General features: G+C 48.3%; 1 protein-coding gene and 1 non-coding gene across 2 annotated transcripts; one reads left to right on the forward strand and one right to left on the reverse strand.

Annotated features, from left to right (window-relative positions):
- Window positions 1-11,279: 11,279 nt before the first annotated feature.
- Window positions 11,280-11,652, reverse strand: LOC147693595 (small Cajal body-specific RNA 2). The gene has a single exon (XR_015299665.1).
- A 1,508-nt stretch (window positions 11,653-13,160) lies between these two features.
- Window positions 13,161-230,577, forward strand: RNF169 (ring finger protein 169). The gene is made up of 5 exons (XM_086933814.1): window positions 13,161-13,688; window positions 99,680-99,756; window positions 142,343-142,455; window positions 183,092-183,188; window positions 228,776-230,577. The coding sequence occupies exons 1-5, from the start codon at window positions 13,310-13,312 to the stop codon at window positions 229,928-229,930; spliced, it is 1,821 nt and encodes a 606-aa protein (XP_086789940.1). The 5' UTR covers window positions 13,161-13,309; the 3' UTR covers window positions 229,931-230,577.
- The last annotated feature ends 17,191 nt before the right edge of the window (window positions 230,578-247,768 follow it).

The raw sequence follows: 247,768 nt of genomic DNA on the forward strand, positions 1-247,768 counted from the left end.
TGTACCTGCTCATTTGTATTGTGCACGTTAGCGCTGCATTGTTGTGAATAGAATTGCCGTAGCCTGCTATTATTATTCATTGCCGGTCCTTCGGCTGTACCCCGTTTCTCTTTCGGTTTAAGCAGCCATTTTGTTGTTGTGTCCACTCCTGGCCCGTGTCTCCTCCCCGCTCCCGCCTCCCAGCTGACCCTCCCTCGCCCCCGCCACCATCCATATATGACAGGTGCTCTCGCGCGCAGCGGTCGCGCCCCATGCGCGCCGAAGGTGCGCCAAAGGTAAGCCCGTCTACGCCCGTCCGTGCCTGGACCGCGCCCAGCGCCAGACCCCCTGGCCCTCGCAAAACCCACCTCACTCACTTAACATATGACGCCGCTACTCTCCTTGCCCTTAACCCCGGACGCACCCCACAATGCTGCGTAGCTACCCCAGGACACACCCACGGACCATTCGCCTGCCACTCCTGCAAGTTCGCCTGCATCAGTACCCATGCCAACTCCTCCCCCTCCAAACAAAAGTCAGTCTCTAACCACCTGAAGTGTATCCTGCTGAACACCCGATCGATCCACAAACATGCCACTGAACTCTGGGACCTACTCGACACTACTTCACTGGACGTCGCCTTCCTTACAGAAACCTGGATGAACACCTCATCAGCGCCCGACATCGCCATAGCCATCCCGGACGGCTACAAAATCATCCGAAAGGACCGCACCAACCAAACAGGAGGAGGCATCGCCATCGTCCATAAGAACAACATCCGAATCACGACCAGCTCCGACGATAACCTCGTGACCGCCGAACACCTTCACTTCCAGTTCCACACCGACCCCAGGACCACACTTAGAGGCACCCTCATCTACAGACCACCAGGAACCCGCACACAATTCAATGAAGACATCACTAACTTCATCAGCCCACATGCCCTCACCTCCGAGAACTACATTCTACTGTGAGACCTCAACTTCCACCTGGAAAAGAAAAACGACAACACCACCACCACCCTTCTGGACAACCTGGCCAATCTCGGACTCAAACAACTTGTTGACACCCCCACCCACCTCGCCGGACACACGCTCGACCCTATCTTCACCTCCAGCAAACACATCTCCTTCAATCACACCACAGCGCTCCATTGGACGGACCACAGATGCGTTCACTTCAGCTACAAAAAGACCACGACCCACATCCCATCACAACCTATTCCTCGAAGAAACTGGAACAAAATCACCACCGACCAACTCTTCACAACGCTTAACCAAAACCCCCCATCGGACCCAAACCAAGCTGCCACCAAACTCACACAATGTATCACCCACAGCGCTGACGAATTCGCACCCTTGAAAAACCATCAGATCAAACAAGGTAACAAAAAGGCCCCCTGGTTCAACGATGACCTTAAGAAATCCAAGAAGTTATGTCGTACCCTCGAGAAAACCTGGAGAAAAAAACCCAACCACTAACAACCTGACCACCTTCAAGGACGCCGCCCGCAAACACCACCAATTGATCAGATCCACCAAAAAATCAGCATTCAAGGATCTACTCGACAACAACGCCCAAAACAGCAAGGAACTATTCAACATCGTCAAAAGAATTTACCAACCCCACCGCCGGCACCAACGACATCACTCCCTCCCAAGACCTCTGTGACTCTCTATCCTCTTTCTTCCACAACAAAATCATCGACAATCATAACAGCTTTGAAAACCTGTCCGAAGAACAACCCACTCCACCCACCTCCGATCCAAAACAGCACTCTCACAACCTTTGCGCCTGGAACCCAATCACTACTGAAGACACCATCCGTCTGATGAACTCCATCCACTCAGGTTCACCAACTGACCCATGCCCACACCACATCTTCAACAAAGCAGACTCCATCATCGCACCCCATCTCTGCGATGTCATCAACTGCTCCCTCAACTCCGCTACCTTCCCAGAAAGCTGGAAACATGCCGAACTCAGCGCCCTTCTGAAGAAACCCACAGCGGACCCCTCTGAACTCAAGAACTACCGCCCCATCTTACTCCTCCCCTTCCAGGCCAAAGTCATCGAGAAAGCCGTCAATAGCCAGCTCGCCGCCTTCCTTGAATCCAATAACTCACTTGACCCCTCACAGTCCGGCTTTCGAGCCAAACACAGCACCGAAACCGCCCTCATCGCTGCTACGGATGACATCCGAACGCTACTGGACAACGGAGAATCAGTTGCCCTCATCCTACTTGACCTCTCCACCGCCTTCGACACAGTCTGTCATAACACCCTCATACAACGCCTCAACAACGTCGGAATACAAGGAAAAGCGTTGGACTGGATCATCTCGTTCCTCGCCGGAAAGACACAAAGAGTCCGCCTCCCCCCATTCAAATCAGAGGCCACCGAAGTCATCTGCGGCGTACCACAAGGATCATCACTCAGTCCCACCCTCCTCAACGTGTACATGAGTCCCCTCGCAACCATCGCGCAACACAACCTCAACATCATCTCATACGCTGACGACACCCAGCTAATCCTCTCCCTCACCAAAGACCCCAACTCCGCCAAAACCAATCTACACGAAGGAGTGAAAGAAGTAGCCGAATGGATGAAGAACAGCCATTTAAAACTAAACTCAGACAAAACGGAAGTCCTCATCTTAGGATCGTCCCCCTCTGCTTGGGACGACTCATGGTGGCCACCGGCTCTGGGTACAGCACCCATACCTACAGATCACGCACGGAACCTGGGTTTCATCCTAGACTCCTCCCTCTTGATGACCAGACAAGTCAACGCCGTTACATCATCATGCTTCAATATCCTACGCATGCTCAAAAAAATCTTCCGCTGGATCCCCACCGAAACAAGAAAAACAGTCACCCACGCATTAGTCACTAGCCGACTAGATTATGGAAACACCCTTTACGCCGGAACGACAGCCAAACTACAACGCATCCAAAACGCCTCAGCCAGACTCATACTCGACATCCCCCGTCAAGCCCACATTTCCGGTCACCTGAAAGATCTCCACTGGCTTCCCGTCAACAAGAGAGTAACGTTCCGTCTCCTCACCCACGCACACAAGGCCCTCTACGACCTAGGACCCGAATGCCTCAACAAACGACTGTCCTTCTACACACCCACCCGCCAACTACGTTTATCCAATCAAGCCCTCGCGGCAATTCCGCGCATCAATAGATCCACCATGGGAGGAAGATCTTTCTCCTACTTAGCGGCCAAAACCTGGAATTCTCTCCCCACTCACCCCCGCCTTACACAGAACCACCTCTCCTTTAGAAAGCAGCTAAAAACCTGGCTATTCGATAAGTAATGCACCCACCCTCCCCCAAGCAACTTGAGACCCTCTGGGTGAGTAGTGCGCTATACTAATTTCTGAACTTGAACTTGAACTATGCCCTGGGTACCTTAGTACCACATACTGGGGGCTTGCATGGGTACACCAGTAGCCACTTGGGAAGATGTCAAGCCAACTGGGAAGATATCAAAATACTTACTGCTGTCAACTTAAGGGAGAAAGCAGTGACTCTGGTCATGATTAGCAGGATCCCAGTCAGACTAGTCCAAAACAGACTGACACCAGGCAAATAGTAGGGGTAACCATGCCAGAAGGATCCTACCATGATACACACCTTCCACTTGAATAGTATGACCCAAAATTCAATATGCGTTCCTAAATACTAGCAAGTAATCCATGCATTCCAACTACAATCTCAATACAAGAGAGGTCATATTGCATGTGAGGTGATCAACAGCAACAAGAATTTGCAATGCAATAGGTCTCGCATTAGGAAAGTTTGAGCTATTGGTATTGTAAATTACACATTTTTAGGTTTCGACCTGGCGAGGGGCACGCAGTGCCCCTCCCAGATCGAAAACTTTTGTCTTCAGTAGGGATGTTCCGACCGCCTCTGTTTCCCATTGGCTAGCTCCATAAATGGAGGCTAGCCATTGGGAGACAGAGGCTGTCAATCACGCTTTCTGGTGAAAACGCGATTCGGGGGCGTTTCTGGGTCTTTTTTTAAGCCCCGCCCTCTCCTCTTCCCATTGGCTGGAATTTTACCTTCCAGCCAATGGGAAGGGGAGAGCACTCAAACACGCCCCCGAATCCCGAAACGGCCTGTTGCTCCGTTCTAGACTTGTTATTCTATGCACTGCAGTGCATAAGTTGTAAAAACTACACACAGCCCCAAATGCTCCTCTTAATGCTTATATCTGTTTATTTTACTTGAGGGATTATTAAAACCTAGACTGAGCCAAATAACGTTATACGTTTTTCTTGCCTCTGCCAAACTACAAGGCTCCTTAATGGCCAATTGAAATCTGTCTCTACCCCTCGGCGTCCCCCATTGGTTACATCGGCGGCAGGAGGCAGGCCCAGTGACGTGTGCCCCGCTGCTAGGGCTGGGCTTCCCGGCGGCTGTAGTAGCGAAGGAGGCGGCTGCTGGCTAGGAGCGAGCCCGGCACCCGGTACACATCTCTGACATGTCCTTGATGGTGGGTGGAGTGAGGCTGCATTCGTGACACGCGCAATGTTGGGACTGGCAACATTTATGCGCCCTTTTTGGCTTCACATCACACTTCAACCACTTCAACCTTTCCATTGGTTTCATATGCTTTTCCTCTCCTTTTCTTTACACTCAAGTCTCGATCGTTTTCTATCACTAGTTCTCATGCATTTGGGCACTCATTGCAACTCATAAGCATCACACCAGTTCGTATTTTGTCACATGTTTTCTTTTATTTTGTTCCGCATCTGGAGCACATTTATAACTCACTCCAGTCAGATCATTTCTCGATCTCGATCTGATCATAGATACCCGCACTTGCTTTACTCGCACATCGTATCTCATCAGCTTCCGCGGTATCAACAATATTGCTTCTATCCCTTTAAAGCCGCCTAGCATTCTGGGTAGGTTTGAACACTACGCGTCCTTGGCGTTCGAACATTTCGGCGAGACCGGCTACCTTCTGCCTCCCCACTTCGGGTACGTTTAAAACATGTGCCAATCTTATATTTTTAGAACCGCATTACCCAAAAACGCACCAGTTTACTAACGGTGCTTCACTTATGTCTTTATAGATTTTTTCGAAGCTCTCGTCCCGAGCATTGACGGACGAGAACTCCTTCATGTTTGGGGTAAGCCCGCTGCATTTACCGTTTGTCTTTAACTCCGCCACTTAACTTGTACTTTAATATCGGTTATGGTATTTTCTGCAGAAAATCTCACGTTTCCAGCAATTTCCATAGATTGCATCTTATGGCAGTTCTCTAGAATTTTTCCCGCCCCCCTCCCGCTGTCTGTGTGCCCGTTCCCGCCCCACTCCCGCTGTTGATTGAGTGTTGCTCACGCCGTGTTTGGTTGCGGCCTGCTATTATTTCATCCAGGGTGCTTGTTTTTAAAGTGTGACCAATACAGATAAACCCTGTAATGCAGGCGGAGCCGTTTAATGCGTCAGAGATTTTTATTTATGTGCAATATTTGGTAACAAGCAAGCGCATCTGTTGAATAACGAGATGCAGTGTTTTATTTGGAAGCAATGTGATACCGATGTTGTCAATCAAATGTTTCGTTAGGCTGTACTAAACTGGGGTTGTAGATCGCTATTGTTTGGTTATTGTCACTTTACTACTCTAAAAAGAATTTACAATATGGTGCTACTGTGTTGAGCGTGTCTGTGGCTTGAATGGGCAGCAAAGCACACCTGTAAAGACACACTGTAGATCGGGCAATGGTTTAAGTATGAAATCGCTTTAAATTCTTGCTTTTGTAAGGGAGCCCGTCATGAAAGCTCCCGTACAACCTTTTCTTTCACCCATATGCAAACTAGTTTATTTTTTTAACCTCTATTTGCAGCTTGTCAGTCAGGTGTTTTCAACTGTTTGCTTCTAGAAAGTCTTTTTTAGCCAACAAACGTCTTTAGTGTGCCACACAATACAGACGTTTCTGCTTTCCTTAAGTATTGAGCAGCTCCGTGTTGTCATTGTGCACGTCTCATCAGCTCCATTCGGTCCTTTTGGTTACTTTAAATTATTCGCAGAGGCCGAGAGCTGTTAGACCCGCAGCTGGGCCGCCGCTGTGAGAAGACATTTGCATGACAATGTGGGCGGCCCCATCTGCGCCTGGCCTTCTGCTCTGCTACGCGGATGCCCCACTGACTGTGAGTTGGGGGAGGCACGCTTTGGGACATTGTCTTCCCTTGAGAGAGCACAAGTCTTTTGTGGGCCCCACAAAGAGACATCCCTACCTTACCTTCTGTGTGGCAAGTGGCCTGGGGTTGATCGGCAGGCGATGTGCAACGAGGCCCATTGGTATGCACACTTTGTCTTCAAGCTAGGCTTTGTCTGGGGAGTTTATTAAAAGTTTAAACTTGTGGACTTTCATCTTTACCAGCCAAGGAGGTAGCACAAGTAAAGTTTGTGCTTACTGATCATCAGATGTGTTAAAAGGTAGAATACTGAAATTCAGTATGCAGAAGAGCCCATCATGTTTTGCCTCTTTTCTTGTGTTACATATCACAAAGGATATAAATGAGGGATGGTTTCGCAGCAGTCTTGGACCTACGGACTCTTGACATGAGGACAGCCATTTGCTTTAAGAATGCAATGCACATGCTGTAAAGGCTAGGCTTATGAAACGCTGAAGGAATGGTGTCGCTTGTAATGGGTGCCCGGGATCCGAAAGCGCTTAAAGGCATTCAGATGATGGGAATGTACTGTTGTTATATTGTTGTAAAAAATTTCTACAGCGCGCGTACAACGGATGGTTGCATGGCACTAACTCGAAAGTCTGTCGGACCATAGGATAAAGTTACTCATGAGCCTGCTCAAACAACCATGTCTTTAGCATTTTACTGAAGGTCAGAATGTTGTTACAAGACCGAATCTCCAGTGGAAAGAAGTTCCACAATTTGGGGGCCAAGGAGGCAAACCTGCGTCCACCCTGGCGTTGTAACTTGAAGGCAGGGGAAGTTAACGGCTGTTGGTGGGCTGAGCGCAGGTTTCGGGAGGGGGTGTACCTAGATAATAGGCAATTAAGGAATTTAGGGCTCCGGCAGTATAGAGAGTATAGATTGAAAATTAAGCAGCCCATCTTGAAGGCTGTTCGTTGGGAAATGGGGAGCCAGTGGAGTTTTCGTAGTAAGGGTCTGGCAGATTGCCATCTTGGTTGCTGGTGAATCAGTCTCGCTGCTTGCTTATGTACTACAGTACATTTGCCTGTTTGGACCCAAAAGAGTCATGGTCCAGAACATCTGCTTTTTTGTCGTGCCCTGTCTTTCCATCTCTTACTACCGATCTGCTTTCCCCTAATCAAACTGCTTCCTTCTACAGGTGTTCTTAGTTTGACCACAGTGTTTTACCAACATTCCTAGTGTACCTCAGCAGACTGACGTTTATTTTAGTAATAGTTCTGTTTTAGTTATTTGTTCATTTGTATAGCAGAGCTTTTGTATGAGGGTTCTTTACAACTGCAACATAGGATAAACCTTTGGGATTACATTAACAACAATTCAAAATAACAAACATTTTTAACAGAGCTAAGACTTATAAAAGCAGTTTCTAGAAACAGTACGATGTTTAGTCTTACGCATTGTCTGGACATTTGAGATGCTTATGGAAGGTAGAGCTTGGTTGGAGTTAGTGTCTTGAGGTTAGGATGTAGTGAGTTCCAGGCTGCAGTGGCTTCCCTATATAAGGATTTGTTTCTGGTCTGTAACTTCTGAATTTGTGGTTTGGAAGAAAAGTGTTTTTTAAAAATTTGTTTACACGGCACCAACACCTTTGTTTGCACCTCACCAGTTCTGTGTGTGCGTGCGGGTGCAAATGCAATAGGTCTCGCTTTGCGAGAGATTAAGCTATTGGCATTGTAAATGGCAATGCCATTTATTTATCTGTTTTCAAAACCAACACATAAATACAAAATTTGTCATTTACAATGCCTATAGGTCTAACTTTTACAAAGGCGAAACCGTTGCATTGTAAATGCTTGTTTATTTATGTGTTGGTTTTGAAAATAGCGAAATTAATAGCTTTGTCATTTACAATGCCAATAGTTTTAACTTTGGCAAATGTGACACCTATAGCATTTGTAATGCAATATGTGTTGTATTTAGGTGACTTAGAAGTATTGAAATTACAAATAACAATGGCTTTTATTTTTTTAATAATTAATACTTAAATAAAAGTTATTGTCATTATAATGGCAATAGCTTAAATTTTTGTAAGTACCTTTTGTGAAGATTATGTTCAGTGTATTTTATTGTGACGAAAATCCAAGAACAGAAGTGAAATATTAACATCTTTTTGTGACATTTGTAATAAAGCTTGAAACATTGAGAGAACATATTTGAACCAGTTGTTGTTGAATGGTTGCACATATTGATGCTGTGGTGGCGCTGAGTGATGTTGTGGTGGCAACGAGTGATGCTGTGGTAGCGCATAGTGATGTTGTGGTTCCCCTGGGTGATGCTATGGTGGTTCTGAGTGATGCTGTGGTGGTGCGATAGAGTGAGTGCGATAGATAGAGGGAGGGCGATAGATAGAGGGAGGGCGATAGATAGAGGGAGGGCGATAGATAGAGTGAGGCGATAGATAGAGTGAGGGCAATAGATAGATACAGTGAGGGCAATAGATAGAGTGAGGGCTATAGGTAGACAGACTGAGGGAAATAGAGTGAGGGCGATAGAGGGCAATAGATAGAGTGAGGGAGATAGATAGGTAGATAGATAGTGAGGGCGATAGTGTGGGCAATAGATAGAGTGAGGGCAATAGGTAGAGTGAAGGCAATAGATAGATAGAGTGAGGGCGATAGAGTGTGGGCGATAGGTAGGTAGACAGACTGAGCGCAATAGATAGAGTGAGAGCGATAGATAGATAGAGGGCGATAGATAGAGTGAGGGAGATAGATAGGTAGATAAAGTGAGGGCGATAGGGCAAGTGTCACCATGGTTAAGGTCATGTGACAGCACTTACTGGGATGTTTGGGGGTCAAAGGTCACACCACGTCACTTCTTGTGATGAAATTAAGTTTGATGGGTGTGTCGATGTCATTTCACTACCCTGGCATACTGGTGAATTGACATCCATACAGCGGTTGGAGGTGGGGGGAGGGTCATTGTTTTGCGTTTCCGCACTGATGTAGATTCTCTCCATCATACAACAGCAACCCTAAGCATGTATAAAGCTCTTTTCCTGCTTCTTAGGTCATTCGCAAAAGTTTTTCTGTGTTAACACGATGATGCTACTCGCAGATTGCCCACAGCAGATGAGCATCCCAGATTCCGACAATGCACAAATTGCTTCCCAGGTCCCAAGCAGCTTTCCTGAAATCAGGAAGAGTCTCTGGAGTTAAAATATGGCCACGCAGGGCAGAGGGCTGCCAGGGAAGACCAGGAGAGGAGGGATAGGATTAATTCCCACAGAGGTCAAGCTGCCATTCACGAGTCTCTAGCGCACAGTTGTGCACCTAAAAAAATAGTCAAAAGGGTTTTATTTCTTCAGCTGCATCCCAAGGAGGCGCTCTTGCATGAGGTTTATCATGGGTCTGGGAAAGGGGTCTCTGTATGTGTGAGGAAGCCTGAAGAGAAGGAGGGAGGGAACTAGGGTGAGAGGTGACTGAGGAGAAAACGTCAGTACGGGGAAGCTAGTTAGATAAGGGGGAGGAGGTAAGGAGAGAGGAGGCCGGGAGAGAGTGTGAAGGAGTGGGCGAGAGCCCGGAGCTGCCAGAAGTGTATGAGCGGACGGCAGCATGCTGATCGGGGCTCTGAGAAATAAGGCACCCGGGCCGGTGGGTGCTGGGGGAGGGGAGAGGAGGGGCGGAAGCTGATAGGGAAGACCAGGAGAGGAGGGATAAGATTAATTCCCGCAGAGGTCAAGCTGCCATTCACGAGTGTCTAACGCACAGTTGTGCACCTAAAAAAAATAGTCAGGAGGAGGCGCTTGCACACATGGTCATTAGTCTCGATATGGGTTTTCTTTTAAAGAAAGCCTATTGTAAGATAACTGCATTTTGTGCACGAAGGCTTTGTGATGGATGCTCATGTCTATTTTTTGATGTGTGCTTGTGCATGTGTCATGGCGCGTTACGTACACTTGCCATTGAAACATGGTGGACAGTACATTAAATTGTGAAAAAAGGGGAAAGCGCACACAATGCACAAAGAAAAGAAACACGTCGACCAGTAAAAAATTGCAGCTGCTGGGCCCTCCTAAATAAATAACAAAAAATTAAGCTCAGCTAATGAGATGCAGTTAGGGCCAGAAGCATCAGGGAAAAATGTAGCATGCAGAAGGGCGGGGCTGGGGCAAAGAGGAACAAGAATGATGCAAAGTAATCTGCGTGAAGAAATAAGGCGGGGAGAAGAGGATAAGCACTAAAAGGGTGATGAGTAGCAGGCAGAGGAAAGGCATCCCGATTCACGAGCAGATGGTCCTGTTTATGTCCTGCGGAGTGCATGAAGTGGATGGTGGCAAATGGACTCAAAGCGGCCGGTCGCTTTGATGTTCTTGGCTTGCTTTGTGGGATGGCGGGGGAGCAGCTTGGGAGGCATTCCTTTGAAGTCTGGTGCGAGACTGATGGGTTTGACCTTGCGCGCGTCTCATGAACTGCACGTAATCTGCGCTTGGTCAAGAGTTTGTTTTGCCTACTATATACTCGTTATTAAAAGCGAAACCTAAAAGGGAGTTTTTTTATTTCACGGGAAAAATGGTGTTGAAACAGCTAATTCACACCCTTTGATCAACAAGAAAAGGCTTAACCTGCGTATGGAAATCACTATTGACTTACGATGCACAAAAAGGACACTTTTAAGGTGGATAAGGTTAAAAAAATTGTTAAAGAAACCTATGAAAGCCTGTTCTAGTGTGCATGTACACTCGTAACTTATGTCCCTCTCTCACTAAATCCACTGATAATTTGAAACTATTGTAGTGACTTCTTGAGCATATTACCTGTAAAACATTTGCATTCACCGGGGACAATTTTATTGACATAACAAATACAACATTTTCATTTGAACGTATCCATTCAGTCTCTTCCGTTCCACCACTCGTTTTATTAGCATTACACATTCAGTAGCCACTCACTGCTTGTGGACAAAACCACTTACAAGTGTCGTCATGAAAAGTATGCCGACATTACTTTCTCAACCGACAATGCCTACAAGGACAACCTTCACACTGCCACATTAAAGATCCTGTAACAACAAGTCCTCTCAAATGCTAACGTCACCATCAAACTCCCCAAAAGAAACATCTAGGAAGCAGGTCCGCTTTTCCTCGGAGCTCAGATCAGGATCGCTGAATACTCATGGGCGGGTTCGGTGCTCTGGGCCGAAACCTCGCACCCCCAGCCTAGTATATCTGATCGAAACATCATGTCTGAGCCCCGGAGGACGGGATCCGCTGCCTGATTTGAAAGCCTCTGCGCACCGGGCCCAACAACGGGGCTAGCGACCGAGGCAGTCTTCTCATCCCAGCCCGAGGCCGGCAGCGGAGAACCCCGGGCCGGTCAAATAAGATCAATGTGTAATGAGTGCTGAGCGGGAGCTCAAACACACGGTTCTCCCACACACAGAATCACCTCTCATGCACAGACACACATTCAACCATCTCACCGCTCAGCACACGGCCGCCGCGCCAATTTCTCGTGGTTTTATACACATAAAATGCGCCCAGTGCATTCTGGGAATCATTTGCCGGGTGATCATTACCGAAACATAGAAGATGGACAACAAAACTAGGGCCCAATTGCCCGAGATAAGGCAAAATATATAGCACCTAACACCCATTATTTGTCGAAGAAATTAAATAATCTATAGTGAAAAAATCTTTATTTTTGTCTTAAGAGTGATTATTAAGGGAAAAAGGTGCAATGTTATGATGTTAATTATTCATATATACTAGACATATAAAGATAAGTGTTTTTGATATAATGGTTGACTGCTCAGATGTGCGCAATACGAGCGTACGGTATCGCGCTCTATTGATAGCTGAACAATTTTTCCTTTCAATCCGAGGGCTCGGTTTCATTTATAAAGATGGCGGCTGATCGTGCCAGGCCTCTGTCGGTTTTCACTGTTAGTATCTTTGAAATTATCCCTCACCTCTGCGATTGGCTGAAGCTCAGCAACCAATCAAAGGAGTTTTCGTCGGGCCAGGGAGGCCAATCGAGAAAAAAAGCATTTCAACTTTTCTTAGAAAAGGGTGTAGTAGGTTGTAAACCAGAATATTTTTAGCAGTATGCTCGGTTGATATTGGATACGTACCTGATATGAAGATCACGTTTACTTTCGAGGGGAATACACACAAGAAAAGGAAAACCCTGTATTTTTATGAAAATTGGAACCCTTGTGTTCAATCCTATATTGACAGAACGTTTAGAACACCGACCTGTGTCTACGAAGTGGGGGACTGGGCAGTTTCTCGGTTTTAAGAACGCAATAATAAAACAATTTCCGTTGGGATTAATAATGTACCACGAGTGTGTCAATTACATAAAAGAAATTCTCTAATTTAAAAAATAATCGTTTCTATCACCATTGCTTACTAAACGACTCAACCGAACTTAAAAAGCAAGAACGTATTCGTATTTGTATCGCTGCATGTATTATTTGTGGATTGTGCAATCAACAGCCTGTGATTCTAGGCAAATCAATCTACCAAAATAAAATAAATGTGGCCGTGTGTAACATAACTGTTGCTCATGCATAGCGCTCTAACACCTTCGGGTCGAGTTCGCGCTATATAAAACCGCAATAAAATACATAAATGTATTTATTTTAACCGGCAGCGGTCCGGAAGTCACTAGTCTGAAGTCAGACGTGTCCCAAAACGTGGCATCCAGCCGGTGCAGGAACGAGACAGCCACGATACAACGTGAAGTGCTGCCTGCAAACTGAGCATCGTCAGCCACATTCCGCACAAAATATGGTTACTTTTATAATTACTTCTTCTAAAAAAAATCAGCAACTCTTAAATTTAGCATTAAATATATAGTTGCCAGTTAAAATGGGCAAAAAATAACGTCCATTTGAGTATCACCAACGACAGTTGTATTAAACGGATGAAAATTGCATTTACTTTTTCCCCATGTTGTTACAGGGAATATTCCTATCACTACGGCGGGTGAGTGTTTACCGGTCAGCTGCTTCGGGCTGGCTCGCGTGCAGCGGGGGTGACCTGCGGGTCACGAGCTGTGCTTTCTGTTTCCTATTCAGAGGGCCAGGTGTCGCCTCCCGCGCGTTTAACGACGGGGGCGGAGCCGGGCGCGCTGAAGCCCTGCTGATGTCTGCCGGTCGTTGAGCGGGGCGTAAAATGGCGGCGGTGAGTCGCGCCCGTGGGGACCCAGGCAGCGTCGCAGCTGGCTGCGGGGAAGCCTCGGAGAGCGGGCTGGAGCCCCTCTCCCGAGAGAAGGCCATGTGCCCGGTGTGCCTGGAAATCCTGCTGCGGCCGGTGACCATGCCGTGCCGCCACTCCTTGTGCCTGCTGTGCTTCCAGCGCACCGTGGAGCTGGCCAGCCTGTGCTGCCCACTTTGCCGCACACGCATTTCCAACTGGGCTCGGCAGCGCAGCCGGGACAAGACCCTGGTGGACCGGGAGCTGTGGGAGCGGGTGCGCCGGAGCTTCCCGGAACGCTGCCGCCAGAGGGAGCAGGAGGAGGAGGGCGGCGCCCCGCCGCAGGCAGCGCTAGAAGGTGCGGAGGGGGGCTGAGCTGTCATCCTGGGTGCCCTGGTTGAGGGACGCCGCCGCAGAGTGGCCTGCTGTGCTTGCTGGCACCCGTCACTGCCCTGTGACTACTACCACCAACCACTGGTCGGTGAGCGGCTCAACACGTGAGCTGTCACTGCACTGACATGCTTATTCAGCGGCTGCCCGTGCAGTCTAGGCGCACAGTAGCATGCCTCGATGTTGTTCACGCTTAAGATATGTTTTGTAAGTGCTGCCCCATTATCTCCTCACAAAGGTGCTGGTCACTCCTACACCTGTAAAAGTGGCACAGCGAACAGAGTTACATCCTAACGAAACAAGCCTTGATGCTGGTCATTTACGTTCACTTGTGTATTAACATATTCTTCTTCAAAACTTTATCTCTTATGTTAACGTCGCCAGTTAGCAGGGGCGTAGCTTCGGGGAGTTGGGAGAGTTACACCCCTAATAAATACATTTTCTGGAAAATGGTTGGGAACAGAGGTTTTCAGTCTAGTATGCTTAGGTGAATGTCGGCTTTTACAAGGCATTGTTACAAAAACACAAAAGCACACTCTCCCTCTGCTTTGAAAATCTGAAACCCCATCACCCTAATCTTACTTACCAAGCTACGCCCCTGCCAGTTATTCCAAAACACTCCTGCGTGTACTTTGCCCACATGTCGTGAACTTGTTAACAAATGGAAATTCTTTCTTTCTTGATATTTCGCTTTTACAAACCTGCTTCCTACATACCACTGATGTTGGTGTATACACATTCAGTTCATACTTTTGCAAAACTCCGGTTTAAAACTGATACTCCAATAATAGCGCTCTGAAATGTGACTCAGGTTATAGCATCTTATTTACTTTTATTCTTGGTTTGTTCTGACAACCTCTCCCTTTAATCAAGTTCCTTTTTTGTTATTTAGAGCTTAATTAAATATGGACGCATGGTTGCCGCATTTTTGGAAGAAAATACTGGTCATCTGTACTACTTTGCTAATCTGATAGAATCGGTAGCTGTTACTTTAACAAGAGTGCGGAAACTCTTTTGCATTCTCTTTTATTATTGCATTTCTGCCTCAATGCCTGCTTGAATAGTGGGTAGGAGTCTTATGCACCAGGTTATAAGGACTTGTCTGGCTTTGACCCCACCAGTAATTTATTGGAATTGCCCAAGGGTTGGGCCAGGCCCTTTCATGTGTACTGGACGAACGAGTGCACAGTTCATGTACTGACTTTACTTTCTTTCAAAAAGAAAAGGGCCAGATTTACTTTTTGCGTTAGTGGAGGTTGTATGGTTGCATTTTGTACATTGGACAACGAGAAAATATCTTAAATAATGAATTTTTAACAATATTTATGTATAGAAAATTGATTTGGTTGATTCGGTATTAATTATTTCCACTGTTATTTGTATGGAATTAAAATTATTACGCATGAGTGGCATAATTGATTTTCATACGGTATTTAATGTAGTGTTCTTGCCGCAGCAATTTGCTTGTTCAGCAGGCAGTGTTTCTTGTTGTCTGACATTTGACTGGATGTATGGTAGCATGCCAGCACAGTATCGTTGACTCTGCAGCTGGGCTCGAACAGCATTCTTATTTCCAAGAGATACAGTAGTGCTTTGTTAATCACATTTGCTGTTTTCTTTGAATGCCAGTTGTTATCTAGTTGCTTCTACAAAGATTAGATTGAATAAAGTTTAGTGTAATCTATGATGAGCAAAAATGGCCTAAGGTTAGGGCTTCATTGTTCCCCCACGCTCTTTTAATATAGGTGGATGAGGCCGGTGAGCTGTAGACCTAAGCGCACACATTCACTTGAAACCTACACCACTCCTGATATTCTCACTTTGCCTTTGGTAATTCTGTTTAGCCAGGAGATATCACTATTTGAACACGATTTTTTTTTAAGATTTGAAATTGGACTATTTGCCTGATCCTTTAGTTAATTTTGAAAAATACTCTTATAGTAGCCTAAAAGCTGCATATCAAGAATACGATTGGGGTGCAGGTAAAATAGCTTGAAGTGGTAAACAATAATTGCAGAAATATGTAGATGTGCACGTCATAGGTTTGAATCCTGGCTGTGTAGAATCAACCTTCATCTTTCAGAGCTTCTTAAATTGAGTATGTCACAGTAACACCTGTTGATTACAGGCAAAACCAGAAGCAAACCCTGTATTAAAAAAGTTGTCAAGGGTGAATTGGTTCATATGGTGACAGGTTTTGCATTGTAGCAAACATGAACCATGTTATTTAAATATAATGCTTACTACTGGTTTCCAAGAATTTAAATATTTTCCACGACCTCCATAGAAAACAAGCATTTGCAATGCAATAGGTCTCGCATTAGGAAAGTTTGAGCTATTGGTATTGTAAATGGCACATTTTTTTATTTGTTTTGTTTTTGAAAATAGCAAAATTGATAGCTTTGTCATTTACAATGCTAATTGTTTATAACTTTAGCAAATGTGACACCTCTATAGCATTTGTAATGCAATATTTGGTATTTACGTGACTTACATGAATGCGCGCAACACCCATTGGACTCACCGGGCTTCAGCTCCCCCCGTCGTGTGTGGCAGCCTGGGATGAGACGGATCCCGGGCACACACAGCCCCACCAGAACGTTTTACAGGTCTTTAAAAGACCATTTGAATGTTAATTAGGCCTTGCTGTTGTTTCACCCCTTGTTGGAGGCCCTGCGGCTCCACTCTGCCTACTGATTAAAGGTTCAGCCCCCCCCCCCCCCCTAAAAAATTTTCTTAGCCCCCCCCCCCCCGAAATTTGGCTCTAGTTGCGCCTCTGCTTACATGTATTGATATTACAAATAACAATGGCTTTTAATTTTTTTTTCAATAATACTTAAATAAAAGTTATTGTAATTTATAATGGCAATAGCTTAAACTTTTGTCAATAACTTTTGTAAAGATTATGTTCAGTGTATTTTATTGTGTCGAAAATCCCAAAACAAGTGAAATATTAACATATTTTTGTTACATTTGTAATAAAGCTTGAAACATTGAGAGAACATATTTGAACCAGGTGTTGAATGGTTGCACAGATTGATGCTGTAGTGGCGCTGAGTGATGTTGTGATGGCAAACAAGTGATGCTTTTTGTTATGCTGTGTTAGTGGGTGTGGGTGAGAATGGGGTGTGTGGGTGAGAATGGGGTGTGTGGGTGAGAATGGGGTGTGTGGGTGAGAATGGGGTGTGTGGGTGAGAATGGGGTGTGTGGGTGAGAGGGGGGTGTGTGGGTGAGAGGGGGGGTGGGGATGACTGGGGTGTGAGGGGGTGGGTGGGTGTGGGTGTGGTGGTGTGAGGGGGTGTGTGGGGGTGAAGGGGTCTGTGGAGGTGGGTGTGAGGTGGTGTGTGGGGGTCTGTGGGTGTGAGGGGGTGTGTGTTAGACGGTGTGTGTTAGACGGGGACCTGGAGGGTCGGCCGAGTACAGGGGGAGAGGCCTCCGGTGAGGGCCCTCTCGTCAATCGTACAGACAAGTAACTTCCCCCCCACAGATGGACACCACACAGAGATGAGTTCTGCACACTTTTATATATATCTTAAGGCAAGGTGAGAAGCGATACAGCAGGACCAGGATACGAGGACCCTGTCAATTCTAGTCTCTTTGGGGAAAAGGGCAGCGGGACAGTCTGAGTACCGGTCTGGTACAGAAGCAGCAAGAGATGGAGCTCACAATCCTCGAGCTGTAGGGTTCGCAAGGAGGGGCCGCGGCAGCGCCAGCAGGCTTTGTAGATGGTTCACGATGAGGAGCCGCGGCAGCGCCAGCAGGCTTTGAAGATGGTTCACGAGGAGGATGAGCCGCGGCAGCGCCAGCAGGCTTGGAAGATGGTTCACAAGGAGGATGAGCTGCGGCAGCGCCAGCAGGCTTGGAAGATGGTTCACGACGAGATGGGCCGCGGCAGCGCCAGCAGGCTTCGAAGATGGTTTACGATGAGGAACCGCGGCAGCGCCAGCAGGCTTCGAAGATGGTTTACGATGAGGAGCCGCGGCAGCGCCAGCAGGCCTTGAAGATGGTTCACGATGAGATGGGCCGCGGCAGCGCCAGCAGGCTTCGAAGATGGTTTACGATGAGGAGGGCCGCGGCAGCGCCAGCAGGCCTTGAAGACGGGTTACGACGAGGATGAGCCGCGGCAGCGCCAGCAGGCCTTCGAAGGTGGTTTCACGAAGAGGAGCCGCAGCAGCGCCAGCAGGCCTCCAAGGATGAGTTTGTCTCGGTGTCTCTCGACTCCAGGATACAACTGACTTCCTGCTCTGGAGCTGCCCCAGTTATAGGTCTGGCGCCCTTTGATGTCCGGACCCTCGCACTTGGAGGTCGGGAGGTCCGGGATGAGTGAGTCCAGACACCCAGCAGGGGGGTGGAGCCAGCGCTCAGGGAGGCTGGGGGCGATCAACGCCTGGCGGAGGAGAGCCATCGACACTCCTGCTCCCATTGACCTGCCAAGTGGTCTCTTCACCCCCTGGGCGGATGGTGGTGCCTCGATGTCGGGGCTTGGCTGGGCCAGGGGCTGAGGTCGACCCGAGGCCACAAGGCCTGGCTGTGGAGGGTCCAAGATGGCGGCTGGGCCGGAGACCGGGGGTCTGGAAGGGACCCGGGCCAGCCGATACGGTGGGGTTCAGAAGCCACTGTTCCGTCGGGGAAGGGCTGGTGGATTGCCCCGGCGGGTTTGCACGGGTGGTTCTTGTCCGGGGGACAGGGGAAACAGGGGTCCGCGACCCGCCATGTGGGGGGGGGAGGACGGCCGGCCACGAGGCCTGTCCAACAGTGTGTGTGGTTGAGTGTGAGGGTGGTTCAATCAATCAATCACGGCATTTATAAAGCGCGCTACTCACCCGGGAGGGTCTCAAGGCGCTGGGTGGGGGTATGTTACTGCTCGAACAGCCAGGTCTTGAGCTGTTTCCTGAAGGAGAGATGGTCCTGGGTTCGCCGAAGGTGGGTGGGGAGGGAGTTCCAGGTCTTGGCTGCCAGGTATGAGAAGGATCTTCCTCCGGCGGTGGCTCTGCAGATGCGTGGTATGGTGGCGAGGGCGTGGCTAGTTGATCGTAGCTGGCGGGTGGGCATGTAGAAGGTCATGCGATCGTTGAGGTACTTGGGGCCCAGGTCGTGGAGAGCCTTGTGTGCGTGGGTCAGGAGTCTGAACATGATTCTCTTGCTGACGGGGAGCCAGTGCAGGTCTCTCAGGTGTCTGGTGATGTGGCTGTGTCGGGGGATGTCCAGGATAAGTCGTGCGGAGGCGTTCTGGATGCACTGGAGTCTTTTTTGAAGTTTGGCTGTGGTTCCGGCGTAGAGGGTATTCCCGTAGTCCAGTCGGCTGGTGACGAGTGCCTGGGTGACGGTCTTCCTGGTTTCGGTGGGGATCCATCTGAAGATCTTGCGGAGCATGCGCAGGGTGTTGAAGCATGAAGATGAGACGGCGTTGACTTGTCTGGTCATCGACAGGGAGGAGTCCAGGATGAAGCCCAATTTGCGTGCCCTGGTTGAGGGACGCCGCCGCAGAGTGGCCTGCTGTGCTTGCTGGCACCCGTCACTGCCCTGTGACTACTACCACCAACCACTGGTCGGTGAGCGGCTCAACACGTGAGCTGTCACTGCACTGACATGCTTATTCAGCGGCTGCCCGTGCAGTCTAGGCGCACAGTAGCATGCCTCGATGTTGTTCACGCTTAAGATATGTTTTGTAAGTGCTGCCCCATTATCTCCTCACAAAGGTGCTGGTCACTCCTACACCTGTAAAAGTGGCACAGCGAACAGAGTTACATCCTAACGAAACAAGCCTTGATGCTGGTCATTTACGTTCACTTGTGTATTAACATATTCTTCTTCAAAACTTTATCTCTTATGTTAACGTCGCCAGTTAGCAGGGGCGTAGCTTCGGGGAGTTGGGAGAGTTACACCCCTAATAAATACATTTTCTGGAAAATGGTTGGGAACAGAGGTTTTCAGTCTAGTATGCTTAGGTGAATGTCGGCTTTTACAAGGCATTGTTACAAAAACACAAAAGCACACTCTCCCTCTGCTTTGAAAATCTGAAACCCCATCACCCTAATCTTACTTACCAAGCTACGCCCCTGCCAGTTATTCCAAAACACTCCTGCGTGTACTTTGCCCACATGTCGTGAACTTGTTAACAAATGGAAATTCTTTCTTTCTTGATATTTCGCTTTTACAAACCTGCTTCCTACATACCACTGATGTTGGTGTATACACATTCAGTTCATACTTTTGCAAAACTCCGGTTTAAAACTGATACTCCAATAATAGCGCTCTGAAATGTGACTCAGGTTATAGCATCTTATTTACTTTTATTCTTGGTTTGTTCTGACAACCTCTCCCTTTAATCAAGTTCCTTTTTTGTTATTTAGAGCTTAATTAAATATGGACGCATGGTTGCCGCATTTTTGGAAGAAAATACTGGTCATCTGTACTACTTTGCTAATCTGATAGAATCGGTAGCTGTTACTTTAACAAGAGTGCGGAAACTCTTTTGCATTCTCTTTTATTATTGCATTTCTGCCTCAATGCCTGCTTGAATAGTGGGTAGGAGTCTTATGCACCAGGTTATAAGGACTTGTCTGGCTTTGACCCCACCAGTAATTTATTGGAATTGCCCAAGGGTTGGGCCAGGCCCTTTCATGTGTACTGGACGAACGAGTGCACAGTTCATGTACTGACTTTACTTTCTTTCAAAAAGAAAAGGGCCAGATTTACTTTTTGCGTTAGTGGAGGTTGTATGGTTGCATTTTGTACATTGGACAACGAGAAAATATCTTAAATAATGAATTTTTAACAATATTTATGTATAGAAAATTGATTTGGTTGATTCGGTATTAATTATTTCCACTGTTATTTGTATGGAATTAAAATTATTACGCATGAGTGGCATAATTGATTTTCATACGGTATTTAATGTAGTGTTCTTGCCGCAGCAATTTGCTTGTTCAGCAGGCAGTGTTTCTTGTTGTCTGACATTTGACTGGATGTATGGTAGCATGCCAGCACAGTATCGTTGACTCTGCAGCTGGGCTCGAACAGCATTCTTATTTCCAAGAGATACAGTAGTGCTTTGTTAATCACATTTGCTGTTTTCTTTGAATGCCAGTTGTTATCTAGTTGCTTCTACAAAGATTAGATTGAATAAAGTTTAGTGTAATCTATGATGAGCAAAAATGGCCTAAGGTTAGGGCTTCATTGTTCCCCCACGCTCTTTTAATATAGGTGGATGAGGCCGGTGAGCTGTAGACCTAAGCGCACACATTCACTTGAAACCTACACCACTCCTGATATTCTCACTTTGCCTTTGGTAATTCTGTTTAGCCAGGAGATATCACTATTTGAACACGATTTTTTTTTAAGATTTGAAATTGGACTATTTGCCTGATCCTTTAGTTAATTTTGAAAAATACTCTTATAGTAGCCTAAAAGCTGCATATCAAGAATACGATTGGGGTGCAGGTAAAATAGCTTGAAGTGGTAAACAATAATTGCAGAAATATGTAAATGTGCACGTCATAGGTTTGAATCCTGGCTGTGTAGAATCAACCTTCATCTTTCAGAGCTTCTTAAATTGAGTATGTCACAGTAACACCTGTTGATTACAGGCAAAACCAGAAGCAAACCCTGTATTAAAAAAGTTGTCAAGGGTGAATTGGTTCATATGGTGACAGGTTTTGCATTGTAGCAAACATGAACCATGTTATTTAAATATAATGCTTACTACTGGTTTCCAAGAATTTAAATATTTTCCACGACCTCCATAGAAAACAAGCATTTGCAATGCAATAGGTCTCGCATTAGGAAAGTTTGAGCTATTGGTATTGTAAATGGCACATTTTTTTATTTGTTTTGTTTTTGAAAATAGCAAAATTGATAGCTTTGTCATTTACAATGCTAATTGTTTATAACTTTAGCAAATGTGACACCTCTATAGCATTTGTAATGCAATATTTGGTATTTACGTGACTTACATGAATGCGCGCAACACCCATTGGACTCACCGGGCTTCAGCTCCCCCCGTCGTGTGTGGCAGCCTGGGATGAGACGGATCCCGGGCACACACAGCCACACCAGAACGTTTTACAGGTCTTTAAAAGACCATTTGAATGTTAATTAGGCCTTGCTGTTGTTTCACCCCTTGTTGGAGGCCCTGCGGCTCCACTCTGCCTACTGATTAAAGGTTCAGCCCCCCCCCCCCCTAAAAAAATTTCTTAGCCCCCCCCCCCCCCCCCCCGAAATTTGGCTCTAGTTGCGCCTCTGCTTACATGTATTGATATTACAAATAACAATGGCTTTTAATTTTTTTTTCAATAATACTTAAATAAAAGTTATTGTAATTTATAATGGCAATAGCTTAAACTTTTGTCAATAACTTTTGTAAAGATTATGTTCAGTGTATTTTATTGTGTCAAATCCAAAAACAAGTGAAATATTAACATATTTTTGTTACATTTGTAATAAAGCTTGAAACATTGAGAGAACATATTTGAACCAGGTGTTGAATGGTTGCACAGATTGATGCTGTAGTGGCGCTGAGTGATGTTGTGATGGCAAACAAGTGATGCTTTTTGTTATGCTGTGTTAGTGGGTGTGGGTGAGAATGGGGTGTGTGGGTGAGAATGGGGTGTGTGGGTGAGAATGGGGTGTGTGGGTGAGAATGGGGTGTGTGGGTGAGAATGGGGTGTGTGGGTGAGAATGGGGTGTGTGGGTGAGAATGGGGTGTGTGGGTGAGAATGGGGTGTGTGGGTGAGAATGGGGTGTGTGGGTGAGAGGGGGGTGTGTGGGTGAGAGGGGGGGTGGGGATGACTGGGGTGTGAGGGGGTGGGTGGGTGTGGGTGTGGTGGTGTGAGGGGGTGTGTGGGGGTGAAGGGGTCTGTGGAGGTGGGTGTGAGGTGGTGTGTGGGGGTCTGTGGGTGTGAGGGGGTGTGTGTTAGACGGTGTGTGTTAGACGGGGACCTGGAGGGTCGGCCGAGTACAGGGGGAGAGGCCTCCGGTGAGGGCCCTCTCGTCAATCGTACAGACAAGTAACTTCCCCCCCACAGATGGACACCACACAGAGATGAGTTCTGCACACTTTTATATATATCTTAAGGCAAGGTGAGAAGCGATACAGCAGGACCAGGATACGAGGACCCTGTCAATTCTAGTCTCTTTGGGGAAAAGGGCAGCGGGACAGTCTGAGTACCGGTCTGGTACAGAAGCAGCAAGAGATGGAGCTCACAATCCTCGAGCTGTAGGGTTCGCAAGGAGGGGCCGCGGCAGCGCCAGCAGGCTTTGTAGATGGTTCACGATGAGGAGCCGCGGCAGCGCCAGCAGGCTTTGAAGATGGTTCACGAGGAGGATGAGCCGCGGCAGCGCCAGCAGGCTTGGAAGATGGTTCACAAGGAGGATGAGCTGCGGCAGCGCCAGCAGGCTTGGAAGATGGTTCACGACGAGATGGGCCGCGGCAGCGCCAGCAGGCTTCGAAGATGGTTTACGATGAGGAACCGCGGCAGCGCCAGCAGGCTTCGAAGATGGTTTACGATGAGGAGCCGCGGCAGCGCCAGCAGGCCTTGAAGATGGTTCACGATGAGATGGGCCGCGGCAGCGCCAGCAGGCTTCGAAGATGGTTTACGATGAGGAGGGCCGCGGCAGCGCCAGCAGGCCTTGAAGACGGGTTACGACGAGGATGAGCCGCGGCAGCGCCAGCAGGCCTTCGAAGGTGGTTTCACGAAGAGGAGCCGCAGCAGCGCCAGCAGGCCTCCAAGGATGAGTTTGTCTCGGTGTCTCTCGACTCCAGGATACAACTGACTTCCTGCTCTGGAGCTGCCCCAGTTATAGGTCTGGCGCCCTTTGATGTCCGGACCCTCGCACTTGGAGGTCGGGAGGTCCGGGATGAGTGAGTCCAGACACCCAGCAGGGGGGTGGAGCCAGCGCTCAGGGAGGCTGGGGGCGATCAACGCCTGGCGGAGGAGAGCCATCGACACTCCTGCTCCCATTGACCTGCCAAGTGGTCTCTTCACCCCCTGGGCGGATGGTGGTGCCTCGATGTCGGGGCTTGGCTGGGCCAGGGGCTGAGGTCGACCCGAGGCCACAAGGCCTGGCTGTGGAGGGTCCAAGATGGCGGCTGGGCCGGAGACCGGGGGTCTGGAAGGGACCCGGGCCAGCCGATACGGTGGGGTTCAGAAGCCACTGTTCCGTCGGGGAAGGGCTGGTGGATTGCCCCGGCGGGTTTGCACGGGTGGTTCTTGTCCGGGGGACAGGGGAAACAGGGGTCCGCGACCCGCCATGTGGGGGGGGGGAGGACGGCCGGCCACGAGGCCTGTCCAACAGTGTGTGTGGTTGAGTGTGAGGGTGGTTCAATCAATCAATCACGGCATTTATAAAGCGCGCTACTCACCCGGGAGGGTCTCAAGGCGCTGGGTGGGGGTATGTTACTGCTCGAACAGCCAGGTCTTGAGCTGTTTCCTGAAGGAGAGATGGTCCTGGGTTCGCCGAAGGTGGGTGGGGAGGGAGTTCCAGGTCTTGGCTGCCAGGTATGAGAAGGATCTTCCTCCGGCGGTGGCTCTGCAGATGCGTGGTATGGTGGCGAGGGCGTGGCTAGTTGATCGTAGCTGGCGGGTGGGCATGTAGAAGGTCATGCGGTCGTTGAGGTACTTGGGGCCCAGGTCGTGGAGAGCCTTGTGTGCGTGGGTCAGGAGTCTGAACATGATTCTCTTGCTGACGGGGAGCCAGTGCAGGTCTCTCAGGTGTCTGGTGATGTGGCTGTGTCGGGGGATGTCCAGGATAAGTCGTGCGGAGGCGTTCTGGATGCACTGGAGTCTTTTTTGAAGTTTGGCTGTGGTTCCGGCGTAGAGGGTATTCCCGTAGTCCAGTCGGCTGGTGACGAGTGCCTGGGTGACGGTCTTCCTGGTTTCGGTGGGGATCCATCTGAAGATCTTGCGGAGCATGCGCAGGGTGTTGAAGCATGAAGATGAGACGGCGTTGACTTGTCTGGTCATCGACAGGGAGGAGTCCAGGATGAAGCCCAATTTGCGTGCGTAGTCCGTTGGTTTGGGAGCGGTGCCCAGGGCCGCCAGGAGTCGTCCCAGGCGGAGGGGGATGATCCCAGGATGAGGACTTCTTGTCAGAGTTCAGTTTAGGGCGGCTGCTCCTCATCCAGTCGGCGACGTCTTTCATCCCTTCGTGTAGGTTGGCTCTGGCGGTGGTGGGGTCGTTAGTGAGGGAGAGGATCAGCTGGGTGTCGTCGTGGTTGAGTGTGAGGGGGTGAGGGTGGGAGGGGGTCAGGGTGAGGGTGTGTGAGGGGGTGTGTGGGGGTAGGTGTGAGGGGCTGTGTGAGGGGGGTGGGTGAGGGGGTCTGTGGGGGTGGGTGTGAGGGGGTCTGTGGGGGTGGGTGTGAGGGGGTCTGTGGGGGTGGGTGTGTGTGGGTGAGAGGGGGAGTGTGTGTGGGTGAGAGGGGGAGTGTGTGTGGGTGAGAGGGGGAGTGTGTGTGGGTGAGAGGGGGAGTGTGTGTGGGTGGGAGGGGGGAGTGTGTGTGTGGGTGAGAGGGGGGAGTGTGTGTGTGGGTGAGAGGGGTGTGTGGGTGAGAGGGTGTGTGTGTGTGGGTGAGAGGGTGTGTGTGTGTGTGGGGGAGAGGGTGTGTGTGTGTGGGGGAGAGGGTGTGTGTGTGTGTGGGGGAGAGGGTGTGTGTGTGTGTGGGGGAGAGGGTGTGTGTGTGTGTGGGGGAGAGGGTGTGTGTGTGTGGGGGAGAGGGGGTGTGTGTGTGGGGGAGAGGGTGGGGGTAGGTGTGGGGGAGAGGGTGGGGGTAGGTGTGAGGGGCTGTGTGAGGGTGAGGGTCTGTGGGGGTGGGTGTGAGGGGGTGTGTGTGGGTGAGAGGGGGAGTGTGTGTGGGTGAGAGGGGGAGTGTGTGTGGGTGAGAGGGGGAGTGTGTGTGGGTGAGAGGGGGAGTGTGTGTGGGTGGGAGGGGGAGTGTGTGTGGGTGGGAGGGGGAGTGTGTGGGTGAGAGGGGGAGTGTGTGTGTGGGTGAGAGGGGTGTGTGGGTGAGAGGGTGTGTGTGGGTGGGTGAGAGGGTGTGTGTGGGTGGGTGAGAGGGTGTGTGTGGGTGGGTGAGAGGGTGTGGGTGGGTGAGAGGGTGTGTGTGTGTGGGTGGGTGAGAGGGTGTGTGTGGGTGGGTGAGAGGGTGTGTGTGGGTGGGTGAGAGGGTGGGTGGGTGAGAGGGTGTGTGTGGGTGGGTGAGAGGGTGTGTGTGAGAGGGGGTGTGAGGGTGGTTGAGGGTGAGGTGTTGTGTGTGGGGTGAGGGTGAGGGGGTCTGTGAGGGTGAGGGTGTATGTGAGGGTGAGGGAGTAGGTGTGAGGGGGTGGGTGTGGGGGAGAGGGGGTGGGTGTGGGGGGGGTGAGGGGAGTGAGGGGGTGGGAGTGAGGGGGTGGGTGTGGGGGGTGAGGGGGTGGGTGTGGGGGGTGAGGGGGTGGGGTGTGGGGGGGGGTGTGGGGGGGGTGAGGGGGTGGGTGTGAGGGGTGGTGAGGGGGTGGGTGTGGGGCTGTGAGGGGGTGGGTGAGGGTGAGGGGGTGTGAGGGTGTGTGTGGGGGTGAGGGTGTGAGAGGGTGAGGGGGTGTGTGAGTGAGGGGTGTGTGAGGGTGAGGGGGTGTGTGAGGGGTGGGTGAGGGGGTGTGTGAGGGGGTGTGTGAGGGTGAGGGGGTGGGTGAGGGGGTGTGTGAGGGTGAGGGGGTGTGTGAGGGGGTGTGTGAGGGTGAGGGGATGTGTGAGGATGAGGGTGTGTGGGGTGAGGGGGTCTGTGTCAGGGGGTGTGTGTGTGGGGGTTGTGTGTGTGTGTGTGTGTGTGTGTGAGGGGGTTGTGTGTGTGTGTGAGGGGTGTGTGTGTGAGTATGGCCCATTGTCATTCTGTGTGAGAGTGTGTAATTTATTCAACGAACATAAGCTGTATCGACGTCACTTCTATCAACGGACCACACGAAGGTCCTGCTTAGGTATTCAAATACCGTCGGTGCGGATGCAGCACGCGCATACCATTCACAAGGGGATGGGGGTGTAAAATGACCGACTGCTTTAGTGGTTACCTGGGCACGGCGGTTAGCAAGGTCCCTTGCGGTGCATTCTGAGTTACGCTCTATGTTGAGTGCTCACAGCAGGTTTCGTTTTCCCACGTAAGCGGCATTCCTGAGAGGCCCCTGTCTGAATCTCTATCTGATTTCGGAAGCCCTGCGGTGCCTGGCATTTCCCGAACCCGATTGAGCTAGAGGCTCTATACTCGTTGTATGGGAAAAATACCAAAACAAAGGAAGGATTATGAGTTTCATACGACATAACCTAGTCTTACGGAAAAAATACAGGGATAAATAAGTAAATGAAAACGAAGGAGGGACTAGCGAGGTTGTAATTAGGGCTCACAGGTTTAGGGTATTTATTTAAACATTTCCGTCGGCATTTATCCGTCTATATTCTCTGTCCATCTTATTGCTAGTTCTCAATATTTATTTAGTGTTTTGAGAAGGAATAGTCGTAACATTTTATACATATTTAGTGTTTTGAGAAGGAATGGAGTCGTAACATTTTATATTTCCTTATTTATTTAAGTGATAAACATGCATGAGGCCTGCCACATGTTAGCAAATTAAGCAGCCAAACTCGTGCTGCCAGTCACCATCTACACCCGTTTACAACCATGCTTCTTGTACATTCATAAAAAAAAATTCTTTACACATCACTCTGGGTCACCACCACATCGTTCTGGGACACCACCACATCGTTCTGGGACACCACCACATCGTTCTGGGACACCACCACATCGTTCTGGGACACCACCACTCATCACTCTGGGGCACCACCACTCATCACTCTGGGGCACCACCACTCATCACTCGGGGGCACCACCACTCATCACTCGGGGGCACCACCACTCATCACTCGGGGGCACCACCACTCATCACTCGGACACCACCGAATTACTCTGGGACACCACGAATAAAACAATTACAGTTAATTGCGTTTGTGCCTGGGTGTTAATGGATTTTATGGTCGATGGCCTGGCAGCCCCATTCCTACAAGGAGATGGTGAATGGTCTTTTCTTTTTTCACGTTATGGTCTGGTGGACGTGGTACAGGCAGGCTTTTTTAAATTTATTTATTAGTTTTCACTTTTATATGGCGCAAACTTTACCCGCAGGTATCAGAGTGCTTTAAATCAGCATGCTTATAACACGCAAGACTAGCACTCTATATTACTGCCAACTTTGCTTAGCATAAGCAACAGCTAACCATTCACAAACAATGATTGTATACCAATTGCAAATTAAAGAAAAAAATGTATGCAAAGCATTGTCATTTACAATGCCAGTAATTCAAACTTTAATGCTGCGAGACCTATTGCATTGCAAATGCTTGTTTAGTTGTGATACTACTAACAAAATAAATGTTTAAGGCCATTTATAAACTGCTGGGAATTCGTCGGATTGTGGTTTTTGACACATCATGTATTGCTTATACATCTGTAACCTATTGGGGCAAAATTTTTGCAGCAGCGATTGAACCTTCTGTGCAACTTTACTAACATGAGGCACACTGTAATCGCTTTGAAAAGGTTTTAACCCCTTCCATGCTCATGACGAGCTCAGCTCGTCATGAGGCACAGTTGAGCTGTGCTGATGACGAGCTGAGCTCGTCATAAAAGCAGCAGAATAACAATTTCCAGCACAGGGGAAAAATAACCACAGCAGCGATGTGGTTAAATGCATGTGCACCACGTGATCCCAAACTTGGTGCTGCCCTTGCACGCCTCAGCTTGGTACTGCTTGGACAGCTGTCACAAAAACATTAAAAATGCAATAGGTCGCGCCTTCGATGAAGTTAAAGCCATTTGCTTTGCTAATGGTATTGTATAGCAAAATAAATGGCTTTAACTTATAAAAGGCGAGACCTATTGCATTTTTAATGCTTGTTATTTACTGTCTACTACCCATGAGAAAGTCCAGGGTTGGACGAAACACGTGTGGGGTGAATCATCTGTATGGCTGAAGAATCTATACTCTTTATGATGGCATGTGACTAATAAAAGGAACCACTCAACTTCTTATGAATTTTGGACTTTTGTTTTGAAGAAGAGAAAATGAGGACTATTTTTGACTGCGGGCAAAAAATGTATGTTAACAAGCCATAATACTAGAAGTCTGTACATGTATGAGAGTGCTGCAATATTTACTAACTATGTAAGTATCATTGATTTTCAAGCAGCTTAAACTGGGTTCATAAAGCGCTCCAACACCCAGAGATTTCTTGGGACAAGAATTGAGACAGTGCAAAGAGAAGAAAGTAAAGTGCCATGTTTTAATGACCTTTCTCAGCATTTTGAGATTTGGCAAAGATTTAATCTAAACCGGGGGAATTCTCTGATGCTAACGCCAAAAATGGATGGAAGTGAAGTACCGTTTGTTTTTCACAGTTCATCACAATAAATGTTCATCAAGCTGTTCAGCGTGAACAAAATTAACTCTGGTACGCATGTTTTTCCAGAGGAAACTAAAATGTTAGAATGAGGTCGTCAGTGTTGTAATCTGCATTGCTCACTGTGTTCTCGTGGAATTTAGGAGGTTGTAGTTGCTCACTGTTTTTCAGGTTAGAAGTATTCCAGTGTTATTCAGAAGAGAGCAATCCCGGTGAACTATGATTCGGTTATATACGCAGGTCTGAACCTGATGGTCTGCTTGTGAGCCAAGTCTGTTCCTGGTACATTCTTCTTAAATTGTTGAGCGTGTGTGTATGTATACGATAGCATTTTTATTTTTGTTTTAAAGCAGGACCAACCCCTCGTGCACGCCCACGCCAAGCTCTGAGTCAATCGAGGATTATGTTTCCGGTGATTACTATTAGAACGCGGTCGATCGGGTTTTACAATAAATGTAGTAATGCCCTGATGAGTAGCCTTGTTTGGCTATGGGGCACGTGACTATGCTCTCTTATGCCTAGAAGTAAACCGAACGTCCATAAACAGTTTTGTGAATCTACAAGGAACATCTCTCAAGTTTAAGTCCAGTATGGATTTTGCTAGTTTTCAGCTTTGGCTCACAGAGGTCACGTTGTATGGAGGTAGGGCTTGTTGTCTAATTGATATACCCAATTATTGTAACTTCGTGTGTTTCTTGAACTTTCTAGATAAATACTTTACTGCTTTGGAATCTGCCCAACCGTAACAACTTTGATTGGAACATTTTTAAAGTTAGTGTGATTGTCTTGGAAAAAGAAATGTGATGTTATCGATGTAGCTTTTCTAATGTAGTGCTGTGCCCTTTATTTACATTTATGTCTTTCCCGTGCACTTGTAGACTAAGTTGTGGTCTCAGTTTCTTTTTTACAGTTCATTGATAAGGTGTCTTCCATCGTGTGATACGGCAGGTTATTGATTCTAGCTCTGTCAATAGACTTGATCGATCAATGTACTTTCGGCAAGCTAGTTTTCTCCATGTGCATATCGTGTCTGTTTCCATATGGTTTCCATTTTATGAACTAGTTGGATTCCTTTATTTTTCCTTGCAGAAGGGCACGTTTTGGTTCATATCACTTTTCAAGGCTGGCACATCTAGAATGTAAAGTTGATGGCTTGTAGTTCTTCATGATTGAGGGACCCTTGCCCTGCTCATTCTAGGAGATCATGCTACCTTAAAATTGACTTTCAATGTCAGACCCTACAAGAATTTCAGAAGAGGCATCCTTAGTGAAAGTCCACAACTATAGCTGTAGTCGTGAATGCAGTGCCCATCTACATAGAGGAAGTTTAGTTTCTCACCAGATGCATCAGTATGTTGGTTTCAGAGCATTTTAACGACCACAAATGAAACACAGCTTTGTTTCTTAAAATCAGTTTAATGAAATTTAAAGAAACAACAATTTAGGCACTTTTGAAGGGAGGTACGGCATTTGAAAAATTGTGATTATTTTGTGGTGTTTATTTTATTTCTACTTTAATATTTGAAGCATTGTAATGCTACCTAACTTTTTAAAACTTATTTTGGCAAGTACATTTGAAGAATATTATTGTTTTTCAGAGACACCTGAAGTGACAGTTTGTTTTGTTGCAGTTTAACCCCTTCCATGCTGGTGACGAACCCCAGCCGTCACGCTCTGCGGCGCTCGTGTGCTGATGACGGCTGGGGTTCGTCACGGCCCCGCCCTGTTCTTTTGTTTACCGCACAGCGGCGGAAACGGCCCAGCATGGAAGGGGTTAAGCTCTTGAATCATTACGACAGCTCGCATTACAATTGGAAATACTGTCCTGGATTGGTATCAAAATTGTGGTTGTAATTGATAGCATTCGGCAAGGGATACACTTACCATTGGGGTGTAATTAACAACTGACTTGTAATACTTTGGATAAATATAAAGGGCCTGTAGTGTGGTAAGTGGTTTTATTCTGATTATCACAAAATATATTATGTATTTCAGCATGCCCTTTAAGTGTAAGACATTCGTGTTGCTGCTATTTTGGATTCTACTTATTAAAGCATCTGTCCATGACTGCAGTGCAAGCAGTACTTGGTGCGAGTCGCTTTATAAATTTGGCTCCCCATCGCACCCTGTTGTGTTTGGGTAGACTGGCATATCGGCTTGTGACAGAACTGCAATTGCAGCCATGGCTCCTATGAAGACAGCATAGTCATTGTTGGTGAATAAGGGGGTTGTCTTGCTCAATGTTTAGTTTGGGGGGAGAGGATAGTTGCTGTAGGAGATGCCTACAAAGCAATACTGGGCGAGTGAACAACTTTTGACTCCCGAGACCATATTTCAACTTTTATCATAGTTGAATAACAGTTCATCTGTTTTCTTTTCCTGGGGCTTTCAGTCTCAAATCCAAAAATCAAGAGCTTTCCTTGCCATTATTGCTGTGTAGGGGACATTTTGGAACAAAATAGTAACTTTTATGATACATCGTGGAATTACATGTTTGTTTGTGGCTTTATGTACGAACTTGTGCTCTGGCTTCACCTGGGGGAGAGAGAAGGGAGGAAGAACCATTTGTAGGTGCTAAACATGTTTCATATTTTAACCCTGTTGATTTGCATAGCGCACTAATCACTTGGAGGGTATCCAGGTGCTTGTGTAGGTGTGTGGTCCCCTAGGTGCATATACAAAGAGCCAGGTCTTCAGCTTCTTTCAGAACTCAAGAAGTGAGGAGGAAGCTCTGATGTGTTGAGGGAGGTCATTCCATGTCTTGGTTGCGATGTAGGAGGATGAGCAGCATCTAGTTTTGCTTTTGCATATGTGGGGAATGAGTGAGAGGCAGAACGTAGGTGTCGGGTTGCTGCTAAAAGTGTACGCGGTTGTTCAGGTATTCTGGTCCTGTGTTGTGTAGGGCTCTGCATGTGTGCGTAAAGTTAGAATTGGCTGAGCTTGTGAATGGGGAGCCAGTGAAGCTGCTTCTTCTTTGCGATGTGGGTGCGGCATGGGAGATGGAGTAGGAGTCTTGAAGCAGTATTCTGGATGGGTTGGAGTCTGTGAAGGAGTTGTTTGGTAATTCCAGCGTAGAGAGTTTTGCTGTAGTCCAGCCTGCTGGTGATAAGTTCTCGCCCGACGGTCCATCTGCTATTCTGAGGCAACCATCTGAAGAGATAGGATGTGGAAGTGGGAGTGCACACTGCGTTGACTTGAGTCGTCAAGTTGAGCTTCTTGTCTAGGATGATCCCTAGATTTCTTGCGTGGACTGTTGGAGTTGGTCCTAGCTCCAACAGCCACCAGGTGGAGTCCCATGGCGTGATATTGTTGCCAAAGACCAGAACCTTCGTCTTGTCGGAGTGGTGCTGCAGGCAGTTGAATCGCATCCAGTCTGCTACTATGGTCATGCAGTTGGTGAAGTTGGTCTTGGTGGTGGTTGTCTTGTCCATCAGGCAGAGAATGAGTTGGGTGTCATCAGCATAGAAGATATGCAAGTTGCCATGTATATGTTGAAAAGTGTGGGGCCAAGAGACCATTCCTGTGGGAATCCGCGTATTAGTCTCTTGGTCTCTGATGTGAAGGGGTGGCAGCCTGACCCTTTGAGCTCTTCCAGGGAGGAAGGAACTGATCCATTTGAGAGCAGATCCTTGTATGTCAATCTCGTGGAGTCTTCTAACGAGGGTGTTATGGGAGACCGTGTCTAAGGCCTCAGAGGTCGAGCAGGATGGGGGCCGCTTGTTTCTCCTTGGTCTAGGATGATTCTAATGTAGTCGGTGGCCGCAATGAGTGATGTTTTGATGCTGTGGTCATTTCTGAATCCTGATTGAGTGTTGTCTAGAAGATGGTGAAGTTTGAAGTGGGTTAAGAGTTGCTTGTTGAGGGCCTCAATCACTTTTGATGGATCGGAGAGCAGAGAAAAGGGTCGGTGATTGCTCAGTTGATTTGGGTCAGCTCTGGGCTTCTAGAGGAGGGCGTTTATTTCTGCAAGTTTCCTTTCTTCCAGAAAAGTGGCTGATGTGATGGAGGTTGTGATGTGGATCAGAGTGGTGCTGATTGTTGATGTTCCCTGGTTGTACATTTAAGGGGGGTATGGGTCAGTTGGGGGCCCTAAGTGGATGGTCTGCATGATAGCAGCTGTGTCGTTTCTGGTGAGGGTTGTCCATTCAGTCAGGTGGCCGTCTTGGTTGGAAGTAGGTACGTCAGGAGCGAATAGTCTGTTCGGTTGGTGTGCAAAGTTGCTTTAGATATTTATGATTTTGCAATGGAAGAAGTTGGATAGGTTATTGCAGAGTTGTTAGAGGCAGCAATAATGTTTACAGTGGCTAAGGGTGAGGTCCAATCCTGAACAATTAGGAAAATCTCCTTGCAGCTTTAGGAGCTTCCTTCAATGCGATCCACTAGGGCTATTTTCTTGGTGTCTCTTATTTGCTGGTGACAGTGTCTGAGTGCAGCCTATTAGGTAGGTCTGTCTGTGGTATCGTGGCTGGCTCTCAATTTCCTTTGTAGTGGTTTACAGTGTTCGGTGTCTCTGAGGTTTTCTGTGTACCAGCTGGACTGCTTGCTTGATGCACAACGTTTGTTGGGCTTTATGGGTGTATGGGAGTCCACGCAGTTCTTGATCCTGTTGTCCTTGTCTAGGTTGTGTGTGGGGCTATGTTGATCTGTGCTGAGGGCACTGAGCCAGTCTGATTTTGTGAATTTACCCAGCTGAGGCTTCAAATTCTGAACCTTGTAGGGGTGCTGACTTGAGTTGTGTGGATTTGAAAATAGATGATGGAGTTGTTGGCCCATGTGAGTGGTGTGGTGGAGTTTATTTGATATTGCTTGTAGTGAAGAAAGGGTCCAGTGTGTCCCCTGCTGTGTGTGTTGGTTCTGGGATGGACTAGGTGAGTCGAGTGTTGCTCAAGCTTTCAAGGATTGATGTGGAGCAGGGGTGGTTTCATTGTTTGAGGTGAAAGATGAGGTAATTGAGGAGAGTGGAAACTCTGCAGTCAATGGTGAGCAGAGGGACGAAGTCAGTGATGAGGTTGGTAAATTGTCTGACGGCCATGTGGCCGGTAGGCGAGGGTTCCATTCGGGGGTAAGTTTCAGAGATTAGCAGCTTGAAGTGCAGTTGTTCTATGAATCGGGTGGTGGTCTTTGTGTATGTCGTGCATTTGATGGATTCCTTGTAGGTGATAGTGAGTCTTCCTCCTGGCTTGTGAAGTGAGTCCTGTTAAGTTAGCAAGCTTGTAGCCCACTGGGATTGCCATGGCAGTGTCGGGAGCCGTTTGGGGTTGAGCCATGTCTGTGTGATGAAGAGGATGTCGGGTGCGTCGCTACTCTGCAGGTCCCATAATTCTGTTGTGTGATTGCTGAGTGATCGTGTGTTTGAGAAGCATGCCTGTGAGTGGATGTTGACGTGCTGGTTTGCTGTGGCTTGTGGTGTTGGTTGGGCGTGTAGATGATGTTGGTGCTTGTGTGTTGGGATAGAGTGGTTAAGGGTGTTTTTAGGGCTCGCCTGCTGATGCGCTTGCGCATAGCTGGCGAGCTATATTGTGGCTTAAACAGAGCTTGACCATCTCGGCGATTTTGTTGCAGTGCCCGAGAGCGTGTGCACATCAAAGCCACCAGCCTCCTCGGGCATCTCAAGCTTCCCCCAGCCGGCATTTCTCCTCCCCTAATTATTCACTGCACGGCCAGCCGGCACATCAAAGGCTGCTGCTCCCGGCCCCTATTCTTCTCTTCTTGCCTCTCCCCGCCCCCCCTTCCCACCACAGCAATGCCGAGGGCTTGTTTATATTGCAGCCTAACCATCTCGCACGCTGCTCTTGAAACAATAACCGTTGTTGGTCATGATATCATTAAACGCTCTAATTATTTTATCAGGGCCACACAGAATTTTATAAAGTCTTTTGCTGGCATTTTCGTTTTATGCTGATTGCTATTTTACACCTTTCACATGCTGGCGATTTGCTTCAAAGGAATACATTCATCCTGAATCCCGTTACTAGAGCTTTCTCCTCTTCTGCTATATATGAGTTTTAGTTGAATTTCATTGATCTTTTACTAATGATTTATAAAAAGTGCCACCCACCACACAGCTCCACCTACACAGCTCCACCGATGCACCCACCACACAGCTCCACCAATGCACCCACTAAGCTCCACCGAGTCACCCACCACACAGCTCCACCGAGTCACCCACCACACAGCTCCGCTGATGCGCCCACCACACAGCTCTGCCGATGCACCCCCACACAGCTCTGCCGATGCATCCCCCCACACAGCTCTGCCGATGCACCCCCCCACACAGCTCTGCCGATGCACCCCCCCACACAGCTCTGCCGATGCACCCCCCCACACAGCTCTGCCGATGCACCCCCCCACACAGCTCTGCCGATGCACCCCCCCACACAGCTCTGCCGATGCACCCCCCACACAGCTCTGCCGATGCACCCCCCACACAGCTCTGCCGATGCACCCCCCCACACAGCTCTGCCGATGCACCCCCCCACACAGCTCTGCCGATGCACCCCCCCCACACAGCTCTGCCGATGCACCCCCCCCACACAGCTCTGCCGATGCACCCCCCCACACAGCTCTGCCGATGCACCCACAGCTCTGCCGATGCACCCCCCACACAGCTCTGCCGATGCACCCCCCCACAAACAGCTCTGCCGATGCACCCCCGCACACCTCTGCCGATGCACCCCCCCACAAACAGCTCTGCCGATGCACCCCCCGCACACCTCTGCCGATGCACCCACCGCACAGCTCTGCCGATGCACACAGCTCTGCCGAGGCACCCACCACACAGCTCTGCCGAGGCACCCACCACACAGCTCTGCCGAGGCACCCACCACACAGCTCTGCCGAGGCACCCCCCACACAGCTCTGCCGAGGCACCCCCCACACAGCTCTGCCGAGGCACCCCCCACACAGCTTTGCCGAGGCACCCCCCACACAGCTTTGCCGAGGCACCCCCACACAGCTTTGCCGAGGCACCCCCCCACACAGCTCTGCCGAGGCACCCCCCCACACAGCTCTGCCGAGGCACCCCCCACACAGCTCTGCCGAGGCACCCCCACACACAGCTCTGCCGAGGCACCCCCACACACAGCTCTGCCGAGGCACCCCCACACACAGCTCTGCCGAGGCACCCCCCACACAGCTTTGCCGAGGCACCCCCCCCACACAGCTCTGCCGAGGCACCCCCCCACACAGCTCTGCCGAGGCACCCCCCCACACAGCTCTGCCGAGGCACCCCCCCACACAGCTCTGCCGAGGCACCCCCCCACACAGCTCTGCCGAGGCACCCCCCACTCAGCGCAACCACAGCACCACTCAGCTCAACCACAGCATCACTGGTTCAAATATGTTCTTTCAATGTTTCAAGCTGTCTTCAAGCTCTCGCGCTTTATTACAAATCACAAAAAGATGTTAATATTTTACTTCTGTTCTTGGATTTTCGTCACAATACAAAACACTGAACATAATCTTCACAAAAGTTATTTACAAATGTTTAAGCTATTGCCATTACAAATTAAACAAATTATTTAAGTATTTATTTAAAAAAATTAAAAGCCATTGTTATTTGTAATATCAATACATCTAAGTCACGTAAATACAAAACATGTTGCATTACAAATGCTATAGGTGTCACATTTGCGAAAGTTATAAATATTGGCATTGTAAATGACAAAGCTAATAATTTAGCTATTTTAAAAAAACATAAATAAAAAAAATCATTTATAAGACCAATAGTTCAAACTTTCCTAATGCGAGCCCTATTGCATTTCCATTGCTTGTTGGTATTTGTGTCGGGTGGGTTGCTGCTGGAGAACTTGAAGTGGGTGTAAGCTCCCACCGAGTTGTCAGGTGCAGCATGACAGCAGTTGGGGGGACAGCGTCTAGGAACTAGTTCCCCAAAGAGTGCTGCATATTATCGTGGTGCTGGGTTGCTGACGAGCGCAGATAGACTCGCCTTCGTTGCAAGACAGTGTTGGGCCCGCTGTGCATCCGTTTTGCAGCTGTCATTAAGTAAATCCTGGGAGGTGGGCGGAACGCAGGGTGCTGTGATGTCATTTCTTGTGCTGATGGGGGATGGAAAATGAAGTCCTCTTGCTTGGCTTCTCTTCTTAAAGACTGTTTTGATGGTAAAACCAGTAATATCACTTCCTGTTAAGAGAGATAATGGGAAATTCAGTGATGTCACTTCCTGTGCTAATAGGTGATGGAAAATAAAATCCTCTTCCTTGACTACTTCTTTTAAAGAAGCTTTGTGCAGTAGCTGTTTAAAAAATATATATTAGGTTGCTTAAACATAGTTAATCCTTTGGTCCTTATGTGCACACATTCAGGTCTATGTATTGTAGCCTATCCCACCTCAGTATCTCATTGCCTCATTAACACCTAACTAAAACTTTTGAGGTCTTCATTTTAGTTTTGAATTAATTGCCTAATATTCTTATTGCATGTGTTAAATAGACACACAAAAACTCGTATGATAACCAAGCAAGTGTTGCCCCGAATGTCTGGAGTTCAGTGATGCTAAATATGTTCGGTTTTTCTTAGGGAATATAGGCTGCAAATCTATTATGTAATATTAGCACAGATAAAGAAACTGTAAAAATCAATGTTTATGGTACACTTTTCATTAGATTGCAGATATTAAACTCTGGACTATTTGGAAAGCATGAAAACAAAAAAATCTTAACAACCGAAAGAGTATTGGTGCTCTCTTGCACTGACTAGCAGGCTGATAGTTGACAGACCTTTTTATTTTGATTCCGAAAGCATGGTGATTGGTAACTCTAGTCAGTCTTTATTGCCCAGGAACATATCATTGCGAAGGCTTGCCTCTTCCCTCCCAACACTCCCCAAGCTTTGCTCCTCTGGGTCTTCTGACTGTAGAAGTACCAGACATAGGCAATAAAAAGTGTATGCGGCATATTTGAGAACTTTTGAGAGCTGAAAGCGAAATGCTGTTTAGGCTACGTGTCTTATGGTTTCAATGATCACATCTGGGCTAGATATAAGCCTACCAAAACCATATATTTTTAGCACCATTTAGTTTGTGTCTGGGTGCCAAACTGCCCTAACACTATTTGGCTCACTGCAACAACATGCTGTACAAGAACTTATTAGATTTTCAGACCATTCCCAAAACCATGGTTGTTTCTTTGAGGCTTCGTTTGCTGGAACAAATCTCTGCCAGGGCTCTGTGTTCCACTGGGTCATCTTCTGAGTGTTACAAGTCCTGTGTGTTTTTTTCCTTCTTTCCTTTCTTCATGGATTGCACAGGTATTTACACACTGGACATCTGAAGATTTTGATGAGGCAGGTTATATAGGGATAAGTACAGTATTTGGTTTACACACACATTTTTAGGTCTCGCCTAGACGAAGCAAAAGCGAAGCTTTTGCGTCTAGGGCGAGACAACTTATGCAATCTCTATCAGGGGAATGTAGATAGCAGACTGTCACGAGCTTCTCCTGCCGGAGATTGTAGCTCGTGAGCGCGCACTTCGCCGTCCCTGATATTCCCATGCACAGAAAGGCTCCCGCACGCATGCGCACATACACACACTGCATACACACACACGCACCCCCCCTTAAAGGCTCATGCACGCATGCGCACATACACACACTGCATACACACATACACACACTGCATACACACACACGCGCATCCCCCCTTAAACAGACACACGTGCAGACAGACACACGCACGCACAGACAGACACACTACAACAGACACACGCGCACACCCCACCCCCACTCACCCCTCCTCCTCCTCAACACACTCACCTGTTCTGGCGGTGCCCGGCGGCGGTTCTGCCTCTCGGGCGGCGGTTGCGCTTTGCGGAGCTCTCTCACCACATGAGAGCCCCGCCTTCCCCATGCGCCCGGCCGCTCTTCACCCGGTCCCCCATCTCGGGACCGGGACTCGATCAGGAGCCCTCGGGGCCTCTCGGACAGTGGCTTCTCTCTCGCGCCCCGATGGGGGCGGGACTTCGATTGGCCGGCTGCCCAACCGCTTCCGGGTCGTCGCAGGCAGCGCGGCGGCCCGGCGGGAACTTGAAGAAACTCCTGGGCTGCGGTGGTGAATTAAAGGCACACTAGGGTCAGCCTGGAGTGCTGCATATTAAGTGTGTATAGCATACATGCCAACATTTCAGAAGAGCAAAGAGGGAGATTTTTTTTTAAAATATCGGGAGAATGGGGCCTTGAATCGGGTTACTGGCATTTATGGGCTTTGGAAGTGTGCTGCTGCAGGATCGGACATTTAAAACACAAATGCATGTTTTATTTTTTACCTTTCAGAAGCACATGGAGTGCAATGTTAGGCAGAGAGAGGGTGATGAAAGTGTTGTGTTGTGCACTGGCCTGGCAGGTTTCTGGCAGTGCATGCTCCCCCCCCCCCCCCACCCCCCTGTGTGACAGCCCGGGCTGAAACAGCTTTCTGTGCACACACACAGCCGCCCCCCCCCCCCTACTTCACAGGTCTTTAAAAGACCATTCCCTCGTTAATGACGCTTTGTTAGTTTGCCACCCCTTCGAGAGCCCCTGCATCACCACTCTTTGCTGGAAGAATTGGCACTTTACACAATACCAAGCCCTGTCAGCTGAAGCCCCGAGGAATCAGGTTTTTGTTTGCAGGAATCGGGAGGCGGGAGACTAGCCTTCCAATCGGTAGTCTCACGCCTGAATCGGGAGGGTTGGCATGTCTGGTATAGGTGTTCCAAGTTTGGTAAAGTAGTGAGCAGGTTTCTAAATTTGGCCTTTGTCAACTTTAGTGACTCAGCTTCTGTCAGCAAACCACTTTGTCATGCCTTTAATACATCTACGAGGTGATGCTGCCCGGTGAGCAGCTGTTCGGCGACTACGTGGGCAGCCTGGGCGGGAGCAACGTGGTGGTCTACGACGGCGACCATTTGGGCTCCTTCTACGCCCCGCGGGCCTGGTGGATGTTCCGGGCCTTCGGGTGTCGGTGCTCAACGGCGGCTTCCGGAACTGGGTGCGGGAGGGCCGCCCCGTGACTGCGGAGGCCAGCCCTGTGACTGCGGAGGCCAGCAGGCCCGAGCCCGCCCAGTTCAAGGCCACGCTGGACGGTCGGCTGGTGAAGAGCTTCGAGGAGATGCTGGAGAACCTGCGTACCAAAAGCTTCCAGGTGGTGGACTCCAGGTACGAGGGCCGGTACCGTGGCACCGAGCCGGAGCCCGGGCAAGGTGAGAGTAGGACCAGTGGTCCGTCAGCAGGAAGCACTGCCAGGAAAGGGGGCAGTGACTTACTCACCTAGATTGCATACAAACATCTTCACTGTGATGATTGTCCATCCACACACGCCCAGGGCTGTACAATTAGCCATCTGTGTATAGTCCCCTTCTGACGTGCGGGTATACACGCACTAGCAGGCCGTGGCATGCATTGACATCCACATACACAGACTATTAAACACTGATATATATTCACTTCACTCGGGGGCACCACCACATCACTCGGGGGCGCCACCACATCACTTGGGGGCGCCACCACATCACTTGGGGGCGCCACCACATCACTTGGGGACACCACCACATCACTCGGGGACACCGCCACATCACTCGGGGACACCGCCACATCACTCGGGGACACCGCCACATCACTCGGGGACACCGCCACATCACTCGGGGACACCGCCACATCACTCGGGGACACCGCCACATCACTCGGGGACACCGCCACATCACTCGGGGACACCGCCACATCACTCGGGGACACCACCACATCACTCTGGGGCACCACCACATCACTCTGGGGCACCACCACATCACTCTGGGGCACCACCACATCACTCTGGGGCACCACCACATCACTCTGGGACACCACCACATCACTCTGGGACACCACCACATCACTCGGCCAAATCACCACATCACTCGGCCACATCACCACATCACTCGGCCACATCACCACATCACTCGGCCACATCACCACATCACTCGGGGACATTACCACATCACTCAGGGACATTACCACATCACTCAGGGACATTACCACATCACTCAGGGACATTACCACATCACTCAGGGACATTACCACATCACTCAGGGACATTACCACATCACTCAGGGACATTACCACATCACTCAGGGACATTACCACATCACTCAGGGACATTACCACATAACTCAGGGGCACCACCACATAACTCAGGGGCACCACCACATCACTCAGGGGCACCACCACATCACTCAGGGGCACCACCACATCACTCAGGGGCACCACCACATCACTCAGGGGCACCACCACATCACTCAGGGGCACCACCACATCACTCGGGGGCACCACCACATCACTCGGGGGCACCACCACATCACTCGGGGGCACCACCACATCACTCGGGGACATTACCACATCACTCGGGGACATTACCACATCACTCGGGGACATTACCACATCACTCGGGGACATTACCACATCACTCGGGGACATTACCACATCACTCGGGGACATTACCACATCACTCGGGGACATTACCACATCACTCGGGGACATTACCACATCACTCGGGGACATTACCACATCACTCGGGGACATTACCACATCACTCGGGGACATTACCACATCACTCGGGGACATTACCACATCACTCAGGGACATTACCACATCACTCAGTGACACTACCACATCACTCAGTGACATTACCACATCACTCAGTGACATTACCACATCACTCAGGGACATTACCACATCACTCAGGGACATTACCACATCACTCAGTGACACTACCACATCACTCAGTGACACTACCACATCACTCAGTGACACTACCACATCACTCAGTGACATTACCACATCACTCAGGGACATTACCACATCACTCAGGGGCACCACCACATCACTCAGGGACACTACCACATCACTCATGGGCACCACCACATCACGCTGGGACACCACCAACACATCACTCTGGGACACCACCAACACATCACTCTGGGGCACCACCAACACATCACTCTGGGGCACCACCAACACTAAAGCCATGTCAGAAATTAAATCTGGCTCACCATGGGATGTGTGCCCACACTTTATTTTTTCTCAACTGACTCCCATAATTGGCCCCCGCAGTTACAAAAGTTCTTAACCAGTCTCTGGAGCAAGCTGTTTTTCCCGAAGTTTGGAAAAAATCAGCAGTAATTCCATTACTAAAAAAGGCGGGCGCGGATATAAATGACCCAACCAACTACCGCCCCATCTCACAGCTCCCCTTTCTATCGAAGGTTTTAGAAAGATTGGTAACAAAACAACTGTCAAGTTATTTAGAAACCAACAAACTCCTCGACGTCTCCCAAACAGGTTTCAGATCTAATAACAGCACAGAAACAACGCTACTGGCCGTAATGGACGACATTCGTATGCAGGTCGATAAAGGCAAAACGGTTGCCCTGATACTTCTCGATTTATCAGCGGCATTCGATACCGTGTCCCATAAACTGTTAATTCACATACTTGCCGCAAAAGGAATTCAAGGTAAAGCCCTAAACTGGCTGGAGTCCTTTCTATCAAACAGATCCCAGTCTATTTGTTTAGGCAACTTTACCTCCACCCCCCGTAAGATTAAATATGGAGTCCCCCAAGGAGCTACATTGAGCCCAACATTATTCAATGTATATGTCTCCTCTTTGGCGTCGATTGGCAAGAAATGGGGCATTAATATCTGCTCCTACGCTGACGATACTCAGCTGATGGTTACCCTAAATGGAGATAACGATGCCAAAAGTAGGCTACACAACTGCCTGTCAGAGCTATCCAACTGGATGCATGGCCATTATTTAAAACTGAACGCTGACAAATCAGAAATTCTACTCTTTGGTGGGGCCAAACAGCTCTGGGATAACACCTGGTGGCCAACTACCTTAGGTTCTCCACCAATCCCTACATCATCTGCTAGAAATTTAGGAATTCAGATGGACACCACTCTATCAATGAAAAGCCATGTCTCCCTAATATGTGGCAAAGGATTTGCCATACTAAAAAGGTTGAAAAGGGTCTTCCCCTGGATCCCACTTGAATGTAGACAGATCCTAGTCCAGTCGTTACTAGTGAGCAGGCTGGATTATGGCAACTCACTATTTGTAGGTATGTCGGACTACTTATTTAGAAGACTACAGCTGGTCCAGAATGCCGCAGCAAAAGCTGTCTGCAATAAGAAAAAGTACGATTCAGCCACAAGTTGTCTGAGAGCTTTACACTGGCTGCCCATGAGACAAAGAGCCACGTTCAAAATGCTATGTATTGCCTATAAAACAATTCACAATACTGGCCCCTACATTTTACGAAATAGAATTAAGTTCTATGCCCCAGCGCAGAACTTACGTTCACAAGCCTCAGCCAAAGCAGCCACCACTCGGATTAAGCTATCCAGAATGGGCGGAAGTGCTTTCTCTCACATTGCTGCGAAATGTTGGAATGAATTACCCATCAACCTCAGACTCACGGATTCCTACCCCACCTTCAAGAAAAAACTAAAAACCGCACTATTCCCCACATCAGAATAAACAATATGCTTCCTGGCTACTGCCTTGGTTTTACTGTTATTTCTTTCCAGCGCCGTGATATCCTTGCAGGATGAATGTTGCGCTTTACAAATACGCCTAACAATAACAATAACAATAACACATCACTCTGGGGCACCACCAACACATCACTCTGGGGCACCACCAACACATCACTCTGGGGCACCACCAACACATCACTCTGGGGCACCTCCAACACATCACTCTGGGACACCTCCAACACATCACTCTGGGACACCTCCAACACATCACTCTGGGACACCTCCAACACATCACGCTGGGACACCTCCAACACATCACTGTGGGACACCTCCAACACATCACTCTGGGACACCACCAACACATCACTCTGGGACACCACTCAGGTGCACCATCACTTCACTTGGGGGCACCACCACTGCACTCGGGGACACCACCACTGGACTCGGGGACATCACCACATCATTAGCCAGGCACACACCACCAGCTGTCAGTGCACTCGCAACAACTGCATCACTCAGCGCAACCACTGCATCACTCAGCACCACCACAGCATCACTGGTTCAAATATGTTCTCTCAATGTTTCATGCTTTATTACAAATGTCACAAAAAGATGTTAATATTTCACTTCTGTTTTTGGATTTTCGTCACAATAAAATTCACTAAACATAGTGTTCACAAAAGTTATTTACAAAAGTTTAAGCTATTGCCATTATAAATTAGAATCACTTTTAAGTATTAATTATTCAAAAGGAATAAAAGCCTTTTTTTTTTGTAATATCAACACATGTAAGTCACGTAAATACAAAACATGTTGCATTACCAATGCTATAGATGTCACATTTGTGAAAGTTATAACTATTGGCATTGTAAATGATAAAGCTATTAATTACGTTATTTAAAAAAAAACACATAAATAAAAAATTTGTCATTTACCATACCAATAGCTCCAACTTTCCTAAGGCGAGACCTATTGCATTGCAAATGCTTGTTTAGATTTGTGTTTAAAAAACACAAAGTGAGTAAATTCTGTTTTTTTAACAATGTTTGCCCTGTGCTGGGCATTCTGGGTGAGAATAAGTGGTTGATACCGGTGCAAGCCATACCACAGAGGACTGTCCTCCAGGGAACTAGTGGTAAATGTCCGGGAGTAATAGATTTCCATTGGGGCTGTAGACCCAAATACCACAAATAAACACATCCCAAAAATCAGCTATGAATCGAAGGCTTTCTTGCACTTTTCAGGATCATATTCTTGGGCTTTTCATGTCACAGAAATGCGCTGGTGGGATACTGCTTTACACCAGACAGTGTGGGGAATGCTAATGGTAGGACATTTACTTTTATATATTGACTGGTTTTGGCTCCCTACACTAAGTTAATATCCACAGAAACATTTTTTTCAAAACTTACCTCGGAATAGCCCAGTGTGAAGTAATGCAAAGTGAACCGAAGTTAAAATTAGTCAACCAGGAGATAATCTTAGATCAGTTCAATTGAACATATGCTATTTCATAATGACCTCAATTACTTCATAAGCAACGTGAATCCTTAGCACTTATATCTTGCAGGTAATTAGGTCTGAGGATAGTACTTTATCAAGAACGACCTCCTTTTCTGATAGATACATCTGGCGTGTGATTCCTCACCTTGTGAATATCCCCCATGCGTCAGCAAAATTCGGAAATTCTTTTCGTAGCCTCGCGCCGACTGGACTTAAACGTCATAGAGACACGGCATCGCACGCGACTCCGCTGACGTCACCGACGCCTACAGTTGGCCCACGCCGGCGTGATGACATCAGTTCCCTTTTTTCCGTGTCGTCGACGCTAACGGTTATCGGGAATCTCTGTAGCCAACTGGTATTTTGTTGCCTTTTTTTGCCATTTTCTGCGTCTTTGTATCTTGTCTTTTTGACAATGTCATCTAAGAAGACCGGCTTCAAGCCCTGCAGGGAGTGCGGTAAAATGTTGTCTATTACCGACCCGCATGATGACTGCATCTGGTGTTTGAGTTCCGACCATGATGTGGATGGTTGTTCATGTCGGAAGATGAACCCGAAGGCCCTGAGGGAAAGAGAGGCCAAGCTCCTGGTTGCGAAGCTGAAGGCTGGGAAAGAGAAATCGTCGAGGTCTCGTTCTCGAAGGACGAGGACGAAGTAGAGGTCTGGATCTCGAGAGGGGTCGGCTTCGGATCAAGCATTGAAGTCGAAGAAGAAACATAAGAAGAGGAGACATGAGTCCCAACGTTGTTCCGGTAAGGAGTCGGGCTCGAGGTCGAGGTCACCGAAGAATGTACGTTCAAAGGTGGTTACTCTGGATGTCTCTAAACCTGAAGGTGAGGCCTCACCTTCGGAGTCGCATGGGCGGTCTCCTACTCCGGCTCCGAATCCGTCCCCGGCCCGAGAAGAGGAAGAGGCCCAGGAGGATGTGGATTCCGCACCTGTCGAAGAACCGAATCCGATCCCTCCTCAGGACCGGCCTGAGGGTTTTCAGCCGCCCTTTCCTGCCCCAGGCCAGGACCCTTCGGCGTTTCTTAACGCTATGTATGGCGTCTTCTCAAGGGCGTGGTACCCTTCTGGTGCACCTTCGGGTCCCATGGGTCCTTTGGCTTTCAGTTTGGGAGTTCCTCACTCCTATTTTCCAGCTCCGTTTATGCCTTATATGCCGGCTCCGACGCCGCATTGGCAATTCCCGGCTCCGCCGAAGTAGTCGACACCGATTCCGGCATCGCCCGCTCCAGATCGCCCTCGAGGGCATTCCACTGTGCCATCGGATTCGATACCGGCGTCGATCCCGAATCAGTCGGAGCCGCTGGTGGATCCGGCTGCGAGGCGTGTGAAGGAGAGGTCCAGAAGGGAAGCTCAACGCCTTTTGGTAGAGCAAAGGTACTTGGATTTACATTCTGATGTTGAGGAAGGTGAATTGGAGAACTGTTTTGAGGAGTTGGCTGATTCAGGAAGCCTTGATTTCTCTCCAGAGTGGGAGTTGCCCTCAGGCTCTGGTGCTCCTTCTAAGGATGTCCAACCTTACCATTTGGTTATGAGGAAGGCTGCTGAGCTTCTTCAATTAACTTTGCCAATGGTGGAGTTTAAATCCAATATCCTCACGGAGGTTTTGCATTCTCCGAATTCCGTGGTGGAACCTTTGCTTCCATTTAATGATGCCTTGAGGGATCACATTTTGGAGGTGTGGAAGAAACCATTGTCAGCTCCTGCGGTTTCTAAGAGTGTGGCGAGAAGGTACAGGGTTGCTCCTGAAGACCCTGCTTTTTTGTCTTCTCATCCTTCGCCTGAGAGCCTGGTCATTCAAGCAGCCTGTTCTATGAAGAGTGTTAGTGCCTTCCCCCAGGTTCCTTGTGAAAAGGAAGCAAAGAAACAAGATCAGGTTGCTAAAAAGACCTTTTCATCGGCAAGTATGGCGTTTAAGTCGACTAATGCCACTTGTCGGATGGGGAGATATGTGCATGCCCTTATGGATTCTTTGCGTGTCCTGGTTCCTAAGGTTCCTGATGCCAGCAGGAAGGATTTTGAGGAAGTGATCTCTGCTACTCAGGCGGTGGCTCGCCAGGTTATACAAAGTGGTCTGGACACTGCGGACTCTGTGGCGCGTATCATGGGCACTGCTGTCGCCACTAGAAGGCCAGCTTGGCTGAAATCCTCGGACTTTTCGGCTGATGTTCAGGCGACCTTGCTGAATCTTCCTTTTGATGGTTCTGGTCTCTTTGGGAAGAAAGCTGATGCGGCCCTGGAGAGATTTAAGGACTGCAGAGCGACAGCTAAGTCTTTAGGTCTCCAGATCAGGGGCTCTTCGACCAACAGGAGGTTCAGGGGCTTTGGTCGCTCTTCCTTTCGGAATTACCGACCAGGTCAGCAGCAACAACAGCAGCAGCAGCAAAATTCTATGTACAGGTCGTACAGGGGAAAGCAAAGAGCGCGTCCTCGTGGACGTCAGGCCTCTTCCTCCTCCTCTTCTTCCAACCCCCCTGCCTCAGAAAAGCAGCCTTAGATCTGCTATTCAGGATCATGTGGGTCCGGTGGGGGGCCGGCTTAACCATTTTCTACAGGATTGGGAATCGGTTACATCAGATCTTTGGGTTCTCAATCTTGTAGAAATGGGTATGCCCTTCCCTTTTGGGAATTCCCTCCGAATTACCCTCCTTGCCAAGGCTTTTGCACCGAGGAACATCTGTCTCTTCTGCAGGAGGAGGTGCTAACTCTGCTATGAAAGGGTGCGATAGGTGGTCCCAGGGCAGGAAAGGGGTCAGGGATGCTACTCCCGGTATTTCCTGATTCCCAAGAAGGATGGCAGACTTCGTCCAATCCTGGATCTCAAGATCTTGAATCATGAGAAATTCAAGATGCTCACCCTTGCTCAGGTTCTTCAAGCGCTGCTAGAAGTAGACTGGAGGGTGTCGCTCGACTTGCAGGATGCGTATTTCCACATCCCAATTATGAAGTCGCACAGGAAGTATCTCCGTTTTACGGTGGGATCGCAACACTACCAGTTTGCGGTCCTTCCGTTTGGTCTTACTACTGCGCCTCGAGTCTTCACCAAGGTGATGGCGGTGGTGGCAGCACATCTCAGAAGGTCGGGGATACCGGAATTCCCTTATTTGGACGACTGGCTGATCAAAGCAGTCTCGTCAGAGAAGGTAATCCATCATCTGCAAGAGACAACTCATTTGCTGTACAGGTTGGGTTTTTCAATAAATTTACCCAAGTCTCACCTGGTGCCCTCCCAGCGCAACCTGTTCATAAGTGCTGTACTAGACACAACTGTATGTCGTGCATTCCCTCCTCCTCAAAGGATTCGCGACATACAGGAAATGATTCCTTTATTTTGCAATGGAGCGGTCGTTCCAGTCCTGAAGGTCCTTCGCCTGCTCGGTATGATGGCTTCTTGCATTCTATTGGTCAACCATGCACGCTGGCACATGAGGGCACTCCAGTGGTGCCTCCGCAGGCAGTGGTATCAGCACAACGGGGATCTCAGGGAGTCAGTGAGGATCTCCAGAGAAGCTGCTGCGGATCTATCTTGGTGGGGTGTGGAAGGCAACCTGTCTCAAGGGAAGCCTTTTCAGCTGCCTCCTCCGGTGGCCACAGTAATAACGGATGCATCCACTCTAGGGTGGGGTGCTCATCTGGGGGATCTGGAGGTCAAGGGTCTTTGGTCTCCAGAGGAAAGGTTGCTTCACATCAACCTTCTGGAATTGTGGGCGATACGTCTGGCGCTCAAGGCCTTCCTCCCTTCCCTTCACGGTCGGTCGATCCAGGTCCTGACGGACAACACGACCGCTATGTGGTATATCAACAAGCAGGGAGGAGTGGGGTCGCAGTGTCTCTGCATAGAGGCTCTGCGACTCTGGTTCAGGACCACCAGATTTGTCTGATGGCAAATCATCTGACCGGAGTTCTGAACGTGCGAGCAGACAGTCTCAGTCGGCAGTTCTCTGCCGACCACTAGTGGAGGCTTCACCCGGAGGTGGTTCGTCACGTTTTTCGGACGTGGGGGACTCCTCAGGTGGACCTTTTCGCTCCTCGCGAGAATGCTCACTGCGCGTCCTTCTGCAGTCTCCAGTATCCGTTGCGAGGAGCCTTGGGGGACGCGTTTCAGTTGAGTTGGGAAAGACGGCTCCTTTACGCGTTTCCTCCCATACCTTTTGATTCCTCGGGTTCTGAGGAAGATTCGCCAAGACCGGGCCCATGTCATATTGGTCGCCCCGGACTGGCCAAGAAGGGTGTGGTATACAGATCTTCTCCACCTCTCCTCTCACCCGCCGCTCCGTCTCCCTCTCAGGGCAGACCTCCTCTCTCAGATGGAGGGGCAGGTTCTACACCCCCACCTCCAGACATTGCACCTTCATGCCTGGAGATTGAACGGGGCAACCTGATTACCTTTTCTCTCCCACCTGATGTGGTGGATGTCATCTTGTCAGCCAGGCGTGACTCCACGAAGTCTGTCTATTCATATAGATTGTCAAAATTTGTCACTTAGTGTGGTGGGAGTTCTATTGACCCTTTGAGAGCCCGTTTGTCTGATGTTCTCCAGTTTGCCCTTTCTCTGGTGTAGCAAGGGCTTGCTGTTGCCACGGTTAAGGGCTATCTTTCTGCGCTGTCGGCTTTTCTCTGTTTGCCTGACCAGCCATCTCTTTTTAAGTCTCCTGTAGTTTTAAGGTTTTTGAAGGGCCTCACAAATAAGTTCCCTCCTACTCCTTTTATTGTGCCTCAGTGGGACTTAAATCTTGTCTTGACCTTTCTGATGGGTGCTCCCTTTGAGCCTCTTCATAAATGTCCTATGAGGCTTTTGACTCTTAAGCCAGTCTTCCTCGTTGCAATAACCTCTGCAAGGAGGGTTAGTGAGCTTCAAGCTCTTAGTTCGAAGCCCCCTTTCGTGACCATTCATGCTGATCGAATGGTTCTTAGGACCAGGGCTGCTTTTCTTCCTAAGGTGGTTACTCCTTTCCACCTTGGTCAATCTATTACCCTCCCTACCTTTTATCCTCCCCCACATCCTTCCAAGGAGGAGGAGAGGTTACACCGTCTGGACCCTAAGAGGGCGGTGTCTTTTTACCTGGACAGAACTAAAGACTGTCGTTTGGATGATCAGCTCTTCGTTGGGTTTGCTGGCTGCAAAAGAGGAAGAGCGGTCCATAAAAGAACATTGTCAAGATGGATTGTACTTTGTATAAAGATCTGCTACTCTTTGGCTGGTAAGGAACCTCCAGAGGGTATAAGGGCTCATTCTACTAGAGCTAAGTAGTCTACCTCAGTATTGGCTAGAGGTGTTCCTGTAGAGGACATTTGTAGGGCGGCAACTTGGTCTTCCCTCCACACGTTCGCGAAGCATTACTGCTTGGATTCTGAGGTGAGGAAGGACTGCCACTTTGCGCGCTCTGTTCTTCAGGATTTCCTGGTTTAGAAGAGTGGACACCCTCCTCCGGGAGTGGGGACTGCTGTGGGACTCTATTCACAAGGTGAGGAATCCACAAGGCAGATGCATCTATCAGAAGAACAAGTTGCTTACCTTCGGTAACGCTTTTTCTGGTAGATACTATATCTGCCTGTGGATTCCTCACTGACCCACCCGCCTCACCGTTGTCCACTCTTCTATGCCAGAGTTACTGTAATGTATTGTATATATATTGCGATGTTAAGGAGATGTTTCCATTGCTTTCTTGCACTTGTTTCACACTGTGTTTCTCCTTGGCTATTGTGTGCTGTGTATACTATGTATATTTCTACTGTCATTTGGTCCGTCCGTGTGCCTCGATGGCACAGAAAAAAGGGCGGAACTGATATCATCACGCCGGCGTGGGCCTATTGTAGGCGTCGGTGACGTCAGCGGAGTCGCGTGCGATGCCGTGTCTCTATGACGTCCACGTCGGCGCGAGGCTACGAAAAAAATGTCCGAATGTTGCTGACGCAAGGGGGATATTCACAAGGTGAGGAATCCACAGGCAGATATAGTATCTACCAGAAAAAGCGTTACCGAAGGTAAGTAACTTGTTCTTTTGTTCCTTTAATCCCTTTGATGCCCGTAGGATGTATAAATTGTATCAAAAATGCTCTAAAATATCTAGGAACCCTGGCAGTGAAAAAGTTTATTATCCAGAATCATTTTCACTATGAGAAGTGCTTCTCATCTCTAGGTAAGGCGATTACTTAAGGGCAAAATCCTGGGTTCAAGTGCTTCCCTTATGCTCCCCCTATCAATAGGATGTTGGACCTCTTCCCTGCAATTACACCATCCTGGCTACAGCATCTCCCCTCAATCCGAATGATGCATTTGGTGTGCCAGTTATGGTTTGCAGATCTGTTGTGCGAGTTATACACTGTGGCCATACCCATAACATGAATGTGTAACCATATCTGTACTTTAGCTGTGGTGTTTTTGTGTGAATTTAACGTCTACCATTTGGTTTCTTTGTGAATTTCTGGGATTTTGCTATTCCACTTTAAAGAGTTGCCTGCACGCTACTGCCTGCATGCATTCGACTCTCTCAGTGGACACACAGCCTATGACCGTGTACAGCAGGGGTAGGCTGCAGGGCCAAACCCTGTGCCCAGTACTCTCCAGGTATCTAACCTCTAAATGCACAAAGCTTTGTTGGTGTTGGCTGCAAGGCCTGGCAGCAGCCGAACCCTGCGGCCATCCCACTGTGCCAGCCCCTTCTTGGGTGGCTATTGACACCCAGTGCACTTCTTGTCCTACCTTAGGCATTCCTCCTACGCTCGCAATGGGCCTGGGGGTGCATTGTTGCGCTTACAGTGCCTCCCTAAAGTGTCCTTTCTAACAAGTGCTGTAATGGTGACTGTAATATTTTTTCATGTTGTGGCCAGCAAATCGCATCCTTTTGGATCCGTGGATCGATCTTTGGATCTGCTGTTTCAAAAATGGCCAAAAGGAGAATTTGCTCCTCCAGCCAATAACATTTTTAATTTTTAAAAATTAATACTTAGATTAATGTATAGGCATGTATTCTTAATGGTTGTTATATCACAAAAATGTTGTTTTTGCCCAATCCGAGCGCCTTTTTAAACTAGTTTCTCAAATACTGTACATATTTAAGCAACAAAAGGCAGTTCCTTGAGTAAAATTCTAACTTTTTGTGAATTCTGGTGTAATTCTGTTCAGCCATGTTTTTCATTAGAGAAGCACATCCTACTATGAGAAATAAATGGGAAATGTCAATCTTAGGCCCACTTGTTCTTGTTCCCCAGTTAGATGGTTCTGATCAATACCTGCCATGAAGTACCAAAAATGACCAGTTTATTTTTTGGGTGGAGGATTTGTACAGATTCATCAAACTGCACCAGAGTGATCAAGAAAACAAACGACGACTTGCCTATGGAAACTGACTCAACCATAACTAATCACTTTTACCACCTATTACATGCAGTATATATAAGTAGGATTACAACATATATAACTTGTGTATGCATATTCTCTGGAAGAAAAAAAGTTTAAATCTGAGTTGTAGTTCTGGCTCAAACACGTAAAAATGCTGAAATGTGCTAGGTATGGTTAATTCACACAATATGTGCCATAACTTGTGGCACCAGCCATTTTTCTTTTCTGTGTACTTTTTATTTTTAGTTTGTTTCTGTCCCACTGGCAAATAGGGGTTTCTGCACTGTTGATACGTTGAGTTATGGCATTTGTTAAGAGTTCATAACCGCAAGTGTAGAATTCCAGTGGTTTTATGTGTTTGAGCTAGAACCAAACTCTGTTTTAACAGTTTTTTTCATTGAATGTAAAAGATATTTTTGGGATGTACTTAATTTCAAACGCTCTCCTGCCAATTTGTGAGTAGCACAAAATAGCGGTCAAAATTTAGAACCTAAAATGACTTGTGTCGACTCAGACGTGCGAGTAAGCGGCGTGCCGTTTTTAAGCTTTTTTTTTTTCTCTTCTGGTATAATTAAATTTAATTGTCTGGGTTCTGAGTGAGGGTCAGCTGTAGCTATGAGTAACATTTTCTATGGGATTTAAAATGAGAAGTCACTTGTTTTTGCACCAGCATCAAATCCAATCATTCCCCTCAACCCATTTTTTTAGGTCTCGCCTCTCTGCGCATGCGCATTGAGCGGAGCGAGACTATAGGGGCTTAAACAGACTTTAACTAACTGGCAATTTGATGCTGTGCCCGTGCGCTTTTAGGTCAATGCGCAAACGCATTGACCTAAAATGCGCGTGCACAGCATCAAATCGTCAGCCATCTGTTGCCCAGCTTGGTGCCGCTCCACCCCCTGCGGCATCAGAGGCTTTCACGACCGGCCGGCCGGCCGGCCGTGCTTTCAGTTTCACGGCCTGCCGGCCGTGTCTCCTTATCTTGCTTTGGTGTGAAGCCGCGGGGTCCCTCTGCTGCACTGAGCCAATCCAATCGTGTCACAACTCCGACTGGAGCTGCTTTGCTTTCCACCCGTCACTGCCTTCAGCTGCCATGTATTGCACCTAATTATCTCACTTTAGTTCGAGGCAGCGGGATCCCTCTGCTATACTGAGCCTGTCCAGCCGGCTGGAAGGCTATTGCATGCACACGTTATTTTTTTCGTAGGCTCAGCATTACCCTTTCAGAGCTTTCTTTTAAGCTTAACAAGTATTACATGTGCAGGTGACCGTGTATTACATGGTGGGGTAATATACCTTAACAGCTCCCTCAGGACGCCGAGGTATATATAACTCAGTATTCATTTAAGAATCACAGTTTTGTTGGAGAAACCGTGACCAGCACTGTCAGGATTGGGCACCATTAAAAGTAGCAACTGGTGCCGTGCCTTCTCCCAGGTGCTCCGTTTCCCTAGAGATGTTTTCAGCACTCTGCTTCACTCTTCCCAGTACATTTTGCACACACACTTTAAGTACCACTGCTGGTGCCACTGCATTCCCCCGAATTCCAGACTTGTTCCAGGCAGAACTCTTTGTTTTGCTTCCACGGAAACAGCGGTGGAAGAACCGGGAGTGCATCTAAAGACAGAACTGACATTAACATTATCTGCCCATCTTTAGAAATCTTCTACTATTGTGCCGCTTTCCCCTGGGTCTGTCTGGAGAAAAATCCTGTTTCAGCTTGCCGAAAACAAGATAAGGAATCAACACACCTTTTCCAAGTGATTGCGTGCAGAGGGTGTCCGCGGCAGTGCTTTCAACATTATAATGTTATCTTCTTAGAATTCTAAATGCTTGGCTATCTTCTTACAGAGATGCTCTTCTTTCAATGTTAGTATTATTCAGTTTGAATTCTTCCTTTTCGGTCAGCACTTTGTGGCAGGCTGTGCCGTAATAAATCACGACGACTCTGAATAAGGTTACACTTGCTCGCCCCTCCAATATCCTAGCTATTTAGTGGTAAAAGTCTTTGCCCGTCATCCTGATGGAATGGTAGAAACGTAATGCTTCTTAACAGGCTGGTATACTTCTCCACAGCAGCTTGTTTTCTATGCGGCTGTCTCTTGCTGTGTGGCTGCCTCTCTCTGAGTCTCTGTGCTGGTGGCTGTATCGATGCCTCGTCAAGTATCCGTCTCTCTCTTGCTGTTTGGCATTTTGCTAAATGGATATTACGACAAATAAACAGATGGAGCGATTTAAAAAAAAAAAAAAAATGAGCACAACCCCCTCAGCTGTCGATGACTGTGTGAAGGGAAAGGGGAGGGAGGATTCTCCATTCTCCATTCTTCTTCTCTACCTCTGTAATCCCTTCTCTCCTGTCTTTTCTCTCACTCTCTTCCCTTCTCTTCTTTTCCCTCTTTCAGTCTCGCCCCATTCTCTCACTCTCCTTCTTTCTCTTCCTCATCTGCCCTTGCCCATTTCCCAGCTCCACAACACAAAATACCATACCACACAATTACACTTAATAAAACACAATCCCACTCCAGATAATTCCAATACACTCAATACCACATAATTACTACCCACATAATTCACAGCACACCATGCCACATAATTCCACTACACAAATCCACTTCATTCCACACAATTCCACGCCACAAAATACAACAACTAACAATTCCAATCCAACTCAAAATACATTCACATTTCAACAACCGTTTTGCCAGGCACGTTAAGCTTAACCAAATACACTCTTCATACATCAACTTGCTGTAAGATTAACAGTGACAGGGCTGCTCCAATTCGCACTAAACTGCAAACGGAATACAGTGTAGCAATCCTGAATCCCTCACCCTCACACCCCCTCACCCCCCTCACCCTCTCACCCTCACACACCACCCCTCACACCCCCTCACCCTCTCACCCTCACACCCCCCTCACCCTCACACCCCCCTCACCCCCACTCACCCCCACACCCCCTCACACCCCCTCACCCTCACACCCCCTCACTCCCCCTCACCCTCACACCCTCTCACCCTCACACCCCATCAGTCACACCCCCTCACACACCATCACTCACCCTCACACACCCTTACCAGCATAGCATACCAAAACACAGCATAGCATACCAAAACACAGCATAGCATACCAAAACATAGCATAGCATACCAAAGCATAGCATAGCATAGCAAAACAAAACATAGCATAGCATAACAAAACATAGCATAGCATAACAAAACATAGCATAGCATAACAAAAAAAAGCATAGGATAGCAAAACAAAGCATAGGATAGCAAAACAAAACCTAGCATAACAAAACACAACACAACATAGCATAGCAAAACAAAACAAAGCATAGCATAGCAAAACAGCATAGTATAACAAAACATAGTATAGCATAACAAAACTCAACAAAAGATAGCATAACAAAGCATAGCAAAACATAGCATAACAAAACACAATACAACATAGCTTAGCATAACACAACAAAGCTTAGCATAACAAAACAAAGCTTAGCATAGCATAACAATACAAAGCTTAGCATAGCATAACAAAACAAAGCTTAGCATAACAAAACAAAGCTTAGCATAACAAAGCCTAGGATAGCATAACAAAGCCTAGGATAGCATAACAAAGCCTAGTATAGCATAACAAAGCCTAGTATAGCATAACAAAGCCTAGGATAGCATAACAAAGCCTAGGATAGCATAACAAAGCATAACATAGCATAACAAAACATAGCATAGCATAACAAAACATAGCATAGCATAACAAAACTAAACCTAGTATAGCAAAACAAAACATAGCAAACTACAGCAAAACATAGCATAGCAAAACACAGCATAGCATAATAAAACACACCTAAATATAGCACAGCGTAACAAAACATAGTATCGCATAACAAAGCATTGCATAGCCTAACAAAACACCGCATAGCATAACAAATGAAAGCATAGGGTAGCAAAACATAGCATAACTAAACAAAACATAAGATAGCAAAACAAAACATAGCATAGCATACAGCATCATTCAGCACCACCACAGCATCACTCATTCAAATATGTTCTCTCAATGTTTCAAGCTTTATTACAAATGTCACAAAAAAATGTTAATATTTCACTTCTGTTTTTGAATTTTCATCACAATAAAATACACAAAAGTAATTTCCAAATGTTTAAGCTATTGCCATTATAAATTACAATCACTTTTATTTAAGTATTAATTATTTGAAAAAATTAAAAGCCATTGTTATTTGTAATATCAATACATCTAAGTCACGTAAATACAAAACATGTTGCATTACAAATGCAATAGGTGTCACATTCGCGAAAGTTATAACTATTGGCATTGTAAATGACAAAGCTATCAATTTAGATATTTTAAAAACCAACACATAAATAAAATAATTGTCATTTACAAGACCAATAGCTCCACTTTTCTAATGCGAGACCTATTGCATTTCCAATGCTTGTTTCCCTTAGCGAAGATTTACCTGCAAAATCTAAGGTGGTAGCCAAGTTTCATGCAGATCTGTCCATGAGGTCAAAAGTTAAAAGCAACTAAAATTGGCTTTTCAATGAAGGCCCCTTCTGAACCATAACTACACAGTGGCAAGTGCCATGGTGCAATTATATAATAATGGGAGTTGTTTACCCTTTATATATTTTTCTCAAATACAATATATATATATATATATATATATATATATATATATATATATATATATATATATATGTATATGTGTATGTATGTGTATATGTGTATATATGTATATGTGTATATATATATATGTATATGTGTATATATATATATCAAGTCTTGCCAAACTTATCCAATAAGAAGGCGCTGACACCATCAATCTGAATCCAAACTCGATTTATTCACTCAGAATCTGCTTAGACGCGTTTCGGCGTTGCCGCCTTGTGTGTGTGTGTCTCTGAGTGTGTGTGTGTGTGTCTCTCTCTCTCTCTGTGTGTGTGTGTGTCTCTCTCTCTCTCTGTGTGTGTGTGTGTGTCTCTCTGTGTGTGTGTGTGTGTGTGCGTCTCTCTCTCTATGTGTGTGTGTGTGTCTCTGTGTGTGTGTGTCTCTATCCCATTGAAAACAGGAAAAGGCACTCACAGGGCTTACTGCAAAAAATGGGCTTATTTTCAAAAGTCAGTGGACGCAAACATGAAAGAGACGCGTTTCGCCTATGGCTTAGTCTCGTATTTCATAAAAGCCGCCATTGAAACATTCTCTTTTAAGCTATTGGTTGTTATACAAGTCTCATGATGTTGATGTGTCAACAAAGTCAAGGAGGGACTCAGGCGTTTGTTTTTGGCCGCTATCTTCACATTGTAAAAACAAGCCTTAACATTGCTTAACAGTTCCACAGATACACATTAATAGTGTTATTTCTGGTGATTGTTAATTACTAAATAACCTTAACAATCATTAACCTATGATGGTAGTTATCATGCCGTGTATCGGCAAAGTTTGTGCTGCGAAACCATAGTTGAGCCGTGTATTGGCTTATCCCTCCTGTATGAGACAACAGTAATTATACAATTCATATGACAGACAAACATTTAATAGCTTTAAACATGCAGCACTAAGATTCTGTTTTTTAATCTCCTAAATGGACCAACATTTCCTCACACATGTTGAGTCCATTCTGTGTTTTTGTTCCCAAATCCATTATATACCTAGATTCCAGCCTTCTGAGCTTCCTGACTCTGTCTCCACCTCTGATTTGTGCTGGTACATGATCAAGACCAAAATAACGCAATAGGTCCCTATTGCTGTTATGCTTCTCAACAAAATGCCTCGCTACCGGGTAATTCACATCACCTTCAGCAATTGCCCTCATGTGTTCTAATATTCTTAGTTTCACAGCGTTAATAGTACTGCCTATGTAGCAAAGGCCACACGGGCACTGTAGACAATACACCACATAGTTGGTCTGACATGTGAGATATTTGGAAATAGGTCTAGGTCTAGATAGTCCAGCTACTTCATAAGTCCATGTTCGTTTGCTGTTTACACATGTTAAAAAGGGTTCCAAAGACAACCGGTAACCAAAGACCCTTTTATGTTGCCCGGCGGTATCGCCTCTATGACCCACCAATATTAATCAAATGAAGAAGCAGGCGCTGGAGACTGGAAGGCAGGAAACGAGGATTTTATTCTCTCCGGAGGAGAACACATCAATTCAGACAGCAAGTATCGTCACGAGGTGCTCTAACCACATCTCTGAGGCCTGGCCTCTTATACTAGGGTTTATGACCTTTATTGCACATAACACATTCTCGCAATACTTTAGTACTTGAAAGAACATCCTCGGAGTCTCCCCTTCAGACCCGTTCCCACATACATTTACAGTTGGATTCCCCACCCCGGTCACAACAGGTGATGGTTGTCGCACAGCAGGGCATTCCGCCGATTCACGGAATGCATGGGGTTGGTCGGATCTCATGGGGTGGGGGCTTTGATCGATTCGGGGGTCTTTTGATGGGGAGGGGAAGCTTCCTACTGTACGGGGTAATAAACAGTATCCGCAGAGCCAGGTGGCGGCCTGGGAACAGGGAAGACAAACGGGGACACAGGAAAAGGGGGTTTGCATCAAAAGGGTTTGAGGCCATGAAAGGAATGAAGGGAGGTGTCGCGCTGGGAACAGGATGGGATTCCGTGGTGAAGCTGCGCTGAAGAGGGGTTTATGACCCAAGGCATGAGAGAGCGGGGGTTGTCAGCGTGCGGGGGAATGCTTGCGAGGTTAAGAGAGAGAGAGACGCGCTGGCTATCAGCGAGGGGCAGGGAGGCCATGGTGCTCAAAATGGCTGCCGCTTACGCGCACGAATGGGCTTGGAAAGGGGCAAGATGGCGCCGATAATGTTGACGTTTTGCAGTCTAATCTTTAACAGTCCTCCCTTTTCAACATATCTTAGCCAACTTGCTTACTCAATGTCAATCTTCATCAAATTCCTAACCTCGGCATCATATATTGCTCTCATACGTTCATTTTCAAAGTCCACAGTCTTAGGACAAATACAATTTACACATAATGTACACAGGGGTGGTAGACATTGAATTCCTAAACATAAACCGCATAGTACAACCACAGGAATCAGGATAATGGTGAATAGTCTCCAGCCCCAGTTTTTAACGGTGCTCCAGAACCACCCACCCAGCGACCATTCTTCTTGTTCTTGGTGGACTTCTGAAGAGAGTCTATGAAGATGTTCGATGGCCTTGTACACTGAGGGTGAGTTGTCCGGTATGTACGTACAGCAGCTGGACCCAATAATGCGGCATGCCCCACCACGATCCGCAAGAACCACATCCAGGACAAGGCGGTTCTGGAGGGCCACCAAGCGGACCGCTTGAAGTTCAGCGGTGTTGTTAGCAAGGATACCCGCCGTGATGTTCATTGTTGTCTCAACTGCTTGAGTCAGATGTCGGATGGCACGGCTGTTTGCCATCGGGCCCCAGAGGGGGACAAGTCCTTTCATAGCATCGATGAATTGCGCTCCTGTTGAATCGGCTTGTTCGATGTCCTTGGCTCGTTTTTGTCTGTGATGATTTGCTGGTGCCACATAAGTCGGAGGAAGGATGAAGGAAATGAAACAAGTGCCCCCCCAGCCTTTGGGGAGCCAGGTGTAAGCCTTCGTGCCGCAGACGAAATACGTGTTTGGAGATGCCACAAAGGAAGGTGGGTCGATGGAGTCCAGAGTTCTGGAAAACCGGCAGGCACTGTGGCCTACCAGCTGAGTCCCAAGCCCTTCCATGCACATGTGGCCGGTGACGTTGATGACTGACAGGGCCACAGTCAGAGTGGCAGCCGTTCGTTTTCGCAGGTAGGAGAAGGTGGTTCTGGTTGGATTATTGAACACTTGCATTTCAACTTGTTCTTTAGCAGGGATGTCCAAGTGGACTGTGTTGTTGTTGGTCTGCGGGCAGAAGTGTGTCTTTGTTCTGTTCCGCCAGACCCCGTGGTAGAAATGCGTTACGGTTTTGCTGGAGGTGGCATTGTCTTTAAAGCTTTCTTGCAGAAGCATCAGCCAGGCAAGACAGGAGCCGTGAACTGAGAAAGGTGAAGGGATGAATGGTATCGAGTGTCCAGTGGCGTGGGGTAGCAACCCACAGATCCAACAGTTGGTGGCATTGGTGGCAAGGTTGTGCTGGTGAAGTAGTTGCACGAAGGAGTTATTCCAAAATTCCTTTCGCCTCTCTCTGAGTTGGGGAGAGAGCGAAATCAGATAATGTTCCTTCATGGTGGTAGGCTGGACAGTGGTCAAGAAGGTTTCGTGAGCAGGTGCATTTTCTTCCACAATCCAGAGTGTGGTCATGAGGAGAAAGCAGAAGAGGATTGTGATGAAGAGCGCAATAGTCTTTGGGCTATGGAGTCTGTCTGCTTTTGGGTTTCTGCGGTGGGTATTTCCTGTTACCTTCATCATCTTCTTATTTGGCGCTTCCATCATCTTCTTATCTGGTGCTTCCATCATCTTCAAGGGGCTCGGTAGCGGGCAGAACCACAGACTTTGTTTTGCTTCTCTCCAGGTAACCCTTGGTAGTGTTTAGGTCACCGTTCTGAGATTTAACTCGGTCCGCGGTCTACTTAGCCGAGACTCCCCCCTTTCGACGCAGGAAATACCCTTCTTTTGATGGCACTGTGGGATCAGAGAATTTTGAAAGTTCAAGTGTGTCGGTATCAGGATAGCAGGTTAGTGACGGTCGGTCCTTGTTCAGGAGCTCTTCTTGGCTGTCGATGTTTTCAGTCGAGGTCAGGGTCGAGGAGATCTTCTTACAGTGGTGTGCATGCAGCCAGTTGCGTTTTCCCTCCACCCGTAGTGCTGTTCGGGTGGTGATGAGGACTTGCCAGGGGCCCGTCCACCGGGGTTCCAGACTCTTGGCACGCTGGAAATTCCGGATCAGGATAAAATCCCCAGGCTGAATGGTGTGTCCGGGACCCCTGGAAGTGTCAGGGATGGCATGCAGCACCTGTTGATGGATAACAGACAGCGTTTTAGTCAACTGACATAAGTAATCAGACATTAGGACGTCCGGGACGTCATGAATGGAAGTTGGTTTCGGTGCAGACCAGACATTCATAGGCCGGCCGAAAACAACCTCGTATGGCGTCAAGTGGTGTTTGGTGGGGGTGGAACGCATTGAAAGCAACGCCAGGGGGAGGGCGTCTGGCCATTTCAGTCCTGTGGTAGCTACTATTTTGGCCAATTTTAGTTTCAGTGTGGCGTTATGTCGTTCAACTAGTCCAGCAGATTGGGGGTGGAAGACTGCGTGGAACTTTTGTTTTACACCCAACCCCTTCAAAATGAGTTGGATAACTTCGGCTACGAAGTGGGGGCCATTGTCGCTCCACAAAATTCGACAAAGGCCGTAACGGGGGAAAAACTCCTTTAACAGTACTTTTGCTGTGGCCATAGCAGTGTTGTCACGGGTTGGGTATGCTTCCACCCATTTGCTAAATGCGCATACCACCACAAGTACATATTTCAGGCCTTGACATCTGTCTAGTTGGATGTAGTCCATCTGCAGGACCTCAAATGGGTGATTCGGGACCCCGAACCCTCCCCGGGGTACTACAGTTCCTTTCCCGGGATTGTGTTGCAGGCATATCAAACTTTGTTGGACCAGGCGTTTGGCGGACTCTGTGATCTTATCATTGTGCCAAACTCTGGAGACAAGTTCAATCATGGGGGCTGATCCTATGTGGGCAGGGGAATGTGCCATAGTCAGTATGGGAATCAGATATGAGTCAGGTAACAACCATTTGTTTGTGTCTTTTGTCCGCCAGCAGCCTTCGTCATCTTTCAATCCCACCCGTGTCCATTCAGTCAGTTCGTGTTGTGTGCTAGCCATTTGAATGTCTCTGATAGTGTCCCTAGCGTCAGACCATTTTTCTGCTTGTGACCTGGTCACGTACATGCGTGTTGTCGTCCTATTTTCAGCTGTCGTTCGGGCAGTGATGTCGGCTAGTGCATTCCCCTGTCCAATAATGTCTGTCACCTTTTTGTGTGCCTGACATTTGATGACTGCAAGCTTTTTGGGGAGAAGGACGGCTTCGATCAAGGCGGAGACTAGATCCCCGTGCAAAATGGGGGTGCCGTGTGAGGTCAAGAATCCCCTCTCCCTCCAAAGGAGCCCAAAATGGTGAACCACCCCAAAGGCATACTGGCTGTCGGTGTAAATGTTTGCTGTGGTTCCTGCTGCTAGAATACAGGCTCGTGTCAGGGCAATCAGTTCCGCTGCCTGGGCAGATCGTTGCGTTATGCGGGCCGTCTCGACTACAGTTCGAGCCGTGGTGACTGCATAGGCAGCTGAAGTGGTGCCATCGGGGAGTTTGATGCAAGAACCGTCCACCCACAGCTCTCCGTCGGGGTCGGGGAAAGCCGTGTCTCTGAGGTCAACCCTACTTCTGGTCTGTTCGTCTGTGAGGGTCACACAGTCGTGTACAGGGTGCGCATTGGGATCGTTTTCTGGTAAGGGCAGCAGGGTTGCTGGGTTCAGTGTGGTGCATCTCTTCAGAGTGATGTGGGGTGCGAGCAGAGTCAGTTCGTATCCTGTCAGTCGTGCACTCGTCAGGTGTTGCGTTTTGGTTTGGTTTAGGAGGGTGTCAACTGCATGGGGTACCAGTACTGTGAGGGAATTCGAGAGCACGATCCCCTCACTCTGTCGGATAGAGATCGCAGCAGCAGCTACGGCTCGAAGGCAAGCAGGCAGGGCTCTGGCTACAGGGTCAAGAGTGGCTGAGAAGTAAGCGCATGGTCGTTGCTTTGGGCCGATGGACTGGGTCAGGACAGATAAAGCGCACCCCTCCCTTTCATGGGTGTAAAGGGAGAAGGGCTTTGTGTAATCGGGGGTACCCAACACAGGGGCCGAGCAGAGGGCATCTCGTAGTTGCATGAAAGAAGCCTGACACTCAGGGGTCCAAGGGAGTGGGAGAGGGATGTCCTTTGCTAACAATGAAAGCAGTGGTTTTACTACAAGGCTAAAGTTGGGCAACCACTGTCGGCAGAAGGAGGTGAGGCCTAGTAGGGAGCGGACCTGTTTCTGGGTCTTAGGGACGGGGGTGTCGAGAATGGTTTGGATCCGGTCAGGAGTCAGTTTCCTTCCGTCTTTGGACAAAAGGTGGCCTAGGTAAGTGACCTGGGGTTGGCAGAATTGCAACTTCTTCTTAGAGACCTTGTGGCCATTTTCTGCAAGGAAATGCAGGAGTTGAATGGTGGCTGTGACAGCTAGTGGAGTGGTGTCGGCTGCCAAGAGGATGTCATCGACATATTGTACTAATACCACTCCATCGGGTAACTGGACTTGATCCAGTTGTCTCTTGAGGGCCTGGCTGTAGATGCTAGGGCTTTCTGTGTAGCCCTGGGGTGCTCGGCAGAACCTATATGAGCGGGCTTTTAGGGTGAAACCGAAGAGATATCGGCTGTCTGGGTGGATGGGGATGGAAAAGAATGCGTTTTTGAGGTCAATGACAGTGAAGGTGGTGGCAGTGGAGGGAATCAAAGTCAGGATGGTGGTAATGTCCGAGACCACAGGGTACTGGGGTACCACCACTTTGTTGATCTCTCGAAGGTCAATGATGAAGCGGTATGCTTTCTCATCTCCTTCTCCCTGTTTCTTAATGATGGGCAAGATTGGGCTGTTGCAAACGTTGCTAACTACTTCCTCTACCACTCCTGCGTCTATCAGTGATTGGATGATTTCTACCAATGCCTTCTCGCCCTCGGGCGATATCCGATATTGTGGAAGTTTTGGGAGTGTTGCATCTGGTCGAACAGTGATGTGCACTGGGTCAATCATCATGCGCCCTACATCCGAATCCGTTTTGGCCCACAGATACGGAGGCAGAGTGTCAAGCAGGGAAGTGTCAGCGTCGGTGATGGAAAACATGTGTCTGGGGGGGCAATGTCTAAGCAGAACAGGATTGTCGTAAAGGAAAACTCGGACTCCATCTTGAGAACATCTAATCGTTGCTCGGAAGTGTTTCAATAAGTCGAGTCCCATAATTGCGTCAGGGCTATTGGAGGAGAGCAAAAACGTGGTGTCAGTGGTGTTGTTTTCTAAGTCAAAGAGGATTGGGGCGGACAAAGGGTTAGTGGAGGGCGTCCCATCGAAACCTGTCGATGTTATTAGTAAGCCAGACAAGGGTGCCCTTGGAATCAGTCGTTTAGATAATGCACTACGTGTTGCGCCAGTGTCTACCAGGAATGGTGACTTTGTACCCAAGACCTTAGCAGTGACATAAGGGCCTTGCTGGTCAACATGGAGCTCGACTGGATCCCTCCCCTGCCCTAGGCAGTCCTATGCAAAGTCATGAACGTCATCGTAGTCAGATTGCTGGCATTGGTTCTGTCGGGGTCGATCAAATGTGTTTGGTCTACTGGATCTATCATTAGTTGCGTTGTTTGGGGGCCCTCGCTGTGGTCCCCTATTTCTTGGTTCGTTTGCTGAATCTCTAGGATCTCTATTTCTGGTGAGTTCCAAAAGAACCGGGCACTGAGATTTCCAGTGGCCCGATCCTTTACAGAAGGCACACTGGTCCTCCCTAATGTCTGTACGTCCAATGTGGGGAGTTGAAGCACGGTCTTTGGGAGGTGCCGTTTTAGGGACGTTCATCTGATGGTTTCCCCGGTATTGGTCTCGTCCCAGAGTCACCCCTTGCAGTTGTGCTATCATCACCCTCTCCTTTAATTCTTTCTTCTTCCTCTCTGTTGTTCTATCGTTTTCGTTTTTCTGATGTTCATAATATTGGGCCATCTGGAGGATAGCCGTAGGTTTGGAGGCTGCCCAACTACTTTCACTGGCCTGCAGTTTCTGCGAGACCTCCGGTGATAAGCCCTTAACGTAATTCTGGACAAACAGATGGTGTCCGGTTGCAGTGGTCAGGTCCTGGCCGCTGTAATCGGAGAACACCGTTTCAAACCGGGAGAAGTATTCCGATACATCCTCCTGAGGTTTCTGGCGACAAGCCGTTACTATCGACCAGTCCACTTTCTTTTCTGGGATCAGGGTTTTTAATTTCTGCACGATTTTATCCGGGAGGTCTAAAATGGCTTTTAAAGGCTTTTGTCCGGGTTCTCGTTGTCTGTCTATGCCATCAAGTTGTGACCAGTTATGTCCAAACAGCTCAGAGTGGTCGACTTTCCGGATTTGCTTCCACACATCAGCTGGTAGACATAACCCGAAAAACAAGTCGATGTCAGCTAGAGTCATAATCGTCGAACCTAGGGCCGTACCCAACTCAGTATAGAAGGCAGTGGGGTTTTTACGTAGGTCAGGCAGAGATTTCCGGAAGGTCAGAATCTCTTGCCGGTCCCATGGTTGGTAGACCCAATTGTATACTACCCTTCCCTTTGCATCTTTGTTGTTTGCGTCATCGTGAGTCCCTTCACCTCGTGGAGGAACCCAGTAAGGGGCAGCCTCTCGTATCGGCATCATAGTGTTAGGTCGTTCAGTTTGTGGGTCGGTTGCTACGGAGGTAGTGGATTCGGTTTTCGGCTTTTGTTCAGTGAGGTGGCGGAAAACCTCAAGCGTACGCGTAAGGAGGTCCGTCACATCACTCTCACTCTCATCCCCGATATCAACCTTCCGGTACAGAGTCGTTAGGCTCTGTGGACCTTTTTCTTGATATCGGTCCTCGTATGCATTTAAGACGTGGTAACACAGTTGTACAGTAAAGTGTCGTCTGTGACTCCCAGTATAAGAATTAAACACATCCATGACGGACTCTTCATCCTCTCTCTTCTCTACCAGTATCTTTGCTATCTTGTCGACCCCTGCTCGTTCATGTTTGCTTAGTCTATATGCTCTAACAGGACCAACCCTTCGGGCTTCTGGGTCGCCCGGCGTTGTTGTTTGTGTAACATCTAATACGAGGAGTTCAGCCGGCACGGAGGCCATGGGGGCTGAAGCCGTGGTGCTACTCCCGCTGGAACCTGGGGATAGTGGGTGCTGGGCTAAGGGTTGGGAAGGGGCATATGGAGGGGGCATGTGGATGATCGGAGGACCTAGCAGCAGATCATCGTTGGTTCGCTGTTTTGGGTGTAAATCAGGGTAGAGCGTGGAGGGAGTTCTAACCAGGCACTGGCTTGATGTTTCTATTTCTAGCTTCTGTTTGGTATCCTCTCTTTCTTTTATCTCTTTCTCTAGTTTCTGGGCTGCTAGGTGGGCTGCTTTCCGCAGCTCTTTTCCCAACCTACTCTCAGTTCTCTTTTTGCGTTGTTCGGCTTCTTTTCGCCACATGCCGAAGCTGTCAAGCATAGTGGACGTCGTCTTGTTTTTACCAAGGGCTGTTTCTAGTGCGATTATTCTATCATTTTCGAAGGATCCTATCAGTGGCCACTGACTTTCTCGATCCTTTTTCGTATATTTATGCCACAGCTGGCTATAGGCTATAGCGACTAATCCATGCTTTGTGAACATGTCCTTATTAGGGGTGCCTTCCAGCGGAGCTGGATGGTTCATCTCTAATAAGCGGTCCGGGCTAAACAGGCTACTGACCAGTGGGGAGAAGACAGGCATGACGGATCACAATGGGATAATAGTCAGCACTACCTATCTTATCACTGCGCGCAAAGACTAGACAGAATATTTCTATTCTACGTTGTTTGCACGTAGTGAATACCTCATGAACCAATTCTGAGCGATCAATGTTAGGTCAAAAATAAAAAATCAATATGGTCAATGGGAAGAATAAGTAGGCTCGCAAAGGTTCGCGTCACCTACCCTTTCACTATCTGCAAAGAGGGGACCTATTTTTCCCTGTTTGCAGACAGAGAATCTCCAGAAAACAATCTATAACAGTTAATCAATGGGGGGGAAGGGGCAATTGTTCAGTGGGGGAGAAAGATAGGTCCGACGGGTGCGTACCTATCCTTCGCTGTTTATAAAGGGAGAGCCTGTTGTTTCTCCGTTTGTAGACAGTGAATCTCCAATAAATTAACAAAAAGTAATACTAGTATTTTCTCATCAATTATCAATCACTTTCGCAATTCGTCGTGTTTACACGACCTTACCCGGACCGCATGGACAGTTTCTCGTCTTCCGAATCCAGCGCCCGATCGTCCTCTTCTCTTCGTACTTCTCGTGGCACTCCTGATGGTTCCCAGTCAGGACCGTAGATCACTCGAGAGAGGTCTGTTCGGAACCAGTGAAGTTCGGATGATCGGCTGTCAGACGAGGGTCTATCGGACAGGGTACCTTCCGATCGTTGCAGTCGTTCACTCTGTCGTCGGGACCTCTCCCACTGGATCCACGAGTCGCTGATGGGCCCCACGTTTGGGACGCCAATTGTTAAAAAGGGTTCCAAAGACAACCGGTAACCAAAGACCCTTTTATGTTGCCCGGCGGTATCGCCTCTATGACCCACCAATATTAATCAAATGAAGAAGCAGGCGCTGGAGACTGGAAGGCAGGAAACGAGGATTTTATTCTCTCCGGAGGAGAACACATCAATTCAGACAGCAAGTATCGTCACGAGGTGCTCTAACCACATCTCTGAGGCCTGGCCTCTTATACTAGGGTTTATGACCTTTATTGCACATAACACATTCTCGCAATACTTTAGTACTTGAAAGAACATCCTCGGAGTCTCCCCTTCAGACCCGTTCCCACATACATTTACAGTTGGATTCCCCACCCCGGTCACAACAGGTGATGGTTGTCGCACAGCAGGGCATTCCGCCGATTCACGGAATGCATGGGGTTGGTCGGATCTCATGGGGTGGGGGCTTTGATCGATTCGGGGGTCTTTTGATGGGGAGGGGAAGCTTCCTACTGTACGGGGTAATAAACAGTATCCGCAGAGCCAGGTGGCGGCCTGGGAACAGGGAAGACAAACGGGGACACAGGAAAAGGGGGTTTGCATCAAAAGGGTTTGAGGCCATGAAAGGAATGAAGGGAGGTGTCGCGCTGGGAACAGGATGGGATTCCGTGGTGAAGCTGCGCTGAAGAGGGGTTTATGACCCAAGGCATGAGAGAGCGGGGGTTGTCAGCGTGCGGGGGAATGCTTGCGAGGTTAAGAGAGAGAGAGACGCGCTGGCTATCAGCGAGGGGCAGGGAGGCCATGGTGCTCAAAATGGCTGCCGCTTACGCGCACGAATGGGCTTGGAAAGGGGCAAGATGGCGCCGATAATGTTGACGTTTTGCAGTCTAATCTTTAACACACAAGCCTTGCATTTGCTGCAGGGAGAGAAACCCCTAAGCTCCCTTAGGGTCCCAGATTTCTTACTCTCTGCATGCAAATGGCTCTGCACCAAATCATCTTTTATTGATCGTGCCCTTCTGAAAGTAATGAGAGGAGCAGGTGGAATATCACCTCCAATCACACTATCAGTCTTTAGGATATGCCAATTGCGCTTCAGTATAGTTCATAAACCATTAGCATTATCAGAAAAGGTAGTAATCATTCTGAAACTGTTGATACTCACTCTCCTTAACCTTTTCTTGTTTTTTCTGATTAGTCAGGATGTTTTTCCTAGCTAATTTTCTCACTCTGTTAAGAGTATCTGATAGAAATTTACCATTGTAACCTCTTTTGAGGAATCTATCAATACTTTCACTAGCAGCCATCTCAAAATCTTCCTCCGTTGTACTATTACGCTTCATTCTGAGCAACTCCCCATATGGGATGCTCCTCACCAGACCTGGTGGATGATTGTTTGAGGCGTGGAGGGTTGAGTTACCCTCTGTGGGTTTGCGAAAGAGAGATACATGTATGGAGTTATTAACTATCTTGATCTGGAGATCTAAGTAGTTAACTGTGTCTGAACTGATGTCACCACTGAATTCCAAATTGATCACATTCTTATTCATGCATCTAATGAAATTGGATGCCTCCTCACTTGATCCATCCCACACAATGCACAAACCGTCAATATACCTATACCAGGCAATGACCTTATTCATTTCCATCTCTCCTGGCGACCTGAACACCTGCTCCTCCCACCAGCCTACGAACAAGTTCGCGTAGCTGGGGGCAAAGCAGGTGCCCATCGCCGTCCCGGATACCTGGTGGTAATAATTGTCATCAAACAATTTTTTTTTGTTTTTTAACCAAACTTCAGTGAATTTTAACAACATTTGATTATGTTCAGCAAATTTCATCGGTTTCTTTTTCAAAAAATGTGACACTGCCTCCAAACCATGTTCATGCTGTATCACTGTATATAAACTGGTGATGCTGGCTTGCTGTTAATTTGATTAAATAAAGCATCCAAATCTGCGAAACGTGTGGTGTAATTCAAGAATCCCGAGAGTGCATGAAGAAATAACTCCCCGTTAGGGGGAAACAGAACTAATTTTAAACGCGGCTGGGTCCTGCCGCGCTTCGCCTGCACCGCCTCAGAGCACCGGGAAGCCTGCAATTTGGATCAGACGGGAGACGAGATATATATATATATATATATATATATATATATATATATATATATATATATATATATATATATATATATATATATATATATATATATATATATATATATATATATATATATATATTATGTATGTGGGTATATTTAGCACCATGATGAACGTATCTGCGATAGAAAGCTGCTCCCATTGTAGTGGCTATGTTGACTCCAGATTTTCTTAACAGGTATGTAATGACCTACGTCTGAAATGAAAGAGCTGTGTTAAATCTAATCAAGGAGTGGAGTTGGTGAGGGGATACTAGGAACAATCCTACTCCACTTCCTTCCAATTCCCCTTCCTGGTTCAGATTTTCTGTTAGCGGTGTGGGAGGAAGTAGTTGCTCCTCCTGTCTTCCCTCCTATCTACCTCCCACCAACGGAAAAAAAGTGGATTTTGCTGATGGGCATAGCAAGGGGACAGCAATAGCTGCCCTTAACTCCTTGTGTTACCTATCCTCCTCCTGCAATCCTCGGATGGAACTGGGAGGGGTTAGGAAAGCATTCCAGGGCAGTTTGTTGGGACATAACTGGTGATGTTGCAATCATGTAAATCGAGCAGCCAGAAACGAGTGGTCATCAGGGAGCTTGTTGGTTCCCTCAAAGTTTTGGGGCACCTGCAAACTCTTCTCCCACTCCTTTCAGCACCCAGTCAGAGGACAAAAAATAGTGCATGCAGGAGAGCTTTAAGAAAATCCTATTTTGTACATTGAAGGCGTTCTGTTTTTATGATGTATATATGCACGATAAGTGCAGCCAAGGGGTTGACCATTCACCCTATTGCTTACAATATACATAGTGGCCTTATACCAGCTTCCTTCATCCATTGGTTTATTTAGATCAACCTCTTTAAGGCATTGGCTCAAGACAGTCAATCACTACTTGGATTAGGACAGATGAGTATTTCTTACTCGCTGTAATGCTTTTGGCCACTTGGTGTATTTGTTTTATTCAGGGTTTGATTATTTGCTTTACAACACGATTAAACATTTTACATCTAAACCGTGCTCGCCAGCATAATACTTTTTTGCCACATACATTTTTCATACATGGATTGTATTCAACTTTTCTTTCTTTAATAATGCAGCTGGGATGTGTTTTTTTTTTTCTTTTACGACTGGAGTGCTAACCAATCACGAACATGGCCTACTTGTTGCTTTTTGTTTATCATGTACCCAATAGCACATATTGCCACAAATGCAATCAATAACTCAATTAATACCACACTACACCAAGCATTTGCAATGCCAATATGGCCGGTAATGTGCTATCACATGAACACCACCTTCTCCATCCCTATGTTATCACATTAACTATCACCTGTTGCCTTTGCCCGTGCTCATGTTCAACAGTCTTTTTGCTCCTCCACGATAAGGTGTTCGTTCGGTTTATAATAAACTGGACAGCACACAAGTAATTAAGTGTTTTAGGCAGATTGGCACAGCATCTCAGTTGTTAGTCTCTGGATACTTTAGGAATCTTAGGCATTTAAGTGAATGCAAAAGATCTTTGTTTATAGGTGTCTTTTGAATGTCGGTAGCATGAGTTTCGTTGGTAGATCCAAGGCACAGCTGAGTGCAAAATAATTGCCTTGGTGGAGATGCAGACCTGGAAATCTGCGATCGAGATCCCAGATACCCAGTAAGCAAAATGGCGCCTGCAGAAAGTGAAACCATCGCTGACAATACCGGGACTGGAACAGCCTTGTAGAACTGATCCAGAGGCCAAAAAACACCCCCAGAATCGACTGGGTGAGAGGCACCTACCTCCGCTTTCCGGATTCCATTCCTCCAAGTGGATTGTGGCAACCAGCAACACAGCGGGGACCCAGCGAAATTCAAGCCGGTGGTAATGGCCCTGTGCAGCTGCGCCGCTCAGAGCTTCGGGACGACGCGGCCACACTGGCCGCATGAGCAACCACAGATCCGAGGATTCAATTGCTCAGGGAACCGTTAAGGGTCATTGCAAAAGCTGATCTGACCGGAGCCGCGACCTCCTTGATAAAGCACACACACTGTTTCCCATGTGAAGTAGACCAACTACGAAGACGTGAGTCCCCCTCCCTGCGATGTCGTGTGGGGTGAAGGGAGCATGCAGGGGCACCCGGACGCACACCAGACAAGCGTTCCAGAGGTGGGCTGCCCCGTTGCACAATGGGAATGCCTGAATTAGCCAGGGGGCCACCAGCCAATGAAGCAGCCATTTTGGGTAACTCTGCAGCCACTCACTTTAGACCAGATAGCGCAGAAGCCTGCCAATCATCTCCCCACCTAATTTATGAACCGCACTGGAGTACAGGAACTTCTGAAGGAGGCATGGAACGTGCTGCAGCACGGTCGGAGAAACCAGCCGGACAAGCGCCAAGGAGCAAGCACTGCCTTGATGTTTGAACTACGCTCATGGTTACCCAGTAACACCGGGACTGGTTCTGCAGCTGAAACTATGATGATGCCCCCGGGCGGAAACCATGAATGTTGTACTTACCGTGGAGACCGAGCAACTCTGGCTCTGGTTCACCCCCTCAACCTTCACCTACCCAGCCGGACATTGGACATAGTTTTTCCTCGTCTCCCAGTTTGTTTCCTTCCCTCCCCCTCCTCCTTCCTCCATGATCCAGTGGCTACTTCCCCTTTCCTGCCCTGCGTGGAGTCAGCTACCTTTATGGTTTTTCGATTGATTCTTGTATATCCTGCCATTTTGGGATTATCCGCTACCTTGGGTCCGGCATTTTTTTTTTTTTTTTTTTTTTGAAAACCTTTATTGCAGCGTTCATAAGGTACAAGTATGGACCTACAACCACAGGGGCCGGCCACTAAACAGCAGTGAAACCTGATGTATCAAAATATAACACAGCTCCTCAGCCGACAACCCTGAGGTCCGGCAGCGTTTCAGGATGAAACTTGTACTAGAACGCATTGATAAATTACAGGATATAATAAAGGTTTAATTTTATATTGTTTAAATAGGCGGATCAGGTGCCATACAATCCAACAATAAGATACGGGGGACAGGCCAAGAAAACAGGATATGCAGATAAGAACAACCATTCATGGGAATCTGGCGTTGACTTACGATTCGGAGTAAACAATAGAGCAATGTACATTTTCGTGAATGCCAGTTCTCAGGGCCTGCCCACCCAGAAGTACGACTTAACGTAGAAAGCAAGGGCACTAAATACCAGGTCTCAATGAGTCAAAATGGAGCACAAACCATACTGATCCTAAAGGAATAAAGGGAAGGGAGAAAAGAAAGGCCATAGAAATTAAAGGCAAAATAACCCCCCCCCCTCCAACCCCCCACCCTGCACCCTGCACCCCTGCCGATGGCTATAGCCTAACCTCACTAGCAGCGTGCCTGTCGCCCCATTAACCTAAACCCTAAAGGAAGGGGAAAAAAGAAGAATGGAGGAGGGCATAATCGTACGATGTTCCCGACCCCTTAGTCCCCTCGCCTAACACAGATCCCCCCTGTCGCAAAGGACAGATGTAGAGCTACTCTTACAAAGGACCACAGGGGGTACCGTGATACATAGCCCAGCCTCTTTAATCAAACAATTGCAGTTCAAGCATCAATAACAGTAGTTCCAAATCGTCCCAATGCAATGGACCTAACCCTGACCCTTCCGAAGCAGCACACAAACCCTTCCCAGAGAGACCCATGAGCAAAACATAAGTCATAAATGAGAAGGAAGCCATCGAAAGTCAATCCATTACCACTTGTAGCTGATAACTCTACGAAGAGTTCAAGCACAGAAAGTTGCATTTCCCTCGCCGAACCGTCACGATGTTTCTCACCCAGGGATCGTAGAATCTCCAAAGAAGGGAGTGACCACCACACGATGAGGGGAGAGTCTGCAGCACAGGTCTCCGGGAGGGGGGGGGGGGGGAACGCCACACGATACTTCCAAAGTCGATGGTGATGCAAGGTACAGTGACACACTCACGGCCTCGGGGACCCAATCTTCCAGAGCACCATCCGTTGGTTCCGATATTCGCTTCCCTACTCGTTCTCTCACGGGGTCCTCACACAAAGTCAAAATGGCCGCTGCTGGAATGGCTGTAGATTGCTGATTCAACCGTAGGGCAGGGTCCGGTACCTCGAGCAGAATCCCAGTTAGGCATGCATCCATTTTAGTCAAAGACACATCCATTTGCGAGTGAAACGCCCAAAGTTCTGACAGTATTGACCTTAACGTTAGCCCTGATGTCGTGCGGTCCATATTAACAAGTTCGGTACCAGTCACGATCAGCTCCCCGGGTGAAACTGGCATGTTCGGGGGGAGCGAACAGGATCACGAGAGGGCAAGCGTGGACGGTGACCCGTCGTTATCCACAGCCGCTGTAACCCGGCGGAACACCGCAGGTCGGGGTCCCGACCCGCCGAGCCCCGGCAGGAATCGGTCGGGTCCGCGGGACGGGGATCCCCACCCTCAGTCAACAAGCAGGTCACCTCTCTCTCGATGCTGGGAAAGGAAAACAATCGCCACCAAATTCAGGCATAAATGAAGTCTCCACTGCGATCGACCGGACCGTGCCAAGGTCCCCAGCCGATGTTGTTGCACTGCAGCCCAGCCTTGCAGATACTAGAGGCCCCGGCTTCACCGCTGGAACAGGCCACGGTTTTCAACTCTGCGTAAGTTCGTCAAATCAGCAGATAAAAACGTCAGGATTTCGCCATCAGAGTGAGGAACACTTCATACAAGCAGAGGCTGGGCGTAAGGTCAGGATATTGTACAGGATCTTGCGGCGGAATACGGAGATCGGCGGAGCCAGGAACGTAAACAGCCATCTTGTTTGCCATCGTAGGTCCTCTATCTTGGCGATTTCGACCGATCCTCATTGCTGCGGGACTGCTCCATGTTCGCCCAACTGACCTTTTTCCTTTGGTTCCCCCCTCCCAAGCCTCCCACACCCCTCTCATCGTATACTTTCACAGATACACGGAATGTCTTGGATCGTTGGTCCCCAGCCGGTTTGTTCGTCTCTCACTTTGACTGCTTTGCTCCTCTGAAGTACTTTTCCCGCTTGCCGGTCTGCCTGACACTATCTGCATTCCTTACCCCTTTTACCATTCCCCCTCTACCCTCCATTCCCCATTAGATGTGTGTCTGCTACGCTATGCGTTATTATCTCTTGTTGTGTAATCACTGTTTTTCTCCTATGTTTATTCTTGGCTCCTGTAACTGATATAATTTTGTAACCTGTAACTCGCTGATCCTCGTGTTAAGCGCTCTGACAAATCCGGGTCTAGCCAGCGCTATATAAAACTCTGCAAATAAATAAATAGATCCACTGGTTCCAGAAAAATATTGCAGCTCTTGAAAAAGAATAGTCCGTTGCTTGGGAATTCAATTTTGATTAAAGAGTTTTTGCTCCTGAGGTTTCTTAGGTGGCCAGAGATTTCACAAAGGTTTGGCTGGTATTGGTGGGTTGATGAAGTAGGATTTTGTAAGCCTGCCAATTAAAAAAATTATTCTCACTATAATGGAAGCCAATATAGTTCCATGACGATGGGGTGAAATGTGAACAGATTTTTCCGGAGGATGCTGGAGGTCCTGCTGTAGAATGTCGAACAGCCTTAATAGTCCAAGAAATGAATGAGGAACCTCATCCCAGACAATGTTCCCAAAGTCGAGTCACAAGATAACTAGCTCATGAGTAGCAGATTTCAACTTCGCAGGTCAGATAAGATGTTTGAGCATTTGAGGTCCTCTAGATGAAAATTTGTTGATTTCACCATTGTTCTACCTGGTATAGTTGTTTCAGTCGCCTTCCAATTGCAACTGGGATGTCCTTAACCAGACTTGGTAGGAGAAAGATGTTTCAAAGCTCACTAACAACAAAGGGAAGGCTATGGCATTACCAGCATAATCATTCTCAGCACTTTCTCATTTCACTTTTCACCGGAGACAATTGGACTGGCTATGCAGGTCTCTTGCTAAAAGAAACCAAAAATGGAATACTGTGACTGTTTTGCTTTTCACTAGCTTTGAAGATTGCGTAATGAGGTACAGTTGTGTATGAATTTGAAGGATGTAGTTAATCCTGAGGTCAACTTTGTTTGTGACCCACAGACGACGACTTCGCTATTTTGTCTGAATTGCGCATTCCCTAATGTTCTATTTTTGATTTACATATTGGGTAATACTCGGATGGACAGCTTTCAGGGGTGGCTGCTCTGTTGTTGCAGGGGAGCATCATCTTGCCTGCTGCAGGCGCACACATTAATAAAATGGTAATAAATGCCATTTTATTTTGGTCGCAGGCTTGCACTTTTACAGCGCTTGGGCAGGGTGCTGGCTGATTTGTGCAATTGCACTATTACTGCACCCCTGCCAGTGCAGATGTCAGATGGCCGGCTGCCTAAAGCAAGCCAATCTTACATGCGCACTTAAGCCTGCATAATCCCATTGCTGACGAACAGCCAAGGATTGCAGCCATAGGCCTCAAGCTGCAAAATGAGCGGTGGCCTGCTCCAACCAATACTGGAGCTGCCATACAGCTCTAGGATTGGTCGGAATCACATTGCACAAGAAAGGAACTCCTTTCCTGCTGAAGTCCCCACCGAGGAGACCGACGCAGGACGAGGCTCCGTGCAACATTTATGGTGAGGTTTTTTGAGCATTGCGCCATTATATTTTATGTTGTCGGCCGCCCCTGACCGCTTTGTTTGCCTGCGTAATTGCATGTTGATGAGAAGAACAAGGTTTAGTTTGTTCAATAAGCTGCTAAACGTGCACAGTATTAAAGAACTGAACCCCCAGCCTGGAAGAAACCATGTTGAGTGGAAAATCAAGGATAAAGCAAAACATCTGGTAGTTGTAGATTTGTGCATGGGTGATGCTATGCTTCTAATGTACGTCCTTACCTTTAGTTTAAGAGCTCTGCTAATGCAATATATAAAGCATGAGGCGCAGCAGTTTTAAAAAACTAGTTATCTTTCAAGTTTCAGTTCCTTGTGCATATTTTATTTTGAAAGCACTCCAACAACAATCATGCTTCTGTATGTAGCTGAATGTATTCAGGAAATTTCTGGGAGCATTATAAATGGCCTAAAATTGTTACATTTTGCAACTGAGCATGCTTTTTAGGTCTCGCCTAGCGAATGCAGCGCATGCACCGCTTCACCTTGGCGAGAATATTGTTGTCTGTTTGGTGCGGAAGGGAGACAAACCATGAGCGCCCAGACAGGGCATGTGCATGCTCACGGCATCCGTTTCAGACAGCCAATGTGCGCGCTCATGTTAAGTGTGCGCGTGGCTGGCTCGTGTTTGAGTACAACACGCTTGATTCCGGTCCAGGAAAGACATGGCTTGGCAGTTCGGGCTGGACTGTTGCCATGAGGCACAGGGTCAAGGCTGATTTGCATATGGCCATGTCTGAACTGGGGTGGTGTGGAGTGCAAAAAAAGATGGATTTAGGTCCAGATCTCTGTACTGGGGTGAATGTATGACATTGTTCTGCATTCTGTCCATCAACTGTTGTTTTTGCATGGTGGTAAAGAGGGCAGCTGAGGTACTTGGACTGAAGCTGCCCGCAGTGCAGGTCGGGACTAATCTCCTGACTGAGGACCTTCAACCTGGGGCTTCCACTTCTTAACCCCTTTTGCCCTTTAAAGAGGCAATTATGGATGACCTTCTAGGTACATGGTCCAAACCTGGCACAGGGGCTCCTTTGAGTTGGACGATTGCACGCAGCTATTGCTCTGCGCCGGGCGACCCAAAATGCCTCAGCCAACATCCCACCCCAGAAAGTTGTGGTGCAGGCCTCTACGTCTCAAGGTGCATTCTCTTCTGCCGCTCCGGATATGGAATCAAAGGGCTGAGTTCCTTCAGGAAGAAGTTGTTTTCGTCCTCCAGCCTGGCATCGCAGTCGGGAAATAAGGCACGCATATTGGGCTGGCTCTCCCATTCCTTTTGGGAGACTGTTACGCAAGTGCTGCCATAAGTCCTGGAGTAGGCCTGGGCTGTCCTCTCCCTAGCTGTCAAAGATGGGAGAGTTGCAGCAAAATGTACCAGACTGTATGGCCTAGATACAACCGATTCGCTGGGCAGATCAATTTTAATGACAGTTGTTCTGAGGCGCCACCACTGGCTTCTTACATCTGTCTTCGCGGGCGATGCCCAAGCCAATTTGATGGACCTGCCCTTTGATGGAACCTGAGTTTTTGGGGAAAGCGCAGACTCCAACCCCAGCGCCGGAACCAACGACATCACCCCCTCGCAAGAACTCTGTGACTCACTCGCCTCGTTCTTCCACAACAAGATCGCCGACATACACAACAGCTTCGGCACACAGCCCACGCACCCAACCATCGAACCAATGCCCCCTACCACCACCCTCCGAGCCTGGACCCCACTCTGCATCGAAGACACCATCCACACCATGAACACCATCCGCGCCGGATCACCAACTGACCCATGCCCCCACCACGTCTTCAACAAGGCCGCCTCAGTCATCGCACCCCATCTCCGAGACGTCATCAACTGCTCCTTCAACACCGCAACCTTCCCGGAGAGCTGGAAGCATGCCGAACTCAGCGCACTCCTGAAAAAACAATCAGCAGACCCAACTGACCTCAAGAACTACCGCCCCATCTCGCTCCTCCCGTTCCCCGCCAAAGTCATCGAGAAGACCGTCAACCGACAGCTTGCCGCCTTCCTCGAGACGAACGGATTCCTCGAGACGAACGGAACCCTTGACCACTCGCAGTCCGGCTTCCGAGCCAACCACAGCACAGAGACCGCCCTCATCGCAGCCACTGACGACATCCGAGCCCTGCTCGACAACTGGGAAACAGCTGACCTCATCCTCCTGGACCTCTCCGCAGCGTTCGACACTGTCTGCCACCGCACCCTAGTACAACGCCTCAGCAACATCGGAATCCAAGAGAGGGCTCTGGAGTGCATCATCTCGTTCCTCGCCGGAAGAACCCAGAGAGTCCGCCTCCCCCTTTCAGATCCGAGGCCACCGAAGTGCCCTGCGGCGTACCACAAAGATCATCACTCAGTTCCACCCTCTTCAACATCTACATGAGCCCCCTTGCTGCCATCGCATGCCAACACAACCTCAACATCATCTCCTACGCCACTTAGCTGATCCTCTCCCTCACCAACGACCCAGCCACCACCAGAACCAACCTACGCGAAGGGATGAAAGAAGTAGCCGAGTGGATGAAGAGCAGCCGCCTGAAACTCAACTCAGACAAGACGGAAGTCCTCATCCTGGGAACATCTTCCTCCGCCTGGGACGACTCCTGGTGGCCCCCTGCCCTGGGCAGCGCACCAATACCTACGGACCATGCACACAACCTGGGCTTCATCCTGGACTCCTCCCTTTCGATGACCAGACAAGTCAACGCCGTCTCGTCCTCATGCTTCAACATCCTTCGCATGCTTCAAAAGATCTTCCGATGGATCCCCACCGAAACCAGGAAGACGGTCACCCAGGCTCTCGTCACCAGCAGACTGGACTACAGTAACACCGCCTACACCGGAACCACAGCCAAACTACAGAAGCGACTCCAACGCATCCAAAACGCCTCCGCCCGACTCATCCTGGACATCCCCCTTCGCAGCCACATCTCCGGACACCTGAGAGATCTGCACTGGCTCCCCGTCAACAAGAGAATCACGTTCCGTCTCCTCACCCACGCACACAAGGCCCTCCACGACCTGGGCCCCAAGTTCCTCAACAACCGCCTGACCTTCTACACTCCCACCCGCCAGCTTCGTTCGACCAGCCACGCCCTCGCCGCCATTCCACGCATCCGAAGGACGACCATGGGAGGAAGTTCTGTAGTAGGGGATCTCTGTGTATAGTCATAATCTAGTGAATAGTCCCGCCCATGTGCGTGGACCCCGGCAATCAAAAATAATCTCTTAAGTTGTCAAAATAATGCAGAAACTGCAAAGACACTTAAGAGAGAATTTAAAGACAAATAATGCAGCCTATATCCACAGGCTACACTGTCCAGTACTTCAACTAGAAATTCCACCAAAATTCACCACACACAGTACAGCCTGCTAGTTTCTACCATAGAGAAACCTGCCTCCCCCAGTCAAAGACTCAGGAATGATAGAGAGGAAGGCAGGGACAGACAAGCCCCATAGGCTGCCATTATGTGGCTTAAATAGGATACAGTGCCTTTAAGAGAACTTTCCAGAACTTCTCCCAGTATCCCAGAATGCATAGCAGGTCCCTCTTACTTCAGTTCTTTTTTCCGGCTCCTGCTTACAGGACCCTGGCATTGAGCTCTCCCTTTCTCAAGGGTTTATTGGAATTGTTTTTGCACTTTTGTCTTTTAAAAGTGTTACCAGTTTATTTCTTGGTGCTCTCCTCTCCCTTTTGTGCTGTTTATTAGGTGTTTTGGGGCTCCAAAATGCCTGGCCTTTTTGTGAAGTGCCCAGCATGTGAGAGGAAGAAGGCCAAGGGCGATCCCCATGAGGTCTGCATCGTGTGCCTTCCGGAAGATCATGTCCCTGAGGAGTGTGTAATCTGCCAGCAGCTTTCTGCTCGGACCTTGAGGGACAGATTGAAGATCAGGCTGGCTGGCCTGGAGGATAGGCGACTGCGGGCTGCAGGTGGGTCTGGGCAGCCTGGGAAGGTTCCCTCTGCCTCTGCTGAGGCCCCTGGGGGGCTCCCCGGGGGCAGGAAGTCCAGCAATCGGTCCCATTCTCCGTCGGCGTCGATGGCATCGACGATGACGTCGAGAGGGATGACGGCGGCGTGCTCCCCTTCTCCCCGGGGCTCCGGGTCGAGACGGCGGGATGGCTCGACGGCGAAGGAGAAGCCGACGTCGAAGCCGCCGTCGACGTCATCATCGTCGTCGACGTCGAGATCTTCCTACCGTCGACGAAGACACAGTGACGTGTATCGACGCTCGCCGTCGAAGCGGCGCCGACGCTCGCCGTCGAGGCGACGCCGTCTGTCGTCGTCGAGGCGACACCGTCGATCGCCGTCGAGGCGGCATCGACGTCGAGGGGCTCCTCGACGTCGGGACCATCAAGACGACGGCGGCGCTCGTCGTCGAGAGGACGGCGGGAGATGTCGCGGAAGAGGAGGTCGACGTCGAGGAGTCGGCGTTCGCCGCCGAGGAGAAGAGGGTCGACGCCGAGGAGACGGCGTTCGACGCCGGAGTCCAGGAGACGTCATTTGACGCCGGAGAAGCGTCGCTCTGCGTCCAGCAGACAGCGGTCAGCGTCGAGGAGTAGGTCACCCTCTCCTAAACGGCGGAAGAGGGACTCTAGTCCCAGGAGTCACGCTGCTTCCAGTGGAGGTCGCAAACGGAAGAGGTCGCCGGCTGATGGGGATGGCTCTCCGCACCCCTCGCCTAAGGGGTCACAGGGCTCGGTGTACGAGGAAGTGTACACTCCGTCTCGGCCCAGGACTCCTACTCCTCCCCCCGTGCCTAAGGAGGACCCTCCACCCAAACCACCGCTGCCTTCGGGAGATCCCTCTCCACCTCCGATCCCTCCGCATGGGCCCACACCGCAGCCGAAGGTTCCTCCGCCGAGGTCCACTTCCCTGCCGTCCCTGCCTGTTCCTCCTAAGGGGACTCCGAAACCAAAACCCCGGGAGGAGCCGAAGAAACCCCGTGATGAACCACGGAAGACCCCCCCCACGTAAACCAAAGGAGCGCCCACGAGCTGGCAGGTCACGCTCTCGCTCTGGGCGGAAGGAGAGATCGCGGCACAGATCATCCACGCGATCGCGGCACCGCCATAGGAGGCGCAAATCGCGCTCACACACGAGGTCCCCTGGGACCAGGGATTATTCACCTACCCTATCGGGGTCACCGGACACCAGAGTGTCCCCGATAGATGACCTGGTTGCCTTTCAGGACGTCCTGTTGAGGGGAGCGGCGAAGCTAGGCATATCCCTGACAGTGCCTACGCCGAAGACATCGGTCATTTTCGAGACTCTACATCAGAAGCATCTGTCTCGTCCCCTCCTGCCCCTGGTGCCGGGCCTGGAAGAACCGGCTATGGCTCTGTTTCTCACCCCGGCGGTGACGAGGGCGGCTCCGTCGAGATTACTAAAGAAGTACCGGGCTCCCGACTCGGATCCGGCCTTTTTGAGAGCTGAGCCCCCGCCTGACTCCGTCATCGTCACGGCGGCCCGCAAGCAGCATGCCACCACTCCGACCTCCACGGTTCCCCCGGACAAGGAATCTCGGTGGATGGATTCGGCGGGGAGGAAAGGTGGCCCGCTACCTCCATGAAGGCGGCAAGTGCCACGGCTTTGTTGGGACGCTACGACCGCGCCCTCTGGGACTCCCTTGAGCGCTTTGCGGAGCATTTGCCCCGGGAGCAGCGTGAAGACTTCGTGGAAGTCCTGAGTGAGGGGATGCTGGTGGCCAACCAGATAATCAGCGCGGCTGCGGACTCTTCCCTGTTGGCGGCTCACGGATTTTGCCACGGGATCAACCAGCGGCGCCACGCTTGGCTCCGGCTTACGTCCCTGAAACCGGACGCACAGCAGAGGGTGGCCAATCTGCCGTTCTCCGGTGAGACCCTCTTCGGGAAGCATGCGGATGATGAAATGGCCCGCATGAAGGCGGAGGCAGAAACGCTGACGGCTGTGGGCCTGGAGAAGCCCAAAGAGACCAAGAAGCAGTACCGCCCCTTCCAACGGCGGTTCGGCGGACAAGGCTGTGGACGAGGACAGGCTTCGGGGCACTCACAGCAGCAGCAGCCGTTCCGTAAGCCGTTCCAGAAGCGGCAGAAGGGCAGGGGAGGCCAACAGTCGGCTCCAGCGCCCAAGGGCCAGGCGGGGTCTAGGCCCTAGGAACTTACTTCCCCCGGATCCGTTACCCACTCCGGTAGGGGGAAGCATACAACTTTTTCTGGCAGAGTGGAGAAAAATTATTCAGGACAAGTGGGTGCTGAATATTGTTTGCAATGGATACAGTCTTCGGTTCACCAGCCCTCCTCCGGCTATTCCCCCGGTCGGCTCGCAGTTTCAGCTGCGCGAGCTTCAGGCGGAAGCGGATGTCCTGTTAAGGAAAAGGGAGATAGAAGATGTACCTCTGTCTCAGAGAGGAAGAGGTCTGTACTCCCGGTTCTTTCTGGTTCGCAAGAAGGACAAGAACGAGTTCAGGCCCATTCTGGATTTGCGACAGGCAAACAAATGGATTCGCAGGGAAAAGTTCCGCATGCTGTCGTTGCATCAGATTTATCCTCAGTTGCAACAGGGAGACTGGCTTTGCGCTATAGACCTACAGGATGCTTACTTCCATGTGCCCATTGCACACAAACACAGGAAGTTCATGCGGTTCCAAGTCGGCACCAATCATTATCAATACACAGTACTCCCATTCGGACTGAAGTCTGCGCCGAGAACATTCTCGAAGTGCATGGTGGTGGTAGCAGCACACCTGAGGAAGAACAAGGTGTTTGTCTACCCTTACCTGGACAATTGGTTGATCAAGGCATCCTCCTTCTCGGAAGCGCGAGCGCACTTCCAGAAGACGTGCGTTCTCCTGAACAAGCTGGGGCTGCATATCAACATGGCCAAGTCTGTCCCGACTCCGGTCCAATGCATACAGTACTTGGGAGCCTCCATCAATACGCTGTCAGCAAGCGTGTCTCCTTCGGAAGAGCGACGATTATCACTCCTTCGGAAGGCTCAGGCTCTTATGACGACTCCATCTACAACAGTGAGGACGGTGTCTTCTCTACTGGGATCGATGGCCTCTTGTATCTTCCTGACGCCACACGCACGGCTGCACATGAGACCGTTGCAGGAGTGCTTGGAGGACCAGTGGGATCAGAGGAAAGGATCTTGGGACGACAAGATTCGACTGTCGCTGCATGCTCTTCAGTCTCTGAAGTGGTGGTGTTCGGCGGAGAATCTCCTCAGAGGGGTTCCCTTTCACAAGGACATTCCCACGCAGACTGTTGTGACGGATGCGTCTCTTCTGGGATGGGGAGCGCACTCCGGGACTCTACAGATTCAGGGCACGTGGTCACCGACGGAGACCACGTATCACATCAATTTCCTGGAACTCAGGGCTGTTCACTTGGCGCTGAAGGCCTTTCTTCCGTCCTTCCAGACCAACTCTCTGCTTGTACAGACGGACAATACCACCACGATGTATTACCTCAACAAGCAGGGGGGCTCGAGATCGCGCACCCTGTCGCAGGAGGCGCAGACGATCTGGCACTGGCTCCTGGCCAGAGGACTGACGATAACGGCCACCCATCTACCAGGTGTGCAGAATGTTCAGGCAGACGCACTGAGCAGACAGCTGCAGGAAAACCACGAATGGGTCATAAACGACGAAGTACTAGGAGAAGTCTTCGCAAGGTGGGGAACTCCAGACGTAGATTTGTTCGCCACCGCCGAAAACAGCAAGTGCAGAGACTTCGCCTCCAGATACTTCCAACGAGGGACTCTGGGGAATGCGTTATGGATCAACTGGACGAACAACTTTCTGTACGCCTTTCCTCCCATTCCCCTGATTCCGGCGGTGCTCATCAAGCTGGCCCGGTCCAGAGCTCGGATGATACTCATCGCCCCGGAGTGGCCCAGGCAGTGGTGGTTCACGGACCTACTTCACCGGTCTCTCCTTCCTCACATTCGGTTGCCGTGCAGGCCGGACCTTCTCACGAAGTTCGGGGGACGGATGTTACACCCCAACCTCTCGTCTTTGAGTTTGTCGGCATGGCTCCTGAGATAGTGCAATATGGCCATCTGAATCTTCCCGATGATTGCATGGACATACTGAAGGAGTCTAAGAGACCTTCCACTCGGGCTTCATATGCTTACAAGTGGAAGAGGTTTTGTATCTGGTGCCAGTCTAAGAACCATGACCCTACGACATGCAAGGAAGATGTCATCCTTCCTTACCTTTTACATTTGGCGCAGTCTGGCCTTAATGTCCATTCCATTAAGGTTCATCTTGCTGCATTGACTGCCTACAGAAAATGCCCTTCACAGACTTCCTTTTTCCAGATCCCTGTGATCAAAGACTTTCTGGAAGGCTTGAAGAAAGTATTCCCTCCTGTCAGGCTTCCCTCGCCTTCATGGGAATTGAATGTGGTGCTGTCCAGATTGATGAAGGAGCCTTTTGAACCTATTCATAAGGCTTCGTTGCAGCACCTGTCCTGGAAGGCGGCGTTCCTCGTGGCCATTACATCGGCCCGCAGGGTGAGTGAAATTCAGGCGTTGTGTTGTAATGAACCTTATACTGTATTTCATGCTGCTAAGGTTGTTATGCGTACTCACCCTAAATTTCTTCCCAAGGTTATTTCTGATTTTCATGTCAACCAGACTATAACTTTGCCTACGTTTTTTCAGAACCCTTCATCCCCAGCGGAGAGGTCTCTCCATTCCCTGGATGTTAGGAGGGTGTTGAAATTTTATCTGGATAAAACCAAGGATATTCGTAGGTCTGACCAGTTGTTTATCAATTATGGGTCGGTCAGGACGGGTCTTGCGACCTCGAAGCAGTCCATCTCTAGGTGGATTGTGTCCTGCATACAATTGTGTTACCAGAAGGCTAATAAGACCTTAGGAGGTAAGCCTAAGGCTCATTCCACCAGGGGCAAAGCTGCCACGACGGCTCTTCTCCGTAACGTGCCGATTGCTGAAATCTGCAAGGCAGCCACTTGGAAGTCGGTTCATACCTTTGCTAAGCATTACTGCCTGGACACTGACGCCAGGGCAGACGCTCAGGTTGGCCAGGCTTCGCTGCGGAATTTGTTCGCACAGTAGTGGCGTTATGTATTTATTCTCCACCGCCGCTTTGGTGTGGGGATGGGCTTGCCATTCTATTCTCTAGATTATGACTATACACAGAGATCCCCTACTACAGAAGGAGTAGTTTCTGTCCTGTAACTCCAGTTCTGTAGTAGGGGTATCTCTGTTATAGTCATAAGCGCCCGCCCTCCTCCCCGGTGGAGACTTTTTCATCATACAAGAATGCGACAGGTCTGGCGTGCTTCGCCTTCAAAAAGAACTGAAGTAAGAGGGACCTGCTATGCATTCTGGGATACTGGGAGAAGTTCTGGAAAGTTCTCTTAAAGGCACAGTATCCTATTTAAGCCACATAATGGCAGCCTATGGGGCTTGTCTGTCCCTGCCTTCCTCTCTATCATTCCTGAGTCTTTGACTGGGGGAGGCAGGTTTCTCTATGGTAGAAACTAGCAGGCTGTACTGTGTGTGGTGAATTTTGGTGGAATTTCTAGTTGAAGTACTGGACAGTGTAGCCTGTGGATATAGGCTGCATTATTTGTCTTTAAATTCTCTCTTAAGTGTCTTTGCAGTTTCTGCATTATTTTGACAACTTAAGAGATTATTTTTGATTGCCGGGGTCCACGCACATGGGCGGGACTATTCACTAGATTATGACTATAACAGAGATACCCCTACTACAGAACTGGAGTTACAGGACAGAAACTACTCCATCCTTCTCATACCTGGCAGCCAAGACGTGGAACTCTCTCCCCATCCACCTCCGTCAGACCCAAGACCACCTCTCCTTCAGGGAGCAACTCAAGACCTGGCTGTTCGAGCAGTAGTAGACCCCCCTCCCCTAAGCGCCTTGAGACCCTCCGGGTGAGTAGCGCGCTATATAAATTTACTGATTGATTGATTTACTCTGCCCTTGTCAGGTTCAATGACTTTTGAGCTAAGGCCAGATTCTTGGGCCTCTCCTCCACCCCTCATGGCCAGTCTTCCTTTTGCCCCTTTCGTGGCAACGGAAGGGATTTCCAGCCATGCCAGCCCTATCCCAACCACCGTCCCGCCCAAGTTGTGCGAGAACGCAGTGCATTCCGATCTCGAAATAAAGGCCAGAAGTAATCAACCACAATGCACCCAGCAGCCGCAGCCTCCAAGCAATCCTAGGCTGATTCTGCAGGACCACACTACCCCTGTTGGTGGAAGAATTTGTCATCTCCCCCACTGGAGATCCAAAACATTGGACAAGTGGGTCTTGCAGTTAGTCCAGGAGGGCTATTCCCTACCTTTTCTTTCTCCTCTTATTCTGCCAAATTAGGAACGGCTGATGGAGGTTCATTTAAAGTTGCTCCAGAAGGAAGTTACAGCTCTTGGGGACTCAAGTTCTTCCTCAAAAAGGGGAAATTCAAAATGCTCACTCTGGCTCAGGTATTGTCTGTGTTCGGCCAGGAGGACTGGATGGTAGTGTTGGATCTGCAGGACGCGTATTTTCATATTCCCATCCTGCCGGGCCACAGGCGGTACCTGCGGTTCAAGGTAGATCGCAAGCACTTTGTTTACCATACTCCCCTTCGGCTTTACCAGTGCTCCTTGGGTGTTCACCAAGGTGGTGTTGGTGGTTGCAGCTCATCTGCACAGTTTTTAGGGGTGTCAGTCTTCCCTTACCTCGACAACTGACTGTTGAAGGTGTCCTTGTCCCAGGCTGTCGTCTCCCACCTTAAGACTACTGCGACCCTTCTGCATTCACTGGGGTTATCTATAAACATGCCAAAGTCGCATCAGACTCCTTCTCAGACGCTCCCTTTCATTGGAGTTGTTCTGGACACAGTGCAGTTTCAGGCTTATCCTCCCGAGCAGCGAGTCCAGGATATTCAGGCTATGATTCAGATATTTCAGCCTCTATCCTGACTCTTACCTCGGACCATTAATCAGCAGTCCCGTCTTTGGATAACTCAAGAGGCTAGGACTGTTCATCGGCTCCCACGAAGCACAGTCCATTGCGTTGTTTCGCGTGGAATGTCACAGGGCCAAACTCCAAGAGTTGTTGATGCCACTCTGTTATCATTCGGTGCCAGCTAAACACCCCGATCATGCACTTTGCGCAACAAGCTGCGTGGTATAAACTCTAGACCCTTTGTTTCTGTTATTGTGATCTAGAGGGGTTGGGGTGGTCACAGGCGTTATTTGTAGGGCCAGTGAACACAGCGGGTCGGCAGCCCGAGTAAAGCCTTCCGGCGAGAGAACAGTGCCGGCCTTCCCTTAACCCCACCTCGCAGTCTTTTTTGGAAGCCTGACTCCGGGCCTCACCCTCGTTGGTGCGCTACTGAGGCGGGCACTATTGTCCAGCGGGTTGAGGCGGTATAGGCTGTGTCCAGGTTACCGAGGGGACTTCAGTCAATCCCCTGGTCATCCTGCTCAAAGGCATGCATCTGTGAGAGATCAGTCCTGGTACGCACTCTGTACGGGCATGCATTACGTTCTCCCCTTTGCCCTCCGCTCCCTCGCAGCTAATCCGGCTGAGTAGCGCAGGCGTTCCCTGTGCTTACCGCAGTAGCAGCAGGTTCCTCCACTCCGCCCACACACCGCAGCAAGACGGTAGGTGGGCACAGCGGCAGCAAGCGAGAGTCCCGGCAGTCACTGCTGTCGGCCATAGGTCGGGTCACAGCCGGGTCGCAAGGCTTCAAGGCCCCAGCTCTCCGCAACCAGGGGCCCTCGCAGGTCTCAGTCTGCCAAATCTTGCCTCCTGCCACAGTACCCTCCGGTCCTGGAAGGTAGCACAACTCCCCGCAGGATGCGCAGAGTGGTCAGAGCAAGGGGCTCTTCTCGGATCAATCGCTCGCCGATGAGGATAAGCACGGTACCGCTCACCAGCAGCCGAGTACTCAAGGCCCGGGCCACAACCAGCCAGTCACCGCTGTACAGGGCCGTCACTTAATCATCGTGTCCAACAGGCTGTGGTGCTGACAGTTTCGACTACCGGTGGACGCTGCGCTGATTGGAGGTGCCGTACAGCAGTTTATCGCTGTGTGTGGCACACTGTTTTGAGTATTCTGCAGGACTCTGGGCTGGCCTGATGGGGAGCTAATTACAGCGCGTTTGCACTTGCTGCCATCTTGGCCACGCCCCAAGGGGGATCCAAGTTAGCACCCAAAGGTCACCCACAGGGGCAGCTGGGTGCAGGGTGCTGTCTTGGGGTCAGATGCCTTGTTGTGTTTAATGGGACTTCTGGGGTTGCAACAAAGACTGCAGGCTCGGGACGAATATCTTCTGGAGGTGAGCACTGGTTGTAGAGGTAAGTTGAGATGCTGGCACACCGTCGGTTGGCCCATCCAAGGTCGTGGGTCATCGGTTGTCTTTAGGCATTGGGTTTTCTTACCAGCTCTGGTTGTGGTCTGGGGGATCCTCCAGAAAGGGACTGCAGGCGTTGACTGGAGATTCGAGGCAGGTCAGAGATCACCAGATCTCAGGGCGGGATTGCCTGGGAGACCACCTCTTGGTGTTGGGCCACTCGGGCCGAGGGCATCTGGTACAGAGTGGTGCAGATTTGCGGATTTGGCTGGGGCCTGAGTCTGTTGGTGAGCAAATCTTTCGGGCTGTGGATGTGTTCATAATAGGTACACAAGCGGGCTGTCGCCTAGAAAAAAATACTCTGGGCGTGAAGGTTTCCCCTGCCACGAGCCCTTGTTGTATCCTCTACGTAATCGCACAATGGGATACCCCTCTAATGTTTGAGGGCCTGCACACGGTACTTCCTGTGTTGCGGAGTATAGTAGTTTGTTTCCCCTCCCTGAAGTTGGCGCCTTAGCGTACGTCGGTTGGGGTATGTATGGTCCTGACGAATGGTGAGCCGACGGGTAGCTCATGAAAGCAGAAACATGTTGACCTTTGTATAATTATTTTAGGACATATTCGGTTCAAATTAACTCAACCGTTTTATGTCCGTCCTTTCACACTTGTTTTTAACGGAGTTTAAACGTTCCCTTTATTAAAAGGAATTCTCGAGGTTTGGGAATAGTTATAACTCCTTTTAATCATCACTTTTTCACCATATGGAACTAATTGACATACCCACATCAAGGACCCAACGAAGATGACTGGTTACTGACTTCTGTTGGTACCTGAGGGTTCTCTTTTCACAGTGTTTACTAACTCCCCTTTTATTGTGTTTTTTGAAACAAATTTTGGTTGTGGTTACTGATTCTGTTTATCCACTTCCTATTTTGTGCTTTCAGAATACTCTTTTGCTGTTTATTCTACTTGACTCTAAGGGGTAAAAGAGTGGCTTATTGACCCTTTCTCTCCTGTTGATTATCTATGAGCAAATCTGGCACTCACGGGAGACAAAGTCTTGGGATTGGAAGGCAGGGCAGGTCCTTCGGGTTCTTGATGGCTGCTGGCTGTAGGACACACTGGTGTTTTACCTGGAGAAGGTTCGAGGTGCGGACAGGCCAGTAGGGCTGAGGGCAAGTCAGAGGGCGTCTTAGTTCAGCGCGGCTTCTTCGGTCCTTCTTCTGGTCGGTACTTGTCTGAGGAGGCAACGTTTGGGGTTGCCGCTAAATACTAGATTTAGGGGCATTACAGGTAAGTGAAGGTCGGGACCATGGGTCCCTTCCTTGGGGTGGGTACACCCACTATTATGCCACCCTCCAGAGGGAGGAGGGGCAAACGCCTCTCTGGTTGGCTGGGTTCCCAATGGCTGGGATAGCTCACAAAGACGGCAAGCCTTTGAAGCTTCCCCTTCGTGAGCCCTGTCCATCCTTGGGGAAGAGGCTTGGCACCTCATCCCAGGATGTGCATTGTTTAAGACCCCAGAGAGCAGCAGGCTCTTGACCCCGGCGTCCAGATGCATGACTGGTGGGGGCTACTGGCGAACAGCCACTCAGCCAGCACACTTGTGTTAAGTCGTTAATCAGGGGGCATCTTTAAGATGCCCCCTGAAAAGGACATAGACCCCGGGTACCTGGTTGGCAGGAACCCAGGGCACACTCAAAGTACATAATCAGTTTGGCAAATTGTGGTGGCAACCATGCAGAAAGAGGGCACTTTCTTACAGCTCCCACTTAAAAGAATGTCATAAATTAACAGAAGGTGGCTGCACAGTGAAAAGTCAGTGCCCACCATAATCCCAAGAATAAACCAACAAGGCAGCAAGAGGACTGAAACAGGTTTCTGGTGCATGTGCACCCTTACTAGTCCTGCCGAGGAAGTTGTAGTCTGAACGATTAAGCTGCACCAAAAATGAATAATCCGCAGCTGCTTTGGTGTTTTTTATAGGCCGACCCTCAAGACATCGGATTGTCGCCATTTCCCTTGCGTACAATTTGAATCTGGCTACGCCTCATGGGCAATGTAGTTTCTTGACGGACTTTCTTCCCTGCACACAAGATCATGCAACAGTCTCCCCGCATGAACCAGCCCAGGCTCCTTAGGCACACTACTGGCACTGATCTTTGCACCAGGCACCCAACTTCTCTAAAGCACCTGCGTATTGTGTAAGCACCCCCCTTTGTGCATGAAGTGCTTTTCTGACAGCGTTCACTGCTCTGTTTCTCTCTACGTGTTGGCTGTGTGTAACAGTATGTCCCTTCTCTGGACAACACTGACAAGGACGTGGATTCTAAGGGTAGCGTTTATGAAAAGCCTTAATGAAGCAAGGTGCATGAACCCTTGATGCTGATTCCCAAGAGTTCTCTTCTGGTCCAAAATCTTTCCAAGCTAATAAATACCAGAGAGAAGAACCTCTCTTCCTGGAATCAAGGTAGTCTTTCACTTCATATTCCGGTTCATCATTAACCCAGATAGGAGAGGCTTTCTTTTTTTACTGGTTTGTGTGAGAAATTTTACAAAGACGTGTGAAATACTGGATGTATTTTCATGTTCTGGGGTAATGCCAATTTCACACTGACTGGGGTGATGCAATTGGTTATCTTGTATTGACCTGTATGTCGTGGATTGAACACACTATACCTTCTGAATTGTATGTTCTTTGTAGACCACCACACCGCATCTCCGTTTTAATACCCGGGAATGGGTCTTCAATGCTTGTCAGCTTGTTGTTTGTATTGAACTTTTGCGTCTTGTAAATATTTTTGAGACCATGTAAGGTGTGTATATACCTTACTCTTTCTTGGATATCGGGTACTTTCTCAGATACTGCAGGATGTAGCAGAGGTAAGAATCTGGGATGTAAACCCGAAGTACTGTAGTAAGGAGCCATCTTGGTCGAGTTATGTTTGGCACTATTATATGCCCTTTCTGCCAACCAGAGTTGATCGACCCGTGAGTCTGTTGTGTAATCCACCTAACGCAAATACTGTTTCAATGTTTCATTCAGATGTACTGTCAGAGTGTGAGAACTGTTAGATGTGTTGAAAGTTATCTGAAGAGTGGAACACCATACCTTCTAAAACTGAGCTTTAAACTGTGTGCCTTGGTCTGATACAGTGACTGTAGGTAACCATGTTATCGAACAATGTGAATGAGCAGAAGCTGAGCTAATTGTCCTCATGTTTGAAGCTGTGGACCGGCAATGAAGTGCCCTAACTTAGTAAGATTATCTACTACTACGAGGATGGTAGTACACCCTTGATCCTAGAGTGACCCTGCTGTGTAGTTCAACAAGATTTAGTCCCTATGTCTCTGGAGTTGCCAAGGGTTGAAGTAACCCTTGAGGCTTCCTATGTTCCTTCTTGGCTTGTATACATTCCTCACTTCTCTGTAGCATATATTGGACATACGTGCATACTGTGGGCCCCCAAAATTGTCGTAACACTTTCAGGAGTCTTCTCCATTCCATTGTGACCAACACTGGGTGCTACATGGCACCAATTCAAGACTTTTCCTTAGTTCTGTGTGAGGCACTAACAGTTGTTCTCTTAAACAGAAGGCCCTTTTTATCTTCCATTCAGGGAGTTTTCGTAGCCGTTTTCAGCATATAGGTTTCTTTATGGTTTATGCTTTTTGTTCCAGAAAATGATTGCTCTGCAAACAACATATTGCTTTGGACAGCGGTATAATGGTCTGCGTCTTCAGTTCTTCATGTTCGGTTGTGGAGTTCAAATCTTTCAACCATGGCAGCAACTACTGTCCGAGCGGCTAATTCACTTGCTATTCTAGCCGCTATGATAGGCAAATGTGGTCGGACATTTCTCCTTTTATCAATCTGTTGCCTGAGGAAACAAAGGCCGAAGCTTTAAAGATTCTCCAGGAGGGTATGAATATCTCTGCCGAGGTCATGGATTGCTCAGTGGTTGTCTCTTCTACAGGTTTTCGTCAATTGGCAGGGGCAGCAGTTCTCCGAAGGCAGGGTTTGTTAAGAGCTACCTCTTTTCGCCAAGAAGTGCAAACAAAAATTATTGATTTGACTTTTGACTGAGAATCACATATTGGGCAGCACGTAGATGATGCCCTACAAGCAATTAAAAAAGATACTGACACTGCACGTGCTCTGTGCACTTTACAATTTAAGAAGCAGCCTTTTCGTGGTGCCAGGGGTCATGGTTCCTCCTATTCCTTTCGAGGATGTAACAATCAGAACAGACAATATCAGGGACAGCAGCTTTACTCTTCATCACAGCAAACATATCGTCAACCACCAGCTGCCTCCTATAAGCAGTACAGAGGAAAATCTTCCTGCAGAGATTCCTCAAAAAAGCAGTAACAGCCGGCACCTGCCTACCACTCTGCTCAACACCCCAGCCAAATTTGGAGTACGAATCTCCCATTTCTTTTCAAACTGGTCTGCCATCACTACACATCAATGGGTTTTGGACACAGTGTTCAGAGGACACACCCTGTAATTTGTAACATTTCCCCCAAATTCTCCTCCCAGAGGTCCTCCTCCTACACACCTGAATCAACTGTTATGCCAAAACAAAGTCATGTTACGTAAAAGGAGCGATCAAAGTGGTTCCAAACTTACAAAGGGGTGCAGGTTTCTATTGGCGATTCTTCCTCATCAAGAAAAAAATCCGGGCATTGGCGCCCCATCCTGTATCTTCGTTCCCTCAACAAATTTCTCAAGAAGCAATCATTTCGGATGATGTCTCTCCAAGAAGTTCTTCAATTTTAGCTCAAGGAGATTACATGACAACACTGGACTTTCAAGATGCCTACTTTCATATCCCCATCCTACCCAGACACAGAAAATTCCTGCGCTTCAGAGTGGCTGGCAGAGACTTCCAATTCAAAGTCCTACCCTTCGTCCTCCGCTCTGCGCCCAGAGTGTTCATCAAGGTTTTGGCACAGGTGGCAGCATATCTTCGTCAAGCGGGCGTCTATATTTTTCCCTTCCTTGATGACTGCCTTATCAAGGCAGTCATTTACAGTGGCAACAAGACACACTCATATGCCGCTCTCTATTTCAGTCGCTGGGCCTATCCATAAACCTGGAGAAGTCACACTTCACTCCCTCTCGGGTTCGGACTTTCTTAGGAGCCATAATAAATACTCAGACAGCAAAGGCTTGTGCCTCAAACGAAAGACAACCGTGGATTTCCAAGCTGGCTTCTCTTCTACGGGCCAGAAAGTCAGTTTTTGTTTGACAATTCAAGTCGCTTCTAGGAATGCTGTCTTCCTGTATTCCCCTAACATTCTCAACTTCCGTCTCAAAATGAGACAATTACAAGAGGAAATGGACAAACAATGGCATCAGGTCTCAGGGTCTTTGATTTTGTGATCGCCAACACTTCTCGGATGCACAATTCTTTGGTATGGTGGACTCATAAAACATACATGTCAGCAGGCCGCTCCTTTGTAGTAGACGATCCAAGTTTCAACCTTACAACAGATGCTTAGCTCGAGGGATGGGAGGCGTATTTTCAGGGTCTCACAGTCGGGGACAAGTGGAATGCTCAGCAACAAACCTGGCACATAAACCTTCTGTAATTACTGGCGATATTCCTGGCGCTACGATCTTTTTGCACCCTTTAAGGCGCTTCAGTTTTGATCCGGACGGACAACACTACAAGCATGCAATATGTGAATAAACAAGGAGGCACAAGGTCCACTTTGCTGTCCCTTCAAGCACAGCAGATCTGGAAGTGGGTGAATCAACATCCCCTAACTTTATCAGCAGTTCTTGTTCCGGGAATGTCCGATGCTCTGGTGGACTCCCTGAGCAGGTAAATTTCGTCCAACCACGAGTGGGAACTTAATCTGCCAATGTTCGACAACATTTTTTGCGGTGTGGACGGCCCAATCTAAATTTATTTTTGACCAGTCGAACCGCAAATGCCAAATTTACGCAAGCTGGCTTCCCCAACCAGGGTTGTGCGGGAATGTTTTTTTGATAAATTGGTCAAAACTGTATGCTTACGCTTTTCCGCCGATTCCTCTAGTCCCAAAGGTGCTTAGGAAGATGTGCAGGGAGCCATGTCGAATCCTTCTCATAGCCCCAAGGTGGCCTTGCCAGATTTCGTTTTCAGAGCTACTCCTTCTGTCGCAGGGCGATCCGATAGTACTTCGTCCAATTCCGGATCTTCTGACAACGGACCAAGGGCAAGTCTGCCATCCGGATCCAGCATCTCTTAAATTGGCGGCCTGGCGCCTGAACACTATGCGTTTGACACCTTAGTGATTCCTTCCGACTGCAGAGAGGTCCTTGCTAATGCCAGGGCACCTTCCATTATCAAGACCTACAAACTTAAGGGAAAACGGTTTTGCCTTTGGTGTGAAGCTTCAAATGGTCACCCGGTTCATTCTTCGCCATAGCAACTTTTTTTTTTCTTACAATTAGCAAAATCTGGGTTATCTCATGCTAACCTTAAAGCTTTTCTGGCTGCAAATGATTTCCAGGTTTCGACAAGATTGTTCCAATTCTGTTTATTCTTCTAGAATACAATTCTTCAAGGGTTTATTTCGATGTTCCCGCCAATATGACTTCCTTCTCCGTCTTGGCATTTAAACGTTGTGTTGGCTGAACTCATGAAGTCCCTGTTTGAACCCATTCATAGGGCTGATCTCAAATTTATCTCTTGGAAGACTTCATTTCTCTTCGCTCTTACTTCGGCTCGACGAGTCATCGACATACAGGCTTTTACTATTAAACCTCCTTTTCTGCAATTCATCAAAGACTCAGTAGTGCTCTGCACTAACCCAGCATTTATCTCAAAGGTGCCTTCTGATTTCCACTTAAATGAGCCTGTTATCTGTTCGAAAAACTGATCAACTATTTGTTGCTTATGGCATCCAATAACCAAAAGGACTATCTCTAAATGGATATCTAGTACAATTTCTTTGTCATCAACAAGCGGGGAAGACACTTCAAGGAACGGTCAAGGCACACACTACCAGAACAGTCTCCTCTTCAACTGCTCTTTTTGCCGGTGTGCATCTTCATCAAATTTGTAGAGCTACGACATGGTCTAGCAGACACACCTTTACCAAGCATTACTGTCTGGAAGCTGCAGACGATGCTGACACAGCCGTGGGGCAAGCAGTGCTACGTAATCTTTTCAAATAAGGTGAGCCTCCGTTACTTCCCTCCTGCACAGAATGTACATTGTGATGTATGTTTTATATATGTATATTATCTTGCAATGATATATATTTATATATTACTGACTATGTACAGTTTTGGAATTACTGCTATTTTTTCTGATTCAAGCATGTGAATCTTTGAAAGACACACCAATACTGGAGAAGAACATAAGTTAATTACCTGTAAATTGTGGTTCTCCAGTATTGGCGTCTTTCATGGATTCATATACGACCCGCCCAACTCCCCTCAGAGGCTCCCCTCGTTAATTGACTTTGTCACTCTCCTGCTAGAAAATCTGAGGTTCTGAGCCTCTGGGGAGCAGGTTCTAGGTGGTGCTGACGCCTGATTGGCTGGAGTTTGGACTATATTTAATGAATTGGACGAGCTAATAGTGACAACTTTTTTCCTATTGAGTGCTATGTTGCAATACTTCCTATAGTATTTTTTAGCTATGCTATTGTTATACTATGTATATATGTATGCTTGTATTGCTATTTTATGTACCATGGGACTCGCACTTCGACAGGGATTCAAGCATGTGAATCTATGAAAGACACCAATGCTGGAGAATCACAGTTTACAGGTAAGTAACTTCTGTTCTACTCCATTACTGCAGTCTACCCTGCACCACTCTACTTAACTCTATTCTGAAAAAGTCTACTGTGCCACTGCGCTCTATGCTGTGCCACTCAACACCACTGTACTCTACGCTGCACCACTCTACTCTAAACCACTGCACTCTACACCACTTTACTCAAAATTAGTGCACCTTACGCCACAGTACCTATACCAACTACTTTCTACAACTGCACTTTACGCCACTATACTCTACGACATTCTACTCTATGCCACTGCATTTTACGTCACTGTACACCATTGTGCTTTATGCACACGTCACTGTTCTATTCTGCACCACTGTACTGCCATTGCTCTCCACCATTCTGACACTGCACTCTACACCACTGCACCACCCTATGCCAATGCATTAGTCTACTCTACATCAGTCCTTTCTTATGCCACTGCACTCTACCCTGCTCCACTCCACTCTACTTCACTCTAAGTCACTTTACTCTGCAGCACTGCTTTCACTGCCTCTAAACTCCCCTCCACTGTACACCAGTCCACTCTGACACTTAAATCTACTTTGCACTAATGCACTCTTGACACTACTCTATTCCGTTGCACTGTACTCTGAAACAATATACTCTATGCCACTGCAGTCTATGCCACTCTATTCAGCTCTGCACCAATCCACTCTGACCCTCCACACCCCTCAATTTTCTACTGCTGCACTCTACATCTATGCTCTCCACACCGCTTTACTCAAAACCAATACTCTACACCACTGCACTCTATACCAGTATACACTGCACGGTACGCTACTACACTGACATCTATGCCACTCTTCACCATTGCACGGTCACTTTACTCCTCAGAACTCTACACCACTACACTCTACGACTATTCAACAGCACTTAACTCTTTGCCACTCTACTCTATGCCACTCTACTCTGCACCAATGCACGTCACTCTAATCTGCTGTGCACCACGGCACTCTACACCACTCCAGCCTACGCCACTCCACTGTGCACAACTCCATTCTACACCAATGTACTTTACACCACTGCACTATACCACTCAGGAGCCTGCACTGCTCCTTACTAGCTGCACCACTTCACTCTAATCTAGAAAATCAACTCTAAGCGTACTGCAGTCTACACTATGCCACTCTACTCTAAACCACTGCACTCTACACCGCTTTACTCCGAAACAGTGCACCCTATGCCACTGCACCTACACGAACTACATTGCACCACTGCACTTCACGCCATTCTACTCTACAACATTCAACTCTATGCCACTACATGCTATGCCACCCTACACTACTGCACTCTACATCACTGCACTCTATACCACTCTATTCTACTCTGCACTTTCTATGACCCTGCAGTCTAGACTACTCGGCATTCTACGCAACTCTACCCTTTATGCCACGCTACCCTTCACCACTCCGCTCTGCGCCAGTCCACTCTACACCACTGTAATGTACTCTACACCAGTCTACTCTATTCCACTGCACTCTACGCCAGTGCACTTTACACCACTTTTATTAAAACCAAGGCTCCCTATGCCACTGCACTCTAATCTTCTCTGCTTCACTGTACCTTACGCCACTCTACTGACACTCCACGATAATACACTCTATGATGCTCTACTCCATTAAAACTTTCACCGACTACTCCACGCTGCCATTCCACGACACTACTCCACACTACAAATCTCTATGCAACTCCCTCTATGCCTCTCCATGCCACATTACTTCACTATTCTGACACACTACTCCATTCTATTCCACTCTGATAGTCTACTCCACCGTACACCACTCTACAACACTCCACTCAACACCCTCTACACCACTCTACACCACTCCACGCCACTCTACACTCCGACACTCTACTGGCACTGTACTCCATTCGGACACTCCACTCTATGCCCTACCACTCTACAACATCTACTCAGTCCATGACATTCCACAATCCTGTACGACACTCCATAACCCTCCACTTTATGACATTCTCCTTTACCCTACTAACCTTTATCCGCACACTCTGTTGTACATCGCTAAAACAGATTGGCTTTGCCAATAGCGCTTGCAGAGGCAGGACCTATTGCTTGTTGGTATTTATGTTCATAGTACACTTAGATTAGCTGGTTATTGCACTGGGTTGTCCATTCTGAGATTTTGTTTGTTGTCCTGAACTGGCGTAGGTTAAAGGGAGAAGTGTTGGAGTGATCTGCTTGGATGCACTTTGTTAACATCATCCCAGATAGGTTTGTCATTGTGAGATGCCAAGAAGTGGCCTTAAAATGCGGCTAGAATTGACCTGTGGTGTTGGACTAAATTAGAGTCCTCCATTGGCCACCCCTCTAGGTATTCTGTGCCTGTTTAGTTGGTGATTGGTGATTTATTGCTATGTACTGGTACAGTACTGGGTGATGAGTAGGATGACCCGTAACAGTTTTCTTACGTGAGTGTATGAGTGTCAAGCAGTAAAAGGGAATTAAGAAGCTTGTTTGAACTATACTCGTTTGTCTTAGTGCGGAGTGGTGTGGTATTCGTTTTACTTGTATATCGCATTGTATGACACTTACTACTACTAAGGAGGTATTGTCGTACTTTTACGCTGGACAACAAGCTGCTCAACTTCCCAGGGTTAGTGTTTTTGTTGGTTATTGGTATTATTATTAGCTCTAAAGGAACCATTCCGTGCCTTTCCTCCGGTTTCTGTGTGGTAGAATACATCTGTGTGTTTTTCATTCCCAAACGCCTATTATGAGCGGAGTTAGTGTGAAATGAGAATCCACTGTGCTACCACTAAGATTATGAGCCAGAGGCATGCCAGAGACGGGTGAATCTGAAAACCTACATTTTTTTGTCAAAGTGCTCTAGGTTCCTGTAGTAAATGGGACTTGTGCGACTTGCCCGGGCATGCGGTGTTGCAGCAGGGGAGGTTCTGTAGACTGGGAGGGGCGCCTGTGAGTAAGCGGTCATTCTCGCACAGCTCTTTAACGCTTTTTTCCTTTAGTTGATTCTTGACCCTGCAATCTCCTCTCCGTTTCCTGCAGAATTTGTATTCCGAGCGCCAGTCCATGTAAGCAAACCAGGAGATCTGAGAGAAGAATATGAAGGCCAACTGAAAAAGGTATGGTGCAGTTTAATCCGCCAGTATATTATTTTTTTCTGCCAAGAGTGTATTTGGAAGTAAGTTGAGCACCTTATGTTACTGTACATGTTATAAGTTGATGGTGGGACTTATAGTCTGCACTGAATGTACATTTGTGGCAACGTTTATTCCTTTCCTTAAAAACTGGAATTTATTTCAAGTCAAGGTTATTTTTGTTTTTAAACAAACATTTACAGTATATACTAATCAAAAGCAAATCATGAAAGCCAGTGTTAGTTTTTTCTGCACACATCTACATGATCGTCGGAGTCCGCATAGAAAACCTGCTTTTGTGCACTGAGCTAATGCCGTTTTAAATGATAACTGAGAGAATTAATTTCCGGTCCTTCTAAAGCAAAATCAGTAGAAAGTGAAAGATGACCCGTTACCCCATACTTTGACTAGAACATGGCACTGAGCTGGCAAAATGGTGCCAACCTAATATGGGCATAATTATTGTGACTTCAGGAAGCAGAATGTTAGATTGAGTAGTCTGTCAGTAGTGGTGGTATTTACTCCTGTCTCAACGTAAGTCCATCCATAATTTACAATCTCCAGTGAATTTAATTTGCTTGGAACAGAGTGAACAAGCATTGGAAATGCAATAGGTTTCGTAATTGCTTGATTTAGAGCTGTTGGCATTGTAAATGGCAATGTCCTTTACCTATGTGTTATGGAGTGTATTTGTGTTGGGTGAAGTGAATGGATTTAGATTGTAGTGCATTCGAAGGACACCTACGGAACCACACAGGAAAGGAAATCTATTATTAATATAGTTACTGGGTAAAGTAAGAGGTGTAGAAATATAATAGAAAATGTAATTTGTGTGCAGGCAAATTTACAAACAAAACAAGGACGAGAAGAAAAGAAATGGAACACCTGTTTAAAACAAGAAGAATCTCTCTTAGACACAGAAACTCCTTAATGCAACACAGATGTGGGGAGGCTCAGAAGGAGCAAACACATATCACCAGTACTTGGATTTCCCTAGGCAACGCCCATAAACATTAGATGTTTTGAACCTGGCCCCATAAATCCACCATTAGAATAAAAAAATGCTGAAAAGGTAAACAAGGCAATTGGGGGCTGCGAACGATGTGCTGGAGAAACCGACTTTAACACACACAATCACTAGCTACGACTCTAAAATAAGAATGGTAATGGCAAGAAAGAGAATGAAGGCAGCACAGAATAGCAGAAGAAGGACAAAAGCATTGAACCAATGCCAATCAATCCACTGTAGAAGCCAAAGTGTGGATGCCCTGACAAAATTAGGAGTGCTTAAATGTACACCGCTTCACTCCCAGCTCCATTTCCTACCCTGCATACTCGTACACCCCTGGGGAGGGCTCTCCCAATCTTTCCATTGAAAAAACTGTCTGGAGGATACACAAATTGTGGAAGGACTTTGAAAAAAGGATAATTTTGGAGCAGCACTGAAGTTGTTTGAGGTAACTAATTTTGCAGATATGAAAAAGGTTTCAGAAATATGTAGGTTTTTAGGTCTCGCCTATCCCATTCCGCAAGGAATGGATGGGGAGAATTATAGGGTTGGATCAGGAAAGCTAAACCAGGCGGCGGATTTCGACGAGTGCATGTGTCCGTGCACGCGCTTCCATCTGCCTGCCTCTCATCATTGCCACCAGCAGCATTTCTCCTCCCCTAATTATTCACTGCCCACGGCCGGCCGGTGGTACTTTCACGGCCGCCAGGCAGTGTCTCGCATTTCTCCTCACCACATTTACAGTTCTCTCTTCTTAGATGCATCTTAACACTGTTGTCCTTAACTCATCCATAACCAAATTTGTGAAGATTACTTGTTTTCATTCACTTCTTTCACGGCGGCGAGGCCGTTCTTCAAAGGGATCCGCTCCCCCGCCCCCTGCTTTAAGTAAAAGCTTCTTTTGGCACTTTTTTTTGTTAGTTTGTTCTGTTGCATCTGTGGATTCACTCCCGCAATGCCAAAGCTTGTTTAGAAATGAACGCTTGAAATCACCCATCTGTGTGATGTCGGCATACTTATTTACGGTGTGGTTTGTATGCAGGGCCACATAATTCCGGCTTCACGCTCCCATCACAGCCCCAAGCCATTGAGGTTTATTTTACAGAAACGTGAGCTCCTTTCCGATTTGAGCAGTGGATTCTTCAAAAACACGGGCTGTACTACTTTATCCCACCTCTTGCGTGGTAATTAATTCGTGGGGCAGTGCTGTGAAATGGATTTTTGAAAGAAGTCACCAGCGGAAAGACAATGGTTACTTGATGTTGCTTTTTGTCGGACGAACAATCGTTAAGGTGTAATACCACCGCTCTTAACAATTCCACATATTAGAGCATCCCAGGTCAATCAATAAAGTTAGCATTCCTCCGTTCATTTTAGTGGTTTCGCAAATGTGACACCTATAGCATTTGTAATGCAACATGTTTTGTATTTACGTGACTTGGATGTATTGATATTACAAATAACAATGGCTTTTAATTTTTTTAAAATAATGAATACTTAAATAAAAGTGATTGTAATTTGTAATGGCAATAGCTTAAACTTTTGTAAATCACTTTTGTGAAGATTATGTTCAGTATATTTTGTGACGAAAATCCAAGAACAGAAGTGAAATAGTAATATCTTTTTGTGACATTTGTAATAAAGCTTGAAACATTGAGAACATATTTGAACCAGTGATGCTGTGGTTGCGTAGAGTGATGCTGTGGTTGCGTAGAGTGATGCTGTGGTTGCGTTGAGTGAGTGATGCTGTGGTTGCGTTGAGTGAGTGATGCTGTGGTTGCGTTGAGTGAGTGATGCTGTGGTTGCGTTGAGTGAGTGATGCTGTGGTTGCGTTGAGTGAGTGAGGTTGCGTTGAGTGAGTGATGCTGTGGTTGCGTTGAGTGAGTGATGCTGTGGTTGCGTTGAGTGAGTGATGCTGTGGTTGCGTTGAGTAATACTGTGGTGGTGCTGTGGATAGAGGGAGGTCGATAGATAGAGGGAGTGGGAAAGATAGACGCAGGGCGAAATCACTTTTGCTGCCATTTTCCACTATAAACCTCATTGCTGTTACTGGAGTCTATTTTGGCCTTAACTTTCATTGCTGCTATTTCAGGGGTTATTTATATTCAGTTTTAATTGTAATATGTTTTTAGGTGGGGGACACTTCATGCCTTTTTTGGCAGTGTGTCTGCAGTGTTATCTTAATAACTCGCTGGCCCTGCCTTACAGTGTTTAAAGTGTTTTTTTCTGCCATTTTGGTGATTAAAAGGGAGAGGCTAGCGGTCTAATCGTTAGACCGGCAATATGCATTTAAACGCCGGTGCAGCAGGGCTGTGCCTCCGGCATGCCAAAGCCTGTCTCACTTCAGGTAAGCAGACCAGGCTTGTTTCCACACTTGGGGCCCTATTAGCAATGGGTCAGAATAACTTGATTAGAGAGAAATGCGCTTTAGGGGCCCTGTGTCATCTATAAATAGGGAGGCTTGCTGAATGAGGAACCATACTACTACTACAGCAATTCTCTCTTTTTGGGCCAGGACTTAGGCTTTTTGAGGGAGTTGTAGGGGGGCCAAAACGGAGCAGCTAGACTAGCCCTCAGTCTCTTCCCCCTGCCTCAGAAGCCTTAAAAACACTATTGCATTCCACCAGCAAAAATGATTGAGTTAAAGTTCTTGTGACTGCTTTTTAAAGTGGTGATAAGGAGGAGTTTGATCTAACTAGGGCCAGGCAGGACCCGAAATACTTTATTAAGGAAAGTAAGCCTGGCCTGCTATTCAAGTGGCTGTTTCAATGAATAAACAGACTTCAGACCATTTATCTTTTTTGCATGGTCTGGGTAATTTAATTACCGTTTTTTTTTTAAAAAAAAAAGAAGAAACTTTCACAAATTCAAGTTTGTTTTCAAGAAATGGAAAGACACACCACCTAATTCCGTAGTTTCAAAGTAACATATATATAGCGTATATTGGGAACAAAATAAATTGCATGTATTAAGACAAAACAATATGAAACAACAACGGCAGTCAAAGATTTCAACCATAAGCAACAACCACTATTCCTAGTGCATCAAATTAAGTACAAAATACAGGTGTTGTTGCACTCCTAGGTTAACATTTTTAGATCCAATGTGCATAAGATTCAACCAATATGCTACATTTGGACAATTATTATTTAAATAACCCAGCAGTAAGGAGAACGCCGACGCGTTTCGAATCCCCTATTTCTTTATGGGATTCTCATCAGGGCTGTAGACTGAACAGGACATTTTCTGGAAAGACCAGAAAGAAATTAAATTAAAATATAAATCAGTATGACCTTTAAAAGCACTATGAGCGAAAGGGGTGAAGTTAAGAAAATGAAGCATAACTTTTACCTTCGCTTTGAATTTTAAGTCCAGGAATAACTCTGAAAAATCTAAGGACAGATGTTTGTTTAGTTAAAGGTTCTGTCTTTTTAGGGTCGAACTCTAGATTCAAGTATTACAAACTGTGACTTACATTTGGGCAGAGGTTTGGTGTGAGAATGACTAACCACCACATAAAACCTGGCTAGAGGTACAGCATTTTATAGCTTCCTTAAAGAGCATGAAACAAGCGTACTCGTAATGTTGATTGGGTTCATATATACTTCTGGTGGAGGAAAGTGGAGTACTGTTATGGGGTTAGACCTCACCATGTAATTCTATCACGATACAAAGATGGTCCTCGGATCCACACTAATAAATTCGTAGCTCAGTCCTCGTAGTGTTGCAAAGAGTAGTCTGGCTTTACTGGAGGAAAATGTGTTCAGTATTTCTGAGTACCAACATGGACGATAAATAATTGACATGACTCGAGGAATTCGACACAGATTTATAAAAAGAAAGTGTATTTTTATCTTACTTAGGCCCAAAACAAACCTAAGTGCATACATACAACCGGTGTGCAAAATTGCGATCCATGGGAAAACCCACTAGTGACAATCTGTCACTTGCAGATAGTTACTTCATACCCTTGCAGGGTACAGGGGAAGCGGGTCCCAAGAACAAGCTACAACAGTCAGTTCTATTTTACCCGGCCAGTAGGGCAAAGGTGCAGAGTTGTCCTGGTTGACCCTGGTGCTGAACGGGAGCTGCGGAAGAGCTGCTTTAATCGCTGAAACGGTGCAGCGGGGAGATAAAGATGCAAAAAGACAATAACAAAGTGCTTGCTGGCATCAGTTGAAGATTGGATGGAGTTCCCTCTTAGTGCAGCGTTGAGTGAAGGAGTCAGTTGCCGGACTGGCAACCAACAAGCCTTGGCAGCAGTAAGTGGAGCAGAAAGTAACTTCAACATCTGGTGGTCCAGGGGAACACCATAGCTGCCTGTAACTTTAAGGAAGACAGGACTACAATTCTCACAAGTGCACTAAAACATAAGAATTTGGGCAATCCCTCGGTAGGCTTGATGGCCAGCGTTTCTACGGTTCCAGGGCAATTATTTAACTTCAGTTTGCAAGGAACTAATTCCACTAGTCCTAGTCCAGGGGAGTCTGAGAGTGCTTCAGGCTTCCACAGGAGTCCTTCTTTCTATGAATCCTTTTGTCTAGGGTAGCCAAGAGATACCATGGCATGAGCCTCGATCAGGCTGTTCCAAGAGTTGCCACAGGTGCAGGGTATACCACTTTTGCTTTTTGCCAGTCTTGTCACTGGTATGGGTCTCTTCTCTTTGATGCAGGTTGTACAGAAGTGAGATACTGGTATGGGGGGAGCGGGGGTCCTTAAAACCTACATTTTTGGGGGGTTTGAGGTTTGGGAGCTAGTAGCCAGTGGGCAGCTAGTCCCTGTAGCCCATCTGCCCCTAAGGTGACCACATCCAGGGGTGTTACTTTACTACTCAGAGCCCTCTATTCTGTCACTTCCAAAGATGGTATAAATCTAATTTTAGTGTACAGACCAGGTTGCTTACCCTGGAAATGTGGCTAGCCTTCTGGGAGTGTACATCTCCTTGACTAACAAATTTCCCGCCTGTCAGGGAGCAAATGTGCTGTTTCCTCCACTGGGAGTCAGCCCTGGGGCATATCTGAGGCGGTTTAGCCTTTGAAGCGCACTGCCTTGATGTGCCACTTCACTATCCTGCTTGGGAGGAGGGAGGTGTGACATCCTTCCTGCCTAAGCCTTTGTTCCTCCTGGGAGTGATCACACTGCCTGGCAGGTTGGAATCTTGTCTTGGCATTAGCAAATGTGGAAAGCAGTCTTGCCAGCCAGAGCACAGAGAAGCTGGGGCAAGGGCAACCAGGTTGGTAACTTCTAAGGTAGCCACCTGGGTGCATGCCAAATCACCCAAGGTATGAGATTCATGTCAGGGGTGAGAAGGCATGTTGCTTGATACCATGCATGACTTATTTCTGCTGTACCATAATGGAGCTGCCAACCTCGAATGCCTGGGTGGCAGCCCATGTTATCCTATTGTCCTCTAACACTTATAGTAGTTTCCAATGGGGAAACAGTGTGGTGACATATAGGCTTGCACTTATATGTACCCACCCTTAATATAATGCACCTTGCCAGCCCGCTGGGATTTGGGAGACCTTCCTTAGGGGTGCCTGACCTACATTAAAGATATTGTATTGACTCTGTCACACATGGTGAGGGCACAGTCTAGTTTGGGTAGTTTGCACTGTTCATGCAGTCTGCAATGGCAGGCTTTCGGTCAGTAGTTTACTTTGGTCACTCAAGGTGGCACCAAACCGTGCTGAAGCCCTGGGGACCACTTTACCACCTATGCCCTGGGTATTTCTGCTACCATATACTAGGGACTTGTAAGGGGGTACAGCCTTTGTCAATTTGGGATTACCAAGTCGAACAAAACCGTTTTAGGAGAGAGCAGAGGCCCTGGGGTCTTGGCAGTAGACTCCAATGCACTAGCAGTCATAACAATCGGCATTTGGAGCAAGAAGTGAGGGGTGGGCAGGAGGGAGGTGGCATCTAAAAATGGCACTTTCCTACATATGGTATTTGTTTGATAAAACTAGTCTATGGTAGTTTGTCAGCTCTGTGAAACGCAATGAAGAAATATAGAGAAGATGGTGGTCGCGGCTATACCTAGAATTGGTTACCTTGAAATGGGCCAACACAAAGGTGGACTCTTTCATAATCCCTAATATCTGAAAGAAACCGTTATAGATTTCTTCCCTTGGAATTACCCCGAGGCATCAGACTGGATCTGGAAATTTTTTCATCAGCAATACCTCTGCGCGCCAAAAGGTGGTGTCGGTTGGATCTGCGTCAGTCGTTGGCGTCGTGGTTGTCTGAATGATGTCGCAGGAGCTACTTAGACGCTCCCCTCGTGCGCTGACGTCTGTTCTTTTTTCAGCACCAGCCAACACAGATCTAGAGAGCAGTACCTCCAGTCACTTTTTGACTGAATTTTTTGAGCAACTTTTGTTGGTCTTTTTGAGTCCTACCGACTCCTGGTGAATGTAGAAATGCCCGGCTTCAAGGCTTGGGGTTCGTGTACCCTACTGATGTCTGTGACTGATCCGCACCACGTGTGCCTCTTTTGCCTGGAACGCGACCACGACCCCAAGTCGTGCTCCGACTGCCGGATCATTTGCGGGAGCGGTAACGAAAGCTTCTTGAGCTCTGGCAGTCAGCAATGCGCCGCTCGATGTCCCAGTCGTTAGGGGGCTTGAGGGACCGGTCACGGAGCAGTCTCCACTCATCATCCAAGTCTTTGCACTTGGCGTCAGGTAAGTCGAAGCACAAGAAGAAGTTGAAGAAGCATTGTCGCTTTTCGACTACTCCCCGTTGGTCGGCTGACACGACGAGGGATGCAGACTGTGTCCCTCCCGTGGCTCCGCCTGCGGAGCCTTAAGGGTCAACTCAAGTTTCCCTCCTTTCCCGGGACTTGTAGTGACACCTGCCCAGCTTTGTCAGTTTTACGAGGCGATGCATGCCATCTTTGGGCAGCCCGACTCTGTTGGCGTGCCTTCGGGACCCGCAGACTCAGTTGGTGGTCCTAGACCTTCCCTGCCGGCGGCTCCAGCCCGGCGCTGCAGGGCCCCCATGGATCCAGGTCTGGATCCGGATTGGCGCTGGTTGACCTCATTACATCTCCACTGGCGCTGCTTACTTAGGCACCGCACCCACACTCGAAGCCGGTTGTGCTCCCAGCCGGCATCGACCCCAGCCTCCATCCTGCTGGACCAGCATTGCCCGATGCCGGATCCGGCACAGAGTGGTGTGTTTGTGCCTCTTTTCACTTCTAGGGTCCCTTTCAGGCCAGATTAGCACCCAGAGGAGGACTGGGAGGGGATGACCCTTCGCTTGATCAGTTGGATTATGATCCGGACTGGATAGAGGACCTGGGGGATGCCAGTGGTCTTGATACTTCCCCAGACCGTGGCATGTTGTCGTCTTCTAACGTGGCGGGATCTTCCTATGCAGTGGCTTTGCGTAGGGTGGCCGAGGCTCTCCACCTCGAGCTCACTACTGTGGCGGTCAGGGTTAACCTCCTGACAGATGTGCTTGAACCGCAAGCAAGCTCTTCGGAGCTCCAGCTGCCGTTTAATGAAGCCCTAACGGACATCCTTTTGGGCACCTGGTCCAGGCCCAACATCCCGTGGATAGGATGATTGTCCAATGCCACCGCAGCCGCAACCTCACTTTCCTTTCCCAACACCCCAGCCCTGAGAGCTTGGTGGTCCAAGCCTTTACTTTCAAGAGCGCATTCCCCAACGGTCCACCAGATAGGGAATCCAAGAAGCTAGATCATCTTGGGAAGAATATTGTTTCTTCCTCCAGCTTGGGACTGCGGTCGGTTAACACCACATGTCTTTTGGGCCGTTATTCCCACTCTGTGTGGGACCCGGTTGCGCAAGTTCTGCCTCTGTGTCCGTAGGAGGACCAGACCGGACTCTCCCAGACTATTGCCGCGGGGAGAGACGCAGCAAAGTTTACCTAGATACCGCTGACTCTCTAGGCAGGATGATTTCCATGTCGGTAGCCCTTAAATGCTACACCTGGATAAGATAGACTGGCTTTTCTGGGGATGTTCTGAGCACCCTTATGAACATGCCCTTTGATGCCAGTCGCCTTTTTGGTGACAAAGCAGACGGCGCTCTAGAGCGTTTCAAGGACTCGCGGGCTATGGCCAAGTCCTTGGGCCTCTCCAACCGCCCTTTGTAGCCCCTTTCATGGCTACGGAAGGGGTGCTCCACTACGTCCCGCCTGGAGCCACAGGCCGACGCAAGCTGCACAACTTTCGCATGGCCGGGACTTGGGAACCACTGCTGTGGTTCTGGGTGCCCCCCCCCACCCCTCTGCTTCAGCCTCCAAACCTTCCTAGTCTGAATTTTTAGGCCCATCAGTCGCCAGTGGGGGGGCAGGATCCGCCATCACCTTCTCCATTGGCGGACCATCACGTCAGACAGGTGGGGTTTGGAGATAGTCTGAAGGGGCTACTCTCTCTCCTGAGAGGCTACCCCCCCGCCCCCAGCCGTGCCACCTCAGTACCATCACATGTCGGAGGATCATCTGGGCCTTGTCCAGCAGGAAGTCCTGTCTCTCTTGGCCAAGGGAGCCATTTAGCGTGTTCCTGCCCCAGAAGTAGGTCATGGTTGCTAATCCCACTACTTTCTGGTACCCAAGAAGGACAAGGGCCTGCGTCCTATCTTGGACCTCAGGAACATCAACCGCTTCTTCCGGAAGGAGAAGTTTAAAATGTTGAAGCTAGCTCAGGTCTGGTTTGCCCTTGACCCAGGAGACTGGATGGTAGCGTTGGACTTGCAGGATGCCTATTTTCACATTCCGGTCCTGCTGGCCCACCGGCGCTACTTGCAGTTCATGGTAGGCCACGAGCATTTTCAATTTACAGTGCTCCCCTTTGGCCTTACCAGCACCCCTCGGTGTTCACAAAAGTGATGGCGGTGGTTACAGCTCATCTGCGCAGATCAGGGGTCCCAGTCTTCCCCTACCTCGATGACTGGTTGTTTAAGGTGGGCTCGCCCCAGACGTCCTCTTACACCTCCAGACTATGGCTGACCTCCTGCATTCGCTGGGGTTCTCCATCAACGTGCAGTAGTCACACCTGATTCCCTCTCAGAAGCTCCTTTTTATCGGAGAGGTTTTGGACATTACGCTGTTTCAGGTCTATCCTCCCAAGCAGCGAGTCCGGGATATTCAGGCTATAATTCCGATCTTTCAGCCCTTATCCCGGGTTTTGGTCAGGACGACCCTCTGGCTACTGGGCCTGAATGCCTCCTGCTTCCTGTTAGTGGATCATGCCAGGTGGCATATGTGGGCTCTGCAGTGGGACGTGAAGTTCAGTGGGCGCACCATCAGAGCAATCTGTCCGCTTGCGTCCAGATCTCGGAGAGCAGTGCACACCAATTGCAGTAGTAGCTCAGGAACCAGCATTGGGTCAATGGCAGATCCCTCTCCCTTCCTCAACTAGAGGTCACATGGTTGGTAGATGCATCACTGCTGGGATGGGCCAGACACATGGTAGAGGCGGAGATCCGAGCCCTCTGATCTCTGGCGGAGTCCCGGCTCCACATCAACCTTCTGGAGCTACGGGTGATCCGTCTTGCACTAAAAGCATTCCTTCCCTCTGTACGGGGAAGAGTTGTGCAGGTATTAACGGACAACACTACCACCATGTGGTACTGCAACAAACAAGGTGGGGTGGGATTGGGGACCCTATGTCAAGAGGCCCGCCTCTGGACATGACTGGAACATCGGGGCATATCCCTGGTGGTTCAATACCAGGCAGGTTTTCTGAATGCCAGGGCGGACAAACTCAGCTGCATGATGGATCACGAATGGCGTCTTCACTCTGAGGTCGCGCAAGGTCTCATTCGTCAATGGGGAGAGCCTTGGTTAGATCTATTTACCACAGAAGAGAACTCTGTGTCAGCAGTTCTGTGCATTGGAATTTCCAAGGCGGCACTCGCTAGGCGACTCTTTTCATTGCAAGTGGAGTTGCGGTCTGTTGTACGCCTTTCCTCCTATACCACTTCTGCCCTGAGTGCTGAAGATCAAGCGCGACTGGGCCCAAGTCATTCTTGTGGCTCCGGATTGGGAACAAAGAGCCTAGTATCCCGAGCTACTGCATCTGCCACGATCCTTCGATCAGCCTGCCTCTTCGGGAGGATCTTCTATCGCAGCAGCAGAGGACGGTCCTCCCCCCTGAACCTGTCCTCCCCTCCTTGCATGGAGATTGAGTGGCGGCCGTTTACGTCATTCGACTTGCCTCCCTAAGTCTGTGATGTAATTTTGGCAGCCAGGTGTCCCGGTATACGCCTGCCGATGGAACAAATTTGCGGCATGGTGTACAGCAAAGGCTGAGGTTCTCTTGTTCCTCCTTTCTTTGGCCCAGCAGGGCTCTGGTCTGGGCACTATCAAGGGCTATTTTTCGGCCATTTCTGCCATTCTTCGGCTTCTTTATCAGCCTTCTCTTTTCAAGTCCCCGGTTGTAAATAGTTTCTTAAAAGGCATTACTAATCTCTTTCCTCCTATCCCCTTCGTAATGTTTTGTTCTCCAGGACTTTCTGGTGTGAATTTAGTTTACAGACCCACCTCTGGGGTTGGTATTGCTGGGGTATCTATGCTAAGGTAAGGAATCTATAACTAAGTGATTGATTAACAAGTTACTTACCTTCTGTAATGACATATCTGTAAGAAACATAGGTTAGATATAAATTCCTTACTGGCCCACCCAGCCTCCCCGTTCTGCGAACTGACTTCTAGGGTTAAGGCCATCCTTTCAGGGCCCTAGTTTAGTGCACCACTGGTAAATGTCTTGCGTGGCTCTGCGTTTCTGCCAAGGAAAGTCGTGTACAGAACTGACGTCAGCGTGCAAGGGTGGTGTCTAAGTAGCCACCGCGACATCATTCCGGCGACCCCGCTGCCAGCAACTGACACTGAGCCGACTGACGCCACCTTTCGACGTGCAGAGGTACTGCTGACGAAAAACTTTCTGGATCCAGTCTGACACCTGGGGGTAATTCTAAGGTAAGGAATCTATAACTAACCTATGTTTCTTACAGATATATCGTTACAGAAGGTAAGTAACTTATTCTATTCAAATCAGGTGTTTAAGCGTGACTACTCACCCGTAAGGGTCTCAAGGCGCAGGGGGTGGTTGGGGTCCACAGGTTCCAGTCCATCAAGGGAGGGAGGGAGTCTGTCGAAGAGCCAGGTTTTGAGCTTTCTTGCGAAGATGGGGAGCGATGTTATCTGTCTCAGGTGGAGCGGAAGGTCGTTCCAGCCGCGCGGAAGGAGAATAAGCGGCCTCCCGAACTGGCCTTTCTGGTGCGTGGGACCATGGCTTAAGAGAGCTGGGCTGATCGTAGGGTCCTTTGGGGTGCGTGGAATTTGAGTCGGCTGGTCTGGTGTCGTGGAGAGCCTTGTGAGCGTAGGTTAGCATCTTGAAGGCGACTCTAGCTTCAATGGGGAGCCAATGGAGTGTGCACAGGTGCTGGGAGATGTGGCAGGTTGAGGACCAGTCTTGCAGCAGCGTTTTGAATGTTCTGTAGCTTACTTGTGAGGTTTTTGTTTATTCCGGCATAGTGCGTTACCGTAGTCGAGCCTGCTGGTGACCAGGGCGTGAGTGACTTTCTGTGTTCGAGGGGATCCATTTGAAGGTCTTACGTAGGAGGCGGAGGGTGTGGAAGCAGGAGGAAGAGACTGAGTTGATCTGGCGGTCCATTTTGAGCTCGGAGTCCAGGATGATTCCCAGGTTGCGTGCCTGGTCCGTGGGGGTGGGCGGGCTTCCGAGGTCGGGGGACCACCAGGTGTCGTTCAAGGCGTCTGGGTTTGGGCCCATGATGAGTACTTCCGTTTTGTTGGTGTTTAGTTGTAGGCAGCTGTTTTTCATCCATTTGGCGACGGCTGCCATGCCTTCTCGAAAGTTGTCTGGTGGTGCTGGGTTTTTTGGATAGGGAGAGGATGAGCTGGGTGTCATCTGCATGTGACACAATGTTGAGTCTGTAGGTTCTGACGATGGGGGTGAGCGGAGCCATGTAGACGTTGAAGAGTGTAGGGCTGAGGGAGGACCCCTGGGGGACTCGGTAGGTGTAGGGTCCAAGAGGAAAGGGGGGAGTCTGACATGCAGCGTTCTGCTGGAATAAACGTCAAAGAGGGTCCAGGGTGAACAGGCAGCTTTTGCCAAGTTGTTTGTTCTTTGATCCACCCATATGTTCAAACCTGTACCAGTATAGTAAATGTCAATATTTTGGAGGTTAAGGAACATATTTATTGTAATGTTGCCAAGAAAACTAGGCGAATCCATGGGAAATTTATTTATTTATAAGGTTGTATATAGCGCAAACGAAATGTGGTTGAACACTGCACTTGGTGGCCAGTGACTTTAAATTCATCAGGGATATATTCCCTATACTTACTCCGGGCTGAGAGTATTATCAAAGTGCCGAAGTTCTTTATCTTCTTAACTTCATTTATTCTCTTTCAATATGAACATTCAATTGGCAAGATCATGGCAGAAGCCATGATTGCGTGTTAAGTCTTTTGTTGTAGAGTTACTGTCAATCAAAACAAACATTGGCATAGCCAATAGGTCTCGCTTTTGGGATTTAGTTATAAATAAGTATTTAGTTATGCAGCACAATATCCTTGGTGCAACAACTTGGACTGTTGCATGGCTAAACACTTATAAGGTCCCAAAGGCGAGACCTATTGACTATGCCAATGCTAGTTTTATTTTAAGACCCATTTTACTTTTAGCAAATGTATTTTTGTTCTCGACTTAAAAGCATTACTTTTAGCAATGCTTGTTGCAATGCTTGTTGTCGATAATTATAGTAGGCAATCCAAGGCCTGAAACCATCGCGGATTTTGAACAGTTCCTGAGAAATAGTGGAGCGGAAAGCGCGTCCACATCAAAGCCATCTGTTGCTTCCCCAGCGCGCTCAGCCTCACTTCTCCTCCCCCCCCCTGAATTAACATCCCTGTCGTTTCACACTTCTTTCACGGCCGCGCTTCAAAGGGATCCGCTCCCCGCCCCTAAAAGCTTCTTTCGCCGATGTTCTTGTTCACAACTTGGTTTCTTTCCTTTCTCATCAGACCCTGCGTGCACAGGTGTTTTAAAATTAACTTTGTCTTTCTATGCTTGCAGCTCCACCTAGTGGCTTTTTTAAAAATATACGCTTTGTGATAATTATTTAAATATACGCTTTGTGATAATTAAAACCCCCGTAAATGAAACGCCCACTATGTTCTGAGCGGCTGAGTTCAATCTGCATAGAAATGATATGATTGCGGACACTACACAAATGCTTAAACTGCCAGGAATACAGGGATGCAATAAGGCAATATCTACCCAGTGGATTAGACTCGTTTTTTGTGCCCTTCTGCCCTCAGTTAGACTCGTTTTTCCCCCTTGCGACCCCAGCATCACCTTTCTGCCCCTATTAGACTAGTTTTTTTTCCTTGTTTTTTTGCCCTTCTGCCCCTATTAGACTCATTTTTTCCCATTTCAACCCCTGCATCACTCAGCGCAACCCCTGCATCACTCAGCGCAACCCCTGCATCACTCAGCGCAACCCCTGCATCACTCAACGCAACCCCTGCATCACTCAGCGCAACCCCTGCATCACTCAGCGCAACCCCTGCATCACTCAGCGGCATCACAGCATCACTCAGCGCCATCACAGCATCACTCAGCGCCATCACAGCATCACTCAGCGCCATCACAGCATCACTCAGCGCCATCACAGCGTCACTCAGCGCCATCACAGCGTCACTCAGCGCCATCACAGCGTCACTCAGCGCCACCATTCAACAACTGGTTCAAATATATTCTCTCAATGTTTCAAACTTTATTACAAATGTCACAAAAAGATGTTAATATTTCACTTTTGTTTTTGGATTTTCATCACAATAAAATACACTGAACATAATCTTCACAAGTTATTTACAAAAGTTTAAGCTATTGCCATTATGAATTAGAATCACTTTTATTTAAGTATTAAATATTTTAAAAAAATTAAAAGCCATTGTTATTGGTAATATCAATACATCGAAGTCACGTAAATACAAAACATGTTGCATTACAAATGCTATAGGTGTCACATTTGCGAAAGTTAAAACTATTGGCATTGTCAATGACAAAGCTATTAATTTAGCTATTTTCAAAACCAACACATAAATAAAAAAATTGTCATTTACTAGACCAATAGCTCAAACTTTCATAATGCAAGACCTATTGCATTGCAAATGATTGTTTTCTTAAATTGCTGGTCCAGCAGATTCTCCAACGTTTTGAAAAAATCATGGCAAAACAACCATTGGTCAACACCAGACCTATTGGCTTTGCCAATACTTGTTTTTATTGTGGTCTGTAGACCGCATTAGAATTTTAGCCTTCCTTGTGTAATGTACACAAACAAAAGTCCTACATCTGCAGAACGAGCCTTTGGTAGGCCATCTTCATCCTTTGGTCTGCTGAGCTGCCGTTCATATTTGGCTTCCACCCATTAGAGTGTAAGGCATGGGGCTGTGAATCAGTCTTATTAAGCGATTGGCATTCTTTCACTGAGAGCGTATGCATAAGAACCTGATCACATGCACTTCCGCTTAAACAAGTGCACTTTAGACATCACACATTGGACTTTTTTAAAAGCATTCTTGTGTGATTAGACTATGTTTTCAAGTTAGTCATTTAAAGCCAGTAGTACCGCCTATGCATTAAAACAGAAAGGGTGTCTAAACTTTGTTGTAACACAATTCTCATATGGTTTGCATCCTTCCTCACTAGCAGACCTAAATCGCATCCAGCTGAACTCACCTAAATTCTACCTTTCCCAATAAAATAACTTAAGAACCTCAAGGCTCCATTTGGGCTCCAATGTTAAATAACCTATACTGCAGCCCTTTAAGTGAACCTTTTTGCTTATCATTACGTCTTCCCGTCAAAGATAACATGAAAAAGAAAGCCAAAATAGCTCCTAATCAAATCCGTCTCCTGCATAAAATGTGTTGCTCCTGTTATCCATCACTCTACGCAATTGTACATACTCTCACTCTGAGAAACCACAGTTGAAGGGACATTTAATCGCATTGCTTCCACTCTCCAAAACCTTCATTGCCTTCCACTGTCAGCATGCATGGGTTTAATCCCTGCTAGTCTATAAAGCCATCCACATCACAAAATGAGATGCCAATAGGGAAAGCACTCTTCCATAGGTATCTTACACCACTTGCAACACTAACCATATGCTTCTGGCTAGTTTCTTTTTATTTTATTTATTTATTATTGAATTTTTCAAACAGATACAAAGTATTCGTACATGTGTCATCATACAATGCATTTTTCTACAAAGTAGTGGTCCTGTACATCGCCCTGATTATCTATAATTCATACATCTGTCATATGCGCATCCAGCATTGCCCTGGAGTCTCGTACAGGGAGCAATGATATTTGCACCCGAGGGTAAGCCTTAACAATACATTTTTATCCCATGGTGCATTCAGCAGCTTTGGTTCATGCGTGTGGTGGGTGAAGTGTGATAGGGGGGCCTTGTTACGCCAGTGTGGGTGCATCTGGCCTCTCGCTTGCCCCTGCGTTTGACTGGTGTCAAAGAGTAGCGCTCTTCCCATGAGAGAAATCGAGCTGAGTGTGTTCCCAAATAGGACAGAAGAGGATCCCATGTTTGAGGCATGTGGGCTGCTGAATTCATATCTGTGCATAGATCGCCGCCTAGTGTTGGGTCCGGATGATCACACATTGTTGTCCTGGAAGAGTCTTCGAAGTATCACGAGATAGGTGGCTCCTCCCCTGGACTACGGTGCGCATGGGCATCGACTCCATCCTCAGATTGTTTTTTTTCCGCCATTGGGTTCGGATGTATATTGGTTCACTCTAGTCGGAATCGATAAAAAACTTCTTACGGCCAAAAGGTCTTTAGTTTTCTTCGTCGGTATAGTCTTGCGTTCAGTGCCTGATTCTTCCAGCTCTCTTCCGAGCCGGATTCCAGAGAACCGCGTGCTTTCGACGCGGAAGGCCCAGTCGACGCCACAAACCTTATCGACTGATCATCATGGAACGGAGTCCGTTCAAGAGATGTCCCGTGTGCAACTCCAAGTATCCCCACATCGACGTCCACCCGGTGTGCAACAAGTGTTTGTCGCCGGATCATGATGAAGCCAGTTGCATGGCTTGTTCCCGTTTCAGATCCAAGAAGACGCTTAAGCATCGACGCGCTGCGCGCCAGGAGGCCCAGCAAACTGCACCGGCGCCTGTGGACATCTTCGATGCAGGGGATGATGAGGGAGCTGACCGGGAAGTTGGTGAAAACCTGTCGAATCCCGCGTCGGAGGTAGACTATAACTACGACGCGGAAATGTTCGAACCCGAAGAAGTCGTCGACTAGGTAGGAGACGGCGACTGGGCCTTTGGGGCCATAGAAGATAGCTCGAGCGAAGAGCTAACTCAAACCGACATTGGGGCCGTAACGCTTCAAAAGGCTCAGGTCGAGGGATCGCCACTAGGCCTTACCCAAGATCTTACAATAGGTTCTACTGCCCGCCTTCGGGCTCGGCTACGGACATTACTATTGAGCCGCACCCTGCAAAATCGAAACCGAAAGTGAAACAAACTGTCTCGACGCAAGCGAAAGCACTGGTGCCCCCCTCGATGCCGAAAGTGCGCATTACTTTGGTCGGATCGAAGGCCTTGGAGCCGTCGGCACCGACGAAGCAGAAGGGTGTTGTTGATCCGAAGACACAGGCCAAGGGCGTCGAGACAGTCTGCCACGTCGAAGACAAAGGTCAAGGTGGTCGAGCCGAGTAAATCGGCACCGAAGACGGTTGACGCCAACAAAGGACTCAGTGATCCAAAGGTTCTCGAGACTCCGCGTCAACAAGACAAGGCCAAGAGCGGCGCAACCCACGAGTCCACATCTAGTGGTGCCTCGAAGGATCCAGTCGACTCGGCGCGGCCGGCCGCCGCTTTCTCCAAGCAGGTGGCGGACTCCCTAAAGCGCATCAAGGAGAATGCCTCGACTGTCGGCCCGAAAGAAACTCCACCTTCGAAGCCTGTCGAGAAACCTCACAAGGCGTCGACGCCAATTCACTTCACGGTGGCGCCGAAGGCTTTTACCCCTAGGATGGGCGCCTGCGTGCCCGAGAAGGTGCCCTCGGTGCCGAAGTCGACAACAGTGGTCCCAACCTTAAAGCATCGACAATCTTTGTTGGAAGAGCAACAAGAACACTTTATCGATGCCGAAACGGGCAGACTTTCCCTCCATAAACGGAAAATTGCCCCGGAACAGCCAATGGAGTCCTACAAAATTCCTTTAAAGAAAAAAAGGATTCCACTTCAACTCCTGTTCTTGTGGAACCCCTTTCTCCACATGGCCATGATGTCTCGCCCACTTACTCTGACGTGGACGCTGGGGAAGGTGATGAGGATGAGTACAGCCATCCTGTCTACACAGACCCTGAAGATACCAATGAACCCTGGGCAGCTGGTGCTGACCCAGGTGATCCTCACTCTGCCCCAGACACTCAACTCTATGCTGTAAAAACGTCACCTACTGAGGATTCAGCGGCGTTTAATGCCCTCATTGAACGGGCGGCTAAAAATCATGACGTCCAGCTCCATGCTGACCCCATTGAAGTGGATTTTCTTTATTTTTTATTTTTTTATTTTTGGAAAACCTTTATTTGTAGAAAAAGTACACCGCTATTCAGCCATACATCCTGGAGGCTAGGCAGCATCGAGGTAGCAGGTAAGGTTGTGTACAATACTGTATGCAGAAGCAATCCGGTTTAATTTTCAAATAATGTCGAACCTAGAAATGAATAAACCAAGGAATAAGAAGGCCTCAAAGGCCAGGAGAAAGAAGTGTGCATTAAGCACGAAAGAAAGTTAAAGAGAAAGAAGGTAGGCTGAGGACGGTACAGAGACAGCGGACTTGTGTAGCGGGCGGGGGTCGAGGGCCGCACACCCAAGACAGCACACAATAATAATGACAACAATAAGGCATGTGGGAGGTTGCACACCAGGATAACCTATCTGGAACCACGGGTAAGGGGCACTACGGGGAAAGCTGGACATCGGAGTCAATCTCCACAGGGGGGTCGCAAATATCACCTCTATAGGAGTTCCAAGCACCCCACACAGACCTCCACATTCTAGGCTTGCCCCTGGCCACATACACCGTCTTCTCACGCAGCATGCACCAGTCCATATTGGTTTCCCATAAGCTGAGCGAGGGAGGAGCAGGCGCACCCCATTTCTGGGCGATATCTCTCTTGGCCACCATGTTGCCCAAGGTGACCCAACGGGTCTGGGCAACGCTGTAATCATTCGGGCACCAAATATTGAGGAGGCATCGCCGGGCCTCAGCCGGTAGGGCCACACCAGTCACCTCTTCCATCACCTCATGCACTCGTGCCCAATACCGGGCAACTCCAGGACATTCCCATATGATGTGCATGAAGGTCGCAAGCATACCACATCCCCGCCGGCACAGACCATCCGTCGAGAGCCCCATATGTATGAGTCTGGGGCCGGTGACATACACCCTGTGTAGTATCTTCAACTGAACCAGGCGGAGCCGTGCTGATATGGCCACCTCTCTAGGGGAGGAGACCGCCGACTGCCACTCCTCGTCGTCCACCTCTATGCCATCATTCACCCAGTGCTCTCTCAATCGCTCAAGCAAATCAACTCTCACATTAATTAGCTTCTTGTACGTTAGGGAGATAGCGCTGTCCGGCATGTGACCGTCCAGCACCCGATCTTCCAGGGGCGACGATTCAGGGATCGCCTCCCCCTCCGATATATGAGGGGAGAGGGCATGGCTAAGCTGGGCGTGTCGGAAATATTCCGTCGCCGCCAGTTGGAACTCAGATTGTAGCACCTCAAACGTCTTGACCCTTCCCCTTGCCACCATGTCCCCAACTTTGGATATCCCAATGGTGTCCCATCTGTCGAAGCCCTTAGTATGCCACAGCTTTCCCAGTATGTCTGAGTCATATAGTGGGGTGGCCATGGTAACCCTATCTTTCCAGCCCAAGGTGTCAGTGACTGCACGCCATATATGCACCATCGTCTTAGTGGGGCCCGTCAGCTTCCGATCCAGAGACCTGGAGTATAATGCTCTATAATAGTTCCCGTCACCCACGAGCCACCGATCCATGGCGTAGCCCGGGTTGGTGGCCGGGCCATAGAGGCCATGGTTGATTGCCGCGAGCTGGGACGCCCAGTAGTAGCGTCGCACATCAGGCAGGGCGATACCCCCATCATAGCATGGTATGGTCAGCTTGACCAACGAGATTCGTGGTCTGCCATCCCACAACAGCGCTCGCTGCAGGGATTCGATCTCCCCGAAGTATTTAGCTGGCACGGGATCCTGGGTATTCTGCAGAGCGTAAAGGAAGCGGGGCAGCGCCATCATTTTAAATAACGCTGCTCTGCCCATCAGGGAGATCGGTAGCTTCTTCCAACCCTCGACGTCCCGGCGCAGCCGCACCAGTGGTGGAAGTAGATTGTGCAAATATCGGGCTCTGGAGTCCCGCGACACGTAAATGCCCAAGTACCGAAAGCCCTGCTGGGCTATCTGCATTGAGCACCCACGGGGGAGGCGCGGAGTGTCTCCACACAACGTATACAAAGAGGACTTGGACCAGTTGATCACCAGGCCCGAGTGGGCCCCAAAGGTCCCCAACAGGTCAAAAACTACAATGAGCGAGCGGCAGGGAGAGGTAAGATACAAAAGGATGTCGTCCGCGTAAAGCGACACCCGGTCCTCGAAGCCTGGGGACCACGTTATCCCGGAGACATCGGGGTGCGTCCTGATCCAAGCCGCCAGAGGCTCAAGCGCCAGGGCGAACAGGAGCGGCAAGAGCGGGCATCCTTGTCTAGTGCCCCTGTGCAACGCAAAGGAGGCCGACAACCGACCATTAACAGCCACATTGGCCAGCGGAGCAGAGTACAGCAGCCGGACCCAACCGATGTAAGCGGGTCCAAACCCCAACTTGGTCAGGACTGCCCATAGGTAATTCCACTCCAGCGAGTCGAAGGCCATAGTGGCATCAAGGGAGGCGAGAACTGCGGGTTCACGAAGCAGATGAGCACGTGCCATGACCGCGTGGAGCCGTCTCAAGTTGAGCGCCGTATTCCGGTGCGGTATGAAGCCAGACTGGTCCGGATGAACCAGGTCCGAGATCACTCCCACTAGCCGGTTGGCCAACAATTTGGCCAGGATCTTGGGTTCTGCGTTCAAAAGTGAGATGGGTCTGTAGGACCGGCATAAATCACGCGGTTTTCCCTCCTTGTGTATCACCACAATGGTGGCAAGTCGTTGGTCGAGGGGGAGTTCTCCTGCCTCGCGGGCTTCAAGGAACATATTCAACAAGGGTGTGGCAAGTGTGTCGGCCTTGAGTTTATAAAGCTCAACCGGGATGCCATTGGGTCCCGGCGCCTTGCCGGAGCGCAACGACCGGATCGCCAAGGCCACCTCATCCGCGGTCAGGTCCCGATCCATGTCGTCTAGTTCGAGATCTGAGAGGCAGGGAAGTTCGATGTCTTCCAGAAGGGAAGCCGAAACAGACTCCGGGAGGGGATTCGCGGAGGTATAGACCCCTTCAAAATATTCTGCGAAGGACCCAACTATAGCCGCCGGGTCCGTCAGGGACAGGCCATCCGCACCCACCAACTCTGGGACCACCCGGGACGCGAGTTCCCGTCTATCCAGCCACGCCAAGAGCTTGCCCGCCTTGTCTCCCGAGTCATATATCCTGCCCTGTTGCTCCCTGCTCAAGGCTTTCGCCGCGTCAGTGGCAGTCGCCCGGAGTTCGGACTGTTTGAGGGAGAGAGCGTGAAGTAGGTCGGGAGACGGGCCCAGCGCCAGTTGGGAGTTTAAGTCAGCGAGATCAGATTCCAGCCGCACCACATCCTCATCCCGTCGACGGCGGGCCTCCGCAATCAGGGAGAAGGCCTCGCCACGAAGCACGGTTTTAAAGGCCTCCCAAAGGGAGACGGCAGAGTCAACGGAGCCAGTATTCTCGGCAAAGTACCGATCCATAGCTTTAGCCAGGAGCGCCCTGGTCTTCGGGTCGCGGAAGTACCATGGGTTGATGGGTGCCACCCGCGAGGACGCGGGTATCTGGAAGTCAAAAGAGACCCAAACCGGGGAATGATCCGAAATGCCCCTAGCCAAGAGACGCGCGGTGGACACAGACTGCGCCTGGGCAGCCGGGGTGAGGACGTAATCTATTCTAGAAAGGCTACCGTGGGCACCCGAGAAGAAAGTGTACTGCCGCTGGGTGGGGTGTAACAATCGCCAGCAATCAACCATCCCCATGGTGCTCAGAAAATCAGGTAGCCAGGACTGAGAAGGACGCAGGTCTCTGGATGGGAAGCGGTCCAAGTCTCCCGAGACTACGGAGTTGAAGTCACCACCCACGAGCAACAATCCCTCGGGGAGACCTAAAATGGCGCCACCCAGATCCCTGAAAGTAGTCTCCTGCAGCCCCGGGGGAACATAAACCGAAACCAAAACTAGCGTGCGGCCCTCCCATTTGCCCACCACAGCCACATATCTGCCTCTCTCATCAGCAAGCACAGACTCCACCTCCAACGGGAGGGACATGCGCACCATAATACCCACTCCTCTGGATCCCGAGGAGAACCCCGAATGTGCCACCATTTTGAATCCACGTTGTTGGACTTGGCCCGCAGGGCAGGTTCACCCCTAGACTTTTTGCCTTCTTTGTGACCCTGTGTTAGTGATTTTTGGGTCTCTGCGCACTTTCCCCTGAGTCCCAGAGTGAAAGTGCGTGCGTGTAGTATGGCTGGCCTGCCCTCCCATAGGAATGCATGGGGAATGTGTGTATCCCTGGTAGTTCCTGATGCGTGGGGAGTGCAGGCTCGAGTTTGGTACGCCTGAACTCGTGAGAGTGAATGCTGCAAGATGGTGTCTGTGGCATGTATGTGTCTAGTTGGGAAGTGCTACTTCTGGACATTGAGATATGTGTACAGTGAGGGTGCTGGAGCGTGATTGGCTGGAGCTGGCTGGCATGCCAGGCTCCAGGAAGTCTGGATGGGTCTGCCCGGTGGTGAGTGGGAGATTAGCATGAGTGATGTGTGGGAGGAGTGTACCTGGGTCCTGGATGGGCTGGGTTTTCCCCACACAATGCTGGCTCCGCCCCCCTGTGGTGTGTCTAATGACCCTAGCCTCCCCAGTGAATGAAATGGGTGGTTGGGCCATCAAGAGTGCTCCAGAACCAGCTGCGACTGGTTTTCCCCCCACCCTGCACATTGTAATAAAGGAATTTACAGTATAAGAAGGGGCTGTGTCCCCTTGGAAAATGTTCTACTTTGGAATCCTGCCAGAGGGGGCTTTTGCCGCTGCTGGGGCCAGAAGGACCGCCACTTGGGGAGTCTCCCTGCCTGGAGACCCAGTGTGCTGGCTCTGGCCCAGCCTTGCCCCCCTGCCTGCCTCCAGCCCTGCTGGAGCCCTGTCCTGTCCTCCAGTGCTGGGGAGCACTGAGGACTTCGTTGTCTACAGCCTGAGAGCGCTGCTCTCTGCCCTTCAGCGCTGGGAGCGCTGAGATCGCCTGCCTAGCGCTTGGAGAGCGCTGGATTGTGCCCGAGCGCTGTGAGCGCTACATTTTGCCCGCCCTGTGTGGTGGTTTGACGGCGCGGGTGCCACCCCGCTCATTGCCGTATTGTTTGGCCCGGTTTTGAGTGATCTACGAGGGAGCCCACTCCTCGGATCATCTGGGAGCCCGCCTGCCTGCCTAAAGCGAGCCGCCGCGCTGCCCGCGGCGACCCGGAAGTGAAGGGATTGCCGGCCAATCACAGCGCGGCCCAGGAAAGGCCGACCGGAAGTCCCGCCTCCCTCGCCGAGCCGCGAGAGAGCCTGCCGAGGCTCCCCGAGAGGAAAGGAGAGCCCCAGGACCAGCGGGAGAGACCCGCCGCCGCTGGAAAGCCCAGCGCTAGACCGGTGAGTGCCTGCCTGCAGAGGAGGGGGGGAGCGTCGGGACACATTGCCGGTGTCCGCCCCGCCCCCTCTCTGTAGCGCGACCTCGCGCCTGTAGTTATTGAGAGCCAGAGAGGCTCTTAGGGGGCATTTGTGAGCGATCTGAGTCCCCAAGAGGGGGACTCCCACCCGAGCCTAAGAGAGGCTCCAACGAGAGAAAGCACCTCCGCGTTTTGGAGCCACGAGGTGCCCCGGGGGCACCAGTTGATTTAGAGCCCAGCGTGGCTCTTGGCGAACATCATTGCTTTGGGTCCCCAGAGCGAGGGACCCCCCAGCCCAGCGAGGCTGCACCTGTTCGCTGCTGGAGCCCTGAGAGGCTCAGCAGCCCCCCTTACTGGGGAGAGAGCCTAAGAGAGGCTCACCAGTGCCACAGTGGTGGTTCTTTGAGCCCGGAGAGGCTCCAACTTTGCGCTAACTTTCCCTGCTCCAGTTGCCCAGCACTTTGTGGGCAACTGCCACGTTTAGGCCCTGACATTGGGACACCGGGACAGTCACAGGTGGTGACTTGTGAGTATGGGGTAATGGTTATTGATTCTGCACCTCTGAATGTATTGCTTATGCGTCATGTGCCTTTACACCTCTGAATGTTGATACATCATGTGTTTTATCCTTGCACCCCTATAGGTATTGTGACATGTAGGTGGTTGTTTTCTCCCTAGTACAGGTGGTGCTAGAGAGGTCCTGTTACCAGTGATGACTGGTTGTATGCTCTACTGTTATATTTTTGTGCTACAGTAATTATTTCTAAAAGTGCTGATACCCTTGACAGTGGTCCAAGTGGCCCTGTCCTGTACAAATATCCCTTGTAAATTCCGCCCGTGCCTGTGGGCACAGTGTAACAAGATGTGTGTTTTATCTGATGTATATTTATTATAATACAAAGGCTATTTTTACATAACCTTGTGTGGAGTGTTTCTTTGTGGTGGGCCTTGGGTGTTGTTGCTGGGGTGCGTGCGCAAATACTTAACTTACATCGCCTCCAAGTTTAGCCTTGACTGCTCGCGCCACGTTACCTAGAGGGCGAGTAGGGGTTGCCTTGGTGTGTGACTCCCTTGCCCTGACACCTAGAACTGGCGATCCCTGACTGACCTCGACGCGAGTCTTGGCCGGCCAGGGTCCCGGTTCTAACACACGTCTATTCAATGCTTTACAGGCGTGACCCACTAGATGGGTCTCTTTCAGAAAAACCACATCCGGCGAACATCGCTTGAGCATCTGCAACACGACACCCCTTTTAATGCGGTCCCCCAACCCGTTCACATTCCAGCTCAACAAGTTAAGAGATTTACCCCCCATCATCAAGGACGTTCCGCCCCTCCCCCCCCACCCGCAATGGCGCCCACAATGAGAACATATCAGTCCAATAGTTCCTCAGCCAGAACAAAGAGTAAAACATGGAAAGAAGTTGAAAAAACACACCCCAACTACCCACCACAGGGCTCGACAAATCTAAAAAATCTCACTTGACCTGCAGGTCGAGTAAGTAGACTTTTCTACTCGACCTAACAGCAATGCACTCGACCCACAATTGATCGCATAATGGACTTTTTTCAAAACATTTGCAGCGCCAACAGCCCAGGAAAACGTTGGCCAACCAACCCCAATTTGGAATGCGCTCTAATCAATGGTACAACACCAGTGCAGCTTCTGAAATAACTCACTATCGAGACTAGTCTGCTCTTGAGTATTGCGGGTTCCAATATGGGGGAGGGAGGGTTATACCTGTTCAGTAAAACTGAAAGGTCTGCCTGACGCGTCCCCCTCCCAAATCCTAACTCTGGGCCTAAACTTACTTTTGGGAAACTGGGTGGTAATTAGTGGTCACACAATCTGCACAATCCGCACCTTAGAGGTGATGGTGACACTGTCTTGCGAGCAAAATCAAGCAATGAAGGTGAGGAAACATACACATATTCACAAACTACACCCAGAATAGTAAACATGTTCTAGTAATGTAACTTGCATAGCAGTATAAACTCTGGGAAGACATTTAATTTCCTTTGTACCTTCAGATAATAACTGACAGAAGTTCGGACGTTTATAAAAGTGCAAGTAGAAACCCTATGGTGCAACACAGCCAAATCAAACTCTCCACATGCGCTTCATCCGGGAAAAGGCAAGCAAACTTTTTTTAAACAGTGAGTTTATATAGGCACAGCACAGACAGTCCTGTAAACAAATTGCACATGGTCTGGCTTGACAACGTAGCTGTCACCAGGCAATTAGAGTGAGCATTACTAGAGAGGGACCTTGGCTCTGCCCACATGTTGGGAGCCATTTGAGTACGTTTTCAGAACAAGTGCATCCACAAAAAAGTGCTTTCTTTGCTCTACAGTGATCATTTTGTTTTCTTATGCAGCAGCCTGAGATTGCATTTTCAAGGGCACAGTTAGGACTTGCTTGACAGTGCAACTGTCATTTCTACTTAGTACAGCACCAATGTCATTCTAATTTGTTGCTTCCACAATAATGCAGCATATAATGCTAATTTGCACGTAACGCTTTACTGAATATTACAACATTGACATTAACTTTCAACTGACATGCACAATATATCGAATCTTATTAAGACCAAGCGATAAAAATTCAGTGCAGCGTAAGCTAATTACACAGATTACCAAATCAAATGTGGACGGGGCAATGCCTCGGTTAAGCACTAGCATAATCCAAAACCAGAGAGGTAACATAACATAAATAATTTAGACAACGAAACGAGCCAAGGAAAAACCGCAAAATAAAGGAAGTTGCTACCCATTCAGTTCAGAAAGTGGCAACACCAAAAACCCGTTTGAAAGAGTAGTTTACATCGTGTAAATGTCAACGTTTTAAATTTCACTCGTTTCACTGCTAATCGAGTGGCCCTGTCTTTCCACAATGACCGTGCTGCCATCCTAAGTGGAAATACAAGCTCCTTTATGTCTGTGAAGCTAGCAGCCTAAATACTTTTACAAAACAAGTGAAACATTTTCAGCATGAGTTTTCCAATCGACCTCACAAATAGGGCTGCAACATGTCACACCGAAGAACAAAGCAAATGTTTAAACATATCACATGACAGCCCGCTCCTTGTGAGCAAGGGGTATCTGGAACTGCAGCAGTTGCAAGTGAGGCTGGAGACAATACATATGTTTTCAACACGAACATCATTGCTTTCTCGAATTTTCACATTATACCACCAGTGGCATGAGCCGTTCCTTCTAATGACGACGGCTCACACGTGTGCACATGAACATGCTACCAACTGCCCGGCACGCACACCAGTCCCTAAGGCGGCACCAAGTGCACCCTCACTTGGCGCTAAATACCCAGAGGAAAACAGTGAACAAAGCATTTTATAAGCTTATATTTTTCTATTCACGGTTCTCACTCTCAAGCTAAGGTGTCCACGTCTTCGAAAGAAAATCTATAAAACCAATGTAATATTATGCCTCTTTTATTATTCTACGACTTGTATGGCACAAGGGCTGTGGCGCGCCGTTCACCTTCAGCAAAGGCCGTCACACCAACTGCAGCTTTCCCGCCCCCACAAGATGGCCCTTAAATTTATCTTTATTACCCCGAATTACAGTGGGAGGGGAAGTCGTGGCATTATTAATGGACAGGATGCCTATAGCGACCAGCCTCAAATTATTCACAGGCAGCGTCGAGGAGCAGACCATTCTTGTAGGCCTTGGGGAGTGGTAATTACAGGAGGGATGGAGCCGGGGCTAGGCCGGGGAAAGGGTGAGACATGACGGATCAGTCAGCTCAGCTCAGCCTCGTTAGATGAAAAGAAATTTAACCGCAAGTTGTCAAAACTGACTCACCTCTGCCAAATCGCCCTGCACTCTGTCCCGAGTCCCGACTCCACCGAGGAGAGCGCGTGGTGGCGTGCTACGTCACTGCAGTACTTAAGGCAGCACAGTGCGGGGGTAGGCCAGGGCCGTCATTGGTAGCGCTTTCGCGCGCTACAATATTGACGGCCCTGGCACCCAAACAATAGGCAGTGCGTGCATGATGCATGATGCTCATCGTGCGTGCGTGCATGATACATGCTGCCCCCTAAAGCCTTTCACCGCGCACCGCATCGCAATGCTGCCACCTAAAGCCTTCCACATGCTACTGCACCTACCAGATAGCACTCGCCAGGCCGGTCAAGTAGGCCTTGAAACTGACTCGACCTGCACAAAATTCACTCGCATTTGCGAGCGGGCGAGTACATTTGTCGAGCCCTGCACCACCCTGCACCCCTGCATTAGACTATAATCCACCCCAACTAGCAGTGTGCCTGTCGCCCCTTAACTAATCTACAAGAAGCCCACAGAGGAGAAAGGAGGCATCCCATCCCCCCCCCGTCATCCCCCACATTATTTACAAAACGAGTCAAACCAATAGCAGCAGTGTCTGAAGTCGATGCCCCTTACGGCCACCCAGCTCTCAAAGTCAAGTGATTAAACAATTATTCCTGTGCTTCCGCGCCTCCGGTGGTCTCCTCCGTCTGGTCAGCCGATTCATGTCGCTCCTGGGGCAGGGTATCAAGCCAGTGTCCCACCTCATCTGGGAAGTAAAAAAAGAAGGTCCGGTGGTCACGCTCGATGCGGAGTTTGGCAGGATAAAGCATGGAGTAACGCAGGCCCATCTCCCTCAGTCTCCGTTTCACTCCCGTAAAGCTCTGGCGCTTTTTCTGGACAGCCTGAGTGAAATCCGGGAAGAAGTTCACCTCAGAGTTCTGGAAGCGTAGAGGGCCCGCGGTCCTCGACGCCTGCAGGATAGCGTCTCTATCCCTATAGTTAAAGAGCCTTGCGATGATAGGGCGAGGGGAGGCGCCCGACTTCCGCGGCCCACCCGGTACCCTGTGGGCCCTTTCCACCGAAAAGAACTTACTCAGGCCCCCCGGTGCCAAGTTCTTAACCACCAGGTCCTCCACAAAGAGTTCAGTCGAGTCCTCTTCGGCCTTCTCCGGCACCCCGGTGATGCGAACGTTTTGGCGCCGCGCGCGACCTTCGAACTCGTCTAATCGACGCGCCAGCAATCCATTCGCCATCTTCAGGTCACGCACCTCCGTCTGGATATCGGACACATCAGTGACCAGGCTAGAAGTCTTGAGATCCAGCGATTTCACCCGGTCGTTAGTCTTCCCGAGGTCGGTCCTGATGAGGTTTAACTCAATCTTCAGGGAGTCAACCTTGCTGGACAGTTCCTCGCAGAGAGTGTGCATCTCCGTCTTCACCCCCGTTATCGCACCCATGACGTCCCGAAGTGTTATTTCAGAGTCGTCCGGCGATTCATCCCTTCTCGAGTCTTTAGTGCGGCCCGATAGTCCCGGTGATCCCTTAGACTGGGAAAATCGCTCCGGAATGGTGGATTGGGACTGGGATGGTTTTCTGTTGAGCCGCTGAGACTTGCCTTTGTCCGGGTCACCTCTGCCCGCCATGTTGGCACTCACGGGCCGGGCGGTCAACAGGGGCGAAGAAGCTTCGTACAATATGCACAATGCACACAACGGTGTTACCAAGGTCCGGTGTCGAGGCCGTGCAGCAAGGCGCTCAAAGATCAGAGGCACCCATTAGGGGGACGAAGCGCAGGCAGGGAGGCACCATGTGAGGACACCGCTGTACCCCTCGACGGTCGCCAATGACGCGGGCGGAGCCTCCGGGGTCCGTCGAGCTAACTGAGTCCAGGAATGTCAGATTTTCATTCCGAAAGCGGGTGCCGCATCAGGACCGGCTTAGCAGTCGATTCCCACAATCGTGGGACAGGATGGGGAGCAGGATTATTGCGGAGGATCGGGAGGTCTTCGGAGCTCCGAGCTCACGCGGCCATCTTGGTCGCCGGCGAAGCTCCTCCCGTGGATTTTCTTTTTGACACCTTTTCGTTTTAGAAAAAACTGTCAAGACTCTGCCTATGTTGAAGGGTGTCTTAAAACGTGCTGGGGAGACCTTTAAAGAGCCTACCAGAGCCAGGGTGATAAACCCTAGGATTGAGAAGAAGTATAAACCAGCGCCTACTGACCCTACTTGCATCAAGGGACAGTTACCTTTGGACTCTCTTGTTGTTTCAAATGCCCGGAAGAGGGCTAATTCTCAAACAACGGGTGAGGCTCCTCCCCCAGATTAAGAATCAAAGGTGTTTGAGGCCTCAGGGAAAAGTGTGGCAGCTCAAGCGGCCAATATCTGGCGCATATCAAATACACAAGCACTTCTAGCGAGGTATGACGGGGCACACTATGACACACTGGAGACCCTGTTGCAGCACCTGCCAGATGAATACAAAGAGGCAGCTGAGATGCTCATCCAAGAGGGGAAGCTAATATCCAATGCTTCTATTAAATGTGCACTGGACGCGGCTGACATCGCGGCCAGAGCTGTCAACACTAGCGTCATGCTGAGACGACATGCCGGGCTTAGAATCTCAGGATTTAAGCCAGGGGTACAGACCACCATTCTTAATCAGACAGTAAACCCTGATCATCTGTTTGGCCCAGAGGTGGACACCACCTTGGAAAAGATAAAGGAGGACACTGACACTGCTAAGTCCATGGGGGCCTTGCAGTCCCAGCAATTCAGGGGTGGTTCTTTTCGTCGCTCAAGCACTAGAGGGGTTTCCAGAGGCCAGCTCTCCCAAACCACGCAGTACTATAAAGGCAACACACAGTCCACATACACCAAACAAAGTCGAGGTGGATATCGTGGAAACGGCGCCAAAGGCAGGGGTCGTGGAAACAACAACTCCAGATCCTCTGCCAACAACAACAAACAGTGACGCCTTGTCACTGCCCCCCGTCCACGCAACACCGGTCGGGGGGAGACTTCAACAGTTCTTGCCAGTCTGGAAATCCATCACCACAGACAGGTGGGGGGTCACACAGCTCATACAGTACGGTTATTGTCTGGAGTTAACATCCACTCCACCCAACATGCCCTCAAGACACCGTCCTATGTCCAAAGAGCACTTGCACTTATTGCAGCAGGAGGTCATCGTCATGCTGCAAAAAGGGGCAATCGAGCTCGTGCCTGTGGAAGTAAGAGGCACAGGAGTTTACTCACTGTATACTTCTTGATACCAAAAAAGGACGGGTCCCTCAGACCCATACTGGACCTCAGACCCCTCAATCAGTACATTTTATCGGAGCACTTTCACATGCTGACCCTGCAGCAAGTACTCCCGTTGCTCAGTCGGGGGGATTGTCTCGCAACTTTAGATCTAAAGGATGCGTATTTTCATATTCCGCTGCACCCGTCACACAAAAAATACCTCCGGTTTACCATCCAAAACCAACATTACCAGTTCAAGGTTTTGCCTTTCGGGGTCACCACGGCACCCAGGGTGTTTACGAAGTGCCTGGCGACTGTGGCGGCGCACCTAAGGAGACAAAACATTCACGTCTACCCTTATCTGGATGACTGGCTAATCCAGGCAAAGTCGGCCCAGCAGTGTGCCGCCCACATGTCCCGCACCATTCACCTTCTTCACAATCTGGGATTCTCACTGAATTACCCAAAGTCCCACCTGCAACCCGCCCACATACGGCAGTATCTTGGTGCGACGATAAACACTCTGGCAGCCACAGCACAGCCAAATTCAGTGAGGGTCAGCAGCATTCAATCGCTGATACAAAAATTCAAGCCTCAACACTCGCTTCCAGCACGAGTGTTCATGCAGTTGATAGGCATGATGGCCTCCTGCATCTCCATAGTCCCGCACGCGAGACTACATATGCGTCCGCTTCAGGAGTGTCTAGCACGTCAGTGGACTCAGGCTCACGGACAGTTAAAGGACCTAGTGTTGGTGAGCGGTCGGGCATACAACTCTCTGCATTGGTGGAATCCACAAAACCTTTGCAAGGGACGACCGTTCCAAGAGCCTGTGCCACAGATCATCCTGACAACGGACGCTTCTCTCCAGGGATGGGGAGCTCATGTACTCCACTACACTGTGCAGGGACTATGGACACCACAGCAAAGGAAGATGCACATCAATGTTCTGGAACTGATGGCGATCTTCATGGCACTAAAAGCCTTCAAAGTACTTCTGTGCAACAAGGTTGTGTTGATCCGGACGGACAACATGACGGCCATGTACTACATTCAGAAGCAGGGAGGAACACACACTCCACAGCTGTCTCATCTGGCTCAGAGCATGTGGAAGTGGGCCATTCAGAGGAACATCTTCCTCATGGCAGAACACCTCCCTGGCAAAGACCATCAGATGGCGGACCTGCTCAGCAGGTACAGCCACCAAATGCACGAGTGGGAGATACATCCATCGGTACTCCACCCGTACTTCCAAAGGTGGGGTCATCCAGAGATAGACCTGTTCGCCACAAAGGAGAACGCAAAATGCTGAAGCTTTGCCGCCAGGTTTCCACACCCACAGTCGCAAGGCAATGCGATATGGATGAACTGGTCAGGCAAATTTGCGTACGCTTTTCCCCCAGCACCTCTAATACCGCTGGTGGCACGCAAGCTGAAGCAGCACTCGATGACTCTCATCCTGGTTGCTCCAACGTGGGCTCGCCAACCATGGTACACCACGTTTCTGGAACTGTCTGTGGTACCGCATCAAAGGCTGCGCCTCACACCCAGACTTTTGACGCAGAGCAATGGCGACATTCAGCATCCAGATTCGCAACCGCTCAACCTGGCGATCTGGCTCCTGAGGTTTTAGAGTTTGGCTACCTCAACTTACCTCCTGACTGTATGGACATCATCCGGGAGGCAAGGATGCCCACCACCAGAGCATGCTATGCGGCGAAGTGGAAGCGGTTTGTCATTTATTGTGCAGGCCACAACATTAACCCGCTGGATGCATCTATTCAGAACATCATTTGTTATCTCTTACATTTGTACAAATGTAATCTGGCCTATGCTTCCATTCGCATACATTTATCCGCAATGGCTGCTTACCTCCAAAACAGACAGCACCTCTCACTTTTCAGGGTGCCTGCCATCAAAGCCTTTCTGGAAGGACTCAAACGAGTCATTCCTCCGCGGACGCCACCAGCTCCGGAGTGGAACCTCCATGTGGTGCTCACCAGGCTGATGGGTCCCCCTTTTGAACCACTGCATTCCTGCGAGCTTCAATTCTTGACATGGAAAGTGGCTTTCCTTATAGCAATTACGTCGCTACGACGAGTTAGTGAACTCCAGGCACTAACCATCCAAGAGCCATTTATTCAAATTCATTCTAACAGGGTGGTGCTTCGAACTAACCCTGAATTCCTTCCTAAGGTACTGTCTCAGTTCCATATCAACCAGACTATAGAACTACCTGTGTTCTTCCAAAATCCAGAGTCCCTGGCGGAGAGAATGCTCCACACACTTGACGTCAAAAGGGCCCTAATGTATTACATTGATAGGACCAAAGATTTTAGGAAGACTAATCAGCTCTTTGTTGCCTTTGCGCCACAACACAAAGGTAACCCCATTTCCAAGGCTGGTATGGCCAGGTGGATCGTTAAATGTATTCAGATCTGCTATCTGAAAGCCAAGCGCACTCTCACTATTCCACCACGGGCCCACTCCACTCGAAAGTTGGGGGCCTCCATGGCTTTCCTTGGAAATATTCCTTTGGAAGACCTATGCAGAGCGGCCACATGGTCTACCACACACACATTTACAAAACATTACTGTGTTGATGTGCACTCCAAACAGCAGGCAGCTGTAGGGCAGGCTGTTCTAAAATAAAAACACTTTTCCAAGCTGCTGCAGCTGGCACGGGCGGCCGCCGTTAATGGAGGGACTCCTATGTATTCTATGCACAGATATGAATTCAGCAGCCCACATGCCTCGAACCGAATATGCTACTTACCAGCATGCATCTGTTCTTGGCATGTAGGGCTGCTGACATTCATATCGCCCGCCCTCCTCCCCGGCGCCTGTAGCAGCTGCGGCATTCACACATACTTCTAGCATGGTCATCATTCACTAAGTTTCACTCCATCTTGGCCACAATGGCTAAAAACAATCTGAGGATGGAGTCGATGCCCATGCACACTGTAGTCCAGGGGAGGAGCCACCGATCTCGTTATACTTCGAAGACTCTTCCAGGACAACAATGTGCGATCATCCGGACCCAACACTAGGCGGCGATCTATGCACAGATATGAATGTCAGCAGCCCTACATGCCAAGAACAGATGCATACTGGTAAGTAGAATATTCGATATCTTTAGGGCGAGATGACCCTGGTAATAATTCTGCATATGTTGTCAGTTGATCCTTGCAATGTATAAGATCGTTGAGCCATTCCTCGAATTTGGGTGCCTGACCTCTTCCCCACCTGCAGGCCACGCTACGTTTTGCTAGGAGAAATCCCAGTGCCAGGAATTCTGTGCTTGTGTGGCAGTTCCTCAGTGTAGCCTAAAAGTGTGATAATTGCGGATAGGGGGACCGTAGTGCTTATCATTTGAGCAAGGGAGGGCGGACGTCACTTCAGACTGCTCCTCGCCGGTCAGCAGACCAAGTAGCAGCAGGTAAGGGGGTCTTGTGTGGACCCTGACAGCGGTCCAACACCCGGGCAACCCTGCCCCCCCTTCCACGCAGGCACCAATGTCACTTGTTCCTCTCCCCACTGCCAGTGTTAATCTCTGGTTTCCGCCATCGTGTCCAGGCCTCTCTACTCCCAGCGTCTCAGCGTTTTATTGTCTGTCCGCGCTCGTGCCAGATCCTTTTAAGTTGGATCGCTGCCACTATCTACTCCTCACTGATGTTTTGGAGCAGCTAGGGCCGTGCCCAAAGTAGGATTATGACAGATTTAGGCCCCGGGTAGCTGGAGCTTCGCGGAGATGTGGCCATCTTGACTGCCAGCTCTCCAGACCCCACCTGCTTCTGGCTAGTATCTAAACCAGGAAAGAGAAGACCGAAAGTAACGTCTTGTTGTTCCTTCCTAATCTATACTACTATATCTGTGGAACAGTTGTTGCACCTAAAAGTTGCACCTTGTCTACTCGGCTCTAGAAAACTAGAAAAACCTCTAACAGTCGTTCTCATTATCTCTTTCCAAACTAATATTTGCCTTTGGGGATCTTGAATGAAACATGTGAATCTTGGACATTTATCTATCTTATGTGTGCAACATTTTTAAGAACTATCCATCCATGTAAGTCATTTAATCCTACATTAATGCTGTTTACCTTTCTTAATGTTGTACACACCCCTTCTATGGTTTTATTAATGTTCACCCATGCCTCTGTAATTTTATGGGCTAACACTTAACTCTGATCTCTGTAAAGCACTTTATTCCCTTAGTACAAAATCAGTGCTCCATTTTCGACAGCTAGGTTATATAATTCTTGTGGCTCCTAGGTTTCTCAATTCAGCTAGCTGAGCTCCAGATGGGCCTTCTGTCATTTGGGCCTTGTGGGTCTAACGCTCAGTCGGGGCATGCTCCTTTCTTTTGCTGGGCAGTTCTGCTCTCCCGTCTTTTGGTCTGATAATAGTAATAACGTTTCTACAGGTTTCATCACCAGCTGGTAAAGAAGACAGCCTCTGGTAGTATTCTGGGTCTGAAAGTCCTCTCAGCACTGACATGTAGTATCTGTACAGGCTCAAATAAACGTCCTAAATTATTGATTTAAAATGAAAGATTTATTGTACTTGGAGGGCAGAGGTGTAAAAGCACAGCCAGACAAAATACTGGTTTGGTATACATTTTTAAATGTTCTTCCTGTAAAGAAGTACCTTAACAGTCATGCAATAAATAAATGGCATGACCAGGTAAGGTAGATTTCAACATCGTTCCTTGGATAACAGTGCTCTAGTTTCTAGGTAATGGCTTCCATAATCCAAAATAGAGGAACTGCAGGCAGATGTGGAATATTCCCAGTTGGTGCATCACCGATCGCATTCGGAGGATGTACTGATCAAATTACAGACAGGATGTTATATCTACAGAGACTGAAATATCCTGCAAAGGAACCAACATCTTGAGCAACTGTCACGTGATGGTCTCCTCCACAGTATGCAGGACAAATTTAAGGAAAGGGAAAAGGCCCTGATTTTAGGTGATTGATCGGATTTTATAGAGGAGTCGCTAGGAAGTCTTTTCAGAAGGATGCATTTAAGAGCCTATAGTCTTGAAAGTAATCGCCCTCACCAAATATTGTGGGTACTCTTTAGTGCTCTATATTTTCTTTAGGCACATCCACCATTCTGCAGTGGAAGGTCTGTGAATATGTAGGGGGAATGGAACATCTTTGTCAAGCCTTGAGTAACACTATTGTACCACGACTGGTTTTAATCACATATCTTCGGGGGTGCTGGAGAATATGAACCAGGATTGACTCGATGGAAGAAGGAAAGATATGGTGCTTATTATAGAAATTCATATATGTTAAATCAGCTGGCCATTAAGACAATGGCCATATATTTCTCTTACGAGTCAAGGTCACAATCTGATACTGCAGCATTGCTTATTAGAGGGAGTGTTAATTATTGAAGGAAGTCGCTGGGAAGCTTTGGGCTTTAAAAGTTTGAAATGACTAATGTATAGGGTAGAAAATGCAAGACCCGTTTGTACAGGCCAAGAAATATATACAGGATACGATTCATAGATACGTCCCCACGTGTTTCTTCGGTGTGAAATAAAGCAGATTACAAAAGTACAATTTCCTCTAGTGTATTGGAACTGAACTCTTATGTTTGGCAAAGAAGTTCCGATCTGCCTTGAACTCTTTTTTTTTTTTCTGACATGCTAAAGTTGTACCCTTCAGCAATTGAAGAAAGGGGTGAAACATGGATGTTCGTGGAGGCAACCCTGTAAAATGTGGTAAACCTCTGCAAACCAGTTAATTAGTGGTTGGCGTGAAACAGTTACACATTGTTGCAGCCCTGGAATCGCACAGATTTCCTCAGCTCAAAAAAAATAGAAGTGCCTTTCCAGGTAGTCAAAAGTTAAAATAATAAAATAAAAAAATATCCCGGTCTTTAATGGAGCAGAAGGCAGAGCGGTGCCTCAATAGAAGCAAGAACCATCCATTTGGCATGGGTTTTTCACCCCTTTGCCCGTTAGCATGAACCGGATGACCACACCAGTTCAAAATACTGGGTGCCGCGATTATAGCAAATGTAGAGAAATAGCAAAAACATCTATTTCTTTACTTTTGCTATAATCGCGGCACCCGTGCTTTACTTTAAACATTAAAAGTGAAGCACGGGTGCTGCGATTATAGCAAAAGTAAAGAAATTGATTTTTTTTCTATTTCTTGCGGCGCCAAAAGTGAAAGCAGAGGCGGACCAAGGCGCGCGCTTGTGCACGTAATCGCAAGCTGGTGGCCGCTTTACCGCTTTGATAGCACTTCCAAAAGCTGCTGTTACTAAATGTCTCGCTAGACAGCGCATGCGCTGGCTCAGGCGAGACCTAAAAACCATTATTGGAGATTACTGTCCCCATAACTAAAGGCATAAGAATGGCAAGGGAATTACTTAAACAATCGGAAGAGAAGAATGTCTGTGTTGTGTGCAGAGAAGTGTCCCAAACAAGAAAAACTTAGGTTACAGGGATTGAGGAAGAAATGGTGGGAGAGAAGTAAGCCATAACAAAGTCTTTAAACTGTAGATTGTGTTTCAGGTGTGAGTATCCAATAAACACTAATGACTGCTGTCCGAAGTCTGTTACATGTAGGTCATGTGGGGACATAGAGCACTTCAGTACAGTATGTTGATCTTGAAAAATAAGATAGCTGTGGTGAACAGCATAGATGTCAGAGAAGATTAACCAGTTATGATAGCACAGCATGGGTTGTTGAACTGTGTGGATTTGTATGTTGACACTCCGGTAGAAGACCAGAAACTGCATTTACTGGTAGACCTGGGTGCAGGAGTTATTCACACGTCTGGACAGACAAACTGTTGGTTACACACAGGACTGCAGTAAACTATGATTGAGGAAGGCTAGAACTAGGTGGTAGGTTGAAGCGGAAATGAGGTTTGAAGAGGAAAAAAATTGGTGGGTAAATATGTGGCTGTGAAGGAGTGAACATTTTAGGCTTGCCTCAACAGGTTTATTTAACATTGTGCTGGGGCCTAGCTACCATGAGCAAGGTTTGGCTATCAGAGATAGTTCGCAACTTGATTACTCTGTATTACCGATTAACATATCTACATATTTGGGTAAAATAAAGGGATGCAAATAACGTACTTGTGTCAAAGAGGATGTCATACCCTTGAAACATAAATGAACCCCTTCCGTGCTCCCGTTGGCCGTTGTGAGCACTACCTCGCTGGTGCTGCCAATGGCCAACGCGGCCCGCCAGCTCCGCGGAACCGCTGCACTGCGGCGAAATAACTGCTGCGGTTATGGAGTTAAGGAGTGTACCTTTTATTGTGAAAGATGATTTGGAAGAAGAGATGAGAAAAATGTGGCCCAAAAGGGATGATTAAGCCTGTGAAGTCCACCTCCCCTTAGGCAGTGGCTAGAAGCAAAACTGTGGACCTTAGTGTGAATAGATGTAAGCAGACTATGTAGGGAGTTTGGTTGACACCAACTCATTACCAAGAATTGATGACACTACCAAAGTAGGTGAATCAGAGTTATACAGTACATTGGAATTGGCTGCAGCTTACCACAAGTTTGAACTGGAATAGGATTTGATAACTTACACCTTGTAACTTACAGTGCTACCTCCTATTTCAACAGGATGCCATTTAGACTCCTGTCCATGTTCTATAGACCACATGTTTAAAGAGATTGCCAGGGTAAATGTTTTCCAGGATGACCTTCTGGTTTATGTAATGACAGACGGAAATGACAACACTTTACAGTGTGCTGAGAGTTTTGTGGGAGAGGTGTGTTGTATGAGTAAGTGGGAAATCCAAAATCCGTATTTAATATCTTGGTTATGCACTGTGTTAAAGGAGTGTTGAACTAAGACTTGGGTTGGTGGAAGCATTTACTGAAGCATAGATACCAACTAACAATCAGCAGCTGAAGTCATTCCTGGGCCTTAGCAAATTGCATTCAAAAGTTTAGCAGGACTTCGCCTTGCACCCCGATTGTAATCTATAAATTTTGTAAGTGATGAAGAGTGAAAAAGTTTTCAGTTTCGTCAGATATTTGATTTCTTCAGATAAGGAATTGATAATGTACATCCCAGGACAAGTGTTAGCTGATAGTACATGCCAGTACTTATTGTCTTAAAGTAGTGTTGTCCCAGTTTGAAACATTTTTGCATCTAGGATGATTGAGCCAGAAAGACACGCTTAGTAATAGAATTTCGACCTGGAGGATGATGTCATGAACTGAATGCTAGTGTACATTATAAAGGGGCGTCCTAGAGATAGGTATGTTAATGAGACAAATGCATAACATAAAGGTAAGTTTGTTCCTCTGGTCCAAGGGCTCGCCTTGTGGAAACATTCATAATTTATTCATGCAAAATTACTTGATCAACGTATTAATTGATCACATTTGAAAAAATCAAAACTAAATTACTAATAGACAAAATACATAATTTACAACCAGAATGCAGTTAAGGGCGCCAAGAAAAAGAAGGAACAATAACAAAAACTCTCCCAGCAACATGAATAAATCAAGACATATTGAAGACCTCTGTCTGTACTCCATTTATGGCCAAGTAAAGTAGGCAATTCAAAACATTGAAGTTCGTTTTGGTGGAAAGTACTAATATTTCTTTCACCTTCATCAGGACCAAAACTTTCTACAGAAGGGATAGGGAGGATATCTTCAGTCTCTTGTCTTAATCGAATGTTCGCGCCTCAACTGTGAGGGAGTATATCAAATCGCCTAACAGATCAAACCCAAATAAAAGGACATAGATGGGTTCTACAAATCATCGAACATTGATATGCCATTCAGTTTAAATCTCCTCACCCACGATTTCACCAAAAGGTGCACTGAAACAGAAGAGGCACTGAAACACCAGCTGCACCTATTAAGAAAGGAGATTTCATCCCTAGCACAAAAACAAGTAATAGAACCTGTTCTCTTCCAGGGGATACTCATTAAAGTCATAAGCACTGAATTATCTCCGCCCATGAGCGGGGACCCGGAACACATAAACAAAATACATATATATGTGTAAATATAACCAAAAGTACTAAGTCATTATACACATATACATGTATAATAACCATAATATGCAGCCTAACATTAACACTTAGGCTAATCAAACCAAACCTTACACGTTCTGAAGCATGAAAATATGCTGTATATAAATGCAATAAACAGGCATGAGCCTAAAATGCATTTCATAGACATGAAAAACCTTTTATTTTCATCAAAGAACCTGTTGTAAACCGTTATTAGCCTAAAAAGGCTGCATATGAAAAAATGTCTGTGTACAGAAAATCAGACTGGCACCCTGCATATTATGGTTATGTGTTCCGAGTCCCCGCTCATGGGCGGAGATAATTCAGTGCTTATGACTTTAATGAGTATACCCCTGGAAGAGAACTAGGATTACAGGTAAGTAACTAATCCTTCCTCCTTCTCAAAGAGGAAGAGGTATCTAAGATAATTTTGATCCCTAAAAAGAGCCCCAAAAAGAATATCGTCCAAGCCTGATAGACTTCTAGCCACAGATTCCTAACCTTTGAATTTTCCCCAGGCATCAGACTGTATCTGGAAATTTTTCTTGAGCAGAAGTATCCCAGCATGCCGGTAGGACATGCCATTTGATGGCATCCATGTTTTCAGAGACAAGGCGTACTTAGCGCTGGAGCGCTTCAAGGATGAGAGGGCTACAGCCAGATCCTTGGTCTCTCCACGGCCCCTCGCCTCTTCCTTTCTCTTTTGCACCTACTACTATGGTATTTTTTATTACCGAGACTCCCATTCCGACGACGGGGAATGATACAAAAGCATGGGAACCTATGAAAGTTACCAATACTGGGGAACCAAAGTTACAGGTAAGTAACTTGTTTTCTTCACCCTGCTTCCCTTTGGCCTTACCAGCACCCCTCGGGCATTCACCAAGGTGAAGACAGTGATTTCAGCTCATCTGCGGAGAACAGTGGTGCCAGTCTTTCCCTATGACGACTCGCTGTTGGGAGAAGGGCTCACCTCAGGGTGTCCTCTCCCACCTCCTGGCTCTGGTGGACTTCTGCACTCGCTGGGGTTCCCGATCACTGTGCCAAAGTTACACCTAACTCCTTCTCAGATGCTCCCTTTTATCAGAGCTATTCTGGAAATGGTACAGTTTCAGTCTTACTCTTAACCTTCCGAGTGACAAGTCCAGGATATTCAGGCTATGATGCCAATGTTTCAGCCTCTATCCTGGATTTCGGTGAGACAGACTGAGGCTGCTGGGCCTCATGCCCTCCTGCATCCTGCTTATGAATCATGCCCATGGGCATATGGGGGCTCTACATTGGAACCTGAAGTTTCAGTGGGCGCATCTCTCTGACATGGTCCAGATCTTGGAGGGAACTTCAAAAGACCTGCAGTTGGTGTTAACGAACCGCCTCTGAGGGTGCAGACAGCATAGAAAGCAACTGATGTACGATTGCAGGGTTGGTGCTTATATGCAGCTCAGTTAATTACTTCCTGAGCGGAATGACTGTGCTGCAGACCTGCGCAGAACTGTTTTGAAAGTTACTGAATCCAGTTGACGCCTGGGATTATTTACATAGTGAGGAATCTGCTGTTAGAGTATCCACCAGAAAGATTGTTAATGAATGCAAGTACGTTCTTTGGGAGTAATATCCTTAATTCCATATTCCGATGGTGAGGTCTAAAGGTTGTATTATGACGCTGTTTCACTAATGTCTTATACACTTCCCTAGGTTTCACTAGTATATAATTGCAGTGTTTATGGTCAATTGAGAAATTAGCGAATTTGAGCCATCCTGAACCCATCGTTTTAACTGCTATCCCCTAACAGTCAGAGGCGAAGACCCACCAAGATATACATTTCTCAGCAAACATTCTATTTTTACTGGCTTTTGTCGCAAAACTTAACTTTCAGGTAAAGTAGAGTCGTATGCAGATGTTTTGAGGGTTACAGACCAGCGTCAAGCATATGCTTTAAGATTGCACCTTGCCTTGCTTGAATCAAACAAATATTTCCTCTAAAAGAGTGATTCAAACTACCTTAAAGCAACAAACCTTACTTCATTTTTAAGAGCAACAAACAAATGAGCCATTATGGATGCTGTTTTGGGAATGTGCTCAGGGCATCATTCCAAATGAATGTTCATTTTCTGCAGTGTTAAAGAAGTGCGTCCATTGCTCTTTTGCCGGTAAATTCAATGTCTTTATACTTTATACACAGTGGATTAAATCCACTCTTACCTGTTCTGGGGAAGAAACGCTATGTACGGAGTCCTTTCACCCTCGGGTTCCCCAGCGCTAAAACTGCTAGAAGTCCAGGTTAAATCTAAATATTCACATGGGTGAAGCGCGAGCAACAGTTCTTGTGCCGGCTGAGACTGCGCAAATCTGATACTGGGCTGCTGGTTTACAGTTGTGTAGGTAGCCTACTTTGAAAATCTAATTCCCATGCTTCTCAAGCCCTGCTTTCCCTATGGGCCCACTTTATTCTTCTGCTGTGTGCATCCTGCTGCTTTTAAGTAGTCTAAATGCTCTCTTATCTGTTATGCACTTAGAAAGTTTCAGCATTCTAGAACCATTCAGTGGTTTTAATTCATAAATGTATTACCATGTTCTGCTTGCAGTTTTCGGATAACCTTTCTGACTCTGAAAATGAGGAGCCATTCAGAGGCCGGGCTGCGCATCGATCTGCTTTCATCTCCAAAAGTAGCAGTTACACTAGTGCTTCGCTGGCAGGGTAAGGCACTGGAGATATTGTTGCAATACTTCATTTATAGAGTGTGCACTTGATATCACACGCTGATTATAATTTAATTGGTATTTGTGGACGTTTAATTGTGATTATAGGTAATCAAAGGTTCTAACATGTAAGAATGTTCAATGTACTTGGGCTGTAGCTGCCTCCATCAGTACTTAAGACACAGAAATGGGTCAAAGAGTTTGCAACGGAGCCAAAGGCTCATGTGCTCCTGAGAACGCCACAGACACTTTTTCAAGACCTGTCTGTCCATAATGCAGCCTGGAGAAAACCATTGGGCCAACAGATTGGCTGACATTTGCAGACCGTCAGAGGTGTGGCACTGGCATGCCCAGGTGAATATCGACACACCTGCCACCTTTCCTATTGATTGAAGTGTCATTTTCCTAGCCCACAAAATCCTGTGTTCAACGCTTGGCATAGGAAGCATGGGGTTTGTGCTAAGATTTTTCTTTTGTCTGCTGATTTTTCTAGCATATGTGAACTGTCACCATTCACAGATTCTCAGAACCACGAGAATTTCTCAGTCATGGCCTTTTCATGAAGACCTAGAGTCTCCACTTACACGGGTGATTGCTGCCTATGTTGGAGAACGAGAATTACAAGTAACCTTTTCCATCTTGCCTAATTCTCGGTAAATACTGTTTTTAATGGATACTCTATCAGATTCCGCACTATGTGAATCTCCTCAGGCTTGGGTCTGTCTGTAAGCTCTTGCAATGTTGTGTGACTGTGTGCATCTTTGGAATCCATGCTGCCTGAGACATGACTTTACAGTGCCACATATCAGCACAACTCCTATACAGAGTCCGTTCCTCTTTTCTTCATGCCCTTTGTGGATCTGGAGTTCCGCAGCTAGCAATTTCGGTTGTTGCCCAAGCTTTTTTAAGTTCGAGTTATTTTGTAGTGTGGAGAAATGTCACCCTCATAAGGCTAGGAGCTTCAAACTAGGTTTCATGTGCCAGAAGCCAATATTTGTAATGAACCTGCACAACGTGTATTGTCTTGTGTTACCTCTAGTTACAAGTATTTCTTGATGCATCCAAGAACCAAATAGAATAGAATTGATTCAGTGGGCAAGAAGTTATTTTTCTTAGTGCAGTTATGAACTACACTAACTGAATTCTGTCCTCCTTTTGGTGCGCTATGTAGTGTTATTTTCTGAGACTTGGCGCGTGAGGTTTACCTATGCTGTTTGAAGACCTGCACAGTGCCTTTACACATTCGTTATAAGCTGGGCAAGATACAGTTGAGCAGATTTGAAGATCTGATCTAGAAACAAGCGACTCAGTTGCTTGTACAATGGGCACAAGTGTTTTTATCATGTGACACACTTGGATGCAGTCTTCTGGATTTTCCAGAAACGTCTTAGCGTCTTCCCTTAATGTGCCCTCTGATAGATCAAGCCTTTTTAACGCCTTAACCACGGCCGTTATTTCGGTGCAGTGCGGGCGTTCTAAAAGGTGGGCAGGGCCAACGGCAGACGGCAGCACACAACGGGTTAAAGAAAAAAAATCCATAAAACTCTGGAGTTTAGGCAAACAGCAGCACTAGGCTCTGCTCTTTGTGACTGTGGTTCCCAGACTGTCAATACCACCAGCAGTCAGAAAGTTCAGAATTTACGCTAGGGGTCTCTCCTTTTGCCAGCCATCTTAGCCCATCCAACCATCTGTGCAGAATTTTCATGGCACAGGTGGCAGAGACAGCGTCAAAGGACAATGTCATAGCTGCAACATCAGTCCTGTTCCTCTCCTCCAGGCAGCAATTCCAACAAGTTAGATTGCCTTTCAAGGGGCATGTTGCATGTTCTAGTTGGTTATGTTCTCTCCTTTTGGACACTCACCTTCACGTTCCCCCTGTTTATACATAAATGTCTACAAACCTAGCCAGTATCCTCCCCAAAGACATGTTGATGTAGCTCTCCAAAGGGCAAATTGAAGTTTTGCTCCAGTTGGAACTGAGATTGGGTTGTTGCTATTGGTACTTCCCAGTCCCTGAAGAACACCAGAGTTTTATAATTGACCTTAGACCTTTGATTAACCACATGGCTGCTGGGCGTTTTCCCCCCCCTGTGCTGGAAAATGCCATTTTAGTGGCACCATGACGAGCTCAGCTCGTCATCAGCACACGACACCCGTGGGTGATGACGAGCTGAGCTAGTCATCAGCATCGAAAGGGTTAAGTAACTGGTTCCGTAATAAAGAGAAGTTCAAGATGATGACTCTTGTTCAAGTTCTGCAGCTTTTAGGCCATGGGGATTTCATGGTGACCATATACCAGTCTTGCAGTTCCCCCATTAAAGTATCTCCATTTTATAATGTGGTCAGACCTTTTCCATTTCGCTGCCCTGCCTTTCAGCCTTATATTGGAAGTGCAGGTCTTTACAAAGATCATGTTGATTGCTGCCCATCTTTGCATGTTGGAGTTATCTATTACTGTACCTCGATGGCGGGCTCGCCTCTGGTTGCCTTTGACCACCTACAAAAAACAATGTTGCTTTTGTCTTCCTTCCATCAACTAGCCCAAATCTCATTTTGAACATTCAGAAAGGTTGCCCTTAGTAGGGCCATTTTAGCCATGGTAGCCTTAAGCCTTTACATCTCCTCAGCAAAACCTGGCCATTCAATCTATTATCACACTGTATTGGGTGAAAATTATTGTTCCATCCCTGATGGTCCCAACATGCTTTGGTCTGTCAGCAGCATGCATCATGCTGTACCCACTCTTGGTGTCATATGCAAGCCAATCAGTGGAAAGTGCATCTCCAGGAGCCCAACATGGGGAACGCCTCTCGGGCAAGATCCATGTCTCTCAAGACACTTCCATTGATGGATGACTGACATCAGTCTGACCAGTAGCTTACCATTATGCTTACTACCTCTGGCAGGTACAGCGGTAACTGAAGCATCCTTTCGCAGATTGAAAGTATAATTGACAGTGTGGTGATTAGAGGTATATAGTCTACAATTAACTATCTAGTGGCTGACTAGCTTAGTAGTTTTCACTATGGGGCGCTCTTGTTAGATCCTTTTGCCACCACTGAAAACACTGTTCAGCGTTCTGCACTCAAGTGTGTTCTTCGGAAGTGTCTCTAGGTGATCGGTTAGACCTGTCCATACCTTCACCCTTCTCCCTCTGATACCATGGTTACTAAAACAAGCATTTGCAATGCGTCTCGCATTTACAAGAGTTTGAACTATTGGCATTGTGGTAAATAAAGTATTACCCTGTCATAATTTCTATACTTGAACAAAGGGTCATTAAATGTGAGGCAGAGTCCGTGGTGTCCGATTCAAAAGGGCTTTATTTCAGTAACTCGAGTTAAGGGAGAATCGGTTCCATCACCACTAAGGTTCAGGAAGGGTCTTCTGAACTTTATTCACAGAGTACAATATTTATACATTCAATCTTGTACATAGGGAGGAGCGCTCCAGGCAGAGCAAGAGAGAGATAAGAGCATGTGGGCGTGTATGAGGGCGTACATGTGGGCGTTCACTTGAGTCATAGGTGGGTGGATACATGGAGGGGGTCTGCATTGCCAGCTGGAACCTTTGCCCTACTTGTGTGCGCATCTTGGTCATGACGTGCAACTAACGTGTAACTGGGGGGAAGCTGGGGGGAGCTGACTTTCGATCTAGTAGAGAGGCCTTCAGTGTCAGGACGACCTGCACGTCTGGTATTATCTGATATCTTAGGTCCAGGGATGTATTATCTGAAGTAAAGGTCGCTCAAGCAAAAGTTGCTCATCACCCTGAGCCAGTGTGGGCATATATTTCATATATTTCTTCGTTCATTGCGTGGGGGCCGTGGGCTTTCTATGGATGCGAGCACTGCAAATCACTTAAACGGAGACAGAAAGGCTAGGCCCGATCTCTGCAGACGGGTTTTGTTTACCTTCTTCACTAGGCAAGAATGTGATTCTGTAGAGCAAGCAGATAACTGTGTGAAAAATACTGTCTTGGCACCCCGTGCTGGGCCCCTCTCAGCTGAGCCAAAAGTATGCGAGTTCAGGGACATGTAGCTGAGCTTTCAGAGTGTCTGGAGGCATGAAAACCTTAATTCAGGTCCTGGCTCAGGCTGAGCCACAAAATGGGTTCCTCTCGATATATTAAATGTGCACAATGCAAACACATGGCAACATGGGCCTCAGTGCAGAATTAACGTTTCTTTCATGGGAGACTTGGTAACTGACATTAACTGACACCCTAATGTGGGACGGAAATGCAGAGGCATCATTATTACAGGCATGAGAGGGAAAATGCATGGACGACATCCAAGTACACTAAACGTGGGGTACACGCAGGGGACACATTGGCCATGTAAATTTCTATTTCCTCAGCATTGTAAATGACAATAGCTTAAATTCTTGCAAATGCAAGACCTATTACTTTGCAAATATTTGTTGTCCACAAGCACCCCGTGCAGTGTTTGCACGTTAATAGAGGCCGCGCCCCTTTCTTTAGACGAGCTGCGTCTAAATAAAAAAAATTAAAAGGGCCCGGCCGCCATTTAAGTGAGAGTGCGGTATGGGGCGCTTTTACAAAAAAAACCATTTGCATTGTTTGTCAAGCAAATGTGCTTTTTTAGGACGAGCAGACCTTACTCTCAATGCGTGAGCATTGAGAGTTTCTGCTCAGACCCTTTTGTCGCCCGTTATTGGGAATGAGGACACCAATCTGTTACGAGCGTTTTTCCTCGCAGTTTTCACCGCGGGAGCGCGCGTCTGACCCGCGCATGCGCAGAGTCCCCGCGCATGCGCAGAGTAACTCACAGCCCTTGCTCACACAGACGCAGGCAGGCAGCCCCCACCCCTCTGCATGCACGCACACACAGGCGAGCGCATGCACACGCAGGCACACACATACAGGCACACAGACACTCGCTCACACACACACACCCCCCTCCCCCACAGTCACACACACGCACGCACACATACAAAGCCCACCTGCTCGCGCACATGCTTTCCCCCCCCTCCCCCGCTCAGCAACCCACTCACCGGCTTCCTTCGTGCGGCGGCTCTCCTCAGCTGCAGGGCCCGGCAGCAGGACTCTTCTTCCCTCCTTCGGCACCGGGGCGCAGGGTAGGCTCCTGCCTGCTCCGGTGCTCCAAACACGGCGGCTCCGTCCAATCGCGGCTCTTCCGTGGGAGGCGGGGTAGGCTCTCGCCCTCCTACTTCCTGTTTCCTGTTGTCGCGCCGGCCTGACTTCCTGGTCGCAGGCCGGCAGTGATTTGCGGTATTTATTTTTTAAGCACGAAATCAACACAAAGGTATTGGAGCGTTTTACACTAGCACCAGCTACATTACCCTCGCCGCAGCTGCTCCGTCATTATTTACACGAGCACTACTTACATTCCCAACCCCTCGCCAAAACTGCTCTTTTTGACCTGCCCTGAACTCCACGCAAAGAGGCTGTACATATCAGAGACTAACTGCCACCTCACTCGGTTCTTGTCCACAACACCTCAGGTTTGGGCACTTTTCGCTGCTCTGGGGCTATCCCAGTAATTTAGTTTCCTTCTGTTTTTACGTCCGGTTTCATGTGTTGTTGTAGCCTTGGCTCACTTTCTACGTCTTCATGGACTTGCACCATGAGCACACAGTGTGCGCCACAGGTCCTCGTGTATACATGCACTATTGTGACTCTCAGAGCTGCACTCCCATCACATCGTGGCGCATGCTCCACTTTTTTTTTTTATGACTTCCCCTCAGGTCCAAAGTCGGCAGTCTGGCTGTGAGACTACATCCTCTCCCCAAGGCATGGTTCTAATGTGAGCATGGAGCCCGTGTGGCTTTCATTTTAACACAACATCCCTGTAGCTTAGATTTCATAAGCACGGCGCCCGCTTCATGGATGCCGCGCATTATCTTTCGGCTTTTTTCTAATCAAGAAGGTAGCGTGTGTGATTTGGCCGGTTGCACAGTATTTATTTTAGCGAAACTGCATCTGTGTAACTTTTATTAGCATAGCGCTGCTGCACAGACGCCTTGTGTTAGGTTTCTGTTAATTTTTTTTAATAAATCAAAAAGGTATACATACGGATCCAATCGTGCTAAGGTTTTCTTTGAAGCAAAACACCCCCTTCGCCTCCCCCCTTTCTGATTATACCCATAGGTTTTTGTGGTGCCAGTCAGCCTGCCATTGAGATCGTGATCCCTACCTGTTTACAGTGGAAAAGAGTGGCCTCTGCACTGTGGTCTTATGTTGCGAACTAGGTGCCGTTCAGTGAACAGTTTCTCCCCTGCATGCAGCCCTTAGTGACTTGTTTTTATTTTTTATTTACATCTTAAATAATGGCGGTCAAGCATCTAGTCCTGTGCGGCTTGTTTTAAATTTCTCACAATCTGTTTGTGATCTCCCTCCTCCCTCTCTCCCCCCCCCCCCTGCTCTGCCCTCCTAGTATTAACCCCCCAGGACGAATGTTATCTCCATCTCTGATGGTGCCAGAGACTCTCGAGCAGACTGTAACATCTGGGCCGAGCATGCAGTAGCCCTCCCTCGGGAAACTGAGCCCCTTCTCCGAGCCACAGGCCCGACCCTTCACAACCCCCCACACACACACAACCCCCCCCCACACACAACTAACCACACACACACAAGTCCTCAGCAGATGCACGCAACCCCCCACGCACACAACCTCCCACACACACTCAACCCCCCACACACACAACCCCACACATACGCACACAGACAACCCCCCCACACACAACCCCACAAACCCGCTACAGCAATGCCGAGAGCTTGTGCTATGTGCGGGGTCATGACATTCCCTTTAAAGTTCCAGTTTCACGAGTCACTAGAAGGCTTTAGTTTTCCATGTGACCTATGAGCTGGCTGTGACTTCTCAGAATTTCTTGCATGAGTGCCACCACATGAGTATTTGGCGGCTTTCAGCTGCTCATGTAATTCTCAGAGTAGACATGCACTCTTACGCAGCGACCCTCATGCTCTCTCCTTTTAAAATGAAGCAATCTTCCCCGGCTGCATTTGGCTTCCACAGGACATGGGAGTACTTCATTTGGAAAGAAAGCTGTCTTTAGCGAGTCGATGTGCGCCATGTCTCACCTGTTTTACACATTTTTTAGGTTAATACACATTCATTTTTTATTTCAAACATTTTTTCTAACACGGAGCGTAGACACTGCTGACTTCGACTTCCAGAAAGTAATGGGTGATTTTTAAACAAGTGGATAAGATAAGAGGTTCTTGGCAGATCAATGCGATTTTTTTTTTTTCCTGCAGCCTTCCTTTTGCTATGTGCGGGGTCATGACATTCCCACACACACAACCCCCCCCCACACACACACCCCCCCACACACACAAACACACAACCACACACACGCAAAACCCCACACACAACCACACACTCACAACCCAACACACACAGCCACACACACACACAACCACACACATACCCACACACACCACACACACACAACCACACACACCCACACACAACCCCACACACACACACAACCCCACACCCACACACAACCCCACACCCACACAGCCCCACACACACACAACCCCACACACAACCGCACACACACACAACCACACACACATACCCACACCAACACAACCCCCACCCACAACCCCACTCACACACAACCCCACACACACAACCGCACACAACCCCACACACAAACACAACCCCACACACAAACACAACCCCACACACAAACACAACCCCACAGACACATAACCCCCCCCATACACACAACCACACCCCAGAATAGCAAAACATAGCACAGCAACACAACATAGCATAACAAAACAAAGCATAGCATGGCATATCATAACAAAACACAACACAGGATAGTATAACAAAACATAGCATAGCATAACAAAATAAAGCATAGCATAACTCAACAAAACATAGCATAGCATAACAAAACATAACATAACAAAACACAACGAAACATACCATAATAAAGCACAGCATAACAAAAACAAAACATAGAATAACATAAAACATAGCATAACAAAACATAGCATAACCAAACATAGCATAGCATAACAAAATAAAGCAAAGCATAGCATAATACAACAAAGCATAGCATAACAAATCATAGCACAGCATAACAAAACAGCATAGCATAACAAAACACAACAAAACCTAGTATAACAAAACATAGATTAGCAAAACAAAACATAGCGTAGCATAACAAAGCACAGCATAACAAAACAAAACAGCATAGCATAACAAAACACAACAAAACCTAGCATAACAAAACATAGCATGGCATAACAAAACAAAGCATGGCATATCATAACAAAACACAACAAAACATAGCATAACAACTTTTGCACTCACTCTATCTATCGCCATCACTCTATCTATCTATCTATCTATCTATCTATCGCCCTCCCTCACTCTATCTATCGCCCTCACTCTATCTATCGCCCTCACTCTATCTATCGCATCACCACAGCATCACTCAGGGGCACCACAACATCACTATGCGCTACCACCGCATCAGTCTGTGCAACCATTCAACAACAACTGATTCAAATATGTTCTCTCAATCTTTCAAGCTTTATTACAAATGTCACAAAAATAAGTTAATATTTCACTTCTGTTGTTGGAATTTCATCACAATAAAATACACTGAACATAATCTTCACAAAAGTTATTTACAAAAGTTTAAGCTATTGCCATTATAAATTACAATAACTTTTATTTAAGTATTCATTCTTAAATTTTTTTTTAAAGCCATTGTTATTTGTCATATCAATACATCTAAGTCGCGTAATTACAACACATATTGCATTACAAATGCTATAGGTGTCACATTTGCGAAAGTTATAACTATTGGCATTGTAAATGACAAAGCTATTAATTTCGCTATTTTCAAAACCAACACATAAATAAAAAAATTGTCATTTACAATACCAATAGCTAAAACTTTCCTAATGCGAGACCTATTGCATTGCAAATGCTTGTTTGTAAAAGCGCCCCATACCACACTTTCACTTTAATGGCGACCGGGCCCCTTTCTTTAGACGCGGCTTGCCTAAAGACAGGGGCATACTCTATTAACATACATGCGCGGCCTGGTACACTTTGAACAACAACAAAACTGATTAAATAAAAAGAAAAAAAATGTGACCGCGTTCGGCAGCGCAAATAAACCAAAGGCGCGATTACCACTGTGGCATGCCCTAAAAATAATTAAGCGTTAGAGAGCGTGTCCTGCCTGCAACAGCAGGCAGGTGAAAACAATTTAAATGAAATAGTGCTCGGAGGCTGTAATTCAAGCCTACTGAGTAGCAACACATCTAAGAGGGCCAGTCTTTAAGGGAGGTTCCAAAATGAGAAAAGGGGGTACATAGGCGGAACTACTAAGCCTATTGACAAATGAAAAGCCAGGGTTTACAAAGGACAGTGACACAAGCCAATGAAAAAGAGGAGTGGATAGTGAGCGGAACTTCAAGGTCATACCTGAATACAGCATACCTTGCAGAGCCGCTCCTGTGCTGCCCAGGCTCGACCTAAAAAGTCTGACAAGATCGAGCACTGCTTGTTCTGATGGCTCTAGACTGTGCTTAGAAAGTTTGGTACTCTGAAAGCTTGACTCAGCTTATCCACTCCACTTTTTGGTGCCTTTTCAGGAGGACCTGCTGTCCTAGCAACAGTACATAGTTTTACACCCGAACATCCACAACCTAATTTTCTGTGCATAGAGAATGAACAGAACCAACTAAGAGATTTCAATCACCCGTCCACCATGGTGAATGTCATTTTGGCTTCTGGCTAACCTTCCTCCTAGAATATATATTCAGGTTGTTGGGGTAAATTTGTGATTTTCTGTGAATTAAAGCAAATTGACCCCCTATGGCATACAGTTACATCAATGTTTTTATTGTCTCTAACCAGCAAGACTTTGAAGTGTGCACAATTGCGGGATACTTATCAGACCTTAAAGTAGGCTAAACTGGTTGGACCTCTAGAATGCCATTTGTTTCTATAATTCTAGTAATCCGGAGTACTGTGCGGACTATAAACTATTTGTTTTGTTGGAGGGAAATGACCCTGTTATACAGTGGCTTGCCTTCAACATGAATCTGTTATCCCTTGGCCAAAAAGAATCCTCCCGGGGCCTTGGGGCTCATTCCACCTGCTCAAAGGCTGCTGTTGCATCCTATCTTAGACATCTGCCGTGCAGCATTTTGGGCATCCGTCCAAACACCCACCAGATAGCACTGTATTCACTCTGAGTTCCACAGAGGTAATATTGCGTACCTGTCAGCCTGTCAAGAGTGTAAATCGGCTCCTCAGCTTCACTTACCTGGAGGGGGCATTGTGTTGCTACTGATTTACGAGGTGAATAATCTACATTTAGAAGCATCAACAAGAAGGGTAACTTACTTCCTGTCAGTAGTGTGCCTTCTGATAGATGCTCTCACCGCAGAATCCTCACCACCTGCCTACCACCTTGTTCTGTGGAGTGAACATCGAGAGTAATAAAACCCAAGTTAGCTTTTGCACACGACCAGTAGAAGTTCAATCTTGCCATTCATGCTTAGTCTGAAGGCGTGGAAAAATACGAGACAACTGTTATCAGTTTGCATGGTTGAGGACTACATGCATGTCTGTTTCATTATATCCTCAGGCAGGACAGACTTGTGACTGAGGCTGCTGGCACTACCTGAATGTGCAGGAGCTTTTGCAAGAGTTTTCAGATACATGCAGAAGGTGAGAAATCAGCAGTTAGATTATCTAACAGAAGGAGCGTTGTTGAAATGGAGTCATTTATTAGACTTTCCTCTGCCATTGTCCACTCCCTTCCAATTTCACAAAAATGTGTTATCTGCTCAAAAGGAAAATTCCCACTGCATGTTGATGCCATTTAGTGCTGCTTACTAGTTAATTTGTTAGATGAGAAGGAGCGTTTAAATTAATGCCGTGAAGTGCATCACTGCACTAACATACTTACAATGAAGTAGTGTTTAATTCGTTAAGTCTTTTTCCACCCTTTCTAAGCCTAGGCAGGTTTAGAGCCCTGGTTCACCAAGGGCATTAGTAAAGGTTCACTACAACTCCTATAGGTGGGTTTGTATATCCTAGTGGGAAAGGATATCTGCATTTTATGAAGATGTATAAGATGGGGACGTTTTCCAGAGCGACACACTATCTTAGATAGGTAACCATTAGGCTTTAGATTGACAGGCTGTAAAAATTACAAGCGCATCTGATCTTGGTCTCAATCCTTATATGGTAGCTGTTCCTAAATTTAGATAACATATTGTTCGCACACTAACGCAATTGATCAATCTTAAACGCCTAAGCAGCAATGCTGACAAGGGCCCATATTATATAATGAGCGAGCTGTCCCTGTTTGCGTCACAGTGCACCTTTAAACAGGTCAGCAGAGGCAAAGTGCTTGCTTAATTTGCATAACACCATATTTAAATGCAAATGAGGGAACACCCCTTTACGGTAGCACTAGCGTTATCTGTATTAAAGACATGTCTGTGGACTCTTCTGTAATACTACAGCGCATACAATTGTTGCACCTCTTGGGCACTGTACATGACACAGCTCCATGTCTTGAAATGCTGTCAATGTAGATAATGAAATATTTCCCTGTTGATCATGAGCAAGTGCCCTGCGATACTGAGGACATGACATCTGCACAAAGTGTATCTAAGCAGACCATCAAAAAACATTGGGAGATCCTCAGGATAGAACCCGACTTCAACAAGATTTTTGATAACGATCCAATCTTTGCTTACACTAGAGCTAAAAATCTAGGAGAACTTCTAAAAACTTCTAACCGCACTATCACTGAATTTAAAGGAACAATTCCATGCAGAAATTGCAATCACTGCAACAGTGTAATTCAGGGAACTACCATCAACCACCCTATGAAGGGTAATAAAATCCAGGTCAGAGCCACAGCGACTTGTAATACCTCCAATGCCATCTACATGCTGAAATGCCCTTGTGGCAAAATTTATGTTGGACAAACGGAGAGGAAATTAAAAATACGACTTAATGAACAGAAGTCCAACATTAGAACCAAACAAACCAAATCCTCTGTCGCGCAGCATTTCTTAGAAGCAGGTCACGGCATCAGCCAAATAAGATATTGCGTTTTGGAAACAGTCACCAAACAAGAAGGCAAAGACAACCACATTGAACTGCTTAGAAGAGAGAATTATTGGATTTTCACATTGTCCAGCATGAAACCACATGGTCTTAATGATCGTGTGGAATACTTAAGTTATCTGTAATACGCTGTCCTTCAGCCAACAGCTCCCAGAATGCGAATAGTGACTAGCTCAGTCACTTTATGGTCACACCTTATTGTGCTAGTATTGATGAGATTTATCTTCATGACATTTTCTTAATATTCATTTATTTGCTTTAATTCAATATACCATGTGACTAGCTCTTTTCACTTTATGGTTACACCTTATTGTGTTAGTATTGGAGATGAGATCAAGATTTACCCTATTGATATTTTCTTAATTATTGTTTGTTTAGTTTAATTCAATATACCTTGTGGCCACTCCTGCAAATGCATCCGATTTGTTACATTTTTACAGAATTACTTTGATGAACGACACCACGTCTACTTTTTCACGTCTATTTTTTCACGTTTCTTTTGTTGATCGTTTTTTATTTTTACACTGACCGAGATCTGGTCGTTTTTAACTAGCGTCACTTAATAGACACACTGCACCTTTAACAACGCGCCCAATGTTGCTTCGTAACCTCCTGGTTTTAAATACATCCGGGGTCTAGCCACGCCCAAACCCGGTCGAGAACCATTGCACCTACGGTTAATACCTTCCCTGCACGTCACGGTAAGCTGCGTACTATTTCGAATAACCTTCTCTCTCTCGCGTTTAGTACCCAGCATGTACTTGAAACCTATTTTGTTTATACTCTCACTAAAGCACCTCGTATTTCGAATCACTGCATTCTTATTCAACCGCGGGTTTTTGCCGCGCACCACCCCTCTCTCTCGTTAAGCAACCAGCATGTGCCTGAAACCTTGTCTGTTCACTATTTCACAGGAGCACCTTGTACTTTGATTTACCGTACTTTGTTCAACCACAGGGTTTTCACTCCACACAGTTACTTCTGAACGCGTAATACACGCCGTTTCATAATAAATCACGCGGTAATGTACCTTAACGAATCACACTTTTCCTACCATCGTTCATCTGCACGATTTCTACATCACGCAGTTTTCAATACCTTGAGTACAACCATATTTCTCTTTGTTGACAGAACATGTCCCCAGAAGAAGGCATGATCTAAATGCCGAAATGCATTGGGATAGTTTGAGTGCATTTATTGAACTGAGATGTTATCACTGAATGTATACTTGTGAATACAACGAGATGCATTAAGAACATAAGATTAAAAATTTGAGCATCATCAACATTTGAACTTTGCTATTTATTCTATATGAACTGTAAAGGAAACCTTTTATATAAGGACATTTGAGGAGCCGGGAGGACATTTCTCAAGTTTGAGAGTGCTACCCCCCCCTTATTTACCACGCCCCCAGCCAGAAGGCGATTCTCCGGAGCACCTTACAGAGAGGAAACTTTATTAAACAGCTGTGCGTCTAGTAACAACCCTTCCCAAAGTGTATCTAACTCAGCACTTGGCATTTCCTAAACTACATATACCAGTACCTACTGTTATCTATTTTGTTTAAAAAAAATACTTGTCTATTTAATTTTTCATTTGTCCTTTAAGTTTGCTGCTTTTTAGGGCTCGGGCCTGCCGTACACTGCGCATGCATGTCGCGCAGCGAGAGTCCTTTTCCGAGGGGATTTGAAAATGGACCTGGTAATTCCACGCAGTTTGTGTGTTATTTCCAAGCTCCATTTTCATTGGCCTTCGCGTGCGTGCTGTTTTTTTAACAGAACACGCAGTAGGCCATGGGCAGTCGCATAGCTCCGCCTATGGCCTATTGGTGTCTGTTACGCGCACCAGAGGCCATATATCTTGAATTATCGCGGCCGTCAGGTGCGATAATTGAAGGCCTATCCTTGCACTGGCGCGCACGCACCACTTGCGAGCTTCTTTCTTTATTTTATTTGTTGCATCCATTTCAGGGCGAAGCAAGTAAACGCTGACGTCTTGTTTTCTTTGTCACAAATATGGTGGGGTAAAGGGTGTTTTCAGTCTCGCTCAATTGACATATGGTATCGTACTGATGTTGAAGTATTGCTTAATTTCTCACCAATAACAATAATACTTGTGAAAATTACTGATTTCTGTGAGTGTATTTTTGTCATTTCATTTTTCTGCCAAGTAAAGACGTATGAATTGATGTCTATCAGTCTGGAAAATCGGGCACACATCAGCGATTAAAAACAGAGGACTGGTGGATTGGGGCACCTCTCATTGTGTTAGTAACCTCTTTTTAAAACCGTTTCGCTCAGATTGACCATGAGATGACGTCGGGGGAGCTTTAAATTGCCTAGTAGTGCCCCACCTTGGATAGAATGGCTTGCATGGCTCGGCATGTGAATCATCATGCTAGAGAGGCCTAGCCTGTCATTGTTGCCTTGTGTGCCAAAAGCTCTGCCACGATGTAACAATCCCAGACAAGACAGCCCATGATAGAAAGCATTACCGCTAAGCACTGCGAGTGGATTGGGGTGAGCACGAGACGTCTGTGAATGTTGCAGACCCTTGCACAGCCTGGGCAGATGTGTTCAGCGTCGATTTGCTGGACTTATTTGGTGAGCACATTGAGAAATACTTTGCAGGTCGTCTGGAACAAGTGAAGCTTAAGCAGGTGGATTGTCTCAGAATGCTATTTCCGTTCCACGTCGCAGCACCTGCAACCACAGACCCTCAAGCAGCGATTTGGAATTGAGTCAGGTAGCGCGCGCCTCTCCCACCAACAACACATTGCCCCTCATGTGAGGAAGCCCAGTGGATGGGGAGGGTGTTCACAGAAGATTAAAAGCATTGGCCATTTCACCCTACAGGCTTGCGGAGAGAATGTAACCTAACTAGCACATATCAAAATCCGCCTGTCAAACCTTAGCTTGATTTTGAAAAAAAGTCTGTAGCACTGTTGAGGAAAATGTGAGGCCTTAAAAAACGCAGCTTGAATGGACTCTGAGAAGAACGGAAGATACAGACAGCACATCCTGCTGCATGTTGCACGCCTCACACGGCTGCACGCCTCACACGGCTGCACGCCTCACACGGCTGCACGCCTCACACGGCTGCACGCCTCACACGGCCGCACGCCTCACGCGGCCGCACGCCTCACACGGCCGCACGCCTCACACGGCCGCACGCCTCACACTGCCGCATGCTGTCCACACCTGCATTACTCACACTGCTGCACGCCACACACTGCTGCACGCCACACACCACCACCACATCGCTCTGGGACACCACCACATCGCTCTGGGACACCACCACATCGCTCTGGGACACCACCACATCGCTCTGGGACACCACCACATCGCTCTGGGACACCACCACATCGCTCTGGGACACCACCACATCGCTCTGGGACACCACCACATCGCTCTGGGGCACCACCACATCGCTCTGGGGCACCACCACATCGCTCTGGGGCACCACCACATCGCTCTGGGGCACCACCACATCGCTCTGGGGCACCACCACATCGCTCTGGGGCACCACCACATCGCCCTGGGGCACCACCACATCGCCCTGGGGCACCACCACATCACTCACGGAACACCACCACATCACTCACGGAACACCACCACATCACTCTAGGGCATCACTCGGCTGCTGTTCGTAGTGCACGTGTAGCATAAATCCCACCCACAGGCAGGCAACTTAGACTGGTGTGACCTGAAAGTTTTACCACTTGCTCCTGTTGACCCCTGTCCAAGTGCACAATCTACGTGTATTGTTATGAACTGACAAGGTAATTAAGCACAAACTGACAGGTTCTAAAAAAAAAAAAAAAGTTTTTCTTGGTTGTCAGGGCAACTTGTGCTTTACTTTACATTACAGTGTGCTGCGTAGCCGCAAATATATTTTCATATGTTGAATTGACTCGTTCTTACTTTTAGACTTTTTTTTTTTACGGACATCTCATAACTGCGCTTTTCATGCTTATGTGCACATTAATATACTCAGTTTGCAACAATGTGATTTAATCGCTTCGTGGTGCTGCTACATTGAAGCAATACCCAAACAACATTTTGTGGACATCAAACAATTCTAAATGTCCTTCTGCATGACCAGGCGAGGTGAGTTTGTGTGCTACAGTAAAGGCAGCGGCGCGAGGAAAACTTATCTCGCTCCCATCTAAACACTAGATAAGATGGATTAAAACACATTAACTCCATATGATAAATGAGTACTTTTCTCTTGGTGACTGGCCGTCTTCATATCCGCACGAGGGCATTATGGGGTGATAATATGCTGCTACCTGTTATGGATACTTTCGTGTATTAAAATTATAAAAACAAAGCTGCGTTTCCCGCAGAATTTCTGCCGGTCTCCGGAAATTTCTGTTTTGCTATTGCCGCCGTGCTCTCACAACGTGACAGGTCCTCTGAAGACTCACGCTGTTTTTTTCTTTATTGCTGTAGCTGGGCAGGCAGTGTGAGCGTGCAGGGTGAGCAGTGTGTGAGCGTGCAGGGCGAGCAGTGTGTGAGCGTGCAGGGCGAGCAGTGTGTGAGTGTGCATGGCGAGCAGTGTGTGTGTGCAGGGCGAGCAGTGTGTGTGTGTGCAGGGCGAGCAGTGTGTGAGTGTGCAGGGCGAGCAGTGTGTGGGTGTGCAGGGCCAGCAGTGTGTGGGTGTGCAGGGCCAGCAGTGTGTAGGGTGTGCAGGGCCAGCAGTGTGTAGGGTGTGCAGGGCCAGCAGTGTGTAGGGTGTGCAGGGCCAGCAGTGTGTAGGGTGTGCAGGGCCAGCAGTGTGTAGGGTGTGCAGGGCCAGCAGTGTGTAGGGTGAGCAGGGCCAGCAGTGTGTAGGGTGAGCAGGGCCAGCAGTGTGTAGGGTGAGCAGGGCCAGCAGTGTGTAGGGTGAGCAGGGCCAGCAGTGTGTAGGGTGAGCAGGGCCAGCAGTGTGTAGGGTGAGCAGGGCCAGCAGTGTGTAGGGTGAGCAGGGCCAGCAGTGTGTATGGTGGTCAGGGCCAGCAGTGTGTATGGTGGTCAGGGCCAGCAGTGTGTATGGTGGTCAGGGCCAGCAGTGTGTAGGGTGGTCAGTGTGCAGGGTGAGCAGTGTGTGGGTGTCCTGGGCCAGCAGTGTGTGTGTGTGCAGGGTGAGCACAAATGACGTGCTTTGGTGCCAGTGAAGTCCAGTGCTTTCACTGGGACGTTGTTCTAGGCACCTAGAAGACCTGGCACCTATTACTTGAGGCACATTGGTGTGGTGGTGTTAAAGACAGGGGCACTGCTTTCAGTGTCTTTGGCTCCTAAGGGGGACCCCAATCACCTGCCAGCTCTTTCACAGGAGCGCAACATTTCCATGCTCCCCATCTGACCAAAGCTTCCATTCCACATGACAGACCCCGGTATCTTACAGAGGAACACACACACACACACAACACACACACCACACACAACACACACACCACACACACACACACAACACACACACACACACCACACACACACACACCACACACATAAGACCACATACACACACAACACTACATACATAAGACCACATACACACACACACCCCACACACACCCACCCCACACACACACCCCACACACACACACCCCACACACACACACCCCACTCACACACACCCCACACACACACACACACCCCACACACACACCCCACACACACACACACACCCCACACACACACACACCACCGCACACTCACCACCACCGCACACTCACCACCACCGCACACTCACCACCACCGCACACCATCCACCACCGCACCCTCTCCACCACCAGCCGTCGGTGCACACTTTCACCAGGCACACACACCTCCAGCCGGCAGTGCACGCTTCCACCAGGCACACACACCACCAGCCATCAGTGCACACATCAAACACATCCACAATTAACTATTGTAGCAATCTCAGTATGGCACACTTTACTTTTAAACATATTCATCTAAAACGCAGCATGACACCATTGCTACAATTCAAATCCAACCCACATAATTCCACTACACACCACATGCATACACTCCATAACACATGGCGAAAGGACATTCCCATTTACAATGCCATTAGCTCAAACTCAAATAAATCCGAGACCTATCGCATTTCCAATGCTTGTTCCTATTTGGCCGAGTTGACAGATGTCACACTAACTGCATAGTTAGTGCACCTCCCACAGATACACTTGGTGTACCTTTTGGTGGGGAGGACATTTTAGGGGGTCCCCTGGCCTGAGGTTTAGAGGTGGTACCACCTATTGAGTGTTACTTAAGTCTTACTTTCTGGCAGTATTTATTGGTGTGTAGTGCCTCACGGGCATCTTATGTAAATTGCTTAAATTAATCTTTGGTAAATTGCCTACCCTTCTCTGCTTCTCCCTCTTGCTGCTTAATCCTCCAAATTTCAGTGGGTTTCTACCACACCAACCTCTAGCGTATGAATCTATCTAAAAAAGACCATAGTTATAGATTCCTTACCTTAGAATTACCCATCATACTGGATCCGGAGAAACTTTTTCGTAGCCGTACCCCTGCTTGTCGGTAGGTGGCGTCATTTGACTCCGCGTTTGTCGCCGGTATGACATTGCGGTGTTTATCGAGACGCCACCCCGCGGCCCGCGCGCTGACGTATTTTTTTTTCCTTCACACCAGCCAGCGCAGATCCGGAGAGAGCGTTCCCCTTATTTCTTTTTTTTTACGAACACTTTTTTCAAAGTTTTTTCAGCGTCTTTTGAGTCTTGCGCCTCCTGGTACACGAGGGATGTCCAGCTGTCGGCCTGGTTTCAAGCTTGTGACCCCTGTCATTAGTTGATGTCGGTCACCGATCTGCACCTTGTGTGTCTTTGATGCCTGGAGCACAACCAGAACCCAAAGTTGTGCTCTGACTGCTGGGCCCTGAATCTGAAGTCTTTGTGGGAGCGCTCCCAAAAGCTTTTGAAGACCCGTCAATCTGCTCTGTGCTGCTCGAGGTCCCGGTCGAGGGGAAGGTCGCAGGACCGGTTGCCGAGCCATCACCACTAGTCATCGAAGTCTTCGCACTCCTTGGGTAAGTCTAAGCACAAGAAGAAGGCAGAGAAGCATAGTCTGTCTTCGCCTTCCCCCGCATTGGCCGACGTGACGCAGGACCTTGTTCGTCGTTGCTCTCTGGCTCCTTCCTCAGAGCCTGCTGTGACTGCTCCATGCTTTCCTCCCTTTCCAGGAGCCGGAGCGTCTCCTGCCCAGCTTCGGCAGTTTTACAAATCGCTTCATAGCATCTTTGAGCAACACGTCTCTGCTGGCGCGCCTTCGGGCCCCCCGTACTTGGCTGTGGGCCTTTGATGCCGGCGGCTCCGGTGCAGCAGGGCCCCTTTGGATCCAGGCCTGAATCCGGATTGGTGCCGGTTGCCCTCACAGTACGTCCATGGCGCTGATCCCGGTGTCTATGCCCCAGACACCGGTTGTACCGGCAAACTCAGCCGGCAGGATCCGCCATCACCTCCCCCACTGGCACATCACCAGGTCAGAGAGATGGGTTTCGCAGATAGTCCGAAGGGGCTACTCCCTCCCCTTCAAGACTAACCCTCCCTCCATGCCACCAACACTTCATCGTATGTTGGAGGATCATTTGGCCCTTCTCCCGAATGTACGGCTCACTTGGCAAAGGTAGCTATCAAATTCGTCCCTGTGTCTGCAGTAGGTTCTCTCCGCTTTCGTCCAGATCTCGTAGGGGACTGCAAGTCTGTTGCAGTAGCTGCTCACGGACCAGGATTGGGTCAGTGGCAGATTCCTCTCCCTTCCCCAAACTGAGTTTACAGTCGTGACGGATGCGTCACGTCTGGAATGGGGCGGCCACGTGGGGAAGGCGGAGAGGTAGTCTGGGCTTCACATCAACTTCCTGGAGCTCTGGGGGATTCGTATTGCTCTGAGGCATTCCTTCGCGCTGTCACAGGAAGTGTCAGAAGTCTCCAACTCTCCGCAGGGGCAGTATAGATGCTGATCCAATCTCCCACCCTCCAGTGCCACCGCTAGCTTAGCAGTTTCACCAAAAGAAGGGAAAAGGGGAAGTGGATAAAAGAAGAGACACCTTGACACTGCTGACACCCTCTTGGCTGCTGGACTTCTGAGGAAGATATTCTGCAGTCTATTCTTCAGGGGGTGCCTAATGCACAGATGGAAGGAAACATAAGACAACAACCCACCTTACTATACTGACTCTATGTAATAATCAAAGCTTGTCCTACCAGTAGCTCTTTAGGTATTAGCTGCTCTTCTATGTTTAATTTTGGCTTTTGCAGGTAGTCTTTTAATCTGTAGAATAGAAGACTTGTATTACCAAATATTCAAGTTATTAACTAAGGCTCTATTAGATTCTACTGCTTTCTCTCTTGTACCTGAAGATCTACGTGCAGGTGCTGGAATTGATTTCTTCTAAATAGAGTTCCAAAAAATGCTTTGCAAGCGTCTTAAGCCAAGAAGATGGAATCCTTCCGTAGCGCGCAAAAAGGTGCAAGGTAGGGAAAAAAGGGAAAGGAAAGAAATAGGGAAAGCGCAATTGCCACAGGAAGGTAAGGGAGATTTCAGTACAATAACTTGTCTGTCTTACTTCTTTCCAAACTCCTCCGAAGAACTCTCCAAATTGTCGCAGTTCCAAACTGTTCTGCTGCTCAAATGATCTCTTCCTGACGTTGTTCTGTGGGGGCTCAGTCAGATACTATGCAGCTGAAGAAGAGTTTCTAAACATGAAACCCAACTGCACTGACTGACGGAGAAATGTTGCAGAGCAAAACTAGTCCCCCATTCATCCGGACAGTGACCGTTCTTAAACAACTAATTTCTCTCTCAGAATGACTTGGACTAAGGAAACTACAATTAAATAACTCAAAACTACTTGCCGACTCCTGTCTTGAATTACTGACGCGGAGCGGCGAAAACGAGCTGTCTCTCCTCACGCAAATAAGTTGAAGTGCGCAGTTGTAAATCTGCGCGACTGCCTCATTTCCTAGACAGACTCTACTTGAGCGCTAAACGGCCAACGCGGCGGCCATCTTGAGTGAGTGGAGCTTTCTTGATTACAGGATACCAAATGCATCCCAGACTAGATTTAACCCCAATTCGAGTCTTGAACCTTCTTTTACAGTTAATCACGGTGGCAAGACAGCGGTTCCAGACAGTACCCCCTCTCAAAGACCGATTTATCGTTCCGGGTTTGAATGGTTTCTGTGCATGAAATCTTTTTATCAATTGGGGTGCATGAATGTTGGACACTGGTTCCCATGATCTCTCTTCTGGACCATAACCCTTCCAATCAATCAAATACTGAAGTTTACCCCTCCTGTATTTAGAATCCAAAATGTCCCGACGGTGTCAGTCTGCATCTCTCTTATAAATTTCCTTTGCTGCAATTAAGTTCTGTTCTGCTGATTTATGAAGGGCAGTTATATTTGTGATCAAGGTTTTTGCTGCCGGGACTTCTAAATCTTCTTGAGTGTGAAAGGGATTAGGATGGCGCCCAAAATTCAAGTAAAATGGAGAGTAACCAGTGGAGGCACTCTTTGCATTATTACAAGCAAATTCCGCCATCCACAATCTGTCTGACCATTCTCCACCCTGATCGATAAGGAACAAACGGAGGTACTGTTCCAATTCTTGGTTGAGTCTCTCCGTCTGACCATCAGACTCTGGATGGTAGCTTGTGGATAATCTGCTCTCAATTCCCAACCCTTTAAGGTAAGCCTGCCAGAAATGAGAAATAAACTGAGGACCTCGATCTGATACAATTACCTTGGGTACCCCATGAATCCTGACAATACTCTCTCCAAACACTCGGGCTAATTCTGGGGCCGAAGGAACACCAAATAGAGGAATAAAATGACTCATTTTAGTGAAAGTATCCACTATCACCAAAATGGTATCAAATCCCTTACTCAAGGGCAGATCTACAATTAGATCCAAAGAGATAGTATGCCACGGGTGGGTAGGAGTAGGAAGAGGCTGCAACAATCCCTGGGGAGCTTGTCTGTTAGGTTTACCCCTAGCACATAATTCACAAGATTGAACGTACTGTTTGACATGAGAGAATAACCCAGGCCACCAGAAATATCGCTGCACCAGATCCAGAGTCTTGGAAATTCCTTTATGACCGGCTAACGGATGATCGTGACAACATTGCAAAGCCTTCTGTTGAAGTGTTTCCGTAGGAAGATACAATGCCTCTTTAAAATAAGGTAACTGCTGATGAATTCGCCTTTCATTACCTTGAAGAGCCCACTCTTGAATCTCTTTTAAAGACAGGCTCTTGCGAACTTCTTCTTGAAAGTTATCCAGAAAAACAGTACACACAATCTGGGCTTCAGGAATGATCGGATGCGGTTCCACTGGATGCTCACAATCTTCAGTGTTCAAACGGGATAAGGCATCCGCCTTACCATTCTTTGGACCAGGTCGATAGGTAATCACAAAATCGAAATCTGCAAAATAAAGAGACCAGCGTAACTGTCTAGGAGTGAGAGTCTTAGCCGTCTTAAGGAACTGAAGATTCTAGTGATCGGAATGAACTGTGACAGTATGCTTGGCTCCCAACAAATAGTGTTGCCAGTCTTCGAAGGCATCTTTCACGGCCAAAAGTTCCTTTTCCGCAATTGTATACTCTACAAAGAAAGGTTCTTCTGGATCTGCATGTAGTAAGATGGGGGCAGTAACAAATCTGTTCTTAAGATCCTGAAAGGCCTTTTCCGCTTCTTTCGACCACTCGAACTTGGCTCCTTTACGTAAGAGACGAGTAATTGGTGCAATTAATTGGGAAAAACCTTGAATGAATCGTCTGTAAAAATTGGCAAACCCAAAAAACCTCTGAATGTCTTTAATGTTTTGAGGGGCTGGCCAGTCCTCCACTGCTTGCACCTTTCCCTGATCCATGGTAATTCCTTGGGAGGAAATGACAAATCCCAAAAATTCGACTTTTGTAGCATTAAAGACCCATTTCTCCAGTTTCTCAAACAAACTATGCATCCTCAAATGCCCCAACACCATTCTGACATGTCTGGAATGATCTTATGAGTAAATCAAAATGTTGTCCAAATAAATGATTGCTATCTTGTCAATCAAATCGCCCATCACATCGTTGATGAAGTGTTGAAATACTGCAGGCGCATTACACAATCCGAAGGGCATCACGCAATATTCAAAAAGGCCAAACTTAGTTCTAAATGCCGTCTTCCATTCGTGCCCCTCTTTCATGCGAACCAGGTGGTAAGCGCCACGCAAATCAAGTTTTGTGAAGATCTGCGCCTCCTTGATTTGATCAAGGAGAACCGAAATCCGTGGCAGCGGATAACGATTCTTGATCGTCACCTGGTTAAGCGTGCGGTAATCAATACAAGTCCTCAAACTCCCTTCCTGCTTCTTTGGTATAAAGAATAAAGGGGAGGATACTGGAGACTGAGAAGGTCTAATAAAACCATTAGCCAGGTAGCGATCCAAATATTCCTTCAAATGATTGTTCTCTGCTTCCGTCAAGGCATAAATCCGACTGCATGGAAGAACTGCCCCAGGCTCAAGATCTATGGTACAGTCGTAAACACGATGAGGTGGTAAATTCTCAACCTCTTGTTTACTGAAGACTGATGCCAAATCTTGGAATTCCACAGGAATTTCTCCAGAATGGATGACTCCAATTGATTGACCCCCAAAGGAGAGTAAGGCCGCTAAAGAAGGTTCCTCCAAACTTGCTTTAGAACCAAAACAGTGTTCCTCACAATAACTGGACTGCATACAGACTGTGCGACTTTCCCAAGCAATTGTTGGATTATGGGTGGTTAACCAAGGAAGCCCCAAAATTAACCGGAACTGTGGGGCATCTATGAGATTGAACTGTAAAAGTTCCCGATGACCGTCTGATTTAATCAATTCAAGTTCTTCAGTATGGCTGGTGATGGGCCCTGAAGACAAGTTCGTTCCATCAACGGCGCAAACAGGTTCTTTCTTTTCCTTAGGTATGGCAAGAATTCCCATTCGACAAGCATACTTAATATCACAAAAATTGCCTGTAGCTCCCGAATCCAGCATGATAGCCACTCCCGGAATCTGGTGTTCTCTAAACCTTATTGTCATGTGTAAGATCACATGTGGAATCATCGACTGTAAGGTGTTCAAAATGAAGTGAGCTTCAGGAGCCGTCTTATCTTCTTTTACCACCAGAGCGACTCCGTCTACTGATGGCTGGAACCGTTTCCCTTCACTGGGAACTTGGGTCGCTTGGGGCATTCTCTAACAGTGGCCAGAGCCTCCACAATACAGACATAACTTCTTTAACCGTCTCTGTTCCTTTTCTTCCTGACTCAAGGGACCCCTTACTGCCCCAATCTGCATTGGTTCTGGGTCATTATTTCCTACTAATCCTTTCTCTGTCTTCATGCGATCAAAACGTGGAAACGACAACTTCCAGTCTTTCCTCCGCTCACCTCTACGTTCAGAGTTTCGAAAATCCATCTCTAACACCAAATCAACCAAGTCTGTTAAATTGGTAGGACGGTTAGGGATCTGAGCTAAGGTATCCTTCAACTCATCTCGTAATCCACGATAAAAAAGAGCGGTTCTTTTTTCTTCAGGCCAATTGGTTTCTATGATGAGTTTGTTAAATTGAGTAAGATACGTAATTAGGTCCTTAGATCCTTGGCGGAGTTCTAGTAACTCATTGTCTGTGGCCTGAGATATCCGTCTCCTGTCAAAGATTCTAAGAAATTCAACCTTAAACTTAGCGAAATCAGAAAGAATAGGATTATCTTCACTGACCAAAGGCATGGCCCAATTAGCTGCATCCCCAGACAAATAAGATAAAATAAAGGCCACCCTGGACTGAGCATCTGGAAAGAGCGTTGGGAGGCACATGAAGTGCAAGGAACACTGTGTCAAGAAAAGCTGTGCTTTTTGCGGATCTCCTGAGAATCTTTCAGGGGCAGCCAACGGAATTAATGGGGAGACTGAATGAATTACCTGAGCTACGGACTTAGGATCAGTGCTGGGAAGACTGGTACTAGAAGTGGGGACACTCTGTACTGGGTTACCCATAGCTAAACCGTCTAACTTCTGAGCTAATACTCTAGTTTCCTGACGGGAGGCCACTAGTTCTTGTTTCAAATTTTTATTCTCCTCCCTCACCGCACCTATCTCTCTCTGAATCCCCTCTAATAAGCTTCCCAGGACCTGGAGATCTAATCCCTCTGCCATACTGCCCAGGCGAAGAATATTCGTGGGCACTTCAATCTGTCAGAAGTCTCCAACTCTCCGCAGGGGCAGTATAGATGCTGATCCCAATCTCCCATCCTCCAGTGCCACCGCTAGCTTAGCAGTTTCACCAGAAGAAGGGAAAAGGGGAAGTGGATAAAAGAAGAGACACCTTGACACTGCTGACACCCTCTTGGCTGCTGGACTTCTGAGGAAGATATTCTGCAGTCTATTCTTCAGGGGGTGCCTAATGCACAGATGGAAGGAAACATAAGACAACAACCCACCTTACTATACTGATTCTAAGTAATAATCAAAGCTTGTCCTACCAGTAGCTCTTTAGGTATTAGCTGCTCTTCTATATTTAATTTTGGCTTTTGCAGGTAGTCTTTTAATCTGTAGAATAAAAGACTTGTATTACCAAATATTCAAGTTATTAACTAAGGTTCTATTAGATTCTACTGCTTTCTCTCTTGTACCTGAAGATCTACTTGCAGGTGCTGGAATTGATTTCTTCTAAATAGAGTTCCAGAAAATGCTTTGCAAGCGTCTTAAGCCAAGAAGATGGAATCCTTCCGTAGCGCGCAAAAAGGTGCAAGGTAGGGAAAAAAGGTAAAGGAAAGAAATAGGGAAAGAGCAATTGCCACAGGAAGGTAAGGGAGATTTCAGTACAATAACTTGTCTGTCTTACTTCTTTCCAAACTCCTCCGAAGAACTCTCCAAATTGTCGCAGTTCCAAACTGTTCTGCTGCTCAAATGATCTCTTCCTGACGTTGTTCTGTGGGGGGCTCAGTCAGATACTATGCAGCTGAAGAAGAGTTTCTTAACATGAAACCCAACTGCACTGACTGACGGAGAAATGTTGCAGAGCAAAACTAGTCACCTATTCATCCGGACAGTGACCGTTCTTAAACAACTAATTTCTCTCAGAATGACTCGGACTGAGGAAACTACAATTAAATAACTCAAAACTACTTGCCGACTCCCGTCTTGAATTACTGACGCGGAGCGGCGAAAACGAGCTGTCTCGCCTCACGCAAATAAGTTGAAGTGCGCAGTTGTAAATCTGCGCGACTGCCTCATTACCTAGACTGACTCTACTTGAGCGCTAAACGGCCAACGCGTCGGCCATCTTGAGTGAGTGGAGCTTTCTTGATTACAGGATACCAAATGCATCCCAGACTAGATTTAACCCCAATTCGAGTCTTGAACCTTCTTTTACAGTTAATCACGGTGGCAAGACAGCGGTTCCTGACAGGAAGAGTAGTGCAGGTGTTCATGGACCACACCACCTCCATGTGGTACTGCAACAAACAGGGCGGGGTAGGGTCATAGACCCTATGTCAAGAGGCTCTTCGCCTTTGGACGTGGCTGGAACATCGGGGCATATCCCAAATGGTTCAACACCTGGCAGGTTCCCTGAATGCCAGGGCGGACGAACTCTGCCACTGGTGCATGATGGATCACGAATAGCATTTTCACTCAAAGGGGGTGCACGGTCTCTTTTAGCAGTGGGGGAGCCTTGGTTAGATCTATTCGCCATCGAAGAGTACACGCAATGTCAGCAGTTCTGCACGTTGGAGTTTCCAAGGCGGCACTCGCTCAGCGGTGCCTTTCGTCGTGCTGAAAATCAAGCGCAACCGGGCCCAAGTAATTCTTGTGGCTCCGTACTGGGCACGAAGAGTCTAGTACCTGTAGCTCTTGAGCATAGCTATCGATCCTCCAATCAGACTGCCTGTTCGGGAGGATAGTCTGTCGCAGCAGCAGGGGACAGTCCTCCACCTGAACCTGTCCAGTCTCCACCTCCTTGCGTGGAGATTGAGCTGCAACAGTTGACAGCACTGAATCATTCCCCGTCGTTGGAGTGGGAGTCCCACGGTACATAAAAAGCAATAATATGCCTATAGGGAACCAATACCATTGGTAGTAGCAAACCAGGAAGTAAAGTAGCCCAAGCTACAGTAGACAAAACTTCCACACTCGTGACTATCCTAGTCATTTTGTATAGACCAAACTGCAGCCAATCAGGCGACAGCACCCACCAGAATGTTCTCCCTAGAGGCTCAGGCTCTCAGATTTTCTACCGCACGTCGTGTGAAGGGAGTCTCTCTGAGCTCTGCTCAGTTTCTTCTTACTTTGGTTGGTTTTTTAACCTTCAAATGATGTCTACTTCAAAATCCCTTTTTAGGGCTTGTGATTCCTTTGGAAAGCTAAGGCTGTTCAAGGAGGATCCTCACAAAAAATGCATATACTGTCTGTATCCGGATCATGAGGTGAAGTAATGTAAGATCTGCAGAACATTCCCTCAAAAGACCCTCGGGGACAGAGAGGGTAGCCTTCTCCTGTGGCTTCAGAGGATAAAGGACAAGGATAACCCTGTTTCTGAGGTAGGGAGCATTGCCTCGGGGTCTTCTATGTCCTCTAGGAAGAGGAAAACTGAGGTTGAGGTAGTTTCTCCGAAGGCGAATGTGTCGAAGAAAGCCCAATCCTCTCAGGATTCTGGCAAGCCTACTACTTTCAAGAAGGTGTCTCCACCTGTTAAATCTGGTTCTGGTGCGCCCTCAGGGAAAACTGGAAAATCTACAGTTTCCAAAACAGCTACTCAAAAAATGTCACCTCAGACTACACCTCTGGCCATGGCAGAGTCAAATACAGCCTCATCGTCGCCATCTCTTCATGTGGCCACCTCTTCCAATATTAGTGACTTTCTCCTCACCAAGATCAGCTATGGTGATGTCTTCAGCCTCCTCACCGTCGAAGATGGTTCAGGTTCAAATTAGACCCATCTCGGTGACGAAAATAGTTCCATCGATAGTCGACGCTCCGTCGACTGGAATCCTGAAGGTACCGTCGACTAGTACTTTGTCGTTGATTCAAGCATCGACTAATATCTTCCTCGGCGACGAAGTTACCGTCAACAAAGAAAATGATCCCGTCGACTACCTCCTCGTCGACGAAGCAGACACTTCTGTCAACACCGTCGACTAAGAAGACAACCCCGTCTACAAGTTCATCGTCGATGAAGCCGCTACCGTCGACAGACGCTCCGTCGACGACGGATCTGGCGACACAGATGGAATCCGGCGGAATGGGAGCCTCGGTAAATAGAAAATACCATAGTAGTAAGCCCAAAGTGAAAAAATAGGCCTAGGCCTCATCTCATTTTGTAGCTTATCCACCTCTTTTTGTAAAAGAGACCAAAATTCTGCAGTAGCCAATCAGAGCAGCCTCACCCCATAGAACCTTCCTGAGAGAAGCTCAGAGCCTCAGATTTTCGTAGCCGTTGTGAACAGCTATCCACCAAGACCAGAAGACTGAGCTTTCCCAGGGGAGGTGGGTGGGCGCATGGGAATCTATGAAAGTTACCAATACTGGGGAACCAAAGTTACAGGTAAGTAACTTGTTTTCTTGCCCCAGTATTGGAACTATCATAGATTCCCATGCTTTGTATCAGAGTAACCAGCAGTAAACAGAAGAAAGCATATTTTGCCACATATGAACCTGAAAATGTGATACATCTCTGATCAGAAAAACAGAAACACATTAGGATCATAAAAATACGACAAGAACATAGCAATACAAAATATGCGAATAGGAAGGCGGGATAGAAAGGAAAGCTCACCGACTTATTGGAAAAGATTCCTCAGAACTGCTTGGCCCACTGCCGCATCCTCCTTCACAGAAGAATCCAAACAGTAGTGGCGGGTGAAGGTGTGGACACTGCTCCACGTTGCTGCTCTGCAAATGTCCTTGATAGGGACTCCTGCGAATAGAGCCGCAGATGAAGCCATTGATCTGGTAGAGTGAGCACGGACTGCTCGCTGCAGAGGTTTCCCAGCCGCCTGGTGGCAAAATTGTATAGCACTGGAAATCCAACAGGAAATACAAGCTTTAGAAACTGGACAACCCTTGCGCGGAGCACTGAAGGAAACAAAGAGCTGTGAAGATTTCCTGAAATGTTTCGTTCGTTCCAGGTAGAATTTCAGGCATCTGTGAATGTCCAGAGTGCAAAGTTCTTTCCGCGGGTGTAGAAGGCTGTGGAAAGAATGGTTTCAAGACTACCGGCTCATTTAGGTGGAATTCCGAAGGTACCTTCGGGATACACTTAGGATTCGTCCGTAGAATCAGAACATTATTCTTAAACTGGAGAAATGGTTCCTCAATCGTGAAAGCTTGGAGCTCACTTACTCTTCGAGCCGATGTCAGGGCCAAGAGAAGAGCCAGTTTCCAGGAAAGAAACTTGGTATTTTCTATTTACCGAGGCTCCCATTCCGACGACGGGGAATGATACAAAGCATGGGAATCTATGAAAGTTACCAATACTGGGGAACCAAAGTTACAGGTAAGTAACTTGTTTTCTTCATCAGCGACGGTGGCTCCGTCGACGCTCCCACTGTCAACCTGTACGGCAATGCAAGTGTGGTCAGCTAAAACATCCACAATACTTCTGCCATCACCGGCTACCACTGCTTCACTCCTACAAAAGCGTGGTTCATCCTCCACAACTTTGTCTCCATTAAAGCTGCCAGACGACACATTCCGTGCAGCCAGGAGCCCTTCTGACTTGCTGATAAAAAAATCAGGATGTGGATCAGGAGGAGGAGGAACATTTCCTGGAACCCTCTAGTCAGGAGCCTGTGTCTGCACCTAGCATTCAAATGCCTATAGATTTTTTCCATAATCTCCAATATATGTTAAGCGATTATTATTGCCGGTTTCCACCATCAGAATCGGGTGATTCTCATGTCTCTACGCCTAGGCCAAGAACATCTTTGGCAACTCTAAGACCTCAAGAATCAGTTTCTCAAATGACAACTGAGGAAGCACGGCCCGCAATACCTTATTCAGCAGTACCGTCTCTTCAGACAGGGGTGAGAATACTTCGGAAGAACAAGATTGTGAATTGGACGACAAGTCAGTATCATCCGAGTGGGACGACTATCAGGCACAAACCCCTTCTCCAGCGGGCCCGCCTACTGCGGATTCTCCGCCGGTGGACATTGCCAATTTCCACAAGATTATGGATAGAGCTACGAAAAGGTTCCTCATCACAAGGGAAGCTAAACAAGACAAATGCTTCCTATATGATTTTAAGGATTTGCCGCAAAGACAGAGCTGGTCTATTCCAATCATTGACTTTATATGGAAAGAAGGTCTGAAAGTAATGGCTACACCAAATTCTCTACCTGCAGTACTACCTCGGGTAGAAAATAAGTATAGAGCGCCTAGTTCGTCACAGGCATGCCTTATTGGTCAGGCTAAAACGGATTCCGTAGTTACGCAAGCAGCTCCGAGGAGGGCCAAGAATCCATCTTCACAGGGCAAATACCCTTGCAATACTTGGGAGATATGACAGGCAGATGTGGTCGGACATATCGCCTTACATCGAAAAGCTTGCAGAACCAGATGGATCTGAAGCAAAAAAGATCCTACTAGAGGGAGAGTGTGTTTTATCTGAAGTAATTGATGCTGCAGTGGACGTGGCAGCCACAGGTTTCAGACAGCTGGCGGGAGCAGCTGTTCTCAGGAGGCAAGGATTGTTAAAATCTACATCCTTTCGTCTAGCGGTCCAGACAAAAATCATGGACATGGCCTATGATGGGGAGTTTCCTTTTGGACAACATGTTGAGGCATTACAAGCCATAAAGAAAGACACCGACGGCACGGTCGCAGGGCTCTCTCCAATTTCGCAAGTCTTCCTTTAGTAGCGCAAGAGGAAGAGGCAATTTCTCTAACAGAGGAGGTTATTCACAGCAACGTTCCTACAATAACTCCCAAGGAAATCAAAGATACCAGCCATACCGTCAACAAACGTATGGTCAAAGGAGAAATAATTACTCTCAATCAAGAGGAAAAACCTCTTATCGAGGAAGAGACCACAACAAGAGCAAGTGAGAAGCACATCCTGCCACCACTTTGTCCCAGCCTGAAGCAAATTGGAGGAAAAATATCCCGATACTACTCAAATTGGTCCAAGATTACCACGGGCAGATGGGTCCTGGACGTGGTTTCCGGAGGTCACATTCTCGAATTCGTCAAAGCCCCTCCAAATTCTCCCCCTAAAGGACCACCTCCAGCTCATCTCAAAGAGCTGTTTTCCCAAATACATTGAATGATTCGTAAAGGAGCAATCGAAAAGGTGCCTTATCAGAGGGGAACAGGATTTTATTCAAGATTTTTCCTGATCCGCAAAAAGTCGGGGGAATGGCGCCCCATCCTCGACCTGCGTGCCCTCAACAAGTACCTCAAGAAATTATCTTCCAGAATGTTGACTCTTAAAGAAATCCTCCAGTTTCTCTCAGTAGGGGATCACATGGCAACACTCGACCTTCAGGACGCATACTTCCATGTGCCCATTTTTCCCAGACACAGGAAGTTCTTACGGTTCAGAGTGGCTGGATGGGACTTCCAGTTCAAAGTACTCCTCTTTGGACTACGTTCAGCCCCCAGAGTTTTTACAAAGATATTAGCTCCGGTGGCCGCCCACCTGAGATTGGAGGGAGTTCAAATGTATCCATATTTGGACGACTGCCTTATCAAGGCCAGCTCCATCGACTTGGCAAAAACTCATGTTCAGAGATGTCTATCGCTATTTCAGAGCCTGGGTTTTTCGGTGAATTTCAAAAAGTCTCATCTGACTCCATCACAGAGAAAGTCTTTCTTGGGAGCCACGCTGGACACAAGACTCGCCCAAGTTTTCATATCAAGAGAAAGGCAGGTGAAGATTCACAGGATGGCCTCAGCACTAACAAGAAAGTGCGTTTCTGTTCGCAAGTTCAAGTCTTTCCTCTGGATGATCTCGTCCTGTATTCCTCTCACCCCCAACTGTCGCCTGCAAATGAGACCCTTGCAGGAGGAACTCAGTCGCCAGTGGGTGCAGATAACAGGCTCATTCGAGGACGTCCTCAACATAACTCCTCGGATGAGAAGCTCCATCCAGTGGTGGAGGCAAGATTGCAACCGTCAGGTGGGATGTACATTCCTGACAGAAGGGCCCAGATTCATCGTGACCACAGATGCTCCTCTAGAGGGCTGGGGCGCCCATCTGCAAGAATGACAGTCAGTGGCAAATGGGACATGCAACAGAAAAAGTGGCACATAAATCTGCTGGAGTTAAAGCCATTTTTCTCGCCATGAAATCCTTTCAATCGATCTTTGAGGGCTCTACAGTGTTAATTCGAACGGACAACACAACCAGCACCCATTACCTGAACAAGCAGGGAGGCACAAGATCGGCCCGATTGTCCCATCAGGCGCAGGAGATTTGGAATTGGTCCCTGGATCACAAAATCAATCTGTTGGTGCTCCATGTCCCAGGGGTTGCCAATGTTCTAGCGGACTCCCTCAGCAGGTCCGCTAGATGCAATCACGAATGGGAGCTACATCAACCATCCCTTGATCAGATATTCCGAGAGTGGGGTCATCCCAACCTGGATTTGTTTGCAACAGATCAGAACCGGAAATGCCCACGCTTTGTGTAGTAAAGGAAAGATGCAGAGTCCGCTTAGTAAGTTAAGATCCTTTATTGCAGGTTCCTTCCAGGTTAGATAGACAGGTTAAGATAGTAAGGAAAACCCCACCAGGAGCCAGCTGTTAGCAGCTCAGCCTAAGATGACCAACTGCCACAGTAAGTAATAGAAAGGCACAGTGAGCTAGAGGGACACCCTGGCATTCTATGATGTCATAGATAACATAGTACAGTCTAGCCAGAGAAGAACAGTGGAGAGGACATTTACTACACTTTGCAAGCTGGATTCCCCACAAAGGCTCGTGCGGGATGCCCTTTCGATGAATTGGTGTCGGATATTTGCATACGCTTTTCCGCCGATTCTGTTAATTCCCAGGATCATCAGGAAGATGAGTCAACCATGTCGTCTAATCCTAGTTGCTCCAAGGTGGGCCAGGCAATATTGGTTCACCGAGCTTCTCCTCCTCTCGGAGTGCAGGCCAATATAACTGCCTCTAATACCGAATCTCCTGACAGTTCAGAGGGGCAAAGTGTACCATCCGGACCCAGTTTCTCTGAAATTATCAGCTTGGCTCCTCAACACAATGAATTCGCCCACTTAGCTAGAATCTCTTGACAATTGTGAGGAATGTCTAACACTAGAGCACAGTCAACGATTAAGACCTACTAACTCAAGTGGAAGCGTTTCTGTTCCTGGTGCCAGGCTGTTGATCTGCATCCCATTCATGCTAGACCAGAACACATTTTGCCTTTCTTCCTGCAGCTGGCTAGATCGGGTTTGGCGCATTCAACCCTAAAAGTATTTCTGGCAGCCATTTCCCGATTCCGTCAGGACGGATCGAACTCTGTTTTCTTCAAGAATAATCCAGCAATTTTTCAAAGGTCTATTTCGTATGTTTCCTCTGATTCGATGACCACCTCCTGCTTGGCATTTGAATGTGGTGCTAGCCCAGCTTATGCGTCACCCCTTTGAGCCTATCCATAAGGTTGACCTTAAGTTTATTACTTGGAAAGTCTCCTTGCTATTGGCTTTAACCTCTACCAGAAGGGTCAGTGACATTCAAGCATTCATGTCTAAACCGCCTTTTTTACAATTTACCTCTGATTCGGTGGTGCTGCGTACCAATCCAAGGTACATGCGCATAGTCCCATCGGACTTTCATTTAAATGAGCCGGTAATCCTCAAGACATTTTTTCCAAATCCACAATCACCGGCTGAGCGAGCTTTACACTCTTTGGACATCAGGAGATGCCTCAGGTTCTATCTTTCAAGAACAGCAGCCATTCGCAAGACAGACCAGTTGTTTGTGGCCTATGGCAGACTGCGCCAAGGCTGTGCAGTATCCAAACAGACTATCGCCAGATGGGTCTCGTCAACAATTGGACTCTGTGATCAGCAGGCAGGAAGACCCTTACAGGCCTTACCAAGAACGCATTCTACAAGGGCAGTTTCCTCTTCCACTGCTCTGTTCACTGGTGTGCCTCTTCTACAAATCTGAAGAGCTGCAACGTGGTCCAGCATGCACACTTTTACGAGGCAATACTGTCTGGACTCAGCAAGTGATGCAGATGCTTCGGTGGGAAGAGCAGTTCTTCGAAATCTTTTCCAATAAGGCGAGCCTCTGTTCTCCCTCCTCCTCTATGCTCTTTTTTAGACACTTTACCATGTCTTTTGCATTTTATTATTATGCATGTATACTATGATACAATTAGCGTCTATGAGCATTATGTTATGAGTGCTGCTATTTATTGTGATTCAGGCATGTGAATCTATGAAAGGCACCCCAAATACTGGAGAAGAACAATAGTTACTTACCTGTAATCTGTGGTTCTCCAGTATTGGTGTCTTTCATAGATTCACATGCACCCGCCCGCCTCCCCCCAGAGGCTCCCTCAGGCATTATGTTGGTTTCACTCCTGTGCGAGAAAATCTGAGAGCCTGAGCCTCTGGGGAGAACATTCTGGTGGGTGCTGTCGCCTGATTGGCTGCAGTTTGATCTATACAAAATGACTAGGATAGTCACGAGTTTGGAAGTTTTTTCTACTGTAGCTTGGGCTTCTTTACTTCCTGGTTTGCTACTACCAATGGTATTGGTTCCCTATAGGCATATTATTGCTTTTTATGTACAGTGGGATTCCCACTCCGACGACGGGGAATGTTTAGGCATGTGAATCTATGAAAGACACCAATACTGGAGAACCACAGATTACAGGTAAGTAACTATTGTTCATAATTGTCATCTTTGTCTCCTTATGTTGAAGACTGCTTTCTTGCTTGCCATCACCTCTGCTCGCAGCGTGAGTGAGCTTCAAGCCTCATCTTCCAGACCTCCCTTTCTTCCTGTCCATCCGGACAAAGTAGTCCTCCGTATTAGGCCCTCTTTTTCTTCCCAAAGTGGTTACCTCTTTCCACATAGGTCAGACATCACACTGCCCACCTTCTTCCGGCATCCACACCCCTTCAAAGAGGAGGAGAGACTCCACCGTCTGGACACAAACGTGTGCTGTCTTTCTACCTTGACCGAGCAGACTTCCGGGTGGACAATCAACTTTGTGGGTTATGTGGGTGCCAAGAAAGGTCGGGCAGTGCACAAATGTACCATCTCTCGATGGGTTATCCTATGCATTAAGATCTGTTATTCTTGTGCTAAAAAGGAACCTCCAATAGGACTGCGTGCCCACTCGGATGATGGCAGCTACTACTGCTTTGGGACTTGGAGTTCGGCTGGTTGACATCTGCCAGGCAGCCACATGGGCATCCCTGCACACATTTACTAATCATTACTAACTGGACAGCCAAGTACAGAGAGACTGCTTTTTCGGCCGTTCTGTTCTCCAGGATTTCATGGTGTGAACTTAGTTGGCAGACCTATTGCTGCGGTATCTATTCTAAGGTAAGGAATCTATAACTACTGTCTCTTTCACATGAATAAGTTATTTCTCTTCAGTAACAATGTGTCAGTGAGAGACATTAGTAAGTATAGATTCCTTACCACCCCACCCATCCTCCCCTTTCTGTAAACTGACTTCCAGGGATAGGAATAGGGACTGCCTTCCGGGGCCCTAGTTATATGCACCCGTGGTCAGTGTCTTACATGGCTCTGCGCTTCTGGCGTGGAAAGTCATGCCAGAACTGACAGCGCGCCAGGGGCGGTGTCTGAGTAGACACCGCAACATGATCCCGATGACCACGTCGCAGAAGACGAACGCAGAGTCTACCGACGCGCAGGGGTACTGCTATGAAAAAGTTTCTCCAGATCCAGTCTGATGCCTGGGGGTAATTCGAAGGTAAGGAATCTATAACTACTAATGTCTCTCACAGATGCATTGTTACCGAAGTGAAGTAACTTGTTCGTCGGGTTCATGTAGGCACCAGTCTCCACTATGAACTAGGAAAGACCACTTCGCCTAGCTTCCTCTCTGAGGATGGAAAACGTGCAACAGTCCTTACTGGGTGATTGATTGTGCAGCCTGAAGCATTGCACATAGCTCATTGTCAGTAAGCTAGTGCCCTGGACTGAACATGAAACTTGGAGATGCCACTACCGTAAAGAAAACAATCCCCATCAGTCTTGCATGAGCTAAGCTGAAATGCTTCCCAAATGCATGCCTTATGTCTTAGTGCAATAAGGGTATATGCTGTTGACTCCCACTGCCCATGGTTTTCTTAGTGCCTTCAGGGAAGGGATCAGGTTATGTTGTGTTGTGGTGTGGTGTGGTGTGTGTGTTTTGTGGTGTGTGGTGTGTGTGTTTTGTGGTGTGTGGTGTGTGTGTTTTGTGGTGTGTGGTGTGTGTGTTTTGTTGTGTGTTGTGTGTTTTGTTGTGTGTTGTGTGTTTTGTTGTGTGTTGTGTGTTGTTTTATGTTTTATGTTATGTTTTATGTTATGTTACTGTTTGCACCCACTATATACTTTGACTAAGAAGGCGACTCCCACTCATAACACCTTAGTCTGTTGGATCAGGACATCTCCCCCATTAATCACTCCGCTGTTTGCTACTGATACATTAAGTGAATCTTGCAACCATGGGGGTCTCTCAACCGTTTCATCATAGTTGACCTCTCCACCACGTTTTCCGCTACCTTCTCATGCTTAGAGGCGCTGATGCGGCTTTCCTCTGCTAATGCCTTCAGTCGGGTCTTTCTCCAAGGCCTGAATAGTTTGGCCCCTGGGCTTCAGTCTATTCAGAACAATGTGGCGTTTCACTAACACGAAACCCAGGATCGTAAACTTGTATATCAGCTTCCCCATTTTAGGTTTGGGAGCTGTGCCTTTTTGCCGGAGTGTTAGTTTTGGCAACGTATCCGTTACGGGGTGCAATTTGGATCCTACCCTAGCCCAATAATCTACCATTACACTGGATGTTCCGACCATATGCATAACTGGTGTGCCAAGACATGAGTCTTGTACTCACTGCTGCAGGAACCCAAGGTGCAACAGACTGAAGCGACCAAACTAGTTCGAGACTAATCTCAGGTTGCTTGTGTTCCTGTTTAGACAGAACCTAGCTTGGCAGTTCAGGCTTGACTGGTCTGTTAGTGCAGAACCAAAGCTGATATGCACATGGCTGAAGTTACAAGGTTGGCAAAATAATGAGGGACCGGGATTGTGGTCCGAGTAATTACCAGTGGCTCCGATGAATTCATGCGTCTGATAGACTTCTAGCTGCAGATACATTACCTCAGAATCATCTCCAGGCATCAGACTGAATCCATACATTTTTTTCATGAGCAGTACCCCTGCACGTGGGTAGGTAGCGTTGATCGGCTCCTCGTGGCATATTTTGTACCAGAAGTGACGTGTGTGAGGCATTTATAGGTGCCACCCCAGCGCACTGACGTCAGTTATTTTCTTTCCTCGCCACTCAGTGGAGATTCCCAGTCTTTTTTTGACTAACCTTTTTTGACATTTTGTCTGTCTCTTTTGAGGTTTTTGGCCTATCCTCCAGAACGGCGAATCCAGGATATTCAGACTGATTCCGATGTTCCAGCCTCTATCCTAGATTTCGGTGAGACTGTCTCTGAGGCTGCTGGAACTCAAGGTCTCCTGCATCCTGCTTGTGACTCATGCCTGCTGGCATATGCGGGCTCTGCAGTGGGACCCGCTGATCTAGTGGGCGCAGCATCAGAGTAATCTTTCCAACGTGGTCCAGATCTCGGAGGGAACTGCAAGTGGTCTGCAGGGGTGATTAATGAACCACGATTGAGTCCGGGCCGGCCCCTCACCCTTCCCCAACCGTATCTCAAAGTAGTGACGGATGAGTCACTCCTGAGATGGGACGGCCACCTGTGAGAGGTGGAGATCAGAGGCCTCAGGTCTCTGGTGTAATCTGAACTCCACATCAACCTTCTGAAGCTCCAGCGATCCTGCTGGCATCAAACGCATTTCTTCAAGGTACGGCTAGTACAAGTGTTCACGGACAACACAACCGCCATGTGTTTCTGCAACAAACAGGGTGCAGAGGGGTCATGGACCCTTTGTCAAGAGGCCTTGTGTCTCTGGTCATGACTGGAACGTCAGGGCATATCTCTGGTGGTACAGCACCTGGCGGGGCTCTCTGTACGCCAGGGTGAACAAACTGACCCCAAGTTACCTGTGGATCACGAGTGCAGTGTCCATCCTGAGGTGGTGCAAGGTCTGTTTCAGAAGTGGGGTAGCCTTGGTTAGATCTGTTCCCTACCTCAAAGAAAGCGAAATGTCAGCAGATCTTAGCCCTGTGGTTTTCATAGCGGCTCTCGCTTGTGATGCTTTCTGTCTTGAGTAGAGCTCAGGCCTCCTGTACGCTTTTCTGCCCAAACTACTCCTGCCCAGAGGTCTCAAGATCAGAAACAACAAGACCGAAGTCATCCTTTTGGCTCCGGACTGGGCTCTTAGAGTTTGGTATCTGAGCTGTTCAGGATTGCCATCGGTCGTCCGATCAGACTGCCCCTTTGGAAGGACCTTCTGTCGCAGCAGCAGGAGAGGGTTCTCCACCGGAAACTGTCAACGCTTCGCCTTCATGTGTGGAGATTGAGCGGTGATAGTTGACAGCTTTCAACCTTCTGCTCAATGTCGGCAATGTTATCTTTGGAAGCCAGGCATCCCTTCACCAAAACAGTATACACCTGATTTTGGGGCAAGTTTATGGCATGGTGTGCAGAGAAATGGGTTGACCCTATTTCTACTACCCTCTCTCAGGTCCTTCTCTTTATACTTTTCCTTGCACAGCAAAGGCTCTGCCCTGGGAACCTAAAAGGACTATCTTTCAGCCATCTCGGCCTTTCTGCAGTTGTTTGACCAGCCATCCCTCTTCAAATCCCATATTGGACATAGGTTTTTGAAAGGCGTGCAACTAGTTTCCTCCTTCACCCTACATCATGCCTCGTGAGACCTTAATTTAGTCCTAACGTTTCTGATGTGCGCTCCTTTTGAACTGTTGCACAACTGTCATCTCATGTTCCTTACCATCAAGGTGGCCTTCCTGGTGACGATAACATCTGCCTGGAGAGTCAGTAATCTTGAGGTTTTGTCATCCAAACCTCCATACCTGAACATCTACCCGGACAAGCTGGTTCTACGGTCTAGAGTCCTCTTTCTTCCAAAAGTAGTCACTCCATTTCATGTAGTCCAGTCCAACACCCTGCCTAATTTTTACGCTCTGCCACATTCCTCCAAGGGAGATGAGCAACTTCCCCTTTTGGACCCAAAAAGAGCGTTGTCGTTCTATCTTGACCGCACAAGAGTTCCATGTGGAGGACCAACTCTTTGTGGGGTATGTCAGAGCGAAGAAGGGAAAGGCTGTGCTGAAGCGGACCATATCCTAATGGAGCGTGCTCTGCTTTAGTTCCTGCTACCCATTGGCCAAGAAGCGAACCTCTGAGGGTTTTCGTGCTCATTCCACCAGAGCGTAGGCTGCGACCACTGCATTGGTACGAGGAGTTCCGGTCTTTGATAAATGCCCGGCAGCAGAATGGTCCAATTTTCACCTCATCTGGTAGAGAGACTATGTAGCCAGATTCCTTAGTGACCCACCCATCGTTTTTGCTACGCAAATTGATTTCTAGGGCCAGGGCTATTTATCTTTCAGGGCCCTAGTTTTCCACGCCAGTTGTCAGTGTTCCTGGCTCCCTTCTCCTGGCATGGAAAGTTGCGTAAAGAAACTGACGTCATTATGCAGGGGTGGTACCTATATAGGCACCGCACGCGTGTACCTTCCGGCACAGGCGACGATGCCACACTGAGCCGAGGGATGCTACCTACCGGTATGCAGAGGGACTGTTCACGAAAATATTTCCAAATCCTCTCTGACGCCTGGAGATAATTCTATGTTAAGGAAGATGCGGCTAGATAGTCTCTATCAGAAAAAGGCATTACTGAAGGTAAGTCACTTGTTCCTCCTTCCCGCCACTTTTTTATTTACTTCAAGTATCTGAAGCATTCCAGGTCCCACTGTATTCCCAGCTCAGGACATAGCTCTTATGCCAAATCCTTAAGTCTGATCCAGTCCCAAAATGCTCCTGTTGGACCCACACCGAGCTCTATTTCTGTCTGAAGTAAGAGAGCCTATCATCTGCATACATCACAACAAAGTGGGTAGTGGATCTACTCTTTAACCCTCAGACCTGCATTGTCGGTATACCCAAATTCCTAGCGGATCTATGGCCGGGCAAACCGCAGCGGAACAAGGAGGCAACCCGGTTTCATATAGCCTTACCTTTACAATAGGTATGGGTGCTTTGTTGTAATTCTGTTGTAGGGATGATGGTGCAATCTGGGACAGTGTGTGATACGAGGTCAAGGGTAGTTTTTGGAAAATTAACTATTTTCACACACATAATGTTTTTTCATTTTACATATCTTTGAAGGGATGAAAACCAGACGGAGAGAAGTCAAAGCTGCGATGATGCTGTGAATGACCGATCAAGAAGCCGGCGGAAGTCCTTGCAGGGCAGTAAATCAAAGGTAATGGTGCCTACCCACAGTAGTCATACACTAAATTCCAGTGCATCAGGATTGCAGCTGTAGACCTAACTATTGTGCTGCACCTCTAACTTGTGGGCCTGTATGAGGTAAATAAACAGTTTGAAATGCTGATGATCTACACAGTACTGTTCATACTAAATTTAAATTATTGCACATATATTCCAATTGCCTCAAAGAATATCAGTAAGCAGTTCCTGTTTTAATTCATGTTTAAATCCAACTACTGAGGTCATTTTTTTTTTTTTATTAATCATCAGTGAATCTTAGGAGTAAAATAACCACAACCCCTTTTTTGCTGTCAATAGAAAAGTAGCCTAGTTTATTAAATGGTTGTAATCGCCCAGGTTCCCATAAGGCTACATTCCATCATAAATAGTTGCTATTCCTCTCTGTGGAGAGAACGAGAACAAAACCCCTCCACGGTATCCACTAAATATTAAGGCAATACGTACGACAATTACATCAACGTTATCCCAACACAGAAATATTATTTAGAAAATTATATTCAAATTTACTTTTTTTATCACAAAATTCATCAAAAGAAGATCATTATATACATTGCATTTTCAAAGGAAGCTCATCATTATATACATTGCATTTCATTCTATACAACACTATTCACAAACGCCCCAAACACACACTAGCATAAAAAAATCAATTATTCATTCAATTTCATACCAAACAACCAACAAGTTCAATCAAACCTCTCAGGCAAAACTCAACTACCATACACAACAATAAACCGAGAACATACATAAATTTATATACATAGCAGAAACAAAAGAAACAACAAAAGGACCGCGCCGACGCGCGTTTCGGAAAAGGACCATCTGTCCACAGTTCCTTCGTCAGTGTGCAATTGATGCCACTCTTGATCAGCATGGATTCTTAATACAGCAATTCCTTTTTTTCTCCTTTGAATATAGTATAGTGGTCCATCAATCAGCAAATGTATGTATGCAGGGGCTTAATTTTGAGGTAACTTCCAAAGTCGTACTATCATCTTAAACTGCGCTGTTCTCACATATAAAGGTGTAAGGCAATCTTTGATCCCGAAGAATATTGCTTGAAGAGTAATCCTATATAGCTAGCAGTAAGGCATATGCAGCAGGCGTGCCGATGTCTGAAAATACATGGGCACCCAGTTAATAGATTTCAAGACGGGCTGTAAATAAAGTATGTTTAAACGCCTCGAGGTAGATTTCCAGAGAATACCAAAGTGGGAGTCCTCTCAGACGATTATAGTAACAGAGTAGAAACGGCGGGGAAGGGAGGGAGGCATCGGTTTTAAACCACCCTCACAATATCAGCCCGTCCGGGGAAAGTAGAGACCATTTCTCTAGCGAGGCACGGTGTCCACGAAATAAGCAGGAATAAAGCTTTGTTACTATAATAGTCTGAGAGGACTCCGACTTTGGTATTCGCTGGAAATCTACCTCGAGGCGTTTAGCCATACTTTATTTACAGCCCGTCTTGAAATCTATTAACTGGGGGCCCCTGTATTTTCGTACATCGGCACGCCTGCTGCATGTTATGTTATGTTATGTTATTTTATTTTATATAGCGCGCAGATGCCGCAGCCAAGAGGCGTCCCGGCGCTTTAGGAGATGGTGGAACACAACACAACACAGCAGAGGTACCTTACTGCTAGCTATATATGATTACCCTTCAAGCAATATTCTTCGGGATCGAAGATGATAGTACGACTTTGGAAGTTACCTCAAAATTAAGCCCCTGCATACATACATTTGTTGATTGATGGACCACTAAACTATATTCAAAGGAGAAAAAAGGAATTGCTGTATCAAGAATCCATACTGATCAAGAGTGGTATCATTTGCGCCCTGACGAAGGAACTGTGGACACATGGCCTTTTCCGAAACGCGAGTCAGCGCTGTCCTTTTGTTGTTGTTTCTGCTATGTATATAAATTTGTGTATGTTCTGTTTATTGTTGTGTATGGTAGTTGAGTTTTGCCTGAGAGGTTTGATTGAACTTGTTGGTTGTTTGGTATGAAATTGTTTGAATGAATAATGAAAATTTTCCTAGCCGTAGGTGCTAGTAAGTTTCAATTCTATTAAGGACTCGAAGGCGAGGATTATGCCTTCTTCCTTCGCTCTTTATTATTTTTACAGCAGCAAGAAAGACCAAATAAACATCATTTCCCATGAACATTAGGGAAAGAACAACAAAAACGAGTCAGTCCTTTGTTAGTCTCTGCACTCCTGACAACTCCCATCATGCTCTGCAGCCTGTTCCCCTTCCTCTTTTTTCGCGCGAAGCATCCAGTTCAGCACCATTAAGCATAAGCATCCGTCTTGCCAGCCTCATTTCCTGCAACAAACCACCATGTCAGAACTGAACCTTAACCAGCACTAAACCAAGCAATTAGGTGTGAGAAGTTGGCCTGATATGCAGTGCTCACTATTTTAGTGATCACTATGTCTCAGTCCAAACGACCCTTATTGATGATTGGTAAGTCAACCTTATAGACCATCTATCCTAGTAGCATGGACAAGAGCAGTCTTTAGGCTAAACTCTAGAGGGCGTGTTAAGCCAGCTGTTATACCATCACATATACCCCTCGAACACCAGGTGAAAGGACACCACACAAGTTGTTATGAAAATAAAAGGATATTTATTTATAACACAACAACCCTGGACTCTTTATGAGGACAGGGCGCTAAGCACAATACAAAACTCTTAAAGAAATACTGAAAGTCGCACAATTTACACAAATGCCCGAGGGGCACGAAAAACCATATACTACAAAAGTGGAATGCAAAATTACTAGCAGGTAAGTACTACTCTCAGAGGCTTTAGAACCGCTGGGCCTACAATGCTGAACCCTTCGATTAGAAGCAGGAGGCCTAGGGACGTCGTGTGCAGAGTGGAAACTCTCACGCGTAATGCGGGACAAAGTCTATAGATACTAGTAAATGCAAAGTTAGTGTTCTCGGGCGAACCCGACTAGGTAGGTCAAAAAAGAGTGGATCTAGACACTTAGAGAGTGGATCTACGCTGGAGCACCGTGGTACTCTGTTTACCTAGCCCAGGGGCTGCGGCTGCATAGGGTTCAAGTGTCGTCGGGAATCCTCCTTGACGAACCAGGAGCCTGAAGTGGAAGTTGCTGGCATGCGACCAGTGAAGATGTTCCGGGCTGATCCAAGGACTGGATCAGTGAAGGGTACCTGTAAGCAGAGGGGACCGAGTTCTGAATCACTAGCCAGTGATTAGGTGGGCACCAGGATGGCACCGGACAAGGTCACTCAGCCAGGTGAAGAGGTGACACTGGATTCTGCTGCTGCAAGGACCAGGGCGCTGATGTCGACCAGGCTGGAGGTCTGCGAGCTGTCGGATGTCTGCTGCTGGCGATGCTGGATCCGGTGAAGGAGGCAACAAGCCTTGGCTACGGCAAGCCCACGTGGCGACACAAAATGGCGTCTGGAGTGGACCAGGAGGGTCCCCTTCAGGAGGAGACTGGGGCTAGTCTAGAGGAGCTAGACCAGCGGTGAAACAAACGTAGGACGTCGTCTGGAGGGTCACTAGCCAACGGGCAAGTGACCGGACAACGTAGCAGCAACCCAGGAGCAAAAGGGCCCCACGCAGATCTGTTGGATGCTGGGGGGCTGGACTTAGGTGCTCGTGCTGCTTGGGGTTGGGGCTTCTCTTAACCCAGTGCACCCACTCGAGGGTCCCTCGGTGGTCGTGCTGGTTCAGTGTCGTGCTGGTTCTGATGGTCGCCGGGTCCTCTGGTCTCGTCGCACCCACGGTTCTCAGCTGTGCTGTAGAGGCAGGTTGAGGTCAGAGAGGGCAGGGAGTCCGGGTCTCGTCGTGCTGGTCGGTCTGGTTCCTGAGGAAGGACGTTTCAGCAAACCGCAAGATACTTAGTTGGTGCCTGCTGCTGCAGGGTGACTACTCCTTAGTCACAAGGGAGAAATCTTGAGAAGAAGTTGAGAGTTCCTTTCGTAGAAAGTAGTTTCAGGATTCAAAGATGATCTAAATTGGAAGGGTCCCCGCTCCTACCTTTATTCTAAAGAAAGGGGCTGGCACGCGACTAGGTCCTGCCCATGGGTGGGACCAGGAAGGGGGGTGGTTACACCCCTCTCCCCTGTCCGGACTTTCCCCAGCTCAGGGGATGGTGTGCCCCTGGAACTGGTTCAAGCCGGCATATGCACAGTGAGCACCGGGGTGCCACTTGCAGTCACCTTCCTCTAAAGCCCTGCCTACCTGGGATACACAAAACCCTGTCTGGGATGGTGCTAGCACCGCCCCTGACAGGAAACCCTTTGTCCAAGCTCTCCTCGCTGGAAGGACTCCCAGCAGCAGGAGGTCAGACTTGTGTCTGTGGTGGCAGCATCCATTTTGTGATGCTGAGGCTCGAGTTAACTTTAACCGGGGTTCACAGTTACATACATGTCGTGTCCCTCTAGAAGGGTGGAATGCTAACCCCGTCGCCAGAATTGGCGAGGGGTTAGTATTCCAATTCGTATGACACCTTACTCGACATGTTTTGATAAAGCGATACCAAAGTTGGCAAATAACCGCGAGGATTATAATGCACTTAAGAGTATATGGTACGCGTTATCATGGAACAGCTATTAGGACTTGGTTCCGCAAGCTGCAGACGGGCTCAGCTCATGCCAGAGCACCATCTCACATAATTCCAAGCACTCTGCCTTCAGGATTGTCAAGGCCTGCCGTAGGACTGACTGATAGGAATATATGTGTCCATTTTAGGGTTAGATATAGGTATACTATATCTAAAGCAAAGGGTGATTACACCACCTTGCCCCAGCTGTCGTGCAGCCAGTTGTGTCAGATTTAGATGGCCAGCCAGGGGTGGCACAAAACATGCTGCAGCCCCTGGTAGGCCCTGGGTACACCTATGCCCTGAGTACAGGGACTGATAAGGTGGCCCAGTACCAATTGGTATATGCACCTAAGGTACACGTGTCGATTTAGTGAGAGAACAGCTAGGCTGTGGGTCTGATTAGCAGGCCCACAGCCAGGGAAGTCGTAAACCAGTGAAGCAAAAAGCAAAAATCTGGGGTGATCATAGGATTGCAGACCCTACTCTCCTACATTAGGCAACAGTGCAAGCAACCACAGTTGAACCCAAGGATAATCAATGCATGAAAAAGGATTACTTACAGTCAGTACGGGGAAGGGTCCACTTCTTGGAAGTCATTGGGAGGGATAATCCTCGCCTCCGAGTCCTTAATAGAATTGAAACTTAATAGCACCTACGGCTAGGAAAATTTTCATTCTATGTCAGGAATGGAGGCTTCGGATTATGTCAGTTCAAAGCTTGCTGCCAACCAAACTAGCCACCTCCAGCACTGGTTTGAAATAAAACCGTTTAAAAGTGGAATCTAACGACCAATCAGCCGCCCGCATCAGATCCTCTTAACGTGCCCCAAGGGTGAATGCCTTAGAGGCCATAGCACCTCTCGATGAATGAGCACCAAACCGCTTAGTATCAATCCCCACCTCCTGCATAACCCAACGCACCCAACGGGCGATAGTCTGGGAAGAAACAGCCTTGTACGGCTTGCGTAGAGCAATCCGAAGTTGTCTTTCGCCCGGAGGGCGGGTATCCTCAGTGGCATCTTCATAAGCACGGAGGCACTGCACAACACACAGCTTCGGAGAGTCTGGAAAGGCCGGGTACGAGAACTCTCGTGTTAGTTTTAGTCCCCCTACTGAGCGTGAAACACACTCCCTCAGGAGAAAAGACTCTGGCCGAGATATCCAATGCTCGTACATCCGAGACTCGCCTACACGAAACCAGGCACAACAACATGGCCAACTTAGCTGATAACTCCTTCCTAGACAAAAACCTATTCGGTTGCCATGACAAAAACAGGTTTAGAACTCTGTTCACATCCCAAAGGGCCGAGCAACGTGGTTCCGGGGGCCGCGAGAGCCGAATTCCCCTTAGGAGCCTACACACCAGGGGGTGTTCGCCCACTGGAGAACCCTGGACCGGTGCATGACCTGCAGAAATCGCAGACCGAACAGCATTGATAGACCGATAAGACAGGCCATCTTCTGCCAGACCTGCCAGAAAATTTAGGACATGAACTAAATCAGACCCCACGGGATCCACACTCCGTCGCACTCACCAACGGAGCCATCGCTGCCAGGCCGACCGATATCTCTTGGTCGTGTTCGTTGCCCAAGCTCTGACGAGCAAGTCCTCAGATTTTCCCGAAAGTCCCGGGAGCACCCAGGGACACCGGAGATCCTCCATGCCATCAAGCGGAGAGACCCCTCTTGGACTAACCAGTGGGGAACCCCGTCCGGATTGAGCAGAATTTGCGGATGATGGGGGGAGTAGGATTGGAGAATCCCAGGAAAGTTCCAGAAGAACCGGAAACCAAATTTGTGATCTCCACCATGGCGTGACTATCACCACCTCCGTCAACTGGCGGCGCAGCAGAGCAGACACCCGCATGATCATCGAACGGAGGAAACACGTACCCCTGCTCGCTCGACCAATCCTGTAGGAACGCGTCCGTCGCTACCGCAAGCGGATCCGGACGCCACCTGAAAAACCTTGGAAGCTGATGGTCCAGGCGGGACGCAAACAGATCTATCGTGAAGGGACCCCACCTTTCTGTCAGTAAGGAGAACAATAGAGGGTCCAGCTTCCACACACTGGCGTCGAGGAGATGGTAGTGCCAATCGGCCACCTCAATCTGACGGCCCGGCAGATACTCCGCCGTAACCGACACCTGATGGTCCAGGCAAAAGTGCCAGATGTCCCGCGCGAGATCTGCTAGCATCTTGGATCTGGTACCCCCCAGATGATTTATGTACCGGACCGCCGACACGTTGTCCATCCGCAGGAGGACACAGGACTGTACTCGGTCCTTCGTCCAGCACTGGACCGCAAAGGAACCGGCCAGTAACTCCAAACAGTTGATGTGAAACGACTGTTCTAGAGTGGACCAGGCGCCACCCGTGGAGAACTCTCCGCACCGGGCCCCCCAGCCGGCACGACTCTCGTCCGACTCTATGACAATGTCCGGCGCTGAGCCGACAATCGCGCGGCCATTCCAGGCTTCCATGTGCGTCAGCCACCACTGCTTTTCGCCCCGCACCTTGTCCGACAAAGGAATCAGCTGAGAGTAAGTCAAGCCCTTCCTGAGGTGGGAGGCCTTCAACCGTTGCATGGCACGATAATGCAAAGGCCCCGGAAAGATGGCCTGGATGGAGGATGAAAGAAGACCCACCAGCCTGGCCAACTGACCTAGGGACGTTTGACGCTTCGCCAAAGTCTGGCGCAACTCGTGGCGAATCTTCGCTATCTTCCTGGCCGGGAGGCTGAGGGTTGCAGCCACCGAGTCTATTGTGAAATTCAAGAAGGTTATTGACTGAACGGGAACCAAAAGAGATTTTTTCTCGTTGATAACCAATCCCAGTCCTTGAAGGAGATCTACCGCCGCCTGAAGCTGGGAGGACAGACTCCTTGGACACTGGTCCATGAACAGCATATCGTCCAGGTAGACAATCATACGCATGCCCTGGGCTCGCAACGCCTCTACCGCCGGGCGAAGCACCTTTGTGAAACACCACGGAGCCGAGGAGAGCCCAAAAGGAAGCGTGGTAACTTCGTACACCTGACCGTCCCACCTGAACTGGAGGAAACGACGATAAGGAGGAAAAACCGTTACTGTCAGATAGGCGTCTTTTAAATCTAGCCTGACCAGCCAGTCGGATGGCCGCAAGATATCCCTTAGGAGGTGGATGCCCTCCATTTTGAAATGTCGGTACACCAGCCATTCGTTGAACTGTTTCAAATTGATGACTGGCCGACTGCCTCCGTCGACCTTGTCGACTAAAAAGAGGTTGCTGAGGAAACCGTCGGGATGCTCGGCAGTGCAACAAATCGCCCCTTTTGAAAGGAGGGTGGAAACCTCGTCGCGCACTAAGTCGGCGTCGCGCTGCGAAAACACAATGTCGCGGACGCTGGAGCGGACGGGGACGACCATGGAACTCCAGCTGGAAGCCCTGGACCGTCTGCAGCACCCAGGCGTGGCTCGTGAGGGAAGCACATGCATGATGAAATCGCGCCAAGCGCCCCCCTACTTGCAAGCTCGCTAATGGCAGTACACTCACCTCTTCCAGCACCTCGATGCTGGTCTCTCTGATCTCCACGTCCCCCAAAACGCTGTCCTTGTGTGGGGTAGAAGTTGTTGTAGCGGTTGGTGCCCTGCGGCTGACCGCGGCTGGAGCCTTGCCCCCTGTCGGAGCTACCCGAACGAGCGGCCCCGGCCACGTCCGGTCTTGTCAAAAACCCGAGGGGCAAACACCTTTTTAATGTTTGATTGGGCCCTATCTAAGGAAGTAAAGGTGGCCACGAATTTCCCTAATTCTTTTATGAACGGGTCACCAAACAGACCACCCTGCGCCACCGCTCCGGCTTCAGAAGAAGCGAGGTCCCCCAGTTGCGGGTCGATCTTAATGAGCAAGGACCTCCTCCTCTCGGTATAGAGAGCACAGTTAGCATTACAGAGAAACACAATGGCACGCTGAGCCCAATTGGAAAGCACCTCTGGAGAGATAGGGGCCCCCGAAACTTTAGCTTCTTCAGCCATATCGAAGATCTTGGTAAGGGGTCCCACAGCATCCAACAGCTTGTCTTGGTACGTACGCCAGGACCTATCAATACCCTTCCGAGGGTCCTTCACAAACTTAGCCAGGAAAGTGGCCATCTTCGGGTCAATATCGGGGGTCATGGCCACCTTGCCCTCCAAGGAAGGCTGGGGACACTCTGCACGAAGCCGGCTACGGGCATCCTTGTCTACCGGCTTGCGCAGTCGGTGAGCCACGTACTGGGCCACTTTAGCTCCAGGCACCCACTCGGAGGACATGGGATGGACAATATCGTCCGGGTCCAGCATATCCGAGGGACCTGCCGAAGAGGAAACCTGGGATGGAAGCCACGAGCAGGAAGAACATGCCTCCTCGTCCGTGTCCGGAGAATCGTCGTCATCCTGCGGGACCGGGGACACCGTTCCAGGGGTCAGCGGTGGGACCTCCGCCGGGACCGCAGTGGACGGGAGGGAACCCTTGTGCGCCATAAAGGCGCTCCTAATCCTTGCAAGGGCCTCAGGATCAACTCCGTCAGAACAAGGCTTCTTTGGTGGAGGGGGGGGGAGGCGTGGACCCCGGGTCTTGGGCCAGCGCGGGTATAAGGGACGCCAATTTGGCATACGCCTCGTCCAGTTTGGCCGTAAGGCGTTGTTCCAGAGGGACCATAGCCTGGTCCACAGCCTTATAAACAGTCATCAACCGCCTGGTAGAAGTCCTCATCCCAGGTGGCGTAACTCAGAGGATCCTCCTCCGCGTACTGGTCCTGCCCGCGCTGCATAGCGAGTTAAATTAGGCTCCGCAGACTAGCGTGACAGCACCACTACAACTGAACCCTCTCTGGTACAAATTTGGTGCTGGGAAGTAGCCCAGACAGATATGGCGGCGCCAGGCGCACAATTTATGGGCCAAACCCAGGGACGCTTGCAGCCCACTAAATCACTGGGCACCACCAGGCCAGAAGCGTCCGGAGCACCTCACAGGTGCCAATTACGACCCCGCAGGATGTTTAAGGTGAAATACAGACCCAACCAGGCGTTCAAAATTACAGGGATGTTTACGACCCCTCAGGGTGTAAGCCAGGTGGTTGGGGGACCCCACGGGCAGGCTGCGCCAACGCGCGCTTAAACGCTCTGAAAAAGGCGCAAAAAAACGCCCTCACAAAGCGCCCTTCACACGCACCAGCGCAGACCGACAGCGCGCGCCCCCTAGCGGCAAGAGGACACCACCGCACCAAAAACAGGCAAGATCGCGTGAGGATCTCGTAAAAGCGTCCCGCGATCGCAACAAGGGCTCTGAAATGTAAATACAGGCAGCGCTACAGGAAAAAACCATCAACACTGCCCCACACCAAATGAACATAGAGTAAAGAAAACACCACTTAACTTGCTGCTGAGCAGCAAAGCAAGAGGAAGGGGAACAGGCTGCAGAGCATGATGGAAGTTGTCAGGAGTGCCGAAACTAACAAAGGACTGACTCGTTTTTGTTGTTCTTTCCCTAATGTTCATGGGAAATTATGTTCATTTAGTCTTTCTTGCTGCTGTAAAAATAATAAAGAGCTAAGGACCAAGGCATAATCCGAAGCCTCCGGTCCTGACATAGAATTGATTTTTTTATGCTAGTGTGTGTGTGGGGCGTTTGTGAATAGTGTTGTATAGAATGAAATGCAATGTATATAATGATGATGATCTTCCTTTGAAAATGCAATGTATATAATGATTATCTTCTTTGGATGAATTTTGTGATTAAAAAATTATAAATTTGAATATGATTTTCTAAATAATATTTGTGTTGGGACAATGTTGATGTAATTGTCGAACGTATTGTCTTAATATTTAGTGGATACCGTGGAGGGGTTTTGTTCTTGTTCTGTTTTTCCCTGCCTCCCTCTCCCGGTAATTTTCCAGGGACCCTCTATTCTTCGAAATTCCTCTCTGTGGAAACATATTGCTTAATTTTGTCCATCACACGACTGCAATTTTAGTATTGTATCAAAGTAATGGGATCTTCTTGTTTTAACCTGCAAGTATCTTTAACTCCGCTTTCATGTGATGTGTTCCCCGTCCCACATTTGTCTTTAGGACACAATTAGACACCTAGCCTTTGTGTTGGAGTTCTCTCTAGCTAGCATGAAGCCTAGCACCGAAACGCCACGACAGTAATTTGCCTGCTTCATAACCTATTCAATAAAAAAATTACTGTTGGGGCTTTATTTCTTAAATGTACACAAATACTATAGGACAGGCTATGAAATATTGTAGAGCTAAAGTCCTATTCTGTGTGGAATACCTTTTAAGAGTCATAACCATTTTATTGCCCCTCCATGTGCTAAATCCTGGAGTACTCTAAAAAATAAGAAATACAGGCACAAACTCCTTCCCCCCTCCTTTTCCGTAGAAAATCCCAATAAAAAAATTCAGTAAACAGTTAATTTAAAAGTCTAGATTTATCAAACTGTTTATTTTCTTTTTTTAAATAATTCAAATTTAGTTTGAAAAGGACGGTGAAATAAAGACTGTGACCAGGAAAATCTTTAACAAACCTTTTTCGGAAGCAAATTAGAAAAGGCAACCAGAGCAATGTGGACAGGTTGCAGAAAACAGACAGAAGCGCTTACATTGCACCTTTAAGGGAATCTGTCTTCCGTATCCCTTCGGCACTTCGGTTTTATTTTTAGGTCGCGCATGCGCTGCTTGGAAAAAGACCTTTAGACATCGATGCAGCTTTTGCCCTAAAAACGTGCACGCGTTCCATTGCCTTCAATAGCAACGCGTGCACATCGGGTGTTTCCCTTGCGGGAGCGAGCTTACAAACACATGGTGCTCCTGCAAGGGAAACGCTGTGTGCGCTCTGGCACCCCCCCCCCCACCCCTCTTACTTGTAGCGCTCGCTTGTTTTTTTAGCCACCAGACCCTCCGCTCCGGTCTTACTTTTCATCCGTAGGCCGGGCCTCTCATGAAGCGAGCACCTTAACGTTCCCCACGCGCAGCGGTCACCGCCTAGGCAGAAGAAAGTCCGCGCTCAAACTCCCTCCCTGAACCGAACCCAAACCTACGCTATTGCGCCAACGCAAACTGCCCAAAGTAGAGAATGCACAACGGGCCCAGACTGCTGCAGTCAGCAGGAGAGAGAGGAGGGGATGTTGCTTTACCTTCATCGGCTGCAGCTTTCTCCTGCGGAGACAGGATCGTACCAGGAACGGGGCAGAGGTAGATCGTGGGTTGTCCTGGAAAGCAGGCCTTGGTGTGGGGGGCTGCACTAGACCTGCCCGGGACAGCACAGACGGCTCTCTCCTCTGGGTCCCCGATGTCTTCAGTCGGTTCAGGTCGCAGAAGCCCTCCGTGGGGCTCTATCCTAAAATATGTCCCTGTGAATCAGTCTATCTCTGTGCCTAAGCGCTGGCTGCAGTCCCCGCCGAGCCCTTGTCACCAGTCTGCGTTAATGCCCTCCGCTGTCCCAGCAGGCTGTTAATGGCCCGCCACAGCTGCGATCAAGATGTGAATTACTTTTGCTGTCCATTGCCCAACGCATCGGGCCTGCACTTCCAAACACCCTTCACAAACACCCGGAAGCCAATCAGAACGTGGGAACCAAACCCCGCTGGCCAATCCGGCTGGTATTGTTTGATTGACTCCCCCTGCACGTGAAGTTGGGCAGAAGCTGGTGTGTGCTCTATTCTGGTGTAAGTGCCTACATACTCATGCGTGCTGTATGGAGCGTAGCAACACGTCTCGCAGTGCGGTTAATGGCAGATGTATCACATACTAAGCGAATGTACTCTCAAAATAATTAGCTAAAGGCGTACACGCTTAGGAAGTGTATAGAACATGTGGGCTATGTATGTGGTATTTTATAGCACTAAAGCTGCCGAGCGGCAGCGGAGCACAGAAAGGGTGAAATACAAGCATATACTCAAGGAGTGATAGGAGAGTTAGCTAGTTTATGAACTAGAACATTTCTGATGTAGTTTTTTTAAAGAAGCCGGGCTTTAGTTCTCTGTAATGCAACTGCTGCTCCTGTAAAGCGCTCCAATGCCTTAGAGTCGAGTTCACGCTATATAAAACGGCTAAAAAATGACATGTGTAAGCTCCGGTGGCTATTGGCGGTGTTCATTACTGACCTTCAATCGGAGAGCACACTAAGCAAAATCAAATTTGTCACCCCAACCCACTCCTCTTTATTTATAAATATATTTAACATTTGGAACGAGCAGGAGGAAAGTCAGGGAGCAAGGTAAGGAATGCCACGACGAGGAAAATAAAATTCAGAAAAAGTGTTTAAACACTACCTTTGATCTGAGTCGTAGGGAGACTGCTAGTGGTCGGTGCCCTGGACCCAGTTTGCACATGCTTAAGGCTGGTCTTGAAGGCGTTCTAGATTAATCTGAAACATTATGTTCTTCCCTATGACTTGTGAGTCCTCTATGCAGTATTACTCATTTTGTTGAGTTGACGGTTTAGGAGAATGTTCTGTAAAGTTAGACTGCATGTCCAGTTTATGCAGTTTAAAGCCCAATTTTGAAGTACTGTGCTCAAAACCAATGTTTATGAAGCTCTGGGTATTACCCAGATATGACATTTTAACTGAAGTAGTGATGCAACCAGGGAGCCATTAAGGCAACATTTGCACGGTGGCTGTAGAGAAGCAGAATAACAACAAGCAGAGGCATAGCCAATACGTTTCGCCTTTTGTGACCTTGTAAGTGTTTAGCCATGCAACGGTTAATGTTGTTGCACCAAGGATATTGTGCTGCATAACTAAATACTTATAAGTTTCCAAAAGCGAGACCTATTGGCTATGCCAATGCTTGTTCTCGATCCTGGTGACAGAATATTGGGGCATTGAACTCGGACTAATCATTGGGGGGGGGTTCTGCTTTTGACACCTTTCCAAACCTTTCAGCAAATATTTCAGTGTAAGGTTTTTGCTCTTAGTTTTTTTGTGAGAAATTCATGACCGAAATTGTTTTTATTTTTCCTCAGAGTGCCATCTTTTTGAGCAAATACTCTTCCTGTGCCTGGGAAAAAAAAGCATCCTCTGTTCCTCACAACCTGTGCATAGTTTTGATTACCTGAGATCATTGACCGGACGCTTGCCAGCACTGCCAGAAAATGTCCACAAAAACTCTTTAAGGACAGGCAGAGAATTCTGCCTCATGACTTGCTGTAAGACTAACCACAGGTGCCTGATCAGGGAGGTCTGAAGGGCATGGAGAAGGAGCCCCTTCAGTCATTCCTCGGTCTACTGTCATCAAAGACTCCCAGAAGCAAGGTTGAGGAATAGAAATGCACGAGGGAAATCCCACCTGGGAAAAGAGAAATCTTTCCTGTTTGCCCAAGATCACACATTATTGGCATGCTCACCGTTCAATCAGGTGCGCCATTGAGTTGCTCCTCTCCATACCATAGTTCTATGTTCATTGCTGTCAAAAATGGCATCACTGTTGAAGCACCAGTATGTTCTCAGGTCTAGCATAATGCACCTCTTTGCTTAGTGGGGGTAATATACGAAATGGAGCCTCCTTGAGATGTTGGAGAAATGTTCTAAATGGGCTATTCGCCATCTCTGAAAGTATCTCCTGTTGTACATCTTTCGGTGACTTCTTCCCCAAGAGATCCAGGGTCTCCACATTGCTTCTTTTACTCTTCAGTTTCACTGCAACTGTCTTTACCAATGACATTTCCACCCATTTCCACCAGCTACACTAGCACATCCTCTGCCTGCTACACAGCCTGCTTCTGCATTACCTACTGGGTGCCAAAGGAGTCCTTTTAGAAGAACTAGATTTCCTTAAGCAGCATGATCATTCTCATCATTCCAGACAGAGGTCCAGAACTCCTAGTCAATCTTGTTCTGTTCGAACAATTTATTCCTACTTTATCAGAGGCTACTTAGCTGCTGCTAGGGACTGTCCTTCCCAGATGCCACCAGTGGATGACATCACAACCTTCACTGAGGTTCTAGAATGAGAATCGGCAAAGCCTTATGTCCCTATGCCTGCTCAAGTCCTCAACTAAAGAGATATTCAAGACTTCTTTCATCAGTCTGCATCTAGACCCTTTGTTCCTTTTGGACCTGGTCTCCTTAAACCAGTGATGCAATTATTTTAACAAATGCTGGCTGCATCATTTCTTGGTCCTGTTTTAAACAAAATATAAGCCTTCTGACCAGGATCCACATTTTCTTACAGAAGATCCACTGCCATGCTGTTATTTTGCCAGTCGTAAGGTTGGGCGAAATCTCTTAATTCTATCAGAATTTTAAGAAATAGTTTTTGTAGCAAAATGTCACTTACCTGTATATAGCGCCACTTTTTTATACCAGAGCGTGGACCTCGAATTAAAGTCTCGCAATATCGTCAGGAGACTGGTTGTGATAGAAAATGTCACTCAGCAAGACGCCCGCTGTTATCTCGCAAGATTCATGAGCTGATTAAAAACAATGTAATCAGAATGGTGTAAAGCGCAATTTTGAGAGTTGCTAATTTCACCTGCATACTTAGCATTTCACCTTGGCCTAGTCAGCAGCAAGAAAAAAATCTCACAGCTGCACCCTCATCCACTGTCCTACCAGAGAAGGAAAGCTAGCACATGGGTTCATTGGCAGGTAGATGTACAGGACTTCAGCAACTGCCATGAAAATGACTTGCGCTATTGCCTTGCTAGCCATTTTTAAATGGTGTATGCAAAAATTTTCATGGCCGCTATCTTAAGTAATATTTTTTATTTTATTTTTTGTTTGAGGGCATTTCATTTTTTTACATTGTTTTTTAGTGAAAGAAAATAATTTAACCTTTTTGGTTATAGTGCATTGACCACTTACAAATTCAATGAGGAGTCTTCTGGAGGAGAACTATGATTACAGGCAAGTAGCCCTGAATGCCTTTCCCCTTGTTTTGCACTGCACCAGGGTGTTCACTGTTAGCAGTACTGATATTCTGAAGCCTGAGAGCATATATTTTCCTTGACCCTGTCTGCCGAATACTTTTGCACTGGTTCCAGAATTTGAATAGCCAGATGCTCAGTCTGAAATCCGTCCCAAAGACCTCTGAAAACTGTGCCAAAGACGTGCTATCCTGCTTCTTATATCCGTACTGCTGTCCGTGAACACCAGGCTTGCTGACATCTCGGCTGCAAATCAGCCTCTCATCGTGTTGACCTAGGACGCTTCTGAAGGTGTCCTTCCTGGGGAAGCCAGTTTCAAACCTGAGGCGTAGTGTAGGAGAGTAGGGTCTGCAATCCTATGATCACCCAGATTTTTTGCTTTTGTTTCACTGGTTTACGACTTTCTCTGGCTGTGGGCCTGCCAATCAGACCCACAGCCTGGCTGTTCTCTTTCTAAATTACCTCATGTACCCTAGGTGCATCTACCAATTGGTACTGGGCCACCTTATCAGACCCTGTAACTCAGGGCATAGGTGTACCCAGGGCTGCCAGGGGCTGCAGCATGTATTATGCCACCCCTGGCTGGCCTCCTAAATCTGACACAACTGGCTGCATGACAGCTGGGGCAAAGTCGTGTAATCACCCTTTGCTGTAGGTGTAGTATACCTATACCTAACCCTAAAATGGACACACAGATTCCTATCAGTCACTCCTATGGCAGGCCTTGACAATCCTGAAGGCAGAGTGCTTGGAATCGTGTGAGATGGTGCTCTGGCATGAGCTGAGCCTGTCTGCAGCTTGCGGAATCAAGTCCCAATAGCTGTTCCATGATATCGCATACCATATACTCTTAAGTGCATTATAATCCTCGCGGTTAAATGCTATCTTTGGTATTGCTTTATCAAAACATGTCGAGTAAGGTGTCATACGAATTGGAATACTAACCCCTCGCCAATTCTGGCGACGGGGTTAGCATTCCACCCTTCTAGAGGGACACGACATGTATGTAACTGTGAACCCCGGTTAAAGTTAACTGAAGCCTCAGCTCCACAAAATGGATGCTGCCACCACAGACACGAGTCTGACCCCCTGCAGCTGGGAGTCCTTCCAGCGAGGGGAGCCTGGACAAAGGGTTTCCTGTCAGGGGCGGTGCTAGCACCGTCCCAGACATGGTTTTGTGTATCCTGGGTAGGCAGGGCTTTACAGGAAGGTGACTGCTGAGTGGCACCCCGGTGCTCACTACGCATAGGCCGGTCTGAACCAGTTCCAGGGGCACACCAGCCCCTGGCCTGGGGAAGTCCGGCATGGCTGAGGGGTGTAACCACCCCCCACCTAGTCCCACCCATAGGCAGGACCTAGTCACCGGGTCAGCCCCCTTTTTTAGTATAAAGATGGGAGCGGGCCCCCTGTTAAAATTAGATCATCTTTGGAATCAAGATACCACTTTCTTCGAAAGGACTTCACGATTTCTTCTTCAAGATTCTCCCTTGTGGCTAAGGAGTAGTCACCCTGCATCAAGCGGGCACCATCCTAAAGAACACTGCGGTCTGCTGCAAGTCCTTCATCACGAATCCGACGACCCAGCTCGACGAGACCCGGCTTCCCTGGCACCTCTGACCTCTACTCACCTCTACAGCCAAGCTGAGAACCGTGAGTGCGACGAGACCTCAAGGGACCGACGATCGCCAAGACTGCACGACATCTTTACTGCAAGCCCACCGTGTCCTCCACTGGTGAGTGCTTTGGGGTCCGAGAAGCCCCGACCCTGCGCAGCTCCAGCACCCAAGATCAGCCTCCCTGCATCTCCACGATCGGCGTGGGGCCCTTCTGCTGTTTGCTGTGCACCGCGTTGTTTGGCTACTAGCCGGCTGGCTGGTGGCCTTCTGAACGACGCCCAACGACTTCACGACTGCTGGTCTGGTTGCTCCAGGCTGGCCCTTGCTTCCTTTTTCAAGAGAGGCACCCCGGACCCTCCTGGTCCACTCCAGACGCCATTTTAGGTCCACCGCGTGGGCTTGAATTTGCCAAGGCTTTGTTGCCCAATCCTGGGTCCAGCGACGCCGACAGCTTCCATCTTCGTGGGACAGCTCGATCCTCCATCCTGGTCGCCGACAACGCCTCCTGGTCCGTGAGATCTTCGAGTCAAGCGTCACCCACTCACCTTGTCGAGGTGGCTACCATCCGGTGCCCTCCTGGTGCCCACTGACTACTGGCTAGTAGTCTCGAACTTGGTCCCCTCTGCTTTCAGGTGTCATCTATCTTCGAGATCCAGGCTTGGATCCAACTGAACTTTCTTCACTGGTCACCGGCCAGCACCTTTTCTTCCGGCTCCTGGTCCGTCTACGAGGATTCCCGACGTCTTTTCAGACCTATGCAGCTGCAGCCCCTGGGCTAGGTAACTTCGGCATTTCGGTGCCCCAGCATAGCCTCACTATCCAAGGGTCAGAATCTACTTTCGTTTTCTCCCTACCAGGTCGGGTTCGCCCGAGAACACTAACTTTCTAATTCCTAGCTACCATAGACTTTCGTCCCGCATCTCGCGTGAGAGTGCACACACTGCACCCGAGTCCCCTAGGCCTCCTAGAAGTAATCTAACGATTCCCTAGTCAAGTCCTAGCGATTCCAAAAGCTATTAGTACTGTACTTACCTGCTAGTAATTTCGCATTCCACTTTCAGAGTATATGGTTTTCCGTGCCCCTCGGGCATTTGTATATACTGTGCTAACTTAAGAATTTTTGTAAGAGTTTTGGTTGGTGCTTAGTACCCTGTCCTCATAAAGAGTACAGGGCTGTTGTGATCTTTAAATAAATAACTGTTTATTTTCATAACACTTGTGTGGTGTCCTTTCACTTGGTATTCAAGGGGTATATGTGTGGTAAACAGCTGGCTTAACACGCCCTCTCGAGTCTTTAGCCTTAGACTGCTCGTATCCACGCTACTAGGATAGCTGGTCTATAAGGTTGACTTACAACCAATCATCAATAAGGGTTGCTGGACTGATACATAGTGTTCACTAGAATAGTGAGCACTGCATATCAGGCCACCTTCTCACATTGGTGAGCAGCGGTTGGGATTTGAGCTTGCTGTTGTTTTACCACACGTATCCTAAGAATATCTTGCTGAAAGATCACATAAGTACTGTCAGGTACATATAACTAAAGCTTAGAATACTCTGAGTTCTACTGAACCAGCTGTTGTAGCTCCTCAAGGCTTAGCACACCTTGGCTACAACTCTAGCAAGGGACCAGTAGGTAACACATAGTGTAGGTAGGTGCATCACTTACACCACACTAGAAGCAGTATGTCGGTCACAGGAGGAAACATTGAGTCTCCCCTTGTGTCAGTTGACCCTCCACAGGTCATCCCTTCAAGATATACTGTGCTTAGCTTCCAGGAGTTACGACAAGTATGTACCTCTAGGAAGATTAAGCAGGGGTCTAACCCCACAACTGCTTTTCTGATTGGTCTCTTAGAGACTCATGATGCAAGGAGGGCTGGTAACCCAGACCCTTCTACTTCAGAAGGCAATATGCCCTCCCTACAGGGACCCTTTGATGACCAGGACCATCCACATCAGGAAGCAGATGATGCTGATGATGAGGATGATGACTTGGAATCTAAAGGTGAGGCAGAGCAGGACCAGGTAGAAGTCGTCAGACTAACCAGGACCAACTTAAGCAGACATGAGAGGGACTCTAGGGGAGCCCTGGGGCCACTCTCAGGTCAGCTTAACGTGGGGAATGGACGAGATAGATCTCTATCAAGAGGCTCTATCAGATCCCTTCATACCAATGGCTCTCAACGTTCCTCTCAAAGGGGAATGACATCTCCCCAGCGGAGAATGTATGAGGCTAAGGAAAAGGCAGCCAATCTGAGGATTGAAAGGGAAGAACTTGCCCTGGCCAAAGAAAGGCTTGCCTTTGCTAGAGAGCAACAATTGGGTGGGACAGTCCCCACTGGTGGCAGCATTGTACCTAGCAATAGGGAAAGGAGTTTTGATACAAAACACCTTGGTAAGATAGTGCCCCCCTTTAAACAAGGGGATGACATCCACAAATGGATTACTGCTTTGGAGAGGGCCTGCACTGTGCAAGGTGTTCCCCCAAGTCAGTGGGCAGCTATCTTGTGGCTCTCCTTTGAGGGTAAAGGAAGAGACAAGCTCCTCACCACAAGGGTGGAGGATGCTAATGATTACCAAGTCTTGAAAAGTGCACTGGTTGATGGGTTTGGCCTAACCACTGAGCAGTACAGGGTGCTGTTCAGGGATACCCAGAAAACTCAGTCTCAAGATTGGGCTGACTTTGTAGATTGTGCCACTAAGGCTTTTGAGGGCTGGTTGCTGGGCAGTAAGGTTACTGATTATAAAGGATTGTACAATTTGATGATGAGAGAACAAATTTTAAACAATTGTCAGAACCAGTTGTTGCATCAGCATCTTGTTGACTCAGATCTGACCTCTCCCCAAGAATTGGGAAAGAAGGCAGACAGATGGGTTAGAACAAGAGTTAAACAGAACCAGGGCCAGAATCAAGGTGGTCAGAAGAAAGCAGACCAGAAGGGTAAAGATTCAAAAGGGGAACAAAATGACCAGAAGTCTTCGACAGGTCCCCAACAACCCAAAGAGGGTGGGGGTCAGGCTCCCCAAAAGAAGAAAGAAGGCCAATCTAAAAGGTGGTGCCAATACTGTAAAAGTAAAACTCACTGGTTTAGTGAGTGCACCAAGAAAGGAGGAGGGCAGACTCCTACCACTGCAGCCCCTAAGGCACCTGTGCCCCCTAGTACAGCCAGCAGTGGTAGTGCACCTCCCAAGGGTTTAGTAGGGTTAACCCTGGGTTCTGAGGGGAGGGACAACTTAGTTGGCACCCTCACTCAGGCTGTCCTTGTCAGTACAGGGGATATGGATATGTCCCCTGACATAAGTCCCAATACTTTGGGCAAATACAGACAGACACCTTTTATTAATGGAAAAATGGCTCAGGCCTATAGGGACACTTGTGCCAGTGTCACAATGGTGACACCTAGCTTTGTGGACCCTGGACAGATCATGCCAGGTACAGAATTCCTGGTGACCAATGCAAGCAATGTCACTACCAATCATAGTATGGCAATTGTAGCTTTCTCCTGGGGAGGGGTAACTGGCCAAAAGAAGGTTGTAGTTAGTTCAGACCTCCCAGTGGATTGTTTGTTGGGCAATGATTTGGAGTCATCACAATGGTCAGAAGTGGAGCAGAGGACTCATCTGGAAATGTTAGGTTTGCCAGCACATGTGTTTGCTGTGACTAGGTCACAGGCCAGAAAATGCCCCACTGAACAGGTGCTGGATCCTGGAACAATGGACCAGACACCTTCCAAGAAAAAGAGCAGTAGGGTTAAGGCTGTGCCTTCCCCCTTGCCCCAGGTTGTGGATCAAGTCTCAGAGGAGGCTGACCTGCAGGAATTGAGGGAAACTGAGCCTAGAGAGTTTGAACTTGATCAAGTTGAATTCTTGGGTTCAGGGGGACCCTCAAGGGAAGACCTGGGGAAGGACCAGTTAGACTGCCCTTCTCTTGAACCCCTCAGACAGCAGGCTGCTGCTGAGGCTGCTGGGAACGCCACAGGTACCCACAAGGTATACTGGGAAGATGGACTCCTGTACACTGAGTCAAGAGACCCCAAGCCTGGCATGACCAGGAGGCTGGTTGTACCCTTGTCTCAGAGAGGTTTCCTACTTACCTTGGCCCATGAGATTCCCTTAGCAGGTCACTTAGGCCAGACAAAGACTTGGGACAGACTTGTCTCACACTTTCACTGGCCTCACATGAATGAGGATACCAAGGAGTTTTGTCGCTCCTGTGTCACTTGCCAAGCCAGTGGTAAGTCAGGTGGCACAACAAAGGCCCCCCTTATACCAATGCCTGTGGTGGGGGTACCCTTTGAAAGAGTGGGGATTGACATTGTTGGTCCAATGGAACCCCAGACAGCATCAGGGCACAAGTTTATACTGGTGGTAGTGGATCATGCCACCAGGTATCCTGAAGCTATTCCACTTAGGACCACCACAGCACCTGTGGTGGCAAGGGCCCTAGTTGGAGTGTTCTCCAGAGTGGGCTTCCCTAAGGAGGTTGTCTCTGACAGAGGTGCAAACTTCATGTCAAGCTACTTAACTGCTATGTGGAAGGAGTGTGGTGTCAATTACAAATTCACTACACCCTATCACCCACAATGCAATGGGCTTGTTGAAAGGTTCAACAGGACCCTAAAAGGGATGATTCATGGACTACCTGAAACACTCAGGCGTAGATGGGATGTCCTGATGCCCTGCCTTCTGTTTGCTTACAGAGAGGTCCCACAAAAGGGGGTTGGCTACAGCCCTTTTGAACTTTTGTATGGGCACCCTGTGAGAGGCCCCTTGTGTTTGGTGAAGGAAGGATGGGAGAGACCTCTCAAAAAGCCTGCAACCAACATAATGGACTATGTACTTGGTCTCCGCTCCAGGATGGCTGAGTATATGGAGAAGGCATCAGAAAACCTTAAGGCCAGTCAAGAACTTCAAAAAGCTTGGCATGACCAAAAGGCTGTCCTGACTGTTTATCAGCCTGGACAGAAGGTGTGGGTGTTGGAGCCAGTGGCCCCAGCAGCACTCAAAGACAAATGGTCTGGGCCCCACACAATTCTTGAGCAAAAGGGAGAGGTCACCTACCTGGTAGACCTTGGAACTCCCAGGAGTCCCCACAGGGTACTCCATGTCAACAGGCTCAAAGCATATGTCGACAGGAAGGACATGAGCTTGCTCATGGCCATAGATGAGGGACAGGAGGAAGAGAGTGACCCTCTCCCAGACCTGCTCACTCAGAATCCTGATGATGGGTCAGTAGATGGTGTTGTCTTTTGTGGCAGCCTCTCTGAACATCAGCAGAAAGACTGTAAACAGGTTCTTCAGTCTTTCAGACATATGTTCTCTCTGACACCCAGTCAGACCAATTGGTGTACCCATGAGGTTGACACTGGTGACAGCCTGCCAGTCAAGAGTAAAATCTACAGGCAGCCTGATCATGTTAGAGACTGCATAAAAACTGAAGTGCAGAAAATGTTGGAATTGGGAGTCATTGAACCCTCAGATAGCCCTTGGGCTAGTCCAGTAGTTCTAGTGCCAAAGCCTCACACCCAAGATGGTAAGAGAGAGATGAGGTTTTGCGTAGACTACAGGGGTCTCAATGCAGTCACTAAGACTGATGCCCATCCAATACCAAGGGCAGATGAACTTATAGATAGATTGGCTTCTGCCAACTACTTAAGTACATTTGACTTAACAGCTGGGTATTGGCAAATCAGGTTAGCTGAGGATGCCAAACCCAAAACAGCATTTTCAACCCCTGGTGGGCATTATCACTTTGTGGTAATGCCCTTTGGTCTGAAAAATGCACCTGCCACCTTCCAAAGGTTGGTGAATCAAGTCCTTACTGGGCTGGATGACTTCTGTGCAGCATATCTAGATGATATTGCTGTCTTTAGCTCCACCTGGGAGGATCACCTGGTCCACCTGAGGAAAGTGTTAGAGGCTCTGCAAGCAGCAGGCCTCACTATCAAGGCCACCAAGTGCCAGATAGGGCAGACACAGGTTGTATACCTGGGCCACCTTGTAGGTGGAGGCCAGGTTCAGCCACTGGAGAGCAAAATACAGTCAATCAGGGACTGGGCTCCTCCAACCACCCAGACTCAGGTTCGAGCTTTCTTGGGCCTGACTGGATACTACAGAAAGTTTGTCAGGAACTATGGTTCCATTGTGACACCATTAAATGAACTGACAAGTAAGAAAATGCCAAAAAAGGTTCAGTGGACAGCAGGCTGTCAAAAAGCATTCGATGACCTAAAGCAGGCCATGTGCACAGCACCTATCCTTAAGAGTCCAGACTACTCCAAACCATTCATTGTCCAAACAGATGCTTCTGAGTTGGGTGTGGGAGCTGTTCTTTCTCAACTGAATTTTGATGGTCAGGATCAGCCCATTGCTTTTATAAGCAGAAGGCTGACCCCCAGAGAGAAGAATTGGTCAGCTATTGAGAGGGAGGCCTTTGCTGTGGTTTGGGCCCTGAAGAAGCTGAGGCCATACTTGTTTGGCACTCACTTCAAGATTCAGACCGACCATAAGCCCCTCTTGTGGCTAAATCAGATGAAGGGTGAAAACCCCAAACTGCTTAGGTGGTCCATTTCCCTACAGGGGATGGACTTTACAGTGGAACATAGACCTGGTACTGATCATGGCAATGCCGATGGGCTCTCCAGATATTTCCACTTAGAACAAGAAGACTCACCTGGTCAAGGTTAGCTTATTGTCCCAAAGTTTGGGGGGGGGTCATGTAGGAGAGTAGGGTCTGCAATCCTATGATCACCCAGATTTTTTGCTTTTGTTTCACTGGTTTACGACTTTCTCTGGCTGTGGGCCTGCCAATCAGACCCACAGCCTGGCTGTTCTCTTTCTAAATTACCTCATGTACCCTAGGTGCATCTACCAATTGGTACTGGGCCACCTTATCAGACCCTGTAACTCAGGGCATAGGTGTACCCAGGGCTGCCAGGGGCTGCAGCATGTATTATGCCACCCCTGGCTGGCCTCCTAAATCTGACACAACTGGCTGCATGACAGCTGGGGCAAAGTCGTGTAATCACCCTTTGCTGTAGGTGTAGTATACCTATACCTAACCCTAAAATGGACACACAGATTCCTATCAGTCACTCCTATGGCAGGCCTTGACAATCCTGAAGGCAGAGTGCTTGGAATCGTGTGAGATGGTGCTCTGGCATGAGCTGAGCCTGTCTGCAGCTTGCGGAATCAAGTCCCAATAGCTGTTCCATGATATCGCATACCATATACTCTTAAGTGCATTATAATCCTCGCGGTTAAATGCTATCTTTGGTATTGCTTTATCAAAACATGTCGAGTAAGGTGTCATACGAATTGGAATACTAACCCCTCGCCAATTCTGGCGACGGGGTTAGCATTCCACCCTTCTAGAGGGACACGACATGTATGTAACTGTGAACCCCGGTTAAAGTTAACTGAAGCCTCAGCTCCACAAAATGGATGCTGCCACCACAGACACGAGTCTGACCCCCTGCAGCTGGGAGTCCTTCCAGCGAGGGGAGCCTGGACAAAGGGTTTCCTGTCAGGGGCGGTGCTAGCACCGTCCCAGACATGGTTTTGTGTATCCTGGGTAGGCAGGGCTTTACAGGAAGGTGACTGCTGAGTGGCACCCCGGTGCTCACTACGCATAGGCCGGTCTGAACCAGTTCCAGGGGCACACCAGCCCCTGGCCTGGGGAAGTCCGGCATGGCTGAGGGGTGTAACCACCCCCCACCTAGTCCCACCCATAGGCAGGACCTAGTCACCGGGTCAGCCCCCTTTTTTAGTATAAAGATGGGAGCGGGCCCCCTGTTAAAATTAGATCATCTTTGGAATCAAGATACCACTTTCTTCGAAAGGACTTCACGATTTCTTCTTCAAGATTCTCCCTTGTGGCTAAGGAGTAGTCACCCTGCATCAAGCGGGCACCATCCTAAAGAACACTGCGGTCTGCTGCAAGTCCTTCATCACGAATCCGACGACCCAGCTCGACGAGACCCGGCTTCCCTGGCACCTCTGACCTCTACTCACCTCTACAGCCAAGCTGAGAACCGTGAGTGCGACGAGACCTCAAGGGACCGACGATCGCCAAGACTGCACGACATCTTTACTGCAAGCCCACCGTGTCCTCCACTGGTGAGTGCTTTGGGGTCCGAGAAGCCCCGACCCTGCGCAGCTCCAGCACCCAAGATCAGCCTCCCTGCATCTCCACGATCGGCGTGGGGCCCTTCTGCTGTTTGCTGTGCACCGCGTTGTTTGGCTACTAGCCGGCTGGCTGGTGGCCTTCTGAACGACGCCCAACGACTTCACGACTGCTGGTCTGGTTGCTCCAGGCTGGCCCTTGCTTCCTTTTTCAAGAGAGGCACCCCGGACCCTCCTGGTCCACTCCAGACGCCATTTTAGGTCCACCGCGTGGGCTTGAATTTGCCAAGGCTTTGTTGCCCAATCCTGGGTCCAGCGACGCCGACAGCTTCCATCTTCGTGGGACAGCTCGATCCTCCATCCTGGTCGCCGACAACGCCTCCTGGTCCGTGAGATCTTCGAGTCAAGCGTCACCCACTCACCTTGTCGAGGTGGCTACCATCCGGTGCCCTCCTGGTGCCCACTGACTACTGGCTAGTAGTCTCGAACTTGGTCCCCTCTGCTTTCAGGTGTCATCTATCTTCGAGATCCAGGCTTGGATCCAACTGAACTTTCTTCACTGGTCACCGGCCAGCACCTTTTCTTCCGGCTCCTGGTCCGTCTACGAGGATTCCCGACGTCTTTTCAGACCTATGCAGCTGCAGCCCCTGGGCTAGGTAACTTCGGCATTTCGGTGCCCCAGCATAGCCTCACTATCCAAGGGTCAGAATCTACTTTCGTTTTCTCCCTACCAGGTCGGGTTCGCCCGAGAACACTAACTTTCTAATTCCTAGCTACCATAGACTTTCGTCCCGCATCTCGCGTGAGAGTGCACACACTGCACCCGAGTCCCCTAGGCCTCCTAGAAGTAATCTAACGATTCCCTAGTCAAGTCCTAGCGATTCCAAAAGCTATTAGTACTGTACTTACCTGCTAGTAATTTCGCATTCCACTTTCAGAGTATATGGTTTTCCGTGCCCCTCGGGCATTTGTATATACTGTGCTAACTTAAGAATTTTTGTAAGAGTTTTGGTTGGTGCTTAGTACCCTGTCCTCATAAAGAGTACAGGGCTGTTGTGATCTTTAAATAAATAACTGTTTATTTTCATAACACTTGTGTGGTGTCCTTTCACTTGGTATTCAAGGGGTATATGTGTGGTAAACAGCTGGCTTAACACGCCCTCTCGAGTCTTTAGCCTTAGACTGCTCGTATCCACGCTACTAGGATAGCTGGTCTATAAGGTTGACTTACAACCAATCATCAATAAGGGTTGCTGGACTGATACATAGTGTTCACTAGAATAGTGAGCACTGCATATCAGGCCACCTTCTCACACGTAGTAGAAATATATGCAACAGAAAGCTTCTCCTTTAGGATCCATAGCCAAGCACGTAGACCGTGCATTTGGTGGCTCAGAGTTTAACCTGGAGATTAGTTGAAAACTGTCCACTATGGGTGGTACAAAGGTAAAATGCTTAGTTTGTCTTTTCTATTGACTGTTTCACGCTATGTCTGCTGAAGGCGGGCTCACCCAGTCAACCCACCTTCAAACTACGACAAATCATTCACACGTTGGGGTTACCTATCAATATGCCGAGGTCACACCTGACTTCTCAGATGGTCCCTTTCATCAGTTTTCCGGACACAGTGTAATTCTGCACCTATCCTCTGGAGTGGAGAGTCCAGGATATTTGTGCTCTGATCCCAGTGTTTCAGCCTCAATCATGGATTTTACTGAGACTGGCTCTGAAGCTACTGGGTCCAATGGCCTCCTGCATCCTTGTGCAGCGCATCAGATAGCATGTGCAGGTTCTGAAGTGGAATCTGAAGTCCTAGTGGCCACAACAGCAGGGGAATCTCTCTGAACTGTTCCAGATTTCAGAGGAAACTGCACAAGATCTGAAGTGGTGGCTGACTGATTGCGATTGGGTCCTTAGCAGACCCCTCTCTGTTCCCCACTCAGAGCAGACATTGGTGAACAATGCATCACTTCTGGATTGGGTGACTACCTGGTAGAGGTGCAGATGAGAGGACTCTGATCTATGGTGGAATGACCGCTCCTATCCGCTTTCTAGAACAGAGAGTGACCTACTTAACCTTCCTTCTGTCCATCAAGAGAAGCCTGGTTCAGGTGTTCATGGACAAAACTACCGGCAAGTGATATTGCCAAAAATAGGGCGGGAGTGTTTGTGGACCCTGTGCCAAGAGGCTCCTCACGTCTGAACGTGGCTGGAGTGCCAGGACATCTTCGTGGTTGTGCAACACTTGGCAGGCTCAATGAACCTTGAGCCTCTTCTGAAGGTTGTCACTCTCTTTCATGTCTGCCACAGCATGACTCTAAATACATTTTTTGCTCCACCTCATCCTTCCAAGGAGGAGGATTGACTCCAGAGCTTGGACCTGAAGAGCTCTCTCCTTCTACATTGGTTGCACCAAAGACCATCGGGTGGGCAATCAGCTCTTTTTCTGGTTCACCGGAGCGAAAAGGGGTAAGGCTTTGCAGAAACGGATCATCTGAAGCATGTACGGTTAGTACCAGAAAAAGGAGTTAGTAAAGGTAAGTAAGTTATTCGTTCCTAACCGCTACCATAAGTTAGCTGTCAAGGGTATGTAGGTTTATAAACAACCTGTGGTCTTCTCGGGTGGAGTTGCCCAAATGGCTTTTGCCTTGGCTGTATGAATCAACCACCTAAATCTTAATACCGAATTAACCACCTAAATCTTAATACCTTAAAGACAGAGCTCATGTCCCATGCACAATGGTAGCCTTCAGACATATGGTCCCAAGACTTGTCCCTGCCAGCTACGTACATCAAGAGAAGCGAGTAACCATGGGTGCAGATTTGTCCCAGATTCCACAAGCCCGTGGGGTTAAATGAAACCTAGTTTACACAACAAAAACGCTACAACTCATCTTCTCATACCTTGGAATCAAACCGAAACTACAAGTATCCTTATTCTTGCGATCTCCAAGCTAGACTATGCAAATTACCCATTCGTCGGGGTGCCTGCTTCATAATATGCATACTTACCCCAGTATTGGAACTTTCATAGATTCCCATGCTTTGTATCATTCCCCGTCGTCGGAATGGGAGCCTCGGTAGTATAATAACCATAGAAGCAAAAGAGAAACACAGGCCCAAGCCTCATCTCATTTTGTATCCTATCACTCTCTTTGTTTAAAAGAGACCAAACTTTTGCTAGGACAATCAGAGCAGCCTCACCCTCTAGAACCTTCCTGAGAGAGCTCAGAGCCTCAGATTTTTCTACCGCACGTTGTGCTAGGGAGTCTCCACTGAGCTCTGCTCAGTTTTCTTCTACAATTTATTGGATTTATTGGATTTTTGGATTATTACTACTTCTGAAGATGTCTGACAAGGAGAAGAAGGCCCTTTTCAGGTCCTGTGCCTCTTGTGGGAAAAAAATGACTTTTTGTTGAGGATAAGCATGCCAACTGTATTTACTGCTTATACCCAGACCACAAGGCCACGGACTGCAAGATCTGCAGAACATTCACTGCCAAGACTCTCCGTGACAGAGAGGGTCGACTTTTGACCTGGCTTCAACAGATGAAGACTCGGAAGGGGCTGGTGTCTTCTGATGAGGAGGATTCAACATCTATGGCATCCTCTCATAAGTCCAGGAAGAGGGGTAGGTCTCCCCCTGGTTCTTCTTCTTCAATGGAACCCCCTCTTAAGGCCCCTCACAAGATCTCTGAGAGGGCTGGTCCCCTTCAATCTCCTCACGGAAGTGAAAAGGAGAGGCAGGGACAGGCTTCTGGATTACTTACTACTTCAAAGGACAAAAAGGAGGTTTCCATTACTTCTCCTCCGTCCAAAAAAGAGAAGCCCTGTGACAAACACTCTTCTGTCACTTCTGGGACCGGTTCGGAGAAGAAACCGCGCGCGACGACGAAAACGTCAGGTACGTACGTCGACGGTTGTTGCTTCTAAAGTTCCCGCTGTTTCTATAGCTCCGTCGACTGGCTCGACGACGGTAGCAATCTCCACGTCGACGACGTCTTTCAAGATGCCAGGTTTGTCGACTATTTCTGTTTCCACGTCTACGACGATGAGCTCCGGCAGGGTGATGTCGACGGGCTCGTCGACGGCGAAGACCACGTCGACGACCACGACTACTTCAACGTCCACAGTGATGGTTATGACGACGTGTTCGTCTACAAAGCCGTCGACGACCAAGACTGTGTCGACGATGGCGGCTGCCTCGTCGACGACGACCAAGACTCCGTCGACGAAGGTGAATATACCGTCGACGACTGCGGCTCCGTCAACGAAGACTATTACGCCGTCGACGACGACTGGTCCATAGACGACAAGATCGTCAACGAGTCAAAAACAGCATTTTTCTCTGAAAAAGATGAAAATCACGCCGGAAATGACATCTCCAAGACGTGTGTCGTCGCATCCACCAAATATGCTTCTAGAGGAGGAGTCGGAAGAAGAAGAGGACTTTGGTCATTATGGAGATGCCTACAGTCCCTCAGACTTGAATGTAAAAATGCAGGACACGGAGGACTATTTCGAACAGGCACGAGAACAGGTGCACTATGCGTCTGAGGAGCGGCGTCCTACGGGGTTAAGACAGGACATGGTGGCCATGCCTGTCTCTCTGCTCTCTGATCTTCAACTGATGTTGCAGGATTATAGAAATAGGTTCCCGTCGGAACTTTCTTCGCAGTCTACAAAACCTCCTCCTCGGGGATTGCCACAAGCAGTTGCTACTCACATTCTTCGCAGGGGGTGCCTCATCCCCCAGTTCAGACTCTACCTCTGGTCCGACCTCGCACTCCGGATCCTATGGCCCGACCTCGAACACCGGACCCGGAACCAACCAATCCTGTCAATCTGGATTCCTCTTCGGACGAAGAGGAGGTTCATGTGGATCCCTTATCTGATCCATTGCAAGACCCAGATCTGGATCAGGGTGACAGTGGCCTACAAGACCCGGACGCCACTGGTCGGGATGCATCTGTCTCCCCTCCTGTGGACATAGGAGGCTTCCATCACCTGATGGATAGAGCAGCGAAAAGATTTGGACTGCCGATTACAAGAGGAGTCTGAATGCTTCCTCTACGATTTTAAAGAGCAATACAGAAGATCCGTCAAGTCTATTCCGATCATCGAACATGTGTGGAAGGAAGGCATAAAGATCATGCAGAATCCAGCCACGGTGATTCCAGTACTCCCCAGACTGGAGAAAAAGTACAAGGCTCCGGAAGGCAGTCCAGCTTGTCTTCTCGGTCAACCGAAACCTGATTCAGTCATCTCTCAGGCCGCCCAAAGCAAGTCGAAGAATCCTACGACGCCTTTGACTACGCCTTCAGACAAGGATGGTCGACGTCTGTGTGAGAAGTTGGCCTGATATGCAGCGCTCACTATTCTAGTGATCACTATGTATCATTCCAAACGACCCTTATTGATGACTGGTTGTAAGTCAACCTTATAGACCAGCTATCCTAGTAGCATGGACAAGAGCAGTCTTTAGGCTAAACTCTAGAGGGCGTGTTAAGCCAGCTGTTCTACCATCACATATACCCCTTGAACACCAAGTGAAAGGACACCACACAAGTTATGAAAATAAAAGGATATTTATTTATAACACAACAACCCTGGACTCTTTATGAGGACAGGGTGCTAAGCACAATACAAAACTCTTAAAGAAATACTGAAAGTCGCACAATTTACTCAAATGCCCTAGGGGCACGACAAACCATATACTATGGAAGTGGAATGCGAAATACTAGCAGGTAAGTAACTGGATCCAGAGGCTTTAGGATCGCTAGGACTACACTACAGAACCTTCAGGTTAGGAGCAGGAGGCCTAGGGGGATCGGGTGCAGAGTGTGCACTCTCACGCGGGATGCGGGACAAAGTCTATGGATGCTAGTAAATGCAAAGTTAGTGTTCTCGGGCGAACCCGACTAGGTAGGTCAAAAACGAAAGTGGATCTAGACACTTAGAGAGTGGTTCTACGCTGGAGCACCGTGGTACTCGGTTTACCTAGCCCAGGGGCTACGGCTGCATAGGGTTCAAGTGACGTCGGGAATCCTCGTTGATGGACTAGGAGCCTGAAGTAAAAGTTGCTGGCAGGCGACCAGTGAAGATGTTCCGGGCTGATCCAAGGATGGATCAGTGAAGGATACCTGTAAGCAGAGGGGACCGAGTTCTGAATCACTAGCCAGTGATTAGGTGGGCACCAGGATGGCACCGGACGAGGTCACTCAGCCAGGTGAAGAGGTGACACTGGATTCTGCTGCTGCACGGACCAGGGCGCTGATGTCGACCAGGCTGGAGGTCTGCGAGCTGTCCCACGTCGGATGTCTGCTGCTGGCGATGCTGGATCCGTTGAAGGAGGCAACAAGCCTTGGCTAAGGCAAGCCCACGTGGCGACACAAAATGGCGTCTGGAGTGGACCAGGAGGGTCCGAGGAAGTTCCCCTTCAGGAAGAGACGAGGGCTAGTCTAGAGTAGCTAGACCAGCGGTGAAACAAACGTAGGACGTCGTCTGGAGGGTCACTAGCCAGCGGGCAAGTGACCGGACAACGTGGCAAGCAAAACAGGAGCAAAAGGGCCCCATGAAGATCTGGTGGATGCTGGGGGGCTGGACTTCGGTGCTCGTGCTGCTTGGGGTTGGGGCTTCTCTTACCCCAGTGCACCCACTCGAGGGTCCCTCGGCGGTCGTGCTGGATCAGTGTTGTGCTGGTTCTGATGATAGCCGGTTCCTCTGGTCTCGTCGCACCCACGGTTCTCAGCTGTGCTGTAGAGGCAGGTCGAGGTCAGAGAGGGCAGGGAGTCCGGGTCTCGTCGTGCTGGTCGGTCTGGTTCCGGAGGAAGGACGTGCAGCAAACCGCAAGATACTTAGTGCCTGCTGATGCAGGGTGACTACTCCTTAGTCACAAGGGAGAAATCTTGAGAAGAAGTTGAGAGTTCCTTTCGTGGAAAGTAGTTTCAGGATTCAAAGATGATCTAATTTGGAAGGGTCCCCGCTCCTACCTTTATTCTAAAGAAAGGGGCTGGCACGCGACTAGGTCCTGCCCATGGGTGGGACCAGGAAGGGGGGTGGTTACACCCCTCTCCCCTGTCCGGACTTTCCCCAGCTCAGGGGCTGGTGTGCCCCTGGAACTGGTTCAAGCCGGCATATGCACAGTGAGCACAGGGGTGCCACTTGCAGTCACCTTCCTCTCAGCCCTGCCTACCTGGGATACACAAAACCCTGTCTGGGATGGTGCTAGCACCGCCCCTGACAGTAAACCCTTTGTCCAAGCTCTCCTCGCTGGAAGGACTCCCAGCAGCAGGAGGTCAGACTTGTGTCTGTGGTGGCAGCATCCATTTTGTGATGCTGAGGCTCGAGTTAACTTTAACCGGGGTTCACAGTTACATACATGTCGTGTCCCTCTAGAAGGGTGGAATGCTAACTCCGTCGCCAGAATTGGCGAGGGGTTAGTATTCCAATTCGTATGACACCTTACTCGACATGTTTTGATAAAGCGATACCAAAGTTGGCAAATAACTGCGAGGATTATAAGGCACTTAATAGTATATGGTACACGTTATCATGGAACAGCTATTAGGACTTGCTTCCGCAAGCTGCAGACGGGCTCAGCTCATGCCAGAGCACCATCTCACATAATTCCAAGCACTCTGCCTTCAGGATTGTCAAGGCCTGCCATAGGAGTGACTGATAGGAATACATGTGTCCATTTTAGGGTTAGATATAGGTATACTATATCTAAAGCCAAGGGTGATTACACCACCTTGCCCCAGCTGTCGTGCAGCCAGTTGTGTCAGATTTAGATGGCCAGCCAGGGGTGGCATAATACATGCTGCAGCCCCTGGTAGGCCCTGGGTACACCTATGCCCTGGGTACAGGGACTGATGAGGTGGCCCAGTACCAATTGGTAAATGCACCTAAGATACACGTGTCAATTCAGTGAGAGAACAGCTAGGCTGTGGGTCTGATTAGCAGGCCCACAGCCAGGGAAGTCGTAAACCAGTGAAACAAAAAGCAAAAATCTGGGGTGATCATAGGATTGCAGACCCTACTCTCCTACAGTCTGGATAATGTGGGGAAAAGATTTTCCACCATGTCCAGCTTGCTGGTTAGAGCAGCCAATTCTCTCTCCATTCTGGGCAGATACGATCGCCAGATGTGGTGCGACATGGCACCCTTTGTGGAACAATTGCCAGACGTAGAACGAGAGGAAGCCAAGAGAGTGCTGATGGAAGGGGAAAAATCATCTTTCGGGGTCATAGACTGTGCGATGGACATCGCCTCCACGGCTGTTCGAGCCTTAGCGAGTTCAGCGGTGCTTCGTCGCCAGGGCTGGTTAAAAGCCACCTGGTTTCGTCAGGAGGTCCAAAATAGGATCCTGGACCTCCCTTTTGATGGCGAAATGCTTTTCGGAAAGCATGTGGATGATGCCCTGCAGAACATAAAGAAAGATACCGACACGGCAAAGTCGCTGGGATCTCTTAACTATCGCAAGGTCCCATTTAAGGGCGTTCGAGGCAGGGGTTTCTCTTCATATAGAGGCAACGCCCAGCAGAGATATTCATCGCAACCGTCCCAATCTTACAAGACCCAGTACTCTAATCAGCGGCAGGGACAGTCGGCGTCTCTCTCGCCAGACACCGCGAGGACGTCCGAACCGTCAAGGACGTGACGGTGGCAAGCGACAATAGCGGCCTCCTGGCTCTACCTGCTATTCCTTCCCTCCCAGTCACATCAGTGGGGGGCAGGATTTCCTTTTGTCTGAACAGCTGGAGGTGTAAAACATCGGACCAGTGGGTCCTGAATATTGTACAGAGTGGCCATACGTTGGAATTCCAAGATCTTCCTCCAACGCGAGCTCCGGGGGCCATCCGCACGAAACATCTGGGTCTACTCCATCTAGAAGCCCATCAATTGTTCCTCAAGGGAGCAATAGTACCGGTACCTCTTTCTCAGAGGGGCAGAGGTTTTTATTCCAGGTTCTTCCTGGTGCGGAAGACGACAGAGACTTGGCGCCCCATTCTAGACCTACGAGAGCTCAACACTTATCTCATAAAACTCTCTTTCAGGATGGTCACTCTGCAGGAAATCCTTCCTCTTTTAAACCCAGGCGACTACTTGGCTTCCCTGGATTTGGAAGATGCGTATTTCCACATTCCGATACACCCAGCTCACAGGCAATATCTACGGTTCACAGTGGGAAAGAGCCATTTCCAATTCAAGGTGCTCCCGTTTGGCCTACGGTCGGCACCTCGGATGTTCACCAAAGTGCTAGCACCTGTGGCAGCTTTTCTGAGGACACAGTCCCTGGAGGTGTTCCCGTACTTGGACGACTGGCTAGTCAAGGCTCCATCTTTCGAGGAAACCTCTCGGGCTGTTTCGACTTGCATTCAGTTATTCAGACACCTGGGCCTTCAATTAAACAGCAGCAAGTCCCTTCTCCTTCCCTCAAAGACTGCACGATTTCTGGGGGCGATTTTGGACACCGCACAGTGCACGGCTCGTCCTTCGGAGGACCGTCAACAGAAGTTGATGATCTCAGCTCGACAACTGTTCCAGAAGAAATGCTTGTCAGTCCGTCAATACAAGTCCCTTCTAGGTCCATGTCATCCTGCATACCATTAATACCTCATTGCAGGCTGCGAATGTGCCCTTTGCAGGAAGAACTAGACAGGCAATGGCGCCAAGCAGACGGATCATTCAACGACAAGGTGTTGGTAACTTCAGCAATGAGAGAGGCTTGCGAATGGTGGCTGGTACAAGCCAATATCGCGCAAGGTCTGTCGTTCAGAGTTTCGCCACCCCGCTCATCATAACCACGGATGCCTCTTTGGAAGGCTGGGGAGCGGTGCTCCGCGAACTTCACGTCAGCGGACACTGGAGCATGGTTCAGCGCCATTGTCATATCAATTTCTTGGAGCTGAGGGCCATTCGGTTAGCTTTACTGGCTTTCCTTCCCAAGGTTCGCAACTGTTCAGTGCTGGTCCGGACAGACAATATGACGGCCATGCACTATGTAAACAAGCAAGGGGGAACGAGATCACAGACTCTATCCACAGAAGCTCAAACTCTGGGATTATGCCATCCTTCACAACATCAGTCTGAGAGCCGAACACCTGGCAGGTTCTCTCAATGTCAAAGCAGACGCCCTGAGTCGACAAACAGAGGTGACACACGAATGGGAATTGAATCAGTCCATTCTGGAGAGTGTGTTCTCGGTTTGGTGGACACCTACCATCGACCTGTTTGCCTCCCCAGTGAACGCCAAATGCCGGTTTTACGCAAGCAGGGTTCACCATCAGGGGTCCCTGGGGAATGCCCTTTCGATGGCCTGGTACAGCGCATTCTTTTACGCTTTTCCTCCAATTCCCCTCATTCCTAGAGTACTCAAGAAGATAAAGGCGGAACCGTGCAAGATGATTCTCATTGCACCAGCGTGGCCCGACAATTTTGGTACACGGAGCTCCTGCGTCTATCCCAAGCTCCTCCGATCCGCTTGCAGTCCATTCCATCCCTGTTGTCCAGGAATCGGGGGCAGGTTTACCATCCGGATCCGAATTCGCTCCACTTGACAGCGTGGCTCCTGAACACCGAGAGTTCCGTCATTTAAATCTTTCCCAAGAATGTCGAGGCGTTTTGTCACAAGCTCGAGCACCGAGCACAAATAAGGCTTACAAGGCAAAATGGAGCAGGTTCTGCCTATGGTGTCAAAGACAAGGTCTCCATCCTTATAAATCTCTGCCTCACCAACTCTTGCCATACATTCTATCATTGGCTAAATCTGGGTTGGCAGATTAGTCTGTGAAAGTCCATCTTGCGGCCATTTCAAGAATTTGGCGTACTTCTTCAGGCCCTTCCTTATGGTCCTCTCGGATTGTGAAGCAGATCTTGAAGGGTCTATTCCGGATGTTCCCTCCAGTTCGACCTCCTCCTCCAGTTTGGCAGCTCAATCTTGTCCTGGCTCAACTCATGAAACCTCCATTTGAGCCGATATACAAGGCGGATTTGAAGTTCCTCTCTTAGAAACTTGCTCTCCTTCTAGCTCTGACTTCAGCAAGAAGAGTTAGTGAATTTCAAGCCCTCTCCATAGTCCATCCTTTCCTTCAATTCAAAAAGGATGTTCTTATTCTTCGCACCAATCCAAAGTTCATTCCGAAAGTACCATCCGAGTTTCACTTGAATGAGCCCTTGATTTTGACGTCTTTCTTTCCGCGTCCTTCTACACCTGCGGAACGCACTCTACATTCTTTGGACGTTCAGAGATGCTTAAAATTCTACCTGGAATGTACAAAGCCCTTTTGGAAATCATCCCAGTTGTTCGTAAGCCTTTGAACAATAAGGTTCGTGCCCATTCTACAAGGTCGGGCGCATCATCGGTGGCTCTTTTCTCTGGAGTCGCCATTAAGGACATTTGCAGGGCAGCAACGTGGAGCAGTACTCATACCTTCACGAAACATTACTGCCTAGAATCTGCGGGACGAGACGACGCGGCTGTTGGTCAAGCAGTTCTGCGGAATCTCTTCCATTGAGAGGTGAGCTTTCCCTGCGAACCCTCCATCCTGGTGAGCACATTTTGTTTCTTGGTTACTTTGCTATGTATATGCTTTATGGTTATGTGAGGCCATGTATCTGCAAAGTGTGTCTTGGTTATTACTGCTAGCTACTCTGATACAAAGCATGGGAATCTATGAAAGCTCCAATACTGGGGTAAGAAAACAAGTTACTTACCTGTAACTTTGGTTCCCCAGTATTGGTAACTTTCATAGATTCCCATGCGCCCACCCTCCTCCCCTGGGAAAGCTCAGCCTTTTCACATGAGATAGTGGCGGTTTGCACAACGGCTACGAAAATCTGAGGCTCTGAGCTCTCTCAGGAAGGTTCTAGAGGGTGAGGCTGCTCTGATTGGTCCTAGCAAAAGTTTGTCTCTTTTACACAAAGAGAGTGAAAGGATACAAAATGAGATGAGGCTTGGGCCTGTGTTTCTCTTTTGTTTCTATGGTTATTATACTACCGAGGCTCCCATTCCGACGACGGGGAATGATACAAAGCATGGGAATCTATGAAAGTTACCAATACTGGGGAACCAAAGTTACAGGTAAGTAACTTGTTTTCTTCAACAAAATCAAATGTTGCAGTCTGTACGTGTTTATTAAAAAACAAAACAATGTTGTGCATACTATTTTGCAACCTTAATACTACTTCCCGTTCCCTATTCACTAAGCACGATCACTTGCTGCGTGGGTTATGTTTTTTTTTTTTTAATATTAAACTATTGATCAAGATAAGAAAAGTTTAATAACCCATGCAATGTTTTGTAGTCTGACTTTGTGAGGATTTAAAGCAACTTGGCTTGTAACACTGATAAATTAATGAAATTCATACAATAATGTGTGGCCTTTTATGATTACTATTCGTAGAGGTGGTACAACTGTTTAACTCCATGGCTGCTATGCGTTTTCCCCCTCTGTGCTGCAAATTGTTCTTTTTCATTGTTTTATGACGAGCTGGGCTCGTCATCAGTGTTTGAGGAGGCTACACCATGACGAGCCCAGCTCGTCATGAGTGTGGAAGGGGTTAAAACATTTGCACCTTGTGAACACATGATTTCATTCACTAGCAGTTGGGAGTACACTGTATGTGCTATAGCCTCATTATTTGAATGGAAGCATCATCTTTTCCGAAGAGGAAACATTTGCGTTAGCTTGATGCATATTATTCCCTAAAATGCTCACTCATTAGCTAACGTATTATTTCAATGTTCATTCATTTAACTATATTAAAAGTTTCTAGAGGTTTTAAAACGGACTCGCTGCATTTGGATAAATAGCAGTTACGTCAAGACACAAATAAGCCCGTAAAGGTTTATTAAACTAATTTAACCTAAAAAAATATTGGCTATAGCCACTGCTTGAGATCTTCCAGCAGATGTGGACAAACTATTACTGTGAAGCAGTTATAGATAGTTAGAGATATGTGTGCATGTGCTGTGAGGGTGCTGGAGCGTGATTGGCTGGAGCTGGCTGGCATGCCAGGCTCCAGGAAGTCTAGATGGGTTTGCCCGGTGGTGAGTGGGAGATTAGCATGAGTGATGTGTGGGAGGAGTGTACCTGTGTCCTGGATAGGCTGGGTTTTCCCCACACAATGCTGGCTCCGCCCCCCTGTGGTGTGTCTAACGACCCTAGCCTCCCCAGTGAAAGAAATGGGTGGTTGGGCCATCAAGAGTGCTCCAAAGCCAGCTGAAACTGGTTTTTCCCCCACCCTGCACCTTGAAACAAAGGATTTTACAGTATAAAGAAGGGGCTGTGTCCCCTTAGAAAATGTTCTGCTTTTGGATCCTGCCAGAGGGGGCTGTTGCTGCTGCTGGGGCCAGGAGGACCGCCACTTGGGGTGTCTCCCTGCCTGGAGACCCAGTGTGCTGGCTCTGGCCCAGCCTTGCCCCCCTGCCTGCCTCCAGCCCCTGCTGGAGCCTTTTCCTCTCCTCCAGTGCTGGGGAGCACTGAGGACTCCTTGCCTGCAGCCTGAGAGCGCTGCTCTCTGCCCTTCAGCGCTGGGGAGCGCTGGAATCGCTTGCCTAGCGCTTGAAAGCGCTTGATTTTGCCCCTAGAGCTGTGAGCGCTGTATTTTGTCCTGGAGGCGCTTGGGAGCGCCTGCCCTTCGTTTCTAGCGCTGCTAGCGCTTTGAGAGCACAGCCGGTGCCCACCCGGCATCTGATTTCCTTGTGTGGCGATTTGGCGGCGCGGGTGCCACCCCGCTCATTGCCGCGTTTTTTTGCCCGTTTTTGTTGATCCACGAGGGAGCCCACTCCTCGGATCACATGGGAGCCCGCCTGCCTGCCTAAAAGCGAGCCGCCGCGCTGCCCGCGGCGACCCGGAAGTGGTGAGGCGGCCAGCCAATCCCAGCGCGGCCCAGGAGAGGCCGACCGGAAGTCCCGCCTCCGTAGCGGAGCCGGGAAGAGAGAAGCTGCCGGCCGGAACCCCGAGGCTCCCCGAGTGGAGAGGAGAGCCCCGGGACCAGAGGGAGAGACCCGCCTCCGCTGGAGGCCAGAGCCGGTGAGTGTTGCCAGAAGCGAAGGGAGGGGCGCCGGGACACGTTGTCGGTGTCCGCCCCCCCCCGCCCCCTCAGCAGCCCGACCTCGCGCCCTTGTGTTTAGAGCCAGAGAGGCTCTTAGGGGGCATTTCTGGGCAATTCGAGTCCCCAAGAGGGGGACGCCAACCCGAGCCAGAGAGGCTCCAACGTTGCCCTAACTTTCCCTGAACCAGTTGCCCAGCACTTTGTGGGCAACTGCTACGTTTAGGCCCTGACATTGGGACACAGGGACTGTCACAGGTGGTGACTGATTTAAGTTTTGCGCAATGTTATTGCTACACCTCTGAATGTTAATGCATCATGTGTTTTGTTTTTACACCCCTACAGGTATTGTGATGTGTAGGTGGTTGTTTTCTCCCTAGTACAGGTGGTGCTAGTGAGGTCCTGTTACCAGTGATTACTGGTTGTGTGCTCTATGTTTATATTGTGTGCTACACTGATTTTACTTTCTAAAGTGCTATTTCTGAAAGTGTTACTTCTGATTCCTGACAGTGGTCCAGGTGGCCCTGTCTTGTAAATATCCCCTGTAAATTCTGCCCGTGCCTCTGGCACATTGTAAAGTGTGTGTTTTATCTAATGTATTTTGGTGTAATACAAAGGCTATTTTTATATATAACCTTGTGTGGAGTTTCCTTTGTGGTGGGCCTTGGGTGTTGTTGCTGGGGTGCGTGCGCAAATACTTAACTCATATCGCCTCCAAGTTTAGCCTTGCTGCTCGCGCCACGTTACCTAGAGGGCGAGTAGGGGTTATCTTGGCGTGTAACTCCCTTGCCCTGACTTAGGAGTGGTGGTCTCTGACTGACTTTGGCGAAAGCCCTGGCCAGCCAGGGATCCCATTTCTAACATTGGCGGCAAGCGGTGAGGATAAGGATTTGTGTTTGCGCTGTACCACAGTGGCGACAGGCCACACTTCAAAGCTCTACATTTTTAGATAACCACATTTTTGGGGATTATTGTTTTTGGTAAAATTCCATTGTTTCTTCTCCTGAAGAGAGTCATTTGATAATTGTGTTCAGTACATTTGTCCCCCGCCCTTCTTCCAGAGTTTGGTACCTGTGTCACATGTGGTCAGGTTGAGAAGTCAGGGGTGGTAGAAACTGCCTTACCGATCCGAGGGGAGGGTGTGTGTGGATGAATGGTGTGTTTCCCTGGACGCATGAGTGAGTTCTTTTTTTTTTAAGGAGAGTGTGGAAGTTGTGGAATTGTGTACTTTTACTTCAGATTGCTAGGTCCCTTGTGTTGCATGTGTCTGTGAGCATCCTGTCAAGATGGAATCTCCTTTTAACCTTTGTGGCCTGTTTAAGTACAGTGTGCATGAGTTGGTACGGTTATGTAAGGAGAGAGACATCCCAGTGAGTGAGTCAGACACCCAGTCCAAGCTTAGGGATAACATGATCCTGTGGCAGAAGAGTGACTGGGAGCGTGAGCACAGTGAGAGGGAGAGGGCCCGGACCGCACACCATGAGGGTGGTGGGTCTGAGGGGAGCCCTGAAGAGTCTGATGTGGAGAGTGAGTTTGACAGTGGATCGGCGCCAGCAGAGAGCGAGTACCCCCTAGATAGGGAGTCCCTTGCTGGGTCCAGTGTCAGATGTAGCACCCCATCCCTTTCCCTGTCCCCAGAGGAGTGGGTGGATAGGAGAGAAGAGAGGGTGCACCAGCTGGCCATGGAGAAGCTCAGGTTAGAGCATGCCAGAGAGATGGCGCAGCTGGGTGTGAATGAGCGGACTGCAGAGGCTGAGAGGGCCTTGGCCAGGGAGAAGATAGCCCTAGAGTGTAGGTTATCCCCTGACCGCAGTCATAATTTTCTGGATCCCCCAGGGAGGGTTGAGTCCAGTGGTGGCAGCTATTTGAATCTCAGTCTAGAAATTCCCAGTTCCCTGAGTATGGTTCCTGTTTCTCCAGAGGAGGAGAATAGGTTGAGGTTTAGGAACCTTAGAAAACAGTCTCACCAGAAATGGAAGTATTTTGTGGGTGACTGTTCAGATGCAATGTGGGACTGGCTGAAGGCTAACTCGGACAATGAGGTGGACGGTGTGGTGAATATGTTCCTCAGAGAGCAGTTGCTCAGTGTTTTGTCCGGAGATGCGTCAGCACCTGCTGAAGTTGAAGTGTTTTTGTCCTTGGGACCTTGCAGATGAAGCAGAGCGCTGGGAGAGTGCGAAAGGTTCCTTAGCGCCGCTAGTGAGTAATTCCAATAATAGTGGGTCAGGTTTTCTCCAACCCAGCGTGGTGGAGGAGGGTGAGAGTAGCCCAGCTAGGTCTCAGTATAGTGAGGAGGGTGTAGGGGCTTGCTGTCTGTCTCAGTGGAGCGGAAGTGAGTGTGAGACCGAGAGTCCCCAGATGCCCGAAGCCCTGCCTCAGAGCCTGGATGGTTTCTTTAGGGAACACCAGGGTGGGGACCTATGCTTTCCTGTTAGTCCATTTGAGGAGGATCTCCTAGTGAGTAGAGGACCTGGAGCGTCTGTAAACACAGCTCCTGTGGTTCTAGAGGCTGACAGTACCGCTCCGGTAGGGAGGGTACAGGAATCCAGCGTGAGGAGTGATTGGGGGATGAGTTTCCCAGTGGATGCACCAGTGGACCAGAGGCTAGCCAGTTGGGCTAGATCTTCTTGGAGGGACCCGGGTGGTGCCACTTCTGGTCTGGGGGATCTCCGCGCACTGTCAGGTGGACAGGGGACGGGAGATCTGCGCCAGACAGACAGTCACGCAACAGATGTGACATTTGTTAGCCTCAGGGGGATTGCGTGTGAAGCCCCAGAAGTCCTGGAGTGCCCGGCAATTGTTCCACCAAAGGTTTTAGACCGGAGGTTCAATGGCCAGGTTCAGGATCAGCCTGACCTGAAGGGTAGGACGACTGTAACCAGTGTCCTGACCGGTTCTTCTTCCAGAGGAACTTCTCCAGTTGGGAGAGGGCAGACCTCTGGAAGGGGGTGCAGAGGGTGGGAGAGCCCACCTCTGACCCCGGTTCAACCAGAGGGGTTAAACCCTAGGTTGGAATGGCGTTCTAGGTGTCCCCCTCGCACGGGGAGGAGGAACCCTAAAAGAAGAGGTAAGGGGAGGAGAGCCTTCCCTGAGACTCCTGGTCCGCCTGGGGTTGTAGACCCTAGGCTGGAGAACCAGTGGCAGTCTAGTCCTGTCTTGCAGACAGGAGGAGTGGAGAACGGCTACTACGGGCCTGGGGTTACTACCCCCCACTTCGTGAGTAGGCAGGAACCAGTGGCACCTGGGTGGCCTAGGGCCTGGTCCTGGCCGCGGACAGCTGAGGAGTACCAGTGGGGTAGCCCAGCTGGTCCTTACAGTAGCTTTAGAAGGAACCCTAGGGGTTCACAGTGGCATAGAACAGGAGGGTGTCCCGGCAGTGGCGGGCCTGCATCCGTGTTCTATCGCCCCAAGCAGGGAAGTCCATCACGGTGGTGATTGTTCTCCCCTGCGTTTTGGCTGGAAGGGGGTTATGTTGGACTTGGCCCGCAGGGCTGGCTCACCCCTGAACTTTTTGCCTTGTGTGACCCTGTGTCAGTGATTTTTGGGTCTCTGCGCACTTTCCCCTGAGTCCCAGAGTGAAAGTGCGTGCGTGTAGTATGGCTGGCCTGCCCTCCCATAGGAATGCATGGGGAATGTCTGTGTCCCTGGTAATTCCTGATGCGTGGGGAGTGCAGGCTCGAATTTAGTATGTGTAAACTCGTGAGAGTGAATGCTGCAAGATGGTGTCTGCGGCATGTATGTGTCTAGAAGGGAAGGGCTACTTCTGGACATTGAGATATGTGTGCATGTGCTGTGAGGGTGCTGGAGCGTGATTGGCTGGAGCTGGCTGGCATGCCAGGCTCCAGGAAGTCTAGATGGGTTTGCCCGGTGGTGAGTGGGAGATTAGCATGAGTGATGTGTGGGAGCAGTGTACCTGTGTCCTGGATGGGCTGGGTTTTCCCCACACAATGCTGGCTCCGCCCCCCTGTGGTGTGTCTAACGACCCTAGCCTCCCCAGTGAAAGAAATGGGTGGTTGGGCCATCAAGAGTGCTCCAAAGCCAGCTGAAACTGGTTTTTCCCCCACCCTGCACCTTGAAACAAAGGATTTTACAGTATAAAGAAGGGGCTGTGTCCCCTTAGAAAATGTTCTGCTTTTGGATCCTGCCAGAGGGGGCTGTTGCTGCTGCTGGGGCCAGGAGGACCGCCACTTGGGGTGTCTCCCTGCCTGGAGACCCAGTGTGCTGGCTCTGGCCCAGCCTTGCCCCCCTGCCTGCCTCCAGCCCCTGCTGGAGCCTTGTCCTGTCCTCCAGTGCTGGGGAGCACTGAGGACTCCTTGCCTGCAGCCTGAGAGCGCTGCTCTCTGCCCTTCAGCGCTGGGGAGCGCTGGAATCGCCTGCCTAGCTCTTGAAAGCGCTTGATTTTGCCCCTAGCGCTGTGAGCGCTGTATTTTGTCCTGGAGGCGCTTGGGAGCGCCTGCCCTTCGTTTCTAGCGCTGCTAGCGCTTTGAGAGCACAGCCGGTGCCCACCCGGCATCTGATTTCCTTGTGTGGCGATTTGGCGGCGCGGGTGCCACCCCGCTCATTGCCGCGTTGTTTTGCCCGTTTTTGTTGATCCACGAGGGAGCCCACTCCTCGGATCACATGGGAGCCCGCCTGCCTGCCTAAAAGCGAGCCGCCGCGCTGCCCGCAGCGACCCGGAAGTGGTGAGGCGGCCAGCCAATCCCAGCGCGGCCCAGGAGAGGCCGACCGGAAGTCCCGCCTCCATAGCCGAGCCGGGAAGAGAGAAGCTGCCGGCCGGATCCCCGAGGCTCCCCGAGGCCAGAGCCGGTGAGTGTTGCCAGAAGCGAAGGGAGGGGCGCCGGGACACGTTGTCGGTGTCCGCCCCCCCCCCCCCCCCCCCCCCCCCCTTGCCCCCTCAGCAGCGCGACCTCGCGCCCTTGTGTTTAGAGCCAGAGAGGCTCTTAGGGGGCATTTCTGGGCAATTCGAGTCCCCAAGAGGGGGACTCCAACCCGAGCCAGAGAGGCTCCAACGTTGCCCTAACTTTCCCTGAACCAGTTGCCCAGCACTTTGTGGGCAACTGCTACGTTTAGGCCCTGACATTGGGACACAGGGACTGTCACAGGTGGTGACTGATTTAAGTTTTGCGCAATGTTATTGCTACACCTCTGAATGTTAATGCATCATGTGTTTTGTTTTTACACCCCTACAGGTATTGTGATGTGTAGGTGGTTGTTTTCTCCCTAGTACAGGTGGTGCTAATGAGGTCCTGTTACCAGTGATTACTGGTTGTGTGCTCTATGTTTATATTGTGTGCTACACTGATTTTACTTTCTAAAGTGCTATTTCTGAAAGTGTTACTTCTGATTCCTGACAGTGGTCCAGGTGGCCCTGCCTTGTAAATATCCCCTGTAAATTCTGCCCGTGCCTCTGGCACATTGTAAAGTGTGTGTTTTATCTAATGTATTTTGGTGTAATACAAAGGCTATTTTTATATATAACCTTGTGTGGAGTTTCCTTTGTGGTGGCCCTTGGGTGTTGTTGCTGGGGTGCGTGCGCAAATACTTAACTCATATCGCCTCCAAGTTTAGCCTTGCTGCTCGCGCCACGTTACCTAGAGGGCGAGTAGAGGTTATCTTGGCGTGTAACTCCCTTGCCCTGACTTAGGAGTGGTGGTCTCTGACTGACTTTGGCGAAAGCCCTGGCCAGCCAGGGATCCCATTTCTAACAGGCAGCTTTTAAGTTTTTCATTCAGTTTCCAAGATATATTGAAAGGGATGTTGCTAGAGTTCATCTGAGTCAAATTGTTACTTAATTTATACTTTTCAGTACATTCTTTGTGAATATCCCTAATCAAGCTGCTACTAAAAACTAACAAATAATTAAGACCTCTTCGTTTAGGCTTACCCTTGCCACTGGCTGGGTCTTAACTGAGGTGGTGTAGGGGCAAAAGAATGATGGTTTGGAATGCCACAAGTGATTGCCGGTGGTTAGACTTACTACAAGCTTTCCTTCTGTCACAATCTGTGTGTTTGGTATACCGCCCTGAATGGTAAAGGTATGCCCAGATGTTGGTCACATGCTCACTGTGCCACTGGAACCAAGCTAAAGCCAAATCAGTTTGACACCGGATTTGGGTTGCTTGTGTGTACCACTGAAAGCATGTTTATTAAATCTTGCCCATGTGCCGTTAATTAATTTCTCTACCAGATCCCAATCTCATTACCACGTTATATTGATCTTGAAGCATCTAATGCGGTGGTTACTGACATTTCTTAACATGTTATATTTCTTTTCGTTACAGATTTCTTTGGGTGTTAATTCATCAGTTGCTGGAGTTCTTTTATCAACTGAAAACAATCGCTCCTTCTCTGCGCCGGACTTTATATCAGACAAACGTCCTTCTGGAAGCTTGATCTCCATGCCGCAGAAGCCAGAGCGATCAATCAGCCCGGAAAGCAACGACAGTATTTCTGAGGAGCTCAACCATTTCAAGCCTATTGTTTGCTCACCTTGCACACCTCCCAAAAGACTTCCCAATGGGAAAGTCCTACAGCCACCAATCATAAAGTCTACGCCACGTAATCTACGAAGGAATCTACAGTCTCCAACCTCCTATGAAGCAAGTCCGAGAGTTTTGCAAAAATGGGATGTCATTTTTCAGGATCGACAAACCAAAAACACATTATCACAGGGCACATTAACGTCGTCCCCCGCAATTTCTGGCGAAGATATTTTAGCAAGTGAGCAGTCTAAGAAAAAAAGCCCACCTGTGAATAAGCAATTACATGACAGATCCGAACAGAATGCAGGGACGTCTGTCTTGCACCTCATTAGTTCTGAAAGAGATGGCAGAAGTAAAAGCAACGACAATTCAGAGGCTTTATTAGTAAAAGAGCATACGTTCCTTTTGCCTGAGACAGTTCTCCAAAAACCCTCTGAGAACAGTCAATCTTGCTCAGACACTGAAGTGCCAGCAAAATCTGAACTGGGTGTTACGCAAATTTGCAGAGTGGAGTGTCGAAGATGTCCTGTGGGCAGCCAGTTGGTAGAAGAGAGACAAACTGGAACACTTCCTTTGGCCAAGACCAAAGGGAAAAGGCCGAACGGACAACAGAAGAACTGTCTAGGAAAAATGCAAAATGGTACCTGTGGTGTTGGAACTGAAAGGTCCCCCTCACAGCGGCATAGTCGCAAAAGACGCTGTAAAACCAAGCATTTGGAGCAAAGAGGATCTTTGAAAAGACTAAAGCAAGTCACCAATGATTCTCCACTGCTGGCAGACGACCTGTTGTGGACAGAGGAGGAATGTAAACTCAAGCAAGAGGAAGAAGATAGGAAGCTGGCCTTCCGACTTCAGCGAGTGTTAAACAGTGAAATTCACACTGTCAATAGGCGCAGAGGTAGTGAAGACGAATACCTTCTGAGGTCTAATAGCACCACGCGTGCAAGCACTTAAGTTTCTTTATGGACTGCTGTTTAATAATGATAGGGTTTTTTTCAATGGATTTTTTTTTTTAACTAAATGGCCTTTGGATCAAGATGGAAGCTTTTCTCATTGCAGGACACACGAGTTGTACTTTGGCTGCTAATGGGCAGATTTATATGCAAGTTAACAGGCACTTTATGTCAGCATTTCTTAACATTTTTCATTGCGCATTCATCGATCACATGTAAAAGCACAAATAAGTAGCAATATATCTTTGTTGCCAAAAAATGTAAAACAAAAATGTACAAATTCTGAATGTGCAGCCATTCTTCTATCAGACGTTTGGGAAAGCATATATATTTTTTTTGTTTACAATTGTCCTAAAATCAGAGCGGTCAATTTTTCGGAGTAAAATTCACTCCAAGACCTGGACTGAAGAGAGAACCTTATATGTAGTGTGGCCGTGCTTCAGATGTTATGAAGCTTCAACATGTGACAAAGAAAATTCTCCTAAAATAACCAGGCCCAAGAAGGGCGGACTGGAGGCAGAATGTTCATGGTTTATCAGTTGCGCGGAATTCCGTCAAGTTACTGTAGCAACAGGAATCACGTAATGTCTACAAAATACCTCTTGACATATGCAGTTGCGCTGGGGAATAAAATTCTCTACAATCCCACTTGCTTATTTAGTGTAAAAGTCTCATCCTTTCCATAGTAGTTACTTCTAGAAGGTTGATCCTGTGGCAAACACCAGGTCATAACTTTGGTGGGCTGTTTTCAGGAGCTTAGACTTGGTTTTTATTATAAGACTTTCAGCAAAGGTAAGTGAAAAGTGAGAAGGACGAGAGATGGGAAAACAGTGACAACGCTAGAAGGTGAGTAAGAAATAGAACCTGTGTAAGAGTGAGCTAGTCAGGAAGTGCAGCCCAGTAAATGAAAGGGGCTTGAGGACATACAAATGACCATGGTATTCTGAAACACTGGCATTTGGCAATGGACTTCTAAGAAAATCTTTGGGCCTCTGCCCTTTTTTCACATTGAGCACTAGTTCAGCTAAATCCAAAAAAGCTGTATGTATTCAAGAGGAAGACTGTAAAGAGCTTTTGGTTACGTGGAGTGTTATTTATTCCAAACCTATGTTCCTTTTATTGCATATTGGTTGATTTCCTTTGTGCAGTATTCATTTGAGTCTGGTGATCAGTGAACATTTGTGAGATGACTTTTATTGAATAACAAAACCACCACAGTTTCCGTATTCTGATGCCTGCTATACTGTTTACTGTTGCCCTCTTATAGAATCTTCATTCTTAATGTTTGACAAGCACTTTCAAGAGTATCTTTCATACTAGCCATAAGGGTTGTCATGGTCATGTTTTACCACAACTTAAGAGGTCAGCCCCAGAGCCAGAAAACTGAAATTGATTATTAAAGTTGTTTTGGATTCAGGGAAACCAGCATCAGCCAACGGATCATTAACCTCAGATCTGTGATGAAGAGAAAACCTCCAGTGCTCCTTTTGTCTGGAAACCAGATAAGATTCATGCTCCTACCACAGCTGGGCTAGAAGAACATATTGGTCAGGGATGACGCAGACTCTCCACTCTAGCAGTCAAGGTCTTGCATGGTGTTTCTAAATGTCTTGAGATGGCCAAAGTTTACAGATTGATATTCTTGCCCCTCCTCCGGGCAAAAGATTGGTTTCAACTGATTAGTGGTGCAGTTCAGTTGTGACATCCTAAGTTGGTGGTGTTTCCTTGAAGCTGTCCCCATATGCTTCTGTGAGAATGTTCATAAACTGGCAGTTGGTATCTGCCAGTAATCTTTAAGTCTCAACAACCAGGCTCTGTCTGGATGTGGAAACTTATTTTGGGCTTACCTAACTATGACAGTGGGCTAAAAGCCCACCATTGCTTGGTTGGCTGTCACTAATGTCTTTGCTTCTTGGACAATGGCTTTCTAAATCTTGTTCCATACTGTTTGTCCCTCTCCTGGAGTAAAACATATCCTCTTGACTGACTGACTCCTGTCCTTCCACTGCCCCCTTTATTGTACTATTTTATTTTTATTTTTTTTCACAACAAAAGTTTATTATTTTCTTGAGAGAGATTGCAAATAGACCACAGTACTCCGAACTCCGGAGGGACAGTGAGCATAGAATCAAAATGCACAGAATAGCAATCAATAGTCATTCAAATAAGCATTATTACTACAACTCTCCTATCCCCTTACCCCGTATTAACTAACCCCTCCCGGATCCCACCCTTGCCCCATGCACGATGTCCTCACAGGTCCAAGAAAGAAAAGAGTCATGAAACAGGTAATGCAAACTCCCCACCACCCAGGTTCTTACGGCATCTGTTCTGCAGTCACATCACTCTGTGATGGCGGCTCCAGCCACAATCCCCTGTACTCCGCCCAGCTCTTCCATATTTTGTAGTGCTTCCTGGGGCAACCTCGGGCCTCAAACACTGGACGCTCCAACCCCATACAGTAATCTAATCCCTTTTTTCACACGCCCACCGGGGGGGCCCTGGAGTCCTTCCAGGCACGGGCTACATCCCTCTTGGCCACAGTAAGGCCAAGGAGCAGTAGGTGTCGTTTATAAATGTTGCCACCCACTTGTTCCATTACATGAAGAAGGCCCAGCTGTGGTGTACGGGGGAGCTCCCAACCCAATACTTCTGCCAAACAGTCTCAAACACCTGTCCAGAATCTCTCCACATGACCATACTGTATGTAGGAAGGTGCCAACCTCCCGACCACATCTCAGGCATTCAGGGGACGCAATCAAGCCCGCTCGCCACAGCCTCTCTCTAGTATAGTAAGCTCTATGTAGATATTTAAATTGGATGAACCGTAATCGTACGGCAACGGCTGCACCTCTAGTAGCGGCAAGGGCTTCCCTCCAATCTTCTTCTAGAACTCCCACATCCCCCTTCAATGTGGTCCGCAGCTTATCCAGGGAGGAGAAGCAGTGTATGACCAAAGATTGGTAAATACGGGATATTTTCTTATCCTCTAACTCACCCATGAATACCTTTGCTTCCAGGGGGCTGAATTCATCTAAGGAGTCTAGTCTCTCCAGGGCAGGAGTGATGGCATGCCGGAACTGTAAGTATTTAAAGAACTGGGTCTGGGGCATACTATATTCGTCCCTCAGCTCCTGGAATGATTTTAGGGTCGTGCCTTTCATTACATGGCCCAGCGCCGAGATCCCTATTGCGTCCCAGCCGCGGAACCCCTGTAGAGACGCCAGAGCCGGTAAGCGACCGTTCTGCCACAATGGAGTCTCCGCAGTCAATCTGTTCCACCATCCCATGCGGTGAAGCGCCTGTCTCCAGATCTGGAAGACCACCTGAGTGGCCACCGGAAGCCTCTTCCTCTTCCCAGCCGAGTAGGGTGTCCGGCTCCATCAAATACCTCTCCAGGGCGTAGGCTGGGTCTCCCCGATCCCCATACCACCACTCATTCAATACCAACAAGTGTGACGCCTGGTAATAGGACAGGACATTCGAAGATGCCAAGCCGCCGCAATATGTGGAGAGAAAACAGGTACGGAGCGCCACTCACCGCACCCCCGGCCCAGAGGAACTGGCTCAGCGCCGAATTGACCTGGCGAAACCACTGCGTCGATATGGGGTAGAGGTGGTTCTGTGGTTGATCAAGTAAGTGTGGAAGGGCCACCATCTTGAAAATGGCCGAGCGGCCATAGAGATTATGGGGCATACGGGACCATGTTTTCATTTCCGACCGGACCCGATCCCAGACAGGAATGACATTGCGCTCCCACGAGACACCAGGTATATCCGTCAAGAACACCCCAAGATTCTTAAGGCCCCCAGTCGCCCTCTGCAAAGCCGATGCCCAGGCTCCCAGCTTCGCACTGTCCCCCAGTGTCCACAGTGTGGACTTCCGCTTATTTTTATTTTTGATTAAGCACCTTGAGATTGCATATATTTTCTAGCTCTCTCACCTCAGTTGCACGACCATTTATTTATTTATTTTTATTTTTGAGATTTTTATTGCGCATACAAATACCCGAAGGTGTTTCGGCGCATAAAGGGCTAAGAGCGATCAAACAGCAACTTACTGGTTAAACAACCATGTCTTTAATAGCCTACGGAAGCTCATCAGATTGGGGGCAGTTTTAATCGCCAACGGCAGCACGTTCCACAATTTGGGTGTGGCCACCAAAAAGCGCCTGTCTCCCCATGTGACAGTTCTAGTACGAGGCACTGGGAGAAGGCGGGTGTTAGCAGATCTTAGTTGCCTCTTGGGGATGTAGGGCTGAAACGCTTCTGTCAAAAATTTAGGCCCAACACCCTGCATTGCCTTATAGGCAATGCAGAGGGCCTTAAATTTGATACGGTTCTCTACTTTTAACCAATGTAGATGACGAATGGCAAGAGTAGTGGGCTGGCGGCGGGGGATATCAAGAAGAATCCTTGCAGCCGCATTTTGTATTGACTGTAATTTCGCTATGACATGTTTCTGAGTGTTTAAAAACAAAGCGTTCCCATAGTCAATTTTTGAAAAGACCAGGGTGGAGACCAAGGTCTTCCCAGCTGAGATAGGGAGGTAGGGCAGTAATTTCTTGATTTTCTTTAAGATAAAGAATGCAGCTGACACAACCTTATTGACATGGAGGCTGAAAGACAGCTTGCTATCAAAAATAACCCCCATATTTCTAACCTTCTCCACTGGGGTAGGTGGAGAGCCCAGCTGGACAGGCCACCAGATGGAAGACCATTCCGGTGAGAGCTTACCGAAAGTCATAATCTCGGTTTTATCCGAGTTAAGCCTCAGACCATCCATGTGCTAACCGCAAGCATAGCCTTTTGGAAATTAACTGCCACCACTGGGCCATCCTTGTGGATTGCCAGGACCAGTTGGGTATCGTCTGCGTACGACGTAAGTCGTAGTCCATGGGCCTTTATTATCCTCGCTAAGTCCGCTACATAGATATTAAATAGCGTTGGACTTAGCGAGGAGCCCTGTGGGACTCCACAGGGGAGTGCAGAGACAGGAGAGTAGAAATCACCCAACTTCACTGTCTGGGTACGGTTGGCCAGGAAAGATGAAATGAGATCCCTGGCCATGCCGTTTATCCCCAGGGCTGTGACACGGTCGACCAAAATAGCATGGTCGACCGTGTCAAAGGCCGCAGACAAATCCAAAAGGATCAGGACGGCCACACCTCCCTGGTCCATGATGGCTCAGATCTCATCTGAGGCCTTTATTAAAGCGGTCTCGGTTCCGTGCCCTTTCCTGAAACCAAACTGCGTTTCGTCGAGAAGTTGGTGAGTGTCGACGAACTCCGAGAGTTGTTTGTTCATCAGAGATTCGCAAATTTTGGCCGGAAAGGGGAGACACGCAATTGGTCTGTAACTGGCCACAGCTGTGGGATCCAGGGAAGGTTTTTTCAAGAGTGGTTTAACCACTGCTTTCTTCCATGGGGTTGGATAATGACCAGTTTGAAATGCAGTGTTGCAGATTTCCATAAGAGGTTGCGAGATCACTTTGCTAAGGTTAGCCATCACAGAGGGGGGGCAAGGGCCTTCGTTGCTATCTCACGTGGGCTGCTCGTTCTTTGACTGGTAATTACAATAAATTCAGTAGTGGCTGCAAACCCTTTTTTAAATTACCCTAAAGGTGTCTTTGCTGTTGCAAACGCATATTTGCCTTTTCGTTACAGCCAGCCTTAGAAGTTGCTCACTAAGCAATTCCTTAGAATTCATTCAGAAGATGCTGCAAATGTTTCCCCCCCCCCCCCCCCCCTTAGTCTTGATTAAATGACTGTACTTAATTGCTACAGCACGTTTGCTTATTTTTTGTGTCTGCGAAGTTAGTAACAGTACATTAATCACTGGTAGCGAGTAAAAATGTTCATTTAGCCATAACCAATAGCAAGTGTGTAAGTTTGATTGAAAAACGTGCTTGCTTGTTTTTGGTCAGGTCAGAGTTGCTCCTGGGACTGTCACACATGGCTTTGTTCCTGATGGCACTGATAAATTTTAATCATTGCGCAAAGTACACGTGTTCAGAACCTAATTACAAATAACTTTAAAAAATCCCTGCAGTAACAAAGTCTACTAGAAGTTTCAACCTTAGCTAGCTTGTGCCTTACCACCGAATCCACTAATGTTTCATTGGGGTGCCTTCGTATCTAAAGCTTCAACATTGTGAGTTTTAAAATGTTAATGCCTCATGCCATGCATATCACTGTCGTGAAATCCTGACCACTTTGACAGTTTTCTTTATTTTTGTGATTTCTATATAGTGCGGTCATAGCCCCTTATATGAGAGAGCTCTGCAAGAATATAGTTTTTGTTTTGAAAAGCGCATGGCTACCCAAGGCTTCCCCGCACTGGTGAGTACTATACTGAAAGTAGGGCCTCTGGCACATTAACGGGGGAAACAGCCATGCCTTAAGTTGCTTCCTGTTTCCAAATAATCACAGCAGAACTACATTGGAGATCAAACTAGGAAGAATTAAAAGAAAATAATTTCGAGTAAATGGGACTTAAACGGTACAGTGGTACAGTTCCCAAACAATCGCAGGAGTACAGTGGAGAAACAACACAGGAAAATTTAAAAGCAGTTATTCAAGAGCGGAGGATTTAACTCAAGTGTCTTTCAAAGAGAAGAGATTTGACGTCTTTTTTAAATTAGCATGGCATGTGCTCATACGGAAGGAGGGAGTTCCAAATTCTTGTGGTGGTGCTTCCTGAGAATGACTTAATGAATAACTCCCATTTGATGGGGTGTGGTGAGCACTCCAGGAGAAGCGATTCACTGTTTCTTCCTCGTTTTGCGCCTGAAATGTTACTTTTTTAGTTAGATATGCAGGTAAAGAGGAGTGCAGTGTCTTGCAGGCAGTTTTAAATTGGGCTTGCTTCTCTACAGGCAGCAATTGATGTGTTAGCAGGGTAGGAGTGATATTGTTACATTTCTTGTGCCCAGTAACAAAGCGGGCCGCAGCATTTAGAACTGTTCTTAGTGGGCCTGAGTTAACTTTGGGGATGCCTGCGAGGAGTAAGCACAACTTTATTGTGCAGTTAATTAAAACTTACAGTACATCACAATATGATCAGATATAACCTCGTCAATAAATAACATAAGAAAATCTGTTATCAATCAGTTGGAATGCCCAAGAGTTACTTCATTAAACCTCAAAGGTGAAATGGTTAACCTGAGTCATCTGTCACAAAATAATGATCCGCAACTTTAAACCGCCAACCATAGAATATAATCCTGCTAACTTTGCCCAGGAAGAGTGTATTACAGAGCATGGACCTTGTTGTTATGTTATGTTATGTTACTGGGTGTTTTGTAGAGCGCTCAGCTGCTCAAAGAGCGTCCCGGCGCTATAGATCCTCTTCACAAACTACCAGCAACCAACAAGACAGCCAAACGGGACTAGAAATCCAAGGAACAACTTACAGAACAAAGAGATACGTTTTAAGTCCTTTTCTAAAGGCGGACAAATTAGGGCACGTTCGCAGCATCAGGGGCAGAGTGTTCCAAAGATGGGGGGCAAGGTAGCTAAAAGAGCGACCTCCACAGCGAACACGTCTCACTACCGGTACCATGGCATAGGCCTGGGCAGCAGACCTCAAGGGTCTAGATGGAAGATAGAAATTGACCCTTCTCTGCAAATAGCCAGCGCCGAGATTGTGAAGCGCCTTAAAAGCTGTAGTTAAGGTCTTAAATGAGATGCGCTTGCGAATCGGCAGCCAGTGCAGAGTGGCAAGGAGATTGCTCGCCCTGGCTCTTCTGGTAAGGCCAAAGATTGCCCTGGCTGCTGAATTTTGGACTATCTGCAGACGGGTCAGCAGATATTCAGGAAGACCCAAGTAAAGGATGTTGGCATAGTCTAGGCGAGAGCCTATCAGGGCCTGCACCGTTATCTTCTTATGTTCCAAAGATAGGTACGGCAGAAACTTTCTCAACATCCTTAAGATGGCAAAGCACTTCCCTGACAGGCCAGCTACCTGGGCTTTGAAGGAGAGGGTGTTATCGACCAACATGCCCAGATTCTTTGCTGTAACAGAATCGCTGGCCGGGGGGGAACATGGCCGAAGGCCACCAAAGCTTCCATCTCGGGTCGGCAGGACAGCCGAAAAACAATATCTCGGATTTGTCCGAGTTGCATTTGAGGCCGCTTTTCCCGAACCAATCAAACACAAACTCCAGGCACTTCCAGATGGCCGCCCCGTCGAAGTCACAGCCCCTGTCACACGTGAACAGGAGCTGTGTGTCATCCGCATAGGATACGATCTGGGCCCCTAGCTCCTCCACACGTGCCGCCAATGGTGTCATGAAGATGTTAAAAAGGGAGGGGCTGAGTATGGAGCCCTGCGGAACCCCCACCTTGAGCTGCGGCATAGGGGCGGAGAAAGGGGGGGCCCAGATCGTTTGTCTGCGGTCGGCCAAGAAAGATTGAAACCATTCGAACACCGTTCCCCTTAGGCCAAACTCCCAGAGTCTTGTAAGGAGAAGGTCGTGGGGGACGGTGTCGAAGGCCGCCAACAGATCTAGCATGATGAGCAAGGCCTTTCCACCCCTGTCCAGAGTTTCCTTCACAGCCTCGGTCACCTCGAGTAGTGCAGTTTCAGTACTCAGGTTAGATCTGAACCCCGACTGTGACTGATGTAATAAGGAATTAACCTCTAGATAGTTGGTTAAGGTGGTGTGTACATGCTTTTCCGCTAATTTGGCCAAAGCGGGCAGCAACGAGATTGGCCTGTAGTTGGAATGCAATTTGGCATCTACATTTGGTTTTTTTAACAGGGGAAGGACTAGGGCCTGTTTCCAAGTTGAGGGGACTTTGCCCGTGCTCAGGGATAAGTTGATAATAGGGTTGATGATAGGGTTGAGAGCAGGTGCCAGAGTCGCAAGATACTTGGCAGGGCAAGGGTCAGATGGAGAGCCAGATTTCAAGTTGGATAAGAGGTCAAGCGAGGCCTGAAGCTCTAAAGCAGGGAAGCAGTCAAGAATAGGACCCGGGGTATACGTGTCCGATACAGATGAATGTACCCTGGGATTAAGAGAGCCGTCAGCCCCGGATCCCGAAACCGAGATGTTATGGGCTCCTTGCAAGGCCGACTGAATGGTGCGGATTTTAGTAGTGAAGAATGCTGCAAGCTCCGTGATCCATGGTTCCGAGAAGACAGACGTAGGAGTGCAGCAGGAGGGAGAGATAAAATCTTTAACAATCTTAAAGATCTCTTTGCAGGAGTTATCTGCTTCCTCAATCCTTTTAGCTATAAAGGATTTTTTCTCTGCAATGATTTCCTTATGATACTCCTTCACTGCTTCTCTATAGGACTGCTTAGCAGATATATCATACTGCCTCCGCCAAATTCTCTCCAGCCTCTTGCAATGCCTTCTCTTGCCAGCCAATGTAGCAGAGAACCACGGCGCCGACACTCTTGCCGGTTCTGATCTAACCTGGCGGGGTGGTGCCAAGGTTTCCAGACGTGCGGTGAGCCAGTTCTGAAAACACACCACATCGTCCTCCAACCTGCCTGTAAGAACACAAGGATAGGTTTCTAAGACCTGGGTAAGCATGGCTGGGGTGACTTTGTGAAAGGCTCTAGGCAAACGTACTGTTTGCCGCTGCACCTTGCGAGTGGTCGTCAGATGATGTTCTATCACGAAGTCCGCTAGGAAATGGTCCGACCAGAGGACTGGGGCAAGGGAGGAGAGGGACACCGGAATGGTCGAAAAAATTTGATCCAAAATGTGCCCCTTCTCGTGTGTGGGGGCTTGCAAGTACATGTGAAGTCCCACCGAAGATGTCATATCCAGGAATTTTTGCACTTCAGGATCCTCACCCTTGTCCATATGGATGTTAGAGTCCCCTAGAATTAGGCAGTGTTTGGCCCTGAGACTAAGTGTGGAGATAATCGAGAACAGGTCCTCGGTAAAAGAGCCAAGAGGACCAGGAGGCCTATACAACAGGATCCCCAAACAAGATTGATGGGGAGAAAGCTTTAAGGAGAAGGCAAGAGTCTCACAGCCTGGTAGATCATCCACAGATAAGATAGTGCAAGAAATGTGCCTCTTAATAATGAGCGCCACTCCGCCTCCTCTACCTTTAATTCGATCTCGACGGAAAATAACATGCGTAGGGGGGATGGCAATAGCTAAATCAGGTTCCGATCCCTCGCCCAGCCATGTCTCCGTGAGAAAGAGACAGTCTGTTTCATCTTGAGTCAACAAATTGTGGATGTCTAGAGCGTGTTGAGGAAGGGACCTAGTGTTCAGCAATGCACATTTACTGCCTAAAGGGGAAAGCTTGCAAGGGGGGGTTTCAGTGGAACCAGGAATCCAACCGCACGTGAAACACTTAGAAATAGCCCCTGCAGAGTAAGGGATGACTCGCTGACATGGAGCAGTATGTACATTACAGGACAGAAGTTCATCTCTAGTGTACATCCTACTATGTGCTCAATAAGACCCACCGGCCTCGCGCCCCAAGCGCCTCCGGGACGCTGACGGGCGCAGACGGGCTGACTCAGGCGAGACTCCGGCGCTAGGGACGGTGCTCCCGCAAGCACGACCGCTAGCGCGGTAGAGCATCCGTTCCCTTTTATGTGATCCACTAGAGCGCTCTCACTGCTCTGGGCCACACTCAAGATGGCCGCCGTGGAATAATTTCAGTAACCCCAAATAAAGCCCAAAAACGGCCACTAGAGCCGTAGAATGATGGCGAAAATGCGTGCAGGAGGCCTAGGGGTGTGCTGTCTGCATCACAAAGTGAAAAACACAATTTTTAAAAATGACGATTTTTTATCATTAAAAAGACTCAAACAGCTGACAGAAACAGCAGTATTTGTTAGCCCTTAACAGGTAGCGTTTCCAGATAGTATTTGGCAAAGGATTGTTGCAGTTTATTATAATTATATTTAAAATCCCAGCAGGTAATGATGTAACGTGAATGTCTGACTTGTGCAAAGTAGTCAAAACGAAGTGCTTCGTGCCTTTACTAAATTTCCTTCTTCATATTAAAACTATTCTTAGGAGAGAAGAAATGCAGTACGTCTAGCATTTTTTTGAGTTAAAGCGATTGGTGTTGTAAATTGTAATGTCTTTTACACTAGTATGATCACTCCACTGCAAATAAAAAAAATAAGTAAACCAGCACTTGCAACCATGTCCATTGAAGCAGGAGTGGGAAACTTGTGGGTAGAAAAACAACAAGCATTTACATGCAATGGTCTCTGCATTTTTAAAGTTTGAGCTATTGGCATTGCTCATGACATTTATTTTTATTTGTTTTTGTTTTTAAAACATAAATAAATGGCATTGTCATTTACAATGCCAATAGCTTAATCGCTCGCAAATGCGAGACCTATTGCTTATGCACCCACACAGAGCCACACACACAAAGCCAGCTACAGTCATACACACAGAGCCACCCACACACACAGAGCCTCCTACAAAAAAAGCTAGCAACACAGAGCCCCACCCACACGGACAGAGCCCCACCCACACGGACAGAGCCCCACCCACACGGACAGAGCCCCACCCACTCGGACAGAGCCCCACCCACTCGGACAGAGCCCCACCCACTCGGACAGAGCCCCACCCACACACACGGACTGACTGAGCCCCACCCACACACACGGACAGACTGAGCCCCACCCCCACACACGGACTGACTGAACCCCACCCCCACACACGGACTGACTGAACCCCACACACACACACACACAGACTGACTGAGCCCCACCCCCACACACACACACACGGACTGACTGAGCCCCACCCCCACACACACACGGACTGACTGAGCCCCACCCCCCCACACACACACGGACTGACTGAGCCACACACACACACGGACTGATTGAGCCGCACACACACACGGACTGATTGAGCCGCACACACCCACGGACTGACTGAGCCACACCCACGGACTGACTGAGCCACACCCACACACACGGACTGACTGAGACCCACACACACGGACTGACTGAGCCCCACACCCACACACACGGACTGACTGAGCCCCACACACACAGACACAGACAGAGCCCCACACACACACACAGACAGACAGAGCCCCACACACACACACACAGAGACAGAGCCCCACACACACACAGAGACAGAGCCCCACACACACATACACACAGACAGAGCCAAACACACACACGGACTGACAGAGCCACCCACACACAGACAGAGCCCCACACACAGACAGATCCCCACACACACATACACATACACACACACAGACAGAGCCCCACACACACACACAGACAGAGACAGAGCCCCACACAGACAGAGACAGAGCCCCACACACACATACACACAGACAGAGCCAAACACACACACGGACTGACAGAGCCACCCACACACAGACCGAGCCACGCACACAGACAGAGCCCCACACACAAGGCAAGAGCGGCACAATCGGGGGCAGAAGGCAATAAAAGCAGCACCATCGGGGGCAGAAGTTAAGAAAAGACTGGTGTCCGATTAAAATGTATACATACACTTAATGGTTTACTCTGCGCAAACCCTGATCAGCAAGGTTCTTTTTTGTTCTATGGGCCTTCTATTCTTTCTCCTTTTTCCTTCTGGGTTTAAACGTTTTTCTTTAATGGGGAAGTGCTGGTTCTGGTATTTTCGTGCAATGTATGTATGCATCTCCTGATCCTCTATGCTGGGACCATTGTGCTGCTTTATGACATCCTGCCACCGTTTATCCTTCAGAACTTATTTTTGAAAATTAGACCTCAGTGCCTTTGTTCTAGATCCTTCGAGCATTGCCTTATTGTTATGCGATACCTTTGGGAGCCTTCGGGCGCTTGTTTTGGCTGTATGTACAATGCATTATCAATAAAGGTCTTCCCCAAAAAAAAAGATAGAAACAAATGCAATACAGTTAAGCACTCACCGGAAAGCGGAATGATGCAAAAAACAACCAACTGCACGAGGTATAAAAATAGCACTTCACTGGGTGAAGCCAAAGCCAATCTATATAAATTGTACGTAATTGTTTACAATCTGTTACTGACAGTTGCGATGTGCACCCACCCATTCGACAACGAAAGACAAATAAAAAATATAAAGACGTGGACTGGCATAAATGTGGGAAGCCGGCAAGTGCTGTGCACTTAAGATCACATGATCTGTAAGAGGTGCCCCAAGCGTATTCACAGTCGAGCAAACGCTTCTCCTAAAAAACAAAACACACTGGCAGCTCCATCAAAAACAAAATCAGGCAGGGCCGCCAGAGAGAAGCAGTTGTATGCAAGACATGCTGATTATCCAACAGAGGCAGGCATGCATAATCTGAATTCAGGCAACAACTGGCATGGCAGGATCTGCCTGGAGATAAACACCGAACCACCTCTTCGGCAACCCCCACCACATCCATGTTTTAAGTGGAAGGCTCTGCAACAACTCTACATACGCCATGATCCCGCGGGGGTAAGGCAGGGACTTTAACTAATTATCTGCTTCCCTGGCGGAAAACAATGAGCTGCGCATACGTGAGGGGTGCCCCCCTGCTCACAGCTAAATGTTAAAGTTCAATTGCGTTTAACAATATGGGCACCCTTGTGACTGACAACAAACCTCAGGGGGCGGTACGGGCAGACCAGAGTCCGGTGGGAGACCCAGAAAAAAAAGCCAGGGGCTGTCTTTTTTTCACTCCACTCACCCCTTCCCCCACTAGCCAGCCACTCGCCATCGAGAGGCGACCATTGCAGCGTTCCAACACCAGGCCCCCTCACTCACCAGCGGCCGCTTGCTCCTCGGAGGAAAGGACGGCTGCTTTTGTTGGCAGCCCCGGCGTGGGGTGACGGCCTCTGCTTCGGTCTCCCGGTGTCTCCGGAGCCGGTGTTGACACTCCTCCCGCACCTCACCGCGTCGCGCTGTTCTACGGTTCCCAGCCTTCGGTTACCTTATCAGAGCCCAGCATCCTTGATCTGAGCATGCCCAGTGCAGGCGACGCGCAGCGGCAGGACTTTCTCGATACAATGTTTTACTTAACTCACCTGTTTTGGTTTTTGTACGGGACGGGGTCTAGCAGTAAATATCGGTTACAAAAAATAAATAAACAGCCAGTCAAGTACGGCGCGGGGGGGAGACCTGGTAGTGAAAGGGTGGGAGGAAAGAAAAACGGATGGATATAAGGACGGAACAAAGAAGGAAGTAAGGAAGGAAGGAGAGCGTGAGAGGAGGAGGAAAAAGAAAAGGGAGGAGGAAAGGGGTGAGGACGGGGCGAAGGTATAAAGACAGTGGCGATAAGAGAATGACTGCCCTTTCATGTGACTGGGCAGAGGTAAAAAAATTACAAAATTACACGAACCGATCGACAGATATGTACATAGAAGTTAGCTGACAGAAAAAGAGGTTATTCACGGTCTTCAAAATCTAAGGCTCATTAAAAAAAAGCCCATCATAAGGCTGCCCAGGTCCATTACTTTGTTTATAACGTTTCTTATGAGTAATTTGAACGCCCAATAACCCAAGTCAATACCGTGAAGCAGTAGTGGCCGGGGTCACCTCCCCAATAGAAACGGTCAACAGAATCAAATCCCTTAACATGGAACATGGCAGAAACGCTAAGGTGCCGCCCTTCCCTTTGATGGCAGGTGCATTGCCTATCCAAGACACACACCACCCACTGATGTACCACGCTTAAAACTGTTGTCTGTGGTGTAAAATTCGTTTGGAGGTAATTGCACGCCGATTTAGAAATGCCGTTTCTACAGATGCATACGTGTATGTTTTCATATTTTAATTCAAAAGCAGCCTTTGTAATTAGTTGACTAATACTTGGCGAGTATGGACCACGGATTGGTAGAGTTGAATAATTAAGACTGGAGCGTGCGTGCCCAATCTCCGATGCTTTGGTTATTTTAAAACATGTGTTCCATGTCAGAAAGGGCTCTCGCTGTAAAAGGGTGCTCGCGTTTAACATCATCCAGACACAAGTTTTGTAAGTGCACGATCTGAGGCTTTGTGCACTACAATTACAGCTTGTAGAATGGGTTAGTGCTTCGAGACCACTGGAAAGTAATAACAGCGCTTTATAACAACCACCAATCAAAAATGTTATCAATGAATGTGGTGGAAGAACGGCAGAATAAAAGGCAACAATCACTGTGTTTATTTGTATTCTCTCGTTTTAGTGCGTGTGAAATACTAGATTTGTAATCACCAATGTGATCCCCGATGCCTGGACAAGTCCAGAAAGACCACACTATGAACATTATATCTTTTCTGTATAGAAAGCGGCACACATTATATTATTCCCAAAATAGATTTAACGATCATTTGAAGCAAAAAGGCACAGCGAACCCGCCGTCACATATTACAAGATCGCACTAAATTTGAACATAATCTGGGAGCGTGTTGTCTCTTCTCACTTAGGGCTTCCACGTTGAGGCGCATTTTGTGAACTCCATTTTATTTCGGTTCCTTGTGAAATAGGTCTTTCCAGGGTTCACTGTTGGGAAATCATGACATCACAGCAGTTATTTCGTGCTGGTTGTCCGTTTATGGGATGGCGTTAATTTCAGTTCAAATTGTGCGACGAAGTGTTATTTCTGGGTGAAATTTTGAAACGAAACTGAGTGAAACTGGTGTTTACGAAAGTCGCTCAAAGTGCGCCTGAGGAGCGGTGATGACTGAACTATCTATTCCCCCACAGCCCCTCCCATCCCCATTCTTTCGGTACAGCCTTTTCCTTCCATTTTTCGGGCTATTCTAAGTGCAAGGGGCATGAAACAGTCTCAGTTTGAAGTATAAGCACTTGTAACTCTTTCCTGGTGTCCACTCGCTCCCTGCAGATACCGTCCGGTATTCTTTGTGCAAAGTCTGCGCCAGCATTACCGTCCGCTGTTCTCCTGCCGTTTATCGGACAGCTCTGTACTTTGTCGCTTGGATGCTCTTTCTGTGCCGTACTTTCTGTCGCTTGGATCTTCTTTCTGTTCGGTACTTTCTTTCGCTTGGATGCTCTTTCTGTTCCGTACTTCCGTCGCTTGGAACGCCAGGCCTGCCTCCCGCAGCCCCCCTTTCACCCACTCCAATACACCCTGTTTCTTTACAGCGCTTCTGAAAAAGTGAAGTCTGATTCGTATCTTACTCGAAAACAGGACACCCAAAAGAAAGCCCCAACGCCCTCCAGAGCCCGACATGTCCTAGAGGAGGGGTCCTTCACTCGGGTTGTCACTCCTGTGACGCAGGGGGTTCTGAGGGCTGTTGTCAGTCAAGTACGGCGCGGGGGGGGGGCAGGACAGCAAGCGCGAACAAGGGGTGGGGGGGGCAGGACAGCAAGCACTCACCTGAGGACGACTTCTTCCGGCGGCGGTTGGAGGAAATGGCAAAACAAAAGCGCTGCAAAAAAAAAGTAAACGCCCACCTCCGAATGACGAACAAAAAGGGGCGGGGCTTAAAAAAAGCAAGAAACGCCCACGAATCTGCTCCAGCCCTGAGTGACACACCTCTTCCAATGGCTAGCCTTCATTTATGAAGCTAGCCAATGGAAGAGAAGGCGGGTTCAAGCTCCAGTACTGGGGAAACATTAAGATCTCGTGTACGCTAGGCCGAGCCCTAAAAACGGATGCTAATGTATGTGTACGCTGGCCGTCGCCTGTCTATTGAAAGAAAAGTGCATGGGTCCAATGTATTTATTTAAGTATTGTATAAGGAGCGCTTTCTAAAACTCTCACCCCAAACCTCCTCCCCCCAATAAAAAGTCCCCAGTAAATCTCAATGTATCTATTAAGCTGTCTGTAAACTATTTAGCAATAAGGTGAAATAAATGCAGCGATAGTAGTTTAACAAAAATCTCTGCACACATTTTGATATTTTCAGCTTTATAAAACGGCTTTGCATAGAAGCCTTCCTCCATGGGCAGTTCTGCCTCCTCCATTAGCAGTAACCCTATGGCACCAACATTTTCCGATGGGGAAAAAGCTTGTTTGTACAATTGGTTTACATTTGTAGAGTGACTATGCCTGGGCATTATATGGTTGTGTATTAGACTGGCGGTAATGTTTTAATAATACTGATGTAGGCTGGAGGTAATAGATGGATAAGATGCACTTTTTCTAATCACACCAATAGTAAATAGCCTCCTTAACACCCCGAGAATGTATTAATAAACTGCAGTACATATGTTAAAGCAAATGCTGTTTTATGCTCCTAGGGATAAGAAGGTGATGAATTCATCAACAAAATCAAACCTGCGAAAGTTGCTCATTGACCCCTGCAGATTTTGTTTTTAATGCAACCAAGCATGCAGCAAAGTCTAGCAACTCTGGCCATGGTGAGGAAATAGAAATTTTACGTGGCCAGTGTGTCCCCTACATGCACCCTGTGTATGTACATATACCCCGTGTATGTCCATGTCATCATGCAATTCCCTTCTCATGCCTGTAATAATAATGCCTCTGCATTTCCGTCCAATGTTAGCATGTCAGTTATCAGGCCCTCCATGAATGAAACGTTAATTTTGCACTGAGGCCTATGTTGCCAATGCATTTACATGGTACACGTTTAAAAGTCGAGATGAACTCGTTTTTGTGGCACAGCCGAGCCAGGACCCGAATTCAGGCTCCAAGCCTCCTGATACTCTGAAAGCTGCAGTTTAGCTATGTATCCCTGACCTCTCACATACTTCCTGCTCAGTCGAGAGGTGCCCAGCCTAGCCTGCCAAGACAGTATTTTGCCTACAGTTATCTGCTCTGCTCCACAGAAACACATTCCTGTCTAATGAAAGGGGTAAACATATTCCGCCTGCAGAAGATAGGGCCTAGCCTTTCTGTCTCCATCCAAGTGATTTACAGAACCCGCTTCCATAGAAGGCCCATGGTCCCACGCAATGCACGAAGAAAT

Source organism: Lissotriton vulgaris, chromosome 8 (assembly GCF_964263255.1).
Source record: "Lissotriton vulgaris chromosome 8, aLisVul1.2, whole genome shotgun sequence".
Classification (NCBI taxonomy): domain Eukaryota; kingdom Metazoa; phylum Chordata; class Amphibia; order Caudata; family Salamandridae; genus Lissotriton; species Lissotriton vulgaris.

Bases quoted from the DNA above. Each gene is read 5' to 3' on its own strand.
- RNF169 (XM_086933814.1), top strand. From the start codon at position 13,310: ATGGCGGCGGTGAGTCGCGCCCGTGGGGACCCAGGCAGCGTCGCAGCT. The intron at 13,689-99,679 runs GTGCGGAGGGGG...CGTTTCCTGCAG, and splicing joins GCCGCAGGCAGCGCTAGAAG to AATTTGTATTCCGAGCGCCA. The intron at 183,189-228,775 runs GTAATGGTGCCT...TTTTCGTTACAG, and splicing joins TGCAGGGCAGTAAATCAAAG to ATTTCTTTGGGTGTTAATTC.